We start from the raw sequence: 282529 nt of genomic DNA, 5'->3' as shown, positions 1-282529 counted from the left end.
GAATTACAAATGTCACTCAATATCTGTGCCAGTGCCACCTGCTCACTCAGCATAAGTACCTATTAGTCAGAAAAAGCCAGTTGGTTCAGTCCATTAGCAGGCGCATAAATTAGATGTTGTTCCACCGTAATATGAATAATGGACTTCCAGGAATTTTCCATCATCTCTTGTTCCTGTCCAACAGGAAATGACCTGTATTCTGCTACGTCTATCAACTTCTTGGGCTCCGAGCCCGTGGTTCTGCGCAGCTCAGACTTGGCTCTCCGCACTGAGTTCAAGAGCTCCTGGCTCAGTGGTGAGTTCCTCTGCAAAAACTGCCCATTTAAACTTTCATGTAATGGTCAGCACAGTTTAGAGAGAATCAACTGCAGCAACAGCCTCATTAGTTCTGCATGAAACAGTTGATGATATTTGTGGATATCCTTCGATGCAGCTGAGGCAGATCAAAGTTTTTCGATTTTTCTGCAGTTTTCCTGAGAGTTAATTTCATGTTTGTTGATTTCAGAGCCCAACTTTGTCTACATGGACCTTGTGGCTGAGAGTTTGGACAGTCCTGACGGTGATGATGATAAGGTGTACTTGTTCTTCAGTGAGAACGCCATGGAGTACGACTTCTACAGCAAAGTCGCTGTGTCCCGAGTGGCCCGTGTCTGCAAGGTATAATTAAGCACAGAATAAAAACTCACAGTGTCTGCAAGACCGCAGAGACATTAAAACATGGAAAGCGCTCCCACTGGGCCGTCCCCCCGGTTACAAATTAACAAATCGTCTACTGAGTACAAGTAACAATACCGCTGTGTAGAAATACTCAGTTACAAGTAAAGCTTATGCATTCAAGCATTCAAGTGTTTATGCATTAATGTGTTCATCTCTTTGATGTTGAAGCTTATCAAGGAGGAGCTCATTTGAACTACTTGATATAGTTTATCTGATGGGTAGCTTCCCCCCAGGGATCAATACATTTTTTATCTTAATCCATAATTTTACATCATAAATATATTTGTTGATTGTATTTTGTATTATTCATCTGCATATGCAAATTAACAAGGAACTAAAGCTATCGTGGAGTAAATAGTACCGTATTTGTCTCAGATATGTAGTGGACCAGAAGTATAAAGTAGCAGAAATGGAAATACTAAAAGAACAAGTACCTCAAAAGTGAACTTGAGTAAATGTACTTAGTTACTTACTGAACATTATTGTTTGAGAGTGTGTTAAAGTATTTGTGTTTGTCCTCACTCTCCCTGCCCGACACTGACCTGTTTGTTCTGTCAAAGAGGAATCTCTGCAGAACTGCACACGGCGGCTCACTCTGTGTGTCTCTGTGTTTAGGGGGATATGGGCGGCCAGCGGACACTGCAGAGGAAATGGACGTCGTTCCTAAAAGCTCGTCTGGATTGTTCTTTTCCTGAACCCAGCCTGCCCCCCATTGTCCAGGATGTCTTCCTGCTGAAGCACCAGGACTGGAGGAAGAGCGTCTTCTATGCCGTCTTCACTCCGCAGTCGTACGTACTTCCAATCCAATCCTGTGGTGTCATGGCTCAGGGCAAGGTGCTGATGTGCAGCAGGGTAGGAAGTAAGCTGAGCAGTCAAGGTGGCCATATGAAAAAAAACATCAATTCACAAAATTACTGGTCAGAAAACTTAAAATCATAACATTACCCCATTTGTCTGATTCATTGTGTCTATTCTAATATAAGATATTTAACAGTTCATACTTTTATTTAACAGATTTAAAATTAATTATTAATTAATTTTCTAAAACAGACATGTGGCAGTTTGTGTGATTAAATGTGTTTGATTTGATGTTTCCAGGGGCTTGTCCCAGATATCTGCAGTATGTGCGTACAGTGTATCTGCCATTCAAGATATTTTCAATGAGGGCAAGTTTAAGACACCTGTTGCCGTGGAGACATCTCATGTCAAGTGGGTGATGTACACTGGAGAGGTGCCGGTCCCCAGACCAGGAGCGGTGAGTCTGACGGCTTTTCCGCAGCCAGAATTGATTCAGGATATTAAAGCGTACAAGGCAATTCTAAACAGAGGTTTCGTATTTCAGTGCATCAATAAGGTTGCACGTAAACTGGGGATGAATCGCTCCTTGGACCTTCCTGACAAAACCCTCCAGTTCATCCGGGACCGCCCCCTTATGGACGAGGCTGTTCGCCCTCTGACAGGAAGGCCGCTGCTGGTCAAGAGGGGAGCTTTGCTCACTCACATCGTAGTTGACAGTGTGTTGGCGCTGGACAGACAGAGATATGACGTCATGTTCGTTGGCACTGGTAAGCTTTGTTAAGATAAAAGAGATAAAAGTGGAGCAGAACTGATGTTGGAGGCTATTAGATAATTAGCTTAAATTAAACTTAAAGCCCCTTAAAACTTGTTTTAAATTGTAAGAAATTCTTATAACGCAAAATTGTCAGATAAAGTTCAAAAGAACTCTAGAAAACAATCCTATATAATTTAGTAATAGTTAAACCCTCAAATTTCAGCTGATCTCTTTCATCAGGACTGTGTCGTCTGTTCCAAACAGTCCTACAACCAGTTTTATTCAAATGTTGCTGAACTCTGACTGGTCCGCAGAACTATGTGTCATCACCTGTTTCTAACTGAGCGTCGTCTACTTCAAACCAACCAGAAAAATAAAGGCAAAAACCACAAAATACATATAAGAAAACCCATCAAACTGTTCTGACTTGAGTCTTCACACAGGTGCCCATTGCTCACAGTGAGAAACGGATTAAGAAAGTTTGTTTTCAGGGGCTTTTAAAGCTGTTTGTTTAATCAGTAACTATTTAGACACACACATTTAATATGAGCAATGAGAGGGTATATCAGAGCCAGGATCTTGGATAATACGTGCGTTTGTGTCATTATACGAGTATCAGATGGTCCCTTTTCTGTCTCCTGGTAGCAAACGGTTACGTTCAGAAGGCTGTCAACTACGCCGGAGAGATGTTCATCATTGAGGAAATACAACTGTACGAAAGCCCCGTGTCTATCAGCACCCTGCGCCTCTCATCCAGCAAGGTACCTAATTACAGGCTCAATTGGGTTGTTATGGTGTGCTAGCTTTTTTTTTGGCATGTAGTGCACAATAAGCTTCAGTTTGAATTTACATCTCAATTTACCTATTTTGTCATTAACTCAGTGGTAATAAAGATGAAATGCTTTTGGTTTATGAATGTGTGTGTGTGTGTGTGTGCCAACACAGGGCCAATTATATGCAGGTTCAGAGTTTGGTGCTGTCCAGATGCCCGTCAGTAACTGCAGCCGCTATAACACTTGTGTGGACTGCATCCTGGCCAGGGATCCTTACTGCGCCTGGGACTTAACCACTGAGCAGTGCTCCTCCATCGACAGCTTACCATCCTCCTCAAATACTGCAGTGCAGAGTCTGAAGGAGGCAGACGTCTCGCAATGTCCTCAGCCAGGTACGTTCATGGCGTTTACATGCATCACCCGGGAGAATTTTTGTATTAAAAAGCACCCCAGCAGTGTCATTCATTAGTATGCAGTGAGGACAACCTGTGTCTGTCTGTGTGTGTTTAGATCCAGTAGCAGCTGTGGACATTGCCCTAGTTCCAGAGAACAACATCCAGCTGCCTTGCCAGCTCCACTCCAACTTGGCGCAGGTCCTGTGGCTATTTTCTGATCAAACGCTTCACTCCAACAACAAATACTACATCTACAGCGGGGGCCTGCTCATCCTGAGTGCCTCTGAATCTGACGCTGGCCTGTACACGTGTGACTCAGTGGAGCAGATCAGCGGCAGAACATACAACCGCACCGTGGCCGTTTATCGATTGCAGCTCTACTCTGGCCCTGGAGTGGGGGGCAGCACTACTCCTCGCAATGTGGTGACAAATTCCTCAGACTCTATTCACGGTTTGACTACAGCCACACCAGGGCCGAAGCCAGGCCTGGGCAACGAGGACCCTTTGTCCCCACAGAATCAAAAAGACACTGGCAAGGTGATTCATTTGGAGGTGGCAGTCGCTCTGCTCTCGCTGCTTTGTCTCTCCATGATGGGGGTCATGTTTTGGATCTGGAGTCGAGGGCACTGGGAATGCTTGAAGCTTGCGCAGCGGTCCAGTGAAAGTGAGGGGAAAAGGCAGTCAGCCGAATACATGCACATCCCGAACAGAACTTCAGAGATAAAGCTCCTGGGGCCTGAGTTGAGGAGACCTTGCTCTGCCAATAATAATCACTGTGCTGTTGACTTCAAAGGGAACGGGGAGCACCACTTCACACCTATGGCCAACATTTCAAGTCTGGACGGTCTGGGATACATAAACGATGAGTCAGAGATTTGAGTCTGCTGAGGTATAGAATTCAGTCCCAGGCCGTCGACTGTGCACTAATTATCCTCCTGTAGGTTTTCACATTATAAATTCTTTTGATTGGTGTCTCTGTCTCTCATTGCCAATTCCCAAAACTGTCTATCATTTACGTACTCTAACTGGGCAGCTGATGTTCACTGAAGCGACTTTTCAGGATTTCTGGTGGAATTTGTACTCCAGGAAATCACTGAAAAGTAATTTTATACACACACACACACACACATATATGTATTTTTTTGTATAATTATGAATTGTGAATACCTACTTTAACTTTGTGTAATATATTATGTACAGCCAAGACCCTTTTTTCAGTTTTTATTTATTTGTCCCAGTGAAGATTTTATTTCAGCAATTATAACGCTTGTGATCCAAGTCTTGTAAATAGGGTCACCAACGACACGCTGACCTCTGATTTCCAGGCACATTTAGTTTTATGGATACTGCTGTTTACTTAAGACAACATTCATCTCTCAGAGAGCACACTGTCAGTCATTCACAGCAGCTGTGTTAATGATTGATCTATGACCTGTACGGCTCTTTTATTTTCCAAGTAGCTGTTAAAAAATAGATAACACAGCCTTTTTAGATTGAAGCATTCAGTTGCTGATGCTGAAAAAAGAGATTATTTCACCCCAGTAAATGTTATGTATCATCATTGAGAAAGAACTCATGACTCGCTGGGGTGTAGAAGTGCAGGTGTACATTTCTGTCAGTGATTCAACTGTTTGCATCAGAGATGCAGATAAAACTTTTGGTTTCTGGTGTCAGACTTTGGAAAATGCAGCTGTTGTTGATAATAATAAAAAGATCTAAAGGGGAGTTTGACCTGTGTCTAGCTGTCAGTAATGATTAACCTCTCTCACAAAGCGACGCGGGACGTTTAGCTGACACGCTTGTCGTCTTGATGTTTCCTACAGGTACTGCTGTGGATTGTATGGTGAGATAATATCAAGAGGAACACACTGACTCCACAGTTACCTCAGACCTGTTTGTTTTGGTTGAAAAAGTCTGAGACCAAACTAAATTACAGGAGCATAGCCTGAATCTGCTCTGTGTTTTTCACACTCTGTCATTAAGAACAGCTCTTAGAGCCGCCTTAGGTTTCATCTCACACAAGTACCGCAGATATAAGGGTTTCTGCTCAATTATTCAAGAGTGCAGTACAAGAGAGTTGTCACGAACACAATTAAGGCTATATGTTTGTCTTATAAGGACATAAATTAATGCCAGTGCAGCTTAGATTTTGCACTTTAAAAACAAAACAAAACAAAACAGTGCTAGCCGTATTTACACTGAGGAATTAGGCAAACCACTTGCCAGCTATTGTTTTCCATTTCTTTGTTCTAAAAAAAGTCAATGGGCTTCTTTTGAGTTGTTTATAAGTTTCAGAAAGATGCCCTCTCTCCTGTTCATCAATCCTGCTGTTCCACCCAAGATTTAATGAGGTTTCCTCTTGTATTTTAGTTCTGGCTGTCGTGTACGTTTTTCTCTGATGCTCACAGGCTTTTTTATCCCTCTCAGTTTCTTCCAACATTTCTGAATAAATCAATACAACAGCAGCATCTCTTTGCAAGGGTGGAAGATCCGACGCTGAGAACAAAGGAAACGGAGAAAAACACAGCAGAAATGGGCATCGAAAGGGGGCTGACCAGACCCCACACGGGCCAAGCAGTCAACAGTGATCCAAAAACAGTCACTGAAGCCTGTATTTTTTTAGTTAATCAGTTTGTTTGAAAAATTGAAGGATAACCAAGTTGTCTGATGCCACAGAGGAACATCTTTCAACAACTGATATGAAAACATAAGTCAACAATAAAGACTGTCAAAAAAAAATAAAAAATCTAAAGCTTAACCACTGTAGTGTGAAACTGTACGTGATAACATTGCTGAACACTTGTTTGGATTGTAGGGTGGACTACTTCTGAGTCATGAACAGCAAAACTCAGACCTGGTCGGCTGTATTCTGTACGTTTGTGGCCATTTCTCAGATTTTACATTAAACTAGGACAGGCAGACGCGGTGGGAATAAGAATATTTATTGAAATGTTGCAATATTTAAAGGTTGCTTTGACATATACATTTTATTTAGTCAATTATCAAATAACAGAAAAACTCAAAGTACTACTCTTGGCAGTAGGTCATGAAGGACACTTCTGTAACAAGAAAAAAAAAAAAAAAGTCAAACTATGAGGCCGGCACCTTCCACTTCCAGCTGGTGCGTATCCTTCTCATAAGCTTTGACCCGATCATTGAGCAAAATAAGCAGCTGAACTGTTACATTAAAAGCCTCATTCATTGGGTTTACAAAGGTTTGTTAGAATGACAGTAAACTAGTTCATAGTTGGAATAAGAGACTGCGTTTAAACAGACTGACTACACTTACATGCAAGATTTCACTTTTCTGCTGATCCTTTTGTTGTGTCATTTTTTCTTCCAGTTGGCCAGTTGAATTGTTTGTGTCTGTCTGTGTTGGTTTTACGTGAGGTCACTTCAATTTAAATGACAGAATCCTGCTCAGTCTCATTCCCATGATGTACTGCATGCAAACACACTGCAGTGACTGAACACAAAAAAAAAAAAAAAAAAAAAACTTTATCTACGTCTGTCTGGGGGGAAAATGAAAGTGACTGGAACATTGACAACAGCTGATAAGGTGCTTTCACAGCAGCACGCTGACCACTAAAAGCAAACAGTGTAGCTTTGGAACTAGAGAAGAGAAACACTGGGAGTACAAAACAACATCTACTCTGGGTGTGACTTGTTTTTTTCTATCAAAATAATGGAAAGAGGCAAGTGTTTTGGCACGTTAATGCTCGGTGAGAAATTAAGAGGATTACGCATCAACAACTTTTGAATTGTCTCCGCACGCTGCTTCACTGAAGCATAAGCCCAGTCTGACAAAAAAAGCTGCACTTGTTAAGGCAAAAGTCAAGCGAGATATTTTTCACATGCAAAGACTGCACGCAATATTAAGGCGTATTTCAAGAAATCGCAGCCAAAGCAGGCAAGCATGGAGAAAGCACGATGTATCAAATATAAACTCAACTCCAGCCAGAATACACACAATACACAGAGAAGAATTCAACCAGGTAAAAATCGTGCAGTTTGCAGACACACTCTTGTTGCAAAAGAAAGAAAAAAACCTGCTCTTCAGCATACTATGATTTCTAGCATGCAGATGTGGCAATACATAAAACAATTCTGCCATAAAGGTCCATAAGGCACACGTCCCTCACGTTCTGCTATCCTGAAACAGTTCACTCTCGTTTGGAGTTTCCAATCGCATATTTGCAACAAGCAAATTTCTTTTGAGCATAACATTGTAGTACTTTGTCATTCATTTTAATAAACTATGTGTAAACAGGGTTGAAATGGAATGGTGTTTTTTTGAGGATAACCCTCCACTACAAAGGTCGGGCTTCAATGAGCTTTGGTGACAAAACTCTTTGATAAAACTTATAACAGCAATCCTGTCCTCTTGTTCAAAAATATGCCTTGTGTATTTTGTCATGTAAGGGTGAAATGATGTAGTGCTTTGAAGGGCTTTCTCGTGCACCACAGAAATGGCCGGCTACCTGCCTCCATCTAGAGGTGACTCTGAGCCATCACCAGTGACTGTTGTCGGGATAGCTTGGCACTGCGGCAGGGTACTCAGGCAAGCTCGGGCCCTGGGCCGTCTGAGCCACGGCGTTGAACCCCGCTTCCCTCACCGGTGCGCTCTTCCACATCCCGGTGCTCCACTCTTCCTGAGCGCGCTCCAAGCTACCGCCACCACCACGGTACAGTCTGTGCACCTGCCACGGAAAAAAGAAACAGGGGGATTTTGTAGTGTGTATTTGCTTCTGTTTAAGTGTCTGTGTGGGCTTATATATACACACACACACACACACAAGTGACAAAAACTAAATGCAAGTTTGTGTGCTTTTTCCGCATATGTGTCCACTCACCTTAATGAGAACGAGTACCATTAAAGCAGTCACCAGTGTGAAGAGCAGAGATGTGATAAGCATCACTATAGCGGAGCCCACATTTGTGCTGAAAAACATCACTGTCGCAATCCAGCCGCTTTGGTGTGTTGGTGAGAGTGAGATGGAGTAGTACGGGTTAGTGCATCATACACAAGGCAATTAGAAAAGTGGATTTGATACAAATATCCAAAGTTACCAACAAGCCATAAAGCAGTGAGGAAACAGATGTGGTAACAAAACAGCAAAGTGATGATCGGTGTAAAACTGACTTCACACGACACGTTGCGTCATGAGTCAACAGTGTTACTGTCACAAGCAGGTGTTCAGTTACTGGACATAAAAATTACGTCTAATGTGATGAATAAAAAAAAATAAAAATAAAAGTTTCATGTGGCCTTTAAAAAAGTGCAATGTGGAAGAGAAAACCAGTCCAAAAAAGGATATATCATATCCTAAAATAACTGCTAGTAGTTATTATTACAGTGTATAATTACCCAAGTCGACCTCATCATGCGTTAGCTTAATGGTTTTACTTTGGTGTTAAATCCATCTTAGCGTCATATTTTGAACAGACATTTGAAAATGCAAGTTCTCCAGCTGCCTCCCTGATCAATTGACATAAGCCCTCATGACTCAATCTCTGGTAAAAAAAACTGGCAGACAAACACACGCTCAGTCTTCAAAGCTGGTTTGGTTCAACTCACCAAGTTCCCCAGCCAGAGATGCCTATAGTCTGGATGAGGGCCAAGACACACTGCAGGAAGAAGATGAGGAAGAAGGCCATGAAGTTGAACGAGCTGTCCGCCCTATGAACAACGTGGGAAGAGAGAGAGAATACAAAGGGATGAAACAGAAGAAAACAAATGCACCAAAAGTTGCTCTATTTTCGTTGCAAAGTTACTTCCTCCGACTAGTTGTCGACATGTGGATACAAAACAACTTCTTTTCACACACATTTCATAATCATATTGTCTAAAGTATGAAAGTGCGATGTATGGTGTGGCTTAGAAGTATTTATTATTATATCACACCTTCTCCAATACTCATTAGCATTATGCTGCTAATTCACAGTCCTAATGATATATTGGAATAAATAAAGCCTGTCTGGATCCAGGTCAATTTATCATGTTTAATCAATACTTATTTCTAATTCTACCCTGCCTTTAATAATGTGTTTGAATCAATAACCTGTTTGAACTATGACTGAGTTTTCTCTCAGAGGAGGTTGGGGATACGGTGTCTTATCTGCCCGCTGGTTTCCGATCAGGTTGTAGCATCACAGTCCAGAGTGTATATTAAATATGCAAACTTTTTAATTAGCCTTACAATGTGACCTTGAGTGTATGATAAATGTCTGGCTCCTCTCAGCCGAGACCATTGTTATATTTTCCTGCTGATCCTTTAATAAAATTCACAAAGGCAATCTTGTGTAATCTCATTACACTGTAAAATTTCCACCAAGCTCCTTCTAGTTTTTGTTCAAAATGACACTTACTATTATGAGCCGATGAGCCCCCACAGCAGCAGTAGTGAGAGAGCTTGTAAGAGGCTTGATGCTGCTGTGCACACAATCCACGGTCTAAACAATCCCACTTTTAGCTCATAGGTGTGTGACGTTTCCTAACAGCCCGCAATTGGATACAAAAACATTTTATAACTGGCATCACAAGCTACGGCAGACAAGAGAAGAATTAAAACTTTTGTAAATCTAATTGGAACCAAAACTCTCATCAGATTTTGTGACTTTTGCTGACCGCATCATTATAATTGCCGATTTTTAATACTAATTTCAACGACACGCCTAATGTGATAAATAAAGCTTTCACCGTCACCGAACCACTCACATTTTCTCAGTTTGTCTCTGAACCCTCATCACTGACCTACTTCCTCTCTGTGGTCTTCCTGTGTCTGGGCTATCGGATGGTCTTCATCTCCGTCATTAACGGATCACTATCTGATCCAGTTCAGTCTCCCTACAAACTTCTAATGTGATCCGATATCAAAAGAAACAGCAACAGATTTTTATCCAACACTATTGATGACCTCTATAAAAACCCGCCTGCCCACACAGGCTTCCAATTTTACAGCCGAGGGTATTAACAACTTTAACAACAAGACTGAGCCGGTTAGAGGGGAGATTACTGCTCAGGCCGTCTCTTTTTCCTCAGATTCTGAACCTGACATTTGCAACTTCCTATATCTGAACAACCAGAGGACCACAATGTTGTTTGCTGTTCCAGCCGAACGTAGATCAGTTTTCATGGATTTTTCGATAAATCGTGATCATACAATTTCTCAGAGCCATTCAGTCAGTTCATTCTTTCAGTTCCACACCTTAGCCATTTTTTCCCCAAATGAGACACTAAAATCCATGTAGACACTTTTATAATACCCAGAATCAATGACTGCCATCTTCTTTTCTCTTACCCACCCATGTCAACAACAAAAGTCTTAATTTGACTTAAAAAACAGATGCCAGAGTCTCATAAAACACTTCCCCATCTCTCCGTATTGGCTACCAGTACAAGTCAAAATCCTCCTGTCTTACAAGGCTTTAAGTGGACTGGCTACGTCATACATTTCCAGGTTTAAAGGCCATCTTTTTTCCTCTGTGCCATGACGCCTTCTTGTTTCACTTCAACTCTTTCCCCCTGATAACCAGTTACCTCAATTCTGTTGTTATATTGTCATCATTCCTACCTGCATGTTTGGGATTCTGCCGCTGGCCGACATGTGCCTTGTGCAGAGACTCTTTGGATGATGTGCACTTTAAATAAACTGAAGTGGAAGTTGAAGTTAAGATGATTTACCAGATAGCAACTAACCTGAAGGCTTTGTAGAGTGGTCTGAACCAGCAGGTGTAACTGCAAGGGCTGAAGAGGATGAGCCAGAGTAGGGAGTAGCCAAAGTTGGCGGCATATCCACCCCCAGCCCACCAAGCAATACATGAGATCACATTTATGCACAGCGTGCCTGAATACACTGCAGAGAACAGAGGAGAGAAAAGGGGGGGGAAAAAAGAGGAAGGGCAGTGATTTTTATCCTTTAAATTTAACAGTAGAGGGAAGGATGCATCTTCGTCTTCCAGAAAGAGACGAACACAAAGTTAGAAAATGTATGTTGAAAAAAAACACACTCACTCATCCAAAGTGTGTAGACTCTGCGCACCAACTGCTGGTGGGGTGCAGGAATTTCCTCTTCAATGTTTTGGTAAAAGCATGGCTTTATTTTCAGGAACTGAGGCAGGGGAGGAAAGTTATTCACCCGCTCTGAAACAAGAAGCAAAGTGTCATCATAATAGATTTTCTCAATATTTTACATTTGAGTATTTCACAACATGAGGGGTGGGGGAGTAACTGTGACTGGATAGATAGATAGATAGATAGATAGATAGATAGATAGATAGATAGATAGATAGATAGATAGATAAAATGTTTAAGTGACAAACCTGCCATTTTGAAATCCCAATTCTTTCCTGGATAATAGAAACAGAGAGAGAAATAAGCAGTTACTACTCCTACTTTGATAACACCCCTGTCTATTTACTGTGTATATAAACTAGTCCCCTTACTAGTCGTTTTTATTTTGCTCCATGGCTAAAGAGCATTGCTAACGTTGGTCATATTTTACATGCTAATGTTAACCTCAACAGTTAAAATGTTATCAGGTAACTTTCACTCTGCCGGCTGCACAAGTTGCAACTTCAGTTAAACCATTAAGCTAGTCGACATCAACACAAAAACGTGAATTTCTCCACTTTTCTTTCCCACCACAGCTATGAGAAGTTACCATGTGTTTACCTATGTGTGGTAGGACACAGTGGACAGCAGCTGAAGCGTAATGTTAGGCAGCTCAGCAGTCCAACAGCGGCAGAGACGAGCTTGGTGTCTCTTTAACTACCGTCGTAGCTTCATTTGACTGACTGGCTGGCAGCTGACAAAGACTGAAACGACCCCTAAAGCTAACAAGTCGACCTACAGCGTAACGTAGATGTGTTGATATTACCGGGATAACGTTTATCTCCTCACGTTTCCGTCGACAACTGCAGGGGTCCGGGAATCATCCAGGATGCGCTTTTTCGACCCCATCGAACACACACTGCGGCTGCGCGGCACCGTTGGACTTGTAGTTCCGAACTGTTTATAATCAGCACGCTCGGGGGGCTGGAGAACCACAACTCCCAGGATCCGTGTGAGCGGTAAACGGGAAACGCGTGACTCAAACGTGACTCCCGTTCAAACGCATCAAACCCATAGACTGTATATCCCACCCATGCAATTACAGACAGCGGTAAGCCCCCAAGTCTGTAAACAAGTTGGGACCGGCTCTCACCAATTTGCAGCACAGAGCAGTGTGACCCTTTTTTTTTTTTATTAGCATTTAACAACTTTATCTGAGGTACCAACGAAACGGAAAGTTATGGCAGTGAGCGAGAAACTATGAAGTAGTCTTTCAAAACGTAACGTTATGAAAGCTTGTATTTGAACAAATCCTTGTATAAATGTGTTGGGAATGTTGGGTGCTGTGCTTAATTCATGATAAGCATGGCTGAGTAAACTACCAGCCAGAGAGCACCAGTCTCATCAGACTTTATCCGGACTCTTTTCTTTCATTTCACGACCCCACAACATGGCAACCCTGACTTCTGCAAGTCAAACTCCGCAGCCAATCACAAAGCCCAAAACATGAGCCAGGAGGCGTGTCCTCTGAGATACCTCTGACATCTCTCGGTTTATAGTGGAGGGTGTCCCGAACAGGGTGGATAGTAGTTTATCTAAAAAAAAGATGCAAAGATTTAGACCACTGAGTTAAATAAGCTCACAGAAGGTCGTCTTTACGGTGAACCATTCAAGAATCACACCACTATATTGCAATTACAACCCCCGCAAACGCTTCACTACACAAAACACCGACCAATCGTGCATCGGCGGTGCACAAAACAAACGCCCCCAGCAGCGATCAGTGACTCCGCGTTGACCAATCAGCGACGGCTGTTGATGCCAGTGACACACTCCCGCCAATTCCAACTGAGGAGCGCGAGGCAGGCAGCAGGGAGTATGAGGGAAATGCGGAAAGAGGATGTCTCATGTTTTATGTGAAGTAAATTCGAAATACATGTCCTTTAAATAGCAGCATAGTATTTGGTACGCTATCGGGGGCATTTGTGGGTGTTTACGCAACCTGTGCCGTAGTTTTGTCGGAGAATATCTCAAACGAGAGGAGCCCCGGGTTAGTGGTTGGGATGTTGGCGGCGGAAAACCCACCAGTGGACGGACATCTGGCAGCAACGACTCCCGACAGAAGAGGTAATGTAAACCAGGTCTAAAAAGCTGACAAATGGGTCCACCAACTTGCCAAAAAGTCTACTGTTCTGATATGGACGCACTGTAGATCCACCAGTACAATGTAGTGTCCCCAAAACGGTGACAAACTTAAGTTAAACGTGTTTGTGTTGATGTATTAATGTTAGTCAGCGTAAACGCTAGCAACATCGTCTAACCAAAACCACACCAGCTGGCTATTTTCATTGTTAAGAGGCAGACTTCAGCTGATTTTATACATATATATATATACACACACACACGTATAAAACCTACGGCTAGCTTTGCAAACATTAAAGCTAGCTGTGTACAGCTAACTTGATACCCAGCATTGCTAACAGTGTTATCATGTTACGTGACGCCAATTTGGTGACTTTACCGTCAGATGAGAAACAGTAACTTCACGTTAAAGTTGGAGCTCAAACCTCCTCAGATCACCACACTGGAAAACTAAGTTGCCACCAAAGCCCTTAGCTTGTTTAACTAGTGGCTACACGGTTAGCTGTGTTACCGATGCTTTGGTCAGAGCTCTTCCCGAGGTGCCTAGCAAAGCTGCTAGTTTTATTAGGTTAGCAGACAAGCTAGCCACATTAGCATCTGTGAGCTGGTCGACGTTAGCACCTCACAGGAAAGCTGATCTCACAGGTGAAACTGCACAGCAGCTCCGGGGTCTTCGTTCTCTCACAAACATACGTTTCGTGTGGCTATAGTACCTTACTAGCAAACAACTGTCTCCAGTGGCTAAGTTGTCGGTCTTGTGGCTGGACACTAACCCTTCGCCTGACAGCCCCGTGAGGTGCCTGTCCTGCGGCCAGGACTGGGCCTGCAGCCCCGACTGATACACCGGTTGGCGGGAGAGCAAACCAAACACAACCATTACACTCATTGTAGCACTGTCACGTTAGCACATCGACGTTGCGATTTAATACATAACCTTAAACAACAGCACTCTCGCTGGGTTTTAGCTCTTCGGTAGACTTTCACATTATTATGCAGTGACGGGGTTTAAGGCTCCACAGCACATTAGCTGCACTGACATGTGGCTGTTTCAGGAGTAAACTAATGTTACGCTGCTGCAAGCGGAGTCCTTACAATAAAAAAAAAAAAAAAAAAGTGGCAGCGCAGAGATGTTAAGACTTTAAATGTTAGATGCGTGACTGGGCTGTTGTTAGTTCAAATGTAGTGATTGAAATAAGTTAAATACTTAAAGATTTATTTGTAGTGGTTGTGATTTTAGGTCTGCGATTTTTTTTCATCAGATACAAAACGCTTCACAGCAGTTATCTTGTCCACAGTTGTAACAAGTGGATTTTCTGTGACCAGTGTTAATATTCCTATTGTGAAGTGAGATTTTTTGTGCAATCATTTCCTGATGTACTTGTCTTCTTTGTTCTTTTCAGGCATGGATTGTAAGTCAAGTAGCAATGCCAACAAGAAACTTATTCAAGGTAAATACAACATGTAATTTTTAATTTTCAAGAGTTTATGACACTGTTGAAAGATTATGAGAATAAGACATAACCACATACAAGAAATGATGATCTAGCATCAAGGATTGATCATTTTAATGTCTTTTACAGCACCTATTAATGATTGCTGGACATTTTATGTATTGCTGCTTCTCTCTTGATTATTGCCCAGTTTTACATATTTTTTTGAAAAGATCCCAATTCTGTCTGGCATTATATGAACTGAACAGCACAAACTCAAATTATGGGACTATCAACCTTAATAATACGCTTAAGATCTTTACAAGTTAAAACTCAGTCATATGGTTATAGTTGCTGTCTACACTAATAAGACTTGAATTTTTCAAACCAAGCCTGTTGTCACTGACATTATGTGGTCTATCAATTTATACGTTCATGAATTTTTACAAATATTTACACTGACAAGTCGCTTCATTAATATATTAAAAACATCATAGATTATTTTTTGTTTGAGACTGTATTGTTTGTGATAGTTCCATCATCTGTTGTTCATTATGCGTACAGATACTACACAACAGCCATTATTGTGACTAAGAGTTTTTTTTTTTTTTTTTTAATTCTGCCTGCAGCTCGTCTCCCATTCAAGCGCCTGAACCCTGAACCTAAAGAGAACCAGCCACCTAAACGCCCCTGTGCACATGCGTGCCCTGAACCAGGAGTCTCAGACAGGCAGAATGAAAACGAGAATGAGTCCTCTGCGCACCCTGTGCACAGTGGACCACCCCTGGTTAATGGTCGCGGGCCACTTGATGGCTTCCTCAGCCGTAGACGCCCTGCCCCCTCAGATGAAAACATGGTTATAGATCTAACCTCGGACAACAGTTTATCTCCCGTAAAGCGCCTTGTTTCACCTGCTCCTGCCTCCGCCTGCCTCACAACAAAAGACAAGCATCAGGGCAAAGACAAAACTGCCTCTTCTGGGAAACCCAGCACTCCTGAGATGCACACTTCAGACTGCACAGTGGTCAACACAGCTGAAGAAGAAGAAGAGGATGATGATGATGATGATGATGATGAGGAAGAAGAAGAAGATGGAGATCATACAGCATCTATCTCGCAGCTTGACACAACGCAGGATTCTGAAAGTGAGCCAGAGGAGCACGATGAGTCAGGAAACGTTTCCAGTTTAGGAAACAGGTCCATGCTGTCAGCTTCATCAGTCAGCTCCACATCCGAGAGCTCACCAGAGAAGTCCAGGACTGATGACCCTACGCCCACTACTACACCTACAGTATGTACATCTCCCATTGCTTGTTTTTATTTAATCCCATGTATGGCTGCTTGGTATTAACTGATGCAATATCAAACACTATTAATCAACCAGTATTTCAAAGGGTTTATTTGGAGATTAGTGGACATTACACTAAAACCAAACAACAAATAATTTATAACAAAATCCAGCAGAATTGGCAATACAAACTGTGATGAAAGTAGTTTTTTTAAGCAATAAGCTGTCAGTGGTTTAGTGATTAGAGACATTTTGTTTGGCATTTGCTTTATACTTTTGATCGAATTTATATCATGATGAATTGATCATTCTTTATTTACTTATACAAAGGCATAACAGTTAATTAAACACATAATTAAGAATAATGTAGATTATTTTCCCACCACTCTAATCACATTAGACATTCCCAATATTGATAAAATTGAATATCTCTTAATTCGGATAAATACTTCTACTGATAAACTGACAGCGTTTTCATGATGTCTCAGTGCTTTCACATACTGTAGACATTCACACGCAAGAGCATTTTTGAAAACACCTCACTGTTGAGGTAATCAAAATCTCAGTTCAAAATATAGCACAGTAGCAATATTATTGCAATGATTTGTGCAAATACAACAATGACTACATAACTTATTTTGTTTTTCCCTAACCTCACAGGAGCCAAAGACCACCCCCAAGATACCAGCAGATGAGAAAAAGATCAAAAGACGCTCACTGAAGGTGGGAAGTTTGATGTTAGTTTAAAAACACGGCCTCAAACACAACCGGATTTGTTTTGTGTTGCATTTCTCACCCGTGTTGTCATTTATTAAAACCGTTGCTCGGTAGAAGAGAAAAACTAACTGAACTTCTGTAATTGTAGAGCTTACAAGAACAAGAGGAGAGGCTTCGGCTGCGCCAGGAGAAAGAACGCCAGAGGGAAGCAGCTAAAGCAGCAAAGGAGAAAAAGAGAGAAGAGGCTCGCAGGCAAAAGGAGGAGAAAGAAAGAGAAAAACGAGAAAAAAAAGAAAAAGATGAGCGAGAGAAGCGAGAGAAAAAAGAAAAGGAGGAGCGGGAAAGGGCAGAGAAGTTAAAGGCAAAAGAGGAGCAACGGAAATCAAAGCTAGAGTGAGTCATGCAAAGTCCTTACGCTAATGTCAAGACCTGACCGTTTGAATGTAATGTCAGCTCCATATGTCAGCATTGGGGTGGAAGAAAGTGAAGACACATTGATCTTTGAGTGCTAAATGTTTTGCTTTTATCTTGCCTCAGGGCGAAACTTGAAGAAAAACGGAGGAAAGAAGAGGAGAAGAGAATTAAGGAAGAGGAGAAACGGTTGAAAGAAGAAAAGGATGTAAGTTTAAATTGAGGACTTCTTGTTCCAGATGTGTAATTAACCGTTTTACTGAATAGTCTGACAGATGTGTATCTGTTCACAGCGCCTTAAAGCTGAGAAAGCAGAGATTACACGGTTTCTACAAAAACCCAAGATCCAACAAGCTCCAAAGGTTGGTAGATATCACACATTATAACAGAAAAATTGGAAGTTGGTTTCACTTGAGGTTTTTGGTTATTCGGGTGGGTTTATGCCTCTATGCACAGTTTTGGTCATAACTACAGTGCTCATTGGAGCACTATTCTTGCCTCGAAGGTTAGCTTGACTTGTGCATAATCAACTTTAGGGTAAAAGATATAAAGTTTGAGTTGCAACACATCCCCTGTAAGACAGCTGAATTAATACGTACAAACAATGTAACTGCAACTTGTTTTTCTCTTTTTCAGACGCTTGCAGCTGCATGTGGGAAGTTTGCCCCCTTTGAGATAAAAGAAAATGTGTTTTTAGCACCTCTGTGTCGGGTCCAGTGTGAGGACTCGGCTCTGGAGGAACTCGACCGTTGTTTGACGAACCCAGCTGATAACTTGAATGCACTGAAAGACTGGATCGGGCAAAAACCCCGCCAGTCAGGACCCACCAAACCCAGACATACCGACTCACTCAGGTGAGACTGACAGTAGTGATAATCCTAATTTGCGTACTCTGTTTCCCCATGGTTCATGGATCTAATCCACACATCACAGTCAAAGTATGCACTTTTAATGTCTTCTCACCATATTTATGTTGCCAGTGTCCTTTTACGACTGCCAAACTATGAGACTATTATTCTCTTGCTCCATTTTTCAGTAAATGTGTGTGAAAACGCACTGTTGAGATTTTGCTCCCCTTATGCTGTTATAAGGGGATCTATAGAACATTTGACAGCCCTTCTGCAGGCCGACTGTCCGAGCCCACTGAAGACCTCCTCGGTCCACTATGCTGTCGTCCATTGTTTTTCCTCACTAACACCAGCTCCTGGTCACACAAAGCTCAGATTGTTCTGTTCTTTTTAAACTGAGCTTGCAGACAGATGCTGAACACGGGTGCAGCAGCCGTGTCTAGTATGAGAAAAGAACTGTGTTTTTTTTTGTTTTTTGTTTTTTAACATTAAACCCTGTAAGCCTATTCTTGTAGGATTTCCACATACAAGCTTTAAAAAATGATGTATAGTGCTATTATATTAACTAAGAAAATACCATCATAAGTCAGTTCAATTCTTAACAAGTGTTGTCGTTCATACACTGTCCTGTTTAATGCTCATGGAAATTTTGCTGAAGGTTTTTGAAATTGTGTGCATATTAAGGCAAATTTATTTGTATAGGACCTCAGCAACATATAAAGGACAACAAGGCAATAACAGTGCATCAACCTCACAACGATAGACACACTGTCAAGCTAAACCTGTCTGATACATCGGACAGACACAGTTTGTGTTGTAGAAACATTGCTGTTAGATTCAGATACTGGAATTTATGAACAGTGCTGAGCTACTGTTAGTAGCAGTGATCAGAGCTGATTCTGCACTCGCCGTGTCTCCATGTGTCCTTATGGCAGCTGGAAAGACTTCCCTAACTAACTAAATGTTTGTCCGTCTCTGAAACCACAGCCAATCATAGTCATCATATTGTGCTAGAAATGCAGGTTGTGGTGCTACTGCCTCCATGTGTGTTTTCTGAAGCTCAACAACAATTTCTAAACAAAGTATCAATTTCCACTGATTTTTGATTGGTTATTCACATATATTTTACCAAACAAATTTTCCATTCGGCTATGTGCTGTGTTTCTTGTGGCGAGTCCTCTGTGGGACATTTTCTGTGCATTTTGTTAAAAGCTCACCTGGCTGCCCTGGTTGGTGTGTTTTCATAGCAATCCCAATGGTTATTTATTGTTTTGTATAACTTCAGATGCTTTGTGCAGTACATCATATGTATATCAACTAAATGTTTGGAGAAAAACTATGTGAAATCAATTTTCCTGTAGCTTTCTGGTCTCATCTTCCTCTATGTGTAATTTTTTCTCAGAGAGTGCATAACAGTGGAAGGGCCTAAACCGGACGGTGTGCCGGATCGTCAACGTTACGGACACATGAAGCTGCTGCAGTTCCATGAAAACTACCGTCCAGCTTATTGGGGCACCTGGAGTAAGAAGAGTTCACACATCTCTCCTCGCTGCCCCCTCATACAAGACAAGGTAAGAGCGTTTTGCAAAGGCACCAGTCCGTTCAGTTGTCTTGTCACCCTACAAGTAAGAGGTCTCAATGACACTAAGCTTCACCGACCTTTTTAACAGTAGATCAAATGGATTATATTTGAATGTGTTTAAATGTAACCCAGACATCTGTACCAGCTGAGAACTCGGATTGCATAACTATACTTTTAAGGGCTTGCCTAAGTATTTTGAAATAGTATTTTTCAAGTATTTTTTTTTTTATTTGTGTTCTGTCTCCACAGGATTTGTTAGATTATGAGGTGGACAGTGATGAAGAATGGGAGGAAGAGGAACCAGGAGAATCTCTGTCGCACAGTGAAGGGGTGAGTTTCACTGGAGGGTGAAAAACTATTAACATTCCTATTCTAAACTTTTCTCTGTTTATGTCGTGTACATCAATGTCCAGTATTAATCATAAAACATGCAAAACTATCTGTATGTATCCACACATCAATAAATACCTTGTTATTGGCATTATTGTCAACTAAAGCATACACTTTTCAATTGATTTCCCACCTGTTCACTGGCTTCCATTTTTCTGAGTGCACCATAAAAAGCAACAGGCAAACATGGTCATGTTGAAAAGCATAGTGAGAATTCGGTTTGTCCATTGAAAAGGTTGTTTTTTGGCTGCTGACTTTTTTTTTTTTTTAAACGCACCAAAAACAGTTTTAGAAACAGTCTGTTTGCATCTCCAAAATAAACAAAAAGGCAATTAAACGTTCATATTCTAATTTTTTTTCATAATTGTTCTGAGATTGAAACGGTGCCCTAAAGTATGAAATGTAAACTGTAAATTAGTTTTCTGTTGCATCCTATGCATGTTTTTTTAGTTTACCTTTGTCAGAATCTATCACACAGTAAGCACACAGATTGAATGAATCAATATCTGAATAACCAAAGCACTTCAATAAGTGTAGTTTGAGTGTGTTTTCTGAATGTGTTAAAAGCATGGAAGGCAATGGGCTTTAATTTCCTGAACTTTAATAAGCAAAAACTAAAAAAAAGCATACGTCATATTCATCTTGTGTCTTCCGAACATGGAAAGTTGTATGAACAATGAGATGATGATAATTCTACTGAACTGTTGATCATTTTCAGGAAGACGAGGAGGAGGGAGGTGAAGATGATGATGACGATGGCTTCTTTGTTCCTCATGGCTACCTTTCAGATGATGAGGGGGTTCCAGAAGAAGAGGTATGAAGGGAGTTGCAATGTTGGCGGTTTTTCAATAAATTCTAATTTGTGTCCTTAATCTGTCAGACAGGAGTTGGTTGTTTTCCTGCTTCCCGTTTGCACCACTATTAACTCACATGCAACTCCCCAGGAGGGCGGTGACCTGGAGAAACAGAAACTACGACAGAAACTGAAAGCAAGGGAGTGGGACGAGCTGATGTCCACCAAGAAGAAGATGAAGGTGCTGGATCCGGTGGTGAAGGGCTGCGTCTGGGAGGGAGAAGGACCTGGTTTGCAGCTCTTCCAACCTTATGCTGTGTGTTTGGTCGAGCCTTTACCCAAGGCAGACTCCAGCCCCGGCACAGAGGAGCAGTCCCATCGACAGAGGGAAGCACAATGTAAGTGTGAAGTGTCATTACTCGGACATATGGATTAAAGTTTGAGAACAGCCTTTCTATATGTGTTGTTCACTTAGGGACCTGGCAAACTGAGTCGGCAGTCATCTTTATGGTGCTGTTTGACTGAGAGTAGCGGCCTGTTGCTTGTCTGCCTCTTCTCCAGCAGATGGAGAACTAAACCTTACAGTGTCAGAAATTGTTTTTCAGACATTTTTCAGGGTTCCTACAAAGTTTTTCAAATGCTTAATTTCCAATATAATCTGGTGTTTCATCTACACGATCAATTGTATATTTAAAATGAGACGTCCCTTACATTTACTTGCATCTCACACAGGCATAAATTCTGCAAACTTTAGCTTTTTCAAAACTGCATTTATATTAACAATTTAGACGTGATGATAAATGCTGAGTCTGAACATTTTGTGATTAAGGTATTTGGTGTCTTAAGAAAGGGTTAGCTAGTTTGTCATCATGGATCTTGAATTGTTTTGTAACATGTAGTGAAATCCTGTGCATTACAGTGCTATACATTTCATAGATGGTGTGCTACCATCATTATATGTACTGTATGCTAAAATTGGGCGAGAAGAATATCACAATTACATTAACTATTAGCACACAATTAATGATTCTAATTTCCAAGTATCCCCGTCTAAATTGTCCCTCATTTCTATAAGTAAGCCGAGTTTACTTACAGTTGTTGGTATCAAGCAAGTATCAGGGATCAAAATGAGCTGCGGATAAAACAGTGACTGTCCATTGTCCCTGTTAAATGATAACATAAATCAAGCCATTTCATTTTTTTTTTTTTTTTTTGAATGTAAAAAAAAAAAAAAAGCCCTTCTATGGCAGAATCAAACTATATTTCTGTGGATATCGGTTTACTAAATGACATCAACTTTGTCTTATTTAGGAGTTAATGATGCACTTTAAACAATCATTAATGCTCTTTTCTCCAACAGTACTCCCACAGCTGCTGCCTCTGCTGCACGGCAATCTCAACAGTAACAAAGTCATCATCACAGAGTTTCAGGAGTATTGTCGTCAGCGGACCTCCTCCTCATCCTCATCATCACCGCCTGAACTGTCCAGCCCTCAGAGCTCAGCGGAAAACATTCCCACCAGGTAAAACACAATATTTGATATCATCTATATCTTGATGTTAATGATCTTTTGCTACCAACAGGACTGGGTATCATTCATTGATACCAGTAGCGATACCTTGACTTTGACCAGTTCCCGAACGATACTTATTTTGATTCCAATTTTATAAAATCCATTTTAACAAAATTGTATTACACATTATGATACAAATGTTTCATTTTATTTTTCAGATCCATGGCATTTTTGCACACTTAATGTAGTTTTATAACCTAAATAATATAAGCCTACAATGTGGTTTAACTTTAGTTGTGTGTTTCAATGCTTGGATTTTTACATTCAAAGCGGTTTTACACAAAAAATAAACCTGTTTACCACAACCACTTCAAGTTGTCTATTACCATAATATCAGTAAATATAAGCCTATAAAAGCCGGTATCAGACTAGGAAACTTCAGATTACCAGACGACATTGAGCTGCATAATACTCCTCGGAGCAACCAGAGGGTGGGCACAACATAACCAGTGAACACAATGAGCAGCACACCCAGCCAGGGTAGTATGCAACACAGACCAGCAGCGATATGAATGAGCTATGTTCCTCTTCCTCAGTAAATCTTCTTGGTCCTACCATGCTGCATGCTTATTGACTGTCAAACATTGATGAGACTTACTCTCTCAGGTACAGAAAGACATTTTTTCATACTTGTGTATGGAAGCAATTTAGTTGGTGCCATAAAAGTATCAGATGTTCGGTAGCCAACCCTACCTCTTATTCAAGGTAGAATAAACATACACAGGGGAAGGAAATTGTGTTTCTTCGTCACACAATCAGAACTTGCACAACAAAAAGAGACATACACTAAGCACAAAGACAGTAAAGTGAAGCCTTTCAAATAACTAGCTTCAATGAGTCACTGTACAGGTTATTTACAGATAAATCTTTCTAGTTTTATGTAATTTCAAAAATGTAAAACCTTTTTTCCTTCCTTTTTGTCATCAGAATACAGGTGAAGCGCCTCATCAAGAACAATGCTGTTTATGAGAAGCGCTCCACCTACAGACGTTGCTGCTGGTATGTGCACACAGAGGTCCTATCCCGTTTAGGGCAGGAGGATCTCCCCGTGCCCTGCCAGTGGACCTACCTCACCGCGGGAGCTCGAGAAGAGTCCCGTGAAGAACCCCAGGCAGCCACAGGCTCTCAGGGAAACTCTCCGACTACACCCCAGACCTCCTCCACCACGTCTTCATCGTCCAACAAAAGGAAGAGCACAGGCAGCATGTCCATCACCAAGTTCATGAGGAGATGTACTGACCCCGAGCAGGTAGAGAAACACTCAAATAGATTCTCAAATTCCCATGCACGCTTCAGTGCAACATGTCAGTTCATGTTCTTACTCGTTGCCGTTTTTGGTATCTAAAGATGATCATCCCATTAAAAATGTGCTGTTTTTGACATGCTGATTATAGCCAATTACTGCATTTACCTTAAATACTTAAATCCTTGTACTTGCCAGACGGAAGCAATGGAGGCAGATGGTTTTCAAGCTGACACTGAGGATGACGATGAGGAAGACTGTGTCATCACCACAACACAGAGTGGTGAGTTGAACAGGAGGAATTAGAAGCTGTCACTGTCAGCTTTTGATGTTGACTCCAAGATTCAAACCATTTTAATTTTTGCGCAAGCACATATTATTTAAACCAGCTCAGGTGACAGAATGGGACACTGGCCCACGTAATCGGCTTTACCCTCTACAGTTAAACACATACAAAACACATTTAGACAGATTTTCTTATTACAGATATATCAGTGTTGACAACACCTAATTTGAACAGTTAAACAGCAATAGTTGCAAATCCTTTGCTTTCTTTCTGAGAGCTTGAATGGTGCTTCTGCAAAGATGCATGCAAACATCTCTTTGAACATGCACACAGAAGCATGATTTGGCTAACCGAGGATTGCTGAGGAGCCAATGTGTACTACTCTAAGATCTCAATGTGTTGTGTGGACTTATGTGTCAAGCAAGCTGATTAGTTTAGCGAACTCCTGTTGGGAGGTGGTTTCAAAACTGAGAGAAGAAAAGAAACAAATGTTTATACAAGTGCATCATGAAGAGTCAAGTACAAACCAAACCGCCACACTAAAGTCCCTGAACCACCTACATGCCCTTTCACCCAAATGGAGCTCAGAAGTGGGCATTGGATGAGAAAACTGATGCATCATCAAATTGGAGCCAGGGGGTAATTAGCCAAGCTTAGTATGAAGAAGCTCTGTCCAAAGCTAAATATCTGGCCACCTGCACACATTATGTTTACTAAGTAACGCATATCTCATTTGTTTAATCCATTCACAAATCAAAATATAACATTGAGTAGTTTATCTGTGCTGAGTGTCTCTGGCTAAAGTGCTGGCTAAGCTGATCGCCTCCCCTGTCCGTTAGTCTTTATTAAAGTGTGGACACAGCTAATTGGAGTTAAAACACTCCTTGTAAAGTTCCCTGTGTATTTTAGGCACCTTTTAAACTCTTAAAAGCTCAAATGGATGCCTCAGCTGTATTTCATAATCTAACTGAAACCTCATTAAATGTTACTCTGCAGGCCCAACTAGAGAGAACTCGTCCAGTGAGGGAGACTGTCTGATGGAGGTCACCCCCTCAGGCACAGCTGCTCTCCCTGTGGCCAGCGCTGCTCCTACACTCGCCACTGCCTGAGGACGGGCCGTCTCCTCCCACCAAGCTACCCCGTTTCCCCTCATAAATTCCTCCCTCCTGGTTCTGAACTCTACTGCGTCCAAGACAGAATCAAGTCCTTAGACAAGCCGAAGCGCCACGCTCGGGCACAGCTCTGCTCTGCTCAGTATAATGACTTCCCCTCTCACCTAATGTTTTGTAAAGGAGTCAGAAGTCATCTTGCCTGTGAAAATGTAGCTGCGCATAAAATCGGCATCTGACTTGATTATTGAGGGCAGGTTTGTCCAGTGACCATTCATTATGTGTCTGATTATTTTGCATTGAAGTGGCGGTCAGGCATGTTTGCCGTTGGCCTCTTTAAACTTGGGAGGTGAACGTTCCTGTGGCACTGCTTTAGCTACAGCAGATTGGGTTGAACAGAGGGAGGAAGAGCAGAACGGAAATGCCCAATTTTCATGAGAAGCATTCAAGGCATCAAGAATGGCATTATTTACCGCTTTTGAAATCTTGAATTCATGACGTTATTGGATTTCCTCTAGTCTAAATGTATATAGTTCACCGGAAATTAGAGCTGGGAAATGAGGCTGAAAGTCCATCTGTGCATTTACTCTGCAATTTCTAACTCCGACAACTCACTGGAGTAGTTGCTAGATCTGTACGTGTACAGTTAGGTCCAGTGTCACAATGTTTTATAATTTGTATTGTATATGTATTTTTTTCAAGAATACTTGAACAGGATAAATTCATTAAACCTGAATAAAAGTACTGCACTTTTATATTCTAATCATTTCTCACTTCATCTGGGCACCTTTGGTAGCGTGACGACAACACAGACTCACTGATGTTTCTTATCAGGATCTCTGGTGTTGGCTGAGACTCCTGTAGTGCCTAAAGCTGCTCCGCAGTAATGGTTGACAGTCAACAGCGGACAAAGCTGAGCTAAAGGTGAATATATGCACATCTGAGCACTGCAGTTTACTGCAAACAACTATTTGGTACTAAGTAGAGGGAAATTTTTTATTTTGTTTTTTTTTTTTCTTTAAAGAGCATTATTACTTTGATATTGGAAACTTCATTATTTACATGTGTTAAATTGTTTGCTCACCTGTAGATAAATTTCACATGTTCAGCTCATCTACTGAGCACTGAATAAAATGCTCTAGGTCTGTTATCACTGAGCTGAATTACACGTGCTGTTGATTTGACTGTTATAAATCAAAACATCTTTAAAAGACGCCGTATTACATTCTGATCCTCTAATTAGTGTTTTGATTAACATGGTGATGATGAATGAATGATCAACACCATTAACGTGGTGGAGCAGTTACTTAAGTCATGTTCACATTTGAGGTGTCAAATGCACTGAAGCCTCAAACTATTAAATGTCCAGGTGTAAGCTCATAATTTAAATACTTCTAGAAAACATGTCTCCGTTAAAGGAGCTTTTTAGGAAATGCAGTGATGCGTAATGGCTTTCTGTATAAACGGTGTTGTTAAAAAGTTGTAACTTCCCTTTAGATACAGAGTGGAGATGAAACACAAATTGGCTTCATGATTTTGTTAAACAAAAGTTGAGATGCAAGCGATCTTTATTACAGGCAGACTTAAAAAGCAACAAAACACAACATGTGGACAGATCACGACGGCTCACTGATTAGTTTAATAAGGTTACACTGCTGATCAAACATTTACACCCTTCCATTGAATACCTGATGGACAAGACAGCAGAGCAGAAGAGTGCAGACATGTTGCTATGGCTACCTGGCCTTACAAATGCTGGGAGAGTCAATCAAATTATAACTTAGTAAATATGGAAACATAATTTGTGTTTTTGGTGGGCAACTTATGAGTACAGGTTAAAGGTAATGACAATGATTTCTGTAGTTTAAAAAACAAAACTGCCTCAGGACATCTTCGATCTATGTGTTACAAGTTTGTGTTCAACTCATGTGGGATGTATTAGACGAGCGATGAGAGGTAGGTTGTTGTCTAAACCAACCACAAGCAGAAGGAACTAATTAGGTTTTATAAATTTACTTGGTATAGATCCATGAACAGCAAAACCACTGTCAATAAATGTCTGAATCTTCACTGAAATGTTACAGGGGAATATTTAACACTGTTTTGTGGTAAATCTGTGATTTCTCACCAGATTCAGTGGAGCTGGTAGGTGTTACCAACTGCATTTTCATTAACTCCCACCATGATTGAAACACAGACCCTCTTTATGTGGAAAAAAATGTGTTTGATACAAACAATTACAAGAGTTGGGATTAACTAAAACCACCATTAGTCATGACAACATGGGTCCATGCTGCTGGTTTGAACAACAGATATGTGGTTCATGCCTGCCTGCATGCCAGAGTGAGCTGGTTACATGAAGCTTCTACAATTAAAAACCATTTATCACATGAGTATTGTGAACAGAGCAATAAGTTTGCAGGTTTGCTTTGTTATTTTACATTTAGAGCATTTACACCTAGAAAACTGGTCAAATTGAATTGTCAGCACATGGCCGACTAAAATTTTATATACTGAGGACATTACTAGTAAATGATGTCTCAGTTTTGGACCTCAATTTTAAGTCCAATTAAACAGATAAAACAGGTTTGATTTACGATTCAGGATTTAGGTTTGTGCTCATACGCATAAAAATAAATACATTTGAAGTTTTAAATTATTGAAGCAACCAGAATGAGTCTGTTGTGCAACACCAAGGAGTGCAAGGCTGCTGCAGAGCAGAGGACAAACGTGCAAATCAGACTCATCACACCAAATCAGACCCCTCGGTTAACGGACAAAACTCCAGCACCCCCAAAAATCTCACAGCGTTTCAAGTCTTCAGTAAAGCCGGGTGCCGAGATGCCAAATACACAACAACCGTATCTGACCAGACTCACTTGGCTTTGCTATTGATTTTATTCTACAGGACTGTTAATCCGAGGTTCAACACAGTTACAACAAGGTCTCTTGACATGCCACATGAAGTATGCCTGACTGGCTGACTGTTTGGACACACAAGACTGTTGCCACCGTCTGTTTATCGTACACAGCACGTACATTCAGGATGCAACAACAAACACCTGTCCTTTGCTTTCCTTTCATCTGTTAGTAGAGCTTCCTTCAGCACAATGTGCTGCTGAGACAGTCTCTAGTGCGACATTATCCCTGCGAGGAGAGAGGAGGGTATGCTCAGCAAAACAAGCGCATTAGGGTGAAGTTGCCCCTAGTTTATCGCTGCTACCGACTTAAGTTAGGATTTGTAAAAAATAAACTTATCACTAGTCATTTGTGAGGGGGCAACTCCACCCCAGCAGTGCCGGGGAGGGGAGGTAGCAGGGGGAGCGTTGTCTGCTCAGCTCAGGATCCGAATGGTTTCCAGCAGCTCTGGTTTGAGGAGGGCGGGGCTCTTTCCACCTGCGGCCGCAATATCTGCCTGCACAGCTGCATCCCAGGCAAATGTGAGCAGAGCTGCAGGGACCTATGGGACAGCATTCAGGCACAATTTGATATTAACTGCAGGAGACTGGACATAATAATATAGACGGTAAAATAATGACTTTTTGCAGAGAGACTCTTGATAATGTCCCTGACCTGTCTGTGGCACCTCAAACAACTCATTTGTTCCTACTGAAGATGTAGAAAATCTACTTCAAATATGCACTTTCATTTTCCCAAAACATCTGGGCACAGCAGATTTTAACAAACAGTGCTTTTGGTGGGGACTATTTTCAGCAGTGGATGAATACACATTGGGTGCTTTAGTGTGTATTTAGGTCATCAGGATGGTGTATGTGGGATTAAGCCAAAGGTGTGTGTATGTGCTCATGATAGTGAAGGACCATGTCAGTCAGTGTAATAATGTGGCTCGTGCATGTCGTTAATAGTCTGGACAACAATGGCACAGAGGAATGTGCTGCATCAGAGAACTCTTAGTAGAATCGTTTAAGTGTTGGTGTTTCAGTCTTTCCATTGGATTTGTTTGCAGAAGAAAAATAAAATATCACCAGCTTTACAATTAAATGAATAACATGTGATAGAAAATGTAAACTAGTTGCACAACTTTACAACCAGTTTTATGACGGAACTTTGATTTCAACTCACCAAGTTACACTCTGCAAGAGCGACGTCTTCAGACTCTTGTAGTTTCTGACTTCCAGGAGCAATGAGCTCAAAGGGCTGCCAGTCATCCACCAAGGACTCCCGCACAAACCCAAACAGCACAGACAGACGGTCCCACGCGTAAAAGGTCCCTGGAATCACACATCATCTGTACTGACTCACTACAAAACTTTGTCATCAATTCTTAGCTTGTTGACTCATTTTGCATTGGTAAAAAAAAGAAGAGTCTCCCACCTTGAAGCAGGTTTCCATCGGGCATTCGGATCCTGAGCAGGGTGTAGTTGTATTTCCTTCTCTCCCTCTGCTCCTCTTTTTCCCTCATGGCCTTTGTACGCAGCATGGCGTTCTTCTCCACCAAATCACTCCTGGGAAACACACACAAGACACGCGGGTGACGGAGTGCAGCTTCTCTAACATGACGACGGACAAACATCACTGGACCACAGTCCAGAGGGGTGTGTGTGACGCACAGCAGCACGTCTGGGGAGCACATGAAAGGATTTAAAAGGATCCATTATCATACATTATTGATGGGTGTGTTGTTTGCAGCTGTTAACGATCGTGTTTGCTGTGCACGAGAGCAAAGACATTTGAAAAAATGCAGGTGTTGGGAATCCACTGCTAACTCACTAAAAATTGGAATTTGATGTATTTATTGGTGGCTCAATTCATAAATATAAGTCCTATAACTTCTCTTACAGCCATCTATTATCATGAAGTCTGTACCTCTGCTGTTGCTCCTTCTTGAGCTCCTCCGCTGACAGGTTGTAGAATTCCGGAGGCAGCTCGAAGCGCTGGGCGTTAGCAGAGGGTCTGAACACTTGAGGCTGTCTGTCCAGCTGAGGTCTGACTGGCTCTCCTCTCTGGAGACGATCCCTCCTCTCCTTCATCAACTCCAGGTCATCAGTACTCTGCTCCGGTAACACCAGGAACTCCTCTTCCTCCTCTGATATCCAGGAAAAGGCAAGCAATTAAAATAAGGCAATTAAAATAACAAAACAACCGACTGACTTTGTTAAGCTTACATTTCAAATGGCCTGTTGACGGTAATGAATCAAGGCAAACGCACTTGATAAGGAACTTGTTTATCAAAAGGTATACAGATTAATTCACCTTGACCCTCAACAGGAAGCATAATGCTGATGAACTCAAGTGCCTGCAGGAACTCTCTGCAGCCCTCCACACAACGAACTTTCTCCTGGAATTAAAAGGGAATTATATAAAATGCTCGTACTAAAAGGGATGCAATTAAATCTGCCGGTCCACAGTACAAACATACCTGGAACACCTTGTTGCTGAGTTTAATCTTCCTGTATTTCTCCTCTGTGGGATTCTTACATATATTATCAACATACCTATTGACAGAACAACAAGGAGACATGAATCATAAATAAATGTAAATGTTAAGGAGGACATTCAACTCTGTGAGAACAGAAGAAAACAAGCGTCTTACTTGCTTATGATGTCCACAGCGGCCTTCACCTTCTCTCTGTCTTTGTTAAATGTGTGGACCATCATAACAGAGGCCTCAACTGCATCCTCCTCAAACCGCTGACAGTATCAACACAGTACATGTTTTTACCAACAACACTCTAGATTAGATTAGATTAAATTAAATTATCATGTTGCCAAGAATCGCAAACTCGTTCTAATTCAATCTTAAACGACAACAACATTGACAATATCTTCAGACGTACCATTAAAATGGCCTCTTTAGTGTGTGCTTCCCTCTCACTCTTAGTTAATGTGGCTCCGGTTAGCGAACACTTGAAATACACACCTGACACTGAGAGGCAGGTGGGATCTTTCACTGGCACTTTGGATCCCTGAAAAGAATCATTCATTCACAGATATCGTCAGGCTAAATACTGAGCACTGTGAGCCAAATATAATCTCAATGGTGTCATTTGATTTAGCCTCACAAATCACTGGATTACATACCTCCGCTGGAGCTGCCTTGTTTTTTTCAGCCAGTGCAGCCGCCTCTGCCTCCAGTTCTCTCCTAACTATGAGTGAAAACAGAAAATCATGCAATGAGTCTCATAATCATTATAAAACTAAATTGTGATGCTTTAATAAAATTGTATTGCAGTTTAAAAAACAAAAACTTTCTGGGATGACTGAAATTGCTCTATACACACGTTACTCAAAACATAGACCATAACCCTAACCTATAAACATAATTAAAGACCATCTGCTTACAAGTACAACAGATATTGGATACAACACCCACATCCACTTTCCATGGATTTCATAATTTGTGCATAATCACACAAACAACTCCAAGAACAGAAGTAGTACATGCAGCACAGTGACAAACCAAATGATCTGACCTTAACATATAAACACTAATAAAGTCAGGACAGGGGATATATTGGTATATTTCTAAAGCCAAAATCACTAATCCTAGTTATTCCAAATAAGCAAATGATTACAATAATCATCATAGTATTAAGTATTGTCCTACACAACTGATTTAAAGTCTTTTTAAACCCATTTTATGGCTGAATAAGTGGTTTTCAAGAGCTCGTCTGATGTTAATTTGCCAGATGTATTACAGCAGAGGACCACACCACAATCAGACAACCATTTCAAACAGTATCAGTGAAAATATTACTAAGTTGACACTTTACTTATATTACTTTCCAAAACTGACGGTCTGATGCATTAATTGACCTATAAATTACGTGTTTAATCAGAGCTGTCTTGATTACTACAACCCATAACCCTGATGTGATGACACCTGGGTGTAATCACTACTATTACTGTTATTATTCAAAGGAGAAGGTAACAGTGATGTGAGGAGGGGGCTGGATTAGTCTCAGACTGGACCACTGTGGGATGAGGGTCGTCTGTCTCACCCTGGTTCCTGATGGCGTCCTGGGAGGTGTGCACCTTCGGCTTCGGGTGCTGCTCGATCCGGGCCAGGGCTGCAGCTCCAGCCCTCTGGGCTCCCTCACTGGGGGCATGGCGATGATTCTTGGCACCGGAGCTGCTCTGCACCACCTCGGCCTTACTACTACAGTGTTGAGGAGGATGGAGAAGCGGAGTGAGGAGACATGTTGTGGCTTCACGTTGGCCCCCCAAACAGCCACATTATGCTACTTTGTCACATCAGAAGTGAGCATCTTTAGCTAGCTAGGCTAACTCAAGTGCTAACGACAACAATATCAGGGACACAGCAAGTCTATTTACTGGTGAGTGGTTAGCTGGCTCTACTAGCAGTAAAAGTCACTTTACATTAGCCTCTAAAACCACTGGCTAAATGAGCTTGTTCAGGGATTAACTGTTAGCTTCCCTGAAATTAGATGGACGCCTCCCGCTGTGCTACACAAGTGTTACATAAGACAGTGGACAACAGCTAGCCTGATAAAAGCTACCCAACATGCACTTCAACGATTAGCATTGCTCTGCTTAGCTTTACAACACGCTTATATCGACCCAATAATCATTAATGAGCTGCAGCTAGCTACTGGCTAACTCAATTTTGCTACCAGCTAGCTAGCGTGTTGTAGCAGCTGTGAAAAGTTTTGTCTTTGCCTGGCGTCTTCTGTCAGCTTCTTCCCAGGTCCCGCAGATTTAAATTTCATGTCTTTCTTAATGTCATCGAAAAACTTCTTCATTTCCTTCGGCTGTGACAGGGAGAGTCTGGAAACACTGATAGATGAAGAGAGCCGTAGCTGGGAGGAGGACCAAAACAAAAATGTGTCAGCTGACAGAAAACTGCTTCTGCTTCCGCCTCCGGGGGTCGTGTCGCCCCCGTGTGGCTGAAAAACAAAGTAGCTTCACTTTGTAACTCTGTGAAGTTACTGTCAACAATCATATTTAAGTAAGAAAACGTGACCTTTAAACACCATTTTTTATGTTGTGCTTTCAACAGCTACTTTTTTCAGTTTCTTTTTTAACTTACACTTGAAAAGGTTACTTTTTCAAAAGTAGTGCTCGAAAAAAGCTTGAAGTGTCAGATGCAGCTTAGTATCCCCTGCCCCATGCAGTACACACACACACACACACACACACACACGCACACACACACACACACACACGCACACACACATGCACACACACTAAGACGTAAAGGATCAAGCCTTCAAAATCCCGTCACTAATGCGACTCTTCATGCTTCAGTTTTGACTTGTTTACACTGCTCTCTGCATGTCAGCCTTCACATGTTTGTGCGTGTGTGCTGATGGACGAGTACAGCGTCAGTGTAGGAGACACACTTCCCAGGATGCTTTGTCAGAGGAGAGGCTCCCAGGACCACTTAAGCCTTCCTCCTAGTGACCCCAGTGATGCCTATAAAAGTAAACACACACACACAGAGACACAGATTGATCCCTTTAATAGTACTCTTTGCTCCTGCCATTATTGGGCCACTATGGTCACTAGTGATGGAAAGAATGACCACTATTTGGTTCAAGGATGTTTCTGCAGTGTCAGGAGATAAGGACAGGCTTAGTGTGTTCATAGTCTCTGCACGTTTTCCGACATGGATTTGATGGATGGTTGCGACAGTTTAAATCTACTGAAATCTAAACAGCCATGCAAACAAGAGCTTTGTTGTCTTCAATCATTCAGACAGGCCAGGTCGTCTGAAGAACGATTGCTCTGATATTCATCCTAGCTCTTATTTATATTGGTTATTAGCTTAATTTAGCTGCCAAGGTGTCCGAAGATGAATTGCCTTTGTAGTTTTATCAGCAAATATGTGTGAAAATCTAGTTTGCTTGTTTCCTGAACAGTGACCCAGTGTGATCCACTGTCTTTGAACAATGTGTTTTCCTCCTTTCATACATTGCTACTGTTTGTAGCTGGAGCTCAGCCGACCCTCCAGCTTCAGTTTTCTGGGAGAAGATCCCCAGATACCGTGGTCAGGTTTGGTGTCCCATTGTGGCTATGACGCCTGGAGGTTGGAAAGTTAGTTGATGTACCATATTTATGGTGACCTAACTTTTTAATCTATGAATGCTATGAAATTGGAAATTTGGCTGCTGAGCTTTTTAAATTAATTGCGCGGGGGTAAAGGAAGTGATGATCCTTGTGGTGGGTGATGAAGGCCTGCTAATAAAAAACGCACCAACTTCATTGATACTGAATCTCACTTCAAAAGTTGACCCCGATGATAATAACGGGTGGGGGAGTGATGCTTGTACTAGCTCCCGCTGGGACCTGGAAGTTTCGACACCTGCAGGAGTCAGTCAGCCAAATGGCGTCAAGAGCAATCTGGACTTTCAGTTTGGATGATGAGCAGGAAGACTGAAGAGTGGATTGTAAATGTGTCTTTTACAACAGCAGGTTGTTGTAAAATGACAGTTTAGGGCTTTAACCTGGTCGGCTGGGCCTCGCTCTGCACACGCACCTTCCTGTTGGTGTTGAACGTTCCCATTGTGATCACAACGAATCAAAAAAGTGAGTGCACTGCATCGTAAATATCACCTGGAAAAGGGCCACCAGCATTTCTCAGTGTTTCACTCATGAGAAACTCATGGAGGATGAAGGTTTTCTGTATTAATTATTAAAGCTTAGGTTCTCTGTCTTTTTCATTGATCACAATGCATTTTTAGCATTTACCAACCTGAATCAACAAATCATCGTTTTCTAAGCTAAATGAAGCAACTTTGGCATGTTCATTGACAACAAGAGATAGTCCCCCCTAAAGGTCACAGGATAAATCTGAGGGGTTGAGTTTCTTAATAGGATTTCAGTCTCTGAAATCTGTGTAGTGGGTCCAGTTGGGCACAGCTTCAGGGGTAATAATCCAAAAAGCATGGAAAACATATCAGTGCATTGTTTTGTGTGATTTTTAGTGTAAAATCGTAATCTGTAAATGTAGTGCAGTGCAAGTATACGATAGCACACAACACCTAAGTACAAATACCTGAACAATTGTACTTAAGTCCCTGCGTAAACCACTTAATGTAGTTAATATCCACCATGTTTTCAAACTTTTCCATAATTTCTGGGTATGAAATGTGAAAAAATTTCCGAGCAGCACTTGAAAGCAGCGTCACGCACCCTCCGTCGGCGCCGTCTCTGGTGCCACGTCAACGTGACGTAGCAGGAGGTGTAGTCCGGGTAGGAGGCGTCCGCACGGTACAAGAGCCACGCAGCGACTGGCGTTAATGCTCTCAAACCGAAGAGGAGCACCTGTAAGAGGTAGGAGTGTGATATTTCATTCATGGTGTGTTTTATGTGTTCACCGGGCGGACTGTTTCCTCCACAGTTAGCCGGCTAGCTGCTAGCATGTGCCCGGCGGACAGCAGCCAAACAGCGCGACTGATAAAGGGAGCTTTCGTTTCAAACTGCAGCCTGTTTCATTGCACCGTCCTAATGCTGAGTTTGTGTCTGCTGTGGGTTCAATGAGACATACCTGCTTTATTTTGGCAAGAGTAGCCTCAGCTTTAAAACCGTGTGGATTACATGACACAGCCTCCTGGAAACAAAAAGTCTGAAAGTGTCATGGATATGGGATCCGTCAGCATCCCATTCAGATGCAGTAAGAGCCAGAGAGTGGTGTGTGTAATGATTTCCTGGTCCAGCAAGCTGCTCTTTGTAGGTGTGGGTGCAAACAGACAGTAATTACACCACAATAAGGCTTTGCCTACAGTACAAATGTCATGTTGTCACCAGTTGTGCTAGTTTTACCAGCAGCAGTCAGGACTGTTGAAATACTGAGGTCACAAGTCCAGTTTTCCACAGAAACCTCAACCCACCTAAAACAGTTTTGTCAAGCAATCAAGTGAAATTTTATATTTTATATGTCTGCGTGCCATTTATGTAGCTGTTGCTGAGAATACCATATTCCTTTCATTCTGATTTTGTTGGGTAAACAATCAAATTTAGTCCGAAAGATATCTGAGGCAGTTTCAAAATCCCAACATGTGTAATATGTGTGTAACTGTAGAATTTGAACTCCTCTTCATATGGCTGAGGATGTGACCTCTGCATCCTCAGGGGCAGCTACAGGCCTGCTCACCACTCATCCTCTTTTTTTTATCTATGTTTCAGTGAGCAGAGCTAATCAAAAGCACTGTTGATCATGGACCCAAGCGCCAGCGGACTCGTGCAGAGGTTGGCTGATGCCGACCAATCTCACCTCCTGCGTTTCTTGAACGAGTTGAGCCCTGAGGAGCAGGCAGACTTGACCCTCGAACTCCAGCAGATGGACTTTCAGGAGATCAATGGATTCTTCAGGAGCGCCATGGAGATGTCAAGCAGCAGCAGGCACGAGAAGATGGACGCCCGCATGGAGCCGGTGCCCAGGGAGGTGCTGGGGAGTGTGACGAGGGACAGGGAGAGTCTTAAAGACTGGGAGCTAACAGGTGAGCTCCATCAAGACTGTTTCCACCCTCAGAAAGCTACAGGCACTGTGCTACAGCATGTTAACATTTACACCGTTATTTGACCAGTGTACTGCATGCTATAAGGAAGGGCAATTACGTATTGTTAAGCAAGACTTGCCTAGTTACTGCAGGAACACTAACCCTTCAGAGTGACTGAAGCTTTGCGATGAAGTCTTATTGTTGAGCAACTTTCAAACACAAAGTGAAGGCCCACAGGTGAGAGAGAGTAAAGATTGCCTGATATCTGACTGGGAAGCCCAAAGGGGATTAAAACATCACATGATAACCCAGATGCTTTGCTGCTGAGGTGGGACAGCGGGTGTCCTGATAACTTTTGCTACTGTTATTTTAAACCCCCACAAAAGCAGACGTAATAAAACCTTGTGTAATAGCTTACTGAGAAGTCAGGCATCAGAAACTCCCTCTTTGCCTGCTGTGTGGTTATCTAAACCCACAAACTACTCCCAGTCTCAGCCTCCTGCGTAGATTTGACGGGAGTAAGCCAGCTTGTATTGTTCATTATACTTTGCGCAATCCTCCTCGCAGTGGGGGTCTGACCATTTAGCGAGTCCGAGATTTTTCCTGGGGGAGGATGACAGTGGAGTCGGGCAGCAGAGAGCATCTGGTTTTGATTTGGGCCTGACGTAAATAGAGTTGCTGCATGACCCTCTTTCATGAGGTCACTGCGCTCTGTTTCGACCGAATGTGTGTGCAGGGCGTGGTGTGTGAGTGTGTGAGTGTGTGCGTGTTCATATGCTTCGGAGGGTAGTCAAAGTCTAGCAGGCCTGCCCAGTCCGCTGGTATAAACCTTGTCTTTTGGCACTTGTAAAAAAGAAGACTGCTGTGTATCATGTCACGCAGCAGAAGTTTATGTAAGATAAACTCGAACCCTTATAAACCAATTGAACTAATGAACCACAATAAAGGCAATCACAGACTCTGGTGGGGTAATTAGATCTCAGTTCAGGGCAAACATATTATGTCACATTGTCAAAGTCCTGCAGGACTAGTCATAAAATGTTGTGCGATGGCTTAATACATTTTATTAACAATTGTGATCAGAGTTATTCATCTAAAACATCCTTACAAAGGCAAAAAGAATACACCATGCCCATCATTAGAGATGAACTTTGGTGAATCGAGATTGTGTACCGTCATAGCTCTGTTTCACCATCTTAAATACACTTCATAGGACACATTCTTACTACTGTTTATGGCAATTCAATTCCTGTGCTCCTTCAGGTCTGCGCTGCATCTCTCAGAGTAAAGTGGCGGTCCTGCTGCTGGCTGGGGGCCAGGGAACCAGACTCGGAGTCTCTTACCCCAAAGGCATGTACGACGTGGGGCTGCCGTCCCACAAAACCCTCTTTCAGATCCAGGCTGAACGCGTGTTGAGGCTCCAACAGCTGGCTGAGCAGAGGCACAAAATCAAGTGCTGTATTCCCTGGTGAGACTCCATGTTATTTAGGAAGAGACGACTAAGGCATTTCAGTTTATGTGCCTGTCTGTTAAAAAAGCGCTTTATTTGAACACAATCAGATCTAAGTCACTCTCTGTTCATAATGAGAGTGAAAACCATTTGTCCCAGTTGTGCTTGCATGATGATTAACTGGGCCAAATCACTGCCAGCATCATAGGACACTCAGTCACACAAGTTGCATTACTGGAAAAGGATTAGTTCCCTGTGGAGCAGATCCAAGGACACTGAGGAAAAACCGAAAGATGGAGATACCGGGAAGGCAGTAGAGTGTATAAAGTCTACATAACTCTGTAGTTATGGCCTAATTGTTCCTGACATAATCCTCAGTAGGTATGATTCTATAAGGAAGTTGTTATACTTCCTTATTTTCCGCCTTGGGGTGATGCCAGCTTTGTTGTAAATTTAATTTTTTTCAGTAGTCACTGAAAATTTTCTATAGCATTTAAAAAAGCTTTTTCTGAGCACATATCCCCCCTCTTCCCTCAGCCCCCTGTTTTACACCTGTAGAGAGGAAAACAAATGATGCATGAATCAGTGCTAAGTTCCCACTGTGTTGCCTTCAGGTACATCATGACCAGCGGCAGGACAATGGAGTCCACCAAGGACTTCTTCTCACAACATAACTATTTTGGCTTGGACAAGAACAACATCATCTTCTTCCAGCAGGGCATGCTGCCAGCCATGGACTACAAAGGCAAGATCATCCTGGAGAGCAAAGGAAAGCTCTCCATGGCGCCAGGTGAGTCCGCTCAGGATTCGTGCCTTTTGGCTCCCTTCAGTGTTGTTGTGTCTCATTTGCCAATTGGAGTTTGTGTGTCGGTTTGTATTTCAGATGGAAACGGGGGTCTCTACAGAGCCCTGGGCAACCAGGGCATCATGGATGATATGGAGCGGAGGGGGGTTGAGCTCATCCATGTGTATTGTGTGGATAACATCCTGGTCAAAGTGGCAGATCCCGCCTTTGTTGGTTTCTGTGTGCAGAAGGGAGCGGACTGTGGAGCTAAGGTTGGTCACACTGTGCTTTATTCATTTTTTCCTTGATTTTAGGGTCTCTGCATCTTAAGATGAATTGAGTGCTGAAGAGGTATGAAACTGATTTATCAAAGATTGTGGTTGGAAATGTTTGATTTTAAAGGTCTTAATGTTGTTACAATGTTACTTTTTAAGAATTGGCCATCTAGAACAGCAGGCCTATTGGAATTACTCAGTGAATATGAATGCAGTCATGTCTCTCTCTTGGCTGGTGCACAGCCAAACGCTGATAAGCTCAGTTACCTTTTATCAGACCCGGAAATAATGATATTTCAAGGGTGTATGCATGCAATGATTACAACCAAATCAAATCATCAAATAGGGCAAAGAAACATCCTTATCAATCCTTATCGTGATGTGTGTCATAAGTGAACAAACTACATCAGCAGTCAAGCCATATGACTGCTATGCAACACGAGTCTGATCAGTCACTGTTGTTTTCTTTAAATTCCACGAGGATAACAGATGTTGATTCATATCTTCCGAGTGCCCGTCTGTCTTGTATTGAAGGTGTGGTCAGTTTAACTGTTTCCAGTCAGCTGCACCTTCCACATCTCACCACTGGGTGGAGATACAGGCCCCTTTGTCACCTCGTCCTGAGCTATACATTTGTTGCAGCTTCCCAGGAAATGTGAGGGTTGAGCCCAGAATCTTCGCACGATTGTGACATGGAGATGCCGCTTTTTTTTCCTAAACGGTGTCTCTGAAAAGACTTTTCCTTCTTTTCAGGAAGGAAAAATACTTTTCAGGGTGCAATAGTTGAAATAAAAACTTTTCCACTAGTAAATAAACCATATTCATGATTCATTATAGCTGTTTTCTTTTTCATAATCCTCTCATTTTTCTTTGGCTAGTAATATGGATCAGTACGGCCACCATACTGTGTGAGGAATAAATAGTTGGTATGCGCCTCACAGAACAGCTCCATCAGGCTGAGATAAGACGATGCACCAGCAAAGCCAGTTTAGTCAGTTTCATCTTTTATTATTACAGTGACTTGTCCTGTCTCACATGTTGAATGAATAAAAAGACAATAGAAAGCAACAAATTACACTCTAAAAGGCTAAAACCCAAGTTTACATGAAATGAAAAGAGAGAGGAGCGATGAGATTATGTTATTAATGATTTACTAAAAGCTTTGGGAGTCACGTGGTGATTGGAGACTCTGTGCTGACTTGTAGTCATGTAGTTGTTATTGTGAAACAATTGCACAGTGTGAAGCTGGAAGAGACGTATTGGCCCGTTGCTGTTGATTATCAGGTGGGCCTCCCGCTGTAAAATTGTTGGAGTTGTTGTCGTCGTCATGGTTACCACCAATGGGAAATCCAAATATCAGTAAACGATACACCAGACAAGTTACATATACAGTATGTTGTTGAGGCCCAAATCTCTGTCTTGGGAAACAGGAAATGATCTTATTCATACGTTTGACTAACCATCGCTGCCAGGTCCAACTAATAACAAGATTTCAAAAAATATATATACCTGCCATGGCAACATCATCAAAATACTGAGTCAAGTTTCCTTTTAGTCTCAGTTATCACAGTTTTGTCTTTACAGTCCCATATAAATGAGATCATGCTTGGTAGATATCCAGAGTTTGTCTGAAGCTCTTACAGCAGTACTGTAGCGCTGAAATCATTTTTATCATCATACTGTGTGTATTTTCCAGCTAATGCAGAATAGATTTAAATATCTAACTGAGTGGAACTGAAGATGGTGGAGACCTCGCTGCCGTTTGACATTATGAGCGGTGCAGTGGAGCAGAGATGGAAGGATCAGATCAGAGCAGAGTCCCACCCTCCCGTCATAAATTACTATGCTCTGCTACAGTTCATGTGGCTTCTACCCCCCACCCCACCCCACACCCTCCACCCCACCCTGCTCACCAACCCCCTCATCAGGACTCTACTCTGTCATTAGCAACCAACAGATGGGGAGAGGGTTTTTTTCATTCAGTGCATAACTTGCTGGCTGTATAAAGTGGAATATACTTACAAAGGTCTGATCCTTTTGTAGCAGTTTTTGAGTCTTATTTAAATATTAAACTTATTTTTACTCCTACCTCTGCTATTTTGCCTTTTTTAAAAGCCAATGTCCCATTTTAATACATTTGTTATTCACCAGCTGTTATGTACAACTCCACTTTTGCATAAAAAAGGGGAACATCAGGGAATGTTTTTTTGAGTATTTCTTTATATAGGTGGAGTTCATGATGCTAATTCTTATTCGTATTGCAGAATTAAGGCTGACTGACGTGATTTTAATGGGTTCATGGTTCAGTTGTCCTGGTAGCTACAGTCTTCATTGTCTCCAGGTGGTGGAGAAAACCAATCCAACAGAGGCGGTGGGTGTGGTCTGCAAGGTGGACGGGCTGTATCAGGTGGTAGAGTACAGCGAGATCACCCTGGCAACTGCTGAGAAGCGGAGCGCTGACGGCCGACTGATGTTCAACGCAGGAAACGTGGCCAATCATTTCTTCAGCTTCTCCTTCCTCAGAGATGTAGTGAAGTAAGACTAATGCACACTCAACACATGCACACTTTTTCTTTTTTTTTTTTTCATGAAGTTTGTGCTCTTCTCTGTCAAAATGGAGCCCAACATGATTATACAGTAAATGTGCAGCAACTAACTAGATTCCTTTTTTCTCTTTGTTTATATGTATATCAGGAAGTACGAGCCAAAGCTGCAGCACCACGTGGCCCAGAAGAAGATCCCATATGTGGATGCAGCGGGTCAGCTAATCAAACCAGACAAACCAAATGGGATTAAAATGGAAAAGTTCGTTTTTGACATCTTCCAGTTCGCCAAGTAAGTTACTGTGTGCTTTTTCCGCAGAGGGCACAGATTGTGTGACAGCATCAGCAGACGGCCTCTCACCTCAAAATAAAAGCCCTTCAAAGTACTAAGAATACAATGAATATCTTATGCTCCATGTGAGAGGTGGCTGGATTGCAAATGTTCCTCTGGCAGGCCTTCGGGCCCGGGGTTTGACTGGTCCTTGATCTGTCCTTCCATGCATGAACCAGCCCCTTTTTCCAGTCCCGATCTCTATCCACCAGTCCCAGCTCTGCCATTGCTCCAAGGTCTGGTCCAGCAGGCCAAGCCTGCCAAAGTCTCTGCAGGAGGATGGAGGTTTATGAGCTGTTCACTCGTTCCACCTCCTCCAGTGTTGCATGACATCAGCTTTGAGTCACGCCACTACTAATAGAACTTTACATCTAATGAAAGGATTCCTGTAATGATTGACGGATGGAAAAACACTGCAGACATGTCCAGCTTCCTCCGAGGTTTGTTCGCTGTATTTCAAAGTAAAAAAGATGAGGAATAGTTTTTGGCGTTGCTGAGAAGATGGATTACGGTTGTGCCGGACTGGCAGACTGGCAGCTTTTAGCAGAATCCAGATGGGCTGACTCACATTGCAGCCGGATTTTTAAGACGTCCGACTCGTTTTCCGTTCTTTCTCAGTACTGTTTGGTCGAGGTTCTCGTAGTCTGTTGAGTGGCCACGTGTGCCATGTATTATGCACGTTTTAGTCAGAAGGCATTGCATATTTGGTTGCTGTTCAACAGCCAAGTGTTGATATGCATGTTTCATTTGCTCTGACTATGCAACCCATCATTTCTGACCCTTGCTGGTTTGTGAGGTAATTTTTGGTGTAGTGGCCACACTGACCAAATAAGACTTTTCCCCTATTTTTTACAAAAAGAACGGCTGTAAAACAATGGATACAAACACCCTGAAATGACTGTAAAGGATTTATGATCAGAATGAGATCCATTCGCAAAAAAAACAACCTTTAAGATGCATGAAATTTTTCTGATAAATACATGGTTTGAAAGTTATCTCGAAGTTTAAGTTAATTGATATGTTTATGTATAACAGTTTCTCAGAGTCCAATGTCCTTCACATTGCTTGTTTTGTCCAACCAACATTCAAAAACATTTTACAATGATACAAATTAGAGAAGCAGCAAATCATCACATCTGAGAAGCTGGAAGAGGAGAATTTTTGGTGTTTGTACTTTATAATTGACAACTAATTGATTATTGAAACTTTTCAGTTATCAGTTATTGATTTTTTTCCGTCTATCGACTAATGGTTTCTGCTGTTAAGAAAGGCTGGGTGTGGTATGACAGCCTGTCATACTGAGACAGGTTTGCCCACGTGCTGACGTGCTGCTATTTGTGCCCAACAGGACATTTGTTGTGTACGAGGTGCTCCGGGAGGACGAGTTCTCTCCGCTAAAGAACGCAGACAGTCAGGACGGAAAGGACACACCCACCACAGCCAGACACTCCCTCATGTCCCTCCACCACCGCTGGGTGCTCAACGCCGGAGGCCACTTCATCGACGAGAATGGCCGGCGCGTGCCCGCCATACCCAGGTGACCGCAGCTGCTAAAAGGCATCATGCATGTCATGTCATGTCAGTTCACAAGACACACACACACACACACACAAACGGGTTCCTCGTGGTCGTTCCCGCCTTCCCAACACTCCCCACACTTTGTGTACAAACTACATGCACTGGCTTTTTTTTGTTTGTGTTATAGACATCATATTCTTTTAGCCTCACATCTCACTTCCCCTTCTCTCATGCTTGGTCTTACTCCTGTGTGTCCCGTGCAATGTTTCCAGAGACGGAGCAGCAGGCAGTGTCACAGATGATGGCAACAGAAAGTAATTATTATCCCCCTGCAGTACTGAGTGCATGGTGATGGGGTTTTGGCTTTCTCTCCCTCTCGCTCAGACGTGTTAACACCATATAACATTACATCTGATCTTTGACATCCCCTTTCCTTCATTACCACTGAAAAGCGGCACACGTGCCAGTCAGCAGCCATTTTTCTATCTCTTTACAGTCAGTTGTGATGAAGGAAATGACAGCGAGGATCAGATTAGACGAATGAATACGCAGTCCTTTTAGCGTCCTGGTCAGATGATGTACAGTCATAACGACCTGCTGACAGATCTTTTTCCCCTCAGATGGTTGCTACTAATACACGTAATGTATTGCATGCTGGGTAATGGGCATCAGTCACACTTTCTGCAATAGATGATGGACCTGTTGATTTGTGTTGAAAATAATTTCGTCATGGTTCTTTGCTTGCTAGTTTGCCTTTTAAGTTAAAATCCACCTGCTTGTTTTTAAATGAGCATGTGCTAAAATTCTCAGAGGGTGCGCTTTCCGTCAATAATTCAGCTTCCCCTTCATTCTCATGATACAGCTGTGCAGGCAGCTGCTCAGAAAACACCTGAAGTTCCTGATGTGTGATTAGTGATTGTTGTCTGTAATGATTATCTAGAAAAAACAAGCTGAGTGGCAGCAATGTGGTGGACAGTTCTTCCAGTGTTTTCAGAAGCAATGGGAGGAGACACAGCCGCATTACCTGCCATTCATCTGCTTTCTTCTAGAGGAAGTCTGTTACGGGTCCGAGGACTAATCACTGGTCGTGTTTGGGAATGATGACGCTCTGACTCTCTGCCTTTGAACTCTAATCACAAGCCGCAGTAGAAGAACAGCTGTGCCAAGGACGTGCAGCTGCTTCTCTCAACTTCAGTCCGTCTGCCTTCTCATAGAGAGAATCGCTCACCCTGTTTCACTTTGTTTTTCTCCTGATCCTCTCTGTTCCTTTCCCAACACAGCCTGAAGGATGGAACAGACCTGCCAATCAAATGCGAGATCTCCCCGCTGGTGTCCTACGGGGGAGAGGTAAGGAGGCAAAGCCGATTGTATGAAATGGAAACTCCAGATGTTGTGCTTTTCCTGCTGTCCACCTGAAATAATCGCTGTGTTCACCCACTAACAATATCCTGATGGTGTTGTTCACTGCTTTTAAGGGTCTTGAAGAGCTGGTGCAGGGGCGGGAGTTTCATCCAAACCTGATGATCGACGGACATGGAGTCCATGAGCTGGTGAAGAACGGAGTTTAGACAATGAAAGGGGGGGGGGGGCGGGGGGGGGGGGGGGGGGGAGTGAGCGAGAGCGAGAAATAGAGGGACAACCCAAAGACGACCTCCATTTGTCCCTCAACGTTTGCGGGGAAAACTGTGATATCGCCGTGCAATAACAAATGTCGCATGCATGTGTTCATGAAAGAAGCTGTCCTATCTGAAATGAATGAACGAGCAAGATGAAGTGTATGGTTTTTCTTTTCAGCGCCAAGTTTTCTTTGCTTTGTCTGTTGATGTCATACTTTAGTTCACATTTGTCGTTAAAAGGACTTGAACACAGCATGAATTGAAGGACGAAATCCCTGTCACGCAGACTGGATGAAGCAGTCTTCAGGTGCTTCTATTTATTTTGCTTATGAGACTTATTTTTATATATAACGATAGATGCTCTATAGGTGGAAATTACCATCTACTCATTTTACCTGTTGATTTTTATACAACATAGGACTGAGATGAAATGATCTAAACAATGTTTCTTACTAGCATGTAATCAAAGTACATGGTATGGGCTGTGGGGGGTATTTATAATATCTGCTTCTTTTCTGCTTGTAATCATTAAAGATTAGATATTATTCAGCTGTAAGAGATGGTATGATTTCTATCACCTTTTATTAAAGAAATGTCCTACTTGGAAAACCTGCTTAATGTATTGTCTTTGTTTACATGTCTTTGTTTGAGGCTGTGTGTGTGTGTGTGTGTGTGTGTGTAGGCACACTTATGTATAAAAACATTTGCCTTTTTAAAAATAAGTATCAGCAAGTTCTCTGACAAATCACCGAACAATATGTGAATGTGCGAGGTTCACTGCTCTGTGTCTGCCGGGTGTGTTTTTTGCATTATAGCTCCGGGTGTCTTAAATCAGAGTTTCCAGCACATGGTTTATGTTTAAGATGGGCCAGAGCATGCAACGCTGCTGCAGCTATTCAGGAAATATTCTTTGTGGCTCCTTACTGACTCATTTTCTTTAATGCTCTCCAGCTCCATGACTGCATTTTGATGTGAAATAACTGCAGTATGAGCAGAAAAACACTTTCTTTGACAATGTCCTAGTCTGTATGTGGATATTTGTACACATTTAATGTACTGTGGCAAATTTGATGTCATCTGAATATGAGGTTCTATTACAGAGATCTTCAGTTCAATGTCTAATAAGACTTCAAGTTTGCAGCCATCCAAGCCGCTCTGTGAAGCTACACGCTAACACACAAATCACAGGGACAATGCTGACATGCTGATGATTAGCTGCTACAATGTTGCTGTAGATTAGTGTGTTAGCACACTAACATTTGCTGTTTAGCACAAAACAGAAAGTTCAGCTTTTGCAGGTACTTGGCCATTTGGGCAACTTAAATGTTAACGTGGTGGTGGCACCAGAGAAGAATTTAAGGGGTCACCAGCGTTATCGCAATTCATCCTGAGGGGATCATGAATATGTGCACCAAACTTCATGGTAATCCATCCAACTGTTGGATGTGAATGTCAGACGTCAGAGGAAATGTGACCCAAGTCAGTAGGCTTCATCCTCTGGGGACCATGAATGTTTGTACAAAAGTTTATGGCAATCTGTCCAACAGGAGAGACATTTCAGTCCAAAACAAAATGGTGGATGGACAGACCAACACTGTCTAGAGGGCTTAAAAATGTGCAAAGTAGCTCAATCTCCACAGGAGACAATAAAATCCTTAAATTCTGATCCCTCCCACCCGCTGGAGTCATTTTACTGCAGGATAGAGTGGATTCCTCACCAAGAAACACTGCAGGAAATTTTGGCTCATCAAGATTCAAGAAGTAAGGAAAAACAAAAGTCACAGTGTCTTTCGAATGAAGCCTTCACATTTCCAAATAACCTTTTAATTTTGTTTAGTCTGGTCAAACAGTTCAGGCCACATCATCTGATCACACTCACATAGAATATGACTAAAATGAAGTGCAGTAACCTAAAATGAATTGATTTGATAGGCTGTGATACGGTAGCAACAAACACTTGAAGTTCTTTATGTTTGTAATAAAGTGAGTAAAATGAGGACAGCAGAGCAAACGTTACCTTGAATTATGTTTGCTTCAGTCTCTAGCTGTCAAAAGAAAGGCTCTTTTCAGGAGGAAGAAAGCTTTTCTGATTGAGTGTTGGATTGGCCTTAATTGAAACCGTATGTGTGGCATGTGGAATTCTGGGACTTTGGCGAGCTCCCAAGAATCCACAGAATGTGAAGGGTTTTTTTTTCCTGCCTCACTCTCCCTCTCTCCTTCCCCCGTTCTCTCCTCTCCCTTCTCCTTTTTCCTATGTGCAGGGGTGTCTTACATCAGCCCAGTGAGTCCTGGTGAAGGCGACTGACGGACAGAGAGTGTGTGAGAGAGAGAGAGAGAGAAAGAGAAAGAAGGGCTCGGACATCCAGTCTTGACTCTCCCTGGGATCTAAAACCACCTCTGAACAAATGGTCTGAAAGGAGAAGACATCTTAAACGTAAGTCATCCTTTTCTTTGCCACCAACACACCTCTCTGTTTTATATCATTGTTTGGACTGTAAACGTCAAATTCTGACTCCTCTTTCACAAAGCCAGTGAGAGTACCTCAAAGTTTCCTTGAAGTATTTCTGAGTGGGAGCTCTTGTTGCATGTTTGAACTCCGTGTACCTTTTGTGTGAAGTAGCTTCTGTTTGCATGGCAGACCAGAGGAGTGGACAGCAGAGTAGAGCGATGCAGTGCCGGATTTAAACTCTGCTGCACATCCAGCTGTTTCAAACGGAAGCCGTTACACACACTACACTGTTTTACTTTGCTGTGGTTGGATGTGATTAAGGCTCAGTCTTTCATTTAAACATCTTTTAACTAGAGATAATGATCAGGGTTGAAGAGAAAATCATACAAATGGTGGACGCTTCTCTTTCTGAATGTCATCAAAAGTGCAGCAGAAGCTCTTCAGGCAATAAATTCAGCGCCTCCCTTAATGAGTTCAAGTAGGAGACATGTCAGAGCTTTAATGATTTAAGTTTGATTCTGGCAGTCTGGAGGCGATTACTGCTTCAGAAAAATGCCTCTCTGTTGTGCAGAATGGTACAGACTCTACTTTTCGCAAGCAAGAAATGAAGTGTAACTAATGCAAAAATGATGTGACTTGTATTTGAATGCCTTGCATCGGGCTCACAAACATTTTTGTTTGCTTTATTGTGGCTGGGTAGTTTTTGGAAAAGTCAGACAACTGACTCATTTATGGCCACTTCAATTCTCTCAAAGTTTACAGTGGTCAGCTGATGAAATGTTGAATACTCAAGTTACAGCCTTGAAAAAGATTTCCGTCCCTCTGGTACATGGCCTGGTTTTGTGTCATGGAGGTGGTGTGTGTGCTCCTCAGTGTTATGTAGGTGTTACGTAGGTGGTATGTAGGTATCCTCCTGTGGTATGTGGGTGATAGATGTCCACACAGAGGCCTCTTTTCTACCTCGTCGAAGCGAGTTGCTCGACACAGAAGACTCACCCGAAGAGCTTTTGATATACATGAGCTCGCAGCTCTGACTTTTGAACAGAAAGACTCAGGAGAGGTGGCACTGATGAGTAGAGTAATTGCTATAGAGATGTCATGGTGGCTTTGGATCTCTGCACATGGCTGCTCCTTGTTTCTGTTTATGTTGTTGTTGACCTCAGTAAAAGAATAGCTGCTGCTGATCTTAATGCCTTCATAACATGAGTAGAAATCTTTTCTGTCTGATTAATCAATGAACAGAAATTCATCAAGATTAATTGTGCCTCATTTAGCATGCACAAATTCCAAACGTGTTTTTTCCAGTCTCACCAATATGATTATCTACACCTTTTCTCGATTTTAGGTCATTGTAATCAAAATTTGCACTTATTAATTACATTCTCTAGGCTACATATTTGATTGATTGCTAGAAAAGTAAGAGTAAGAGTATGAGTAAGTATAAAGTATAATCATCAGCTGCTGGGAGGCAGCTTCAAATGTCCAGACTGCATAGAACTGCAAATAAGTCTTTTACCAATGACATCTAAAGGTGAAATCTACCTTAAAATGCTCAAGAGATGAATGTGCTGCAAACATATTGTCATAGCAGCATAAAATGTCCGATATTCATGTTCATGTTCAATATTCAGAGAGAAATCAGCAGTTAGTTAAGCAGACTACAACACAGTGCTGTGAAATATTGGGGTCTTAACGAGGAGGCTGACTTTATTTCCACTTTGATGCTTTTGTTCTGATATCCGTTCTTCACCCCAGCAAACGCTTTGTCTCTGCACAGCGCTGAACTGTGGAGAACAAAGAAGTAAGGGAAGTACCAGTAGACAAGAACAGCTGAAGAAAACAAAAAGTGAAATTACAAAACTTGACCACAAATCAGGACCAAGAACGCACTGATCGCCACAGATGGACAATTTATGACACTACTAGAGAATATGGGTGTGGATTTTTCCTTTAAGGCCTCTTTGTTTGCTGGATTTGTAAATAGGAAAACCATCTTTATCGCCGTCCATAAGCTTATAGTCAACAGTGAGCGGAGGAGTTAGTGCTTATGACAGGGAAATATATGAAATGCCTGTGGTGGGATGTCCGAGGGGAGTAGATAATGTACTCACATTTAGTGTTTTTTATTTGTTCAGACAGTTGGAAAACAGGGAGGGAGGGAATGTTCAAGGAGGATTTCATCCCACGCCATCACACCATTATTTGGCTGTAACTTGATATCTGATGCACACACACACACACACACACATAGGGTAAAACACACACACTCAGGGACAGATAGGATGAGGGAGAGTTTAGAGGAACCACATTAGGAGTGTGTCATCACTTCATCTTTCTGACATGTCATTTCAATTAGCAGCCCTTCCCTTTGGAGCTTGGAGTCTGACTGACATCCTCACAAACAGCCCCTAATCACACACCACGGCAAAGGCTGTAATTTCAACCCCACATTCAAAACACTGCGCTGGAGTCACCCGGTGCTTACTTAGCTTAGCTGTAACTCGACACAGACGTCGTTTGATTGGAAGTGTTTCCAAATCAATGCTTCTGGCAAGAGAAAACCAGCTGCACACTCGCGAGCTGAGGTGCATGCTGTAATTTGGTATAAATAGCTACATTTCAGGGAACATCATCCTTTAAATACTGCGCTGTTGACTTTGTATACCACACATGCTTGAACTTCGACCCTGCCCAAACCAGCGCTCCACTCATCACCTACCATTCGAAGGGGATTAGGTTACACGTAGCGTTTCCCTCCTATTTCTGAACTTGAATTACTTGTTTGTCTGTGACTTGAGGTCCGTCCCCAAAACAGGAAATGAATTAGCGACAGGAAATATGACAAAAATGTAGTGTTGTCACTGTGTTTTAATAAGTGATGTTAATATTAGGGTGCAGTTCATCCAGACTACAGAGAAGGCTGCTCAAATCATGAAAAACAAATAATTTCAGGGGGGCTAAAAGATAGATGCACATACACACCGACACACACAGCCGTCAGAGTCTAAATCCTGCTCTGTGTTTGCACATGTGGCCTCTGTTTTTCCTCAGTCGTTCCTCATTCTCTCTCTCTCTCCTGTTTACAAGTGGCCGTCTGTCTTTGTTTGTCAGTTTGTCTGAAGCTCATTATCTGTCTGTCCACCTCGCCGTCTCCCAGTTCCCTCCATCCTCCCTAATTAGAGGCTGCCAGGGAAGATCTGAGGTAATATTTCAACATCAAAAAGACCTCAGGACACGCTGCAGGCTGCCTCTGTGCACAGATGACAGCCTCGGCAATGAGTGAGTTGTTACTGCTGACGTATCAGGTCGTATGGACAACATTTATAGAACTCATACTGTCTGCTCTGTTGTTTTATTTTAATGTCCGTGGAGTAGAATTAAATGTCAACAGTGGTGGAAAATGACCAAGGACACTTTTTAGGTAGTTGTACTTTACTTGAATGTTTCTATTTTCTTCGCCTTAATACTTCCCCTTCACAACAGTCCACATCACTACTATTGTTGACAGTTATAGCTAAAATTTACTTTCGATTTTACAGGAATCTGTAAAATATGATGCGCTGTTAACGATTAAACTGGTGGTTTCTATCCTTTTTGGCCTGTGACCAAAGAAAGTAGTGTGATTTCCCCTATAAGACTTAGTTCTCAGTTCATTCAGATAACTGTGCAAATTGTCCAATATTCACAAAAAAGAACTACGCAGAACTTTGTTTTTCTTCATTCCTACATCATTAATCACCTCACAACCTCTAAGATTTATATTGTGACCTGTTGGGGGGCCCGACCCACAGTTTGGGAACCTCTGGATGAAAATACTTTACAGAAAATGAAATATTCCGTAGGAGTTGAGCAAAAGTCAACTGGACTTGTTGAAGGTACTTGAGGACGTTTTGCCTCCCATCCAAGAGGCTTCTTCAGTTCTGTGAAATAGAAAATGAAATAGTTGACTCACCTCTGGTTCACCTCTGGCAGCTACAACAGTAAGATAGTACTCACACATAGTTTAAACACATTTAGCAGATAATGCTTTTGTGCTGTAGGATTTTGAATGCAGATCTTAGTAGTGATGCTCATGTGTAAAATACTATACAATAGAAATAAATGTGATACTGTCCTAACAAAGGTAAAGCTCCTTCACTTAAGGAGCTAAAAGTGTGAATGTATATTACAATAGAGTGCTAAAAGGCATTAAGTGCTGGTCATTTTATGTGTTGTTACAAGAATACAGGTGTACTTTTCTGTTGAAATTGAAGAGAGCTGAGTTGAATCCACAAATGCTCTTGATTTAAGTGGCGGGCAGTGACTGGACCTTTGCTTTAACGGGGGAAATGGAAAAAAAACCCCCAAAAAACAGAGCCTCTTGGCGTGGACTGGTGTTTTTCCAATCTGACAGTGTAGCTGTAAAGTTCAGAGCCTGGATATTAAATCAAAATGGATTTCCAGTTGGATTTTCAGGCTGCTCTCCTTACATAACAAACACAACCCTTGTCATTGCACAATATCCACGATGAACAGATAGTCTTTGCAGAAATATTTTGGTAGATTTTGCAGGTGGATAAACTACGTCTCTCAACCTGTCTGCGAGTATTTACAGGAGATGTTAGCGGGCCTTCAGCCTCTCCTGCAGCTTCTCACTTTCTGTCTCCCTCGTGGCCTCTAAACATCAGCTGGTAGCCTTTACGAGCACCTGCACACTGGCTCCAGCAGTTCAAGCCCTCGGGCAGCTACAGGGCCCTAAAGTCACCATGAGTGAGGAGCTGCAGCAGGTGGACTCCTGCTGGAAGCTGTCCAACCTCAAGAGAGGCGGTTGTAGTGTTAAAGACAAACCTTAAACCTTAACCCCTGCTACGTTACATTACATCAGGACCCACCTTTAAGCTCCCATGTCAGCTCCTGCAGTGCTGCTCCACCGAGTTTTGGCTCTGACCTCCTCGTAAAAGAGCAGGCAATATATGGATTTAAAGCAAAGCCGCCCAGTCTGTGAAGCAGTGCTCGACTTTAACTTTTCAGCTTTTGGTTTCATGTTACTGTAGAACTATTGCTGACGAAGCAAAATCTTGTTTTTATCCACTCTATCACGGCGCAACACCGAAAAATCTCCCCTGTATATCATTACTTGTGCATTTGTGGTGTAAGATATCCTACAATTAAGCCTGTAGGCTGGAGCACTTCTCCACAGGTGTCACATCTTATCCAGACAATAGAGTATTGTTTTCTGTGCACTTTTCTGTCCCAGTCAAGAAAATTTAATTATACATGTGTGGTGTGCGTCTGCGTATGTGTGTGTGTGTGCGGCTCATTCTCAGATTTTACTGCTGTGTGTTTACACGGCTCCACCTGGGTCTGATTGGGAAATGTGATTCGGATTTCATGCATTCCCATAAAAATAAAATATCAGGGATGCTATGTTACAGCCTTCAGGGAGAAACAGAGGATATAATAGAAAGCACATGTGGATGGTTATGGCGCAGCGTGGACGGGCACAGTGTATAGCAGTCAGGCCCAGCACCAACAGTGTAAACACACTCGCGCACACACCGTTATATATATATATATATATATATATGTATATATAGCCTATATGCAGTTTGTAGCGGTAAAGCTTCGGCAAAGATTTCTGAGGAGGCAGATATGAACTGAGTAAAATTTGTTGTTGACATTATTTGACTTTCTGCCTTGTCTTGAGCCCAGGATTTATGCTGATATTTATTGGCTATTTCACAAGGAAGATACATGTCTTTTGTCATTTTTGGGTGTTTTGTACCTTTATTGAACAGCCAATAGTACAGAGACAATGAAAAACAAAACAAAGTACCAGAGAGCAAAGTACTGAGGCGGCCGTCTGTTGCGCCTCTTTATATTAATATCAATAATGTTGGATAGAGTGGAAGGACGTGCAGCAAAGGTCTCCAACTGAACCAGGGATGCTGTGGTTTACTGGTATAATGGTTTATTATGGTTTATTAGTCTTTACCACCAGGCCCACATAGTACAGTTATGGCACCAGAAAGAGCTAAAAGCTAACTTTCATCTACGCCATGTGCCATACCTTTATGCTATAACAGCACTTACACCTGGCTGTTTGGTTTCCTCTGAATTGTTGACTGTGTCTGATACAATGTTATATATTCTTGTGGCTTTGTAGCAAGAAGATTTATAAGATATGTCTTGTGTCAATGTCACAACAGACAAGAGGAGATATAAAAAAAAATATGTACAGTACAGAATATGTACAGTTAAGACAGAGGAAGTATAAAAATTGAAACAATATGATATACATAGTGGGAATACTATTAAATATAATCTAATATAAAAATATAATAATCCAAAAAGAGAAGGGGAGCTATTAGAAAGTACTGCACATTGTGAGGTGGGTTAAAAAGATGAATAGATGTATAGATAGTCAATATTGAAGCTTTAATTTGGTTTAGCATTTGATCAGGCAGTTTTTAACCATGCTAGCAGTGTGGCTGTATGGATGGCAATGCAGGTCAGTGGGTCCGCCGCTGTGGTCCAGACGAAAATGTCAAATCAACATGAAGTCATACAGTTGAACAGAAGTTGTTGGCCTGTTTTTGAGCGCTGTGATTATGAAACAGGAGACTGATGCCTCAGACCTCTGTGCCTTCCTTTCTGTGCTACCTGATATCACCAGATCCAGGACAGTTTCTGGTGAAACGTTCAGTTGTTCTTGACTCTCTTGACCTCTGCTGCTTGCCCTCTCTTTTCATATGAAGCCTCAAGTGTTGACGCCGCTGTGTGTGTTTGTGTGTGCGTGTGAGGGAGCGACAGAGGCAGGGCGCAGAGCCAGGTAAACCTGCATGTTGACTTTACAGGCTTTCCCAGGGTGCAGGACCTGGTGGTACACCGACGTTACTCTGTGCGCTCGAACCTCCCAAGAAAATTGGATTATTTATACAAACAAGAAGGCCTGGGAAAACAAAATAAAACCACTATCCTGTTTGCAGTGTGAGAGATCTGCTGGGGGACATGGCAACAAGCTCTCACTGAATGTTCTGAGTGTTCTGTGGTTGTAAAACCAGTAACCATGCAGAGGTTGGACGTCTTGATGTCCATAAAATTTGCAAGGCTAGATATGATTTTTGACTTCTCCTGTGAGTTGCACAAGTGTGGGAACTCATATACTCATACTCATACTCATAATCTGCAACGCATTTAATTTGTCCCTCTGATTGAAAAATGCAGCTACAGTATCTGTGTGTGTTTCTTGGTTGAGCGCTGCGGGCTCATGGGTTTCTGGGGGGGGGGGGGGGGGGGGGGGGGGGGGGGGGGGCAGTGTGTGTCCTTCACCACTTCCTGAACTAGCCAAGAGGGAGCTGATATTTACAGGGCATGGACCCCCCCCCCCCCCCCCCCCCCCCAGAAGTAGAAAGCCAAGTCAATAGTCGTTTTATTCAGGAACGCTCTGCTCCAAGTTGATACAATAAACTCTGCTTGCTGCCTATCGACAGTTGGTGTTTATAATAACCAGTCTGAACCCAAACAAAGGTCCAGTCAAGGTCTGATCTTTCTGTAACACTTCATGTGGGTCCAGTCTGTGACTGAGCGCTGTAGCTGACATATCTGTGAATCTATCTGAATACATACATTAGTCTGAGTGAGTAGCTGACATGTTAGATATTGCGTTTAACGTAAACTGACACGCCATAACTCCCACTGGTACAGTAGAGACAGTAATTTGCCGCCACATTTGGTAGCATTTACCACATACGGGTTTGCTTTCATATGTGATCTTCTGGGACAAAGTAACAGTGCTGTAAACTTCCATCTCAGATTTTCAGAAATAGGAAAGCAGGTTTAACTGGTGATTATTAAGGAAAAACTTTATTTTATTTTATTCAAATTATTGACATTGCATGTACTCTTAAAATGTATTTAAGCTCGTATAGCAACATATTAATTTAACACTTACATTTAATGTACACTTAATACTTGAATGTTATTAACATTGTAATTATTGTACGAAATAAGTAAAAAATATCATTAGGGACTTTGGATGCTCATTTTAGCATGTGTGATGGTTTCTAATGGTACAGGCCCAAAGCACTGACTGACTCCAGTCCAAAGAAATTTAAACCATGTGCATTCAATGTATGCACATTAAATGAGACATTTTATTTTTGTTTCAATGTTTTATTTACATTGGGTTTGGATATGTACATAATCAGAGTGAAAGGCCTCCTTAACTTATGGTTACACATATTGAATTTAACTGAGGGACAGAAAAGTATTTTTTTTTGTCCCTCTGTGAAATATGTAAAGCCATATGAGGCCATGCTTCCTTTATGAGTTATTGCCCAGACGTTTACCCATAAAGTCTGGAGGTGTAGCACAGTAAAGTCGATTCCTGATGTGAAACTCAGCCAGCGCTCTTTCCTCTCGCTCTCTGTAGTTACACACTGGTGAGCTAATATTCTCCTCTGTACCTTCACGTCTTCTTACTCTGTCCCATAAAAGTGTGGATCAGCTCTCAGTGAACAATCTGTGACACTTTGGTTTGTGTCTGATGAGAAAATGCTCCCTCGGCCCCTTGAAATGTGTCAAATATGCTTCTCTACTCTAAAGGGCCTTGTTTTGATTGCTTTATTCGCTTTCAGCTGAAGTTTATTTTTTGTTCGCGTTCTGAAGGCTTTTAGAAGTGTCAGTGGACCTGACTTTGGTTTATTTTGATAATGTGACCCTGGAGTGAGCTGTGTGGTGGTATAGACTTCCATGAAGGTTAGCTGCCACGTATGAAATATGCTGCTAGTACACATACTATACATATATATAATCAGACACATCAGTGAGGGATGTCCTTTGTCATACAACATTTATCTCAGATCCCTGGACCTCACAGTGAGACAAATCCAACCTTACACTTAACCCTGCATTACTCTAGAGTAGTTTGTGGACGGGCATCTGCATTAAATACATGCCTCCACCCTGTCTTGAAAGCCTCATAGCTAAAGCCCAGAGCAGCATCCTTACTTCCCCCTGTCCCCTGCACTTCTCCCCATCCCACCCCCTTCTTCTCTGCCTCCTATTTTCTCCCTGTGACTCTCCGTGTACCTGTTTAGGTTGGACTGCCTGCAGTGGTTGGTTAGTTAGCAGCCTGTGAGCTCAACGCTCCTCAGAAAGTAGGAGGGCCTGGTTTACCTGGTTGCCATGGTTACAGGGGAGAGCAGACTTTACCTCAGACCAACGACATCCAAACCAAACTGTGCTTGTTGGTGTCTGCTGATCGCTGCTGAATGAAGTGTTTAATTAGCTGTAAAATGTCAAGTACCTGGAAGGAGACACTATTTCCATAATTTCACCACGATTAGAGAGTTTCAAAAACCTTTGAAGGATATTTATTTGCTGAGCTGTATTATGTGCTCCTGCAGGCTAAACAACAGGGATCCACAGGTCAAGCCAACTGTATATCTCTCTGTGTCTTTTTCCTGCCTCGTCTCTCAGGAGCTATGAGAATAAATTCACCACTGAAGGGTTTGTGCAGCCCTCTTTCTTCGTGCTACCACCCCCACATCTGTCTCTTACTGTTACTGCTCATCTTTTCAGTTCAGACAAAAGTCTATATTGTAGACCGTTGTAGCTGTTGATGTGAATATCAATTTTTCTCATGTGCTTTGTATGAGCAAGAGGATAATAAATAAAAGGCAAGTGTGTGCACAGTACGTTTAGATTTAACCCATCAGATGATTTGACTGCGCCTTCATGAGCTTATTGCAGTTTTTCCCCTTTCAAAGTGTCTGTGACAATGAGAAGGAAAAAAAAATCTTGGAATAGACACTTTTTGAAACTGAGATAGGACATGAATAAGTTTTTCCTGCTGTGTTCCTGTAAGACGAGAACAGAGAGTTTCCAGAAATGTGAACCTGTGCCTGTGACTGCAGCGCTGCTGACTGGTCTGATGTTACTGTAACAGAGGCCAGTGGTGGAATAACAGCTGGATCCAGAGGGGGCAAAACACTGAAAATCCATTTCACTTTTTAACAATCACTAAACCATGTCCATCTAGACCTTTACTGCACACTCAACATACACACAAAGCATAAGAATATCAACAATGGATTCATGTACTGATGCATCTGGCTGTTGCATCGCATCACGTGTTGGACATGTAATCAAATTATTACTTTGTCATCACCCATGTTTTACTACAACACAGTTATTGATGGTGCTTTTGACCGGCCGACACTCGAAACTCAGATGTCTGAGATTTTTACCACCATTTGCTCCATGCCGTTACTTTACTTATTTTGTAAACAGTGTCACAGCTTTTTTTCAATCAGATATATTTGTCTTTTTAATACTTATTTCAAGGATATTTCAAATATCAAATATCCAAATAATAATAATATTTTCTTACCATATCTGACATCAACCAAAAATGGCTGACCAGGCAACAAATCAATTTAACACGACTAAAACCCTGAAAACATGAAGGGGCATCAAGAATCTGTGATTCCCCTTACTCACCACTTGGACATGCTAAATAAAAACCTCAAAGGTATGAAAATAGTGTGAGGGTGGCATCTAAAGAAAGTCCATCTTGTTATCTAAATTAGGCAGGCTTTCTTATCACGGAAGTAAAAACTTGTTGACCAGTGCAGTGCAGTAGAATATATGTGATTTGCAGTAAATGGGCTAAAGCATTGAAAATCTGCAAATGTAGAACCAAAGGCCAATTCTCCTCCCCTATACAGCACAGGCAGCCTTTACATAAATGTTCTCCAGCACACGGTAAACACATTTTTTGACTTCCAAATGCACACAAGCCATCAGGTGTTTGTGTTTCATTAGCTATGAAAAGCAGAGGGGAGTTAAGCTTAGTAAAAGAGTCTCAGTGGGAAGTGGCTGTAACCTGAAGCTGCAGGAAATGGAAGTAAGAAAAGCAATAAGATTATGTGTGAAGGGCACAATGAAAGAGGCAAGTCAGACCGTAATTAGTGTCACAAAATTCAGCGGGTGGACCATATTTTTATTTTTTTAAATATATTTTTATTAGTAGTATTATTATTAGTATTATTAGTAGTGGTATTATTGTTATCATTATTATTATTATTATTATAAGACTCTGGACTCACCTGGTGCAGTAATTTACCTCTGTGTAATAATTTGTAAAAATAATTTGTAATAATTTTTTTTTTATTCCTACTTTTATATATTTATATTTTATTTTGTGTTTGAAGTTTATTCTTATTCTTATTCTTTTGGAGCTGTGTGTAACAAAAAGCAATTTCCCCCTGGGGATTATTAAAGTAATTCTGATTCTGATTCTGATCAACGCTGGTCGCATGAGATTAGTTTGAGGCTGCTTTGACTGCAGGGCTGCTTCGAGGCTTGCTAAAGACTCTTGAGATTCCATGTTCATCCACAGCACACATCTCTGGAAAAAACAAACCATAATTATCAGTGTTTTCCAACTATTTTCTTCTATTTCCAAATTCACATGTTCAGTCATTGTAGCAAGGCAATGTGGAAAGCTGAGGAAATTTGGGCAAGAGCTCAAAATCAACAGGTCTGGTTTTGTTTCCCATAGACAGAATATGTGAACCTTCACTTCATATATGTCAGAGGTTAATTTGGACACAGTTTAAGTGGAGCGTTAGCAGACTGCTGGTGGAGATCCCCTGACGAATATAACTAGAGAGAAGCACAGAGATAATATTTTAGGAAAAGTTACAGAACAACACTGTACAGTCAGTGACAGCACATTGTGTTCAGTATGTGAATGAAGGCCTGCACTGTAGTCTGGTCCTGTCCCATTGACCAGACTGGAGCCCTGCAGCTCTGAGCGGCGTGCTGCTGATCTGTCTGTTATTTCAACGGGGAAACATCAGGAAAATGTTATTTCTGGCCCATGATGAAGACCAGGAAACGTACGATACACACACACACACACACACACACACTGATGCCTCTCTGTGAAAATTCTCACAGTGCTCTGGTAGTTTTGTTTTGTGTCATGTGTAACTGGGTTTAGATAACCTTGCTTCGGTGATGTTTTTTTGTATTTACATTGGAGTTGTAGCGCAAGCCTGGCGCCTGCTCTACAACATACAAAAGAATCAGAAAACTTTAAAAAAAAAAACTCGATTTCTAGATTTTTCTCTCCACCGACATTAGAGTGTTTCATGTCTCAGTTGCAGTTGCTGTCTCAGTTTTGTTACATAAGACGTGATTAACATGTTGTGAACAATAAAACCAACCTCAGTTATAAAACAGAGCTTTTGAACAACAGTAAAAATGCCCAAGCTGGATTCTCCAAGTAGTCGTGATGATCGGATAACTACACTGAGCTGTTTAAGTGAAGCAAACTAAGTGGAGGCTTCTGCTAATGTGGGTGAAAATTGTTCCAGTGTGTAACTAAACACGTTCTCATCCCACTGTAAGCATTTAGTAAGAAAACTTGAAACTGAAAGACAGTATGCGTTTTCCTTGTTTGTCAAATTGATATGTGGACAGAAAATAGTTGAAGCTAGTTGTTTTGCTCTGCTGTTGGACTCGGTGGTGGTCAGTTGGAGGCGGCTTGTTGGCGCTGCGTCTGTCCAGCTGAAGTCATGTCTGTGACTCAGTGTCTCAACGTCTCTTTCTCCTCTTCCTCCATCATTTGTCCCTTCTCTTATTCATTCATCATTTGTTCCTACAATTAGCGCAGTCTGTAAAAATATAAAACAAAAAAAAGTTTTGTTTTAATTGCACATGAACAGGGACTATTCTGTCTTGTATGGTAGATATTGAAATATCACCACAGTTAGAATTTAATATGTTTTCTCTCACAGAGTGATAAAGCACTAAATAAATGGAAATTCCAGTTTGGTGGCAATTATAGTGTCTTTTATTGAGTGAAATAAAAACATGCTTCCAATTAAACTCCAATTTTCCTCTTGTATACCCAAACAAATGTTTGGTTCCCATGAATACAGAATACAAAATAAAATGTGTTCATCATCAACATCCTGAGCTATTTTTCACAGTGTTAGCCCTGTGGTCAATATATATATATATATATTTCACTGTATAACAATAGTGTAATCAGCTGTGTCCATCTTGTCTTTCAGATTGGAAGCCCGTCTCTGTGCATGTGTTTGTGATGAAGCACCTGTGGGACATTCACTTCCTGCTGCACATCCTCCTCTACCTGTTAGGAGCCGTCACGTCACAGGTTAACCCAGGTCTGTGCTGCCACGAATTCTGCAATTCTGTGATTTTTGGTGTCTGTCTTCAAGTCTTCGACTGCAGTGAGATCATATCCAAGAAGTTTGTGAATCCTATAAAATTACTTTTGTGAGTTTTGGGTTGTGTTTTTGGGTTTGGTGCTCCAGTCCAGTCCAGACTGCCACTGATTCCGATTTTGGATATAGTGCTGCATTGTAGGAGACATGTGGTCCCCTCTCTCTGGTTTGGCCTCTTTGATCCCAGCATGCATGCCTTTCTCCAGCTCTCCCTCTGCTGTACGGGTGGTTTTTCTGATGTCAATGAAAAAGAACCAATAATTTTTTACAAGGAAATGGAGTAACAGCATTTGGTGGGCAGAGACAGCGTCAAATGGGAACCAAAGAAAGGCTTTAGGTTATTTTTGAAATTGTAGAAATACAGCAGATATTTGCCAGTAAAAACCCAGATCTGGCTACTGTTTATGACTTTAGCCTCAAAGCGTCTGTCATCAAACTAAGTTTTCTTTGTTGCTGAAAGGATAATGAACGACATGCACTCAGATCTAAACAGTAATTAATGATGGCCTTGTCAGAAGAGTTCAACACAGAGTGTACAGGTCACACCAACCTTACTCTGCCAAACAAAAAGTAAAAAATAACAGTGGAAAAAACGCCCCATCACTTCCACATCCTCCCACCTTACACCACCCCACTTCCACTTTCAAAATAAAGCTTCTGACGTTATACTGTGAACTGTCGTGCAACTGTAAATCCGATTTCACTTTGAGGATGTATGAGAATAAAAGCAAACATGAGGTCATGATGACAAGCCTGGGGGTTTTCTGCTGAGGGAGAACTACAAACATTACATTCCTCAAACCAGGCAAACAAAAAGTTATGCTTCAACTTTGATTCACTCAATTTTTTGTGTGTTTCTGGAGCCTTTTTTCCACACCTTGAATCACTCTCATTTTTACAGAGTGAAACACACACATGGAGACACATCATGGGTAAACACACACTCAAAACCTGCATGGTTTTCCCTGCTTGTCATCCATCTGCTCTTTGGGCCAAAGCTAACAGAATAAAAGAGAGAGAAGAGGGTTTTATAAGGAGTTTTTTAAAAGTGAGGACAGAAAGTAGAGTGGGTGAGTGAGACTGAGATCATAGAGAGCGTTTATAGGAGTCTTCCAGTGAAATGGAGTGTGCGTGCTGTGGTTGCTTTCATGTGTATGTTTCTTTACATATGTGTATTAAAAGCTACATTTCTGGCCTATTTATCCAGATCCATATTTAGCATTCAACCAAAAACGTAGACAGTGTATGAGGCATCCTCTCGACTACACTTAATTAAAGATTTGAATGTTTGACCCTCGTTGGAGTGACTTTCTTTGCTTCTCTCCCCTCTTACTGTGTTCTTGAGAGTGTGTGTGCATGTGTGTTTGTGTGCCTGCATACACCCGCATGCACACGCATACTGTGGATCCAGCTATCCCACTGGAGTCTGTGGCTAATGCATACCAGACATTCTGACAGCAGGAAAGTCCATTGAAATAGGCTCTGTCTTTCTCCCGAGCACTTGTGTGTGTCTGTGCGAGTGTGTGTGGTGTTCATTTCCTAGTATTTGACCACTCATAAGTCATGGAAAAGACTGTTTATGCATCTGATCATGGTCAAAGTTCAACAAGTTCACCATTCAAGACAAAATTTTGTATCTATAATCTGACCCAAGGGATTTCTTTACTCAAAAACCTCCAGCACGTATTTCTTTTTACATAAAAAACACCTCAAGTGTCACTAAAAGCTCAAATCTCAACCTGCTCTAACAAATGGAAGCAGGATATATCCACTTTTAATTCTGTCTAATGCTTTAGTTCAGCTGCATGGAGAGGAGGGTCATTTTTCCACAGTCTGGAAATATTCATGGATGAATTTAGTAGAGCTGAGATGTTGAGTGATGCCAACTTTCCCCTGTTTAAAATTCCCAAGCAATGGAGTTATACCATCCCTGTCTTTCCCATTTTACTTGTGAGTGGGCGAATTTTATTTCACTGTGGAGGGGGAGGAGGTGCGGACATGAGCAGAGGCATGGGCACAGCAGCCAAATATCAAGCTATTGCTGTGTGGGCTTCTGCTCATGAGGATATTTAAAGTGAATCTTGAATGAACAAACAAGTGAGTCAATGAAAACATTAGAACTTTGAATATCCTGAGCAATACACACATTTTTTTCTCATATTTTTGTATTTGTATTTACTTTGATTTGTTATATCCCTTCTTTTTGCACCACTTCTGGTGCTGACACTTTGTTTCTGCACCTTTTCTGTCTCTTCTGCTGCTGTATAACAAGTGAATTTCCCCAATGTGGGGATAATGGGATAAATAAACTCTCTCTTATCTCATTTTATTAAAACCACATATCAACTTTAAAGTCAAATTATGTAAATTTTGAAAGAAGAAATAATCGTCCTCTTACAACTGAAAAAGTTAGATTCATGAGCAACTATAAAAGTGCACTCAGTAGAGTACAGCTCTCTGTCAGGTGATCTCTGCTACTTCTAACCATGACCTGACCTAAACCTTACCCCCAAATGTGTAGGGCACCACTGCAGGACAGAATATCTGAAGGCCAACAGATTTTCACACGACACTTGTTCACTCACAGTCAAGATGGCGGTGACTATGATACAAACAGGGATTTATTCATGTTGTTTCTTGCATAAGTTTAATGGATCGTAACATATCAGATATGGAATCTGCACTTGTTCCCGTTAAAACTTTACAATGGAGGTCAGATTTTGTGCCACATCAAAAGCCAAAATGTGGCCTGCAACAGAAAAGATAGGGCTTGTTTTTAGCCTCGCTGTTAGCCAGTACCTTTTGCTTGTGATGTCAAACTACAGCAGTTGTTGATGACTTGTGGACCCTACCGGCAAGTTATGAGGAGTTAGCTGTCAATGATGGTAAAAAAAAAAGTTGATAAAATATGTTTTTCAAAAATTATGAATCCCCTCGACCATGAGAGGTCAGTCCAGTAGTATACGAGATTAGCTACGGACACACAGACAGACACACATGACCAAACACACGATTCCCTCCAGACTCCAGATAATAAAATACACCCTTGATTCAACCTTTGCTGTTGTATTCGTAATTTACATGAACCAAAACATTAAATTTGCGTAAAAGCAAAACAACAAACTAAGAGGCACTAAAAAGCTCCATAGAGCTGATTAGAAATGCAGCGTCAGGTGCATATTTGTCATGACAAGTGACCACTTTCAGATTACTTACAGATCCATTTTTAATATAAAAATATGTCTGGACTTAAATTGTAATCTTGTAATTTCCACTTTTGGCCACAGTGTCAGCTGATTAGCAATAGTTACATTGCCTTGCTTTGAGATGTAATAAAGCAGAGAGTAAATTTATAAGTGACATGACCAAACTGCCCTCAGCAGACAGGTTATTATGCAGCAGATGTGAACATCAACTTACGTGACTACACAGTGTGTATGAATGTATGTGGAGCCAGTGGTTGGACGGCAAACACTGCAGAACAAACCTGCCTTTCAGTAGTCAGGGTGCGGTAAAAATCAAGAGGTGAGAGAGAGGGTTTGGGCCGTTACTCCTTCATCTCTCTTACTCTCTCTCTCTCTCTATATATTCCTCCACCGCACAAGGCTGGTATTTTTCCACCTTTTTTCTGGGTTGATATTTTTAGATACTGTGGCCAAATGTTGAGCCTGATGGGTGGTGGTTGTGGTGTTGGTGTGTGTGTGTGTGTGTGTGTGCGTGTGTGTGTGTGTGTGTGTGTGTGTGCATGCTTCCAAACCAACACACTCCCCTGCCCCCATAGCTCACCCCAGGGGTCACCTCTGAGTGGGTTGGGTAGATAAATAAACACAGCAAAAACCAACATTTGGGAGAGCGGTCATACATCCGGCACATCCCGTCTCTCTGACTCTCTCGAGGATGTGGTTAAAGATTCTGATAATGACTCCCATTTTCATCAATTATCTCCCGGCAATTGCTTAGTGTTTTCCCCAACTGGTAACGTTGCGTTTTCTGTGTGTGTGTCATCGTATTTTTCGGGTCAGAATTCACTGAAAAATTCCACAGCTTTAGTCATCCCAACATGCTACATGGCATACACATAATCACCCCAGCATCATTTCCACTAATCTTTTTGACACCCAGTAGGCATAAAAAATGAGATGCTGCTCTGTGGCCAACTCTTTTTTCATGTCAAAGTCTGTTTGCACTCTTTACCTTTGTGTGAATGAGGCTCATGTGCTCCTCAAACCCCAAAACCTGGATGCAGCACAGATGCAGTATTCCAGCTATTTGATGCCAGTTATTATCATTCCAGCTTTTCCCATTTATTTCCAAACACTGGTGTTCTTTGTCATCTAATCCTGCCCTGATTTGATTCCAAATCATCTATTGGAGATCTCTGCTGTTTCTCTTGAAGCAGGTTCTGATGAATTTTTTTATTGCTGCTATCATACGAGCAGTTTGAGCACCGCACCTATCATTAAAATGGTTTTTGTAATTATGTAGCTGAGGATATGGCTAATATGCTGAGAATATGAGAGGAGTCAGATGATTTCTGTTGATGTGGTCTGCTTAGAGCCATGGGGATCTGGTGTGAGGAGAAGAGTAGGAGTGGAGGGGTGTAAACAGTTGGGGATAAATGATCAGGCCTGAAGTGAAGAGGGCAGCCTGGAACAAAGGTTAGAGAGGACAAGATGAAAAGAAGACAGAGGAGGCGAATGCAGACATCTGGAAGAGTTTTTGTTTGTGCCTCCTTCAAGCTGTCATTGCCAAGACCAAACCTGCATGTGTGTGTTTGGTTGCATCCATGCCTGGTTTTGTGCGCACAGACTTATGAGTAGCGTATCAGGTCATCAGTCCCAGTCCTGAATCTTCAGGGGTTTCCACATCTTGACTTTTAAGCAAATATTTGGAGGAGATCAAGAAAAGAGGAAGAGAGAATCACAGGGAGAGAAAAAGGAGGAAAGAAAGAGCAAGGGGCGGACAGAGGAGGCCTTGAACCTCGAGCTCTGCTGTTGCTGGCATCTTCTCAAAGGTTTTTCTGTGAGACAAGGGGCCATGCAAACGGGGTCAGACCTCCTTTAACTTCCGCCTCCAGACCCACCTAAAAGCCGCGACCCAATGCTGTCACGTACATAGAAATCAAGTTTTTCCAAAGGCTCTTTCATTTGTAAATGAGGCTAACCAGCGGTCATATCCTGTTAGGTGGAGTTATCAGCGTTAGGCCAAAACACTAAATCAACCCAATCCTGTAGATATCGCACGATGGAAAAGTGCCCTTTCATTTTTTCATGTGGAAACACCCAGAATTCAGTAGATTCATTCGGAGCCTTGTAAAACATACCATGTTGGTTGTGTCACGCTCAGTGAGCCACCGGCCTGTCGAGTCTTACTGAGATGAAGATTTTCTAAATCACGCTGTCAATCACCTCTTGCCACTGAACGGGACAGAAGAACAGAGAGAGGTGAGAGACCACACAGGAGGTCTGAAAGGAGGAGAGAGAAGAGACAAAAAAGGAGCATGAGGGGGTGGAGGGGCATGCAGGAAACAGAGGGCATATTGCTTCGATTGACCGCACAGTGGGGGCGTGATGGGCTCAAACCAGCCAGTTTTACCACAGACACACACACACACACACACACAAACACTAACTCACTCCTGTACATGTGCTTGATACCAGCCCTGTTTGGACTGGCAGAGACACTGAATGGATACAGCTTATTATTTCAATAAAGAAACCACAATTTGTGTGCAAGGAGTGTGTAGTTGCATGGATGTGTGCGTGTGCAGTCCTCTCACATCACCACCCCACCCCTTCATCCAGCACTATCCATCACATTCTGCAAGTTTCTTGACAGAAGCTGGGAATTAAGTAGTTCTGTCTCAGAAATGTCTGAGAGCGTCTGGTGAATCTTTCAGAACAGTTTTGAATTTTCAACACAGACCAGCGCTGTGGTTGGTCTGAGAGCAGTGAGGAGAGCCGCATGTTTCGGAGTGTGACAGTCTGGGTAGCCTTAAATACCAGGGTTGGAAATACTAGAATATTCTGCTTAAGTAGAAGTAATGTTTTAGAGTCAAGCAACAAGAGTACTCTTATTACTTTTAAAGTAACAGTCAACATACTTTATTCCATAATCATAAAAAAAACAAAAACAATTCCCCCTCTCACAGCTCCCCCTCGAGGATGGTGGTGTGTCCTCCCCAAGCTCAGGTCCTCTACCAGAGGCCTGGGAGGTTGAGGGTTCTGTGCAGCATCTTAGCTTTTCCTATGATTGTGTTCCTCTGATGTTGTACCTGGAATCAGCTGGAGGCACACTCCCAGTTTGTGGGTCACAGCCCCCCACTGTTGCCTTTACTCCCCACATCTTTTCCAGCTCCTCTTTCAGCCCCTCGGTATTTTTTTGAGCTTCTTATGCTTCCTGATGTTGCTGTCGCTTGCGATTGCTACATCTATCACCTTCTGCCTTCTTTTGTTGTTCGTCAATCCACACGATGTCCGGTTGGTTAGCCAGTTTGAGCAGTTTTTCTCTTGTAAAACCTTTGAGTACTGTTCGAAAACACTTCAGATTAAGCAGAAATCTCACCATTGCGTCACTTGTCCAAATATGTTTTCCAGTGTAGCCTTCTCCTTCGATCACAGAGGCAACAATTTATGTTTTATCGAGTATGATGTCAAACAGCATTTTTTGGTTTTACAAGAGAAAAGACTGGACAAATCCACCTCCACCTTAATTTACTGTATAACGGTTCGTCACATATCGTAGGTTTTTTAAAACTTGAATATTAATAGTAACTGAAGTGTGCAACTAGGCCTACTTTTTTAGTGTAGAAAGTGTTGTCAGATATGGCAAAGTGAAAAGTACAACATTTGTTTTCATTGTGTACTTGAGTAAATATACTTAGTTACCATGCATCACTTCCATTTGGTCCATCTCAAATTCAGTGATACAAACCAAACAGGTGGCCATCTTCTCCTCATGAGCAATCATATCCACAGGTTGAGTATGAAGAAAGCTCCATGGCTCCTCCAGTTCAAATGTCAAAGTGTCCTTGGGCAAGACACTTAACCCTGACTTTCTCTTATGTGTGAAAGAATAGCTTTCCCCCAACTCCTGTAGGGATGATGTGTGAATGGGTGAATGTGGATATAATGTAAAAGCACTTTGAGTGGTCGAAATGACTAGAAAAGCGCTATACAAGTACAAACCATCTATCATTACCATCTGTTCATATCTTCTAATCGAACATGGTGTTGTGTCTCAGGTGTGTGCCGGTATCCTCTGGGCATGTCAGGAGGGCAGATACAGGACGAGGACATCTCTGCTTCCAGCCAGTGGTCTGAATCCACTGCTGCAAGATATGGCAGGTAGGCATCTCTCTCTCTCTCACACACACACACACACACACACACACACACACATACCACTGGTCTCTGTCCTAGTGGGGACTCTCCAATGACATGAAAGCATAGCCTGTTCCTGACCTCAACCCTATCCATCACCAAGCAAATGTTTTGACACTTTTTGTTGTGTCAATAACAACATAGACAATTAGATTCATTGTCATTCTCATAGTGGTGCCCAGCAAAGTGTCCCCATAAGACACTATGGGCCCAACACTGTCAGTGTGCTCCCAATTCTCAGACCCCACCAGGTAATAGATGCAAGAACACACATGCACACAAGCCCGTCACCAGTTAACTGGAGCTAGTTTGCAATGTGTCTCCAAAGGAAGCCTAAGTCAGGATTTACACCCACACACTCTCTCTCTCTCTCTCTGCTTTATGGTGTATTTACCCTGATAATGAGTGTGTGTGTGGGTGGTTTATCCTGCAAGGTGCCTGTGCCTGTTTATTTGCAGTAAGCCACAAACTGGGGTATCAGTTCTACTTACAGCCACATGATTAAGGAGGCGTGTGTGTGTGTGTGTGTGTGTGTGTGTGTGTGTGTGTGTGTGTGTGTGCAGAAGAACTTGGGTGGCCTTCGGTAAGTATCAGGATAATGATGTAATACACTTTCCCCATCCATCCTGGCTGTGTTTTCAGTCTTGCCCAGGTCCCTCGCCCCTGCCAGCCCCTTGCCCAAAATTAACACTTTAGGATGAATTTACGGCGCAGGCTGTCACCGAGGTGTTTTTATAACAGGCTGTAAGAACTGAAATCCACCACCACACTCACTTTTACGTTCCTCTCACCTTTTCTTCTCCATGCTGTCCTAATTTTCTTCTCCCTCGCTCTTTTCCCTTTCCTGCTGTAATTCTAATATGAACATCCACCCAACGTTATTTCATATTTTCCCTTTCCCTTTCCTCTCCCCCCTTTTTCCCTCTCTCAGGTTGGATTTTGAGGAGGGCGATGGTGCGTGGTGTCCAGAGATAACAGTCGAACCAGACAGCCTGAAGGAGTTTCTCCAGATTGACCTGCGCTCCCTCCATTTCATCACCCTTGTGGGCACCCAGGGTCGTCACGCTGGAGGCATCGGTAATGAGTTCGCCCAGATGTACAAAATTAAGTACAGCCGCGATGGAAGCCGCTGGATCTCATGGAAAAACAGGCAGGGCAAGCAGGTCAGTCGACCCGTCAGTCAGTGCTTCACTGTCTGGGGTGTAACCCAGACATTTTTCTAGTTTAGGTGTCACTGTATGACCTTTATAACAAAGTAATCCTAACCTCAAATCAGATTTTTATAGTGTTTATAGTCACCCAAAAGAGATCATATTGAACTGAGTCATTAATTCTTCATTATCTAGGAATGATAAAAAGAGGCCATTACATATCATGCAGATTCAATCACCGAGCTTCTTCATGAGGTCAAAGTGTGCTTGTTTTTTACCTGCAGGTAATTGACGGAAACAGGAATGCTTATGACATCGTACTCAAAGACCTCGAGCCGCCCATCATCGCTCGCTTCGTCCGCTTCATGCCGGTCACAGACCACTCCATGAACGTCTGCATGAGAGTGGAGCTCTACGGCTGTGAATGGCTGGGTAAGAGGTGGCTGAGGTAGAAGGGGAAGGACTGCAGACAGTAAACGTGAGCGACAACTGAGCGAGGGAGTGCAGAGCAAAGGTCACGACTGAGCCGAGGCACCTCACCTGTCCTCACCTTTGAGCCCATAAAGCTAGAGACGATCAGTTGATTCTGTGTCACTGGATTAAATATTGAACGATACTACTTTAGCCTTGTGTTATTTCCCAATACTTGTCATATGTGTAAACTAGGCAGGGGCACCTGGACACCTTTTATTCTTTCAGTTTGACCTCAAATCGAAAGAGGTTCCCATTTTCCAAATCTCAAGTGTAAAAGTGTCAAGATTCTTTGCACATGCTTATTTAAGATCCACGTGAATATGCCATGCATTAAGCAATCCTCCCTAGATTTAAAGTGGACATAGCGTCAACGTCAACGTCACCCATTGGTTTGTGGATTGCCGTTTGAAACCTCAGGTTCTGTATTCATAAAATAGCCATCTGCCGTCATCCTTGGGGTTTTGGATCCAGAAGTGACCCCTTGCCTTTTTCCCCTTGCCTTTGATTGGTTAGAAGATGCTACGTCCCCTTCTTTTATACAGTCTATGGGTTTGACATAGTTATTGAGTACAAAGAAACGAAAGGAGATTTCTTGAAAGACGGTTGGTCAGGTGGACCTGATGCGCCATGTGAGCGACATTGTTCAGGATATATGGACATTTTATTTCAGGTGTCTAAAAAGATGCATAAGGCTGTGAAATAAAAAGTGTTTTTGCGTATGGAAACCTGGCAAAATAGCATATTATTAGTATCTAGTAAGGACAAAAATCTCAACTGCAACAGCAAAACACTGTGTTTTTTCAGCGATACTTTTCTGCACAAGATGAGTCTGGAACGATGCACTCACAGAGGGTTTGATGGGGTTATTTGATATAAAAAGGTGAATAATGATCTTTGCTTTACAGACGGTCTTGTGTCATACAACGCTCCAGCAGGAGAACAGATGATGATGCCTGCTTTCCCTGTTTACATCAACGACTCTGCCTATGACGGAGCTGTCATCCACAGGTGTGTGTGTGTGTGTGTGTGTACGTGTGTGTTTTGCTCTTCCTTCCTTCCTTTTTTTAAACATCACACTGCTTCATCATTGCTCTCATCCTTTGTCAGTACTTTTGTTGTTGCCTGGTCACCATGGTGACAGCAAAGAGACAGGCGGCGGTGAGTGGGTCATGGTGGTTTACTGTTAGGCAATACCTCAAGGGAATGACTGAGTCAACCGTGCTTATGAAGCTTAAAAACCGGAATGAACCAATCAGCCTTTTGTTGACGGTGGTGTTTGGATTATGGCATGGTGAATAATGTCCTCCATTGCACAGACAGGCTTCCTTCTCTCCATCAAAGAAACAGTGCAGGGGGAAAAGAAAATGGCCTTTATTATAGTATCACAGCCAGCAGCAGAGGGTAGGATTAGTTTTACAATGCTGCCACCTAGTGTTATGTGGATGGACCAAAAAACCTTTAGTGTTTGACTCAAAGATATAGGATGTCCCTCTGTGTTTAATGCATTTCTTATCATCTATTTTTCCTTGTTTCTCAGTATGACAGAGGGCTTGGGCCAGCTGACTGATGGAGTGTGTGGTCTGGATGATTTCACACACAGTCACGTCTACAATGCTTTGCCCGGGTACGACTATGTGGGCTGGAACAACGAGAGCTTCCAGAATGGATATGTTGAAATCATGTTTGAGTTTGACCGCACACGAAACTTCACCACCATGAAGGTGAAGCTCCAGATAATAATATTTTCACCCAATAATCTTTTTTTTTTCTTTCTTAATCTCTCATCAGTGCTGAAACTCTCCCCATGTGCCTTTGCCTGTGTCCAGGTCCACTGCAACAACATGTTCTCACGGCACGTCAAGACCTTCCGCCAGGTGGTGTGTTACTTCCGCTCCGACTCAGACTGGGAGGCCACGCCGCTCATCTTCAGCCCTGGGGTGGATGAGAAGAACCCCAGCGCCCGTTTCGTCACTGTCGACCTGGCCCATCACATGGCCAGTGCCATCAAGTGCCAGTTCTACTTTGCTGATGCCTGGATGTTGTTCAGTGAGATCACCTTCCAGTCAGGTATACACTCACCAGCTGTGTGTGTGTGTGTGATTACAGTAAGATCCTACATATATGTGTAGTTTTACACTGTTACAGTCTGAGCTATGAGGCCTTCTGATTCAACTTATTTCTGATCAGCTCTGTGCCATCTTACCTTTCAGATACAGCCATGTACAACACAACACTGGCTCCACCCAAGACACCACCTAGCACACAACCAGGTCAGTGATCACTACACACACACACACACACACATAAACACACACACATTTGATAAAGCTATACATAAAACATTTTCTGGCGTGCATGACAAGTGGAAGTGGACTGTGGTTGTTTAGCATCTTTCTAGTCTTTTTGACCACTCAAAGTGCTTTTACATGCTCATACACATTGACAGCTTTGGGACCAATTCTGGGTTCAGCATCTTGCCCACGGATGGTTTGGCATGTACACTGGATCAGTTGAGAATTTAACTGCTGATTTTATGATCTGCTCGACCACTGAGCTACAGCGTATGCAGGGTTCCCAATGTCATGAAATACCTGGAAAAGGTGTGGAATTACAAAAACATCCTTTTCAGGCCTGGAAAAATTATGGAATTAGTAAAAATGCTTGAAAATTTTTTGTTATGTGTGATGAAATGAATTATTACAGTAATCTTCTGTGGGTAACCTTCCATGTAATATAACGTAGTGGTGAACTTATTTAAATAAACAATAATTTCTTACTTGACAATTTTAGTAAAAATTATGATTAAACAATTATACTTAATTGATTTCATGTAGCAAACTTATCTTGATTGCTAATGTGTTATTTATTTATTTTACATAAATATCTTAATGAAAAATAATTACTTTTTTTTCTACGTCCTTCAACTCAAATCACACCTAGGACACACATCTTATGATTGGATTTTAGTGCTTCTTGTATTTTGTATCAACATATTTTTTGTATTTTAATAGCTTTGATGTCAGCAACCATGTCTGAGCAGTACGCAGACACAACAACACATAAACATTGACGTGATCAGGAAGAAATCAGTTCAGATCTTCATTGTCCCACAAGAAATCCACAAATTCTTTCTTCAGTAAACCAGCATAAAAAAGAAACACAGAAACAAATCATTCAGAGGGCCAGGACAAAAAGTCCTTGATTTGGCACAACTAAATGGAATGAAACCATTATTAGTATTATTAGTTACACCTGCTTAACAAGTCTCACCACCTGTCAAGATGAAGGTTGTAAAGGTTAGAAATCCAAACTACCACTGAGTTATATGGATTGGAGACTATGTCTATTTAAGGACTGCTCTGATTTAATTGTGAAGCACAGTGTGATCCCCCACATGCATGTGCCTGCAGATAGCCTCCATCCTAAAAAGGCATCTCTCCCTGTCCCCTCCTCAGAAGATGACCCAACTCACAAAGTAGATGACAGCAACACTCGGATTCTGATTGGGTGTTTAGTGGCCATCATCTTCATCCTTGTCGCCATTATCGTCATCATCTTGTGGAGGCAGGTGTGGCAGAAGATGTTGGAGAAGGTAAGCTGATCGCTGATGTTCCACAGAGATTCCTGAGACTTCTTTAGGGAGGTGGTCAGATCTGTTCCTTGACCCTCCCCTTCCCCCCACGTCCTTTATTCTAGGCCTCTCGTCGGATGCTGGATGATGAACTAACTGCTAGTCTGTCAATACAGAGTGAGACGTTTGCCTACAACCACAACCAATCGAGTACAAGCAGTGAGCAGGAGTCTAATTCCACCTATGAGCGCATCTTCCCCCTCGGTTCTGACTATCAGGAGCCATCGCGCCTCATATGTAAACTGCCAGAGTTTGCTCAGAGCTCAGACGAGCCCGGTAGGTGGACACACACGTCTAATTATGGTCAATCTCCTATGTCTGATGTCCTTAGCTACATTTTTCTGTCTTGTGTCCCAGCTTCTACCAGCACGGCAGCCTCTAAATCCACCACAACTACTGTAGCCCAAGATGGCGTCCCTCACTACGCAGAGGCAGACATTGTGAACCTGCAAGGCGTGACCGGAGGCAACACATACGCCATCCCTGCCTTGACTATGGACCTGTTGTCGGGGAAGGATGTTGTAGTGGAGGAGTTCCCACGGAAGCTGCTCACATTCAAGGAGAAGCTGGGAGAGGGCCAGTTTGGAGAGGTGTGAGCTCTTCACTGGGTTTCAGCAGCTTTTCTTACAGCTTTAGACAAGCTGGAGGCACAGGCGAAGTCATACATTTTGTATTCCTCCCCTCCTCTCTCTTCTTTCTCTGCCTCTCAGGTGCACCTGTGTGAAGCGGACGGAATGCAGGAGTTCATGAATAAAGAGTTTTTATTTGACATCCCTGAGGACCAGCCAGTTTTAGTGGCTGTGAAGATGCTCCGTTCAGACGCCAACAAAAATGCAAGGTGTGGAATCTACAGATGCCTGAGCCATCTTTACCAAACACCCTAATTCTTGTCTTACACCTGAAACTGAAAACAAATATTGAAATGAAAATGCTCTTTTGACTGTAATTCTGATTTCTCTGTGTCACCTAAGTCCCTTCTTTTTTTCTTTCAGGAATGACTTCCTGAAAGAAATAAAGATCATGTCGCGTTTGAAGGACCCCAACATCATTCGCCTGCTAGCTGTGTGCATCTACAGCGACCCTCTCTGTATGATCACAGAGTACATGGAGAATGGAGATCTCAACCAGTTTCTGTCCCGCCACGAACCCGAGGGACAACTGGCTCTTCTCAGCAATGCACCGACTGTCAGGTGAGAGACAGCTGAATATGTACTGCGTGTCTGTTTGTGTGTGTGTTTTCTATTCCCAGCACATGACACTGTGTGTTTCTTTTCTCTCCTCTCCAGCTTCAACAATCTGTGCTACATGGCTGCTCAGATAGCGTCAGGGATGAAGTACCTCTCCTCTCTGAACTTTGTTCATCGAGACCTGGCCACGCGGAATTGCCTGGTGGGCAAAAACTACACAATAAAGATAGCTGACTTTGGCATGAGCAGAAACCTGTACAGTGGTGACTACTACCGCATCCAAGGTAGAGCGGTGCTGCCAATACGCTGGATGTCATGGGAGAGCATCCTGCTGGTAAGGACCTCTGCAAAAGCAGGCGTATTTGTCGGGCCTCCCCTTCATTTATGTGTCTATGTCCTGGAAACACACGTGCAGGAAAATGTGCTCACGTCTGTTTTCCTACGCAGGGTAAGTTCACCACCGCTAGCGATGTGTGGGCCTTCGGGGTGACCCTGTGGGAGATATTAAACTTCTGCAAGGAGCAACCCTACTCTCAGCTCACTGATGAGCAGGTGATAGAAAACACGGGGGAGTTTTTCAGGGACCAGAAAAGACAGGTGAGTTGTCCTTACAAACATTCCATCTATATTCAAAAAGTAGTGGATCCCTGGCTTAACCTCTCGCTGCCCGGTGTGTAGATCTACCTGCCCCAGCCCGTGCTGTGTCCAGACTCGCTCTACAAGATCATGCTGAGCTGCTGGAGGAGGAACGCAAAGGAACGACCCTCCTTCCAGGAAATACACAGAGCCCTCCTGGAATAACAGCCTTAAGATGGGGCAATGTTTAAGACAGTGATTCCCAGTCTGCTCGTCCCTGGAAGAAATGGTGCACGACAAGAGTAGACCACGATTCAGACACATTCCAGATTTAAGCTATCTTGTTTCAGTAGAGGAACAGGGTGAGAGCCAGCTGTGGGCTGCAAGCTACGATTTGGGAAACACTGTTTTATGGACTTGGACACACGACAAAGACAGACTACTTTTGGTGTGTGCAGTTTAAGTTTAATTAGCACAGTCAGGTTGGCTAAGATGTCTTATATACAGGTATCCTTAGAAAACTCTATCCAGTTTTATAATACACCGAAACACACACAGGAATATGACAAATGTTGGGTCGTGACATGTGACGAGAAAGCCAAAATTATATGTAGCAAGTGACATTTGGCACTTTTGAAAATGTATTTTAATTTCATTTTTGAACATGAGTTCAAACTTTTGATAACAAACCTATGCAACATTGTTGAAGAACTTTCTTGTGTTTTCTTTTGGAAGACTGCTTGAATGTAGAAAGGGAAAAAAAAGGTGTATTTCATTTCTCAGACAAACTCCAAACATTTAAAATAACAAGGAAATATCAAGTAACTTCAAGTCTTTCTCATCTCTCCGCAGTTCTCCTTCAGTGATCTGAACATGAAGTGTATATGACTGTGTATTTTCCATAGATAAGTTTAAATCTCAAATAGCAATATTTTGTATTAATATTTATATGTTCATATGTGTTTGTTCTGTTTCTGGTTTGTTGATATATTTGTGGACTGATGTGCTCTTTATGTTGATGTGTTTGGAGTCTCATATTTGATTTGATTCAGTAACTTTCCTGCTCACGTTTCAGATCTAAACACACTGCTTCAGGATATATTTTTTGTATTTTTTTTATTCCCACTGCAAACCTTTACTGTCTTGCATTGATCACACTAATGCTGATCACAAACTAATATCAGCAGCAAGCTCTTTGATAGCTGATGAGATGATGCTCATCATTGATGCTCATTGGCTCAGCTGTATGTGTTCGCAGTGAGCATCATCGGGAAAGGTCTTACTAAGTGTGTTGAGTGTGGGTGTCGAACAAGTAAATGCATATCTGAAGTATGTTGCCATTTAAATCAGGAATGTGGAGGAAATGGGAATCTTCAGCCTAAATGACGCGTTTGATCAGGTGGGTGTGACTGCTTCAGATTAGTTTATATTAAAGCGCTATTAATGACTCATCTACAGGTTTTGCAATCCATTTGTTCTGACCTTTATTGTTGTATGCTGATTCTTTCCTCTCATAACTCTGTGTATAACACTAATAGCTTGAATTTTATAATGCTTACCACTGTTTTCAGCCACATTTACAAGCTCTTTCCTCTTATCAGAGGTCTTTGTCCCACTCAGCGTTGTATATAATGTGCCCTCATGTGCAATCCTGTCTGCACTAATCCTCCTTATCTTCCAGAGTTTCACAATCAAGGGAGAATCTGTATGAAAGTTAAATATGATATTTGGCTTGGAGACAGCACAGTGGATATCTGTGAGGCATCTCCTCACAGCGTTCACAATCCTCTTAGTGTTACAAATGAATCGGAGGCAGATGTACAGCTGTAAAAATTTTATGGCACCCAGACAAATTTCATGATTAGTTTTATTACATATTTGTATTCAAATGTTCATTTTTCGGTGTGAAAGTTTTTATATACTTTGTAAACAAAAGTTGTATATTGACAGACAAAATACAAATAAAATTTTAACAGGGAATTCTGCCTTTGAGAGCTTTTGCCTTATTCATGAGTGCTGAACATTTGATACTGTGTGGGAAGTCCTTGAAGCTGAGCTGACTGGTATCCGCATCTTATTGGCTGAGCGCCTTCATATTGTCCAATCACAGCACAGGAGGCGGACTGAAGGGTGTGACTCAGAGGTGGAAACATCCAAGTGGATCAGACACGGAACTTGTTGCCTTGAAAGAGAAACAAGTTGTCCAAGTGGCTCCTGTGTGCACTTTGGACCAGAAAAGATGAATAAGGTGGTTTTGGTGACAGGAGCAAATAGGTAATGGCTGTATTTAATGTTTTTATGATGATGATCTTAAAGGCAGAATGAGTGGGATTTTTCTAAAAAGAGTGTATAGACTGTATACTCCCTTTCAGTCATCACTTCTGTTATCACTAGAGTTTTTTTCCATCATATTTTGCTGTGTCTGTGTCTTTCTTGACTTCAACCTTTGGGCTGCCAAACGATAGCATTGCTTTGTCCTACACAGTACATTATGGGTAACAGGCATGTTTATTTTGGTCAATCACGTAATCAAAGTAAAGTTTTGTAGATGCCATGTCTTAGTCATAAGACTTGATTTGTGTGCACATACCGTACAATGAAACTGACTCTGTTTTTTTTTAAGTAAACATTTAACTAAACATTTAAGACAATTATGAGCAACAATGTGACAAAACTGTTTCTGTAAATTGAAAGCAATAATACAATACTGCAGTGGTACAAAGCGCTGGATTTATATCATCATATATGGATGTATACCTGTATACAGCACAACAGCTTATACTTATATTTGGTGACTGTAGATACAGTGAATGTTTTAGTGTTAGAGGGTTATTGACACTATATGACTGTTTAACTGTTCATCAGTGATGACAGGTGAAAAGGAACTGTTGTTGTGTCTGGTTCTTTGAGATGTCTTTTGCTTTGCATTGCATGTGTTTTTCATTGCAGCGGCATCGGCCTGGCGTTGTGTGAGCGTCTCCTGTCACAGGACGCAGGGGGTCTCCAGCTGTGCCTGGCCTGCAGGAACATGCGGCGGGCTCAGGCTGCTCGTTCGGCCCTCCTCGCCTCTCACCCAACGGCCCAGGTGGCCCTGCTGCAGATGGATACCAGCAGCATCTCCTCGGTCATCGCTGCCGCACAGGAGGTCAAACTCAGGTGGGAAGATAATCTCACAGCAGCACGGCAGACAAATGCATCCTCACATACTCAAATAGTCACAGAGCAGGTTGTAGACAAGACGTTGTGCTTTATGTGTGAACATGTGGGACTTTAATCTGTCTGCTGCAGGTATAACCGTCTGGACTACCTTTACCTGAACGCAGGCATCATGCCAAACCCACAGTTTGACGTGAAAGCCTTTTTCAAAGGCATCTTCTCCAGGTACTAGTTTTTCTATGTCCAGCCTTTATACTGTATCTTTTTTAAATGGCATATTTCAAACATCTATTTCCCATGCTGCCCGCCTAGAACTCAGATTTTATTTATTGCAGCCATATCATCACCATGTTTTCTACTGGTGTGGGAATTCTGACACAGAAGGACTGCGTCACCCCTGATGGCCTGCAAGAAGTTTTCGCGACCAACCTCTTTGGTCACTTCCTGCTAGTGAGTGACGGCTATTTAAGCTACTGAAATATCTGATCCACATGTGGAATCTAATGCAAAATCATGTTTCCTGAAGTTTTCTGCAGGGAGAATATTACTTGTCAGCCCTTTATCCTTGATGGGAAAAATGCAGGTGATACTAGATCTGTGTGTCACTTAGCAACGACTCTCATTAAAAATTTACAATAGTGTCCTAGCCATAAGGTCACTGGAGACAGTGTTCAGCTTACTGTGCATGTGCAGATGAAGTCTGATGTATATTAGGTTGCCATCATTCTCCATTCAAATCATCAATCTGCCTCTTTCCGTCATGTTTCAGGGTAAACTGCTATGGAGACAAGTGTGCAATTATTTAAGGCTGAAGCTGAGTCATAATGATTTGTTAATATGTTTTCTAAGTATTGTTATGTTATGTTGTCGTCTTTGTGTTGTTATGGCCCAGATCAGGGAGCTGGAACCAGTTCTGTGCCGTGCAGGCCAGACTTCCCAGCTGATCTGGACCTCCTCCAGCAACGCTCACCGCTCAGCTTTTACCCTTGATGACATACAGCACCAGAGACAGTCCCAACCTTACAGCTCCTCCAAATATGCCTCTGACCTGCTCAGCCTGGCACTCAACACACACTACAACAAACAGGTCGGCTTCGATGTACACCTCACAAGCATGCGGGGTGAACTTCCACCTCCCATGATGTTAATGACAGTGCTCCTGCGTTTATTGTGCTTTCTAGGGTTTGTACTCATCCGTCATTTGTCCTGGTTTTGTGAAGACCAGTCTGACCTACGGTATCCTGCCCTCCTTCCCAGCCTTCCTCTGGACCCTGCTAATGCCTCTCTTTTGGTTTGTGAGTGCCACTCTGACAGTTTTATGGACACACAACTGTTTTTTACAGGTAGTGTCGTTTGTCTTTCTGCTGCGATGGATGTAAGAAGAATAGCTAATTATCTGAATGTTTCTTTCATGATTTCAGATAAGAATATTCATCAATACTTTCACCCTGACCCCTTATAATGGAGCTGAAGCCCTGGTTGGTAAAATAACTCTTAAAATTGCCAAAAAGTTTAGTACAAATTCAGCCATGAATGTTTTTCTTTCTTGCAGCTCTGGCTATTTAAGCAAAAGCCGGAATCACTGGACCCTCTGGTCAAGTACCACAGCTTAACATCTGGGCTAGGAAACAACTACACACAACCACATAAGGTACGGCAAGGAGCACCATCAATTAAAATTAGGTTCAAATAGTCTTGTAAAGTAATTCATGCAGTGAGTTTTGAGTCCGCTGGTCCACTTTGCAGATGGATATTGATCTGGAGACGTCGGAGACTCTGTATGAGAAACTGCTGCAACTGGAAAGCGAAGTGAGAAAGAAACTGAAGGAAAAACAAAAAGACTCTCAGCAGGTTCGCAGTGGTCCTGCAGGAGCCAGATCATCTTGATGCGCATCACACAACTCTGGGATGGAGATTGTTATTCCTGTCTCGCAGGTCACAGGGGAGCAGTGTGCACACTGGCTGTCAGACCTCGCAAAAATAGCACACGCCTGAATTCACAGCACAGAAAACAACAGTAACAGTGACTCTACAAGCATTTTAACTTTGGTTTACTGTTTACATCTTCATTCATCAGGAGATAAGATGTCTGTTATGGGACAAAGAGCCAGAATTCAATATGTTGTGATGGTTACAATAAAACTGAGCACAGCCTGTTTTCATCCACTGAAACCAGCTTCCACCACCAGGATAGTAGACGAGGTCTGGTTCAGTCTACGCGGTCCAGGAGGGACTAGCTCCAATACGGTTGTTAATGCCATAATCCTCACGACAAAATGCAGTGCAGTCTGACAGCAGACTATCAGTATCATCCCAGAAGTTTACATAAGTGGTCTGCGCGAGCCCGTCCGCGGTGTACGGCGGTGCCGGCACGTGCGTACAGGCGCACCTGAAATTCCGCTCCGGAGGATTTGGGGCGCAAACCCAGACGTCGTCCCCCTGCTCCGCTGCTTGTTTGCCAGTCCCACGCTCTTCTTCTGCTCCGCTCAGTTTCGGGTTGCAAAAAGCCCACACCATCCCGCAGAAATAGACGAAAAACGTGCCCATGACCATGACCATGAGCGCATAGGACTCTATCATGGCTTTGGTGACTGGAGATGTCATCTTTGGATGCGCAGGAATAATAATCTTTCCCTAAGTGCGTTCAGGAGCGACTGCGACTGGCATCATCCTGTGGGTTGGACCACTTCAGCACCACTCAGTTCGGTAACGTGAGATGGAGGCAAGCAGAAAATAAATGGTGAATTGTTGCTCCGTCTGTCCTTGAACTAAACGCACAATGTAAGTGACTATTATGATAGCTGTGTGGGGGAACAGAGGTCAAACTGTGGGAGGAATAAACCCATTTAGGTGTTTATTAAATCACATGAACATTTCATGAAAAACTATAATTAAACACATTATTGAATCCCTTCATTAATATTTGAGGATAAATATTAATTTCAGTGAAATCTAACTGGTTGGTTAAATGTGGAGAGGTGTAAAGTGATTGTCTCATAGGAACAAGGCCTCCTATTTGAATAATTGTATATATGCAGTATTTGATTGCTTTAATTTTTTTAGATGTTAATCGTTGGACCAAAAATGGTAATAAACCTAATTATGGCATGATTTTCAGTTGCTACCCACTCAGTCCTGTATGATAATGTGATAAAGCCAGGAGGAACAGCTGGAAAGTTCAGTGTAAAGCAGGGAGCAAATGAATGGACCTTTAAAAGACAGACAGACAGCGACAAACTTCCTGCCTGCAGCCTAATTGAAATTTAATGGACCTTAAACCAAGACCATTCTGGAAATAATTTAGAAAAAGAGATTAAGCTGGACGTCATCAGAGCTTTACTGCGTAGCCTCTTACAGCAACACTAATGTGCAGACTCCTGAATACTCATTCAAAACTCATTCAAATCATCTTTGCATTGATATCAAATGTTTAAAGAGACCTAAAGCATCCATTTGTCTCCCCAACAATATACACAGGTCAGTGGCCCCAACAAGCCTGTCAGCTGTCAGGGTTTGACTGCCCTTATAAGGTCAAACACCAGCACCCACAGCTCCCAAAATACCACCAATGATAAATGAGACTCTGCAGATTAAAGGTTTGGCGCCTTTTTGTTGGGATTTGTATTTTAATATGTTAAACCTAATTTATAAGTACTATAAATAAGGCATGTAAGCTACTTACATTTTAAGACAGAACAACAAAACCGTGGCGTCCCATGTGAATGGACCACTGGACTCACACAATGATACTCTGATACCATCAAATATTAAAATGAAAGCTATTGATCTCTGTGCTGAATATTCAGCCTAGTCCTTTAGTTTCACAAAAGAAACACGGAGGGACTTTTTTAAAACATTAATACACTGACAGCTATAAGGACTGTTTTTCAAACAATAGAACTGTGTGTCACTTCCAATGTAAAACTCTGATTGATTAGAGCTGGCATAAGACATCAACAAAGCATGAGCAGCCATTTATTAAAATGAATCAAAACAAATTATCCTTAAATCTCTCTCTTTTTTCTGTTGTCAAAAAACTCTTTAAAAATGGCCGCTTCTGCTACAGTGATTTATCCTCACCATCACATAATAAGGAAGCAGTGAAAACTCTTTAGGAGCGCAATGTGACTGTCTTGTCCTGATTCTCGATTCAAGATTAAAAGAGTAGATAAAATTCACTCTACTTGAAGACACTACAGGGCTTGTTGGTTTGATTGTCAGATGAAACACCAAATGCAAATGTGTTTGTGAAATGCTGAGCGGCAGCTGACGGAAACGTTGGATTTGTCCCAAAATCAGCCCCAAAAGACACTCCGCTGTGTCGACCCAGACAGAATCGATGATTACATGGTCAGGACGGTAAACCCTGAGGCCAGCAGGGTGCCCCCATTTGGAGATTTCTAGATATGCAGTAAATAAACAAATAAGATCTATGGGTGCATAAACAGACCCATGAGGGTGAAAACCTCCTTCTGAGGCGGTGAAGGTCAAACCCAAAACAAAACACAAGTGATTTTGAACAAATGCATGTGTCTACAAACAAACCGTAACTTGCAATGTGCTGTCCATCATTATCTGTGAGCTGAGAGATGAGAGGTCTTGTAAGCAAACGACTGAGCCTTCGGCCTTTCAGTGCTGCGTACGGAAACACCTGAGCTATGGATCAGGTTTTATTACCCCGCAGAGTGGTGGTAACTCCATATCTAAATACAAGTTTTAGTATTGTTTACACTAGAACTACATGCAGGGCTTAAAGGGGGCAGGCGAAGTGTGAACACTGGGCCTGAGCCAGATTCAAATGACTGGATGTAAAGAGTTTGTGGCTCTTTGATGAAATTTACTGAAGACTTTGTTAGAAATTCCTAAATTATAAGTTGATACATTATATGCTGATATATTAACTACAAACATAAGTACCTGTTGTCTCCTTTGGAGCTTTCCACTGGTGCTGTGGGAGCATAAAACAGAGGTGACGGAGTATTTGAGGCCTCTGTAGTTTAAATACTGTTTGTTGACTGTTGCAGGCAACTGTTTAATGGTCTGAGGAGGTTTTTCTGAGTCAAAACAAAAACTCAGAGCGTGTGAGAGAACTCACATGCTTGGTTTGACTGAGGCTAGCAAAACTAAAAAATGTGCCATTGTGGGTATTGTAGTTTTTTAGTAGCCTAAGGCCTAACCAAGTCAAATGAACCTCCTTTCCGAAAAAAAACTACATGCCCCATCCGCGCAAACGCCGAGGTCCCGGATGTCTATCGCGCCGGAAGAGAAGAAGGTCCTTTTCCCAGCCATCTTGTGGCTTCATCTGGCGAAGTGTTCGCACCAAGCCTCGTAGAATCGGAGGAAAATCCTGCTGAAGGGGCGCCATCATGCCCGGACAAATGCAAGAAGGTTTTGGCTGTGCCATAACCAATCGGTTCGACCAGTTATTTGACGACGAGTCGGATCCGTTTGAGCTGCTGAAGAAAGCCGAAGTGAAGAAGAAGGAGGCTCCTGCTCCTGGTGCCGCCAAGACTGCAGCCCAGGCTGCCAAGCAACCGAAAAAAGAGTCCCAAAAAGACAGAAAGGCCCCACTGACTGACAAGAAGGAGGAGACCCAGGCACCCGTCCCACTTAAGAAAGATGGTAAGATTTATTTCTGCGTTTTAGGCTTTAGTCGAAGCGCAGCTAAGAGGTTTTATGCTAACAGGCTAAGTGGCTTGCTTACTAGCTAGCTAGGGTTCATAAGCCCCCTGTGACATGAGGTCCGCATGGCTGCTTTTGTGCTCCTGTCGGCTGTCAGCAGCCGGAGCGAAGACATTTACACCAACATGTTATTCAGTGGGACGTGTGGGGCTTTAGCGATTTGGTGATAAACCGTTTGCAGGCCAACTTGTTTTGGCTGCCCCCCCCCCCCCCCGCTCGTAATCGGCCTCGTTGAACAGGCAGAACCCGAAAGCCTGGAGAAAGTGGCCTCCAGGAGGTTTTACTGTTGGTCCTGCACAGTCCTGACCCCCCAGTGAGGACACTTGTTGTTCAACTTGAGCACAATTAATCGACATTAATTAGTTCCTATTGGCTTTTCAAAAATGTGCTGAACTAATAACACATTTTGCTGACTTACATCTCACATGCAAATACAGCTATCTCGTTTAATCGCTGTGGATCAAACATGTAAACTTCATGGAGGAGGATTTGCAGGTGGATTGGTCAGACATTAGGAGCAGCGCTGCTCTCATGGTGATGAACCTCGTGGTTGGTGCGGGGCGTGTTAAAGCACAGCCTCCAAACTGCCACTTTCTATTGGCGCACAATCCACGCTCAGTGCATGTGATCAGCCAGCCTCAGTGCAGTCACCGTCTCATTTCTGTTACACCTGATAATCTATGTGTAACTAATTTATCATGTAGCCTTTATCACAAGCTCATACAAGCTGAAATTAGCTCAACCTGTAAACGTGGGTGTTGCCATGTGGTTAAGTCTTATTAGTTGCACTGCATACAGAAATGATTCATTCAGAGCGAGGGATCGACATTGAGATGAATTCCTACACACAGGCCATTATCATCATGCCAGTCTGCCAAGAGTGCTCATATCTGTGTGCTTGAGAGAAGATGAGACAGGTGCGCTGACTGTAGTGCGCCCAGCTGCTGCTCTGTCGTGGAGGGTGTCTATTTTGGTAGTCGGTGATTTAGGCAATGGGTGGGACTTGTTGTGTCACATCAGGGAAGTGGCAGTCAACCATGTGTCATGGAGGGTTTAACACTACGCATGTGTTAATTCCATACATACAAAGTGTAACTGGGTGAATTAAGTACGAAATAAAGGGTTAACATGCTGCAAACTCTCATTCACTTTTTGTACTAAGTGTACCAATTTTTCAATTGGTACATTTTTACAGTAGTTGATAAATGGATTCTACTTGCTGCCATAGTTCTGTAATTCTGCACATTAATTGGAATTATTTGCTCCATTTAAACAGAACAATCACCTCCTCTTCTTTCTCTTGTCTGAGGCTCAGCAGTGGGTCCTGATCTATCAGTGCTATTGGTCCTCTAATCCTTCTGTTGTGGTCAATCCTAGGTGCCGGCATGAGGAGAATGGGCCGCAAGCCGGAGGGTGATGGCTCCAGACCCCAGGGCGGCCAGGGAGAGGGGCGCCCCCCCACAGACAGGCGACCTGTGGACAGGCGGCCCCCACGCCGCTTCGAGAGGCCTGCTGGTGATGCTGGCGAGAAGCCTGAAGGTGGCGAATTCTCTGTGGAGAAGTGAGTTGAGTTTGCGATCAGCAGACAATTGAATTAACAGCGCCCTTATATGAAAAGATAGTGTGCCCTGCTATTATACTTTTTACAGGGTGTTTCCTTGCTCCACATGAGGTAAAAGCAGTACTCCCTAGTGGGTGGGGTAGCATCAGCAACTGTTTAAAGGCGTTGTTTATAATGATAAGACATGGTATGTCGGGAGAGTTTTGCTCAAACTGCTTTAGGCAAATGCAGCTATATATCATCAGTTTGCTTGTGTGAAACAAACAAAATGTGTAAATATAGATTTAGATGAACTGAGTCAACACCAAACTAGACTAAGTTAAGTTGTGCTTAATTTCTTTTACCAATTTAAATAAATTGTCACGCATTCATTACCTGTTGAATGCACCAAAGCACTGGTTTTTCTGAGTTTGCTGTGCTTATCACTAAAAAATTCTAATACAACAGGAGGCAGGTATGATGGTGTGCCTCAATGCTGCAACACCACCATCACTGTGATATATCAATAATTCTAAAGAATAAGGTATTTCACTTTCTTCAAACCGCTCCCCTCTGATGTGGGTTCCCTGAGGTGCAGCATGATGTCGTGTCCGTTGTCGTCCTCCATCCTCCTTGCGCCTCCAGACTTAACTCCCCTCTCTCAATGTTCAGTATCCTCTGTTCCTTGATGCTTTTGTCTTCTCAGTTAAGTTCAGTTTTCTTAAATGTGAGTGTTTTTCTTACAGCACCACTTTACAAAAGGCAACAGAAAAATAAGACAAGGGCTTCAGCTGTCCGTCCATCTGGAGAGAAAATCACATGTCCTTTGACTAATGTAGCTATATATAATATATTTTGGGTTTTTTTCACTACAAATGCATGATACTCTTCCATGATGAAGGTGTATACTATTTACAGGTATACTACCAGTAATAGTGATAAAATGTCACGGTCTAAAAAGGGAAAAATACTACGATGATGATTTTCGGTCATTGCCTGCCCCAACCACAACTAAAGTGGCCAATAAAATGAGGCTGGTAGATGACCCACCTTAGACCTGAGCTGACCTGGGGATTTGATCATGTTCTTCATCCTTCTCTAGACCCATTGGTGATAGGCCAATGAGAGGCCGTGGCGGCGGAAGAGGAGGCCGTGGCGGCAGAGGACGTGGCATCGGTCGCAGCGATGGCTTTGATTCCCGAGGAAAACGTGAATTTGATAGACACAGTGGCAGTGACCGATCGTAAGTGCTTTTCCTGCTCTTACGAATCCCTTTAAATGAAATATTCTTAATTGACACCAGGTGTCTTAAAGACATTTGTGTGTGTGTGTTTTCCTGCTGTGTGTGTGTTATGATCCTGGCTAAAGCAATTGTTGTTTCAGTAGTCTGAAAGGTGAGGAGAAGCGTGGTGGAAGTGGATCTCACAACTGGGGCACCGTCAAGGATGAACTCAAGTAAGTTTTTAATATATGCAACGTAACATAAACACGGTCGAAGGTCAAACACTTTCTCACTGCGTTTAGGGGTGCTTGTGATAGGTGGGTCTGGGTAAGATTTTTCACTTCCGATTCTGCTTATCAACTCAAAATCGTATATCAAATTATTTGTGTAAGAATTTAAATCAAAATAAACTCAATTTATTAGACTTTAATTTAAACTGTGCAGTGTACTATAACAACTTTGCAACAAATCCTTTCTTCACGAAGTTTTAATGGATTAGAGGGTTTTTCTCGTAGGTTGTAGCTTGTGGTGCTGTTAAACTTTACTGTGTCACATTGTTACCAGTCATTAGTAAACAATTTAGGAAACACAAGTAAAATGCAATACAATTCAACAGCGCCACAAACTACGACCTTGTATGAATAAATATAATGTATGTATGAATAAAAAGAAATGACAAAGAATAAATGTTAAGTCTAAAATATAATACAAATAATAAATGACCACAGTTGAGTCAATACCTTTCAAGAGGGACTGAACATTATAACCTCATGGAGGTGGGATTTGTAGACTGATTACATTGATTTTTAAATTGACATACATTGCATAGTTGTTCCAAACCGTAAAAACTAAAATGCTTGTAGTTAACATGAGTGTCAAGTCAGTATTTGGTCGTGTGTTGAATAGCCATTGATTATTTATTTGTTTTTCACCTTGACAGTGAGCTTGACCAATCAAACGTCACTGAAGAGAACCCTGAAGGAGAGGAGCATCCACCTGCTGACTCTGAGAACAAGTAAATTCTTGTTTTGATTTCACTTGTCCTGAATAATAATAATACATTGTGGAGAGACTGTGCTTTTGCTCTTACTGATAGTATTCCTAACTGCACCGTAGCTAGTGTTCCAACAAATCAACCTGGGTTTACGCCCAACATTAATGCTGTGACACTGTGTCTGTGTGTGTTGAAGGGAGAATGAGGTTGAGGAAGTGAAGGAAGAAGGCCCCAAGGAGATGACTCTGGATGAATGGAAGGCCATGCAGGACAAGGAGCGGGCCAAGGTGGAGTTCAACATCCGCAAGGCCAACGAGGGAGCCGATTGGAACAAAGGATTTGTGCTACACAAGTCCAAGGCAGATGTGAGTCAAAACCAATCAAGTCAATCTCTCTATTCCACACGACTAGGTGAGAGTTGTAGCTGCCTGGCATCAATGTCAAATAATTCGCAGATAATTTATTGAGCAAAACCAAAAGTAACTCTGACCCACAAAGTTTTGCTTGTGTCGTTATGGCTGGTAAACACTTATTCTCACCAGCATTCTGCATTTTCATTGAAGATGTGGAACAAATCAGATTTCTTACTGCACTTACGCAGTCCAGACATAAACTGATGGCATATACAAGCGAGGTCCGACCCACACTGAGCCAGGGTGGTTTGAAGATGGAGTTAGTTTTTTTCCATGCAATGAATGCATGGCTTAATATAAGCTTTTAATATAAGTAAATTGTAATGTTTTAGGCACGAACATGATTTTGCTCAGGAATGTTGTGTTAATGTTTGTATTTCTCCAACACAGGATAAGAAAGGCGAGCTGATTGACCCTGAGGTTGAAGAACCTAAGGTAAAATCTCTACAGCTGCATGTGAAATAAAATCATGCATGTAAGTAAAATAAGCCAAAGCTGGAAACAAAGAAAAAAACTTTTTTTTTTTTTTGTCAGTTGGAGGATGATCACCACTTCCGGAAGCCAGCCAATGACATCACGTCCCAGCTGGAGATCAACTTCGGAGACCTGGGTCGCCCAGGCCGTGGGCGTGGTGGACCTCGTGGTGGCCGGGGTGGTCGCGGCCGTGGTGGCGTTGCTGGCCCCAGTGGCGAACCCAGTAGGCCGGTCCGCAGCGCAAGGACTGACAAGGTAAAATCTTTCATCGCCTTCATTTTCTGTGGCACATCTTCAAATGTGTGAATTTTCTAACTCTTTCCTTAATGTCCTTTTCCTGGCAGTCATCTGTGTCTGTGCCCAACGTGGACGACCCAGAGGCCTTCCCAGCCCTGGCTTAAGCCCTGGCTGCTGTCCCTCAGGCCTACAGGAGCCTCTTACGCACCTCCACTACGGGGCTTGCATGTTCCTGGATCCTTCAGCAAAGTGAAATGATGGAGAAGACTGTCATTAACTATGGCACTCAACATGAGGACTGAGTTTTACCCAATAAAAACAAAACCAAGATGGAAAAAAAACAGAAATTAACAAAAAAAAAAACAAAAAAAGAAAAGGACTTCTTGCTACTCTGGAGCAACTTATTGGTAGAGGTTTTGTACTTGGAAACAAAGTAGCAGGGATGTTTTCATACAGTATTTTTTTCAGAGGTTATGCATTGTCCATTGATAAATTTTTGTAATTGCTGCTTGAAAATATGCATTTCGAAATGTAAGCATAAGAAGAGTGTCTTTAGCTCGGTGTGAGCCATTGCTTGCTCGCTTTGAAATAGGCACTGTGGAGCTCCAGCCCAAGCTCATAAGCTCTGCTGCACCAGGTATTTCTGATGAAGTTACAGCTTCACTCATTGAGATTTACAGATTTTTTTTTTTTCTTTAGCACTGGGGTATTATTTTATATTTTATACAGGAGGTCTATTCTTCTATGATCTTCGGCCTGTAAATCTTAACTATTTTCATAAATTCTTTCAGAGACTGTATTTCACATGGTGCAAAATAGGACACGTCTTGATCTTTGATCAGGCCCTGCTGCCTACATCTGGATGCATTGATGAAATGGCGCCTAAATCTGTATTAGGGTTCTTTTGTACTGAAATGTTTGAAAGGAGGAGGTCATTTCGGAGGAACACACTGGTGATTACTCAACTAAATTTGTGTTGATCCTGAGACGTTTGTCAAGTGGATTAATTTGAAGTTGAAAGTTACTCCATGTGTTCTGATCTTGTATTTGGGGTGCTAAACACCAACTGATGTCTCTTCCTCCCCGCCCGTTTCATCTTTGATTACCAGCCATGTGCAAGTTAATTAATGCCTTTGTTTTTACTTTAAAGAGTGATGCGGAGGGGAAGTATCATCACACAGTTGAGACGTGACGGTGGCAGTAGTCCTGTGGCAGCCCTCAGACCCTCTCCGACTGTTTACACACTCCACTCGAGCATCCTTCCACAGATATAAACTCAGCCCAGCTTCAGTTTGTTTCTGCAGTCTGTTCTGTGCTGATCTTTTCCTCCATTGTTGACACGCCCTGTAGCTTCCACAGTGGCACCACTGCATAATTGCTCTGAAAGAAATACAGTCGTTCATTGTGTGGAACAACTGAAGTGCTCTACAAATGTGTGAATTCTAGCCCTGCTATTAGAGACCTCTGTCGGTAAATAAAGATGGTCGATAAATTTTTTGCATTGTCCCCTTTTTTTAAAAATCCATCCTGCACATAGGCAAAATGAAATGACCAATGTAAAGTACTTGGTTTGTTTGGTTCTGCGTACAACCTCCCATTCCCACACATGAACTCACTAGTGTCCACTCAGTATGATTTACTGGGAAAACTTGTTGAACAAGTATGTCCAGTATGGACACCTCCTTTCTCAGGATTGCTTTTAGGAATCTGGCTTACTGCCAACGCTGATAACTTTTGAACACCACCCTGTCAATAAACTCACCCTGCTTCAAACCAGAGGGCCATACTAATGAAGGATATGACTAATGTTGGAAAAAAACAAATGTGTCACTATTACCCAGTAGCAGAGGGTGATGCCACATGTTTATTAAAATTGCATTTACAAAGTTGACAAGTCAGACTTTCTCAGTTAGGCAGCAGAATTTAAATGAAAAATCAAACATTTCCATATAAGCTAAACTGATTTTTAAATAGAAATAGTGATAAGTTACAAATGTATTTTGAGAGTTTACTGTTGGTGAAAGCGTGAAGAAGTGTGAAGAGATAATTATCGAATGCTAGCATGCAGACACACTTAACTAGGATGTGAACGTGGTAAACATACCTGTTAAACGTTAGCATGTTAACATGCTGGGGTTAGCATTCAGCTCAATGTACAGCCTCACAGAGCTGCAAGCATGGCTGTAAATGTCTTTTCTCCTAATTCTTAAAATTTTGAATGCAGGGTTACAATCGATTGATCGTGATCTTCAGCACTAACAAATCTGAGAGACAACTAAAGATGAGCTAAATTCGAGGTAGCGGTGATGTATTTAAAGCCACGACAAACACAGGATGGTCAACAACATTAGGCCATAATAGAGTATGTATTTGTCCCTTTACACAGGCCAGGACATAGTGACGATAGGAAAAGTGCAGGTGTCAACGATAAAATGAATGATGGCTGAATTCCATTTAGCTGTTTGAGTTTCAGGGTCCTGGTATTTTTTCCCACTGGTTGACTGTTATGGCTCATTGGGGCTTATTGATGTTGTTAGTAACACCTGTGCTTTGTCTACTGTAATGGCCAATCAGTGCTGTCAATATCTGGATGTGTTATTCATACGACTAGAAATGACAACATCTGGTAAAATCTGTCTTGCAGCCTGCACTGTGTTCATGTGGTCATCATATTAGTGTGTCCAATGCTGCACTGACGGGAAAAAAACGGTAATGCATGAAATTAAAAGAAAAGTACTCTTTCAGTCAAATATATTACTCCATACAGCTCTGGAAGTCTTGGACTCTTACAGATCTGATTTCAGTGAGCAAGGAGGTAGTTCATGCACATCTCAGCGGGGTGTGTCACCCAAAAAAAGAGGAATCCAGTCACCACTTCAAGTCACTCTAACTCACACTAATTGCTCTGAAAGAAGTCATTGCAGCCGATTTTGACTGAATCCAGAGTCAACTTTCCTCCAAAGCCCAGCGGCTCCATGACAATGTTGTGACTGGGTAAGAAACCCAGCATTCCTACAAACTCTCTATCCTCCTCCTGATCCTCCTCATCCTTGTCCATGCTTTCCAGCCCGTGCGATGAGATGTAGTCGACTGTTGTGTTCGTGTCCAGAGAGGCCTGCGTGTGGTCGGAGCTGTCTGAGTCTTGGGAGAGGCTCTTAATGTATGTGGTCAGAGGGTAGACCAGTGCGGCTGGATCCGTGTGGCTCGAGCTGGTTTGAGGAGGGAGCTGCTGTGAGGAGACGTCTGTAGGTGCGCAGATGTCACCGCTCCGCTCGGGCAGCTCCTCGACATTCACCAGAATGGGCTCTTCTTCCTCCTTGGTTACATTGGGGTTACACGGCTGCAGCTGAAGCTTCATCTTGCCCTGTTTTGAAGGGAGATACAGGCTTACATTATAATCAATGAGCTGTGATTTCCAGTAGTTTTATTTAATCCACTCTTACATAATTACCTTCTCCCGGATGCACTCTTTTGCCCATTTGCTGTTTGCAGGATCTGGCACAACATCGAGCATGAGGCACTGGAAAAACACCCAGAACCTGAGGGGAATGTGGAAAACTGCTGAACAATATGGCATGGAAACGTTGACATCAGCTGGTGTGTGTTTTCTGCATAACAAACAATGAAAGGTGCAAGCTTTTCAGTCGCTTTCAGTCATAAATCCGTATGGAGTTGCTGCTGCTTACGCACCTCTGCTTCACTGCTGAGCTCTGGCACAGACACAGCAGCAACAGCAAGAACGGGAAGACGGCTGCACACACTAACAGGAGGTGTAGCTGGGTCTCCTCTGCAACAGTGACAGTGAAACAGGGAGACATAAGATTGCCGCGTATACATTTGGCTCCTCTCGTACAGTTGTGGTAGAAAAGAAAAAAACAGCCATGTTATTTATTATTTGTCTAAAAACTTTCACACTCCACATACTGTACACTCTGTACACTCTGTACTCTGTACTCTCTCCAGGCTGCTCTATCCACTCCACTGTGGGGCATTAAAACCACAGAATCCAACTGCATTCTTTTAAGGATGTGTTTAATTCTGAAAACAATAGTGAGGGTGCTCATATGAATATTAAACAGTTTTTTTCTCGCTGTAATCATTCCTCTGCTTGATACTGACCATTAAAACATCCCTTCCTGATGTGTTTTCAGTGTAAGTGATTGAGGACTTAAATGGTCACTGTGAACAGGAGGAATGATCACAGCAAGCACAACCTGTGTAATTGTTCACGTGGGCTCCTCACTGTCATTTTTAGACAGACTTGGAAAAAGCACAAACACAGTTATAATGTGAGCATTAGGGATGGAGATAAATAAATAAATAATAGCCTAACGGATGTGTTCTCCATTAGTGGGAGAGATTTCACTGGTCATTATGTGTGCCAACACTGTCTCACTGTTTTACACTCAAAGTCAGCACGCTGCAAGTAGCTGCCAGCTACTCACAACAATTGTGTCCTTGGGTGGTGAACAGCAGCCATACTGTCATTCATGAGAAAATATGGTGCGTTGTTCCTATTTATTGTGTAAATGGAAAATATCACTTAATAGACTGAAAAATTGAAAAATTTTATTTGTGATTGAAATAATCAAGTATTAACGACCCCCACAGATGTATGATTTTACGGATTTCTCCCCCTGCCTCCCACGTAACTCCAGCACTGACTAGTCTTAATGTTATTACATAGAGTACTCAGCTAGTTTTATTGATTTGAAAATCTGCTGAAGTCTTTAACAGAATTGTGATCAATCAATTAGTGTGAAACAAGTTTAACCAGCACTGCTAGTTTCATTCAGTGGTAAATGAATAGTTTGACACTATGGGAAGCACACACTCGCTTCTTGTGCATTTCCAAAAATGTTGAATTGTTCCTTTAAAGAAAGTTGAAAAGCTGCTCACGCTGGATGAAGAACTTAACCGCTGGACTGGCGGGGCCTTCCCCTTCCGCAGTTGAAGCAGTCATCCTCAGGCTGTACACAGCTGGAGGCAGATCTTTGATGACATGCATCCCATTTGATGCTGATATAGAGTCTGAAATACAAACGTGTGCAAACACAGTAGCAGAGTCTTTTTAAGAAAAGTTGCATCCCACCTGCATCCAAGCAGTACATGACAAAATAACACCTCAGATAAATGGGTTCTTACAGGTTTGTATATATCCGCCACCGGTCTCTAAATAGAGGGTATACTTGGTGATACAACCCCCACGCTGACCCCTGGGAATCTCCATCCAGGTCACTCTCACTTTGTTTCCCTCAACCTTCTCTTGGACTGATGGGCCAACTGCTGGGACTGCAAACAACAAGCACAACCCAAAATGGCTGCATAATAAATGAATAGTTTAAACATTTATTACATTTTCCACGAGTTATGTTTGTGAGCTCAACACATGTTACATGTTAAGTTATTGAATTACCCCTGTTAAGCTCTGATCAGATCTTACCTGATTTTAATGTGGTGACGCCTGTAAATCTGGTCGCACTCACTGAGCCCTCGTAGAGAACATACACTGCTCCCTCGTAGCACTCAAATGGCTTAGCATCTGCGTACAGAAAGAAGGAAAGAACAAAAAAAACATTATTTAGTGGGAAAAAGAGCAAAAAGTAGTTGTTAACTTAAAAAGGTGTTGTCACAAAGCCACCACCATGGCTTTTTCTCATGCTATTTCACCTGCGTTCACTGTAACTCGACATGTCCCACCTGTAATAACAGCATGGCTGTCATTCCTGCCCAGTCTGACCCATCTGAGCTCCTCCAGCTTGTGACCCTCTGGGTACCACTCCACCACGTACGCTGTATGCTGTGGTGCAGTTTCAGGCTTTTTCCACGAGATGGTGATACTGTGGTTGTTTGCAGTCACTTGCACATCCTGAGGGGGGTTGTCTTAGTAAAGAGCAGCATATGTGAATACTTAAACTGCTTAGAGAGAATCACTGAGCAACTTGACCCTAGATTCATTATTTCTAGTTCATCTATTATTTACCCTTAACCTCCTACCAAGACTGCTCCACCAGAAAAACTTTAGTTTTTTTCATTCTTTTACCTTTTGTTTGACGGGTTGTAATTCTGGCAGGAGGGGACAGCCCTTTGGAGTTTCTAGCCTTCACTGTCACTTCACAGTTGGCACAGAAGGGGACTAAATAGCTCCTGGCATCAGCACTGGTGTTAGTGTCAAAGACCAATCCAGAGGTTTGGCTGTAAACTCTGACTTTGTACACTATGATTTTCCCTCTAGCAATGGAAGAGTTCGGCTCCTGCAGTCAGAGAAACATTTGTAAAGTGAATCGTTGGGCCTGACACCAGCTTTTTGTGGCAGACTGCAGGGAGTTTTTACACTCAAAGTCAGCACGCTGCAAGAACACTATGTAAGACAGACACATCATTTCTGTTCAGCTGCTCTTTTCTTGTAAACTGAAACTGTGGCGTCCGCCGTCAGGTTTCACTTATTTCTCACAGTCTTTATGTGACATTAAATGTGTGTGTGTGTGTGTGTGTGTGTGTGTGTGTGTGTGTGTGTGTGTGTGTGTGTGTGTGGAGAGGTCGGGGATGTTTACCACACCTCAAAAATGGTCAAGAGTTGACCTTCAGTTTGTGCAGAAAGTGGTATAGGAGCAGGAAGATCACAAAGTGTTACTATGGCTACAACACTGCACGCCCACACACAGGGAGAGAGGGGAGAGGAACACAAACCCTCATGAAACCGTACAGCACATGTGATGCACATTAGCTATCATCCTTCACAATCATTCAGAAGTTAAATGACTGCTTTATAATGAAGCTTTACATCAGAAAAAAACAACAACCAAACTGGGAGAAAAACATACCTTCCAATAAACTCTCAGGGAGGTTAAGTCAGAGGCGGGCTCAGCGTACCACACATCCAGCTCTTTGGCAGGAGCTAAAACAAAATTTTTTTATTGAATGAGTGGAAGACATGTTTAAGGGATTTACATTTTTATAAGTTATTACAAAATGATTGTATTCTAATATCATGCTTTAAAATCTTGAAAAAGTGATGGTAAAATCCCCATCTGACGCATAAGCAATAAAACCACGGAAATCAGATAAGAAGAAGTCCCTTGGTGCATTTATATTGTTACAGTGGTAGACACTGTAAAGTAAAGCACTGGCATGCAGAGAACACTTCCTTGTTGGTGAGTTCAGGTGCTGTTGGGAAATGGAGAACTCACTGTTAACTGCCCAGCTGCAACCTTTTTAATGGAAGAAACTTCAAATTTCACTGCAGCACATCATAATGACGGCCATATGTAATTACTGTTTTGTTTGCATATCAGGGCTTAAACCTAATGATCGGTTTGGGATCCTGGAGACGCTTCGAAGGCTCAAAAACATTCTTAATTTCATTGTTTTATCAGCTTGATTCTTCGTGAATTTTATCATAATTGCATATATGATATGTCCCATACGTATGCTTGGTGTGTGTTTGGGGACACAGCTGACAAACCTGGATAAATACTTTTCTTTTTTCGCATGCTCTAAATCTGTGATGAGGTTTGACTCAGTGCTCCCTATTAGGTCCATTAGGGTTTCTGCTTTCTGACATTTATAACAATTTATTTATAAAAAGTCTAACAGGGATTTAAACATCTCTGGGATCTAAATGACCTTAAACATTGTCACCTCAATACTTTCTACAAAATTGCATTTAAAGTAAACAAGTAAAGAAATGATTTTGCATTCATTATTGTCTTTTTAACACAGCAGTGCTGTCTGTGGGACCCCAAACAAACAACACCCACTCACAACTGCACTTGTATTATGGATGTTATTACTTTAACATGAAAATGCAACTAATTGTTCCATGTGGTGGATGAGCTTCCTCAAGCAGGTTTCAAATCTCTGTGAGATGGTTTTCATACTGTTCTGGACGAAACCAGTGGCTGTCTAGACGGTCTGAAGCCAATCGCACCGTGGTCGTCAGATAAATAACCTGCTCAGTCACACGTGTGGACTTAGACACTATGTGCTTATCCGGGAAAATGGAGGGCATACAAATGTAATTCATGTGCTCACTGCACTGAAACTAAGAAAATGTAAAGGTGAAGACACCCTTTACCAAAAATGACTCTTCAGCTATTTCTACTCAAAACGACCTCTGCCCCTGCTGGCTGTTTGTGGAAAACTGATGACCTGTCATTGCTGCACATTCATACTGTAGCTGACATATCCACACAGAGACTTGCATATCTTCACACCATCTATATTACAAGCAGGCAGTGCTATTTCACATGAAGCATCACCACTTCACTGATCTTCACCCTGGCTCAGTGCTTTAAATGATATATAGTAAGGCTCAGCTACAGCTTATTTACAACATTGTATTATTATCTCAATAAGTCATTGTGTATATTGAGTCTTATCACTACTGAATGGTTTTGCTCCCCACACACAACCTAATAAGGCGTGTTTCAGTGGCTTATAGGTATCCTCTGCAGGAGGTCAGTGGTGAGCTGGTAACTGCACAAAAAACCAAATGAAAGGAAACATTATCTGATGCATCTCTAGCTTGCACAGATAAAGTGCCACAGAATATGTATACTGTAAATACTCCATTCAGATACATTAACATGTAGATAGAATCAGTAGCATTTTCATTCAGGAAGAACAAAAAAAAGCCAAATGAAGGCTTTCTGAACAGAGGCACAGGGTGCTAACACAAACGGTTTACCTACCCTCCTCTTGAGTCCAGCTGGAGATGTTTGTGCTCCACCCACTCCACAGGCCGGTGCTGAATTTGGATCTGGCCCTGAAATGGTACAACCTGTAGGGCTCCAGGGAGATGGACCGGACCTGTGCTGAGCTCATCTGCACCCCCTGTTAATCAGAATACATGGATCTTGCATCTTGTGTTGAGCTCACTAATCCATGCTCCCAACTCACAGTTTAATAAAGATTTCTGCCTGTGGTGAGGAGCCATTTTTGATCACAATGTTAGAACACCTGATAGAAGCACAAAAGGTCAGCTTTATTTATTTCTTATGATATGTTCTGCATGTCTGTACACCTAAACCTGGCACTCATATCTGTCTCTGGCTTTGAATCAGCAGATCTTGCAGTGACTGTCTGTCTTCAAATGTTTTAAGTTTAATGTCTTGCAACATCTCATCAGAAGTCCCTAAATATCCCAAATCTGGAGCGATCTGAACAGTTAAGATGTCTTACTGAGTCTGGATAAGACGTCCATGTCTGTGCTTCTGTTCTGTACTGGATCTCCAGGTGTTGAGTCCTCACAGACTGCTCCACAGTGATGATGCACTCCCGCGAAGAGCAGTTGGGTTGGCCAAGAGCAGGTGCTGATGGCATCGCTGCTCAGATCAACACAGCCACCAGAGCAGTCAGTTAAATGACATAACACAGGCTGCACGAGGGCACACAAGATGGACCTTCGATGTTTTCTTTGCTACTGAAGCAGTGAAAATACATGATTCCACTGCATCACTGCAGTGGCTCGCCATCAGAGTTAGTCATCACTTTGTGGAGAGATGGAGGGAGATTATCAACCATCATAAACTTCAAGATTAGAGCATTAGAGACAGAATTCACTGCAAAGCTGTTTTAAAGCTCCAGTTATGACATCATTATGATTTCATGACTTACAGACAATCCATTATACATGAAACATAACACACTCTGGATGCAGAAGCCTCCATGCACCTCACAAACTGACCAAAGTCACTGCTGCTGCCTTACCAATGTCACTGAGTGTGAAGTTGATGGTGGCGGACACTGCAGAGCCAAGTGGGTTTTTGGCGTGGACCCACACAGACATCAGCTGGACTGAGCTGGACACGTTGAAACTAGCTGATAGTAAATCAGCTCCCTTACTGGAGACTTTGTGCGCCACTGGTCCAGCTGTGTGGTTTCCAGACACAGTTCTAATCCTGAAACACACAAAACCAAGTTTCATGTAGCAGTAGATGCAAATGATGGTGTTACTACTACTACTATAGGATGCTTTTTTTTCTCCGTTAGTTTTCCCTGTCAGACTCACCACAGCAGTGAACTGTTCCTCAGATAAGTGTCTCGTCCTCTGTTCCAAGTGCAGAACACAACTCCATTCTCACTATTCAAGACCTTGTAGATGCATGAAATGTTTTTGGGGCGCTCTGGTGTGTCTGAAGGACAAGAAGATTAAGAATTAAATGAAAGTACAGTCAGCCTAAACAAAGCTGCTGGGAAATTAGTTAGACATCCAATTAGGAAGCATTTTTAGTTGAAAACTTTGGATTGTTGTATCCTCAAAAAATACAAATATTCTGTTAGTGAAGCTGAATGTAAGTATTTGTGCTCATGTTAGGGTGTGCTGCCTGTGTCAAACACTAAGCTTGTTTTTTGTCTACAGCTCTGTGGTCAGAATAAGCAACTTATTGCAGTTGGCTTTGACCCATACACTTACTCACAGCATGTGAACAGGGTGTACTAAGTATAGAAGAGAAAGCAGAACAAGCTGTGCCTCTTTTTTTTACAGCTCTGGCAGCTTGAAAAGTTACAGCTGAGCCTTAAGACACGAAAGTCACGTCTTGAAACACCTTGCATCATGCACTGGATTATTTGTGCATATTCACTTGAGTTTTGGATGAGAATAATGTGCGAAAGAAAGATATATGAGAAATAAATTAGCACGCTGACCAGTATTTGAGCTCATACTACTTACATTTTGCCATTTTAGACTTTTCCTTTTGCATTAAAAAACAATTAAAAAAAACTTTCAGTGGGACAGACGTTTCAGAAAGGGATGCTTTCCTGCTCGTCTCTTCGCTACTCACATCCAGCTGAGATGTCCAGTCCACACGGGTCCAGAGCAAGAGGACAGGTACACTGACAGCTGTATGTTCTGTTCTTTGTTATGTTTACCACATTAAAATATATAGTTGTAGAATTAAATTCCTCGTGGCTCTGTAGTGTTGGAGGATGGTCACTGCACATGGATCCCTTGCACTTGCAGTTAAAGGTGCAGTACACCTTAAAGCTGGAACCTCGCTGCACCACAGGTCCAGCAGTGGACCTGATGGAGCAAGATTTCTCACCTAAAAGCAGAAATGGTGACTTAAATAGACAGCATGGTTGTATTATCTAGGTATGCAAATGTAACAAAGTCACAGATCATGAATTTGTTGAACTCAGGGCAGATAAGGAGATTACACAAAACACTGTCCATGTGCAGATGAGCAATTTTATCAACAGAATTAATAAGACATTACATAATAATTGCAACCGTGACAGATCAGAGTGAGAGCCTAAAAGAAATAGCCTAAAGTAGTCAGCAATGAGGGCCAGAATCAGAAATGAAAGGTTTTCCAAGACCAACTTTTATCTCCAACTAACTTGAAGGAAAAAACATTAAAATATACCTTACATGCCACCTAAACTGTGTGTGTGCCCACACACAAGTGTGAGTTTACCTATGCAGAGGTGCACGGCCAGCACAGTGACAGCAGTGAAGATGGACCATGTTTGGGACTTTGCCGCCATGAGTCATCAGTAAACCGTCTCTGCAACAACTACTATTTTACCTTAAAGCAAAGAAAAGTACACAGAAATGCAATGAGTTGGTCAGTCATCTATCTATCTATCTATCTATCTATCTATCTATCTATCTATCTATCTATCTATCTATCTATCTATCTATCTATCTATCTATCTATCTATCTAAGTATATATTGTAAGCAGAACCATATAATAGATATAGAGCTGGTCTACACTGTGCTGTATGTGGTTTAACTGCAGCTGCATACAGTCAGTGATGACGGTAATAAAAACAGGAACAGCAAATAAACATACTCACCAAGACATCACATCCCAGCATCATGTTCACCTTTATGGCCTTGTGAGCCTTTTAAAGCTCCATCTGTCACTGTAAGTCTTCCTAACATCTTTATTTGGAACAGAGTATGTGAGGTGTCTCCGTGGTGGCTGACTGCCGCCTCTGGTGTGAGGTGACAAACTTAAGTCACAGTCACGGTTCATCAGTGAAGTGAGACACACAGCGGTTTCACAGAGCCTGGGCAGATCCAGGCAGGCTATTGATCTTTAGCTACTAGCCCTTACAGCTCACATAGTGCACGATTACAAGGTAATACTCCCTGTGATACTGTTTGAAATATATGACTTAAGTTATGTTAAGTTTTCTCCCTAAATATTTTGATAGGGAGTTCAATTTTTACCAACACTTTTTCATTATAGGAAATGATCCTGCTGCATTTTTTAACAGTTTATCATCATATCCAGAGACATATTGGAGGTTCTTGAAATATGCTACTATGGCTACCACGATGACAGGCGATGTAGATGCAGGTTTGATCCCATATGTTCTTGAATTCCATATGAAAGATGAGAGGAATGAGAGTCCGCAGGCCGATGTTCACATCACTTCTTTTGTGACACCAGTGAAAGCAGGAGGAGTTGCAAGAGCTCACAACAACCCCTCAGATGAATTTCAATCATCACATTTTCCACATAGCCCAAAGCCTCTCACTCCCTCCATCACATCCCCATGTGGTGCAGTAGGTTCAGGGGGGGGGAGACTTCCCTTTCACAGTTGCGCCACATTTCACCTTTAAGATGTACAGGCACAATACTGAGCTCAAGAGTATTAAAATAACTGCAGTGTTGCACACACACAAAAAAAATCTGACGCTGTGTTGATTTGTAAAGACAACAAGTGTCCTGAGGTTTTCTTACAACTTCAGCATGTCAGCGAAGGAGAGGACTCCTTGAAATGTTTGATTATCTATGAGGAAGTGAGACAGCTCTCAGGAAGTGCTGAAAAACGGTGTTTAAGTGCAGGTGGCGCATTTTTGAGTAAAGCTTTAGGTTCACGAACAGATTGCTATACCACAAACTGTGCCAGTATCCGTGACAGGGAAACCCCCTACTGACTGTGTCTGGGTGTCATGGAATAATTTCACACTCTGTGTCACAAAACACGGTGGCTGAGATTAGAAACATACAGAGGTCACACCCTAATATATAATAACAGAAACACATCCAGCAGTTCATCCAGAACAGCAACTTTGACTTGATACTAGCATGTGTATGATGATTAGTTTTACATCGTAACTCCCTACTTTAGGCGGTTCAACAAGTTGTAACTAAGGCTCAATTAATGGCTAATGAATAACTTTATAACTATTATAAATAAGGCAGATGAAAGAAGCATATTCGGATTTGGTTTATATCCTCCTACGGTATGATACTAGTTTAGTCTTACATTGATTAAAAATGCCCCCACAATGATCAGTCTGACTACGTAAAAATCTAGAAAAAGATTGCTGGGCAACCACACCACAATTAATTCATTAACACATTAAAAGATAGTGTGTGTGATGTCCTACTGGGTGTAACTTGTATAATGTGTTTTGTCTGACTAGTCTACTTTGATTAGTGCTGTTGTGTCAGTGCATGAATGTTTCATCCACAGATACCCTCCAGAGAACTACAGATGAAAATTAACCTCAGGCTAACTCTGGCACACTGAATCAAATAGTAACATTTATATTTAATATTGTGCAAGGTCCTTCACAAGAAGAATAAGATAAAATAAAAAATTAACATTTAAAGTTGCAGACTTGATTGATGATTGTAGTGAGAAAACCTTTAGTTGTGACATACAAATATTCTTGGTAACTTATTGTAAAGTAAGATCATTTGTAATCTTTATACCAAATCAGTAATCTGTAGCATGAGTTTTGGTCCAGATCCAGAAGTTTTTCCAGGTGTCCTGTATGTATCAGAGAGCTAAGTAATGACACTGGGACTCTATAACCATGCTAGTAGCTCTGTGAGGCTTCACCAAAGGGTAACACCAGCCTGCTAACCTGCTTACAATGACAATGCTGACATTCTGATGTGGACCATGTTTGATGTTAGCCATGTTAGTTTACTATGTTAGCATGCCAACATTTAATTATTAGCAGCTGCAGCTGATGGAAACGTCAGTAATTTTACAGGTATTTTGTCATAAAACTAAAGTTTTGTACAACTTATGTATGACTGATGATGGTGCATAAAGGAAAAATTAAGATATCATCAGAAACATTACAGTATATCCTGAGGCGACCATGAATGTTGAGACATTTGATTTAAACAACAAAGTCAGCCTCATGGTGTTGCTAGAGGGAAAAGTCAGGGAATCACCAAAGTCATGAGGATACATCCTTTTGGAACCATGCATATCATAATTCATTCAGTGGGTGTTGAGATATTTCATTGCATACTTGAAAAGTCTGACCTGATGATGGTGCCAGTGAAATATCAGAGGATGACAAAAGTCATTAGGATTCATCCTCAGGGAACAATGAATGTCTGTACAAAGTTTCATGGCAATCTATCCTGTAGGTTTTGAGATGTAAGTGGCAGATCAACTGACTGACAGGAGGAACTTCTGCTGCAGGTAGATATATGCCAGCCAAAGGGATTTTTTTCATATCTCGATTGTCAAAACGTTTTCCTCATGAATGGCCTATTATTGAACATCACTGAACAATATATTTAACATTAACAAAGTTATGAGTTGCTTTATTAAGCATATATGGTATATACTGAAATTGGTGCCAACATAACTATAGTTAGGAATTGCTACACGCTGTATTAGAATTGTATGAAATCAAACTCAATTTAAACATTTTATACTCATTTATTACCGTTTTCACAGAGCTGATTATAGTTCCAGGTTATATGAAGCCTGATTCTCTCTGATTACACAAAGTCACTGTGGTCAGTACTTGAAGTGAAGTGGTCCTTGAATAATGCTTTCTTTAAAATCAGTTTAGTGGTGCAGGTTGTCCTGTTCGCGTCCCTCCCATTGTCCCTGCTACCTGCGTAGTGATGCTGACAGTGGCTACCTGAGGGAAATAACCACTGGTCAGTGTTGTGTCAATGTTATACTGAGACAAACAAGTGTCTGCTGTGTCAGGAGTCATTATTTCACCCTGTTGTATATCCAGAGAGGGAGAGTCCACATCTTTCTCAGCCCTACTCTGCTCCGATAAGAAGTCCACGTTCAAGACACTTGTTACAGAGCTGAGAGTCGGCCCGAGCGGTGATTTTAAGAAATCTACATCTACACTGGACAGGAAGCCTCCCAGTAATCCCCCAAATCCACTTGAATGTCTGTCTTCTTGTCTTCTACTTGTTGGTACGTCCATCTGCTCCTCTTCTGTCTCCTTCACCTCCTCTCCTTGTGGAGCCAGCATAGTCTGGGGTTTGTAGCCGACATTTTCCAGCTGGCTGTCACCGAGCATTGTCCCAGCATGTGACATGAGCAAAGGTGTCTCCGCTGTGGGCCGCTCTGATCCAACCTGGGATGTTTCGAGGTGGATCGTGGGGTACACGTCGTCCCTCTCCTCATGGGAGACCAAACTGATGGGTGACAGCGGGGGGTCACTGTAGGTGGGCGAGTGGGGCTGTTCAATTCCATCCTGCTGGAAAAAAAATATTTGATTTGATGTGATGAACACATTGCAGATAAGCTGGTATGTCATCAAATCCCCAACATGCACTTGCACAAAGCTGAATGTTGTCAGCAGGAAACAACAACAGACATCACTTCCTACTGTAGTCCAGACTGGTAAACCTCTAGAAACTGAAGTGTTTCAAATGTGAAAATGACTTCCCTTTTTTAACAAACAATGCCAGTGTAGTTGGTGTTGCTGCTAGGTTGCTGTTTTGGTTATTGTGATGACAGCAGTTCTCACAGGAAGAGGGAAGCTTGAATCAACAGACTTAGCTTCATTATCGTGCTTTAATTACCTCCATTAGTCTGATAGCAAAACTGTTTTCTGGTTTTGGAAGGTTTTCATGAAACCAGGCGGGTACCCAGGATACACATGTCTGTTTGATCCTGAGATAGAAAGACAATCAAGTCTTAAAAACACAGAGCAACTTCTCCAGTATTGATATTGAAAGGTTATCATCAAATGCAGTAGTGATGCAAAACATGTATAATATAGAAAAATACAACAAAAACATGTTATGTGTTATTCTGCAATAGTGTAATACTATTACAATGCCTTATTGCATGAAATCAGCATGTCCACAGCTAACACCACATCAGGTTGGAATGCTTTGACCACATATAGTATGATTTTTGTGACATGGTTTAAGTTTCTGTTCGTGTTAATCGTGTGGCTTCTTGTTCACATGCTCATGTTGCTCTGTGGCATTTCATGGAATCAGCCACACTGCCATCCATCCTGGTTACTAGTAAAAACAAAACCTATATACATTCAAGATAAGTTGCTTCAGACTGAATAAAAAAAAAAACAGTTGTGTCCTCAAAATACTTTCACTATTAATAGATAACGTCTAGTGTCTGTTATGATGACTGTTGTTTTCCATGAAATAATAATAATACCTTATCCTCACACAACTCCAGCACATCAGGTTGGCTAAGATCGCTATTAAGAGGGTAATGGTGAAAACGATTAGAATCACCAGGCCAGCTAGAAGAGACAAGAAGGGAAAAACAAAAGTTTGGAAGAGTAGCCATCAGAGAGTTATGTTTTCTTTAATCCTACTACTTTAAGCTTTCATGTGTGGACATAAAATGGAGGGGGATTAGTGTTAGTGGTAAATGCTTTAAAAGAACATGATTAATAGGTTGATGTTTGTATTTCTGATGGGGGCATGTGATGGCAGCAGGAAACTGACCTGCGGGGGTTGCAGGCTTAGAGGAGATGCGTCTCCCCCTCGGCCCTTCTCCTGCTGAGGTGGATGCAGTCATCTGCAGAGCCAGAGCTCCTTCAGGACACTCCAGCTGCTTCTGTCTGAGGCTGGAGTCAGGCACCGTCACTGCAGAGGAGCCAATGACAGCCACCAGTTAGTGTTAAAGTTATGTTAGTTTATCACTTAAAATATGCAATTAGTCTGGTTTAACTGCCTTAATTTAGTTGCTGCACTCAGACAGAACTAAGTCATTGTGATACTGTGTTGAATTGTAAAAGTAAAAGTAAAATAAACATTTTGCTGTTTTCTCAATTACTGTTTCCAATGTCAACCATGGACAAGGAGCGAATACAAAAAAATACAATTTGAACATTTGCAAATTTGGGGAAATTCTCATTTCTTCAAGATTGTACAATATGATCAAAAAACTACAGGGCAACTTCTTAATGGACCTTATGGTGAGATTGTTTTGGCAAATATGAGTGCCGAAAAAAGTCCCAGTGCTGCTCTGTGTGCTAAGATCTGACTCTGGACTCTCAAGTTTAATTCTTTGCTAAAGAGTATGTAAATAAATGTTGTATAATTCAGATGAAATTACTTGAAGAAAACATATGCACAACATGTCACATGAGAAAGAGGAACAATTAAGCTCTGAGGTGCTTTTACACCAAAGTTCCAGAAATAGTGTACGAGGCACGCTGGGGAGTAACAACCTCATGGTTGCATGTGTGCATTCAACCACATGGCTTCCTGTTCGCGGTCAAAGACAGTTCTAGAAAACTCTATGATTCACTGAAGACATTGTGAAAATGATGACAACCAACTTGCTCACTACTGAACATCTTCTTTCCTCACTTTTATATCGAGAACTTTGCCAAATAAGTATTCAAACAGTCTGGTTGGGCACAACAAGAGGTTGAAAGGATATAACTCCAAATCAGACTAGGAAATGTTAACGTGTGGAGATAAATTTTACTATCAGTGCTCCGATGGCTGTATTGCCATTTGGTTGTAATAATCACAAAATAAAAAGATAAATAAAACAATCAACCATGAGTTTAACGTTTGATTGTCACCACATTACTGGAAGCGAGAGGTGAAAAACCCTGCTGATACACTGAGGGTTTGTGGGAGGGGAGTACCAATGGAGTGCTGGATGCACACTTTCCATTATGCAACAGCAGCTTGTGCTTAACATATGCATACTACTGCATGTATAGTTTCCCACGTGTGTGCATACACAAAGCCTTAGCCTGACCAAGGTAACACACACACACACACACACAGACAGTATGCTTAAAAGAGCACCCCAAAGAGAAGTCCTCTTGATGTAAATATCCTATGGTGTAAATATTTATTTCATTTCATCACAACCATATATTTATATTTATATTTATATTTATTTTTGTCTTTTCTATTGCTTTGTTTTTTTCACTCTCCCTGTTTATATTGTTGCTGCTGTAACAAGAAAATTTCCCCCTATGGGGGATCAAATAAAGAAAGTCTCAAAGTCTCAAATGTACAAGAACAGGAAACGAGTCACAGCAAAGTTGTGTTTCCTCCAAAGCTTTAGCTCAAAGTGTAATTTTATTTTTGACAAGTGACAAAAACACATTTTCTCATTTACTCCCAGTAGTGTTGAGACAAGCAAACAGTTTTGGTCTTATTACAGCACAAATCCAGTTATATTTCCAGTTATATTCACATATAAAAGACAAACACACCGTGAACACAGTACAACTACTCACCGTTGAGTTCAGTGTTGCTGGAGTCCAGCATCTGGAGATAGATGGTGTACTCTGTGATGAAGCCTTTCTGCTGGTAAACAGGCAGCTGATCCCACTGGATCAAGATCCGGCCGGCCTCATGGGCCAGTACTGAAGGGTTGGGACCAGACACTGGTACTGAAACACATATAGTGAGACAGAAAGAGGATGGTGGGTGCAGGATATAAGAGTTTTATACAGTATATATACTGTGTTCATGTTGAAAATAAAAAAATAAACTGTTTTTGGAAACTATGAAAGTTACTCTGTTCCTCGAAGTAGGTAAGATCAGATGATGGAGCACTAACACCTCTGGTGGTCACAGCATACAGAGAGACATTGTACCTCACACCTGCAGTCAGACCTGAAACGATACAGGAAAACTCTCACTATGAGCTCCACTATATGTCACAAAAATCCAGCTTTGCTCATGAACTTCAGCTGTATTTAGAGGATCATATTACTTAAAAATCCTCAACAGTTATTGATATTATTCGAGCGGTGTTAAAGTGGTGTAATTCACCAACTGTCCACAAGAGGCTACTGCTTCATCTCAGTTGAAGCCCTGGGGTCTTAATTTATAAACGCCAGGTTCTGTTTTAGTTCAGCGTCGTGTACCTGTGATGGATGTGCTGTTCTGATCGTTGGCCAGTTTTAGCCACTGCAGCTCTGCAGCAGGTACAGATGTCCATTGCAACACATAGTACAGCACCTCTCCTCCAGATGCTGACTTAGGGTTGTTCCCCAGCCACGACCAGGATACGAACACAGCATTGCCATTTGCTGCAGGAGCCAACTCTCTTAAAACAGGCCCAAAACCACCTAAATGTTAGATATTAAGAAAAGATTACACTTTTTTCTTCTTCTTGTCAACTCACACATGTTCTGCTAGGCTTTGTCTTGTAATATTTGTGTACCTGAGTGTCTGAGTGGCACATCAGCGGGTGGAGAAGTCCCATACGAAGTGACAACACTGATGCTTAGTGCCTGGACCTCCACTGGCACCTGAAGTGGAAGTTGGTTCAAAGCAGCAGGACAGGTCACTTCCTGTTTCTGGTCATTACCCAGAAAGATCTTGTACTGTAGCACCTCACCACTGTAGTCCTCTGGAGGTGGCGGCTGGAGAGAAAGTCCATCCATCACTTGAGATCACATCATCCAAGTATGTTTTAAGGGAATATTTTGACACTTAGTATAATACAGTTATTCGCTTTCTATAAATATAAAAGCCAGAGCTAATGAACGGCTTTGACACGCTACCTTCCACAAAACTGTCACCATCCGCACACCATTCGTCCCCAGGTTGGCTAACGTCCTCCACAAATGCAACTGCTGAGATGGACCTACAGATAAGTTTAACCACAAGCTGTTGGTTTTGCATGAGTGACGACAAACTCTTGCGTTATCAAAATCAGATTGAATTGTTACATGATAAGTACGAACTGTGAGCTTGCCTTTTCCAGGACTTGTCCCCCTCACAGATGGGCTCCATTTGCTGCAGAAAGGCCCTTTCCTAGAGCTGGGCGTGTTGGCGTGTGTCAGTCCTGATGTCGAGTTACATGTTCTCACCTGGAACTTATATTCAGTCAGAGGCCTCAGGCCGTCCACTCGGATCAGACCCTCACGGAGCACTGTTCCCTGTCCTGCTTCCTAAAAAAAGAGAGAAAGAGTTCAGGTCACCTGCACACTGCCTGATTGAGGCTGATGCTGCAAATAACCACAAAGCCATCATGGGTGTCACAACATCACTTTACCCAGGGGCCATTATCTGCACTGAGCCTGATGTAGGATCTAAGATTCTCTGTGGAATCAGTGGTTTTCCATTGCAACATGGCTACTATCGAGTTATTCCCAAACTCTATCTGCATAATCCGAGGGGTGTCTGGTATCACTGCAACACAAAAGAACATAGATGTAGTGTGCACAGAAGTCACAGTGGCTGTCCAGTGTGATAAGCTTTCAGCATACACAAATAACTGCAAAACAAACAATAAAACAGCAGCTACTAATTCAGTGGAAGGCTGTTGCAGAGAATGTTGAAACTTGAAATAGCGAAACAGCAAAAAAAAGTGTGTCAACTGTTCACTTCAAAGAGATATTGCAAATACAGAGAAACAGTTTACTGATAACAAGGTCAAATTAGTCAAACTGTGACGAAGAACAACTGTCTGACCTCCACAGTTCACAGGATGACTCATTTTTCGGGAAAAGACTTGATAATTCTGATGTATTTAAAAAAAAATGTATTTACGTAGATGCACACTCATTCACAAAGATAAGTTATGTGTCTAAGTGTAACAGAAAAGAGAGCTTACCTATGTCCTTTACACAGAGGGTGATTGGATCAGACTGAGAAGGTCCAAAGTGGTTGTAAGCCGTGATAATCACCTGGTATTTAATGTTTTCATCTATCATTGCTCGTGGTATGGTGGCGTTTTCTGCATCCTGGATCTGATCAAACAGTATCTGGGTCCCATTTTCTCTGATTATAAAACAACAAGCAAATGTATTTGTATAGCACCTTTCAGACACAAGGCAATTCAAAGTGCTTTACTCAGGTGGGTGTCATTTAAAACTTTAACAAGTGCAGTCTCAGTGCTGTGGTGTGGTCTAAAACCAGACTGAAAGAAAAGATTGAGGGAATTATTTTGCAAGAGACATTTAATAACTGCTGTCCTCAGGATTGCACATTGACCTGTACTACGGCAAAATTAACACCATACCTGCTGACTGAAATGTTGTAGGTAGTACGGATATGTGTCTCCTGTCCTCTCTCCCAGGAGCAGTCTATAAAATCTGAGTTCCTTGATGTTTCACAGATAACATGTTCAGGTTTATCTGGAGGGACTTTAAGGGCAGAGGACGGAAAACAAAGTAGAAAAACACAAATAGAAATAGAAAATCAAACCATGGTCATTTTCTGTATGCCCACTGAGGAACACAAGCATTTCCTATGTTTTATGGCACATTACTGCTCCTTGACAAAAACTAAAGTTTTATGCTTTTTGATACATTTTTGTACATGTAGGCAATATGAGCAACACCTTTGTAAGTTTGACCAACAGTTGTTTGAATGCTTGTTTGAATTCTTGCTTTAACTCATAGCTGAACTAATCAGCCACGACTGGTGTTCACCAGATGTGACTCTTATACACAACCAAAGCTACTAACACAGACCCAGCTGATGATGATACTCCTCTGTGACTACATAAAACTAGCAGAAACGATGTACACAAAGACCCTAACAACCACCTGACATGACTAAAAAATGGCAATAATATGTAACACGATTAAACTGCCATGGCTTAATGCAAAACCTAATGCAGGATGGATCATGGAGTCCTGTTGCTCCCCATTAACCAGGCCACTTTGACTTTATGTGATTAGTTCACCTATGATCATCATTCCTCTTAAAGAAAAGTTTATTTCAGTAGCATGCATTTGCTCAGCGTCTCTGGTAAAACATGTTGGTGCATGACACACAGGAGGTGGAACATGAGTTGCTATTCATTTCTTTTATGATCGTGCTGTTGTTGAAAGAAGTGGAGCGTTGTACGGTACACCCTTTAGCCAGAAGTTTTAAATTCAAAAGATACATAACTTGTGTTTGCACGTTGTTTTGTATGCACACATTTGCACTTTGCGCAAAATATTACCTTTTCTTTTATAATTCATACAATCCTAATTTTATGTGTAGCCAAATGTACATACGGCCGCCGTGTAGGTCCAGTCCATGGACAATCTTAGTGACCTGATCCCTCTCCTGCTTGCAGAGCACTATGGATTGTGGCACCCGCACATTGAGCAGTTTAAACATCAGCATGGTGCAGTTCACCCTCTTCCAAGCTTCCACGGTTTCACCATTCAACTCCAGGGATATTGTGAACCTGGAAGACAGTAACATAACAGAAGCTGAGCAGAACAGAGTAACATCTCTGAACATACCTGAGTTAATCTATACATGAATATAGCCACACAGGATAATAATGTCATGTTGTATAATATTATATTTGATTATATTTCCACCATTCCTACCTTTGACATTTTTTGATGTGGCAGTACACTGTCAGGTTTGAGCCCAGCAGGAAGAACGGGCTTGGTTCTACTGTCAGGTAGCCAAGGCCAATGAAGCTCTGACAGTCAGCAGGAAGCAGAGGGCAACCTGTCCAGAAAAGACAGACATGCAGATTTTTATAGCAGTATAACCCAAGGATGAGCAGTTACGCTTGCTTTTAAAAGTACGATCAGAAATAGAAGTGATGCTGTGACTCAAACTATTCTCTCTTGCCAAGAAAGGTTTGAGACAAAAAAAAATCTTCCCATGATTATTTGACTGTACATAAAAAGCGAAACATAGTTTACCTCACCGCTGCGGTCAGAGCTGCAAACTCAAGGTTTAGAGCTCGAAACCACAAAAGTTACCAAACTGGGATACAGTTTTCTCACCAACAATGTGAATAGATTGATTGATTGATTGATTGATTGATTGATTGATTGATGGATGGATGGATGGATGGATACTCACGCTTGATGGAAAAACTGAGAAGTATTACAACAAATTTCCAAATGGTTGAGTAGACATTCATCTCAGCTCATCACCACTCAGCATGACTCAGCTGCTGTAAATAAAAGTTATTCTTATTATAAATCACCAAATATTTATTTCCAAAGAGTCGCTGAACCGCAGTTTCCACATAAAAAGTTCTTGAAAATTTTACCTCAGCCACCTGTATACCGGAGGAGACACGAGGAGGAGAAACAGTGTTTTGTTGACCTTTTTTTTTTTCAGTTTGTGGCTGATAACATTTACAGAAGTACAGGCAGCTCTGACTGTGACACGTGCACCAAAAGGGCATTTCTATCACTGATACAATTGAGACAACACACAACTAATATGCACTGTGTCAAAATTAACATTTGAACATTTATTGACACGGCATTTTTTCATTTTACATCCGGTAGTGACTACATTTTTCTTCTCTCAACGACGCCACAAACCATAAATTTGCATTAGTTAGATCAGATAAAGCTCACCAGAACGTCACGCAGTCTGCCTTCCTCTGTAATACATAAATTGTTTTCTTTCTGTATCAAGATACAGTCCAACGTCCAAAGTTTTTAGCTGTAGTTACATCTTCCTCAGAGGTCTTGCTTTGCGAGGTGCGTCTGCCTGAAGTGATCTCTTTAACGTAAATGAAACATCTTAAAGAGGACAGTGACCTAGTTCGGTGGTATTTTGGAAAATGCAGAAACTCTGAGAATTAGCTTCAGTACTTTGGTGCCCTACTTCGGTTACCTGTTTGTCATTACCACAAAGGTTCAGTTGACTTGAAATGTCAGTGTGCTTCACCACCTGCTCTCATTAAACATGCAGCTGTTAGCACATAACCAAGTGATCAACCCAGCATGTAACATACAGGGTTGTCTTTGAAGAAGATCACAAGAACCTCAATTTGTTTCCATTAGTCCTTCAATCTCTACAGTAACTCTAAATTTGCTGAATCAATCAAAAACATTACAGTATAATTTAAGTCAATATAACTGTTGTCTCTGAACTGACAGTAAATGTACATCCTCTGTCCTTTAAGTACTTAGGTTGGTAAAACAAACTTACACTTTTAGTCTGAAAGAGTTCACTTCAAATTAAAAAAAAAAGAAAATCATTCGGCTGGTTGCTTATGTTTTTAGTCCCTCCGAGTACCAGTGACGACTGTGTTTGATGAAAGATAAGAGACAGACATTCTCAAGTTACTCTTGTTTTTGTGATTTCTCCTTTTGGTTATTTTCCATTTCTAACTTCAAAAGTTTTACAGGGAAAACCCAGAAGCTGAAGGAGGAGCATGTTCATGAAAAGATAAAAGAGACCTCAAGCTTGAGCCTTGATCATCTTGAGAAGTGACATAAAATGTCAAAAGTTCAATTTAAGAAAAATAGCTAACGCCTATATGGGAAGTGACAGAGTCTGGTACTTAATGTTTCAAATATAGGTGAAATTGTTAATTTAAATTTTCTGTCACAGGAACTTCATACTCACAGAACTTGACTGAACCACCTAACAAACTGTGTTTTTCTCACCTGCCAAACCTCAGTCTGACACCACAGTGTGAATACTAACATATAGCCTTATAAATGAGAGGCATGAATCAAATCTCAGTATCATTTATTACACATATCAAGTTTTAACAAATCTGACAAATCCAGAGTGCTGTTGAAAGGAAATAAGGAATATGGTTTCCAGTAGTCTTTGCAAAAAGTGAAGAAGTTAAGAATTTTATTGAATATTTGAATACATTCGTGATCTGAAGGTTTATTGAAGGCCTATTGATTGAGATGAAGAAATATGCTTCCAAATTATGTTTTACTCACACTATAGAAAAAGAATACTGTAACGGATATTTATATATTAGATAGATAGAATGATATATTGTTGATATATTTAAATTCAAATAGAGATGGTTCAGTTTGAGGTTGTTGGTGGTTCAGCGTGGTACGGCACAGAGGCGGTAAGGTTTGGGACTGAGAATAGATCCCATCTGGAACTCCAGACTGAGCTGCTCTCCAGAGAGTGCAGAGAAAGAAAACCTCTGAAGGAGGCAGGTAAAGAAGAGGAATAACTCCATCCTGGCCAGCTGCTCTCCAAGACACATACGCTTACCTGAGGACACACAATACAACAGATTCACAGTATTCACACGCACTTTTTAAGGGATTCTGTTTGACCATGTTATATTGCTGCAGCTCAAACTCCGAAGCCACCATAAACTACAGTAGAACATGGAGTCTGATCCTCTCCCAACTATTGTGAACAGTTAGTTAGAGATCTTTTTCCATTTTCTTCAGTGAAGCACTTGGTTTGTAGTTCATAACTGGGCTTTAAAGGTCAGTAACTACTGACTAACCTGCTGAAAAAGGGATGAAAGTCTCTCTCTTCCTAAATTTGCTGTCCTGGTCCAGAAAATGCTGAGGATTGAAAGAGTGTGGAGTTTCCCACACCGACTCATCACGCAGAACTGAGTTCAGCATGGCCATGATCCCGGTGCCCTGAGGAAGTGTTATTGATGAGAAGAGTAAATCAAACATCTTTTTTTCAGATTTTTTTTCTAGTCAGTTTGTTTTAGTACACAAAACAGATGAAAATGAAGAAATTACAAAGTTGGACTTCAAGGTTCATTTTCAACCTTGAAAACAACAGTTGATGAAATAGCCATAATAAAAAATAATACAATCATTAATACAAATAATACAATCATTAAAACTATAAATGAGCAAAGATGCAACAAAAAGGCTCACTAAAGGTTTAACAATGAAATATTAGAAATGCCATAATAAACAATTACAACCAACCTCGATGTGGAGGAGCAGCGGCTCTACTCCGAGCTCCTCCCGGATGGCTGAGCTCCTCACCCTATCTCTAAGGGTGCACCCAGCCACCCTGCGGAGGAAATTTCAGCCGCTTGTATTCGTGATCTCGTTCTTTCGATCATGACCCAAAGCTCATGACCATAGGTGAGGGTAGGAACGTAGATTGACCGGTAAATCGAGAGCTTTGCCTTTTGGCTGAGCTCCCTCTTCACCACAACGGACCGATACAGTGATCGCATCACTGCAGACGCTGCACCGATCCGCCTGTCGATCTCACGCTCCATCTTTCCCCCACTCGTGAACAAGACCCCGAGATACTTGAACTCCTCCACTTGAGGCAAGGACTCTCCACCGACCCGGAGAGGGCAAACCACCTTTTTCCGGTCGAGAACCATGGCCTTGGACTTGGAGGTGATGATTCTCATCCCAGCCGCTTCACACTCGGCTGCAAACTGCCCCAGTGCACATTGGAGGTCTCGGCTCGCTGAAGCCAACATGACAACATCATCCGCAAAAAGCAGAGATGCTATCATGAGGTCCCCAAACCAGACCCCCTCCGGCCCCTGGCTGTGCCTAGAAATTCTGTCCATAAAAATAATGAACAGAACCAGTGACAAAGGGCAGCCCTGCCGGAGTCCAATATGCACTGGGAACAGGTCTGACTTACTGCCGGCAATACGAACCAGACTCCTACTCCGGTCATACAGGGACCGGACAGCCCTTAACAAAGGGCCCCGGACCCCATACTCCTGAAGCACCCCCCACAAGATGCCACGAGGGACACGGTCGAATGCCTTCTCAAAGTCCACAAAGCACATGTGGACTGGTTGGGCGAACTCCCATGAACCCTCGAGCACCCAATGGAGAGTGTGGAGCTGGTCCAGTGTTCCGCGACCGGGACGGAACCCGCATTGTTCCTCCTGGATCCAAGGTTCGACTATCGGCCGTATCCTCCTCTCCAGTACCCTGGAATAAACTTTCCCGGGGAGGCTGAGGAGTGTGATCCCCCTATAGTTGGAACACACCCTCCAGTCCCCCTTCTTAAAAAGAGGGACCGCCACCCCGGTCTGCCATTCCAGAGGCACTGTCCCCGACCGCCAGGCGATGTTACAGAGACGTGTCAACCAAGACAGTCCCTGCACATCCAGAGACTTGAGGTATTCAGGGCAGATCTCGTCCACCCCCAGTGCCCTGCCACCGAGGAGCTTTCTGACCACCTCGGTGACTTCGGCTTGGGTGATGGACGAGTCCACTTCTGAGTCCCCAGCCTCTGCCTCCTCAATGGAAGACCTGGCGGTGGGATTGAGGAGATCCTCGAAGTATTCCTTCCACCGCCCGACGACATCCCCAGTTGAGGTCAACAGCTCTACAGTGTGGGTGGGGTGCTGCTTCCCCCTCCTGAGGCGCCGGACAGTTTGCCAGAATTTCCTCGAGGCCGACCGGTAGTCCTCCTCCATGGCCTCCCCGAACTCCTCCCAGGCCCGAGTTTTGGCCTCCGCTACCGCCCGGGCTGCAGCACGCTTGGCCGGCATCCCTTACTTCCGCCGTCCACCACAGGGTTCGGGGGTTGCCACCACGACAGGCACCAGAGACCTTACGACCACAGCTTCGAGCGGCCGCGCCAACAATGGAGGTGGAGAACATGGTCCACTCGGACTCAATATCTCCAACCTCCCCAGGGATCTGTGAGAAGCTCTCCTGGAGGTGGGAGTTGAAAACCGCAGCGACAGCGGGTTCCGCCTGACGTTCCCAACAGACCTTCACGATACGCTTGGGCCTGCCGAGTCTCCTCCTCGGATCTTCCAGCGGATCCAACTCACCATCAGGTGATGATCAGTTGACAGCTCAGCCCCTCTCTTCACCCGAGTGTCCAAAACACACGGACGGAGTTCAGATGACACGACAACGAAGTCGATCATCGACCTCCGGCCTAGGACGTCCTGGTGCCACATGCATCAATGGACGCCCTTGTGTTTGAACATGGTGTTCATTATGGACAATCTGTGACTAGCACAGAAGTCCAACAACAGAACACAGCTCGGGTTCAGATCGGGGAGGTTGTTCCTCCCAATCACGCCCCTCCAGGTCTCACTGTCGCTGCCCACATGAGCGTTGAAGTCCCCCAGTAGAACAATGGAGTCCCCAGTTGGCGCACCATCCAGCACCCCTCCCAGGGACTGTACTGCTGTTCGGCCCTTAGGCCGAAACCACAGTAAGAGACCTGTCCCCGACCCGAAGGCGCAGGGACGCGACCCTCTCGTTCACCGAGGTAAACTCCAACACATGGACTTATTAATTAATGCGTTAATGTGATAATAACGCGTTAACTTGCCCAGTCCTAATATATATATATATGCACTGTTGCCCATAAAGTTGGAATAATTGTTCAATACCCCCAATTTTGTTAAAACCTGAATACACAGTTTGCAAAGGTTAATTGTGGTTTAAGTTTCACTGTGGAGGGCAGCATGGTGGTGCGGTGGTTAGCACTGTTATATCCAGGTTCGAATCCCGGTTTGAACCTGGAATCTTTCTGTGTGAAGTCTGCATGTTCTCCCCATGCTAGCGTGGTTCTCTCCGGGTACTCTGGCTTCCTCCCACAATCCAAAAGACATGCTAGGTTAATTGGTAACTCTAAATTTTAACTTATTTTTGGGTGCTGAATCCAAAACTGATCTCAGTTTTTCTCTATCACGTCAAGTTTTTGAACTATAGGATCCCCGTTTTCTTAAAAAATATGAAAAATACTGTACTTAACAGATATGTGCTTGTTTTATAAAAATTTTCAAATATTGACATACAATGAAATATGAAAGAAACAGGCATGACTGCAATGTTTACTTAACACTATTATGTTTTTACAAAGGATATGGCTACTGTAATTATAATTGTGTGCAAGTAGTTAAGGTAAAAATTTACGTTTATAGCTCTTTCTGGAGTGTTCAACTTGAGGACTATCATGTTTGATGCTCCAACAATAGTCAGCAATCATATGTACATCCCATCTACCCTGATAACGTTCTTCCATAACCTTCAAATCTTGGTGAAATCGTTCACCTTGCTCATCGCTAACAGCACCAAGATTTTCCGGAAAGCTGGCAAGATGGCAATGCAGAAAATGTAGTTTAATACTCATGTTGCAACCAAGCGCTTTGTAGCTCTCCAATAGTTTCTGAACAATTTCTGTGTAATTACTTGCACGTGTATTTCCAAGAAAGTTCTTGACGACGTCTTTGAATGATAACCAAGCATTCTTCTCAAGGTCTGACATAGTCCCGGTGAACTGTTCATCTTTGATGAGCTGCCGAATTTGTGGACCATCAAACACACCGGCCTTGATTTTTTCAATTGACAGTCCAGGAAATTGCAAGATGATGTACTTGAAACAGCCGCCATCAGTTGGCAATGCTTTTACAAATTGCTTCATGAGACCTAGTTTTATGTGCAGAGGTGGGCATATTATTTTCTTCCTGTCAACAAGTGGCTCATGTAGAATATTGGGATCTCCAGGTGTAAGATCAGATCTTGGAGGCCAATTTGTCTCAACCCAGTGCTTCTCTCGAGCTCTGCTATCCCACATACAGAGAAAGCAGGGATACTTTGTGTACCCACGTTGCTGACCAAGAAGGAAGCACACCATTTTAAGGTCAACACAGATGATCCAATTGTGTTTGTCATATTGCAATAACTCAGTGACTCTCTTTACATCTCCATGTTCTTCACGAAGACAGACAGAATGCCCAATAGGGACTGCACCAAATAAATGTTATGGCAAAACACAAAGCTGCTGTCACTTCGAAAGTACTGCAGAAATGTACTTTCTCTGGTTCGAAAGTATGATACCTTCACTCCTTGTTCAAGTAAGTTTTTCTCATTCAGTCTTGGTGGAACAGTGGTTTTGTATGTTTTAGCCCTACGGTTATCATAAATGTGGAAAAGGATGGTTTTTGAGTTGGTAGCTGAAAAGCACTGCATTCAAAACGTATGCTGCCTGGAAATCCAGCTTGGAAGACCAACAATACACAAAATGCTCACATTAAGTAACTCTTTCTCACATGTGCATCATGTACCTTTGGGATTGTGTACTTGTCAAGCGTACTGTCTTTGCTTGCCATGCGGATCGCATTGAGGGGAAGGATGTTGGCCATTCTCTGGATTTCATGGATGACTGCATTAGTATAGGGCATGTTTTCTCTGTCAGTCAGAGACGGCTGTCTGGATGAGCCAATGACAGTATCCATCTCAGCCTGGACTCTCTCTGCACACAGTGAAAACATGAAACACTGCTGTCTTAGATAATGTAAACACATGTCGTAAAATCACATTCATTAGAAAAGGCTTCAATAGACAACATGTCATATTGGCTAAAACTGACACTGTATCCTGACAATAGTACATGAGACAGATAATCTGTGAAAAAATCTGCTTCCTCCGGCTCCTCCTAGTGCTCCTAATGTCATTGGCAAGAATCCACCAGGCCTGAACAAAAACAACCAATCAGAGTGGGGGAGTTTCTAACGGTGTCAATCACTGCTCATGCACACGCTGCACAGCCCCACCTCCCCCACGTATGCACTCAAACACTCAAGCTCAATAGCTTCAGTAGGAGCTTTACAAACACAACAGCTGAGAAACAACCACCAGCAATGTGGGGATGTATAGGGGGTGGAAGTGCTGCAAGGCATAAAGCGTTCATATCCACAATGATTCACTAAAATGTGTCATGAAATGGAAGTTAATTTTGTGTGCACACTTATTTTGTGCACATCTTATTATTACATGCGTAAACGACAAAGGACAAAATTAAATGCAGGACATCCAACACACTTACTCTCCCATTACAACACTGACCCGTGACCTTGACACTGCAAAACCATGTCAAGATGCTTTCAAAAAAATTCAGGCATGTGGCAGGACGGATAATACACACACCTTGTATGTGAGGATAGTAGATCATGTACAGCAGTCCCCAGCGTAAAGTAGTGGTGGTAGTTTCAGTCCCAGCACCAAACAGGTCCAGAGTGCAAATAGCCAAATTCTTTGAATCAAAACCAGAATCTTCGTCCTCCTTCTATCAATAACACAAAAGACAGTTTCTATCATCAGTCGACATATTTCATTAGAAAATGCAAAGTAAACAAACACAGCAGAGACGCATGAAAACACTCACCTTTCCCATCTCTGTGAGGAAGCAGTCGATGTAGTCTCTTGGTGAGGTGGGGTCATGGCTCTCTCTGTGCTCTTTGATCTTGATTTCTACAAAGTCAATTAGCTTTTGTAGAATAGTGAATATCCTCCGGTGAGGTCCAGGCAGCCACTTCATCAGCCAGGGAAATGTGTTATAAACCTACAGAGCATGAGGACAGTGACCAGATCATCTTGAACGACAGACAGGAGGAGGCTGTCACAAAACTAATTCATTTTCGCTAGACGTTCCCATCAGTGTCGCAATATAACATCGCACATATTGTGATAGTGGATTTTATCCATATAGCTCACCCCTAAACAGAGCCATTACTCATGTCATTATACACACCAGCACTATTACGGCAAAAGGCCTCTTTTGATAGGAGACATTTTGACATGTCACAGTTGGAAAAGCACGGTTGTAAATAATTAAGTTAAAGATGGCTGAATTCCATTTAGCTGCTTCAGGTTCAGGGTTCTGATATTATGCATACTGGCTTACTGTCCAACTCTGAGGCACCTGAATAGTATTTTCACATTGTTGTATTAATGCTTTTACTTTAATAAAGAATTGGAATATTTCTTCCATCAATACTTAAACATTTTAGATCATCTAATGCCTTTTTATGTTTGTCTCATTAAATGTCATGTTCATTATAGATCACCTGTATCCACCAATTGGTCTGTAAGTGCATCATTTCATTGAACATCTGAAGAATACTCTGGTACTGCTTGTCAGTGTACTCAAAGCGTTCTCCAAACACCAGGCAGCAGATGATGTTGGACGCAGCATTGTTTATCAGGGACTGGACGTTAAAAGGCACGCCTAGAAAATAAATACAGAATGTAGATAAGACACAAAGAAACTTTGCATTGAAACATAAATATGTGTGGTGAGTCACACGTAGAAGACTATTGATTATGTATGATTGTGATTAGGGAGGATTAGATACATATATCTGCAGAGTGCCAACCACTGCCAAAATAAAGCAAACAGGTTTGGTCCCTTAGTTAATGAAGCAGTGAATAGAAAGTCCCATGCACACGATCTAAGGTGCATGGTTAAAGTCTGAAGTGCTCCACAGTGTTGGTGCATGCTTCTGTGTTGCTGAGTTGGAGCAAAAATGATTGGTTAAAGAGAAATCACATTTTCATTAAATCATGTTATGTTATCAAGGCACAACTGGTTAACTGGTTAAGAAGCATTAGCTGATTAGTTGTTGCTTGTGGAAAAAGAAGATTTGTTTAGTGCCTTGCTGAAGGGCAAAAGCCTCTGTGAGATATTGGCACTCCTGCTGGATGGATGGCTCCAAGGTCTTCTTGCCCAAACCAAAGTTTCTGAGTGTGTGAAGAGCAAATCTCCTCTGCTGCTTCCATGCATTGCCATTTGATAACACCAGACCTTTTGGAAACACAGAACAGCATTAAACCAAAAGTAAGTGGAAGTGAGTATAACTAGCTAAATGACTCATAAGGTGTCAGTCTGATGCTACTGCCCTAACTAACAAACACAACTCACACTACCTTTATTCCCAAACATTGCATCAAAAATTGGCATGCTCGGGCGATCTATGTAGTCCTCTCCTCTTTCCATCAGGGCCTCTCTCACAAGTTTGTAGCTATTAAGGACCACAATCCTTCCACCAAAGAGCCGAAGGCTGAATATGTTTCCATATTTCTCTGCAAACTGAACACAGAGAGCAGACAGGCGATTCAGTTCAAGACTGAGTTAATAAACAAACAAATAAATAAACCAATCAATCAATGAATAAATAAATTAAAGGGTTACAGCATAAAAATGCACCTGATTGATGTGGGCCACTATTTCATGTATGATCTCTGGATTTGTTGAGGTCATCAAAGATGGCATAACATGTGTTCAGCTCATATGTTAAAGCTCTTCTGGCAATTTGGCCTCACACATGATGAGGAAACTCCTGCTTTTGTGGTCTGCGATGGACTGGTTTGCCTGTCACATATCTTTGGTGATCTGGTCTAAAACATCTGATGCTAAAGGATGCAGTATATGGTACCACTACCTGGCCAACTGTGTTTACTGATGAGAAGGCACAGCGACATGGGATAAGACGTGGGTACTTTGGGTGGTCGGCAAGAGATGTTCTTTCTCTTTTCCCCTGTGCCACCAGGTAGTAGAGGGGGAAATTAGGCTATTTACAATAAGCTTCACTTCTTAGAATATCTCTTATGAAGTTAGCTTGTAACGGTGTGATTTTGTGAGTCAGTATTTTCAACTTATTTAGTTCACCGCTACACAGGACGACACAGCACCATAAAAAAACAAACTGATTATCTTGAACCCTTTAATGCAGATGCACTAGTTAGGGCCCGAGCACCAAGCGGTGCGAGGACCCTATTGAAACTGCGTGGGGGAAAAATGTGCAAGGGAGGAAACAGGCCAGTACCCAAGAACTGGGTACTAACCCTAAGAAGAGGTGTACGGACCTCATAGGCCTCGAGCAGGTAGGCCTCAAAAAAATATGAGAAATGAAAAAAACCAGGAGACCAGGGGGCCAAAAACATAGTTGAAATGCAAGGAATTCTTCTTCTTCTTCTTCTTCTTTAGGCAAATGAATTGCATTTTTGGGGGCCTGAACATGCACGAAAAGTCATGAAAGTTTGCAGAAAATTCAGTCGTGGTGAAAAATTACGTATTTCATAGGTTTCGCAAATGGGTGTGACAAAATGGCTCTGTAGCGCCACCTAAACTCAGCCCCGGAACTGCATTTTATGTACATGTGCGAAATTCGGAGGGTTCATATATCTCTTCAAGACGAACAAAAAAGTCTCTTGGAGCGATGACCTCAACCCAACAGGAAGTCGGCCATATTTTTCATGCATTTTTGGTGATTTACAGGGGACGTAAATGAACGAACTAGTCCGAGGGGGTTCAAGCGATCGACTTCAAACTCGGTCAGCTGGTAAAGAAGTCATCAACGATGAAAAGTTATTAAAGGTCTCTGCAAAACTTTAACGGTTTGGGCGTGGCGAGCTGTCAAAGTTCAGTGTCTCGCCATGACTCGCCATGAAACAGGAAGTTGTTAATAACTTGACTGTACATGATCCAATCAGCACCAAACTTCACATGTCTGATGAGAGTCCCGCTCTGAAGACGTCTACATGTTAATATTCATTCACAGTCATAGCGCCACCTAGTGGCAACAGGAAATGCTATGTTTTACATTATGATGGCTCAAGACCAGCCAGTTGATCAAATCCACTTCAAATTTTGTCAGGGAAGCCTCAAGACGTTGACGTTGGTCTGTAGTGAAAACTGTGTGTCTCCGTCAAAAGTTGTTGCCGTGACGACGCAGCGATTTTCAATAATACATTTTCCTTCACCATGAGCATTTAACGTGCTGTAACTCCACTGTACAAGGTCCTATCTTCAAATTTATACAGTTTGATGACTGTCCAGCTCTGAAGACATGTACATGCCCATTTTGAACAATAGTCATAGCGCCACCTAGTGGCGGGAGGAAGTGCATGTTTTTTTTCTTGGACGTCTCTCTCTCTCAGCAGGCTAACCACAGACACTCAAATTTGATCCAAACATTCCCAAGACATGGATGATACAAAGTTATGAAGCTCTTGACGTTTTGTCAGACGCTGTCACCATGGCAACGCTGTTCGCCATGGAACAGGAAATTGCTGTAACTTCAGTGTACATTTCAGCGTACTTTCAAACTTGTCACAATTAACTGGAGGAGACCCAAGTCACCGAAGAGGTCGCCCCACTTGAGGAGGCCCAAGTCACCGAAGAGGTCGCCCCACTTGAGGAGGCCCAAGTCACCGAAGAGGTCGCCCCACTGGAGGTGACCCAAGTCAACAAGGAGGTCGCCCCAAAGGAGGAGGCCCAAGTCACCAAAGAGGTCGCCCCAAAGGAGGAGGCCCAAGTCAACAAGGAGGTCGCCCCACTTGAAGAGGCCCAGGTCACTGACAAGGTCACCCCACGGGGGAAGGGCCAAGTCACTGACGAGGTCGCCCCACTGGGGGAGGGCCAAGTCACTGATGAGGTCGCCCCACTGAGAGAGGGCCAAGTCACCGGCCAGCCGTCTTTGTGGAGGCGCTTCAAGAAAGCTCTAACACCGAAACACTGCCGCCAGTACAAGAACAAGAAGCAGAAAAACAAGGAGGCGTGAAACAAGACACTCAGCACGGAGGTTCAGTTTCATGTCCTGGCAGACGGGAGCGATCCGTCGGTCAGGATCTGATCTGTTCCTCAGTTTACTGAGTATCAGCTGATCTGATTTGATTGAATGTTGCACATAAAAATAATATTATAATATAATAATATGTATCATATAATAAAATGACATGTCATTTTAATTTAATTGTCTAATTGTAGCATGAAGAAACAGTTCAACATTTTCAGAAATGTGCTATTTAGCTTTCTCTCCAAGAGTGAGATGAGGTCACTCCAGCACGTAACTCACCCTGAAACCACTGTGTTATTTTAACATTTCTGTTTGTGTTCACACTCAACGCAGACACAACGTGTTTTTGTCTATGAGTTTTAGAGGTGTTCACAGGTGTGTTTTTGAACTCTGGACAGATCCAGGCTGGCTGTTTCCCCCTGCTTCCACTCTTTATGCTAAGCTAGGCTAACCACGTCCTGCCTCCGGCTCCAGCTCTTCTTTTAAATTGAGGAGTCACTGACAAAGTGTGTTTTCATATAATTAGATATTATCACTGGTGCATTTACAGGCCAAAAAAAATCTAAACACAAAGGGAACAGCACTGTTTTTAAAGGAAACCTTCAAATAAATATTGCAGTGACAAAATGGGTTATTTCAACCAGAATTATAATGTAATATTTCCTACTGCAGCGTTACAAATCAGCTTGTGTTGTGTTCAGGTGTGTGATCAGGATTTACGCATGTGTCATGTGATGCGGCCCATCTTCTGCTTTTAGTATGCGACGGTGTGAAGCGATGAGGTGTCATGTCGTCACATGGGTCAGAGTCTCCCTGCAGGAACCTCCAGCTGGTTTCCTCATGACAGAACCAACTGATCCTGCAGTCACACTGAAGCTTTGCTCGTTTCACTGCAGCTCAGTCAGACATTAAAGTGGAACTTAAAAAAAAAAAAATAATTGGTCCAGCCTCAGTCGACTGCCAACTGCACCTGATCACAGTAGGTCCACTAAAAGTGCTTGTTTGATCCACTGGCTCAGAGTGTTACTCTAAGTGTGTGACAGCATCATGGAAAGGATCCCTACAGAGAGAGACCTGGAGGATCCTTTTGGTTTAATCACAAACAGCCGTTATATCGCTCTCTGCACACACACCAGACTACATTCACTAAAACAGGGATTTTACCACACAGAACACAGGAAGCTGCTGCTCTGCTGCTGCCTCATTCGGTTAGTATGTTTGTGTTGTTGTGTGCTATATAAATATTTCTTTGGATCCAAACTAACCATTAAAAGCATCAAAGTAACACAATGACATAAACAAACTCACTGATTGAGTCAGCTGTAGAAGAGAAGCACTGATGTTCTGTTCGGTAAAATCCCTGTTTTATTGCGTGGAAGGGTCGGAGTCCAGCAACAGGACGGAGCCGCCGCACGCCACGACGTGCACGGAGGTGCGAGGGCCCTCCAACGCTGCTTGCAGCTTTAATTGTGATTGTGCTGCTATCAATGTTTTGTTTGTTCTCTCTGACAGATTGGTTTGTGGATGGTAGGCATTAATTATTTTGTGGTTCTGGTTCCATTATTTGCAGGTTTCTGTGAAGATGTTGACAATGAACTGCAGGCCTTGGTCCAAGAGGATGTATTCAGTGACCCCCCTACAGGTTAGGATATCCTGGATGAGTATTTGACACCAACTCCACTGTAGCATTTCTCAGGGGAAAAAGCTCAACCGATTGGGAATAGTATTCGACTAAAACAGTAAGTGTAAATTCCTCTTGTGGCTTCTTGGAAATGCACCCACCAGGTCCACTCCAATCTCATTCCTTTGTAGGTTTTATACCAGATCAGCATGGAACCTATGTAGAAGTTGATGATGACAAGGCTCAGGTATGTACAACTTTGACTACTCTGTATCCTATGTCCTCCGGGATGGTAGATGCATTCACAACAACTTCTCCTTTCCCTAGAACAGACAGGTACAGCTCTTGAATATGAGGGTCTTCCTGCTAGGCCTTTCATATGGCCTCATCTTCAGGTAGCTAGCATAGTTACACAGATAGGTTGGGAAAGGTGGGGGAATCATTTCTCAGTCTTGTTAAGCTCTTACTGCCAAAGGCAGAACTGAACCCTGTCTGCTTGATTAGCACCACTCCCAGGCCTGGCATCCGTATAGACCATGAAAGGTAAGTTGAAGTTCAGATGTTCAAGTCAGTTTGACATTCAGTAGTCCACTTGAACTTAGTGCCTTCCTCTTCAGGGTGATGACTGGCTCTATGATTTGAGAAAATTAAGGCACAAATCTATGATACCACCACGCTATTCCTAGAAATTTCTGCAGAGATTTCTGAATGTTAGGTACTGGATATTCCTCAAGCGCCTTGGTCTTCTCAGGGTCCACCTGAATGCCAACAGCAGACACAATGTGCCGAAGGAATTTGAAGGATTAGCAGAAGAAGCAACTCTTGCTCATGTTCACGGTAAGCTTTGCTTGTCTGGGTTTGTTGAACATTGCTTGGAAGTTTGAAAATGTTGTTGGAGACAAACAAACCAAACAGATCATTCCTCTGAGTCTCCCTAGTGCCAACTCCATTAGCCGCTGAAAGGTTGCCTGGGCATTTTTGGGTCCAAAAGGTATGATCTTGAATTGGTACAGGCCCACAGCATTTTCCCTGCTTTCAGAATCCCTGTTGACCTGGCAGTATCAAGTGTTGAGATTCAGGATGTTGAAAATCTTGGCTCTATCCAGACAGTCCAGACATTCCTGTATTGTCTGTAATGGATATGCATCATCCAGTGTTGCAGAGTTCAACTTCCTGAAGTCAACACAGAATCTGGGATCCACACCTGTCGTCTTTAGAATGGAGTGGTTATGAGGGTTTGATGTTTTCATCTAACAACATTTTGTCAACAAGTCTTTCCATCGCCTGGGTTTTTGTAGGGAACACATAATATGTTTTTTGTCCAACTGGTACATCTTGTGTAATGAGGCTCTTGTGCTGAAGAAGGTCAATGTGACCCAAATGCATACTGCAGACATCCACATTTCCTTTAAGTTGTTTTAACAACTGCATTTTTGGCCCTCTGGCCCAGAGTAAACATCCAATCCGAATAATTCAGAGATGGCTCCATCGCGAGTAGAAGAAAGGCTGGATGTAGTCACAGCAGAGAAGAATGCACAGTATTGAGTAGGTTACTGTTAATTTGAGGTTTCCATTTGTAAATGGAATTTTTCTTGTTCATTGGTTTTGAACCAGTTTGTATTATTGGAAATATCCATTTTGCATACCACTCTGGAAGAGGAAGTCAAGTATGCATGTAAATGCAAGTTTCAGAATGCAGCACAGCAATCGACTGACTCCAGGTGTTACCATGTAGAGTGTACTCTACCTCACTGTGACCCAATGGTTGTTTTGGTACTTCATCCGCCAAGTAAATGGGACCCTCAGTCCAAGGCGTCACTCTGTTTCTGTGTGTCTTTAATGACTGTTCATAAACCTTAGTTCAGTAATGTGAAGGAGGAGCCAGTATCCTCAACAGCCCTACCATTCCAAGGCCTCAGCGTCAAGGACAGTATCAACAAGTGGCACGCATTTTAAGGGATGTTGGATTTGAGGTGAGCTATTTGGAAATGGAGGAGTTTCAACCTTTAAAGGGTCTAACCCAGAATGTGTTATGGTGCTGACAATAAGATGTCACCCTGGTCTAGAAAAAGTTTGATTTCCCCTTCCTTTTTTTCCATTTTCAGCAAACTGACTTGTAGCAGGAGCACGTGCCCCCTTGCAACGCCAACAGAACAGGCATGGAGGTTTGGGAGTAGCTTCTGAAGAACTATCCTTTCGTGTTTGTGGTTTAGAGATGTATTGTAGTCTTTGCTCATGTATGAGTTAATTATCCCTGCATTTTTCCAGTTGTTGACCAAGTTGGACCAGCCCATCAACAGTGTACACTCTATGGCTTGGGAGCTGGCTTGTGATTGATTTTGAATTGCTATTCTTGAGGATAACCTTGATGACTTGCTCCTCTCTGATGTGCGGCTTCCATTGACAACACAAAGACCAGTTCATGTATGTAAAATCTTGAAAGCACACCTCCTCACTTTGTACTAAATGTTGCACTCTCTCTAAGTCGTTTTCATAATCCCCATAGAGGAATGCAGCAATACATTTCATTTCACAATTGGCCCAGGTTGTGGTCTCCCAGCGAATGACATCCAACTAGTCTCTTGACTGTCCCATGCAACACATTCCTGAGAGTAGCAATAAGTTCCTCATATGATAGTGGGTTTAGAGAAATCAAGGCAGGGCATTTTTCCAAATAGAGCATTTTTATTTTACAAAACACCACACACATTCATGCGCTAACACTGATTGATCATTTCATACATATAGTCAATGAATTCTGTTGCTTTTTGTGTAAATAAATATGTTTGTTTGTTATTCCAGGTACAACTGTGTGTCTTTCCCTCCTTTTTTTATGGCCTAAGAGCTCAGTCATAACAATGTGGACTCAATACACTACAGTTTAACATTATCAGTGTATCTAGATAACATTTGATGCAGTGACTTGCAATCTAATACCTGATTGTGAAAATACTGTGGTGCCTGTAAAATTCCTGCATTGAAAATGTTACTTATTAAACGTATGCAAGTATAAATGCAATAAACTATTAAAGGCAAAGGTAGTCAATGCAGAAAAATGTCCTCTGTGATTGTTATACTGTTTAGAATTAGATGATTATTATAATACTTTTTATGAAAGCAGGATTTTACTGTAGTTGGTTGTAGTAAGTAAAGCGACTGTTTTCATTATGAATTAATCTTCTGTTTGTTTCCCCTCATTAATCGATTAATTGTTTGGTTTGGTTTGTCCAACCAACAGTTCAAACTTGAAAATTACATATATATGATTGAAATAATTTAAAACAAAATCACCAAATCTGGAACTTAAAGTGAAAAGAAATAAATTAGTCATGTTGTTTTGCACTAGTTTAAAGTACAAGTCTGCAGATTTGTACATAAGTCCTGTACTTCAGTGAATGTACTTAGTTATGTTCCACTATTGGACACTTTATACTGACAGTGATACACACCTCTGTAAACTGCAGGTGGATTCTGGAGGCGTCTAATCGATGAAGGTCTCCAATAAAAGGAAGAGCCCAGGGTCCAGGAGGAAAGTTTGTCGGCACTCTGTTCTTCAAAACATCAGTCAACAATAGAAAAACACACAGAAATACTAAAATGCTCCAGCCGTCCATCCACTCCAGCCCCAGTGCTCCGAATAAAGTCCCCATTTGTCGACGTATTTATCCTATTTTACGTTTCAGTGTTGACTGTCAGGAGTAAACTGGGCTCAGTCAGGTGAGTTCACTGCATGACTTTGTACCAGAACCAGGATAATAACAGGATAAGGCTTCCGGTTTGTGTACCTGACCTTCAGAGTAAAAGCGCAAACATACATGCCCTTCAGTGACTCAAATCTCAAAACTTGTATTTATCTTTTATTTATGTAAGTATTTATGTTATGTAAGTGGCATCGCCATAGTGTAGAAATAATCTGCTACAACTAAGTTCTTTAGTCAAAATTTAAACATACAAAAGTATTAGCATCAATATGTACTCAAAGTGTGTGGGGTTTTCTCCTACAGTCCAAAGACATGCAGGTTAACTGGTGACTCTAAATTGCCCGTAGGTGTGAGTATGAGTGTGAATGTGAATGGTTGTCTCTGCAATATTAAAGGTGCACGAGTTGGTGCCTGAGGTGTACCACCAGAGGTTTGGGTCATGGGAAAAATTCAGACACATGTTGAGTTTTGCCAAGTTCACTGGGCCGTTTACAGTTTTACACCAGGTTTCAGATAAAAGCTATTTGCTGTCAATGCTGAAGAATAAAAAAAACTCCCAACTTTTCAGTGTAAATCCTCTGAAACCATATTATACATCACTGCTGTGTGCACCTAGTAGTAAGGAGTGTTAAGAGTGTGATAAACCAGGTTCAGTGGTTGCTACTGTGGGGAATACTGTTAATTCTTCCTCTACACAGGAGGATGATGGGGTTGCGTCACCTGATGCGAGGAAAGTTAAAGAGAGACATTGCGTTGTCTGGAGGCTGGGTTTGGCCATCTGCCTGAGGAAACATGCACTGAGCTGTCTGTGCTTATTAATAGTTATCTGTGTTTGTTTAATGAGACAACAAGCCAAGCCACATTTATAGCATGACAGTGATGTAGGTGAAGCGCCACCAATTTGGCAGCTTTTTTACTCTGTATCTAAGGAAAAGCACAAGGTGATGGACTCTGAGATAAAGTGTATTCTTGAGAATGTTATTACAGAATCCTTGTCTTCTAGCTGGACGTCCCCTTGTTTACTCGTGGAAAAGTCTGGCAGGGGATCACGCAGCCAGTGAAAAGCCATTGAGCAGTATTCAGCCCCATCAACTAAGAAGGAACATGAGAAGCTTCTGGGTCTTGCTGGTTACTACCACTGTTTTTGTAACAATTCTTGACTGCGTTAACTGCTTTGACAAATTTGCTAAAAGGAAAAGCAAAGTACGCTTGGTCAGCTTCCTGCCAGCAAGCATTTAACATTTACATGCTGTTTGTTCTCCTCCTGTTCTTGCACGTCCAAGCATGGATCAAAGTGATGTAGATGCAGGTGTAGTCTTGCATCAGTGTGATATCAGTGGTGTGGAATGACCTTTCTACTAGTTTCTACAAAAAAAAATGTAACCCTTTTCAGGTGAAATATTCCATAATTGAAAAGGAGAAACTTGCACTTATCTGGGCATTACAACATCGCAAAGGATGAATTCTGAAGTGTTTCTGGCAATATTATCTGCTCAAAGTCAGCCAAATGCCAGAAGCGAGAAATGTTAAAATGCTCCAGCCGTCCATCCACTCCAAGTCCATATATAGTCTCCATTTGTAGTCTCTATTTAATGTATGTTACAGTGTTGACTATCAGGACTGAACAAGGCTCAGACTGGTGAATACATGGATTTATTTTAAAATCAAACCAGGATGAAATCAAGGTACGGCTTCCGGTTTGCGTGCCTAAACTTCAAAGTAAAAGCGCAAACATACACAGAGGAACAGCGTGTGTGCTGATGAGAGCATGTGTGTGCCCCTCAGTGCAAGAAGTACTCACATCTTTTATTTATGTAAAAGTGGCGTTATCGGTGCAAACATAATCTGTTACAAGTTCAGCATTCAAAGTTTAAGTAAATATACTATCTCAATCATGCCGAGTTTTTGTGATTTCCTCTGACTTGTTATTTTCAATCTCTAACTTCAAGAGCTTTACAGAAGTTAGAGGTGGTGCATGTTAATGATAAGATAGACATCAAACTTGAGCCTCGCTCATCACGACAGTTGTCATGTATTAAAACAAAAAATGTCTACAGTTCAGTTTAGGTAAAATAGCTCAAACTGCTAATTTATTTATAGGAAGTGAAAAAATTTAGATTGTTGGTGGTTCAGCGTGGTACGGCACAGAGGCGGTAAGGTTTGGGACTGAGAGTAGATCCCATCTGGAACTCCAGACTGAGCTGCTCTCCAGAGAGTGCAGAGAAAGAAAACCTCTGAAGGAGGCAGGTAAAGAAGAGGAATAACTCCATCCTGGCCAGCTGCTCTCCGAGACACATACGCTTACCTGAGGACACACAATAAATACAACAGATTCACAGTATTCACACACACTTTTTGAGGGATTCTGTTTGACCATGTTATATTGCTGCAGCTCAAAGTCCGAAACCACCATAAACTACAGTAGAACATGGAGTCTGATCCTCTCCCAACTATTGTGAACAGTTAGTTAGAGATCTTTTTCCATTTTCTCCAGTGAAGCACTTGGTTTGTAGCTCATAACTGGGCTTTAAAGGTCAATAACTACTAACTAACCTGCTGAAAAAGGGATGAAAGTCTCTCTCTTCCTAAATTTGCCGTCCTGGTCCAGAAAATGCTGAGGATTGAAGGAGTGTGGAGTTTCCCACACCGCCTCATCACGCAGAGCTGAGTTCAGCATAGCCATGATCCCGGTGCCCTGAGGAAGTGTTATTGATGAGAAGAGTAAATCAAACATCTTTTTTTCAGATTTTTTGTCTAGTCAGTTTGTTTTAATACACAAAACAGATGAAAATAAAGAAATTACAAAGTTGGACTTCAAGGTTCATTTTCAACCTGGAAAACAACAGTTGATGAAATAACCATAATAAAAAATAATACAATCATTAAAACTATAAATGATCAAAAGCATAGTTGCTTGGTAATAGATGCATAATAAAGTATGTATTAACCTTAAAAACAAAAAGGCTCACTAAAGGTTTAACAATGAAATATCAGGTACGTTAGTAAGACTGAAATGCCATAATAAACAATTACAACTAACTCATTTTTTTTAAGCAGTACATAAGTTGTTAAGATTCTCATAAGAAATTACAAATGTTTTCTAATCTAATAATAAATGTGTTTATAGTACTATTATTAACACTTATAGTCTTATTAACACAAAATAATGTTAATAAGCATCTTATAAGGGCCTTACCTATTAACTAATGCTTATTACAAGAACCTTGATATAAAGCGTCACCAGATTATTTTGGCCAGTTACAAGGTGCAACAAGGTGGAACAGTGGTTTTGTATGTTTTAGCCCTACGATTATCATAAATGTGGAAAAGGATGGTTTTTGAGTTGGTAGCTGAAAAGCACTGCATTCAAAACGTATGCTGCCTGGAAATCCAACATGGAAGACCAACAATAAACAAAATGCTCACATTAAGTAACTCTCTCACATGTGCATCATGTACCTTTGGGATTGTGTACTTGTCAAGCATACTGTCTTTGCTTGCCACGCGGATCACATTAAGGGGAAGGATGTTGGCCATTCTCTGGATTTCATGGATGACTGCATTAGTATAGGGCATGTTTTCTCTGTCAGTCAGAGACGGCTGTCTGGATGAGCCAATGACAGTATCCATCTCAGCCTGGACTCTCTCTGCACACAGTGAAAACATGAAACACTGCTGATAGTGTAAACACATGTCGTAAAATCACATTCATTAGAAAAGGCTTCAATAGACAACATGTCATATTGGCTAAAACTGACACTGTATCCTGACAATAGTACATGAGACAGATAATTTGTGAAAAAATCTGCTTCCTCCGGCTCCTCCTAGTGCTCCTAATGTCATTGGCAAGAATCCACCAGGCCTGAACAAAAACAACCAATCAGAGTGGGGGAGTTTCTAACGGTGTCAATCACTGCTCATGCACACGCTGCACAGCCCCACCTCCCCCACGTATGCACTCAAACACTCAAGCTCAATAGCTTCAGTAGGAGCTTTACAAACACAACAGCTGAGAAACAACCACCAGCAATGAAATAACATGTTGTTTCTCACTCTGTGCAGTATAGTTCTTATTTGTTCTCCATCCCCACCTCTCAGTCTGTGGCTTGCATGACATCTGCAGTGTTACCACCCATTAATCCTTATCAATTATTGTCATTATTGGTCAGGGTGCAGCTTTCCTCCTGATGGTATGATACTATTTTCCTGCAATTGGTTCAGAAATATTGATTGTCGCACTAGAATACACAATTAACAATTTTAATGGTTAATACTTCTTGGGATACTCCACCATAATTTCCACATTCACTAAAATGTGCATGGCGGTAAGAGCATAATTGGGCAGTGTCATTAATTTTGTGTGCACAACTTATTATTACATGCGTAAACGACAAAGTGACCCTGACACTGCAAAACTATGTCAAGATGCTTTCAAAAAAAATTCAGGCATGTGGCAGGACGGATAATACACACACCTTGTATGTGAGGATAGTAGATCATGTACAGCAGTCCCCAGCGTAAAGTAGTGGTGGTAGTTTCAGTCCCAGCACCAAACAGGTCCATAGTGCAAATAGCCAAATTCTGGGAATCAAAACCAGAATCTTCGTCCTCCTTCTATCAATAACACAAAAGACAGTTTCTATCAGTCGACATATTTCATTAGAAAATGCAAAGTAAACAAACACAGCAGAGACACATGAAAACACTCACCTCTCCCATCTCTGTGAGGAAGCAGTCGATGTAGTCTCTTGGTGAGGTGGGGTCATGGCTCTCTCTGTGCTCTTTGATCTTGATTTCTGCAAAGTCAATTAGCTTTTGCATAAGAGTAAACATCCTCCGGTGAGGTCCAGGCAGCCACTTCATCAGCCAGGGAAATAGGTTATAAACCTACAGAGCATGAGGACAGTGACCAGATCATCTTGAACGACAGACAGGAGGAAGCTGTCACAAAACTAATTCATTTTTGCTAGATTTTGCTTTGATTTGAATGAACGTTCCCATCGGTGTCACAATATAACATCGCACATATTGTGATAGTGGATTTTATCCATATAGCTCACCCCTAAACAGAGCCATTACTCATGTCATTATACACACCAGCACCATTACTGCTGCAAATCTAATGCCACATCTAACGCCTTTTTATGTTTGTCTCATTAAATCTCATGTTCATTATAGATCACCTGTATCCACCAATTGGCCTGTAAGTGCATCATTTCATTGAACATCTGAAGAATACTCTGGTACTGCTTGTCAGTGTACTCAAAGCGTTCTCCAAACACCAGGCAGCAGATGATGTTGGACACAGCATTGTTTATCAGGGACTGGACGTTAAAAGGCACACCTAGAAAATAAATACAGAATGTAGATAAGACACAAAGAAATTTTGCATTAAAAAAATGAAACATAAATATGTGTGGTGAGTCACACGTAGAAGACTATTGATTATGTATGATTGTGATTAGGGAGGATTAACGGGTTGGTCAGACAGATACATATATCTGCAGAGTGCCAACCACTGCCAAAATAAAGCAAACAGGTTTGGTCCCTTAGTTAATGAAGCAGTAAATAGAAAGTCACATGCACACGATCTAAGGTGCATGGTTAAAGTCTAAAGTGCTCCACAGTGTTGGTGCATGCTTCTGTGTTGCTGAGCTGGACCAAAAATGATTGGTTAAAGAGAAATCACATTTTCATGAAATCATGTTATGGTAACAAGCCACAACTGGTTAACTGGTTAAGAAGCATTAGCTGATTAGTTGTTGCTTGTGGAAAAAGAAGATTTGTTTAGTGCCTTGCTGAAGGGCAAAAGCCTCTGTGAGATATTGGCACTCCTGCTGGATGGATGGCTCCAAGGTCTTCTTGCCCAAACCAAAGTTTCTGAGTGTGTGAAGAGCAAATCTCCTCTGCTGCTTCCATGCATTGCCATTTGATAACGCCAGACCTTTTGGAAACACAGAACAGCATTAAACCAAAAGTAAGTGGAAGTGAGTATAACTAGCTAAATGACTCATAAGGTGTCAGTCTGATGCTACTGCCCTAACTAACAAACACAACTCACACTACCTTTATTCCCAAACTTTGCATCAAAAATTGGTATGCTGGGGCGATCTATGTAGTCCTCTCCTCTTTCCACCAGGGCCTCTCTCACAAGCTTGTAGCTATTAAGGACCACAATCCTTCCACCAAAGAGCCGAAGGCTGAATATGTTTCCATATTTCTCTGCAAACTGAACACACAGAGCAGACAGGCGATTCAGTTCAAGACTGAGTTAATAAATAAACGGACTTGTAGCAGGAGCACAAGCCCCCTTGCAACGCCAACAGAACAGGCATGGAGGTTTGGGAGTAGCTTCTGAAGAATTATCCTTCCATGTTTGTGGTTTAGTTGTCTTTGCTCATATATTGTAGTCTTTGCTCATATATGAGTTGATTATCCCTGCCTTTTTCCAGTTGTTGACCAAGTCGGACCAGCCCATCAATAGTGTCCACTCTATGGCTTGGTTTGTCAGTGGAGGTGTATCTGTGACTGGGCTGGGTGTGTGAGAGGTAAGTCAAATGTAATAACTGTAACGGGTATATGCAGGACCCAATAGCAGCACAGTTAATGGAAGAGCAGACGACTACCTGCTGGCTGGGTTGATGGGAGGCAGCTGGACCAGAGAGGGACAGGCTAGACTCGTAGTTAAATCCAGAATCAGGGTCAGCAACAGGCAGGCAGACAGCGAAGCAAACAAACCCAAATGGAGCAATCAGGCGGAGAATCGATGACAGGCGGGAGGTCAGGTAGTCAGCAGGCAGGCAGAAGACAGGAAGGACACAGGCGTAGCTCGTGGTCAGGAACAGAAGGCTTAGGTAATTACCAGGGCAGAGACGAGGAACTGTAGTCAGGGGCAAACAGGGTCGAAACGAGGAAATCAGTCCGAACAGGAGTGCTGGAAGGTCAGGCATGGCGCGAAGACAATCTGGCACTGAGTGAGTCTACTGCTGAGCCTAAATAGGCAGGTGAGTGTAATTGAGTGCAGCTGGGGAACCAGGTGAGGGTGATTGCCACTGATAGGGAGGCGTGGCCAGGTAAGTAGGTCAGAGAGTGTGGAAAAATACCAGGAGCAGCAGACCAGCACAGCAGATTGTGACAGAACCCCCCCTTCAAGGGACGGCTCCTGACGTGGACGGTTGTGGACCATAGCCCTCCCAGTCCACCAAATCCTGGATACCCCTCCCCCTGCGACGAGACCGGACCAGGTGATGGACGGTGAAGGCAGGACCACCATCGATGAGGCGAGGCGGAGGAGGAGGAGGAGGAGGAGGAGTAGCTGGTGCTCTCATGGACAGGTTTGACTCTGGAGACATGGAACGTAGGATGAATTCTTATTGAGCGAGGAAGTCTCAACCTCACCGCTGTAGGACTGATTACCCACTCGATGGTGAATGGACCAATAAACTTGGGGGCCAACTTCTTGGACTCCACCCGGAGGGGAAGGTCCCGGGTAGAGAGCCACACCTTCTGGCCAACCCGGTATACTGGAGCTGGGGAACGACGCTGGTTGGCGGACCTAGTGTAGCGATCCACAGAATGTTGAATGTTAGAGCGAGCCCTAGTCCAAGTCCGTTGGCAACGCCGGATAAAGGCCTCCACGGATGGGCAGGAGGCCTCCTTTTCCAGGACAGGGAACAGAGGAGGCTGGTAACCATAGGCACACTGGAATGGAGAGAGGCTAGTGGCAGAACTGGTTAGGGTGTTGTGGGCGTACTCCACCCAGAGGAGTTGCTGGGACCAGGAGGAGGGATTCTGGGAGACCATACAGCGTAGGGCAGTCTCCATCTCCTGGTTCTTGCGTTCAGTCTGACCATTAGACTGGGGATGGAACCCAGAAGAAAGGCTGGCAGTGGCTCCCAGCAGACTGCAGAACTCCCTCCAAAATACAGAAGAGAACTGTGGTCCTCGGTCAGAGACCTCATCCACTGGAAGGCCGTGGAGGCGGAAGACGTGGACCAGGACCAGTTGCGCTGTCTCCTTAGCTGAGGACAGCTTGGGCAGAGGAACAAAGTGGGCCATCTTGCTGAAGCGGTCCACGATGGTTAGGATGGCTGTGTGACCATCAGAGGGCGGAAGACCAGTAACAAAGTCCAATGAAATGTGGGACCAGGGGCGATGTGGGATGGAAAGAGGCTGTAGGAGACCAGCTGGAGCTTGACGGGGGGGTTTTATGTTGGTTACAGACAAGACAGGCTTTAACAACGTCCCGAGTGTCCTCTTCCACGGATGGCCACCAAAACTGTTGGAGAAGAGCATTCAGCGTACGCTGGGCTCCCAGATGGCAAGAAAACCGGAACCGGAATGTGTGGACCCATTGAAGCACCTCTGACCTCAGACCAGGAAGAACAAACAGGCAATTAGGGGGACAGGCGCTGGGGCCTGGTTGGCCCTCGTTGGCGGCTCTCACCCTCTCCTCGACATCCCAGGTAAGTGTGGAAATGACAAAGGGAGACGGAAGAATGGTCGAGGACCCATCAGCTGAGTCCTCTGCTTTCTGGAACTGTCGGGAGAGGGCATCAGGCTTAACATTGCAGGTTCCTGGTCGGTACGAGAGAGTGAAATTGAAACGGGTGAAAAATAAAGCCCACCGGGCCTGCCGGGAGTTCAGTCTCTTGGCTGTGCGGATATACTCTAAGTTTTTGTGATCAGTCCAGACAAGAAATGATTCCTTAGCTCCCTCCAGCCAGTGGCGCCATTCCTCCAATGCCAATTTCACCGCCAACAGTTCTCGGTTCCCACTATCATAGTTGTTCTCCGCAGGGGACAGACGTCGGGAGAAGAAGGCACAGGGGTGGAGCCTCTGGTCAGAGGCTGAACGCTGGGACAGGACGGCCCTACCCCTGAATCAGAAGCGTCTACCTCCACCACAAACTGACGGTCTGGATCAGGCATTTGCAGAATGGGGGCTGAGGTAAACCTTGACTTCAGAGTTTCAAAAGCCTTGTGGGCGTCAGGTGACTACAGAAAAGGAACCTTGGAGGAGGTGAGGGCAGTGAGAGGGGCAGCCACTGAGCTGTAATTGCGGACAAAGCGACGGTAAAAATTGGCAAATCCCAGGAAGCACTGTAGCTGCTTACGGTTCACAGGAACAGGCCAGGAGGAGACGGCAGAGACCTTTGCAGGATCCATCTGCATGTGGCCCTGCCCCACGATGTAGCCCAGGAAAGGGACAGATTCAGCATGAAACTCGCACTTCTCTGCCTTGGCAAACAGTGAGTTCTCCAGCAGGCGCTGGAGGACTGACTGGACATGGTGGATGTGCTCCTCTCGAGTCTTTGAAAAGATGAGTATGTCATCAAGGTACACGAAGACAAAGTGGTTCAGCATGTCACGGAGTATGTCATTCACCAGGGCCTGGAACACAGCAGGAGCATTGGTGAGCCCAAAGGGTGTGACCAGATATTCATAATGTCCAGTAGGGGTGTTGAACGCCGTCTTCCACTCATCCCCTTCTCTGATGCAAACAAGGTGGTAGGCGTTGCGGAGGTCAAGTTTGGTGAAGATTGTTGCCCCCTGTAGCAGTTCAAAGGCAGAGGACAGGAGTGGCAGGGGGTAACGGTTTTTTACAGTTATGTCATTTAAGCCCCTGTAGTCTATGCACGGCCTCAGAGTCTTATCCTTCTTATCCACAAAAAAGAATCCAGCTCCAGCAGGGGACGAGGAAGGGTGGATGATTCCCGCCGCCAAAGAGTCATTAATGTAGGTGTCCATGGCTTTTCTTTCAGGGGCGGACAAAGAGTAGAGGCGCCCCCTCGGAGGAGATGTGCCTGGCAGAAGGTCGATGGCACAGTCATACGGCCGGTGTGGAGGCAGAGAGGTCGCTTTAGCTTTGCTGAAAACCTGGCGGAAGTCGTGGTATTCAGGAGGCACCCTGGAGATGTCAGGTGGGGTGCTGGAGCAGGGAGAGTGGACTGGAGAACAAGCCTGTTTCAGACAGGTTTGGTGACAGGAGGTTCCCCACTCCAAAATGACTCCAGTGGACCAGTCTATGTGGGGATTATGTCGACGGAGCCAAGGGTAACCCAGGATGACGGGTTGGTTGGGAGAGTTCAAAATGTGGAACTGAATAGTTTCATGGTGGTTACCTGACAGAAACATGGGAACTGGAGCGGTCTGGTGAGTTACAGTCCCCAGCTTGTGGCCATCCAAAGCTCTGGCAGGCACCGGATGGGGAAGTGGCACCCGTTTGAGCCCCAGCTGTCGCACAAGTTCCCCATCCATACAGCTGGCATCAGCTCCAGAGTCTATAAGGGTGGCCAATGTGTGTGGGCCGTCAGTCAGGAGAAGCTGGGCTTGGACTAGCAGTCTCTGGCGGGAAGGCTGGGTTGAGGTTGGGCTCACCAGTATCTCCCCGACTACTGGTGAGCCTTGGCTTTTACTGGGCAGCTTGAGACAAAATGGCCGGCCTGACCACAGTACATACAAAGACCAGCTCTGCGCCGACGATCCCGTTCCTCTTGGGTGAGGGAGGTACGGCCCAGCTGCATAGGCTCGGAATCCCCCCTTGGCGACCCCGACGTGGAAAAGGTGCTGACAGGGCCCCGCGGGAGTGGACAGATGGAGCAGGATGGACGGGGTTCGATTGCCTCTCCCGGCGGCGGGCCTGGACTCGGAGATCGATTCGCGTCGCAAGTTCAATCACCTCATCAAGCGTGACTGGGATGTCATGTGAAACCAACTCATCCTTCACGTAGTCGGCCAGTCCATGAAGAAAAGCATCACAGAGGGCAGCAGAATTCCAACTACTCCGGCTGGCCTTGGTGCGGAAATCGATAGAGTAGTCAGCCACTGTGCTGTTCCCCTGTCGCATGCTCATCAGTCCCCGTGCCGTCTCTGCGCCGCATGCTCCTAGCCCAAACACTTTTCGCAGCTCCTCAGCAAAAGACTGGAATGACACACAGGCAGGAGACTCTCTCTCCCACTCGGCAGTTCCCCACAACCGTGCTCTGCCCGTCAGGTGGTTGATAACGAATGCCACCTTAGCTGCCTCCGTGGCGAAAGTGCGAGGTTGCAGGGAAAACAACAGGGAACAGTTTGTGATAAATGGCCCACAAGTCTCTGGATCTCCATTGTAGCGCTCAGGGACTCCCACCTGCGGCTCTGGCGCGTCCCTAGCAAACAAAGAAGCAGGAGCCGGCTGGACAGGTGGAGCTGGAGGAGAAGGTGGGGGAGCAGCCTGCTGGGAAAGGAGTGTGGTCAGCTGCTGGAGCTGCGAGGCTAGTGTGGCTAACGCCTACCCATTAGCCGCAGCAACCTGCCTGGTTTCAGCAACAGCTGCTGCCAACAGCGCCTCATGCTTCTGGAGGGCGCCTTCCACCGCCTCCAGGCGATCCAATGCAGAGGGGTTGTGCGCTGGGTCCATTTCTGGCCAGATTGTACTGTAACGGGTATATGCAGGACCCAATAGCAGCACAGTTAATGGAAGAGCAGACGACTACCTGCTGGCTGGGTTGATGGGAGGCAGCTGGACCAGAGAGGGACAGGCTAGACTCGTAGTTAAATCCAGAATCAGGGTCAGCAACAGGCAGGCAGACAGCGAAGCAAACAAACCCAAATGGAGCAATCAGGCGGAGAATCGATGACAGGCGGGAGGTCAGGTAGTCAGCAGGCAGACAGAAGACAGGAAGGACACAGGCGTAGCTCATGGTCAGGAACAGAAAGCTTAGGTAATTACCAGGGCAGAGACGAGGAACTGTAGTCAGGGGCAAACAGGGTCGAAACCAGGAAATCAGTCCGAACAGGAGTGCTGGAAGGTCAGGCATGGCGCGAAGACAATCTGGCACTGAGTGAGTCTACTGCTGAGCCTAAATAGGCAGGTGAGTGTAATTGAGTGCAGCTGGGGAACCAGGTGAGGGTGATTGCCACTGATAGGGAGGCGTGGCCAGGTAAGTAGGTCAGAGAGTGTGGAAAAATACCAGGAGCAGCACACCAGCACAGCAGATTGTGACAATAACCTCCCAGAGCATTTCATACATACATTCACGGGTGTGGTAGTGGGGGGAAAGGTGGACCTGACTACCCAGGGCCCGAGTAGGGAGAGGGGCCCATGAAAATGCTGATATATATATATTTTTTTTTTGGGATGTTTTCATTTCGAATGAATTGGGCCCTCCAATTAATTGGTATCAATATATTGATAACATCAACTGAGAGAATGAACTTTATGTCAAAGTTCTCCCAACATATTGGACATTCTGGGGGCCCCTCTTGGAGGCGCAAAATGGTTTAGTCCGCCCGACAGCGACCGGCGACAAGTGTAACGTCAGTGAGCCCAGATTGAATGACCTGGGGGCTAGACATGATGCTGCCCAAAAAGCACAAGTCTGGGTATCAGAAGAGGAAAGAAAAAGAAAGAAGGCAGAATGAAGGGAGGCAGTGGCAGCTGTTGACTGCTTTCTTTCCCAAAGGTGAACCGAGTTTGCTTGTTATGCAAAGTCCAATTAAAGTTAACGATGTTTGTATGCTCACGTGAAGTCTTTAGCTTACCTAGTTGCCAACCAGGCTGCTTGCGGCTGTACGTATAAAGACAATTATGGGCCAGCTAACGTTAGCTGTCAACATTAACCAGTTGCAGAAACAAACAGTGGCGCTGGAGCAGCAGGAGCAGCAGTGGCCAGTCCTGGCGGCTCTTCTGAAGATGAGGCTCAGGCTGAGATTAGAGATGAGCAAAGACAAGGTGAGATCGTTGTTCAAGTATTCAAGGGCGAGCTCCCCCCTCCGACTCCCCCTCAGGGCCGGCTCTAGGCATAGGCCATATAGGCAGTCGCCTGGAGCGCCAGCTGCTGGAAGGGCGCTGCCGGTAATAATTTGTATCCCCGAGTGGCGCCCCCCATCTGTCTGCCGCTGTCGAGACGCGCGCGCACCCCCCCCCCCCCCCCACCCCCCGTCCGGCGCTCCTGAGACGCGCGCGCGCCTATTCCCCCCCGCGGCCTACACCATGGATGGCTATTGAGAGTGAACAGGGCCCAGAAATTGGTGCTACACCCCTGCATACATTACACACAAAAGAAGCTGGTTGGTAAATGTAAACATGGACAGGAAAAGACATTTCAGTTAGTTCCTGGAGGAAAATATCTCTGTCAGATCACTCAACTTGGACCCGACTAATGACTGTTTACACCTACATAAGAAGAATACCCAGGGGGAAATTGTCTAAACAACAAACTATTGTTTCCTTTTTCAATTAATCTGTAGATTATTTTCTCTGGTAACTGATTCATTGTTTCATCTATAAGATCTCTTAAAATAGTGATAAATGACCATGAGCTTATGTCATATATGGGGTCCTGAGCTGCAGCATTAGGTGGGTTAACTATACCATTATTGTTTTATTGTTAATTGTTTACTGAACATGAATGCAGAGATTGGTTTGCTTTGAGGACTAAAGTTTACATGACAGTAAAATGGGGTGAAAAAGTGAGGTGTAGATTATTTGTTTCACCCTCTGGCTTTGCCATGGTCTGGAGGGTTGTGCCTTTTGTGTGGTTTGGTTTAGTAGGGCTCATTTTTATTTTACACCATACACCACTATACTTTCACACATTCATGCACTCACCCTGATTGATCATTTCATAAATATAGTCAATGAATTCTGATGCTTTTTCTGTTTGTTTGTTATTCCAGGTACAACTGTGTGTATTTCCCTCCTTTTTTTATGGCCTAAGAGCTCAGTCGTAACAATGTGGACCCAATACACTACAGTTTGACATTATCAGAGTGTATCTAGATAACATTTGATGCAATGACTTGCAATGTAATACCTGATTGTGAAAATACTGTGGTGCCTGTAAAAGTCCTGCACTGAAAATGTTACTTATTAAACGTATGCAAGTACAATCACGGAAATGCAATAAACCATTAAAAGTAAAAGTAGTCAATGCACAAAAAACGTCCTCTGTGACTGTTATATCTTATATAATTAAAATATAATTACAATGCATTAATATGAAAGCAGGATTTTACTGTTGTAGTTGGTTGAGGTGGAGCTTGTTGCTTTATATTGGACAGCAACTGACTGTTTTCACTATGAATTAATCTACTGTTTATTTCACCTCATTAATCGATTAATTGTTTGGTTTGAACAACAGTTCGAACTTCAAAATTATATATATATATATCATACTAATATAATAACTATATTAATTATATTATATATATAATAATGAAAAACATTTAATTATTTCAATCTTAACTTAAAGTGAAAAGAAATAAATTAATCAACCAGTCGTTTCAGCTTTACTTGTATTTACTGTTGGGTAGTTTCATTTGTAACAAAACATTTTATGAGCTCTTCATGTGTTCTGCATGTTGTTTTGCACTAGTACAAGTCTGCAGATTTGTACATAAGTCCTGTACTTCAGTGAATGTACTTAGTTATGTTCCACTATTGGACACTTTATACTGACAGTGATACACACCTCTGTAAACTGCAGGTGGATTCTGGAGGCGTCTAATCGAAGAAGGTCTCCAATAAAAGGAAGAGCCCAGGGTCCAGGAGGAAAGTTTGTCGGCACTCTGTTCTTCAAAACATCAGTCAACAACATAAAAACACATAGAAATACTAAAATGCTCCAGCCGTCCATCCACTCCAGCCCCAGTGCTCCGAATAAAGTCCCCATTTGTCGACGTATTTATCCTATTTTACGTTTCAGTGTTGACTGTCAGGAGTAAACTGGGCTCAGTCAGGTGAGTTCACTGCATGACCTTGTACCAGAACCAGGATAATAACAGGATAAGGCTTCCGGTTTGTGTACCTGACCTTCAGAGTAAAAGCGCAAACATACATGCCCTTCAGTGACTCAAATCTTGTATTTATCTTTTATTTATGTAAGTATTAATGTTATGTAAGTGGCATCGCCATAGTGTAGAAATAATCTGCTACAACTAAGTTCTTTAGTCAAAATTTAAACATACTAAAGTATTAGCATCAATATGTACTCAAAGTGTGTGGGGTTTTCTCCTACAGTCCAAAGACATGCAGGTTAACTGGTGACTCTAAATTGCCTGTAGGTGTGAGTATGAGTGTGAATGTGAATGGTTGTCTCTGCAATATTAAAGGTGCACGAGTTGGTGCCTGAGGTGTACCACCAGAGGTTTGGGTCATGGGAAAAATTCAGACACATGTTGAGTTTTGCCAAGTTCACTGGGCCGTTTACAGTTTTACACCAGGTTTCAGATAAAAGCTATTTGCTGTCAATGCTGAAGAATAAAAAAAAACTCCCAACTTTTCAGTGTAAATCCTCTGAAACCATATTATACATCACTGCTGTGTGCACCTAGTAGTAAGGAGTGTTAAGAGTGTGATAAACCAGGTTCAGTGGTTGCTACTGTGGGGAATACTGTTAATTCTTCCTCTACACAGGAGGATGATGGGGTTGCGTCACCTGATGCGAGGAAAGTTAAAGAGAGACATTGCGTTGTCTGGAGGCTGGGTTTGGCCATCTGCCTGAGGAAACATGCACTGAGCTGTCTGTGCTTATTAATAGTTATCTGTGTTTGTTTAATGAGACAACAAGCCAAGCCACATTTATAGCATGACAGTGATGTAGGTGAAGCGCCACCAATTTGGCAGCTTTTTTACTCTGTATCTGAGGAAAAGCACAAGGTGATGGACTCTGAGATAAAGTGTATTCTTGAGAATGTTATTACAGAATCCTTGTCTTCTAGCTGGACGTCCCCTTGTTTACTCGTGGAAAAGTCTGGCAGGGGATCACGCAGCCAGTGAAAAGCCATTGAGCAGTATTCAGCCCCATCAACTGAGAAGGAACATGAGAAGCTTCTGGGTCTTGCTGGTTACTACCACTGTTTTTGTAACAATTCTTGACCACGTTAACTGCTTTGACAAATTTGCTAAAAGGAAAAGCAAAGTACGCTTGGTCAGCTTCCTGCCAGCAAGCATTTAACATTTACATGCTGTTTGTTCTCCTCCTGTTCTTGCACGTCCAAGCATGGATCGAAGTGATGTAGATGCAGGTGTAGTCTTGCATCAGTGTGATATCAGTGGTGTGGAATGACCTTTCTACTAGTTTCTACAAAAAAAATGTAACCCTTTTCAGGTGAAATATTCCATAATTGAAAAGGAGAAACTTGCACTTATCTGGGCATTACAACATCGCAAAGGATGAATTCTGAAGTGTTTCTGGCAATATTATCTGCTCAAAGTCAGCTAAATGCCAGAAGCGAGAAATGTTAAAATGCTCCAGCCGTCCATCCACTCCAAGTCCATATATAGTCTCCATTTGTAGTCTCTATTTAATGTATGTTACAGTGTTGACTATCAGGACTGAACAAGGCTCAGACTGGTGAATACATGGATTTATTTTAAAATCAAACCAGGATGAAATCAAGGTACGGCTTCCGGTTTGCGTGCCTAAACTTCAAAGTAAAAGCGCAAACATACACAGAGGAACAGCGTGTGTGCTGATGAGAGCATGTGTGTGCCCCTCAGTGCAAGAAGTACTCACATCTTTTATTTATGTAAAAGTGGCGTTATCGGTGCAAACATAATCTGTTACAAGTTCAGCATTCAAAGTTTAAGTAAATATACTATCTCAATCATGCCGAGTTTTTGTGATTTCCTCCGACTTGTTATTTTCAATCTCTAACTTCAAGAGCTTTACAGAAGTTAGAGGTGGTGCATGTTAATGATAAGATAGAGACATCAAACTTGAGCCTTGCTCATCACGACAGTTGTCATGTATTAAAACAAAAAATGTCTACAGTTCAGTTTAGGTAAAATAGCTCAAACTGCTAATCTATTTATAGGAAGTGAAAAAATTTAGATTGTTGGTGGTTCAGCGTGGTACGGCACAGAGGCTGTAAGGTTTGGGACTGAGAATAGATCCCATCTGGAACTCCAGACTGAGCTGCTCTCCAGAGGGTGCAGAGAAAGAAAACCTCTGAAGGAGGCAGGTAAAGAAGAGGAATAACTCCATCCTGGCCAGCTGCTCTCCGAGACACATACGCTTACCTGAGGACACACAATAAATACAACAGATTCACAGTATTCACACACACTTTTTGAGGGATTCTGTTTGACCATGTTATATTGCTGCAGCTCAAAGTCCGAAACCACCATAAACTACAGTAGAACATGGAGTCTGATCCTCTCCCAACTATTGTGAACAGTTAGTTAGAGATCTTTTTCCATTTTCTCCAGTGAAGCACTTGGTTTGTAGCTCATAACTGGGCTTTAAAGGTCAATAACTACTAACTAACCTGCTGAAAAAGGGATGAAAGTCTCTCTCTTCCTAAATTTGCCGTCCTGGTCCAGAAAATGCTGAGGGTTGAAGGAGTGTGGAGTTTCCCACACCGCCTCATCACGCAGAGCTGAGTTCAGCATGGCCATGATCCCGGTGCCCTGAGGAAGTGTTATTGATGAGAAGAGTAAATCAAACATCTTTTTTTTCAGATTTTTTTCTAGTCAGTTTGTTTTAATACACAAAACAGATGAAAATGAAGAAATTACAAAGTTGGACTTCAAGGTTCATTCTCAACCTGGAGAACAACAGTTGATGAAATAACCATAATAAAAAATAATACAATCATTAAAACTATAAATGATCAAAAGCATAGTTGCTTGGTAATAGATGCATAATAAAGTATGTATTAACCTTAAAAACAAAAAGGCTCACTAAAGGTTTAACAATGAAATATCAGGTACGTTAGTAAGACTGAAATGCCATAATAAACAATTACAACTAACTCATGAGGTTTTTTTTAAGCAGTACATAAGTTGTTAAGATTCTCATAAGAAATTACAAATGTTTTCTAATCTAATAATAAATGTGTTTATAGTACTATTATTAACACTTATAGTCTTAACACAAAATAATGTTAATAAGCATCTTATAAGGGCCTTACCTATTAACTAATGCTTATTACAAGAACCTTGATATAAATCGTCACCAGATTATTTTGGCCAGTTACAAGGTGCAACAAGGTGGAACAGTGGTTTTGTATGTTTTAGCCCTACGATTATCATAAATGTGGAAAAGGATGGTTTTTGAGTTGGTAGCTGAAAAGCACTGCATTCAAAACGTATGCTGCCTGGAAATCCAACATGGAAGACCAACAATAAACAAAATGCTCACATTAAGTAACTCTTTCTCACATGTGCATCATGTACCTTTGGGATTGTGTACTTGTCAAGCGTACTGTCTTTGCTTGCCATGCGGATCACATTAAGGGGAAGGATGTTGGCCATTCTCTGGATTTCATGGATGACTGCATTAGTATAGGGCATGTTTTCTCTGTCAGTCAGAGACGGCTGTCTGGATGAGCCAATGACAGTATCCATCTCAGCCTGGACTCTCTCTGCACACAGTGAAAACATGAAACACTGCTGATAATGTAAACACATGTCGTAAAATCACATTCATTAGAAAAGGCTTCAATAGTGTAGCCCGTCGAACCAGTAGTGTGGCTAACTCACTTACCCTATGACCTCCTGGACTGTCCTGTGACAGAGGAAAGAGGGGGGTTTGCCACAAACCCATGCTTTAACAGTGTACTGGCTGTGAATTAACCCTGAACTGACTTATCCAAAACAGGATGCCATTGTATGAGAGTTCCGGATGATAACGTGATGAACGCTAAAAAGACTGATAAGTGACAATGATGAAGTGATGGAACCCAAAGCTTGCCTCTGGGTAGGTGTGGTGTAAAAGGCCTCACAGTGACTGCCATAAAAATTAACAAAGAGCTTCTATCGACATATACGTTCTGAACCCTCTATGAACCAGTGATTAGGACAGAAGGGTCCTGTCCGAGCGACCCCGTGGTCTCCCTCACTCGTGGACCCCTGAGGTCCAGGCCAGACTGATCAGGGAGAGGAATGAGTGAAGTCTGTATGAACATTCTTTCATTTCTGCTCTAAGTTTAAATGTGGTTAAAGAAACAGATCAGTTAATGCTAATTAATGTGTTCTTTTGTCTAATGGTGTAACCCACATGTTCATGAATATCCAAGGATGACCAACTAACCAATTACAACTTTTGAGGATGCTGCTTCAAATCCTGTGATAACACTGCAATTCACCAATGAGTGAGAAGACTCAGGAAGTCCATATAATTAATAATCTGTGTCTAATAAATTAGAAACTAACCAACAGTATATTCAATCCAGGTCTGTTTAATCTGTGTAATGTGATAATTAGAGTAATGGAAGTTAATGCAAACTTGAGAATGTTAAAGATTAGGTCATTGTGTGTCATGCCATTTAGGAAGTTATTTGGTAAAGACTTAATGAATATATGTATTGGAAATGAAATATCTTGATTCTGTATACCATGCAGTGTTAGGGATGAAAATGGATTTGGAACATAGTGAATATGAAACAGAAATCTAATTTAGTACGTCTAAAACTCTTAAGTGATGACACAGGCGTCCCTCTGTCAGATGAGAACATGCCCCTAAGATGCAGAGGATAAAACCTCTGTCTTCCCTTCTGTCATTGCTTAGCCCCCTTCTTTTCTGCTTTGCCGTTTTATTTTTATTTTTCCCTTTTAAGTTTTACTTTGTTACTTATAATCTTTGTGCCTGCTACCTTCAAGTTAAACTTTTGTAGACCGTTCTTCTGAAGTTATAGCTGATCACTATGACTGAAAGTGTAACAGAGTTTTCTTAAAGTCCTCTTAAATACCGCCAGAACCAAGTACTTTTGATAGCAACTCTCGTTTTGATAACTCTGAACTGTTGCGTGTGACCAGCGACAAGTTTTTCTTAGTGAGCTTTAAATGAGTTTTGAAGCTGAGGCCAACATCAGAACCAGATCCAGCACCCTGCCTATTAAGAGCTGAATACCGCTGGCTGTCCTGTAGTCCGAACAGACCGACAGACGCCACCGCCAAGAACCAGCACATCCTGATCCACCAGAACCTTCAAGTTCCTGAACCACGGTGCCGAGTGAACCGAGCCGACATCGCCAAGGCCCTCCAGCCTCCTGTCTCAGCCTCCAGAGAGAGCTCCTCTCTCTCCTCCTCCCCTGGGAACCTGCCAGGGACGCTTAAGTTGAATTTCCCGTCCAATGACGGGTGGTGCCCCTATTGATACGAGAGATTTTAATTAATTAATTAAATGGTAGTCAACCTGCCACATTATTGGTGCCCTCCTGTGAGGTATAATTTCTACAATAGACAACATGTCATATTGGCTAAAACTGACACTGTATCCTGACAATAGTACATGAGACAGATAATCTGTGAAAAAATCTGCTTCCTCCGGCTCCTCCTAGTGCTCCTAATGTCATTGGCAAGAATCCACCAGGCCTGAACAAAAACAACCAATCAGAGTGGGGGAGTTTCTAACGGTGTCAATCACTGCTCATGCACACGCTGCACAGCCCCACCTCCCCCACGTATGCACTCAAACACTCAAGCTCAATAGCTTCAGTAGGAGCTTTACAAACACAACAGCTGAGAAACAACCACCAGCAATGTGGGGATGTATAGGGGGTGGAAGTGCTGCAAAGCATAAAGCGTTCATATCCACAATGATTCACTAAAATGTGCATGGTGGTAAGAGCATAATTGGGCAGTGTCATGAAATGGAGGTTAATTTTGTGTGCACACTTATTTTGTGCACATCTTATTATTACATGAGTAGATGACAAAGAGCAAAATTAAATGCAGAACATCCCACACACTTACTCTCCCATTACAGCACTGACCCGTGACCTTGACACTGCAAAACCATGTCAAGATGCTTTCAAAAAAATTCAGGCATGTGGCAGGACGGATAATACACACACCTTGTATGTGAGGATAGTAGATCATGTACAGCAGTCCCCAGCGTAAAGTAGTGGTGGTAGTTTCAGTCCCAGCACCAAACAGGTCCAGAGTGCAAATAGCCAAATTCTTTGAATCAAAACCAGAATCTTCGTCCTCCTTCTATCAATAACACAAAAGACAGTTTCTATCATCAGTCGACATATTTCATTAGAAAATGCAAAGTAAACAAACACAGCAGAGACGCATGAAAACACTCACCTCTCCCATCTCTGTGAGGAAGCAGTCGATGTAGTCTCTTGGTGAGGTGGGGTCATGGCTCTCTCTGTGCTCTTTGATCTTGATTTCTACAAAGTCAATTAGCTTTTGTAGAATAGTGAATATCCTCCGGTGAGGTCCAGGCAGCCACTTCATCAGCCAGGGAAATGTGTTATAAACCTACAGAGCATGAGGACAGTGACCAGATCATCTTGAACGACAGACAGGAGGAGGCTGTCACAAAACTAATTCATTTTCGCTAGACGTTCCCATCAGTGTCGCAATATAACATCGCACATATTGTGATAGTGGATTTTATCCATATAGCTCACCCCTAAACAGAGCCATCACTCATTGCATTATACACACCAGCACTTCTCCTGCAACAGGCCTCTTTTCATAGGAGACATTTTGACATGTCACAGTTGGAAAAGCACGGTTGTAAATAATTAAGTTAAAGATGGCTGAATTCCATTTAGCTGCTTCAGGTTCAGGGTCCTGATATTATGCATACTGGCTTACTGTCAAACTCTGAGGCACCTGAATAGACCAGAGCCATCATTATTATTGCGGACGTTATTGATATCTTTGCTTTTCCTGCAGCTGTGATGTCTCTTATCAGAGGTCTGCTGTGAAACAGACGTACTAAGACTAACTTACTGTCTTACTGTGCTGAAATATGTTGTGTATATGCTCATGTAGTGTTCCTCTACTTTACTTGAACATTTAAGTCTATTCTACTTTAGTATTTTCACATTGTTGTATTAATGCTTTTACTTTAATAAAGAATTGGAATATTTCTTCCATCAATACTTAAACATTTTAGATCATCTAATGCCTTTTTATGTTTGTCTCATTAAAAGTCATGTTCATTATAGATCACCTGTATCCACCGATTGGTCTGTAAGTGCATCATTTCATTGAACATCTGAAGAATACTCTGGTACTGCTTGTCAGTGTACTCAAAGCGTTCTCCAAACACCAGGCAGCAGATGATGTTGGACACAGCATTGTTTATCAGGGACTGGACGTTAAAAGGCACACCTAGAAAATAAATACAGAATGTAGATAAGACACAAAGAAACTTTGCATTAAAAAAATGAAACATAAATATGTGTGGTGAGTCACACGTAGAAGACTATTGATTATGTATGATTGTGATTAGGGAGGATTAACGGGTTGGTCAGACAGATACATATATCTGCAGAGTGCCAACCACTGCCAAAATAAAGCAAACAGGTTTGGTCCCTTAGTTAATGAAGCAGTGAATAGAAAGTCCCATGCACACGATCTAAGGTGCATGGTTAAAGTCTAAAGTGCTCCACAGTGTTGGTGCATGCTTCTGTGTTGCTGAGTTGGAGCAAAAATGATTGGTTAAAGAGAAATCACATTTTCATTAAATCATGTTATGTTATCAAGGCACAACTGGTTAACTGGTTAAGAAGCATTAGCTGATTAGTTGTTGCTTGTGGAAAAAGAAGATTTGTTTAGTGCCTTGCTGAAGGGCAAAAGCCTCTGTGAGATATTGGCACTCCTGCTGGATGGATGGCTCCAAGGTCTTCTTGCCCAAACCAAAGTTTCTGAGTGTGTGAAGAGCAAATCTCCTCTGCTGCTTCCATGCATTGCCATTTGATAACACCAGACCTTTTGGAAACACAGAACAGCATTAAACCAAAAGTAAGTGGAAGTGAGTATAACTAGCTAAATGACTCATAAGGTGTCAGTCTGATGCTACTGCCCTAACTAAATACTAACTAACAAACACAACTCACACTACCTTTATTCCCAAACTTTGCATCAAACATTGGTATGCTGGGGCGATCTATGTAGTCCTCTCCTCTTTCCACCAGGGCCTCTCTCACAAGCTTGTAGCTATTAAGGACCACAATCCTTCCACCAAAGAGCCGAAGGCTGAATATGTTTCCATATTTCTCTGCAAACTGAACACACAGAGCAGACAGGCGATTCAGTTCAAGACTGAGTTAATAAATAAACGGACTTGTAGCAGGAGCACGAGCCCCCTTGCAACGCCAATAGAACAGGCATGGAGGTTTGGGAGTAGCTTCTGAAGAATAGGGTTAGTTGTGGTTTAGTTGTCTTTGCTCATATATGAGTTGATTATCCCTGCCTTTTTCCAGTTGTTGACCAAGTCGGACCAGCCCATCAATAGTATCCACTCTATGGCTTGGTTTGTCAGTGGAGGTGTATCTGTGACTGGGCTGGGTGTGTGAGAGGTAAGTCAAATGTAATAACCTCCCAGAGCATTTCATACATACATTACACACAAAAGAAGCTGGTTGGTAAATGTAAACATGGACAGGAAAAGACATTTCAGTTAGTTCCTGGAGGAAAATATCTCTGTCAGATCACTCAACTTGGACCCGACTAATGACTGTTTACACCTACATAAGAAGAATACCCAGGGGGAAATTGTCTAAACAACAAACTATTGTTTCCTTTTTCAATTAATCTGTAGATTATTTTCTCTGGTAACTGATTCATTGTTTCATCTATAAGATCTCTTAAAATAGTGATAAATGACCATGAGCTTATGTCATATATGGGGTCCTGAGCTGCAGCATTAGGTGGGTTAACTATACCATTATTGTTTTATTGTTAATTGTTTACTGAACATGAATGCAGAGATTGGTTTGCTTTGAGGACTAAAGTTTACATGACAGTAAAATGGGGTGAAAAAGTGAGGTGTAGATTATTTGTTTCACCCTCTGGCTTTGCCATGGTCTGGAGGGTTGTGCCTTTTGTGTGGTTTGGTTTAGTAGGGCTCATTTTTATTTTACACCATACACCACTATACTTTCACACATTCATGCACTCACCCTGATTGATCATTTCATAAATATAGTCAATGAATTCTGATGCTTTTTCTGTTTGTTTGTTATTCCAGGTACAACTGTGTGTATTTCCCTCCTTTTTTTATGGCCTAAGAGCTCAGTCGTAACAATGTGGACCCAATACACTACAGTTTGACATTATCAGAGTGTACTCTCACACCTACGGGCAATTTTAGAGTTACCAATTAACCTAATGTGCATGTCGTATTGTGGGAGGAAGCCGGAGTACCCGGAGAGAACCCACGCTAGCATGGGGAGAACATGCAAACTCCACACAGAAACACCCCGGGTTCAAACCGGGATTCGAACCCGGGAACTTCTTGCTGTGAGGCAACAGTGCTAACCACAGCACCACCATGCTGCCATGCAATAAACCATTAAAAGTAAAAGTAGTCAATGCACAAAAAACGTCCTCTGTGACTGTTATATCTTATATAATTAAAATATAATTACAATGCATTAATATGAAAGCAGGATTTTACTGTTGTAGTTGGTTGAGGTGGAGCTTGTTGCTTTATATTGGACAGCAACTGACTGTTTTCACTATGAATTAATCTACTGTTTATTTCACCTCATTAATCGATTAATTGTTTGGTTTGAACAACAGTTCGAACTTCAAAATTATATATATATATATATATATATATATATATATATTAATATAGTTATTATATTAGTATAATATATAGTATAATATAGTATTATATATATATATATATATATATATATATATATATAACTATATTAATTATATTATATATATAATAATGAAAAACATTTAATTATTTCAATCTTAACTTAAAGTGAAAAGAAATAAATTAATCAACCAGTCGTTTCAGCTTTACTTGTATTTACTGTTGGGTAGTTTCATTTGTAACAAAACATATTTTATGAGCTCTTCATGTGTTCTGCATGTTGTTTTGCACTTGTACAAGTCTGCAGATTTGTACATAAGTCCTGTACTTCAGTGAATGTACTTAGTTATGTTCCACTATTGGACACTTTATACTGACAGTGATACACACCTCTGTAAACTGCAGGTGGATTCTGGAGGCGTCTAATCGATGAAGGTCTCCAATAAAAGGAAGAGCCCAGGGTCCAGGAGGAAAGTTTGTCGGCACTCTGTTCTTCAAAACATCAGTCAACAACAGAAAAACACACAGAAATACTAAAATGCTCCAGCCGTCCATCCACTCCAGCCCCAGTGCTCCGAATAAAGTCCCCATTTGTCGACGTATTTATCCTATTTTACGTTTCAGTGTTGACTGTCAGGAGTAAACTGGGCTCAGTCAGGTGAGTTCACTGCATGACTTTATACCAGAACCAGGATAATAACAGGATAAGGCTTCCGGTTTGTGTACCTGACCTTCAGAGTAAAAGCGCAAACATACATGCCCTTCAGTGACTCAAATCTCAAAACTTGTATTTATCTTTTATTTATGTAAGTATTTATGTTATGTAAGTGGCATCGCCATAGTGTAGAAATAATCTGCTACAACTAAGTTCTTTAGTCAAAATTTAAACATACAAAAGTATTAGCATCAATATGTACTCAAAGTGTGTGGGGTTTTCTCCTACAGTCCAAAGACATGCAGGTTAACTGGTGACTCTAAATTGCCCGTAGGTGTGAGTATGAGTGTGAATGTGAATGGTTGTCTCTATGTGTCGGCCCTGTGATTAGCTGGCGACCAGTCCAGGGTGTACCCCACCTCTCGCTCAAAGTCAGCTGGGATTGGCTCCAGCCCCCTGTGACCCTGAAGGATAAGTGGTGTAGACTATGGAATGAATGGATGGATGGATGGATGGACAGCATTATCTCCCAGGCTCAGAATCAGGAAGTCATTGGATTCTAACTGTAGATGCATTAAGGTGCACGCCTCTCACTCCCCTGGGCCTTGGCCCCTGCTGGACTCGCTGAAGGTGCTGTACAGGTGCTCATCCACTTCCTCCTTTGAACATCTATGCCCCACTAGCCACCTAGTGAACCCAAATAAGTTGTTGATAAACACAATTTGTTTCCTCGCACTCTTCCTCCTCTGCCTCTGGTGTTGCTCGGCTCCATGCAGTGTTAGGAGCCTTTCCTTGAGTATGATCTGCTACTTAGCCAGGGGTACTGGCAAAGCGTTATGCTGTTTCTTCAAAGCTTTTACTTCTTTCCTCATGCTGATGATCACGGTTTCCCTCTAGTGCAAGGACAAAGACTGCTTTGCTCCTTTTTCCTCCTCTACACCAAATCTCCTAGCCACTATGTTCACCATGACAGTTGTCGGTTTGGCCTCGTGTCCACATCCCTTTTGGCTGTAAATCCTGTTCATGTCCTGTTGCTGGCACCAGTTGGAGGTTCTGTGCGGTGAACCCGGGCTGAGCTCCTCCTCCAGCGCCTCCTCTGTCTCCAGGTCCACAGACTGTGCACTGTGGTGTTTGCATTCCCTTACTGATTGAATCACGGTTTGATTAGTAACTGGGCAAAGCAGGCAACTGCCTCAAGGCCACTGACCTGAGGAGGCCGAAAAGGCCCAGGATAGTTAATCCAACCATGGTATGAGTTTTAGACCTGGCGAGTTGAATTTAGCCTCACAGTTACACACAAATACTTGAACTTGTTGAAATCATGACAAAGTTTTCTACTACACACACTTCTTACACCTTGACAAAAATCCCTCTGCTGCACAAGTGAGTCTTTTCTTATCTTACTTTGCCAGCTGCATTGTGGAGCACTGACTGATTACTGGCAAATTATTTGTATAAACATTATCATGAAGACCTCCTTGTGTCCACAACATGCAGTACACATGCACACAGTCAGCAACCTACCAAGAGTTAAAGTCACAGACTTAATGGTTCCTGGCAGGCCACCAGTGGTACAAAACATTTAGTTATTTGGGCTCATTTTTCCAGGCTCACATTCTGTCAGTGGGAGCAAACTACAATTTTACAGAGGGATCATTGAAATATCTTTATCATGTTTTTTTTAAGCATTTTTTTAATGCATGGACTAAACAGCACTGAGAATGGTGCTTTTTAATGTGACTGACTGACCTCAGACTAACACCACAGTGGGAACATAAACACAGCAGTTTGAATGAGAAGCATGGACTAAATCTCAGTATAATCTATTACACATACACTAGTTTTTGCAAATCTGACAAAAACAATGTGCAGTGGACAGGAAAGAAGGAATATAGTTTCTAGCTTGTTTGTATATAGAATATATTGTTTAGAACTGCAGTATGTAAAAGATTTTATTACATTCATAATGTAAAAGGTTTATTGAAGGCCTATTAATTGAAAAGAAGCAACATGCTTCCAAATTATGTTTTACTCAGACAAGACTCAGACTCAAGTAAAGAATAACATTGCATTGATATTGATATATTAGAGCACAATGATTCACTGTGTTAAGAGATGGGTTAGTTTGAGGTTGTTGGTGGTTCAGCGTGGTACGGCACAGAGGCGGTAAGGTTTGGGACAGTGAGTGGCTCCTAATTTGAACTCCAGACTGGGCTGCTCTCCAGGGGGTGCAGAGAAAGAAAACCTCTGAAGGAGGCAGGTAAAGAAGAGGAATAACTCCATCCTGGCCAGCTGCTCTCCGAGACACACACGCTTACCTGAGGACACACAATAAATACAAAAAATACAAAAGATTCACAGTATTCACACACACTTTTTAAGGGATTCTTTTTGACCACGTAATATTGCTGCAGCTCAAAGTCCATCGCCTCCATAAATGGCCAGAAATGGTATGTATGTATGTATCTTTTTCCATTTTCCCCTGAATCCCTTGATTTGAAGCTCATAACTGGGCTTTAGAGGGCAATAACTACTGACTAACCTGCTGAAAAAGGCATGAAGGCCTCTCTCTTCCTAAATTTGCCGTCCTGGTCCAGAAAATGTTGAGGGTTGAAGGAGTGTGGAGTTTCCCACACTGACTCATCATGCAGAACCGAGTTCAGTGTGGCCAAGATCCCGGTGCCCTGAGGAAGTGTTATTGATATTTTTTACTATTTTTTCTAGTGGGTTACTCATAATAAGCAAAAATTAAATAGGTGAAAATAAACAAATTACAACGTTGAGTTTCAAAGTTACTTCTTGGTTACGACCTAGGAAACAGCAGTAGATGAAATAATCATAGTAATTGAAAATGATCAATGAAAATCATTTTCAAAATGGCTGTTTCCAAAGTCAGGAATGAACTTTGACTCTTAGCAATTTTCTTACAGTGTTGATTACTTACATCGTTCCATTGTTGATTCTATACTGCCAAAAAATCAACTTATAAATAAACAATGAGCAAAATGCTCTCATTAAGTAATTCTTTCTCACATGTGCATCATGTACCTTTGGGATTGTGTACTTGTCGAGCATGGTGTCCTTGTTTGCCATGTGGAGAAGATTGAGGGGAAGGATGTTGGCCATTCTCTGGATTTCATGGATGACTGCATTAGTATAGGGCATGTTTTCTCTGTCAGTCAGAGACGGCTGTCTGGATGAGCCAATGACAGTATCCATCTCAGCCTGGACTCTCTCTGCAAAACAGGAAACACTGTGAGTGTGTGTACTGACCTCTCTTCAAATGCTTCAAAATACTGCAGCTAGAATGTTACCTAAAACTTGCTGCTTTTAATGTTTACAAATTTCTAAATGGGCATATACCTTTTTATCAGTCTGATCTTCCTAAACTTTTTATTCCATCAATGGCTCCTGTCTGTCCCCAGAGTTGAAAAGAAGGCAGCAGGCTGCAGGGCCTTTTCCTATTGTGCCCCCTTCCTCTGGAATAATCTCCTTGCTGACACAATCTGACTTGAGTTCTTAAAATCCAAATTTAAGAGTCTGGTATTTATAGTCCATATTTATCCTACAGACATCTTACTGTAAATTTTCTGAAAACTCCTACATCTCTTTACCCCTGTTTGTTTGAGTCGTTCCCTATTTTCCCTTTGTCCTCTCTTTTCACTCAGGTGTCTCTATGCTGACCGTCCTGGGGCTTCTCTAAGAACAGAGGGTATCATATGCTGTAGAAGTCTGGCTATATAAGTAAGATTGACTTGACTTGCCCTGTGAGAGACCCCGAATACTATAAAGACACACACACACACACCTTGTATGTGAGGATAGTAGATCATGTACAGCAGTCCCCAGCGTAAAGTAGTGGTGGTAGTTTCAGTCCCAGCACCAAACAGGTCCAGAGTACAAATAGCCAAATTCTGGGAATCAAAACCAGAATCTTCGTCCTCCTTCTATCAATAACACAAAAGACAGTTTCTATCATCAGTCGACATATTTCATTAGAAAATGCAAAGTAAACAAACACAGCAGAGACACATGAAAACACTCACCTCTCCCATCTCTGTGAGGAAGCAGTCGATGTAGTCTCTTGGTGAGGTGGGGTCATGGCTCTCTCTGTGCTCTTTGATCTTGATTGCTACAAAATCAATTAGCTTTTGCATAATAGTGAATATCCTCCGGTGAGGTCCAGGCAGCCACTTCATCAGCCAGGGAAATGTGTTATAAACCTACAGAGCATGACATACTGTATATTGTGATAGTGGATTTTATCCATATTGCTCACCCCTAGACAGAGCCATCACTCATTGCATTATGCACACCAGCACTTCTCCTGCAACAGGCCTCTTTTCATAGGAGACATTCTGACTTGTCACAGTTACAAAATGTAAATAATAAAATTAAAGAATATCTGCTGTAAAAAAAACTTTTTGTTTGTTACACACATCTTTGGAGAATAACTAAGTACATTTACTCATGTAGTGTACTTCTACTTTACCTTAATATTTCAAATCTATTCTACTCATATTCATCTGTTAAAAAAACAAACATTTCCATTCATTTCCACTCTAAATTGCTAAGATTGTTCATTGTAAAAATGATCCAATATAGAATATTAGATTTTTCTTTCCCCTTCCATTAATCAGCTGACAACCTATCACACTTATCCGGAGAGCCTTTGGAGGACTAAACCACTGAACTAAACTGCAAACTGTACATGAAGTAATTAAAACTAGCTTCACCTGGACCTGATACAACAGTAAAACAGTACTGAATGCAGTAACAATATAATATATAATAATTTATGCGGTCTGGCTGGATAAATCCTAATGTAAAATGTTTACAAAGGAGGCTCACCTGTGCCCACACACCTCCCTCTAAGTACACCAGTTCACTGACCATCTGAAGAATACTCTGGTACTGCTTGTCAGTGTACTCAAAGCGTTCTCCAAACACAAGGCAGCAGATGATGTTGGACACAGCATTGTTTATCAGGGACTGGACGTTAAAAGGCACGCCTAGAAAATAAATACAGAATGTAGATAAGACACAAAGAAACTTTGCATTAAAAAAATGAAACATAAATATGTGTGGTGAGTCACACGTAGAAGACTATTGATTATGTATGATTGTGATTAGGGAGGATTAACGGGTTGGTCAGACAGATACATATATCTGCAGAGTGCCAACCACTGCCAAAATAAAGCAAACAGGTTTGGTCCCTTAGTTAATGAAGCAGTGAATAGAAAGTCACATCAGAATCAGAATTACTTTAATAATCCCCAGGGGGAAATTGCTTGCACACGATCTAAGGTGCATGGTTAAAGTCTAAAGTGCTCCACAGTGTTGGTGCATGCTTCTGTGTTGCTGAGTCGGACCAAAAATGATTGGTTAAAGAGAAATCACATGTTAATGTAATAGACATCATGTTATGGTAACAAGCCACAACTGGTTAACTGGTTAAGAAGCATTAGCTGATTAGTTGTTGCTTGTGGAAAAAGAAGATTTGTTTAGTGCCTTGCTGAAGGGCAAAAGCCTCTGTGAGATATTGGCACTCCTGCTGGATGGATGGCTCCAAGGTCTTCTTGCCCAAACCAAAGTTTCTGAGTGTGTGAAGAGCAAATCTCCTCTGCTGCTTCCATGCATTGCCATTTGATAACACCAGACCTTTTGGAAACACAGAACAGCATTAAACCAAAAGTAAGTGGAAGTGAGTATAACTAGCTAAATGACTCATAAGGTGTCAGTCTGATGCTACTGCCCTAACTAAATACTAACTAACAAACACAACTCACACTACCTTTTTTACCAAACACTGCCTCAAAAATTGGTATGCTGGGGCGATCTATGTAGTCCTCTCCTCTTTCCACCAGGGCCTCTCTCACAAGCTTGTGGCCATTAAGGACCACAATCCTTCCACCAAAGAGCCGAAGGCTGAATATGTTTCCATATTTCTCTGCAAACTGAACACACAGAGCAGAATAGTGTTAACTGTAGCATTATTGTTTTGTTATTAAACATGAATGCCGAGGTTGGTTTGTGTTGTGGACTAAAGCCTTCATGAGGGTATCATGTCAGAGGTGAAAAGGTGAGGTGCAGATTATTTGTTTTAATACTGCCAAACTGGAAATGCCAGTGTTATATGCCCTCATCTTGGTTAATATTTGCCCCTGTGTAAATTGGGCCAAAGTGTGGTCATTGTTTTGTATTTTAGTTGAAGACTTGAAGAACTGCAGCTGTGAAATGTTGCTCTTACTTTCATTTATCTTCTATTTCAATTTATATACAACTATTCCTCAGTGCACAAAGTTCTATAAAATGCTATGTTGCATGAAAGCAAACAACGAGCCAGTCCTGGGAGTGTTTTTCTGATTGCTGACAGTGATACACACCTCTGTGAACTGCAGGTGAAGTCTGCTGGATTCGATGCGATGAAGGTCTCCAATAAAAGGAAGAGCCCAGGGTCCAGGAGGAAAGTTTGTCGGCACTCTGTTCTTCAAAACATCAGTCAACAACAGAAAAACACACAGAAATACTAAAATGCTCCAGCCGTCCATCCACTCCAGCCCCAGTGCTCCGAATAAAGTCCCCATTTGTCGGCGTATTTATCCTTCAGGTTCAGGTCTCAGTGAGGAGTGAAGAGAGCTGTTTTGTATCCAAACCAGGACAATAACAAGATAAGGCTTCCGGTTGGCGTGACAAATCTTCAAAGTAAAAGCACAAACACACGCAGGAAGGAGTGCGTGCACGCGCCCCGGTGGCGGCGGCGGAAGAAGGACTCACATCTTTTATTTATGTAAAAATGCCAGTGTAGGGATGTTACAAGTAAAAGTTCGCATTCAAGATCTAACTTAAAGCTTATCTTCATAACACTTAACACATTAATATAGCAAAACAGCCATTAAACAGCTATTTCCCAGGTAAAGATACAGAGAAATGGCGACCTGAGCAGAAAATGAAGTGACACTCATTGTGTTTGTTTGTTGTAATCAAAGTTTTGCTGTGTTTTGCCACATTAGTGCAGGTGAGTCCGTGAATGTTCAGTGAGCAAACCCGAGGTACAGTGGAAACAGACCAGCTGCTCAGCGACAGACTCAGCAAGACGGCTGCAGTAGCACAGGAGCCAACGCTGTGTTCACACTACGAGCGACAAAGTGTTACATAAGTCATTTTCAATAGAAGCGGGTGACTTAAAGATATTAACTGCCACCTGGCACTTGAAGCTGTGTGAGGGGCACTACAAATAAAGTTGAGCTGGTCTCAACTTTTTTTCCAGGCTCCAATGACGTGTGAAGCGTCAACCCATCATATGTTTTTGTTTCACCATTACCTTTAGCCAGCTCCCTGTGCTGTTTACAGCACCCAAATGCATCTTGACAGAAGGTAGCAGCCTATTTCTGAAGCAATGTTCATGTAAATTACATTTATGAAATCTATGTTTTTTAAATCACAATGGCAAGTCATTGATCTAAGAAACAAACCTTCATTAGAATTCATCTACTGTATAACTTAAAACCTCCTTATTTAGTGTATTTTCTCCACTGCGTTGTTGTTTCACTAACTGAATACTGACAAACTATTTGCATTAAAATGATTAGGAAGGCCTCCTTGTGTCCATAACAAGCACTGCACTTGCCAACAGTGAGCAGCCAGCTGAAAGAGTTCAAGCTCCAGATTTGTTTTTCGCTTCAGAGGTCCAGAGAGGTCAGCAGTGTTATGTAACACTACCAAGTTTGGGCTTCCTTTTTTTTCAAGCTTCCTCCTCTCCTCACGTACATTATGTGAGAGGCACCACAATCCTGTCTGCAGGAGCAAACTGTGATTCTCTTGTAGGCTTTTTTAAACTTATGCATCATGATTTTTCAAGCAGTGTTTGAGTATATGGATTTTAGCTGTTGGCTGCTGTTCAGTTTTGTGGTGTTACTCTTCACTGATGTGGTCAGAAACTGGAGACCACACAGGTTTCCACCTGGACCCTTGGCTGTGCCTTTTCTTGGAAATGTCTTCACTGGAATTGACTTCAAAACAATGGAGAGGGTGAGGTGAACAGTAGCACCTTATTTTCCAAGAGTAGAGTGGATCTTTGATAACCAAGGAGCAACTTGGCTTACAGATAGCAACTTTGTCAACATGACGAGTACAAGGAATAACAATTAATAAACAATAACGTCATAAGATTGCAGCTCAAAAGTGGTTTCTCAATTATTATCAGTGCTTATTAATGTGTTTTAGCCAAACCTTTTTCTGCTTATTTTGTGCTTATCACCTCCTTTATTGATGGCCTTTCACTAAAATGACGCCCAGAGGCACCATTCAGCTATGAAAGGGTTTTGACAATGTGAGTTTTAAAAACAACATGGAAGCTCCTAACATGTTAAATAACCAGTGACAAACTGCAGGTAAATATGTGATAAAAAAGGTATAATTTATTGTTCACCTAGTCTCTAATTGAAAATAACAGTGTTATGAGCATCAACAACAGAGAGAGACCAACCTTTTCAGCAGTGGTTGCAGTAGGGAGTCATGTCCAATTTAGTGGGTGTTGGTGTAACTCTTTTTAGGATTTTAATCTGATAATAAACTGCCTTTATTTCTGTCCAGTGTAAAATGAAAATATTGAAATAATACAAAGGTCTCTGCGAAGTGTTTCCCTTCTTGAGAAGCAGTTTGTTTTTAATTGCAGCTCTCTCTGGAGTACGGCCCGGTGTTCAGCTTGAGGAGAGGCAGTGAGAGGATGGTGTTTATTTCAGGATACAAGATGGTCAAAGAGGCTCTTGTTAACCAGCTGGACAGCTTTGTTGATCGACCCATCGTCCCTCTCTTCCATGCTGTTTTCAAGGGCATTGGTGAGTATGTGAGAGCATGGATGTTTGTCTTTTACTGTATCATGTAGCTGCAACCATTAATCGATTCATTTAGCCAATTATTTTGATAATTAATTGAGTAATTTTGAGGAAAAAACTCATTCATTGTGCAGGGCCTGTTTGCTTTGTTAACCACTTGATATGACACTATCACAGGCATTGCTTTGAGCAATGGTTACCTGTGGAAGAAGCAGAGGAAATTTGCCAACACTCACCTGCGTTACTTTGGAGAGGGCCAGAGGACACTGGAAAAATACATTCAAGTGGAAAGCAACTTCCTCTGTGAAGCCTTTAAAGAGGAACAAGGCAAGTAGAGATTAATTTGTTAGTTCATGCAACTGGACTACTGCACTTAGAAAATGCTGTAATCAATGAACTGTCATCAAGTGACTGTGTATCCTAATATGATTTATCACAACTTGCTTTGAATTCAACACATTCCCAGGAAGGCCATTCAATCCCCACTACACCATAACGACTGGAGTGAGTAACATCATCTCCTCTGTGGTCTTCGGACATCGCTTTGAATACAGCGATCAAAGCTTCCGCAAGTTTCTGGAGTTGGACAACGAGGCCATTTTGGCTGCTGGCTCTCCTCGGGCTCAGGTAATTCTGGTTCTACCTCAACTATTGTGTTGAGATCACAAAGCAAATTGTGTGGTGGCTCTATGACCGATGACTGAGTGTGTCCCATCAATAGCTGTACGATGCCTTCCCTGGCTTGCTGCAGTACCTGCCAGGACCTCACCAGACTGTCCTCAGCAACTACGAGGAGATAATGGCCTTCCTGAAAAAGGAAGTAAAGAAGCACCAGGAGGAGTGGAACCCTGACGACCCTCGGGATTATATCGATGTATACCTGGGAGAGATGGAGAAGGTCGGATATTTCCACTTTTATAGGTTTCAAGCCAACTATTTCATCAATTCTCAGCGTAGTAGAGCAATTTATTGCAAATAAAGGAACAAACGATAAAAGCCAAAACCTTTTCACACATCAGTAGTTGTTTTTACTTGTTTGATTGGTTTGCTGTCAAAAAACTGTTTAACAGGGTTAATAGTTGTTCACCCGTCATGCCATGTTCCTCTCCTTTAAGACATGAATCACAGAATCTCTCTCAAACTAACCAAGATTTTCAATGAGCCATACTGAGTTGGAGCAATGGCATGAAGGAAAGAGATAAAATTTGTTTGTAACAAAGTCCATAATCCATGGCTCTAAGTTTAATGTCATAAAATAACAGGGTTTTTCTTCTGACACGGCACCAGAAGAAGGAGGATCCCCAGTCTGGCTTCAACATCGAAACACTGCAGGTTTGCACCCTTGACCTGATTGAGGCCGGTACAGAAACCACTGCCACCACCTTACGCTGGGGCCTTGTATTCATGATGCACTACCCAGAGATACAGGGTTAGTATCTTGTCACTTTAAGCACAGGTGTATTCCCATGAAGATTAAAGATGGTTTTGCAGGTGTATCGTGTTCAGTGAGCTGCCCATTGTGTCATCGTGTCTCTGCCTCGTCACTCAGAGAAAGTCCAGGCAGAGATCGACAGAGTGATCGGACAGTCTCGTCAGCCCACCCTGGCTGACAGGCCCAACCTGCCCTACACTGACGCTGTCATCCATGAGATCCAGAGGATGGGAAACATCGTTCCCTTGGGATTCCCCAAAATGGCCAGTAAAGACACAACACTGGGAGGATACTTCATACCAAAGGTGATGGACTTTTCATCAGACTTAGCCAGGGATGAATAACTACCTGTAAAATTTGTAAATTATTTATACACAGCTGATATCAGTATCTGGTGACTCTCTTTCCAGGGCACAGCTGTTAACACAATACTCGCGTCTGTGCTGTTTGATAAGAGTGAGTGGGAGACCCCAGAAATCTTCAATCCGGAGCATTTCTTGGATTCAGAGGGCCAGTTCCGCAGAAGAGACGCCTTCTTACCCTTTTCAGCAGGTTTATTTCTAAACTGCTCCATATTCAATAATACTCTATAAGTAATAAAACAGTAGTTCACGATGTGCTGGTAATCTACAAACCTAAAGCTACTGTCCACTGTTTCCTGACAGGTAAACGTGTGTGTATAGGGGAGCAGCTGGCCAAAATGGAGCTGTTCCTTTTCTTTTCATGTTTCCTCCAACGCTTCACCTTCTCTCCTGTTCCTGGAGAAATGCCCAGCCTGGAGGGTGTGCTGGGCTTCACCTATTCTCCCGAGGAGTACAGGATGCTAGCCAAACCTCGCTGATTTTCTCCACTTTATCTCATCTCAGCCAAACGGCAAGCATCAGCACACAGCATCAGCGATGAATAACATGATGATCACATATCTGACCCGAAGCTGAAAACTTCTAAACCTTACATACAATCACTCCCCACCAAAATGAAGAAGATCACAACGTCTATGAAGAAGAAGGATATACTTGCAAGTTCTGTGGCAAAAGCACCCAGCCATGCCAAACAGCAAGCCCAGTTGCCTTTGATTTGGTCCGTCCAGGCAGTTAAAGCACCTGTATTCCCCTCTCACGGAGCTGTTTTGAGTCATGTGTGGAGCTCTTCCTAAGACTTTGTGTATGAGTTCAATCAAAACTGATCAACATTCCCCCCCTCTCCTGATGGGGAAACCACTTTTACAGTTACCAGGACCATAAACTCCCAAACACAGCTTGCTACCAATGTTACTGATCATTTACCATTTACTACAAAGGGCTGTTGTAAGATACACTGTTGCCCATAAAGTTGGAATAAAATGTTTTTTACCTCTTCTCATGAAATGATTGTGACAATGTGATTTATTCTTGATAAATAAAGTGTTTATCTTCTCAACTTTATTGATCAAACTCTTCCAAATATATCACAGTGAAACTTAAACCACAATTAACCTTTGCAAACTGTGTATTCAGGCTTTAACAAAATTGGGGGTATTGAACAATTATTCCAACTTTATGGGCAACAGTGTACAAAGGGCTGTGGTAAGATATTTTAACAACTAAAAACACCTACTTATATACAACCATGTACTAACACACTATCTATGGCTAGCCTGACAAGGTTTTATCTACTAGATTACATAATGACATGTTTTATCTACATGTGACATTCATAAACTGTTGCTCCATCAAGTGTCACAAAATGTAATGAGGTAATAATGACTTGCTCATTTACCAGCATTGAGCAACAGAGGATCATAGTATATTATAAAAAATATAATCACGAGATCCACATTAGTTACGAATGATTTCCTGAGCACCTACACACAAGTCAAAACCTCAAATATCCATGTATTAACCTTAATTGATTAACACCGATGCACTGGGCATGTGATAAGCTTACCAAAGACAACTTGATTTTTCACAGAGCCATTAAAGATGCATGAATGTTCCCTCTTTGCTTCTTTGCTTTTATGTCTAGGACGTTTTCAGGAATCATCCTTTGAGATCTTCATCCTCACAGGAGTGAGAGAAAATGTGTGAATGTATTTAAAATCAGTCTTTTAAAAAATTTTCCTAGTAAATAATAAATATATTCTGCTTCATATACATATAACTTCATCTAATATTTAGGTAATTAATTTTCCCAGAAAGTTAACAAGAAGGCAAAAGAAGAAGCACATCATCACTCTCTCCTTGAATTCTGTTATTTCATCCATAATGTCAGGGACTGCTCAAAAATCCAATGTTGTAAATAAATTAAAAGATATTAAATTAATCTGTTCTTAAATAAGTAAATGATCTCAGTTGTATCCCTTAGCTGATCATTTACATAAACTGATTAACATCAGTTTACAGAAGTCTTTTTAAACATGGAGGAAGTGGTGGCTGTCATGTCTCGTCGTGTGTGTTAGTTTGTCCAGCCGAAGTGAGCTCATTTAAGACAGCTCTGTCAGCCCAGGGCTCCATGCTTTCCCAGCATGAGGAGCAATTTAGGGCCATCCACTGCAGGGTGAAGGATCTGGTTGACCGCCAGGGGAACTTCCAGGAGTTGCAACAACTGGCGGAGCAACTCCACCGGGTTCTAAGACGGCTGGAGCCTGCACCTCCTTCCCCAGCTGCGCCATCACCCACAGCTCCACCGACCGATGCACCGCTGACCCAGTCACCTCCCCTGTCTGCTCCACGCCTCGCCTCACTGGAAAAGTTTTCAGGGGACTCAGGTGACTGCAGAACATTTATTGTGCAGTGTGACTTACACTTTAAACTGAACTCTGTCTTGTACACCACAGACCAGGCCAAGGTGGCATTTATGGTGTCACACCTGACGGGGAGGGCTGCAGCATGGGCCACAGCTGAGTGGTCCAGGCAGGCTCCTTGCTGCCAAGACCTAAGACTGTTTCAGGACACACTGAGTCGAATTTTCGACCACACCTCACAGGCTTCACGAGCCCTTCTTCGGCACAAGCAGGGGATGGGTTCAGTGATAGACTATGCCATTGGTTTCCGTATGCTGGCTGCCGACTGCGGCTGGAACACACCAGCGCTGGTAGACGCTTTTTTTAATGGACTCGCGGAACCAATAAAGGACCAGCTGGCTTCGTTTGAGCTTCCCACGGGGCTGGAGGACTTAATAGACATGGCGAACCGGGTGGACAGCCGTTTAAGGAACCGGGCGGGAGAGCGACGCCGGGCTTCCAGCCAACCTGTTGGCTACCCGGGGCCCTCCTCTAAGCCGTCAGAGTTCCCGAGAACGGTACTGATGGCACTCCAGCCTTCGGGTAGGAAGGCACCACCAGCAGGCGGCGAGGAGCCGATGCAACTGGGCCAGACCAAGCTCAGCCCGGAGGAGCGGTGGCGGCGACAATCGGAGGGTGCCTGCTTTTACTGCGGGCAGCAGGGCCACCTCTTAACGGCATGCCCGTTAAAAGACAGGGCTCACCAGGCGTGAGGAGGGCACTGGTGAGCCATTTCTCTAACAATGACTACCCTCCTCGCACCTTGACAAAGGTAAGTCTCGGAGTAGGTAAGGGCTCCAGAGACCTAGAGACACTAATTGACTCAGGGGCTGACGAGAGTCTCATGGACTGGTCGCTGGCCAAAGAACTCCATGTTAAGACTATTCCCCTTGACCAGCCCATCAGAGCGAGCGCTCTGGATGGGAGAGTGCTATGCCAGGTGACTCACCGGACTGAGCCGATTCAGGTAACCATTGAACCAGATCACACCGAACTCATGCACTTTCATTTATTTGACTCTGCACAGCACCCATTGGTTCTGGGATACCCATGGCTCCAGAGACACAACCCCCATGTAGACTGGAAGTCAGGACTAATTAAAGCCTGGGGGGAGGCCTGCAGGGGGTGCAAATCTGATTTTATTTCTATGGTCAGAAACTCCCAGCCTGACTCAGTGGACCCCGCTGAATACCCGGACCTTGCAAAGGTCCCTGAGTGCTATAGGGATCTTAGGGAGGTATTCAGCAAAAAACGGGCCACATCTCTGCCTCCCCACAGACCCCATGACTGTGCCATTGAACTGCTTCCCGGCGCACCCATCCCCAAGGGACGACTATACTCCATCTCAGGGCCCGAAAGAAAGGCCATGGATGAGTATATCGCTTCGTCCCTCCAGGCTGGGATCATCAGACCATCCTCCTCACCCGCTGGAGCAGGTTTCTTTTTTGTGGGGAAAAAGGACGGTTCCCTCAGACCTTGTATAGACTATAGTCCCCTCAATGCAATAACCGTGAAGAACCGCTACCCACTCCCATTATTGTCCTCTGCCTTTGAGCTGTTGCAACAGGCTACTGTGTTCACCAAGCTAGATCTCCGCAACGCTTATCATTTAATCAGGATCCGAGAGGGCGACGAATGGAAAACAGGTCATTATGAGTACCTGGTAATGCCTTTTGGACTCACAAACGCTCCAGCGGTGTTTCAGGGTTTTATCAATGAGGTGTTGAGGGAATTTTTGAATGTCTTTGTGTTTGTTTATTTGGATGACATTCTCATCTTCTCTCCTGACTTAGACTCGCACCAGGCTCATGTCAGGTTAGTCTTGTCTCGCCTATTGAAACATCAGCTGTTTGTAAAGGCTGAAAAGTGCGAGTTCCATGTTTCCACAGTTTCCTTCTTGGGCTATATTGTCACAGCTAACCAAATCTGCATGGACCCTGAAAAGGTTAGTGCTGTCGCCAAGTGGCCAACACCAGGTAACAGAAAGAAGGTGCAACAGTTTCTTGGTTTTGCCAATTTTTATCGGAGGTTTATCCGAAATTTCAGTTCCATTGCTGCTCCACTGCATACTCTCACCTCTTCCAAACAGCCGTTCGTGTGGAACCCGCAGGCCGAGGAGGCCTTTAACCACCTGAAGCAGGCCTTCACCACTGCTCCAGTCCTCTCTGTTCCTGATCCACAACGGCAGTTTGTGGTAGAGGTCGATGCCTCCAACGAGGGGGTGGGCGCCATTCTGTCGCAGAGGTCTGTGGCAGATGGACGAGTTCATCCATGTGCCTACCTCTCCCGGAAGCTATCCCCAGCAGAGAGGAACTATGACGTAGGCAACCGAGAACTGCTGGCCGTAAAAACAGCCCTGGAAGAGTGGAGACACTGGCTGGAGGGAGCAGAACAGCCATTTTTAGTCTGGACGGACCATAAGAACTTGGAGTACGTCAGGAAAGCAAAGCGACTGAACTCTCGTCAAGCCAGGTGGGCTCTGTTTTTTAGTCGTTTCAATTTCACTCTGTCCTATAGACCAGGCTCCCAAAACACTAAGCCAGATTCCTTGTCTCGTTTGTACGATCCTGACCCCGATGCCACGGACCCCGAACCCATCCTGCCACTAAGCCGTGTGGTAGGGGCGGTGTCCTGGCAAATAGAAAACGATGTGCAGCAGGCTATTGGTGATGACCCAGTCCCGAGCAGATGTCCTGACAATAGGTTATTCGTTCCTGAGCGGTTGCGTCCGCAAGTTATACACTGGGCTCATACAGCGCTGCTCACATGCCATCCAGGTACGAAACGGACAATTTTTGTAATCAGACAGCGGTTCTGGTGGCCTACATTGGCAAAGGATGTTTCCGACTATGTAACTGCATGTCATATCTGTGCTATGAACAAGACTTCTAGGCAGGCACAGATGGGATTGTTGCATCCGCTGCCAGTTCCAGCACGTCCCTGGTCACATCTGTCCATCGACTTTGTTACCAGACTTCCACCCTCACGCGGTAACACAACAATATTGACAGTGGTAGACCGCTTTTTCAAGATGGTTCATTTTGTGGCACTACCCAAACTGCCCTCTGCCAAAAGGACGGCCAAGGTAATGTTACAGCACATTTTCAGAATCCATGGATTTCCCGTTGATATTGTGTCTGACCGGGGGCCTCAGTTCGTGGCAAGGTTCTGGAGAGAATTTTGCCACCTCACAGGGGCCACAGTCAGCCTGTCCTCAGGATATCACCCTGAGTCAAATGGCCAAACGGAGCGCATTAACCAAGAACTCGAAACATGTCTGCGGTGTCTTATTTCTCAGAACCAGACTGCCTGGAGCGATCATCTGACCTGGGTGGAGTATGCCCATAATACACTTCCTACCACCGCCACTGGACTCTCTCCCTTTCAGGTAGTTCATGGGTACCAGCCACCCCTGTTTTCTGCCTCCGAGAGGGAAGTCACCATACCGTCAGCACAGGCTATGGTGCGCCGCTGTCAGCGGACCTGGGCCGCAGCTCGCCAGGTCCTGCTAAGGAGCCAGGGCCGGATGAAGACCGCAGCAGATCGCCGACGCAGACCAGCCCCGGATTATCAGCCAGGACAGAGGGTCTGGCTCTCCACGAGAGACCTTCCCCTCCATGTACATTCCCGGAAGTTGGCCCCCAGGTTTGTGGGGCCATTTCCCATCTCAAAAGTCATTAATCCTGTCTCTGTCCGTTTGAAATTACCCAGGTCTCTCAGAATCCATCCAACATTCCACGTAAGCAGACTGAAACCCGTCAAGGACAGCACTATGGTGCCTCCTCCACCACCTCGTCTGGTCCAAGGGGGTCCAGTGTATGCGGTCAAACAGCTACTGGCTGTTCGGAGGAGGGGTCGGGGGCGCCAGTTCTTGGTGGACTGGGAGGGTTACGGGCCAGAGGAACGGTCCTGGGTCCCGGCCAGTTTCATCATGGACCAAGACATAATTGATGACTTTTATAGACGCCACCCTGACACTCCTGGGCCGTCAGGAGCCGGCCCTAGTGGGGGGGGTACTGTCATGTCTCTGAGCCCTGTGCGTAATAGTGGCGAGTTAAAAATTTTTTTACAAAATCCCAAATTTTTGGCAAGGTATTTTAAATTCTGTAAAGTTCCTCAATCTTCTTTGTCTTTTGAAAACCTTTAACAAACCTAAGTGATTCCAGTGGAATAATGTTTGAAAAACAGGCCTTCATCTGAACCAACAGGGAGCTTTTTCTGCCCAGTGACCATGATGCAGAATACCTGAGCTGTGTTGCAAAAGAACATATGACTTACAGCTTTCTATTATCTCCACAAAACTACAGACTTCTGACTGAGTCATTTATATGCAGCTGCACACCAGATCCCTTAGATACCTTTTATTCCCACTGCACTTTGTATTGTTGGCTTGATTCTGTTTACAACACAAACATTCAAGTCAAAGGTCACTAAAACACAGTGGAGGGTTTGCACTTAGCGTGTGTGTTATCATATTGCTAAACTGAGATTACTCAAAGTGCAATGATATTATTACTTAATTGCATGGCATGTCAAGGCAACTTCATTCATAGAGCACATTTCATTACAGTGGAACTCAATAAATATTGATCTGCTGACTGCCTTTTAGATTATTTCTAGCTGTTGTTTTTGGGGGACGACAATATAACAATTTCAGTTTTATTTACCCCCCCTTCTGTTTCCTGTCTGTCTCTACTGTCTCTATTCAATAAAGCAGAAATGCCAAAAAATCCAATAATCTATGGCTGTGATGCATTTTATCAGGTTGTCAATTGGGATAAAGTCATTGGGACATCACGGTATATAGGGCTATGTGAGGTCTGAGTATGAAAGATATGCTATGTTATTATTCTTAATGATATTAGTTTGTGGGTTTGTGCGTAAAAAGTAGTGGGCTAAGAATTGACCCTTGTGGTACTCCAGGGAGAATTTGGAACCTGTCTGATTTAAAAGTATGAATGGATACAAATTTGAGGTCGGAGGGGAGCCAGTTTAAAATGAAGCCTGACAATCCGATGGTGTCATGGAACCTGTAAACAATGACTTCATTGTCTATGGTGTCAAAGGCAACTTTGATGGCCATAATACAAGAACAGTGTATCTTAGCATTTGTGTTTACTTTAAAGTCACTGGCTACTTTAACAAGAGCTGTCACGGTGCTATGACATGATATAAAACCTGATTGGTACTTATCAAGAATATTGTTATTTCTTAAAGCTTTGAATTAATGTTTGTATACAGATTTTTTTAGTTTTATACTGGCCTATTACAGACGCAACAAGGTTGTTATTTTTGAGTACTGGGGAGATGCTTTTATTTCTTTAGGTTTCATCATATTTACTATAACACAGGTCTCAGGAAAAAAAGTAGGTGTGTCTATAGCTAGTTATGTAACAACATTGTCACGAGCACCTTTGAACAGACCATGTGTCGCCAGGGTTAAGTCAAGCTTATAACAGCCGTTATAAATCCACAAGTGTTTTTAGTGAGGAAAAAGATTGTCCTGACCTTCTTCCTGCTGCTGGTTTAACGCTCTGTAACGATGTGGCTTTATAATTTTTTGCTGGGTTTTGATCTCAAGGGGTTATTCCTGTTTATTTTTATTTTCATCCTAATAGCAGACTTAATCAAAAACAGGAATCCTTCAAATTATCCTCCAGGACCGTTGTCTCTTCCCCTAGTGGGAAATTTCTTCAGTGTGGACAGGAAACATCCACACATTTCTTTCACCAAGGTAAAGCTGAATGCACAAGAGGTTTCATCTTGCAGGACTTGTTGGCTGTAAGGATCAAAGATATAACAATGATATAGTCACTAAATGCTTTTATTTATTCATTTTTTATGAAAAACTAAGATAGTTTTCTAGTTTTGTTTTTAAATCAATTTTCACCGCACATAATCTCATTTTGAAGTGTGAATTTCATTGAAGCATTACAATACATTTGAACTGTTCATTTTATTTATTTAACTTACACATCAGTCAATTCAAGTTCCTTCACAAACACTGTTGTGCAACTGTTACCAGGATAGTGGCATATGTGAAGAATAACAACATGTGCAACAAATATAAGTGGAGGCCATTTAGATTATTTTTATTAATTAACCTAAGACTATAACTTTTAGTTATTCACACACTTCAGGAAATGTGCATTTTCCTTTTAATCACCAATTTTTATTATAGAAATTAATAGATAACAGCTACTGACATCTGGTGGTCATATTATAAAATATTGCTCTCTAAGGACACCTGGTACTTCATTTATTCCTTGTGGTGAATCCATAACTTTTGTTTTTGGACAATTTGAAAAGTTCACATGATGCAGTAGTCTGTTATGGTTAAGTAATGTTTACTACTTGATTTGTTGTCCACAGCTGGCTGACACCTATGGGAATGTGTTTAGTATCCGCCTCGGCAGTGAAAAGCTGGTGTTTGTGTGTGGGTACAAGATGGTTAAGGAAGCCATTATTACACAAGCTGAGAACTTTGTGGATCGACCCCCAAATCCCGTCAGTGACAGATTTTACTCAGGAAACTCAGGTGTACTAATCTCTCTCTTTCTCTTGTCTCATGCTATGCAGAAATTAGCTCCCCATAGCCCTTAAATCCCATTTCCACTGCATGCTTTCTTCTAGGTGGTCTGTTCGTGAGCAATGGTGAAATGTGGAAGAGACAGAGGCGCTTTGCTTTGTCTACCTTACGTAGCTTTGGTCTGGGCAAAAGCACCATGGAGCAGAGTATCTGTGAAGAGCTCCAACACCTGCAGGAAGAGATAGAGAAGGAGAAAGGTGGCTCACAATGTGTACAAAATAAACTCATAATCTGCTGCACCAGTCCTTCAGCAGTACAGCATTGTCTAAACAGTGGACTCCTCTCCTCCAGGTGAACCTTTCAACCCTGCAGGACTCTTCAACAACGCTGTGTCCAACATCATTTGCCAGCTGGTGATGGGGAAACGGTTCGACTACAGCGACCACAACTTCCAGATCATGCTGAAGTGCCTGTCTGAACTTCTTCGGCTGGAGGGCTCTGTATGGGGTCTGGTAAGTCAGTGATATCCATTTAGTTCCTCACAGTCAGAGAGAGACAGCATTCAAGTGTGGGAGTCCAGACACTGTGGTGACCCAAGAGGCCAATGAGGTGAAAGGTGATGTGCATCAGAGTTTCTCTCATCTACTGCTTTCTTATGTGTAGCTGTACGAGTCATTCCCTACAGTGATGAAGCACTTGCCAGGTCCTCACAACACAATGTTCAGCCACTTCGACACCGTCCTAGACTTCATCAGTGAGGAGGTACAGAGGCACAAGAAGGATTTGGACCACAACAATCCCCGGGACTACATTGATACCTTCATCACTGAAATGAAGACTGTATGTGAACAGCTGCATTGCACACACTGCTCTGTAAAACACCTGTTAAACTACCAGTCAATCACTATTGTATTTCCTCTGCATTTCTCAATAGCACAAAGAGTCTGAACTGGGCTTTACTGAGACCAATTTGGCTCTGTGCTCACTGGATCTGTTCCTGGCTGGAACAGAGACAACCTCCACCACTTTGCTGTGGGCTTTGGTTTTCCTCATCAAACACCCTGATATCCAGGGTAGGTGACATGCTAGGCCCCACACTGAGCCAACTGAGAAACAGCAAGAAAGCAAGACTAAAGGAGTCCACTGCTGTGTGTTCTTAGTTTAAGCCAAATATATCAAACTGCTGGTGGCACTAGATGAAGAGTCAGGGGATCCCCAAAATCATTAGGATTCAATCCCCTGAGGACCATGAACATCCAATAGCTGTGGAGATACTTCAGTCAGGACCGACTCACACAGACTCACTGACATAGAAATACTGAAATCCCTCGACCGAAATCCCTCAAGCCATAGCGTGTCTAAAATCGATAGGAATCGTTTGTATTGCTTTCAAAGTTTACCCACAGGGATTACTGGCATTCCAAATTTGAAGTCATGTTAAGTAATTAGTGGATACGTCTTTGCGGTAGCAGAGCACATAAACTGTAATAGATCTCTGTAGCAATCTTCAATCCAGCTAAGCTAAAACTAATGGCAGAACCCTTCAGTCACCCTTGGCCACAGACAGATTTTGGAGCAATGGCTTACTTTTTTCCAGTTTGTCTGGACACTAAGGGATCGAAGGGAGCAATTTTAAATCGTCCCCCTGTTGCTACAAGCTTAATTCCTCCAATTTCCTCGTATCTCCAGACAAAGTCCACGTAGAGATAGACAGAGTGATCGGACAGACCCGCCAGCCCACTATGGCTGACAGACCCAGCCTGCCCTACACTGACGCTGTCATCCATGAGATCCAGAGGATGGGAAACATCGTCCCTCTCAATGGACTCAGAATGGCCGCCAAGGACACCACACTGGGCGGTTACTTCATTCCCAAGGTGCATTTAGTCCACAGGTTTAAGTGTTAACAGGACAGGATTTCCCCTAAAATGTGAGTGTTGTTGGAGCATTGCTTGGTGTTAATCTTTGGATATTGTTTTTTAGGGTACGTCCTTGTTGCCCATCCTGACGTCTGTGCTGTTTGACAAGAACGAATGGGAGAGTCCAGACAGCTTCAACCCCGAACACTTCCTGGACACTGAGGGAAGGTTTGTGAAGAAAGAAGCTCTCCTGCCTTTCTCTGCAGGTAAGCCACATTCACCTCAGTCTGAACCAGAACCATCAACCATGAACTAGAACATGAGTTTTAGCCTGAGCTCTTACACTTTCTCATGTGTGTTTGTGTTTGTGGACTCTTCAGGGAAACGAGTGTGTCTCGGAGAGGGCCTCGCCAAGATGGAGCTGTTCCTGTTTTTGGTTGGTTTACTACAGAAGTTCTCTTTTTCCGTTCCTGATGGAGTAGAGCTGAGCACTGAAGGGATCACTGGAACTACACGTGTACCGCACCCCTTCAAGGTTTACGCCAAGGCCCGCTGAATCATGGAGCATCTCACTGACCCATTTTTAATCTAACCAAAGCTTATCAGACAAGACTTAACAAAAAAAACATAGTTTTCAGTTTCATCTTTTCTCTGTTGTATGATGAAAAAAAAGTTACTTTTACATGAACATTACATGTTATAATTTCTCTTTGTCCTTGTTATTAATGACAAAATGTATTAACTCTTCATACCAATGTGCATTCTTTCGAACTACAATCAAGCTGTTGTTGTTTTTTCTTTACAGTTAATCATCAGTTATGTTGTGTTAATATTGGACTGAAAACATTAAGAAGGCCTTTCAACACATTTGTTAATGATTTGTGTCCTAAACCAGGTTTAACACAACAGATTCAGAGCTGGTGGTGTAGTTACAAGCCTTTGGAACAAACTAACAAATCATTTGTAAATCATGATAACTATTATTATTTTCATTTCATTAATATTACATCAATTTAATGAGGAACATTCAGCCTGGTACACACTTTTCAAAGTCTTCATATCCACTGCATGAAGAATTATTTTCACTAATGCAGAATGTTTTGCTTTGGCGCCATCTAGTCCTCATAACAGGAACGACAGCAGACAGCACACTGTGCAGCCTAACGTAGCATTATGCATAAACTGCACTTCCACCAGAATTGTTTATTATTAAACAAGCATAATATTACATCAAAGTGATCATCTGGAAGATGATAAAAAATTTACAAGAGGTAAGGTTACCACTTGTAAATGTTTGCTTGCACATGGTAAAAATGGATAAACTGTGAATCCCTAAACTTTGTTAGCATTCTTTGTAAAATGTTAAATATTAAAGGAGTACTGAACCTATTTAGTTCTCCTCTCTTGTAGCATTGGCACAAAACAAACAGATGTTTGTCTTGTCGTCCACAACAAAATGTGGAAAACATTTTAGCTTATAGCAAGAGAACATCTGATAACATTTAAAATGACTGTGTTTCATTTAGGTGAGCCAGTCTCAGGGTCCCCCTGTGTATGCTGGCTCACTATCATTTCTCACTTGATGTAACTGAACCACTGTGTCACGTGTTCCTTTTCTGCTATGACAAGTGGAAATGTCTGCGGTGTGTTAGATGAAAATACCAGATCAATATCATATCCCATGTTCCAAAAGGTCTGTGATTACAGAAATGTCTACAATATCAGCGTCATCACACTTTGTGAACTAATCTGCATATTTTCTGTGATCCACCTGCTGCACGAAGATGAGAAATAATAAAAGGTAGATAGAAATGTTCATGCTGGTGATTGGTTGGAAGTTAACAACATTATGAAATGTTAGACTGACAGAATTTAGCCTTATAACGCAGCTTTTGATGTCTATGGGTGAAATACTTTTGTTCAGTGCACTTTATAATGTTCCATTCAGTCGAGGCATGCCACTTTGGGACAGTTCTTAGCTCATTATTACTCTGCATTTGTTAAATGGAGGGCTGTCCCAGCTCTCTGTCACACACACACACACACACACACACACACACACACACAGATCATTACATCTACATAAGCTGTGAGTCAGCAGCACATCAGCCCATCTCTAAGTAGAAGCTGATGATGGAGCGAGCGAGCCAGGTCAGTCCCCTGCTCTTCTCCTCTGCCTCACAATGTGGCTGTGTGATTTGTTTCTGTGGCTGGATCTGAGGGGGACGCTGCTGCCCATTATTCTCGCTGTTCTCCTTGTGGTGTATTTTCTGATCAATAAGGATCCACCTAAGTTTCCACCAGGACCACTGGCTGTCCCTCTGCTAGGAAACATCTTCAGCATTGAGTCTAAACAGCCTCACATTTACCTAACCCAGGTAAGATCACAGAATAATACATTCATATTATGTAGCCGTGTTTTGGTGATTCTGGAAATTAAATGAAAAAACGTATGCAAAAATATGGGAAAAAGCTATTCAGTAACTCCTCTGCCTTAATACAATTTGGAGCAGTCCTCAAACAAGGGAAAGATATAGAGAAATTCATATGAGGCTCTGCTCCAACAGAACATTAACAAGTTTGTGGCAGAAAACAATGATAAAAACCTGCTGATACTAAGTCACAGTGTCAGAGGAATTATTGTCCTGAAATATGCATCTTATTAGAGTCACATGTTAAACAACAGGCCACTTATTCTCTTGCTCCTGCATCCACAGCTGGCTGATGTTTATGGGAATGTGTTCTGCATTCGTCTGGGAAGACACAAAACAGTGTTTGTGTCTGGGTGGAAGATGGTGAAGGAGGCCATAGTGACACAGGCTGACAATTTTGTGGACCGGCCCTACAGCCCGATGGTGACCAGAATTTATTCAGGGAACTCAGGTGAATCACACAAACATGCTGTGCTGTGTGTAAGTACTCAGCCTACCTCTTGATCTCTGCCTGAGTAACGCTGGGTGGTTTCTCTGTGTCTCAGCTGGTCTTTTCTTCAGTAACGGGAGCGTGTGGAGGAGACAGCGACGTTTTGCCATGGCCATGTTACGTACCTTTGGCCTGGCCAAGAACTCCATGGAGCAAAGCATCTGTGAGGAGAGTCACCATCTGCGAGAGGCGATGGAGCAAAAGAAAGGTTGGCAAAAACAATCAATAAAAAGAAAAGACAACAACATGTAACAGGATGAGAAGCCAAAACACACACATTGTGTGCCGTGACTGAAGACATTTCTTCTATTCAGGTGAGCCATTTGACCCTGTGCCCCTTTTAAACAACGCTGTGGCCAACATCATCTGCCAGATCGTGTTTGGGAGACGGTTTGACTACAGTGACCATGACTTCCAGAGCATGCTGAAGAATCTGACTGAGATGGCCTATCTGGAAGGCTCCATATGGGCTCTAGTAAGACACAAAGAAGAGATCAAAGTGTTGACTTAGTAATTCTGCACACGTTCAAGAAAGCCAGTAGGAAAGTGTAACTGAGTTAAGGGAAAAAAAAATAGTTTACTTTATGAAAGTAAACAAATGCAAATTTACCATTCTGTCAAAGTGAGATCTTTACACCACAGAATACGTTTTTCCTCTCTCCAAACAGCTATACGATGCATTCCCTGCACTGATGAAACGCCTGCCGGGGCCTCACAATGGCATCTTCGGCAACGCCAAATCTCTGGAGTCCTCTGTCAGGAGAGAGGTAGAGAGGCACAAGTTGGATCTGGACCCCAGCAACCCACGAGACTACATCGACACCTTCCTGATAGAGGAAAGAGTACGGTGTTCAAAGCCAGTCAATATGCATGAGAACCACTAGCTGAGCCTTTGATGAACTGACGGTATGTTTGTCCCTCCACTCTGCCCGACAGCGTAACAGAAACAGTCAACTGGGCTTTGACGATGGCAACCTGGTTCTGTGTTGTCTGGATTTGTTCCTGGCTGGTAGTGAAACCACCTCAAAGACGCTGCAGTGGGGCCTCATCTACCTCATCAACAACCCTCATATCCAGGGTGGGTGCTCAGATAAGTCTCCCATGGTAGCAGCACAGGAAATAGATTACAAGATACCAGAGGAAGAAGATCACTGTAGTGAATGATTTCAAAAAATCTTTTGTTTCACCTCCTCCAGGAAGCTAAAACTAATAGCAGAACCCTTCAGTCACCCCTGGCCACAGACAGGTTTTGGAGCAAAGGCTTCATTTCTTCCAGTTTGTCTTGGGAGCAATTTTAAATCGTCCCCCTGTTGCTACAAGCTTAATTCCTCCAATTTCCTCGTATCTCCAGACAAAGTCCACGCAGAGATCGACAGAGTGATCGGACAGACCCGCCAGCCCACTATGGCTGACAGACCCAGCCTGCCCTACACTGACGCTGTCATCCATGAGATCCAGAGGATGGGAAACATCGTCCCTCTCAATGGACTCAGAATGGCCGCCAAGGACACCACACTGGGCGGTTACTTCATTCCCAAGGTGCATTACTACTTACAGTATCGCACGCAGCAACTACAGTCAAAACTGACAGTTGTCAGAAGAAGATGAACAACAAATCTGCCAAAGCACATTCATTGTGTCTTCACTTGTGTATCTGGTAGATCCAGTATTTAAGAAAGATCAAATCTTATATACAGGTAAATGATATGTGGTTTCTTTTGTGTGACACGTTTAGTGTGCGCAAGGGCCAGAAGTATTGTTGGTGGCTGAAGATTAAACTGACATCATAAAGAGAATATATATGAATATATAAAAAATATATTCAAAACACGGTCAAAGTGCTTATGTAATAACAATTACTCTTATTGTTTAATAACTAATTGCTTAAAATTGTTTCATATACTCTGGATCCTGTGAAATCTTTGACACTGGAGGTTACATGTTAGTTATTTCCTGTAAAATTTGCTAAATAAATAAACAGAAATATTAAAATAAACACAGAACAGAGAACATAAGAACATCTGAAAAGTTATTGGTGGTAAACAATCCTTACATTATCCTTTGTATTAAACTATTAAGCTGATTTGTGTGTGTGTGTGTGTGTGTGTGTAGGGAACATCTGTGATGCCCAACCTGACCTCTGTGCTGTTTGACAAGAACGAATGGGAAACTCCTGACACCTTTAACCCTGAACACTTCCTGGATGCTGAAGGGAGGTTTGTGAGGAGGGATGCATTTTTACCTTTCTCTGCAGGTAGGTTTCACATTTATCTGATAATTCTGAGTTTGATTCATCACTGAAATAATCGACTTCAGAAACTTTGAACCACAAGGCACGGAATTTTTTAGGCTGCAGAAAATGTGGCTAAATGATGACAGCAGACAAGAAAATAGGCTCAATTCTTTCTGTCGCATTTGTGCTGGTTTTTTCAGGCAAGCGTGCATGTTTGGGTGAAGGCCTGGCGAGAATGGAGCTCTTCCTGTTTTTCGTCAGTTTGTTTCAGAAATTTGACTTTTCCACTCTGGATGGAGTTGAACTGAGCACAGACGGAATCATTGGAGCCACACGCACACCGCACCCCTTTAAAATCTACGCCAAAGCCCGCTGAACCCTGCAACCTACCATTATTCATTACAAACTATCCTATCAATGTGTGTGCTAAGTACTGGGGCTGATGATGAGGGCAGAAGGAAATGTTTCATGCACTCGATAAATTAATAATGTGGGATGGATTACGGTTTATGCAAACTCCAAATATGTCATCCAGTATGTCTATTATTATTTCCCCTTGCTAGTATATATGATTCTTGTAATTTCATTTGGACTATTGGTCCACTATAAACATAAATGTCAGTACAGAAAGGCCAGATTGTGCTCTCCTTACTGTTTCTGGTAGGTTACCTGCAGTAGGTGTGGTCAGATCTGTCCTGGTGGAGTCACTTTGTAAACAGCTGCTTTGTTGTCACAAGTGAAGGCGCTGATGACACAGGAAATACAAAAAATAAAAACCTGTAAATAAAAACCTGTGTGTCAAAGGGGTTTGTGAGACAAGCTGAGATTGATGTTTCTGAAGGTAAAACACACTTTTAGAAAAAAGAAATTTATTTATTTATTCACAAGATTTAAAATTGTAACTCCTTAAATTCCTGAAAATTCATAATGCCTCCCTAACTTTTCTTCATTTACACACAAACATATAATACTACACATGTAGTTTCTGTGCTGTGCTACGTCTGATCATATTTCCTCTTTTCATATAAATTACACTGCTTTTAAATCAGCAATCTACAGAAACCACCCACTGCAAAGGAAAATAAAAGCTTTGACATACATATTTCAAGAGAAGTGGCAAAACCATCATTAACAGGATGCCTGTTTGGTGATATTGCAAACATACAGCGACAAAGGCAATCAACAACCATTTCATGTCGTGAAACTAGCACAATTTAACGTCAGACTCCATAAAGTTGGACACCCAATAACCCACGATATCAAAGAAAACACCTGCTTCTCTACAGTGCTCTTCACTTTCAACCTCCACTGGCACTAAAAGAGCCTGAAAACATGATTAAATACAATATCGACTGCGGTAATCTAAATTCTGAATTTACAATTTGCAGGTACTGTATCAAAGTTAACCTGGTTCTGACATTCGGATCAGAAGCTGGTGTTAAAGTCCTGGATTTCTTGTGTGAGATTTGTTGTTGCAGCACCTCAGAGGTTGATTTTAAAATGATTGTTATATTATTATAAGATTTTCACAGCTTTACATGATGGGCTTGTTCCATTTTAGTAAAAAAAGAAAAGAAAAAAAAGTCAGTTTGATGCGTAAAAGCAGTTGGTGGCCAGCACCAATAGCAATCATTGTTTCAAAGAGATCTAAAGCGTCTTTGTCTTTTCGTCGGTCTACTGCATTTGTACCCGCTTAACTGCATAATGTGATGGTACAGTTTTGAACACATCAACAATCATCTAAAGTTAGTTGGCTTTAGCATTCAAGTAACCCCTTTTTAAAGTCACATTCATTTATATCACGGGCTCTGATTCTGAATAAAACAGTTAAGCATTCATTTACATTTCTCTCATTCCCCATCAAGTACACAACATGACAGAACAGATGAGAGTGAAGGCTAGATTGATTATAGAAAGTCTGCAGTTGGCAAACACCCGGGGCAGATGGGAAAATGTACTCTATGTCTACGGTAGGGACAGTGTGCGCTACTTAAGCTAGTGAGGTGAACAGAGGTTGTGGGTTCATGTCCTACGCAGAGTCAGCCAGTGTATTGTGGGACAGTATGCCGTGACCTCAGGTTGGTGGCCTACAGGGCTGTGTTTGATAAGTGCTCATTGATCCCAATTAGCTCGTCTGTGACCCCTCCCCAAGCGCTGAGAGCAGATGTGTTTAAGGTCACTTGAGTGCTCACGGTTGGGAGGGAGTGAAGGAGGGTACTTCTTCCCTTGAATGAATAGAGGTGAGACATTTGGCTCTATGACAAGGTCTACTTGGAGGTAGTGGCAGGCACGCTGATGGAAAGCGCCCGGCGTGGGGCGTTTGAGACTTGCCGCTGCTGGGACAAGAAGGACTGGCTGGGGGACACCATGGAGGAGGTGCAGCCTCCAAGGCGCGATTCAATGGCCAGCTTCTGAAAATTCAGACTCTGAGGACGAAGAAAGGCAATTTAACAGTTCACATTAGGTGTCGATGATGTCATAGAGGACATGAATTAGATCGTTTTTTACATGATGTCATTTTACCTTGTTGTACCATGCTGTGACGATCAGCTTCTCCTCATACTCCCTCAGTCTGGCCTGCTCACACTGACGCTACAGCGGCAAAACAACAAACACGAGTTAAATCCTTTAAAAAAATTTTTAAATAAATACTGCATAGTCATATCATGAACACTGAATCAGTCTAAACGAATAAAAGAGCAGCTTTACCTCCAAGTTAAGGATCTGCTTGTCCCGATCTGCTAACTGGTTCTTCAGAGCCTGGATCTCAGCGGTGGCTGGATTTAGTTTAGGATCCAGCGCTCGGATAACCTACAAGCATGAAAAGAAAGGAATACAAGTCGGATCACACTACTGGACTCAGCCGTGTGTTTTTAGGAACAACAACAATGGAATAAAACAAAAAAAATAAAGAAAAACTGAACTCTTCTCCCTCACATTGCGAGCTTTCTCAAGGTACATTTTGTATCTCTCCTCCATGGCCCTCATGTCGTCATCCTTCTTCTTCAGGGCGGCCATCAGCTCATCCAGCTTCAAGGCTTAGAGTCAAGGAAGAAAAGATGAGGTTTCACTTCAGCCACATTGGCAAAATCAGACACGTGATTGGAGACTTACAAGTCTGAGTGTTGTCAGGCTGCAGGTCCTCCAGCAGCTCTTTCTTCTTCATGATTTCGTCTTGAGCCTCATTCAGCTGCACCCTGAGGAAACAAATGCTGTTTCTTTACCTCCCTGCACTGGAGGACACAGACAATCACTTTACAGCTCCAAACTTTTCTCTTATAGATGACCCATAATTCAGACTTACATGTGTGCATCGAGTTTTCGCTTCAGGTTTGACTGTAAGAAAAAAAGATTTTTAAGCCCCCACTTGTAGACTACATTTGCAAAATAAACGCATTTAAAATAATTACCTCTACATCAATTTTTTTTAACAGATTTTAACTGAGAATATAAACTAATGTGATTTTCTGCCATAAATTCCACGGCAAGTCTGAAAAGTCTAATACGATTATCTCTGTGGGACATTTTCTCTGTATCGGCGCAGTGGTCCAGCCACACTCACATCATCAGGTTTGGTCGCCTGACTCTGCAGAGCCTTCTGGAGGTCCTCGACCTGCTGCTGCAGTTCACTAATCCGCTCTCGACTGAGTCTGAAAATTAATCAGAATGAAGAGGAAGCAAACATCAAGAAATAATATGTTTAAAAAAAACAGAGCAAACAATTCTTAGCAGATTCAGCAAATCACAGCAGCCGATGACAGTCAAGACAAAGAACCTCCAACACATCGATCCGTGTGCTGATGGACAAAGTGAGGTGAACTCTGTTAACCTGTTCTCAGTGTCCAGTTCACTGCGTGTCTTATGTGCTTCCTCCAGCTGGGCCTGCAGTGCAGCGATCTTCTCCCTCTCATACTCCTCCTGCTGCACTCTCAGCATCTTGTTCTCATGCTGCAGCCTGATGAACTTCTCTCTGAATAATCACACACACACACACACACATCACACTGGAGCACAAAGTAAACAATTTCTACATTGTCAGGAGCCGTGTCTATTACCTGTACTCAGAGGGTATTAGCTCAGCTGCCAGGTTATCGTGGCTGGGGCTGCCAGAAGCAAGAATCCCTACATGAAAAGAGCACTTTTCACTTTAGAACATTAAAGTGGCAGCAGCCTCATTACAGTCAGATATGACTGTCCAGCCAGATACCTGCTTGGGAGAGTTGGTGCTGTTGAGCCTGAGTGCATCGCAGGTCCTCGTTGATTTCCTTCAGAGAGTCTCTCTCAATGATCATCCTCTAATGGAGGGGGAGAGATTGTAAAACAACAGACCAAATGTTCATAAAGATGTTACCACAGGCAGAGTTAAAAAGAAAAAATAAATAAATCCTATTCTTTGAGAGCTGCAGCACCTCTTTCTCTTTCATCACAGTTTCGTGCTTTTCCTCCAATTTCTTCATCTCAAAGGCCAGGTTGTCTGCTCGCCTCGTCTCCTCAGACAACTTCCGGTGCAGCTCCTGGACCTGACAGACAAAATACACACATAAACAAATAAAATAATACATGGCAACGAATACATTCTTTTCTTATACAAGTCACTACAATGTGTGTCTCTTCTGCTCAGCTCTAAGAAATCAGAATTGCACTGTATGAGATTTATAACTTGTGGATTTTATTTTAGGGTGGAGTTTTCCTTTAATTCCCATCATTCACCTGTCTCTTGTACGTCTCGAGCTGTGCGCGGGCAGCGTTGGCCTTGCGCAGTTCTTCCTCCAAGCTAACAGTGTTGTGCATGTAGGTCATGTTATTCTCCTCCAGCAGCTTCATCTGCCTCTTCAGATCACCGAGATTCTCCAGTTTGCGCTTGTATGTTTCCACCGAGGCCTCTAGCATCACCACGCGATCTGAGCAGTTCCTACGATATATCAATACAAAATAAATGCGTAAATATCAATCAATAACTGATGACACCAAGCTGCTTCAGGAAGAAGTATTCTATCTTTGGGCTCTAATCCCTGGTCTCCACAATTACAGATGAAGGAATTTTCCCCCCATCAATATGTATAATTGTAATTATTTAGTAAGGTTTAGTGTAGAGTTATTTTACTTTATTTTGGAATAATACATTACATGTTGATGCCATCTTCCTGCCTTCTTTTTTTTGTATCCATGCAAAGAGTCAGCCTACTCTCTCCAGGCTAGTAGAGAGCCATTTGTCTGCAGATTTTTGTTCCAGCCAGACAAAACATCAGCTAATTAGAGAGTAGTACTACTAGTAGTAGAGTAAGTAACTGAGTAAGTAACTGGCCCCGGTGCAGTTATTCCATACAGAGACAAACCTCAAAACATCAAGTTCATCTTTGAGAGCTCGAGATTCTTCTGCCAGGCCGGTGAGCTCGTCATTACGATGCTGAACCTCAATCAGCTGCTTCTCCAACTCCTCACAGTGGATCCGGTAGTCATCCTTAGCAGCCTCCAGCCTAAAAGATGCAAATATGCATAGTTGTTCAGATTTTCAAAACCATAATGAGATTACTGCAACAGGTTTATAAAGAGGGGGTCACACCTGAAGTTCTCCTCCTGCAGCACCTCTAACTGCTGCTGCAACTGGCTGTGTTTTCTTCCTGAGGGTGTGCTTGGGTCGTCAAATGTGTCCAGCTGATTGGCTCGGTCTGTTAGGACGTCATTCTCAGCCAATAAGCTGTTCCGTTCCTCTTGGAGAACAGCCACCTGTCCAGGAATGATAAGGTTTAAACCCACTCTCACAAGTGATACAATGAGAAGGTCAACGTGAATTAAATATGCAATCCAAAAAAATATTCGTGTTAAGTGAACAGGATGAATTTGTGATGTTAAATCTCTCTTTGCTCAGTTATTTCATGCAAGGCAGCAAGGTCATATCTGAGCATCAAAAGACACACCCCTTCCATTACAGATAACGCTCTTCCTCTCCCAGCTGTCAAACCAAACAGTGCAGTTAATCCATGCTGGAAGCAGTGCACAGACAAAATGCACTTTAAGCAAACATGTTAATACACAGTTAGTTTAACTTCTCACCCTTCATTTCCCTGATGTAGTTTTTACCACCAGACTGGACTGTTAGTTCCGGATTAATTTGCCATTGTTTGGAGGTCCTGCATACACCACAGCTACAAACTAGACAAAAACAACCTCTAGGATCTGTGTCTTACATTAGAAACTACACATTTAACTAGGACTGGGCCACAGTACATAGTTGAAATGTAGATAATAAAAACAATATTTTCCCCCTATGTATCGCAATACAGAAAATGTACACAGAATAACGTGATAGTAAATTTGATGTCCATGTTCATTATTCCACTGTCATGAATTACAATGAACAGAACTTTTCATGTATGTAAAATAAAAAAAAAAACATCAGCTACTAATTTTGCTTGTAATCATTAGACAAAAAATTTGTAAAATTATGACAAGACATATCACTGTCACAAGAATGAAACTGAAATAAAAATAATATTCAATTATTGTCGAGCCCCATCTTTAATTCTTCTAAACTATACTTTAAGTATTACATAGACCAAGATGCATTGCAAAATAATGTGATGTTGCAGTTACCAAAAGCTGACGACAAAATGGTTATTACGACAGACAGATGTTCCTTGATTAATTACTGGAACAACACCACAAAAAAACGAAGCACAAGCTGCATGACTTGTCCCGAACAGAACTCTGACTGAGCTGTCTGTTAGCCGAGTTAGAGTAAACATTTGAGCCGCTGGTTTAGATGGGTTTAGTCTTGCTGAATGGTCAGCCATGTTGGACTTACCTCGCTGCGTTGAGAGATGAGCAAGACTGGTGACAGATCAAATCGATCTGTCGAGAGTCCAGTTGAACAGTTGATCAGTGCTTGTTCTGAACTTGTCCTGCCTGTACAGTGCTGAGTGAGGCCTTCTAGCAGTGGCAGAGCATGGGCTGGTTGCCACAGTGGGACCAGCAGAGCCCAGACTGTGAACCCACAGTCCTTCTGCCACAGCAGCTCCAGACAATGGGCCCAAGCATTACAGCGAATTACACAACTCCTGTTTACACTGTAACACAGACATGCATGTCTGTGTGTGTGTGTGTGTGTGTGTGTGTGTGTGTGTGGACATGGAGGCTAGACAGCTGTAAATGAATCTTGATAATGGATATTTTTCTTTAGAATTAATCAAGTGTGTGTTTTAGCTTTGTATTCACCTGTATGTCCAGCTCTTGACATCGTTGGGCCAACGCTTCCTTCTCTGCTAGAAGTTCTGCGAGGTCCTCAAAGGCTTTTTTTAGCTGGACAAATGAAGGAGAAGCAGAATTAACTAACACATATAGTCACATAACTTATAGACTGGTTCTCCTGCAATACTTTGGTCAGAGGGCTCAAAAGGCTTTAAAACCCTTCTTTAAGCATCACCCCCTCTTCATGCATGACCATGTTCAATTTTGCCCCAATTTCAACCTCTTACATGGGACTCATACAGCCGTCCTCCTGCCGAAGCCCAGAGCGCTGCACTGTGCAGTGAGAGTCAATATTTGAGCTGTGGGATTCTCTGTTGAGTAGTCATGCTCTTCCTCAAACGGACCCAGAAGAAAAGATGCCCCAGTGATGAGCTACTCGAGGTTGGAGTGAGTCTTTTGAAATGGTAATGTTAATACAGTGCATTAGCTGAGAGAAGGAGTTAATGATTTGACTCCAGGCATATTTAGTATCTCAAATGCTTAACTTGATTTTCTCCATTTCATATCATAATTATTTGAACACCTTTGGGCTTTTTGACTGTTGGCCAATAAGCAATTTTAAATCTTATGATGATTTATAGAGCACATATTTAATTTGGAGAAATTACTTTATCACATTCATGTTAAAATGCTGTGCAAACTGGATGGATTCTTGTTTTGCCATTTCGGAGTGCTTTAAGTTACAATCACAGGAAAACGTGTAATTTTTTATACATAAAACACAAACTGGGCATTAAGACTATATATCCAAATTCACTCAGAGAATTTCACAGACCAAAGCACCAACTTTGTGAAAACTAAAATAAATTCTCCCACTTCAGAGTCTCTGTAGTAATAACACTGACCTGCTGTTCCAAGTCCCCTGACAGATCTGCTCCAAACGGGGCCATGGTCTCTTTACTCATCAGCTGAAGAGGAAAAATGTACCCATTTATTCACTGACAAAAGCATACCCTCTTACACCCCTCCCTTTGAGACAGTACAGTTACTCAAAAAAAAGATACAAGCGTATCTGGATATTTTTAATATCTTTAATCAGACTGAGGGAGACACTTGGTATTAACATGGACTGACCTCCTGGATGGCTGTCATGACAACATGCTGCACAGACTCCTCCAAGGTCATGATGATCTGAATGTACTCTGGCAACAGAGTGAGAGAGACTCGTCAAAGACACACACTGACTGCATCGTTTATCATTTTTCAGCGTCTGTGTCCCACTTCCAAATGCAACACTGCCAGGCCGCCTAGTGAGCTCTGCCTTTGTCAGTGGCTTGGCAGGGCAATAATTAAACAGTGTTCTGTTCTGACAGCTTTAACCTAACTGGATTTTGACAGAACAATTCCCCTTCTACCTGCCTGGTATGGTGCATGTATACTGTAGATATGTAAGCATCTGTTTGTGTCTAATTTGTGTATGCGAAGTGGGTGTAACACAGAAGCAGGGACATACCTTGTTTACGCTCACATCTGACGGCACAGCCCAGTATGAGCTGCAGCAGCCTCCCCAGCTCCACAGGGTCAGAATGCTCTGCCACCAGTGCCAGATCTGGCAAGGGGAAGGCTGAGATTTCCTGGCCTAACACCTGATAGCACAGAGACAGATAACAACCTGTGAATGTCTGTGGTAGTACAGTTTCACTACAACTAAGAGAATTGATAAAAAAAATATTCAAATCATGTGTTGATTTAGCAAAATGGATTTAAAAATGCTGGGCTTCAGTACTTTAAGGTATTGTGGATGCTCTGTGAACTACACACTAGGCTCCTGGGGCTTTGTGCCTTGTCAACAATGCATACTACAACTGCCACGAGAATTGAATAAACACAGAGTCTGACTCTCACGTACAGCACATCACCTGAAAACTGTGCAAACACAAGGAGGATATTGAGTATTCAGCCAAAACCCACCTCATTATAATAATCGACCACCATCTGAAGGATCTTCTTCAGGTTGTTCATCTGTGGACACACAAGATTATGAAATGTTATGAACTTTAGTCAAAATAGGGACCAAGAGAACAAACCGACAGATTCCCTATAAACATCATTTTTGTTCATGCAATGACAGTGACAACAGGGCTTTTACAAGCAGCAATTTTGACTTGTTATTGTACAAAAAGTTAATGATAACATTAATGATGGCTCTTTTCAAATGAGGTGTCCCAGTAAGCCCAGCATGCACAATGCCAGGACCCTGAAACTGAAGCAGCTGCATGAAATACAGCCATTATCAATTTTATTTCATTATCTAAAATTGTGCTCTTCCTATTGTGAAGTGTCAATATGTCTGATGTGAAGAAGGTATAATGGGGAGGGAAGGAAGAGCAGCAGAGAAAACACAGTCAAAGCCAAACACAGGGAGACAGAATGGCATGCATCACCCTTACGTTACATATAGCTGACATAATTGGACAAACATACATGTACACATTTCACCAGAGGAGTCAGAGCGCGGGGTCAGGGTGCAGGCTAAGCCAGGAGCAGCACCCCTGGGGCAGGCGGGAGGTCAGTGTCAAGGACAGTTTGGCAGGGTTGAAGCAAACAGAGGATTTAGCACACAGGGGGTTCAGCAAATTATGAAGAGAGAAGTCAGAGAGGACAGATGGGGGGATTGGGAAGACAGCGGTGCTCTCTACCTTCAGTCTCCAGTTATCCTCGACATCTGTTTTGATACGACCGAGCCATCCGCCAGTGAACCATGCTGGGTCTCTGCAGCACACGAAACAAACAGACACACAGAGATGAACAACATGTCCTCTCCACTTGACTGCTCATGTTGTTTGACAACAAGCTTGACATTCAAGGTCAAATTCTTCTAGATAATATTCAATGTTGGTGTTTACTTTTTCTCAACTTTGATTCACTTAAGATAAGCTATTTCCTCCAGTACCCAATAGGAATTACAACAGTTGTGTGTTCTTTAACTCAGCTGTGGGTTGCAAATGTGGGTGAAGAGTAACAGTGATTGCAGGAGCTACTTGGGGGAAGTTTTTCCACATAAAAGATTCTCACCACTCCTAATGCAACATGCTTTTCTGCCGTAGCATCGGTGCTTTCTGAACTCTCAAGGATGCTGACTGAGGGAAAAAGTGTTATCTTTCTACAATAGACCAATATGAATTTTGTCTCACAACAAAGTTGACTGTTTGCTGTTGATGATTTACAAGGCTGAAAAAATGCTTTGCCACACAAAAGAAAATGGCTCCAGAAATGCATCACCAAATAGCTTTTGTGTAAAAGTGTTTAAACTATTCATTGTGACTGAGTGACAGATAAAGTCCCTTAGTTTAGCTTTTGTGGCCAAGATTACAGAAACTTAAAATAAATAACAGACTATCGCAACAGTTGTGTGTCCATCTTAAACTAAACACCAGTCTACCGCATGTGATATGAATGAGCCAAAGCAGACTGGATGTAAATAAATAATGCACCTGCAGAGTAGCCACATATCATGATTAAGGGGACAACCTATATCTTGTATTCCTCTCTCTGTGTGTGTGTGTGTGTGTGTGTGTGTGTGTGTGTGTGTGTGTGTGTGTTTACATTTGATGCAGTGCCTGCGATATTGCCGCCCCAGTGGTCAGCTCCTCCACTGTTCTGCAGGGCGCAGGAGTGTTGAAGGTCTGCAGCTGAGAGGCAGAAAACACAGAATCACCATGAGGACTCATAACCAATCCGGGTGAATTAAACATTGTTAGGGGGGGGGTGACACACAGAAGCACACCGCAATAACAAATCTATCACTGAAGAGTTACGTCACAACACTGAATATGTGCTGACATGGCGTACCTGTATCCAAACAGCTACGTGGAAAGAGGAGGTAAAAGAGAGAGGACACAGTAGAGGACAGGGATGCACTGATGGATGGATATCAGGGTGACAGGCTGGACTGCTGACAGTAGTGGCAAAGACAAAGGCTTTCCTGCCTAAGCGAAAATGTGAATAATTCAAGTAGTAGCCATGGTATAAGGTGAATTCTCCTCAGGTAACATCCTTTTCCTGAAGCAACAATTGTCCAGCTGTGTCCCGAACACACCCTGCTTTTTATAGTGATTACCAAACCTATCTAAAGGCTCCTAGTTTCACCACTGGTTCAAGATAAAGTTTCAGTCCAAACTGAGATGACACCATTTGAAAACAATGACAGCTCACAGAAAAATTAAGTCCACAGTTTGGGGACAACTTTTGAAGTTATGTGTGTTTCCCCCCACCCTTTAATAGACACACAGTTTCTTTGGCAGTTCATGTAACCTCTTAAACTAGTGATACTGTTAGTCTGTTAGCCTTAGATATAACCGCAGGATTTAGATGTCAGATGAACCCGACACGAGATCTAATTAACAAAGCCTATTACTAACCCAACATAGCCTACGTGGATTCACACCCACGAGCAGGTACAGGTGAATAAAAGCTAACCGGCTACGTTAGCGTATGTCTCGGGTAAATGAAGGCAACGTAAACCCGAGCGCTATCGCTGGTGTTAGCTACATTTAATCCGTTAATGTAATAATGTTAACAAAAGCCCCAAAGAGCGACATTCCATAAATATCTCCTGCCTAACGGGATTAGCACTTTAAATCTGGCGAGGATCGACGAAACTCAAGAATAATGTTGCCCTTGTGTCTCCTGAGTGGTAACTTTATATGCCTGAGCCTGGCGCTAGCTAGCTACGTGTCGCACCGGTGCACTGACACTGTTGCTACGGAGACTGATGAATAACAGCGGTAGATGAAGCTGGTCTCCCTAGCAGCGACATACAACAGTTACACTTACTGACGACCATATTTTGCCCTTCATATTTGCTCCGTTTCTCTCAACTGCTGAAGGGTATTTTCGCCGAAACCCCCACCCCATTACCTACAAACAGGTAAGAGAAACCTCCTCCGTGGTTTCCTTGTATCAGGGGACACATTCATACAACGCTACGAAAATAAACTCACCCATATTACGAGGCTTTCGGTCAGTGCTGTTTTTTTCTCGTCCATTTGTTCCGTTTTAGCTTAAAGCTAAAATATTTTCCACCTGTCAGCAAGGCTCTTCCGCCTCTGCATTTGACCTCACCTGCTGCCAAGAGGTAGCTCTCTAGCAACGAATACGTACACTGGAGAGCCACGCCGGCCGTCCCGCCATAAAAATAGCGTAAGTTGTACGTGAATGGCGCAGCCTCTTGGTCCCTTGACGTCCACTTGCTTGCAGGCTCGGGTTGAGGTGAAGGGAGGGCGGATACAATCCTGAACCAATCAGCGTTTAGATCTGTTAAGATTGACAGCAGTGAGATCGCTCTATAGCCAACCAGTGAGTGTGGTCTGTGATTTGCATACGCCCCCATCATCTGGACAAAATCAAAATATTTCCCATCTGTGTCGCTATCAAATGGCTGTAGCTCATCACTGAGGGGTAGTGATCCACAGGAACACAGTTTCACGTCCATGCATATTTTTTTCGCCTACTTGTATTAGGCCTGCACAATAGTTCTATAATCATTTTAACCTATTTTCATTCACAATTTGGACCTTCTTTTTAGCTGCATGCTTTTCTATATTCCTGTAAATTGATGACCAAATATTTGGCCTATATATGGCCGATTCTGAAAATATTGCATTCAAATTCATATGTGTTTTAAAACAATTATAACCAGAACCATCTAAATAAATGTGAAATATCAAAAGCTATTTAGCTGCGCAAAACCTGCAAATGTGACAAAAGCTCCACACAAATGCATTTATAGCAAACATCAAATAAACTGTTTCCACAACATTTATTTTTCTCACAGTTCTTCACTTCTGTTTAGGATGCAAGTGAGATTTAGTTAACATAACATTCAGTGGATAAGATTTTTCTTGAGTGACTGCACATACTCAGCCAACATGAACTCTTAATTGCAGCTGTTTCATGTTTGACTATATGATCCACTGTAAAAGGATTCATAACGTCACCCTGTAGCCAACAGAGAGATAATCCTTCACAGCCAGTTTTGCAGGTATTACTTCGAGTTGGAACCTGAATACAAATAGAATGGAAATCTCTTTTAGCCATATTTTATGGTCGATCTTGAATGATGATAATGAAGAGCCTTTTCCGTAATCAGCCTGCTCTCAGACAGCCAGTAAAAGCTTGGGAGCATGCCAACCACTCTGGTGAATAATTTCTTAACAATACAATAAACTTCCACACGTCATCTGTTTATACATCCCACGTGAGGGTGTGTGTAACTGAAATTCAAAGGCTACAGTATGTTGAAAATACTGAACACATTTCTCATGTGTCCCCTGCTTGAGGAGCTGCAACATGAGCAACTCCAAACAAAACTTGTAGAAGATGAGGTGTTTATATGAAGCCTCATTACACATTTAATTTGAATTTGGTTTAATTAAACTCGGTGCATTTTTACATCACTCTCTCAGGGAAACGACTGGGTGATCATTGAGCATAGCTGATGTGTCACACGCACCTAAAATCAGTGTGTGTGTGTGTGTGTGTGTGTGTGTGTGTGTGACCTGAGACTGGACTTTACCCATATGGCCTGCAGTGGCGTCCTCTGTCCTGTGTTTAACTGTCAGTAGGTGAGCACCTTTGTTTTATCTCCAGGTCCCGGCCACTCGGAGACCCTGACCCTCACTGACTGATGGCTGCTATTTTTAGATGGCCTGAGCCCCCCTGACTCCCTCTCTTTCGCTCCTATCTGAGGTGAGGTGAAGGGCCTGTACAAATATTTGCCAGGATATTTCTGCAATGGCTTCCATGGTGAACTAAGTGAAGACTATCACATCTCTGCTCTCTGCCAGATACTGTAAAAGAGAGTTTCTTTTACCACTTTACTGCTACATTTAGTGTCATTTGGCCAACATCTTCACTTTATATTAATCATAAACAGTGTGAGAATTGTAGCCGGCCTCCTTTTTGTTGCTGGGTTGATTATCTAAAGCTGGGGTGCCTGTAGCGTAAAACAGTTTTAATGTCAGGGACATTCACATGCATTTCACAACCAATAGTTTATGGTAAGAGTAAAATTATGTGAAGTGGGGTTGGGTAAACTTTGTGTAAATGATTGGCAAAGTCAGATCTAACCTATTTAAACAAACCGTGGGAGGGATCTTTTCTGGCTTTGATCTGGTGGAAAGTCATGTGGCCCAAATAGTTTGCCTCTGACCAGACTGAATGGGGGCTCCTAATAGATATAGTGATTTCAATACATTTCCACTAAAAGTTGATAAGTCTATTCTTCACAAGCGTAGAATGGCTTTTAGGAGAGGTGAGGCTCTGAGGCTGTGTACAAACCACTGCTTTATTAATATGATTAATATGTTGCTCCCTTTAAGAAGGAAGAATCAGACACCAACTGATATTGGAGGGTGTAGTTGATCATTAACAAGCAGCTCCAATGTATTTTTGTCAGTGATGCTGTCAGGCAGCACTTCACTTCCTTCTGGGAGACAGTGACTACCTGTCAGCTGCTGTTACAGCTCAACGATGCAGCCCTTCCTCGGCTCTCAGACCAGGTGAGTCTCATTTTATTGCATTTGGCAGTTTTGATGGGTTTCTGCTAGAAGTAGACACTTAAAAGTGCAAAGTCGACAAACACGTTCAATTGTTTTTTTTTTATCACTGTGCATAAGATCTCTAGAAGATATGAAGTAAAACATGTTTTATATCAGAGCAAACCATAAAAAAAGCATGTGAGATCATGTGAAAAACAGCACATTCATGTGTGACATTTATTTCTCATGATTTATGATCTGTATCAGTAACTGAGTAACTTACATCATCCTATTAATGTAGTTACTGTAAATGTAATTTGAAAAAGCTGGATTGTGATGCCAAAATAGTTTTTGATAGAACTGCATTTTGACAGTTTTATTTGACTAATTAACTAATAGCTTTAATATCCATTTAAAAGATTCATTTTACAAATTAATGCAGGGAAAGTTCAGGGGCACAGCATGTTAGTTGGATGGCAGCAGGCAATCTGTCAAACAGCTGCAGTTAGAGCATCAGTAGCTGTCACCCACAAATACAAAAGAGTACAATCACCCATATCTCACCAATCGTTAGTTTTATGTCAGTATCTCCTCACTAGCTGATATGCAGTATTTACGGCATGTTGATCGCTGTCACCATGTCATGTCATGTTGCAGACTGGACCATCTCCCCTCTGAAGGCCCAGTGGGTCACAGTGACCTGAGGTCATCCAGACCTCTGGTGTGTCCATCCCAGCAGTCAGCATCAACGTATACGAGCTGCCACAAGGTGAGTTCCACTCTCTCACACACAGTCAGAACGTAGGAAGCCTTGCAGGTTCCTCAGTCCTGAATTGTTGCCCTTTCTTTAAACGAAACGAAACGAGATTTTCAGTGCACGGTGACAACACACACAGTCAGTAAACAATGTTATTACTGCGATGATTATTATGGGTTTTATCTGGGTCACAGTCTGGTGGAGAGAGTTGCTGCCAAATAAATGATAATAATCTCACTGTTCACATGTATAATCCCGGACCTTGGCCTAATCAAAAGTTCCACACACGTTTTTTCATTTGTCCTGTTTCCGTCTTCCTGTTTTTCACCGCTGACCTCTTTCCTTTTGTCCCTCTCTTTCTCTCATACCTTTAGTCTTGTCCATCAGCAAGCCGAGACTGGCACTGTCCAGTCTGCCTTCAGACGGCCAGCTTTCCAGTCCAGACCAACTGCGGCCATTTGTTTTGTGGTACGCGACTGAACACACCCTCTCACACAGAAACTGACCATTTCTACAGCTGTAAAAGTAACTCAGTAAAAGAGCTTCTTTCATTCATGCATTTCTTCACTCCATCATCTGTGAGACTGGCTGAATTAGTTCGTTTTTAATTCACCCTCACAACTGCTCACCTGGTTTTGTCTTTATTCATTAATTCACGTAGTGCAGTGGCTGATCAGTGTCACATCAGTGTGCTGAAGCCGTGTGTCTCGAGCCTCAAGGCCTGTCCGTCCAGCTTTCAATAATTAACTGTTGCCATGGTTTTCCAGCTCTGCCTTTCACTCGACAGCTTTACTCAAATTATACTTCTTAAAGGAGTACGATTACATAAGATGCAGTGTGGCAAGTCACCATAAACAATCATAATCAAAAAAAGGGAACATTTTAAAGCACCCTCAAAAGATTTTTGTAATTTCCACCCAGAACAGAGGGGAAAAGCAGTAGCAGATGACCTGAAGAGTCTCAGAGGCTCACAGGTTTTAAGTTCATCTAAATTATATTGTGGAATAAGGGCGTTTAATGCTTATGGACAAGCAAGAGAACCATAGAGGAGGCTGTTACACTGGTCTATTGTGCAAGTTGCAGAAGAGTACACAGGTCTCTTCAGGAGTAGTTTTGAGAAAAAAAGCCTCTTCTTTTTGCTATCATCAGGCAGTCATCACCGCAACATGTTGCACGTGTTTCTAGCACAAATACCAGAGCACCCTTGCTGTCACACTTACCTTAACATCGTGTAGACACCTAACACAGTAACCCCTGTACCTGCCCCACTTACCCATGTGTCACCCTGGCCTTTTATACCCAGAGCCTTTTCAACCCTTGGTCACCCAAAACCTCTGTCTGTTATCATTAGCAGTGACGACGTATTGTAAATGCATCACAGTTTAGCTGCAATTTAAATATGCGACTGCAGCACTAGGAATGCATTGTGGTATAAACTATTGATGAAAAAAGTGTTGATTGGTGTGTTTGACTCTGCAGCTCCCTGCCTCATCGCCTACTGGAGACACGGGTCTTGGTTGGATGCAATCAGCTGCCCTCTCTGCAGACAGAAGGTACGGTATGCAGGATGAGAGGGAAGCACAGAGTCAACACAGAATGAGCGTGAACATGGAGTGAAATGTTGGATTTTCCAGGTCAGCGTGCTGTGTAATCTGTTTAACGAGAGCCGATCAGACCGTCAGTCAAAGGAGGTTCTCGGGGAAATCAAGGACTACAACAAACGTTATTCTGGAGCCCCGCGAAGGGTCAGTCCTCTATCTAACCTTCAAACATAGCATCAAACAGCACACACATCCCCCACTCAACCCCTTTTCTAGTTATTCTACAATACTTGTCCTTATTCTCTACCCTTTACCTGTGTCTGGGTGTGTGAAAGTATCAGGTGGTGCACCTCTCTCTTACACCCTTAGATTAGATCATGGGAAAGATGAGAATTCCCCCATTGCCCCTCTGACAATACGTCTGGTAACAGGAATCCGACTTATGTAACCTCATGGATTTATTGTCCTCCACAACCAGCAGACAACAAAGGTATCTCACCTTGCATTCACACACCCAGTTGCCCAAGCTCAGATACACACACACTTATAACAGAGACAGATAATTTACCTCTATCTTTACATAGAACTAAATATTATTAAGGAAATCTTGAGAGTCTTTATGTGTGATTGTACAAGCATACTGACCTCTACTGACTCTTCCAGGTAACAGACTACCTGTGTGACGCGCCCCTTCTCCTGCAGCTACTGGCCCGTGGCCTGGGCACCATGGGAGGCCTCGTGTGGCTGTTTTTCTTCAGGGTGGCTCTGTGCTGCGTGGGAACCATGGTGTCCATCTCCTCCCCTCCTCTTGACCCCGTCTCCTCATCAGCAAATCCCTTGGAAACAAACCCCTCCCTGTGTGGACTGCTGGGGGTCCTGGATGACCTGGTGGTGGTCGTCCTGCTCCTTATCTGCGTTATCAACATCAACCAGCAAATTGCGCCGGAGAGAGGAGGGCACTCTGCGAATGCTACAACCTCCCACGGAGTGATGGGGAGTTCGCTGTAGACGGAGTGTCAGTACAAGCTGTTTGACATGGACTTCTATTGGATTTCTTCCATCTGACTGTAGCTAGTGGGATTAGCGGATGCAAAAATATTGACAGCTGCACAGAATGCAACAGTCGAGATGTTAGACGGCGCCTGAGCCTCTCAGACTGTGGACCCAGACTGCAGGCCTGATTGTCAAGTGTTTACAGAGCCTATGCAAGAGTGATATCTAAAATACAATGTCAGGCAGTGTGCTGTTCAGCTGTGGTTACAAATCCTAATTCCTTATGTTCCTGATCCCTGCAGTGTTTGGTTGGGAGCTTTTAAATCCCTATTCAACAGGAAAAACCTTCAGTTTCTATTGACTTAAAGGGAATTACTCAAATTTAAATAATTTAATCCTTTATATTTTAATCATATTTTTAGCATCCTACCCAGAAAAACTGGCCACGTTGTCATTTTTACTCCTCCTACTAGGCAGTAAGTTTCCCACTTCATTTCAGCAAGCTCAAGAAAAGCTGTCGTGTCAGTACTGTAATATTGAGATCTATGTAAATACTTGATATTGTATTAATGTATGCTTATAAAGAATATTTATTGTTTTATGTAACATTTCTTTATCAATTTGACACACAGCATGTGCTTCTTCTGTTTTTATTTATTTATTTATTAGCAAACTTCATTTCTATAATTTGAGCAGAGCGACGCTGATAATGTCAGCAGACCTGTATGGTACAGGATAGTTTTGTAAAATATAGTGTTTTCCAGAATGAGACCTATAGTATGTACACAATGTCAACAACAATCCACAATAGTCTCAAAAGGTAGAAAGTATTACAGCAGACACTGGTAATAATGCAAAAAAACAAGTACCACAGGAAGTAAAAAGGTGTACCGAGAAACAACTGAGTATTGTCATAACCCATCACAGACAATAATACTACTTTAGCACCAGAATTGTAAGCAGACTATCCTCACTCTGTGTTGCTGCACCAGGCAGCAGCGTTCTTGAACATGCGCAGCCAGGGTGAAGGTGTGAGGGAGGCTCTGAAGTCCCTCGGGGCCCAGGGCCACTGCCAGCCCAGGGTGCAGCGCTCTGGATGGGGCATCATGGCCAGGTGTCTCCCATCCCTGGAGCAGAGCCCTGCTATGCCCCGCGGTGAGCCGTTAGGATTCAGAGGGTACTCTTCAGTGGGATGACCCTGGTCGTCGAGGTAATGGAGGGGGGCGAGCTTACCAGAAATAATCTGGTCACGGGCCTGGGCGCTACGGAATTGCATCAGACCTGGAAAGGAAAAGCGGCGGTGAGAAAATCAATATAAAACACAGCTGCCGATTACACACCATGCTGACCTGTGACTTGTGAGTCAGCAGAATGAGCCGTTGTTGTGCAAGTTCAAAAGTTTAAGACTGAGTAAACTTTTTTGTTCTCAGTTATGATTCAATACTGTCATCTCCACTCAGATGTCGGTGAGACTTTGATATCATTAGTAAAACTGAGTTCAGCCAACTTATGAGACAAGTTAAGGACTCTACAGTGCTATACCTTCTCCATGTGCAACCCAGACTCCCAGAGCTGAGCCCTCCATGCCTCTGAGCCAGACGGACGGGGACTCCTGGATCCCAACGCTGACGAACCGAGACTCAAACCTGCCGGACTTATTATGAGTCAGCACCACTTCAGTGTCTGCGGAAAATTGGAAAGAATTAGGAAGCATTTCAAACTGAGTTTCAGTGGTGCAAAAAAATCTCCTCTGTGATGACTGTGCTCATGTCTTCCTGTTGCATTGTCTCAATTCAGTACTGAAGTTTTGCTTTTCCTGTTATTACTAATCTAGGCAACATGGAGTTCTGAGCCTTTTCCCTCTTACCTGCTCCGTCCTCTCCCTCTCCCACCCACCCCAGCAGGGCGAGCAGCTGGCAGCCGTTACACACACCCAGACTCAGTGTGTCGTCACGCCGCCGGAAGCCATCAAACTCAGCCTTGGCCTTGGGGTTATATGCAACTGTAGCAGCCCAACCTATAACGAAGAATGTGTGTGACTGCTGTTACACAAAAAGAATTTGTATCGAAGTGGTCAATGACTGTTGTGCGTATGGGTGTTTACTTGCCTTTCGCTGATCCCAGGACGTCTGCGTAGCTGAATCCACCGACAAACACAACCGCTTTGAAAGACTCCAGAGTTAAGGAGCCAGAGCACAGGTCCTGCATGGTGACATCCCACACCTACACACAAATATAGACACAAAAATAGAGTTCGCGCACTACCCATACAGCTCAGGTCAACATATATCCAGTTAATAAAGCTCTGACTAGTTACCTCAAACCCGGCCATATACAGAGACACAGACATCTCTCGGTCTCCGTTACTGCCCTCTTCCCTGACCACAGCTACACGAGGAGGCCCTGCAGCTGAAAATACAGAGCCCTTAGTTATTAGAGTGACTCACAGACGTTGGCAAATTGTGCCATTACTTCTAAACATTTTATTCACCAAATAATTAATGTAGTATTCAAAGAATAATTGGGAAATTACTTGACAATGAAAATCACGATTAGTTGCATCCTTGGAATACACTAAATCATAGTAAGCAGTATCGGTCCTGTTCGGTCTTACTGAGCTGCCTGATGCTGGGCGTTTCAGAGGGGTCAAAGGTCAGTTTGAAGTACGGCTGCGTCCTCTTGGCTAACCCGTCCTCTTCCTGTTTGACACAGATCTCATTGGCCTGGAGGCGCTCCAGCTGGAAACTGGTGTCCTCCCACAATGCTCTGAGGTTGGGCAGCGGCTCTCTCAGTGCTTCCTGTCCATCCACAAGAACTCTGACCTGAAAGACAAGTGAAGGACATAAAAATGTCCGCCAAACGCAGATGAGATGAAAACACTAGAGATATACGTGGAGTATGAAGTCTCACCATAGCCTCTGGTCCGAAGCTGCAGGTTCTGCCGACACGATGGCACTGCACGCCTGCGTCGCTGTACCTCTGACACACGGTCTCTACATCGAGCTGAGAAACCTCCAGAACCAGACCCAGCTCCTCGCTGAACAACAGCTCCATGACTGTGCAGACAGAAATGCAGAGAAAACGCTGCATGAGCTTATGATTACAGCTGTGCGCTGTATCCTGTATGCGCCGATTATGGGGAAACTTGACCAAGAGATGCATCGGCTCACTGACCTCCAGCTCCTTGTGATGACAATTCAACATCAATCCCACGGTTCCCTGCAAACGCCATCTCCAGCAAGCAGGAAATGAGGCCTCCATCGCTGATGTCATGTCCTGCACTCAGCAGGCGATCTGAAAGAACAGAAAAAGCCTCCTGCTTCCAGTTTCTTCTCATCCATCTTCCACAATTTATTTACAATCTACTTTAAAACATTACTTTTAACAACTCATAAAGAGGTTGCTGTGCCCTTATAACTGCATTTCATTCAGCAGGCAATAAAATGTAACAGAAAAGATAAGAGCCACCAGGTCCTGCAGCTTTTAACCAACTGAAAGTACACAGTAAAACCACTAGGTGGCTGTGTTTCACAGTACAAAGTGGCAGTGGACTGAGACTGAAAATAAAACTAGAAGAAAAGTTTGGTGAAGGACTGAATCACAGTAAACAATGCTACAGTTTCTCCTGTGGCTCTTAGCCTGTGAGTGAACGCTCACCGTGTATGAGTGTCTGCGTGGTGTTGAAGCAGGCGGTCAATAGCCCTGGCTGGTCCAGGTCAGGAGAGCAGTCTCCAAGCTGGCTGTAGCACTGAGCCAGGGCAGAGCCTCCCAGGCGATGATGGCCTGGACTGAGAGGAACCCACAACAACACGCCTGGAGACAGAGGACAAAGGGTCAGAGGCGGGCCGTCTGTTACTCAGGGTGTGTGTTTGTGTTAGAGAGAGAAAGATGTGTGTAGTCTGGGAGGCATGAAGATAATTCTATTCAAAAAGGCCCTTTTTCTGCCATTATAAACCAAGAACAAAACTATGAGACATATTCTATTGAGTGATTATGAGCAATCTGTGTGTATGATTGAGCGTGAAAAATACCTTTGCCATCTGGATCCTCAAGATCGGGCGTCACAGTGGCTGTGATGTCAGGACAAACAGCATATGCCGAAATAACCAAAGCACCTGAGACGGAAGCAGAAATCCAAGTTTATTTAAGACACAAGCACACCTACACGTGCACACACACACACACACAGACACAGACACAGACACACGGTGTACCTGGAGCTTTGACCGTCTCCTTCCCAACTCTGGCGGCCATACTCAGAGAGTCCTTTCCCCCATCGATGGCCACTCCCAGCTGACCCATGACCTCACACATGGCTCTGCAGGCCTCCCACAGAGAGGCTCCCTCACCGGGCAGCTTGGCAGCCCACATCCAGTTACCACTGCACTTCACATCCTGAAACACACGACCACGAGATTTACCAAAACCCCAGACATTTTAAAATCGACAAACAAACCCTCTAATCCGTACCCATTCTGACGTGAAGAGGATGGTTGACAGAAATGTTAATTCAAATAGTCGGGACACAAGTATTCTCTACCCATCTGTTTAGATTTGTGTCTCATCAGTTTGTGGTTTCCCCTCACACTCTCTGTCATCCGCTCACCTTCAGAGCTGTGACTCTGGCAAACACCAGATTGGTCAGAGCCTCCCCAACAGCCATGCGAGCCCCCGCCGCAGGGCACACCAGGCCTTTAATTGGCTGTTCCCCGATGGCAGTAGCTGCTCCCTCCAGGCTGAACGGTGACAGGGCAACAACGGCCACGTCAGCCAATGGGGTGTGAAGAGGGCCGACGCATTGTTGCTGGGCAACCAACCCAGTCACAGACCGGTCCACCTGAGAGAGGGAGGGAGGGGAGATGAGGAGCGTCACACAGTGCCTGCACACACGTACTTCTAAAGATGGAGATGCTGCAGGACTGTAATACTCGCCTTGTTGGTCAGGTATCTTTTGGACGCCACAGCGGGCAAACGTAAAACTCTTTCCAGTGCATCTCTGACTTTCAGCCCGGCGGGAAGAGCCAGGGGCTGATGATTCAGGGCCACGCGTTCCATCTTAAACTCCTTCTGTGGCATCTTCCCCAGAACCCACTCCAGCTGCAGGTTGACAGGACAGCGCTCCGCGTCCGCCTGATCACCACTGGCCCCCTCATCATCCACCAGCACAATCTGAGGGAGAAATGAAGACTGAAATAAGCACAATGATCATATCTGTTTTAGTGTGATCGTTAGGTTGTTTAGCAGGACGACCCCTCCAGTAACCACTGATCGCTAAAGCAGATCGGACAGTACAGTGGATGTGCATTTGTCCACTTGATCCATGTTGAAACGTGCCTTGCCGTCTCCAGTGATTTTGCCCACAAAGTCAACAGGGCACTTCTCCCTCTGACACACCCTCTCCAGGAAGGGCCTGTCTGATGGACGCAGCAGCAGGGCATTGCTCTCCTGATACTCTGCTCCCCACAGCTCCAGCACACTCAGCGTGGGGTCACCTTTCTAGAAAACAATGAGACAGTGAGAGCCATATAGAATGAGACGCGGCAGACGTGTGTGCGTGCAGCTGCGCTCATGTGCTGGTTACCTTGAATCTACTGCAGTAGATTACGGCTCCTGCTGGCTCACTTAGCTCCTTAAGCACATTACCTGAAGATGATAAAATGATTCAGTACGTTAACTTTTGTCCCATCGTCTGAGCCTCACATTAATCCAGGAAAAGGCCACGTTTCATACCATTTCCTCCCGCCCCCTGATCATGTATACTGCAGATTGGGTTCCCGCTGCTTCTCTCCAGGCACGCCCTCAGAGCACGATTCATCTTCTGCTCCATCTCAGCGTCTCCCCTCTGCACTGCGCCCAGATCCCTGTCACTGGAGTTGTCCCCCTGGACCTGTGAGTCAAAACGGATTTAAATACATTGAGACCAGCGCAGCCGGTGAGGTCACCGTCGGTCTCGGTGCGATTTATTGTTGCAACCGTACCTGCACAGAGGAGGCCGCCCCTCCTCCCACGCCGATTCTGTACACCGGCCCTCCGATCTTCACCACTTCCATTCCTGATCAATAAGCACGGCGGAGGAGCAGAGGGACGCCGTGAGTCATTGATCAATATGTGTAAATATAGCCTCTGCATTGATTGAACACATTTCACACTTCACACTGTGTTAAAACATTACCCGTCTCTGCCTCTTCTTTCTTTACATGTGTATCTTCAATAGAACCGAGACCACCGCTGAACATAATTGGCTTAATCCATTCTCGCCGCTCTCCACCAGCCAGCCTCATCCCGAAAGAACGAGCGAAACCTGGAGGAGCGAATTTAGAAAAATGCAGAAAATCAGAGTAGTCATTATAACAAATGATAAGTGATTAATTGTTTTAGTCATTTATGAAGCAGAAACATCCCCAAACATCTGCTGATTCCAGTTTCACAGATGCTAAAATATGTTTGCTCGTCTGTTTTATATTCTAAACGTATATTTTCAAATTAATGTGTTCAGACAAAAGAAGGGATCTTAACATGAAACACAGGTTTTGGTTAAATCTATTTGACACCATCCCTAAAATTTTGTAGATTACATGACTGACCTAAAAATGATTGAATTCAAAGAAACTGAATCAATTGAAATTGATTAGTAAGGGAGAATGTACATCAAGCCAGTCATCCCCATCAAGACTTGATCCTGCATCACCCTTTCTGGGTTTGTTTTGCAATAATAAATGGCTCGCTGTACATATCCCAATAATTACAAGGCTTTGTACTAAAAAAAAAAAGATAACATTTCAGAGAAAGTTGTAATTCAGACCAATCAGTATCAAGTATTCAATGAGCTGTGTAATAATCAAGAAAAAATATCATGAGCATCTATCAGTTGCCACTAATTTTAGTCAACTCCAAATATTCTCTGGTTTCAGCATCTCAAAAGTGAAACTTTCTTTGCAATATAATTTACATCACTGTGGGCAGCACAACTGTAAAATGGCATTTTGGCACCATTTTTTTTTAACAGTTTATAGACTAAACAGTAAATTGGGAAAATAATCAGAATGTAAATGAATAAATAATTAACTGTTAGAATAAGGCATGCTTCATAAGGTTCCCTACCCGACAGAACAGGCTCTCCAAACTTGTTGCCGTAGTCCGATGCTCCGTCACTGGCCTCAATTGCCACCTGCAGCGGAGGAGCAAAGCTGGACGGATACTCCCAGCCCTCTCCTTCAGACTCCCAGGGGAGAGCGTAACCTGGAGCGGTGGGCAGTGAGAGAGGGCATGTTATTGATTTAAGAACTGTTCCACATTTCAGGTGAAGAAAGTGAAGCATAATGTTTGTGCACACCTGGAATGTGCAGGTTGCCGAAGCAGTATCCTGCAGTGCCAGCGATGACGTGACCTCCCTGTCCAGCACTCTGGACATCTCTGATACGACCTCCCGTCCCTGTGGTGGCACCACTGAATGGTGCCACACCTTGAGGTCAGACGGGATTGAAAATAATTATTTGGAAAACAACATGAGGAAACTAGATGCTAGAATTACAGACTCGTGTTTGTTTGCCTTCCCCAGCTAATGACACTGCAGCTTACATGCATGTCCAAATGTGAAATATGGCCACAATCTCCCTTCTGTTCCTGAGTGATGGCTTTGAATAACAGCCAGAAAAAGAACATTATGACGTCAAAGCAACCTCTGACGTTTTGGATATGAAATGTCATCACTTCAACCTATTAGGGATTTGTGTGAAAAGTTGCCAAAATTAGTGTATGAATTCTCAAGTATTGGCCAAAAACGTGTTTTGTGAGGTCACAGTGACCTTGGACCTTCCGTTTCAAATCATATCATCATTCACTCCAAGTGCACGTTTATGCCAGATTTGATGAAATTCCTTCAAGGCATTCCTGAGACAGTGTTCATGAGAATGGGAGCGACGAAGACAAAAACGACACTTAAGTTGCAAATAAACGAGATGTTTTGTGTGTCCTGACCTGTCGGGAAGTTGTGCGTCTCTGCAGTGAAGATGACGTGTCTTAGTGAGCGCCGGGTCTCATACAGACTTGCTTCAGATGGATCTTTTGGGTAAACACACTCCAGCTCCATCCCTTTGATACCACTGGACACAAACATTTCACACACTGAGTCAGCGTGAACAGAAACAAACACACACACACACACACACACACACACACACACAGACATACACAATGTTTCCACTCCTACCTGCTGTTGTCGCAGAACTTGATGACGTTGTTGTGGTTGCTGTGCCGCTGCGTGTCCATTATAAGACTGAAGAGAGTCTCCTTCTGCTCCTGCCCGTCGATCGCCATCCGCCCACGGAAGAACCAGTGACGACTGTGCTCGCTGGGACCCCGACATACACAGAGAGTAAAAAACCAAAACGACAGAGCCGAGCAACGTGCAAATACACAAAGAAGATAAACCCCACCTGTTGGACTGGGCCAGGTCAAAGCACTCCACACTGGTGGGATTCCTTTTAACCCTCTGGAACATCGATGTGTAGTAGTCCAGATCCCAGGAGTCAAAGGCCAGACCTGTATTACACACATTATGGGATGTTGCTACCAAAAACCACCACTGACAAGTTTTCTTTGTCTTTTGTCTTTGTCAACACACACACACACACACACACACACACACACACACACACACACACACACACACACACACACACACACACACACACACACACACACACACACACACACACACACACACACACACACACACACACACACACACACACACACACACACACACACAGAGAATAAGCTCTGTATTTAAGCATCATATCCTCTTCATGCTTTAAGACAACAGAAACATAAAAACTATCCTAATCCTAAAAAGGATTATTATTCTAACTATACTAGAAGTATTTGTCTCCCTTTCACTAAACAACACGTTTAACTCAACTGGGAATGCAAAATAGCTCAAGTGAAATCAATCCTTAGGGGGAATTAAGTGGGCAAATCCAGACAGGCCCTTCTTTCAATTCACCAGCTGAGCATGGGGAAGCCTACAAAGTATGTGCTGAAATTATTCTCATCTATTTGAGCAGCCTGTGAATATTAACGAAGCCGTGCGGACGTGAATAAACAAGAGCACGAACAGAAGCGAGCCCACCACATCTGTCTGTTCGGAATGAGCGGTCGCCGTCAACACATAGAGGTGAATAAGGGTTGGAGTTGAGATGATTGGCTGATTGACAAATCAAAAACTGTAAAGACCGACAATTACACCTTGAGGTGGACGGCCAGTTTGTGCCTTTCCTTAAAACATCTTTTGTAAGCGTGTCATAGCTTTTGTGGTTTTTAGGGCACTTTATAGACTAAATAAATATTCTGTCATATTAATTCATAACCAAAATAATCATTAAGTGCAGCCCTAACAGCAAATTCAGCTTTTTCACTTTCACCTCTTTGTAAAAAAAAAAAACTCAACTGGAAACATAAAATCTGACCTTTAAACCAATCAGATATCAGTCAGATCAACTTATTTAGTATCAAAGTTTCTATGAAACAGAATAGAAATCATTTGTGTTCACATGGCATTAGGCACACAAACACACTAAACACACACATGCACGTGTTAGATAATCAGCGGCATCGTCGCTGCCCTGTGACTTTAACTAGCTAAGTAATAATGTCATGCATCATGTGACACCATTACATCCAGCAGCGTACTCACAAATGGCTGCACGACTGAAAAGAGGCGTGAGGAGAGAGAGAAGAGAGGAAGGTTACAGCACATTAAGGGCGATTAGAGGAAAAAGATGGAGGCTGAAGCTGAGACAGAAACTCCAGTCATCTAGAAACTGTCCAGAGAGTCTCACCCAGATCGTCGTTTGCCGTCTCCAAGGCCACACGGCCCTTCCCCAGGATGTCCACCTCAAACACCGGCTGTGGTTCGGTTTCCACGGTGAAGGAGGTGATGGGATGCTGATAGATGCATTCTGTCATGCTGTCATACAGACACTCGATCAGCTTCTTCACATCTCCGTTCACGCTCTCTCCATTTGTTGGCTGGAAGAGAGACACACGGATCTCATCGAGTGAAAACCAATCCAGCATCAGTGTTTTAGAGAAACATTTTTTCCATGTGCAAACCTTGATTAGAAACCTGCGGGACAGCTCGACCCGTGTGACGTTGGTGAGGCCGGCACTCTGGCAGATGGACACGGCGTTAGTAGACCAGGCGGTGGAGAAATTCAACCTTTAGAGCAAAACAGCAGCAACCCACATAAAATCACTTTAAATCACGTTTTCTTTTGCTGGATTTTTATATTCAACTGCTGTTAGCTTTCTCCAATGTTACTGATCCCAAAAAATAAGCTCTTAAAATTATTAACAACCTAAAATGATACATGGTTATTTTTTACCTAATGAAATTCATCAGTATACAAATCATGTTGTAAAATGATCATTCATTTCCATATTATCTCCTGCTCTCTGCTGCAGGCTGCGGTGTTCACAGCAGATGTTCACTGTGAGCACAGTGCTTACCTCACAGGAGAGAAACTGATTTTTATCTTCGTAACAATAAACAGCCATTTATAAATGCACACGTCCTGTATAGCCCGCAGCAGATAACAGAATAGAAAAGTCGTACTGTTGCATCAAAAGGTCGCTAGTGGGGTTTAAGACTTCCTGTCCTGTTGATCTGAACTACCACACCTTTACCTTCCCACTATTCAAACTTCACGCTCAGCTTGTTCCAGTGTTTACAGGCACATAACAGCAAACAACCCATTTCTTATTTCCGACACACACTGAAAAAGCTCCACATTCATGTCATGTGATGCCCACTGAGCCATCTCCATGTGCTAATGAAGACTGTGAGATTCTTCAGGAGGTTCATGAAACAGCTATTAGAGATTCTTTCACAGGACTGTACTTTCACACTTAATATATTGAAATCTGCAGCAGGCCTTGTCGTTCAGTGAAGGCAGGACAGAAGCTGAGCCACAGCATGTTGTACGTGTCATCAATCAGACTGCGTGGGTGCAGGAGTACCTGGGTCCGATCTCCACCAGTTTCTCCCCGCTGCCCTCTGTGAGGTTTGGTTTCTCAGACAGCGGCGCTGCCTGCATGGGAGGGCGAAACAACCAGAGGAGAACCTCCCTCTGCTCGTCACGGAGGCTGTCGCATCCTGCAGCCGAGAGCAGGAGCGAACAATGACAACATGGCAAAATGCATACATGGGGAAGACAGAAGTCTACGTTCATATGTCTCACTCCGTGCACGATTGCTTTGCTGTCCACAGCCTAGCTGCATCTCCAGTCATTAGTATCGTCATCACCAGCTGACAAGCTGTTACACACTCACCTGTCAGCTCCACGTTGTAACACAGCTCAGTGGTGATTGACAGCTGCGGGTAGAGCTTGGCTGCCCTCTGTAAGGCTCGCCCGTTCACAGCTTCATCACTGTAGAACCGCACCACAGCCATGACTGATGGAGAGATGGAGAAACAAATCCAGTTTAAAGACCGAGACGCCTCCATTATGACTGCAGGCATCATCTGTCGATGACATTGATTCACCATCTTACTAAGTGCAGAAGCTGAAGTCATTCCTCACTAAATCGAGGGGGGATCAATATTGATGATCAATGCCTCTCACTTCTTCTCACTGAGACTGACCTTTGTCTCCAGATCAGTTCAGGAAAGGACAAACACTCTGCAAATGACAATATCTCTAAGATCTCATTGTGTTCAGACTATATACATTTAACCAAGGAGGAGTGCTGAGGCAGTGTAAGGATGTTGCAGTAGTCCAGTGCTACTAGACAAGACTGGTCTAAAAAATATTTAATATGACTATGGAAACCCAATGTGTTATCGCTGTTTCTATCATGCTGCATAATACTTGTGTGAGAAACGTTCATATTTTGGTCAAACATCATTGTTTATTAGTGTTTTAACACTATAGCCAATCAGAAAACAACACAAAAGGCTCCTGATGTTGTGGCTCATTCACCACAGAGATAAACTCACTCATCCCAACTCAACACACACACCCTCCTGACAATTAGCTCTCTGATTGTGTGCATGTTGCAGGTCACACACTGCACGGTCAGGAGCTTTCTGTTAGTGCTTAACCTCATGGAAGTCTCTCACACACACACACACACACACACACACACACACACACACACACACACACACACACACACACACACACACACACACACACACACACACACACACACACACACACACACACACACACACACACACACACACACACACACACACACACACACACACCAGGGTTTCACATTTACTATCTAACTGCTGTCTCTTGTTGTGTTTTTGCCAGCTTCTTGTGTGGAAGCTAACTGGCTAAAAGCTACCACAGTTAGCAGAAAGCTAGTTAGTAAAGTTGGCGTGGCTCACGTGCAGCGGCTCCAGCGGCTGAGTCTTGGTTTGGGGTGAAGAGTAAAGAGATGCCGCTCCGCCTCGGGCTCCTGGAGGAACTTGTGCTCCCTCTGAGAGGACTGACGGTCCTTTGGATGGAGGTCTGCTCACTGACAGGATGGACGGACCTCTACGCCCACGTGGGAGCCGCTCTAACTCTACGCGCATGCGCAGCCTCCACTCTAGTCCATTGACTTTCCAGTGATTGTGAGTGGGACTGGTTCTAGGGCAAAATCCTCACTCTCTTTTTCAGTAAATTTAGTAAGGCGTGCAAACTGGGACGCAGCCTGCAATGTGCTCCTCGTGGGCTCTACTGTGCTGTGGGTTTTGTAGTTTTCTTCCAAAGGAAACGTGACACTGGTCTTCTCTGTGGCCTTTCACTGAGGGCGGCGAGGGCACATCCACTGTGCTTCTTTGATTAAATGGGGGTTATTACAGCCTACACTCGAGTCAGATATGGTGGGTAGACTGTGGGTTTGTTTCAGTGTTTTTAGAGTCAAGACACAGCACTTAAATTTGGCTTCTGGGTCAACAAAATACAATAAATTATTGTTTATTTCAAACTGCATTTAGACCTTCATGGTGGGAAATAAAATGTCACTGCTTTAGTTAACACATCTTTTGCTAAGAATTTCCTTGGAATATAATATTCAGTCCATGTAGCTAAACTACTAACTTAATGAATAAAAGAAGTCTTTGGATGGTGGGGCTCACTTGCACAAATGACCTTGATATCTGACTCCAGATTTACATTTTCCTCTTATATCTAAATATTTTTCTGTATATGACTAAACCTAAATGTTTCTGCTTGACATTTTAACTGCACGAGAACTTGTGTTAACTGAACTCTTGGAAACAGACCTGCAGACATTGATGAAGAATATAAACTTCCTCCCACACACAGAAGAGTCAGGAGCTGCAGTCTTAGATATATTTAATAAATTAAAGCCAAGGTACAAAAAAACAATGTACATTTCATACCTCCCTCCCCTCCTCCACCTACCACTCTTTCTATCAACTGTGACAAACATTGTTTTGCTTTCCCACCTCAGAGTGAGACCACAAAACAGACCAAGGATCAGTGTTGAGCGTCCAGTCATTCACCGCTAAAAATCAGACTTGGACGCAGGAACCAGGTCCTGCCTCGGCCCTCGGTCTAAATCTCGTCATTCTGCAGTGTCTCGCACACTGAGTATGTTTGTCCCCCGAACCCCCCCCACAAAACACATACATGCTACATGTCTGCAGGCACCTCGGATAAGACAGAAGGATTAGACTGAGATAAAGTTTATCAGAGACCACAAAGTACATTTCAATGCTGAGTATTATAGACGTCAACTGGTCCTGCTGAGTCACCAGACAGCGTATTTTACAGCCGTCACATCACTCCACCAATAACGTCTCTGGCATAATGGATGAGCACAGAATGTCGGTGTTAATTTGTGTTGCAAATGCTGAAAAACTTTCTCAGAGGTCTTTATGTTTTGTTTCTGAACTCTCTAATCCTTCTTTGTCCTCTCCAAAGCAATGACCAGATGGATGAAAGGATTTGGGTGGCTTGTTCGCAAGAATTGTGTTAAGAGCAGTAGTCAGTGTCAATGACAGATAGGTAGATAGATGAGTCTGGTCAATGATTATCACTGGCTGGTCATTCCAGATGATAAGGAGGTTAAATAGATGGGTGTGATTGCCGGTGGACAGCTGGGGTGAAATGCTGGACATGCCTGGTCAGTCCTTAAGAAAAGAGCAGTCTGCATGAGTGCGCTGTGAAGAAAATGAATGGGCCCTTTGTTTAAAAGATGGGAGGAAGTTATGGATGTGTACTGTAGGTCCAATATAAGTGCACTGAACAAGTGGAAAAAGATACATCTGTGCACACACAACCTCTCATACATACAGATATGAACACACGCACGCACTCGAATACACAGAAGTGTTCAGCAATAACTGTTAATATGCACAACTTGATTAATATTTTTGCACGATTACAGTGACTAAGCAGTCCATCGTCAGGATTGTTAATCCCTCCAAACACTCAGTTCCCTTCTCAGTTTCCATCTTGTGCCTTTTTGCTGCCAGCTACTATAATTTATTTTTCCCCTGCAGCCTTCAGTCTAGGCAGTCCTGCTTTACCAAAGGGATCGATTCATTAAAACCACTCTCTACAACCCGAGGAGACTGCAGTGTGACTGGGTGGGACTGTATGTACATGAGGTACAGCCCTTAACATAGAGTGCTGGGCAAGAGAGCAGACTGTTTTTAGTCCAGTTATGTGGTTTTCGGCTTTCTTTCTCCACTCGTACCCCCAAAAAGGCGCATATATATGTATATATATATATGTGTATATGTATATGTGTGTGTGTGTGTGTGTGTGTGTGTGTGTGTGTGTGTGTGTGTGTTTCAAAATAATTTGGCAAATTCAGAGATCACTGGGGGCATGAGTGAGGGCAAATATAACTGTATTAATGTCCTTTTTCCTGCAGAATCCCCTCCTGACATTGGTCCTTCTCTCTTCCCGTTAGCAGCAGCAGGACTGACAACCACCATCTCTCTATATGTGTATACATATACATTTATATAATTAATTTGATTTATTTTGAAAAATAATGTCAAGTAGCTACGTACGATACCACTACCATTTCATATGGATGCTAATCACCAGGAAACAGCCTAGGAACCACGGGAAGATCTAGAAAGGCAGAACAAGACAGAGATAGAAGGAGGAGTGAGGCAGCATGCTGGGAGTGCTGCTCATAGCTCTTCCAAAGGAAAAAAAAGGCCTTTAAATAAGGGGGGGGGGGGAGAAACAATCAATCTTAGAAAAAGAAGAAAAAAATTTGGAGAAAAGAAAAAATAACAAACAAAAAAATCAGCCTCCCCAAAGCCACCGGGGGTTTAATGTTTGTTCATTAATCCGATAGCAGGTCTGTGCTGAAATGGTTCCATGTCTTGTCCTGCGGCGGGGCGGGTTATCGTTACAATCATTTCATGATATCTTCACTGATGGGCCTTTTGAGAACTTGGTTGTTGTGGCATCCAGCTGTTTTGCGCTGAGGGCAGAGGTCACGGTTGGGTGAGAGTTCACGGGTAGAGTTTCAGTATTCAGCGGCGTACTCCGTACCATGGAGCCCTCTGCACAGCAGTGTGAACTCCTTCACTATGTCCTTCACCCTCCTCTTGTTCACTCGTTCTCTGCACGACAGGGGAGGCAGCCAAGAGGACAATTACATACAATTATTAAGTATATGCGAAAAAAACATGTGGTTTACAGACAGTATGGACTCATTACCCAAGTAAGACTGTAAAAAAAACCAGTCTGGCAGCGTTACCGGAGTATCTGCTGTGAGAAGTTGTCTTTCTGTTCAGTTGTGACCCGCGATGACGGGAACCCAGGAGGCTGCAGCACCTCCTTCAACCACACAGCGAGCAGAGAAAAGCAGTGCTTGTTCAGACAGAAAAGCACCTCCGCAAACTGGTCCATCAGGCTCCGAGATGCCCCGCCTCCAATGCCCTGGAGAAGGCAGGGGAGAAAATTGACAACAGGGACTTAATTATTATAAGAGAGGAAGAGAAGTTTGATGTGTGATAACACAGCCGACAGCAGCATCAGTGAAATGATGAAACTCCTCTGTGATGTGATGTGTACATGTGTAATGGTGGTCTTTCTCACCTCCAGTACGGCCTGGATCAACAGCTTGCCGTCCTCCTGCACCACTCTGGCCAAAGGAGGCACATCTGAGCAGTGGGGTAACAGTTCAGTCTGAGGCGGAAACACAGAGACATTTAGCACATTTAGAGCCAAGTGACTCACTTATAAACATGCAGATTCTTGCAAGGTTTCAAGTTGTGTGTGTGTGAGTGTGTGTGTGTCTGCGCTCACAAAGAACAAGCACGTTGACTTGACTGTCGGTGCCTCAGGAAATTTGAGTGACAGAACTCCTAGAAGTGGGAGAGACAGTCAGAAACATAAATAAACTACTGGAGGATGGTGTCAAACATTTACAGTTAGTACTTTGTACTGACAGGCACAAATTTCATAGGAACTGTAGCAAAACACCCAGAACACTGAGTAGGGGTGTGTATGCATGTGTGTGTGCATGTGTGTGTGCATGTGTGTGTGTAAATGATGTGCGACTCACCACAGTGGAACACTGCTTTCACGTCAAGACTCTCAGACAAGAACAAATCGGGCTTCCGTTTGAGGGCCTACGAGGCAGATAAAGGCGTTAAACAGCGTATGTTTCTGTCGGCCCGACCCAATCGGCACTGCTTCACCACATTCCACTGCATAAGCTCCTTCAAAATACTGCTATCAACAATACCCGCTCAGCCTGGTAGCCAGATCTGACATCAACACAGGACTGGGAACAGATCTGCCTACCAGGCTATAGTGCTCTCTCCATCTGTTTAGGAAAAACTATATCCAAACTCATACAGAGATCCTCCAATGCAGAACTCAGCAGGTATAACAAACAAATTGCAAAAAATCAAACTTTGAAATCATTGGAAACTTAAGTCAAACTAAAGACAATGATGGTTCTGTTTCTTGAAATTAATTAGATTTTGAAACATTACTTTTCCTTGTTTTTGGTTGACTGGATTGAATATGCAACAGAAGTGTGTAAGTAATTAACATGTGCAGATAAAGAGAAATACAACTCATCTCGTAATAATGAACTCATTCAGGATGGAGGAGAGGAGAGAGGGAGAGAGGGAAAGGGAGAGAGATGAAGGTCAGATCTATCCAAAGATAGAAAACAAAGGAAGAAGAATGAAGACGGAAGACAAAAATATAAAACACAAGAGCCATCAGCCAATTTGTCTGAACTGATTAATATTAGTTGAATATTAATTCATTTGGGCTTTGATTGGCTCTGGGGCTGGAATGACTTCAGAGGAGGACTGGGCTGAGAGACTAACCAGTCACCTGGGACCACAGCGTCGATACTGACACCGTTACATCACCTTCCCAAGAGCGCCGCATCAAATAAAATATTTCATCTTAGGCGCTGACTGCACTGATGTTTTTCTACAGAGAAAAATGTGCTCTGATGTTGACTTTAAAGAAAAAAGGGAAAAGATTTAGTAAAACCGTAAGCGCTCTAAAATGGTAGATATTCATGAGTGATAAATCCACATACAAGCGCCAATTTTTCTATGTTCTGACCAGACTTTTTGAGCAGAATGATAAATCAATGCGTCATAGAATGATTACATGTCCCTCTGTGAGTGATGAGAACATCAAGATAACTTCAGTTCATTTCCAAAATACATTACATGTCAGAAATGCACCGTCATCTAGCAACAAACAAGACTTTTTGTTTTATTTTTAGCTACTGAGACACTTTTAGGGATACCTGGTTTAACTGTGACAGAATCATTATTAATGTGTGACTGATTTTTAGAGGCTATTCAACATCTCTGCCAGTGTTTGTTCTAATGAGTTAATCAACTGAATACAGCAAATATTAAGAGGTAGAATGACACACATAACATACAAGATAAGGATTGGTTTGTTATCAGTGTTTTGTCTTTTGTCTTTTAACAAGCATATCAGACAGATTTAGGTGCTTTCTGCAGGTTAAAAGAAAACTCTACATGTACTTTGTGTGGCGAGGTGACTGTTAGAATCAAAAGCGTTTGAGGAGTGACACGCGTCTCTTCTTCAAACGTTCCCCTCATGTTTCATTCCTCTGCCTCGTCTGTGTGATGGGACACCTTAGGGCCCAGTAACAGAGAAGAGAAAGAGGTAGAGAGGGAGAGGAGGACAGAGAAAGAGGGAGAAATTAGAAAAAGAGAGAGAGAGTGAGAGAGAAAGAGAAAGAGAGAGAGAGAAACCCAAAGTGAATGAAATAAGAAACCAAAAACACACCTGAGCTTGGAGTTGCATAAATGAATCAACAATATCAGGATGATCCCTGGGTCCTAAAATATAATAAAGATGAAACTTAAGAAATCATAAGAGAATAAGAATAATATACAAACAGCAACTGAATAGATTCAACAGTCATGTGGAAATAAAAGAGAACTCAAAAATATTTCATTGAAATAATTCACACGTGAGTAAGGAACGAAGGGGAGAAGGGGGGGGGGGGGCATATGAAGCTTTGGCAAAGTCTTGGAAGAACAGACCAACCAAAAACAAAAAACAGGCAGAAGACAAAGACATGGGTCTGTTTTGGAGAGAAAAAAAAGAAGAAAGAAGTAACGAGAGAAAAAGAACAAACCTAAAGAAACAAAAGTGGGTTTGGAGTGGGAACCCAGGAGGCACCTCTGTTACTGTTACAGTCTGGAGGAAAAGGGGCACCAAATCCGAATGAACCCCCTTTTACCTCCTTCCCACGAGGCACCGCTGGCATCAACGTGATCAAACAACGAGTGCATCGGGGGAGGAGGAGGTTTCTGGAAAGGGTCCATTCAGAGTTGGTCAAAAGGACCCGCCATCAGTATGAATCACACTCAAAGATCAGGACAGGTTCTGATCCTCCCTTATGCTGGACACAGACTACAAGACTTTTTAAAGTATGACAGATTGCAAATGATGCACAATTAAACACACATCTCCTGTAGAAGCTTCTGGACTGAAGAATCCACATCGTGATTCCTGACTTTCAGGCATAGTTTTCTCTGATGGCTTAAGCTTGATGTTGGAAGGACTCCAACATCAAACTTGTAATGAAACAGAACAAACGTCTGTAGTAAGCGCCCAGCTTTAGCTGTTCCCAGACTCCAAACAAGTTTCCTGCTCAATACCCCCCTCCGGCCCTCATCCACACACAACCACTGGAGAGAATACAGGGCTTATTCAGAGGGCTGTGATGGAGAGCCCGACTCTAATCCGAGCACAACAGAGGCAGCAGCCGCGTTGAGCTGGCCCGCCCTGCTATGTTATGTGTCAGCCGACTGAATAAGCTAGTGGTCTCTGTGCTGTGACTGTATCCTGTACTGATACTGTCTACTGAAAGGCACCTGCTCGGAAAAGAAAGAGTTTAGAGGCAGGAGGAGAGGCAGCCATTACTTAACCGGTCAAAGCAGGAAAGGAGGAGAGGAAAAAAAGGGCCAACACAAAGGGAAGGGGAGCGGCAGACAGAGCTGGTACAAGTACGCTAACCCAGGTGTAGTGGATTTAATCATGTCATGTTATTCACGACCGTCTTAAACTGAGTGAATCCAAGCCAGAAAATCTGGTCATGCAAATTAAGAAACTCCTGATCAACTGAACATTTTACAAAATCAAAGTCATTTTCATGCAGCCCCAAACACTGACACAGCAAATTCAAAGAAATGCATTTAAAATAAGCAGATACTAGGCCGATAGCTACAGGAAACACTGCCATGTGCCGACTGCACATGCTTAAAGCAAACCATACTTGCTTTAAAATGATTTAATCAATGATCAGTGGATTCATTTGATGATGATTTGAGAATTTGTTACTTCAAAGCATCAGGCAGACAGACCACTTTGTGTTTTCACTCGCATTAATGAGTAATGAGAGCAAACGTTTAAAGGTCGACTGTCAGCAGAGTAAAATGATGTCCAGCCTTTCGTCATTTTCCTATTTGTAGCCTCCAGGCTGAGCCGTTTTACTGTCTAGAAATGCAACAGCACTTCAGTCCTCATGTACGATTGCAGTAGAAAATGGGCAGTATATCACCATAAGATACATAACAGAGACATTCAAAGGTGTACCACTGATTTAAACAGACACATTTGACAGTATTCACAGTCACGCCCCTGCTGGACCCCCTACCTTGCTGGAAGATGGACAGTGTTACCGAGGTAACCAGCTCAAACAGAGCCTTGATAGGTGGGAAGTGGTCTGTCTCACTGGCAAAGATATGCACCATCTGAAACAGCAGGACTTCACATCAGACAATCGCTGTGTTTACGTGCAAACAAGAAACCAAGTGATTGGATGGAGAACAGGCTACGACAGGAAACCAGAGAATGTCTTCACATGCGTTTAAATATACCTGATAGAGTCAGATTTCTCCCCTATGCTTGACCATATTTATGAAATGAGACTAGTAGCTAGGCTTTGAGTGTATTAGTTAACATATGCAGCGCCCCAGCCTTAATTTCCTTGTTTCTGTTGTAGCGTTTGGACCGACGACGCAGTGAGAAAAACAGCTCTGTAGCTCTGACCGCATAGCTCTTTTCTTACCAATAACCTGCTGTTGAGCTATGGAAACTTATGTAGACTTTATTTTAGCATCATTTTCAGATCCACTTCAATTGTCTGTATGCAAATATCCCCACCACTATGATCCACGTGGACATGTAAAAACTAAATATAAATGGCCAAGAAATTTGGTTTCTCCAGCAGAAATGTACCTTTGTTAACTCTACCTGTGTTGACTGGATTTCTCTTTAATCCCTTAACCTTCATTAAGAATTAATTCACATTTTTTATTTACTGCATAAAGATGAAAATAACCAGAATACGTATGTGCACACTCAAAGCCACTATCACTAAATACTTATTACAGTGAGGGATCCTTAGTGTGATTAGACAATTCAAAATTACATGTTATTTTTTATCATTATAGTTTGAATAGTAATTAGCTACAATTTAATGTAAAAATGAATGGGAGTTATGTAAAACATGGCTGAAAGAAATATCAGAAGTTTTACTTTATGCGGCAAAACAAATGATGCATGAGAGCTTAGTCATGAACACAAACTGTAACTGTGGATGAAGTTTTATGAACTGAATCCAAATTAACCTCGGGCTCATTGGTGCGTAGCTGATGAGCTCGTACACAACACATTCTGACACATCTCTAAAATTACTTTGCATGTAACCACAAAGTATTAAAGGCAGAATGCTACTACTGTATGAGTGTGTGTACCTGTCGTGTTAGGTCAAGGGCCGAGGCCTGGGGAATTGTACTGTACATCTGCCCAAGCATCTCACTTAGCTGAGACACCATGGGGGCAAAGTCATGGAGCAGCGTCTTCACCGACTTCTCAAAGATGGCGCACACAGCCTGAGGGACAACATGAGATCAGCTGTACTGAAATGTCGTCATATCTGGTTATGTAAACTGATTTCTCAAAAAGCCGAAGTCTGACAGTACGTGGCCGCACATGTCGATCACTCACCTCCACAACCTGCGAGTCATTCAGCCACTTACTGAGAACAGTCTGTATGAGTGCAAACACTTGTTGCAAAACCACCACCACCTGAAAAACACAATGTGACATCAATTTAAAAAAAGAATGAATGGAAAGGCATAAGCAGGCAGCCACATTGGACATTTACACATGGATGCATGCCTTTCAGCAGAATGATGAATGAGTATGGTTGAGTGACAGGGCAAACATTTCCTGCTGGCCACCCTTGCCCCTCCAACCAGCGATAGCTGATGTATTCAGCGGTGGAAGCACCAGGCGGCTGAGGGTTGAGGAGCTCATATTCCTGTGAGCATCATGTGCCCTGCTGTGCTTCACAACTACCAAACTGCAGTGTACTGCAGAACAGAGCCTTTAAATGGAGCATACTGTATGTTTATATGGGCCAATATCCATCATCAAAAGGTTTCAGCCTGTTGCTGATAGTCAGTGTATTTGTCAAATCACCCAACCCAACGGATGATAATGATGGTGTGTGGAGACTGACTGGGTTTGGTCCAGGTGGAGGTGGGGCTGTTTTGACAGGCGGTGCTGAGCTGTCCGCTGACTCATCGTCCTGCTTGCTGATGTCGAGTGTAGTGAAGAGGTTGGACAACAGCCCCAAGATGTGGATGATTGCTAATTTGTTGGAGGGATTAGGCTGAAAGGAGAGAAAAGAAGAAACAGATTATTTTCTTTAAAACCAAACCCTCAGATCCAACCCAGCTTAATTTTTTACACCTGAAAAGGATAATCTGTTTTGGAAAAAGATGAATGGAATGCCTAAAACCATTATGTTAAGTATGTTAAATGCAGTGCTGATAAGTCAATGAACAGTTATTTATGAAATAGAAAATGTAACTATTATTACTTCATCAACAAAACAATCAGTACACAAATAATATTTAATCTCAGAAGGAAATGGCTTGTTGTCTACCAGTTATCTCTGACACACACACACACACACACACACACCTCCCCCCGGTAAAATCATTAATTATGGTTTGACTAGCAGTACTTAATCATTGCTCTGTCTCCATGGTGATGCAACAGAGGTGGGGAGATGAGAGGTGTGGCTGTAAGACTCTTCTTTGTAGTCTTACCGCCACACCTCTCCTTTACCTTCTCCATCCCCTCACAGTGTCAGTGCTGTTACTGTACAACAGTCTTCCCTCAGCAACAGCAGCGTGTGCACATTAAGCTTGAAGCCAAGTCGGAGTGACTTCATCAGAGTTTGCAGTCAGCCCCACATGTCACACATCATGGTCATTCACCCCTGATGTAACGTAACCTCAAGGTCTCCCCACTAGGTGCCACTATTTGTCGGGCTGCAGGCACAGCGCCTGATTTCTGAGTCTGATGTAATGCCAATACATCAAAAAGCTAGACAGAAAACAATAAGAGAGGGAGGAAGTTGGAGAGGGTGGATGAGACAGTGTGTGACTGTGTGTGTGTTGTGGTGAGGGGTGAGATGGGGACAGAAACAGACACAAACTCAGAGAGATGAAAAGCTTAATCTAAGCTGACATCTCTTCTCTCCCCACTCGGGGTCTTGACTGATTGTAGAACAAGGCATCGGGAGAAATTCTGCTGCGTTCCACATACAGTAGATATCAAACTGTGTATTCTTTGATACTATCGGCTACACATTTGTATCACCCAGCGTGGCAGTCTGAAAATCCAGGCTCTACAAGACCTGACATTTAAACAGGGTAAAGAAGTCTCTTTTGCACAGCTGTGCACATGTACATGTAAAAGCATGACCTACTGTAAGGGTGTCTCTGTAGGCACTTTTTCATTTTCTCAATTTCTCTCTTGCTGTGGTGTGTGCGTGAGTGTGTGTTTGCATGACTGACACAAAGTGTGTCTATGCTACTTCCTTGTGAGTCACTAGCCCATGGTGCAGGGTCAAATCCAATCTGGTCCCGCAGAGAAATGTTCCACTGCAGTGACACCACACAGACACACGGCCTGCTCCTATTGGCCAGAGTCCAAGTGTGCCTGCTCTATGTTTGTGTGTGTGTGTGTACTATTAAATGTTGATCTGTGTACGCACCGTCTCATCCGCTAGCTTCTCCAGCTGCTGAATGTACGGGGTGATGAGAGAGTGAAGGTTTCTTAAGATGTCTTCCACAGGGAGAGCGGAGAGCAGGAAGCCGAGAGCCTGCATCAGCCACATACACTGACTTGTCTACAGGGAAAGATGACCGCAGGTTTAGCATCAGTTCCAGCAAGCAGTCAGCTTTAAGTCTAAGACTTTTGTAAACAGACCACAGATTTTTCACAACACATAACATGCAAGCGTGTTATGCAATTCGTTCACAGCATTCCTTATGTAAATGTCACATCTGAGCTGAGCGCCAAGACAAAAAGAGAAAGTGAATGTGACAGAGCACACACTGACCTTGTGGATCTGCTTTATAAGCACCTCCTTAGAGAAAAGAGAGAGTCAGAGTGAGAGTTCTATTCTTTTAAAGGCCGCAACAAAACTTTCACAAATTAGCATAAAAAGTAACTCCAAAATAGCACAACTGAAGTGATTTCAAAGAATAAATGTTATTTCTGGAAAGCAGGAACATAACAAAAAGTCATCACAGAACACCTTATCCGTTAAAAGTCAGAAAAGAAAAATGTTAAAACTGGGTGGAAAAAGCAATAGTATTTACAAAAAAGAGGTATACATATGTACACATACCTGAGAGACAGCTACTATGTTGGTTGCGTAAGGTGGCAGGTCATATTTGCATTCCCTACAAATTTTCTTGAGAGTAGAGACAGAAGAAACAGAAAGGTCTGGGTTCCCCAAAGCCTGTAGCACCAAGGGCAAGACACTGCTGAGCATGACTGGGTGGTCTGCCAACCATTCAGCCAAAGCACCTAGTGGGAGATTAGCAGCACAGACAAACAATACCAGTGAGGCTGGACGGCAACATTCCCTGTTTCTACATGTGCTGTCTTTAAATCGCACTAAATGTGTTTGAACCTTTACGGCATGTGCAGAGATCCTTTCAACCCGCCCAGTCTTACCTATGGTGAACATCACCGTGTCTGCTAGCTGAACATTGTTGATGTTGATTCTGGGGATGAGTCCTATCAGGCCGGGGATGACGTCGGAGTAATTCACATCTATCGTCTCTGCTATGGACTGGAAGCCATAGAGTAAGGCTTCTGTGTGCTGGAGGAGTCCACAAAATTGCGGGGGAAAAAAAGAAAGACATTTGAGTTCTGGATTTGGTGTGTTCGAACATTTTCAGTTTCTGTGCAACACTCAAAGAAAGCAAAAAATAGTTCACATTTTCTCTTTGCTTGTCTGTGTATGTCTCACCCACCTGCCATGATGTGGGCTGCTCCGCATTAGTCAACAGTCTCCCTAGTTTATCGTACAAGTTACTCAGCAGCTCTGCTCCCAGCATCTCATACACGTACATGAGTGTGTCTGAGATATCCACCCTAAAGGACAGACATGCACAAAGAGGCATTTTAGGGGCGTGCAATCTTGAAACTTTATCTATTAATCCATTTGCCAGACTAGTTTTGGCCTCTCAGTTGCCAGTCCAGTGAGAGCCTATTAAGGGAAAAACACACACTCATATGCTGACCAATCATCCTGTCAGCAAGTAATTTCTGAAACAGTTACACTGTCACTGAAATACTTGCACACAACAGTGGTCAGCAGAAACAGACATGCATACACAGAGACGGGATTGGGCATAAAGACATACAAACATGTACACACGCACGCACGCACGCACAAACCTGTAGATCCTGAATTGCTCTTTCTCATCTGAGGACCAGGATGCGTACTCCTGGTCGGAGGGAAACTGGGCTTTGTGTAGCAGAACATCCACCAGCTGGAAATATACTGGCCTGTAGACCTGCAGATACACTGCCTGCTTATCCGACTCGAATGACATTATTTCATCCTGAGGATGGAGGAAGGAGGGGGAAAAAAATTAGTCATGGATCCAGAGCGTACAATTATTTATGCATTTTACAAACTAAAAGCATCTGTTACGGCTCACACAGGCTATTACCCCGAGTAAATTTTACATTTCACAGTACTTATCATTCATTTATCACTGAGAAAACGACCCCACTATCAATTATCTAATATGAAACTACACATTGCCTGCTTGTACAAACCACAAAATCAATTATGTTGGATATGGTTAAATAAAACCTGATGTTTTCAGACAAGCTGCCATATTCTATTATTTCTGACTTAAGATACGGTCATTCAGAATGTGCGGGGAGAGTTTCATACAGTCTCTAAAGATGTCTGTTTCAAGCAAATGCCTATTGAGCCATACAAGACTACAATGAGCAAAAGCGTGTTTTGTGGACTGGTTTTAGGCGTCAAGACAAGACGCACTACTTACCTGTAGTGTATACCAGAAGGTGAGTGTGAGCGAGCTGGTGGTCTCATTGACCGGATAGTGGCCGGGGATGCCTGTACAAAACATGATCATGTTGACTAAAGCCAGGAAGCTCTGCCAGTGATCCACCTGCTCCAACAGAGTCCTAAAGAGAGACGAGGGTGGAGGAGAGAGAGAGAGGGAGAAAAGTTGGGATTTGACAGCTATCAGGTGCAGTTGGTCCACAGGTAAACTATCAACTTTATCTCTCCGTGTCCTTCAATCAGTAGACATAGTGACAAAACAGACATGTGACAGCATATTGCATATGCTGTCACATGTCTACTCTTGTTGCTTGTTTCAGTTTGTTTGCTTCAGTTTCAGTTCAGTTTGCTTGTGGCTTGTTTCAGTGAAAATGAATGTTAAGAATCCTGTTTCTTGTATGTAATTTTCTTGAGATTAGTTTAAAAACTGCTGGAGATTTGTATTTTGCAATTGGATCGGCTAAAACACTTTTCATATGTGATGCTTTCAATATCACTGAATTACAGAATGTTTTAATTCCAAACCAAGACTGAATAATTAATGAGTTGTAAGGGGAAAGTAATAAAAGTAAACAAAAGCCAAAATAAATCTACTCTAAAATATTCACAACAATACATGCCTGCTGAGAAAGAAAAAAGAACCTGCACACACACCTGGAGTGGTTTTCTCCCAGTGTAACGGCGATGCGGCAGATACCATGGCAGGTCTCCATGTCTCCATTCTGAACAGCCTCTCTGAGCTGCTCCTGGAGGGCCAGCACTTGAGGAACCAGTTTCAGCAAAGTGTTCACATATCTACAACCCAATGACATACAGACAAAGAAACACCAACACTGACTGAGTTAAGAGTCTTGTTCATTTAAAGAAAACCCAACACAGTGCTGTACAAGTGAGAGGAACATAGCATGCAGAGCCAGGGAGCCTCCACTGGTGAATACTGACTCACACCGCTCACAGCTAGGTTGATGTATTTATTGCTCCTTCAAGACAAGTGTATATTTCAAATCAAATCTCAGTTCAAGCCAGTCCAACCTCTGATCCAGCACACCCACCCTAAAAAACCCACACATCTACCAGGGAACCAGAAAATCTATTCAAAGCTCCTGCTCAGAGCGGCGCTGCTGTCAGTTATTATTCCGTCTTCTTCCTGCTGTCTCAGCCGTCTATAATTCCCTCACTCCAGCTAAAACACACACATGTGCCGACACACGCACACACTTACATAGACACATGGGTGCGCACACTGAAACACACTCCTCAACTCAGGCCCAGATCTGGTCATGTGAGAACATCAGACAACATCCTCCTGTCAGCCTTAATGACAACAAGAGAACGGGTGACATTTGGAGATGAAGTGTGTGTGTGTGTGTGTGTTTTTGAGTGTGTGCCTGAATGTCACGGAGGAGCTTATGTGCATGTGTGAATGCTATAACTGTAAACCGTATAACATATGTGGCAGTCCCAGGGGGGTTTTGTGGTATGCAGCCGGTGCTTCATCTTTCATTTAAACATCAATAAGGACGTGGGTCCAGGGTGATGAATATTCATCAATGACAAGCAAGGTTGTGTGACTTCACCAACATTTGAATAGACACACACAAAGAACTAAATAATATAGAAAAACATAAACAAATCAACCTGAAAAGCCTCTGTAAATCACAATGTTTCTCTGAGGATCTAATCTAGAGTTCTGAGTGATCGGTCCATTGTTTTTTCAAATAATAAACCAATCATCTGATCCATAAAATGTCAAAAATGTTTCTCAGAAGCTAAAGAGACATCTTCAAAATTCTTACCGTCTCCAGCCGTCTGTTAAAATTCCCAAAACTAATCAATTTAGCAACAATTTTCTGTCCATCAAATAATCAATTAATCGCCTGATGGTCTCAGCATTAATCTAATCCCTTATGGAACCGTGCTAGCCAAAGAAAAATGTGGCCAGGAAAAATGGCGCTGATATGCATCATCTGCTCTGTGGGTTAAATGCACGTCTCACCGCGGTCCTGGGAAGCATTTATTATTCTAATTTCCCTCAGGCCCCCTTATAAGCCAAGCTGCCGGATCTGTGGTCCTGCGTTATGAAGCTAGTCCCCTACTTAGCAGCGGCCTCACACTGATTCAGCCTTCTCTGGAGAGAGCTCCACCCTGCTGGGATGTGATGTGTTCGAAGCTGGCCTCCATCTAATAAGCCCGTACCTGTGTGTATATTGGCCTACATCCTCTGTGTTTGGCTGCCTGAGTAAGTTGGTGAAAGCAGCGCAAGGACCAACTGCAATTTACTCTGAGTGAATGACTGACTGTATGTGTGTGTGTGTGTGTGTGTGTGTGTGCACATGTGAGTGGCAGGCTGCACTCATGCACTCAGAAGATCATTCATTTTTAACAAGGTGCTTTGCAAATGCAGGTCATGCACTCTTAGCTCGGGAAAAGAGGGCTTGGTGTGTATGTGATACGATTAAAAGGGCAGGATGGATTTGTATGGTTCCCCATTTCCTTCATAAGAGATGACATTCTGGAGATTCCTCCGAGACGGTCTGCTGCAGTCTCCTCTCCTCTAACTCATACTTGCTTGTCCTCTCCTCTTTTGCTCTCTGCCCTGCTGTTGTACACTTTATGCCTCCTTCCTGACTCCTCCTTTATTCTCTCCCTCCACCACCACCACCACCACCACCCTCCCCTCCCCACCCCCACCTCTGATCCCCTCTGCAATTACTGCAACACTCCGAGACAGGGGAAATGGGTTGCCTGGCAACAGGATGCAGCTGGACCAATAGCATCCCCCCAAATGAGTTGACTGTAATGTGTTTAAACAGAGGGAGAGAACAAGAGACAGGGAGGAGGGCTTAGCACTGATGGTGAGAGAAGAGAAAGGGGAAAGGAAGAGCACAAAGAAACAGAGCCAGAGTAGGAGAAAAGATAAAATGGACAACTTCCTAAAAAGAATGAAGGAAAACCAGATTTATACAAGGTTTCCTAATAGATTAATTCCTCTTCCTCCTCTCTCAGACAGACACAACAAACACAATATAGGTAGTCAAATATAAACCCATAAATCACACCATGCTCTGACAAACACAGAGGCCAAATGTGTCTCGAGAGACGCTGCTAATGAGAGGTCCAAGACTTTTGGGAGGACCTGACAAACACACGCCAGCAAACATGCAGGGCTGAGATCAGTGTGACACAAAACAAGAGAAAGAGGGAAAGAAAATAGTCTTGAAAAAATGGAAATGTGTAAACATCTGAAATGCATTAAAGAAAACCAGGAGAATCCCATTTCTCTCTAACGTACTCTGTCCCGTAGACCTACAGCAACACTGGCTGTGGCTGTTCTACCTGTAACTCCGCTGCCATTAATCGTCTTCCCACCATCTGTTCTTCACAATGTGAGTATGTTTAAACTGACTTGTCAGCAGCAACTTCACAGATCCAACTCCCTTGTCTGAGAAGCAGTGCAGGGGTACAGAGGGTGAAGTCTTTTATTCTTGTACACTTTCACACCTTCTGCCTTCCCTCCTTCTTTTAGCACCCTTTCTTCTGTTTGCATAGTCCCGTCACCCCCGCCATCTCCCTCTCACTCTCTCTCTAGGGGAGGGGTAATGGGTGCCTGCCATGTCTGAATCAACCAGGGCATGATGACATCTCTACCCTGCTCTGTAACCATAGTAACGCCAGCCAACCGAGAAATGCCGCTCTCCTCCCCCTGGCTGTCAACTTGCCCTGTATCAATCCCCCCGCCCCCCCTTCCCTCCATCCCTTCTCGATGCCCTTCCAGTGCCCACCCTGTATGTTTCCTGCCCTTGGCTAACGCATCTTTCTTTTTTTTCTCTAGTCTCCCTCTCACTTTTCCCATTTCTGGCTCCATTTTTTACTCCAGCGTAATTTCAAAATTTCAATAGCCTTAATAAGCTTTCATGCTGTACAGTAGTGTCATTATTTCTTTTTTCTACCTTTTTGGGGGGCTGGCAAGTCAGTGTGGGAGCACACATTTGTACGTACCTTTGGGAGTCGGGCTGCGAGATGGCGTTGACTATTGCCTCTACCGCTGTGTCGAAGAGCTCTGGGTCGGGCAGGGCACTGAAGCAGTCGTGCACCAGGCCTTCGCTCTCGCTGAGGGGCACATCCAGCAGGACCCAGGATGACAGGCAGCGCAGCACGCGAGCTTTCACCGCCCCGGGACTGTCCGTCCTTCGCAGCAGTTGCTGCAGTAAAGGACACACTGACCCCCACTCCCGGCCCAGGGCACCCCGAACCTAGAGGGAGGATGATAATGAGGGTTAGACCGCTAGTGTATCACTCGTGTGGGGTATGTTTCTCTGCTAGATGAGTAGGCTCAAGTTTTTCTCTACTGCTGCACTTAAGTTAGATAGATAGACAGGTTTTTTTCCATTAAGAGCACTATGATGCTTTCTTGAGTTTCTCAGTCTCAATTAAACGTCTTTAATGCAAAAGTGGAAGAATTCCTATGCCAGCATAAAATAGTCTAATGTGAATAAATGTGAATAATATTATGATTTAGATCATAATTTAGATCAGGATATATCTGATAAAAAAATAAGTAAATAAGACTAAGAATCTGATAAGGCATTTAGTGACAGCTTTAAGTGATGAACAAGGTAATCCAAAGAAAACCTGTGAATATTAGACAGGTGGCCATCACCACCTGCAGATGTACCTGTCCCTTTCGGTATTGCGGCAGGCGGCTGGTCTGGAACTCCTCGGGCAGGACGGTGAGCAGCTCCAGCAATGCCAGGCAGCGTGCCCGTCCGTCCACCCCTCCCCCCTCCTCCTGGAACACCCGCACCATCTCTGCCACTGCGCCAGGCCACGCCTCAGGCATTGTGTTGAGCGCCAGAGAGGCCAGGGCCACACATAGCCGTGTGAGCACCATCTTGGAGCCGGAGGAGAAGCAGGCAATCTGGGAGAACAGCTGGGTCTTCAGAGAATCATACTGGTCTGTGGGGATGTCCGACCAGTAGCGAGAGATCTTGGTGTGAAGCGCGCTCGCGCCAAAGTACTGGATCTCTGGCACCTGTGAGACATGATACAATGGAAATGACATAAAATGCTTTCACAGTGTGAGTGTGTGTGTGTGTCCATGTGGGCGTTTGTGTGTACACCATACCTTGTCTGGGCTCAGTAGGGCCCAGCAGAACTGCCAGGCCTGAGGCGAGACCTGTGCCTGCATTAGCCATTTCTGGGCCAGATTCTTGTTTTCTATATTGGGATCATAGTACAACTGGTGGAGGGCCTAGAACAAAAGAAGAAAGAGAAGAGTAAAGAGAGCGAAAAATAAACCATACATTCAGTGGATTATTGAACAACTTTGTCCTAACAAAGTCAATTTGAGAAATGAGAGAAAAGCGCACTCGACACTTTCAAAGAAGTGGGTGTCAGAGATGACAGACCAGCTAAGAGAGGACAATCACTGTCATTTGTGTGGTATAAAGAGCTGGTTACCTTGAGAATAGAGCATCTTTTCTCATTCACAAACAAGCAAACACAAAGACACATAGTAGATGGCTTACCTCGAAAAACCTGAACGGAGAAAGCAATGACCTGAAAACAGCACTTACTGAACAACAGCGCAGAGTAATTTGAGTACTTGAGTGCAGGGAGAACAAGGAGTGAGCCAAAGAAAAAAAGAGGTATGGATGAGTGTGAGAGAGGGAAATAAACGGGGGGAAAAGGGGAGCATAAATTAAACAGACACCTCTAATCCTGACAGTGCCAGAAGAGAGGTTTAGGCACTACTCTGCAAAAACGGCTGTTTTTTTTTTCTCTCTCTGTCTCACACAGAAATACACACACACATGTAAATGTTCACTGAACTAATACTGCTGGCAGCCAGCACTAAGTGTCTGACAAGCAACACAGGAAAAAAAAATTCTATTCAGCGAGCTTCTGATCCTTGTCTTTACCCCTGAAGCCTGCTCACATCAATTCCTCCACCAGCAGTCATTCTTTCCTCTTTCTTCTCTCTCATTCATCTCTCTCTCATTTATCTCCCTCCAGCTTCAAGTATTCATCCAGTTTCATTTCATCCATCCACTCTCTATGTTCATCTCAGTCTTCTTCTAAAATTTCCCTCATTCCCTCATCGGAGAAGTTTAGGCTGTCCAATAAGGGAGGACGAATAATACTGCAACGAAAAACAACAATGGGCCACAGAGTACAATGAAGCAATTACAGCTATAGAGAGGAACATCGATACAGAGTCAATGCCTACTGGAAGCAGAGAGTCTCAGGTGGTGTTTTCTCCCTGTCTGCTATCCTGCAATGCAATCATCAGTCTCTACTTACTGTGGGAGACTATGAACACGGCAGGCTGGGTGTTTACGAGCCGATTCGGTCGCACAGAGTCAGGTGGCATTCACACACGTGTGTGAGAGACGACTATAGGTACAGGTACAGTGTACACAGCAGGTGCTTTTTCTTAGCCGGTAGGTCTCTTTATGCCACCACTGACCTCAGCCATGTTTAGCTTCTTATGACTTGACTTATCTTTGCACTTTCAAAGCAGTGTAAAGGTGAACCACTGCACACACAAAAATAAGCTGTGAGACATTTCTGTCTTTAAATTTGAATAGATGAATATAGACAGAGATGCATGACCACTCTGATGAAATATGAATGTGTTATTGTGTTGCGATTTGGCGAGGTCTTTCTGTGACAGCTTAACACGCCGTCATTCTAGAAAATCACCGACATTCGGATGTTTTTTTGTTAGTCAGCTGCGCTCTAGCCTCTTTGTAAACGAGGCTGTGATATCGGAGTTCAAAGCAGTAGCGGATCATTACCACAGACCACTGTGTGATCGCAGACTGCTCCTTATCCAATCCCAAACAGCACTGTGTCTGAGCCTGTCTGTCCTTCCTAGGTTTATTATCAAAGCACGAGACACCAAACAGTCTGTTCATTTTGCTGCTTTAATCTTCTCACCGCCTGTCTCCTCCTGGAAACCACGCCACACACGCAGCAGTTATCTCGACTAACTAACTGTAATTGTCCATTATTAAATGGTTCTTAAAATATGACAGAAAGGCCACTGACATCCCTGGAAACAGTACCAGTTATTTGCAACTGAAGCAACTAACTACAGATGGTGGCGACCTGCTTGAACCACCTGGCTTCACCTGAGGATAGCGTGCTCTTGGCAGACACAGTCAAAGGTCATTAGCCTCCTCTACAGTCCCTTTCCAACAGGAGGAGGGAGGGCAGAAGGATGCAAGAGAAAAAAACATGGCTCGGTTAGAAAGACTCACCATCTGCTCTCACACATAACCATGGATTTACGGTAGCTGGTACACACTTGTGTGCTCGCTACTGAGCCCAGGAGAATAACAATGGTGTAGGTCCTGAGCTGTGCTAACAAAAACACTACAATACTATACATCAAGATAAATCAATGAAGTAGCAGGCATTATCCCTAAAATAAGATTTCTATTTTTTCGTGTGACCAATTTTTTTATGTTTTATTTTCCACTGGGATTGCTCATGTGCATAATCAAGTAACTTCTGTCTATAACATGACATACAGTCATGCATCCATAACATTATGACTAATAGATACAGAAAAGCAACAGAAAGCATACACCTGCAACTCTGATTGCTAAGTAACCGACCTCTTCCTCATGGGTCTTTCTTTAAATTTACTGCACTGTACTGTCTTGACTGTATGTTGCAGAGTAAACAAAACAAAAAATGAAAATAAAATGATTTCTTAGATTGGTGCCTGTCAGGAAATGTGGATAAAGAGAAGTAAGTGGGTCCAAAAAGGGGGCAGCCTGTCTATGATGTTTTTTTAACTATCATAGAAATCTCTCCCTACCCACATGCTTTTGATGCGTAAGAGCACAAGCCGACACACACACACACACACACACACACACAAACACTTGGACATGTCTTTGCATACTGTGTTCACACACTGCAGGTAATGCCGTGTCTCTGCCAAAGGTTCAGTGTGTTTTTCGGGCCATCTGTCCACTACAGTGTCATACACAAAGTCATCGTGGTGATGGGAGGCCAGCGTTGGTGCTGTGCTGCAGAGGGCATCATCACACCGCTGACCCATCATGACACTGCGCTATAACTGTGAGAACCACAGACTTGCAGAGGAATGATGATTAATGAGGGAACAAAGAAGAATAGTTTGTGCGAGAGCGTGCGCGGGTGGTTGTTGACAGCACATGGCCAAGACAGAAATTAAGAATACCACGTTGCCAATAGTGATAAAATCTCAGAGCATGAACAGCAAACAAACCCTTGCACCAAGTGTCTCAACATGCAAACCTCAGTTACACCAACAATTTCCTTTTCCATCACAGAATACAGAAGACTGATCATCTACAGTCACTGACGCAATGGGTATATGATGCTGCCTCCAAGACTGCTGGAATAAAAACTATCAAAAAACATAAAACAAAAAAGTCTTGCACTGGGACATGAGTGTTTCGTGTAACCTACAATACATGTGTTCTACCTTCAGTCCATATATATTTCTGACAATAACTGGATGGTAACATTAAGATCCCTCTTTTAGTTCTAAAATAGCCTCTCTAGCCACCACAAAACTACTCGATACATGCTGCATCATTTCTCAGTGTCAGATTCCCCTGCTATGTTCTGCAATATGTTAGCTGGCAGGCTGACTCATCATCTCTGCTTTTAAAGGCCATAAAACCGTTTAATGAGATGACGGCACTTGTTGTTATATACATATTATCCTAACTTCATTTGAATGCATGCAGATGTGCAGCAAAAACCAAAAGCCTGGGAGCTACTCGCTACTGAACGGACCTCGACAGCCCCACTGACCCAGTGCTGTGGTGTGCTCCCTTCTGGTGTTACAGTAGCTGTTTGTCTCGAGGGAGAAATGCAACATGACAAACTCCTAACAGCACACAGCTTCACGGCAAACGTAAAGCCCAGAATTTTCTCTAAAGTCCACTTGCTTGGAGGATAGCGACTCCTGACGAGGCTAATTATAGTCGAGCGGAAATGTAAGGCAGTATATTCATTAAACACAAAGATACTGACAATGTGGTACTTTGTTTCACAGACCCAAGATCTGAACAAAGAGCTTTCTATTGGACATAAACAAATGTTGGGCCAGGAACCATCATCTCCACCACGATGTATACAACAAGCACACATTCTCCACCATCCCACTGTACAACAGTGACAATTCTGCCCTGCTGGGCTTTTTTTATTTCACTCTTTTAGCAACTGGCTCTGCTCTCCTTGTCTCCTGCGAGGTGCAATTTAACCCTCTATTGATGAACACCATGACGTGTCTGCTGGTGCTGTGTATATTTACTGTTACCTGCTGTTGTGACTGATTGGCAGAGAGGAAAATAAAACTTGCCGGTAAAAGCATCACCTTAGATTTTTCTAAGAACATTAAGCTAATGGTCTGACATAAATTAATATGACGCTTTTAGGTGAACACAGTGATTCTAAAAGGCCTATCGCCTCCCTCTTATTCCAGTGATTGAATTGCATTGTGTGGATTCCATAACTCATTAAGTACAAATATGATACTAAAGAATAGGAATCATCTCACTCAAATAGGAGAAACATACCTTCTAAATCTAGGTTGAGTATTAGAGGAGCAATATCTCATCCGTTTTGAAATACAAGCATGGTGTTATTACAAAAGTGCTCACAGCATTCGTGGTAACTGATACTTGTTGGTAGAGTTTCATCAGCTAATGAGACTACTGATGGCACTGTAGAAGACTGAGTGCTTTACGAAGTTCTGAAAATACACCTTACCTCAACAACCCACAAAAAAATTAAGAAATTAGAAGCAAATACCATGACATTTTCTCATGATATTTTAGTGGCTTCTTTGTGCAGTTTCCCAGTGTCTTAAAAAGAGGACAAGCAGGTCAGTTTGAAGGTCAGAGTTCAGTGTATGAACATACACCACAATAGCATTACTCTTTTAAATGTTTAAAACTTTTAAATGTAAAATTGTTTATTTAATTATTACTACATCGACATTTAACCACTGCAGGCATCTCTGGTTTCAGGTAATCAAATGAATCACTGATAGCATGCACTATTTGCTCGCCTGGAGTATTTTGGCAAGCAGGGGTTCACTTCCATTGCTTCCATTAAATACTGGAAAATACAATTAAAAAAAGCTTGATCTGATGAAGAATTCCATGCCAATATCTAAGTTTGGGTATCACTTATTTTCAATAATAAATACCCTAAAACAAAATTAAAAAAATATTTATGACCCTCCCAGTTACATTAATTATACATTTACAATATGCACTAGTGTTTTCCCTGACTTGTGTGAACAATGAGAGGAAAGCATTTTGTTCATGCATCTACCAGCCCTAAATAATAGCACAACACCACTTTCTTCACTCACAGACATGAAACATGAACTAAGGAATGAAATTATTCACAGGACCTTGCTCATTGTTTGTCAGTCTTCTTCACCCTTTTATTAAACCCCCCAAAAAACACAGTATCAAGCCAAGCCACAGGAATGTGCTTCCCTCCCTCAAACCTGCCTCTAATCATTTCTGTCGCATCGCCAACCTTCTCTCACCCCCTCTTCTTTCTTTACTGGCACTGTCACAGACATCGACCCTGTCCCACCCGCCCTCCCTCCACTCCCATCCCATCCCTCCCTCCTCCTCCTCCTCATCCCCCAATCCATCTCATCACATCGACTCTGCTCCTCCACGGGAGCACCTTTCTCACTCTCTTCCTCCATCCTCGCCATTGTCTCCCCACCCATCCCATCGCGTCCAAGTCAGCGGCCACCCAGCTGGGAGATTCATCACAGCAACAGCCATGACACACACACACGTATATATATATATATATATATATATATATATATATATATATATATAAAAACAATACCCAGACAAGCACTGATGACAGAGATAGCAAATAATGAGCGAGCAGCAACCTGTTATTTTGTTCACCTGCTCGCCCTTACTGATCATTAGCCCTTCAGTCAAGACTAATTTATGGACAGATGAGCTTAATTCATATAAACAAACACAGCAACATTATCTCATATTCAGTGCTGCAACACTGATTGGTCTCAAACATGACCACTTTTCGTTAGATCAGAAACCCCGGGTCCTGTATAGGCTGATATGTTGCTAACAAGAACTGACTGGTCCCAAAACCCACCTTCTCTACGTTTTCCACCGTGAAGTCCAGGGCGTCCGGTGTGGCTACTATCCTCCCCGGTGTCTCCATATCTCCGCTGGCACGGAGCTGTCAAATGATCAAAGAGGAGCAACACATTCACGAGCTGACAGCCAGCGTTAAACTCCCCTTTACGGACAGAATAATTTCCAAAATACTTCCACAGCAGCAATCGGAATATGTAAGTTAGCTAGACGGTATACCACATTTCAACATAAGGATGGCATGAGAAGCTAACCGGCAAGCTAACATTAGCTCACTTAACTTAAGAGCAGGCTAGCTGACGCTAACATACACTATAGAAAAACACTATAGCAACGGCTAGCGCTATGCTAACATCAAACAAGCTAACGTAGCAATGCATGTAACTTGACGCTACCCTAGTACCAAATGCGACCATGCGAGACACAAACACTAGCATTTTGAGAGAGCTAAAGCTTTATCAAAACAATGCCGTCTCCGGGTGTTATCTCTAGGCCGAGGACCAGCAATTTCACACCTTTCTGTCCTGCGACGGTATGAGACGATGCTGGCAGCTCCCTGCCGCTTTTCTGCCTCTGCTCCGTCACCGGGAGCGCTTCACGGCCACATTCACGTACTGTGGGAAATATGGCGATCACAGCCTAACTGGTCAGCCGCGATACCCACAAACACGGCAAATAAAACTGCGATTTTTAAAGCTCACAAACAATAAAAGGTATAGAATATACAAAACTTGAAAATTGTGAATTATCATTAATATTCGCGAGTTGTCGGTGCCGTTTCTACTCCGTTTTGTCGTTTAGATATTTAGATTAAACAACAGCTGTTGTCTTATGTTTCAGTTTCGTTTTCCCAATATTTGCGGCCAAAAGCACTTAAGCGTCCTTGAACATGAAGAACATTTGAATGCGGCATTTCTATCTAGTGATACGTCACCGTCACATTACGAGAGGGAGCTGGTGCCAGAGGCAATGAACCATTTACCTTCACTTACCTTGTGTCTGTCACATGCTGTCACCTTCAGAAACATCTAAAGTTAACCTTATTTTCATTATCAAAATGTGCAAGCAGAAAAAAACAACTTTGTTGGTTGTCTACATTGACTATTTTTATCCCTTTGTGTTTTCACATGTATTGCGGATATATGTAGAATATATGTTTACAGTATAATCACACTTTCCCATATTTGCAACATCACTAGACGATGAAGATGTCTGATATGAAAATATTTCAGAACGATGGCACATGTAAACAGTAATAAGAATATAACCAAATAGTAGCCTATTGATTATCCCATCGGTATTACTGAATCGAAAATAAAACTGCATGCCCTCAAAACAAAGAAAACCTGTTGTAATATGTGATGGGAAATTGAATAAAACGATGAAATCCATACAGAAATATCACTTAGCTGTTAGAACACAATCTAATCTGCTTCACTGAGATTTGGAGTATTAAAGCTCTGAAACACTTTTTAAGTGGGGACAAATGTGACCCTCACAAGAAGAGGGGGCATTGTGTTACTAGCACTTTAGGCAAGAAATGTCTATAAATAAAGCCAGATCCAGTCAAAGCTCACACTTGACCACGGATCACTCATGTAGAGCAACATTAAATGAGATGTAACGTGTTACAAAAGGCCTCAGGGTGTGTTTGGTGGAGGGAGCCCTCCTGCACACGATGGAAAGTGGCACACGGTGAAAACATACTATCAGAATCAGAGTCAGCTTTATTGGCCAAGTATGTGAACACATACAAGGACTGTGACTTGGGTCTTTCCATTGCTCTCGTGTACTTACACGTAATCAGACAGAAAGGGAGACAAGAGCAGCAAAGCTGAACAAATTAGCACGCATTTAACTTAAAAAACCACACACATGTATGGTCTATGTACAATGTAAATAAGGATATATATATATATATATATATATAGGTGTATAGGTGTAACAAAGAGTGTGAAAAGACGGTAGTGCAATGATGCAGGGCGCAAAGATGCTGGAATAAATATGGAATTACTATGTACTATGTATACATGAGGTAGGTAGGATATGGGGGTTCGCAGTGTAGTAGATTTCAGTGTTAAAGAGCGCGATGGTCTGTGGATAGAAGCTGTTCACATGTCTGGTTGTTTTGGCGTGCAGTGATGTGTAGCGCCTTCCCGAGGGGAGGAGCTGGAGCAGGTTGTGTCCAGGGTGTGATGGTGGGAGTTGATACGAGATTATGAGATAAACATCAACAACAAATGAAACAGTAGAGCAACAGCGCCGCCACGTGGATCACTGAAGACATCACGCTCCAGTTAAACGCCCTGTACAGAGCGAGAGTAAGTGAGGATGATATAGTTAAAGCTTCCGGATCAGGGCGAACACCTGAGAGAAATATGTTTACTTTTATTAATGGTTGACCAATAAAATCATCAGTGCGACAAAAGCCTCCATGTTGTCCCGAATGTACCCCTGGTTTTATTTCCTGATTAATTTCTTTACATACACACTAACACACATAATGATTCGCAAAAAATATAACAACAACAACAATTATTATTATGATTGTTATTATTATTGCCATTATTAATAATAACAATATATGATAATAATATGGTCATTATATAGTAGAAATATAACACCGTGTTACTAATACATATATTATGGGTATATAAGAGGCTTAACCCCACCCCCCACGTTTCAGAACTAATGAATGAAATAATTAAATACATATAATAGACTACAATTGGCAAAATAATAGAATATCAGTATGTATGATGCTTTTAAAACGCTTAAAAAGTCAGATATCCAACTTGAATGCACATTAAATGTTACATATTTAATTCTCAGAGGTGTGCTGTGGTTTAGGTGGCTGTCATGGCCGTATAATCCGTGTGGATAGGTGTCAGCCTGTCTGCTGAAGGAGCGTCACGGCACAGACTCAGAGCCACTGACTATTTTGAAGGGGGAACACGTGGCACTGCTTCTGGAGAGAGAGAGGGAGAGAGAGAGAGAGAGAGAGAGAGAGAGAGAGAGAGGGGAACTCTGGACACACACACACACACACACACTCCTCCTTCAGTCCCTCCAGCCACGCACACACTGGCAGAGCCGCTGTGTGTCTGCAGTGGGTAGTTCAGCTCTGGAGCAGCTGCCTGGGATTTTCTAAACTCCCCCCGGTAAAGTCTGGGATCGGACGGCGAGCGAGAGAGAGAGAGAAAGGAGAGTCCTGCGGAAACAAGACGAGACGACACCACGTTTGCTTAGGTTTTATTTCCTCACTGTGGAGCCGGAGGACGGAGATGATGGAGACCAAACTGTGGATTTCCCAGCTGCTGCTGCTCGTTAACTTGGGATCAGCTTTAAATGGTGGGTAGTGACTTGTTTGTTCCACCTCCTGCCTTTGGATTGGTTTCCTGTTTCCACTTTTATTGATCTAGAAATAGTCAGAATGGGTTACTGTACCATCACACTCATGGTAATCTCACCTGCCTGCAGGCACCTGTGGTGTTAAATGGTGGTGGGTTCACAGTATGAAGCTTGTTACACCACAGAGAGACAGTTGAGTGTGATCATTTCCGCTGCTCCTGTGTTTCCTCTTGCTCAACCCTCCTTGAGATCAGAGGTAGACACCCCTCTGTCCCGCCATGGTTCAGTTTCATCACCGGCCTCACTTCATTTCAAACCACAGCTTTATTTAAATGTTATTCTCTACACTAAACACCCTCACACTTTGTCTTTCACATCACATCCCTCCCTTTATCCCCCCCTGCTCTGCTGCTTCCTCTCTCTGCTTGCATTACACTTCCACATTTCTCTCACATCCTGTATTTCACCCTTAACCCACCTTCCTCTTCCTCCACTACCTGCTCCAACGAGCTCTCTCTCTCTCCTCCTCCTCCTCCTCCTCCTCCTCTCAGCCCTTCTTCCTTTCTCCATCAGTGCCTCTCACATAAAAGGAAGATGAGACTATTGACATTTGAAAGGATTTTATTGGGCAGAACTGTCCCATCAGCTCCTCAAGCTGAAACTCAAATGAATAGAGAACGGCTGGGCTCCACTGGAGGACATTTATTGGCTGTAAATGAGCGGGGAAGTACGTTGTGATAAATGACACCTCTAACTATGTGCAGCAGTACACTGTCTTTACTGGGTTTCTGCTAATTGGCTTGCCTCTGTAGTACAGTATGTAGACTTTATGAGCACATTTAAAAGCAGTGCTTTAAAGCAGCAGGCTCCATTTTCAATGTGACTGGACTTTAAACTGAAAATATACATTATATTACACACATATAAAAAAAGGGCTATATTATACTGACTTTATACAGTACAGGTTCTGTGGGGACTTATTTGCATAAGTATACAGTTTACTGAAAAGTCTGGTAGAACTTTTGATTTGCATTCAGATATTGATTCGTTCTTTTGTTTCTGTTGACACTAAGTCGTGACTCTTAGACGGGGTAGACGTGGTAGTTTGTTAACACTCTCAATACAAGTGCTCAGCTACTGTCCAGAAAAAGAAATCTTTCTGAGCTTTTTAAAGCAAAGAACATTTAAAAATACCCAGCCTTTCTCTACTCTCTCTACAGTCAAAAGGCTTTTTGTTTTACTCTTAAAGGAGCTAGCCCCATTTTCTAACTAATCAGTCACATCGTTACATTTATCTAGAAGTTATCCAACTAATTGCTCATGTGCAGTAACTTATGGGAAAAACTATAAAACATGTAACTCTCAGAATAAGAGATATATATATATATATATATATATATATATATATATATATATATATATATATATATATATATATATATATATATATATACATATATGACAGGAAAATAATATACAAACATCTAAATAAAACCTCTGTAATATTGTTTATATAATAAACTTAAAGTTAAAACTTCACCAGTTACTTATTGTTATTTCTGTCTTTTGATTTATGTGAGATTGAAGATGAAGTCGGCTATAAAACCATTTAAGGGCTACATCTTTTAGTAATGTGTCCTTTGTTTTTGATAAGTCCTTTGCTAAGAAGGGAGGACCTAACAGAAGACAGAGCTCTCTGTTGTAACCAGTTAACAAGTGTTTCAGTATTTTTGGTGTCCTATAACTCCATGTGTATGCGAGCGTGACACAAAATAAAATAGCAAACAAACTAAGTATAGTCAGATGCTCACATGTAGCATAAGGAGGCCTTGGACTGGAAAAGAAGATGAGAGACTGGACGCATGACATGCAGCTCGAGAGGTCACACAATGGTTGGCAGTAAACATCTTAAATAAGTGCAGGTGATAAAGGCCAAAAACAGCACACGCAGGGCTGTCTCCAGCTTTTTCAGTCAGTGGGAAAAGCTTTTTCAAATGATCTCCGGCCGTTGATTCAGATATCCGCACAGTGACATGCTGTTAAACCAGCGCTTACGGGATTTTACTGCAGCAGTCAGACGGGCTTCACACAGGAAGCATCGCAGCACTGAGCGCTGAAGCAGCAGACATCTGCTCGCAGAGAAACGGTTGGCTGTTCCTCTTACTGGCAGGGTCAAGAAGTGAGCAAGAGCTACTTCCCCAGGTACAGGCTGCATGGGCCTGAAAGACTGAGAGTGAGAGTCTGTAATATCTGGAGAGAGGAGTGTGCCGCAGCGGAAACAGTGGTTCTCTTCATAAATCTGCTCTACGCACACACACACACACACATGTATATACAAAAACAGACATACTACTCCAGCATTTGACCTAAAAGAGCTCTAACGAGCTAAAGTGAAGGAACAAGGCCAGCATTATACAGCTAAACACCTCTGTCTATTTATGTGTGTCTGTTCTTGTGTCATTTAGAGTTCAAACATGTCTCTCTCTCTCTCTCTGTGTGTGCTGATGAGCTGTGTGAGTGATTACAGAGGTAATGAAAGGCATCATGGCAGTGTGTTAGGGAACGATAATGACATTACTCGACATCAGTGCTCTGGTCTTCATCAAAGTGAAGCAGGTAGAAACAGAAGTGAAGACTTGTACAGTCGTGCTGAAGAGATTCAGACCAAGGGAGGAAGATGGAGAGAGAGGGAGAGAGAGAGAGAGAGAGATCGAAAGTCGTCATTAAAAAGATATTACGTTTATTTTGTTGCGTCTCATGTGGGCTTTAGGAGATGACATGCAAAGAAGTAAAAGCCAGAGTCTGTCCATATCATTTTTATTTTGTACTCTGAAATTATGTTTGACTGGGTTGTGCTTTGTTGTGGTCATTGTCATGACAGGATTAACAAGTGTATTTTTGGAACACAAATTCAGTTTTTTCATTTAATTTTTCAAAACTCTAGACGGTTTTACCTTTTCAGGCCTCTGAAAAGGAGTAGTTACACTTTAAAGGCTCAGCGAAGTGGTGGGAAACCACTACGTTCAGCTTCGGATACAAGAGAAAATCTGGATTTGCAAAGTAAATATGACATGATATCTTCTTACCAAACACTTGAGCAAGAAAGTAAAACCTGTTTGCTCTGATGAAGCTGCTCACTGAGCGATGGAGGACTGTGGATGTACTGAACATAGAGTGTTGTACTGCTTTGCTGAGAGAAGTATGCACAGTCAGACCTTTTTTAATAACTGTTGTTTGGATAGACACTGGCCTATGCTGACTGATAGAGTCTGCACACAGTCTGTTGCCCCATGCTTGGAGTAATGAGCAAATAAGCTGTTAATGACTCATAAGATATCACCAGAGACATACTATTATCCTGACCCTGTCCTCTCTTCACCAGATGAACACCATGTTGTTACCTCCTCTGCACCAAAAAGTACACTTGCCGGTGAGGCGCCTCCTCAGGGTCCGATTGCAGAATCTGGTCCAGCTTCTAGCCAGGACCCCACCAGCCACGCAGCTACTGCACCTCCAACCCGCGGCCCTGACGCAAACCCGAGTTCAAGAGTCACCAGCACTTTGAGCAGCGACACCGTCTCCCCGACGCCCAAAACAAAGGCACAAAATGGTAACCATGCAACTCCTTATTATTAACCCCGTGTTATTCACTGATGTTGTGGGTTTTGTTTCTGTCTGTTTGAGGTTTGCCAGCGGCGAGGTGCTGTCACACTTCAGAAGGATTTAGTAGGGAGCCCAGTAGCAGGTGGCTCAGCGTTAGTGGAGCTATATTTAACAAAGTCCTTATCTCCATGTTCCACGTCCAGAAGTGGGCCACTGAGTGAGTGGCTGGGTTAAAGTCTTGGCAGTCGTGCCAAAAACACAACACAGGCAGAGACGGAGAGCGTTTTTAAGAACAAAAAACCAAAAACCTTGGAGCACAGAGGAGAGTGTCAGAGATGGTGTGAGATAAAAGTCATAAACAATAAAGAAGGTCCGACTGAGTTAATTGGATAAGGTGCAGACTGTTGGGAGAGCAATGTTAAGATGCACTCAGAGAAAAGTTTAGTCAGAGGAGATTCAGATGGTGTTGAAAAGAAGGGAGAAGTGATTAAATGCTGTGTGACTTTTCACAAGAGGGTGAGAAAGGTAGATGTGAAACACTACCTCCCCAGGCACACACACACACACACACACACACACACACACACACACACACACACATACTCTCTCTCACACACACACTTTCTCTCTCACAAACACACCCTGCTGCTGGTTCACACTAATATAATATATATATTCACAGAGTTTGGGTTTTCAGATATGCGACTTTTAGTTTTCTGTCTCCTCCCAGTACAAATGAGATAAAAATGGCTGAAAGCATTTAAATGTGCACGTTCACAACAATAAGAGTCACGGCTCTGTGGTCCATTGAGCTAAACGCTAAAGATGCTACGTAACATGCTCAATGTCAGCGCTAACATGCTGATGCTAAGCAGTTTTAATGTTTACCAGGTTCACCATCTTAGTTTAGTGTGTTAGGATGCCAACATTAAGCTACAAGCATTAAACTAAAAAGTGTCATTACTTTTGCAGGTATTTGGTCATAAACAACAGTATTGGATAAACTGAGGTTTGAAAAGTGATGATGAAAAGTTAAAGGATCACCAAAGTACTGTACTTCATGTTGTTTTTCTGTGCTCTGCACTAATTAAATTCTCTTTACCTCCATTGTAATGGGGTGGGGGTCGACATCTCAAAATAATCGAAATCGAAATATCAAAATCTGCACAAATAAAACCCAAATTCTCTGCATTGGGTAAATACCACTAGAGGAAAGTGAGAAAATGTGTTTGGAATTTGGGTGAACTGCCCTTTAATGTCTCATTTCCGCACATAGAAAGTAGAAAAATCTTTGTGCAGTGGAAGTACAGTATGTTTACAATAATGTCTCTTTCTCTGTCCAGATACCAACATGGACTCTCCCTCAGAGACTGCCGTCTCTGAACAGAATAGAAACCTAACAGATCAGCTGACATCACAGCCTCCAAGTCCTCCTGCTGCCAGCCACGTCCCCACCACTCACACTCCCCCCACCTCTACCACTACCAGCCCCACACACACAGCTCACACCGCCCCTGCAGGCAAACCGACCACCACACCATCCACAAACACATCACATCAGGCTGCACTTCCTGTCTCCATTACGCCATCAAACCAGCCCTCCCACCCCAAAACAAACTCATCCACTTCTGTCCCAACATCTGATCCGCCAAAGCAAGAAACCACCACTACCACGACGACCACCACCGCCGTGACTCGGTCCAGTTCGACGTCCAGCACCAGCTCTTCTCCAAAGCCCCCCAGCTCGACGCTCACAACTCCACAACACACTTCACAGCCTGGCGTAGATCCTGACAACGCCAGTGCAGCCCACACAAAGTCCACCCCCCCCAAGCCAAGCAGCCCCTCCGCCCAGGCCGAAGCCCACGACAACCCCTCCCAGCTCAACGTTGGCGGTGGCAGTGAGTGCATAATATCTTCTGTGTTGGTATATGAGTTTGTTGTGGAGCGCTTCACTGCCTGGATATTGACAGAGCCAGAAGTGAACTCGCTTATCAACAAAGGCGACGCTGTTCTTTGTTTTCCAGCACCAGCCAGTCTTCGCTTCTACACACGCAGACACAAACACACACCACGCAACCCCCCCTCCCGTCTACATCTTCTACAAGCACTGTCACCACCAAGCACTCCACAATCATGGCTCTGTTTGGGAAAGGGACAGAGGCAGTCATGGGACTCAAGCCCTCGAGAATGCTCTGTTTTCCTTCTTTTTCTGTCTCTCTCGCTCTCTGTCTGCCGAACGATTAAAAAAGCATACAGTATATCTTCATCTACTCTCTGTTTTTCCACCCTGGGAGAACTTTTACCAGGACTGCATAAGAGGGAAAGCCTGATCACCTCTTCTCAGCCTTAGTTAAAATATAAAATCCTCTGCACTTCTCTCACTCTGTGGTTTTATTAGGCCACGCTTGGCACCTCGCCTCTTTCCATTAGCCAGAGGAACAGGGAGCTTTCACTGCTCTGTGGTTGTTGTTACTTTCAACCAGAGGATATAAAAAAAAAAAACAGCTAAGTTTACAAAATAGTATTCCATAGCAACATCCATATACACAAGTACTCTGCCAAAAACAGAAATATACAAAAACAGAGAGACATCAACAGAGAAAGGTCAAGACTGATAATGATGTGAGAGATTAAATGGCACTCTTAGAGAACACTAAAACATACTGTACTGTAGACAAATACAGTGTTTAGAAACTGTTTCAATCTAATTCTAAAAATAAGATCTTAAATAGAAGATATAAGCATGAAAATAAGAGCACGGGCAAGCTTAACATTACCATCCAGTGTTTGACATTTGTGTCCTGCGCTACATGATGAATACTCAAGCTTAACATGCTTCCTCGTGTCTATATTTGGCTCCCGTCACTGCTGCACTTGAGAAGCTGTAATTCTGCTGTTTGCACCATGTTAAGTCAAAGTGAAATCCATCTTTAAAGGTGCATTGCCAGCTTGTTTACTCTGGCTACAAGCGCGTCCATGGAGGCACGTGCCGCTGCTTCAAGTGTCTCCTGTGTTTGTGTTACAGCTACGATGGTCCACGAGTCTTCCACATTAGACCCCCTCCTGGCTGGCCTGGTGTCAGCCTTCATCATCACTGCTGTCATCATCACTCTGCTCCTCTTCCTCAAGCTGCGTCGAAGAGACAACCGGCCAGAGTTCCGCAGGCTGCAAGACCTGCCGATGGTGAGCATGACAAGCAGGCAACACTTTCACTGCTGTCTCAGTGGGGACATTCAGGCTGTCAGACTTTGCAAGCACAGATGTGAGCGATACAAAATATATTATATTATAAATCAGTTGTAACTAATATAGTTGTATTAGTGTTGGCTTTATTAGATCAAGAGCAGAACAACTTCTGGGTTTCCAACTTGGGGATTATCCTCCTTATCCTCCTAATTTATTCACATTTAGAAGTACATATTTCATGGATAAAGGACAAATATGATTATTTGCTTGTTGCTTTTCATTATTTGTTTATTAATTTTCATGAAGCTCCAGCCAGCAGTTAGTTAGCTTAGCTTAGCACAAAAAGCAACTAGGAGAAACAACCTGCCTGGAGTCACTCCGCGTTGCATGGCAACCATAAGGTGATGCCAAAACTGCAGGATGTTACAGCGCCGGGCAAAGAGTGGTTCCACTAGTAAAACCAGAGTGTTGACATTTTAGCTTTTGCACAGATTAAACAAACAAGATAAAACATTTATTAGAGAGCTTTAGATGTGCTGGAAGGCTCAGTTTGTTACAATTGGACAGAGCCAGGCTAGCTGTTACCCTGTTTCAAGTCTTTTACATTTTTTTTTTAAATTTTGATGCTTTATTAGATAGGACATCTTAAGTGTGACAGGAAACACCAGGTACCAACTCTACCAACTCTTGCCAAAAAAAATATTCCCCCAAAATGTTAACCTATTCCTTTGTTAACTTTAATTTTTCACCAAGTTGTTTTTCTTAATGCCTTGACTGATCTAATTAGAAAGCGGTACCACAAAATCTATAGTGCTGTATTAAAAAATTTGAGCACTTGGGACCATGAAGACTGTGTTAACATATGTTAGCATATAATACGTGCATTAACTGTACATAACTAGTAGTAATGTGATCGTGTTCTTTTCTGTGTAGGACGACATGATGGAGGACACACCATTGTCCATGTACAGCTACTGATGAAGGCACGACTGAAACTTTTGGCGTCCGAACGCTCTCCTTAAAACCAGGCTCATACCGCAGCTTTGTCGAACCTGGTCTCTCTTCATTAATCAGCACCAAACAGAAAGAATTCTGGGTAGGTGTGAGCAAATTTCCGGATTGCTCCCATTTATTCTGATCTCTGACATGTAGGAAAGGACACGATCGAGGTTGCAATGGACAATGAAGATATCGCCCACTTTGGGGTCGTTTTGGCAAAAGTCTATTTTGGTGTCTGTAATTAAAAATTAGGCCAACGCCTCTGTTTAATACTGTATGCTTAATATTTTTCAGTCCATCCTTTGGGGTATGGGAGTTGTGTACTACATTTTGATTTTCCCTTGAGATGAAAAGGGTTGGTGTAAATCAGGAGGTAACGTCATTTAGAAAGTTCACACCCGGACACAGACTCAACACTGGTCTCATTCCCATGTTCCCATGTTATCACTTGGTGTTAAAAAGTCTGGCAGAAAAAAAAGGCTGCCACTCTGAGAGGCCAGAAAGAAAAATAAATTAACATAACAAACAGAATATAGTGTTAAATAGGTTGCACTTTACTTTTTCAGGGGTGGGGGGAAAAAAAGGTGACAAATATTTTTGTGTATGAGAAAAATTGAGTTTTGTGTGCATACGTAAGAGCAGGCATCGCAGTGTGTGCATTTGTAGGTGTGTGAGTCTGTTAAGAGGTGCATGTGTGGGATTTTGAAGGCATTGCAGGAGATATTTAAGCATTTTCTCTTTGTGTTGAAGGTCCTGCTGCCTCTTAGCCAGATTTTGATATGTGCAGTGTGTGTTTTTTTTTGTTTTGTTTCTTTCCTGGGGTCTGGAGTCCAGGAGAGAGTGCCTTACACAGTATAGGAACACCGCTTATTGTATACTGTATTTATATTCAGACTAACTTACTTCCAGATCTACCAGTCATTCCCAGTACTTTGTGTGTTCCCATTTAAACACACACTCTGAACCAGGTAGCTGCTGTGACTTTCCTGTGTTTGAAGCCTTGAGCATGTTCACCATGAGGCACTGTAGCAGAGTGAAATGGGCCAGTGGCCTTTCCATACGTTAGCCTTGTCCTGTGTGTTGTAAGTACTACTGATGATTGCATCATGCAAAGACAACTTTATGAAACCCTCGTTTTAGTTGCTGCTTTAGCGTCACAAACACATTGAAAATGTCAAATGGACTGACCTGAAAGCACCTTGTTCTCCCAGTGAGCAAGTTCACAAATATTCCATTGATTACACTGCGATTACCAGCCTCCATTGATTATTAGCCTGGCCGTGGATTTGTGCCACAAGACATGAGTAGTAGTAGTAGTAGTAAACATGAGTAGAAGTGAAACACATACAGAATGACAGAACAACCCACGTCCAGAGAAATCAATCAGAGATAATACTTGTTCACAATTTAATCTTTGCACCATAAACAACCACAGATGGGCGAAACATTAAAGGAGAAATAAAATAAAGTGTCTTAGTGAGTGATACTGGAAGGATGAACACCTGAAGGTAATTCCTCATTTGCTGTTTTGAACCCTGGTTTTGTACATCCAGTTCTAAATTATACACCAGAGATGTCTGATATTAGTGTTAAAAACTGTAAATATCCTGAATGCATACTGAGGCTTTGCTGCCAGATGTGGATTATGGACTTTTGGTGTTTTATGATTAAAAGTATTTTAAAACCATCCTCTTATTCGCCTCTTCAGATCTGTTATTAACAGAGTTTGTTTTAACTGCTCTCTGACTGCAGCACCACCACACAGAGGCACGATCAGAACATGGCACTGAAGCAATCACAGAAAGTCGAGCTCCTCTCTTTCAACTCGTACACAGACTTTTATTGTTGGAGACAAAATACAAAACGTTGTTTTACAGACCTTCAGTGAATGAATCAGTGCACTGCACAATACTTGGCAAATGCAATAAAATTGCAGCAGAAGGGTCTGATTCACCAGCCATTATCTGGCCACAATAACAAATAAACGAGCCTTTTCTTCATTAAATGCCTCGTCAGCTACAATACTAACAGCTATACAAGGACAGCGTGTTACAAGAGGTTTATTTAACTTCTCTGTGCCATTTATTTTTTCTAGAAGGTCTTTTATTGCTTGCTATTGACTATTTAGGCAATCTGTCTCGCTAGATGAGCTGCATAGTGTCCGTGGTCACTTTCACCACCCAGTCCTTCAAATACACACACTCCACTGCACACCTAACCTGTCCATCAGCTCCCCTGTGGCTCTGCACTCTGGTCTGGGATCCTCGGCGGGGGGTGTCTGGATGCTGAAATATTTAACAGCTTGACACCAAGCCTTGCACAGCGTGACTCATGTCAGACATTGCAGCATAAAGGGACTCTCTACAGTCTTAACTGAGCTGTGTGTATATAAAGACATCGCAGTGGTTGGTGTTGTTGGCGCCTTGATAATGTTAATGGGTTCTGATTCCTCTTTGCCTTTACTTCAGCTGCATCACCAGGAATCCAAGCCCATCACTCTTTGGAGTCCTCCTGGACTGAGGAGTGCATTATGTCAGGAAGAAAAACCCATTAAATGTCCATTACTGTGCTACACTGAAGAGAGTAGCTTACATATAGTACACGATCATCAAAACTTTACAGCTAAAAAGGTACTATGAATCTTTAAAGATATGTTACTGTACATCAAGTGATCAGAGCTTTTTCAAAGTGCAATTTCATGAACTTAAATTAGTATGTTATGTAACAAACGGTTTACTTCACAACTGCCATCTAAAAGGCAATATAAGCAAAATGTGGGCTCTTATTTTGCAAATTAAAGGTACAGTGATCAGTGGTGTAACACTGTAGTTACGGGTGGAGATGAAACTCCAGCAGACCTTAACTACACCAAAACTTCACCCAACCCCAACAATCTGTAATCATAACAAACCTAAAAACGACTATTTTTAAATCTTCTGCCTTAAAGCAAACCTTGTGGTTTAGCCGACCAATCACAGGGCTTCTGTCCTTCAGCTCTGGCAGGACCCATAATTTATTGTCAGTGACTCGCAACATGGGTGCAGAGGGTGTGGCAAAAATGAAAGCACTATGTCCATTGGGTGGCAACTGATTTCAAAATTTGGTGGCTAGCGGTTCAATCAGTCAAGCTTACAGTGAGAGATAAAGCTGCTTACAAAAATGCTACTTTGCTGGCGCAGAGCCGTGTTGTCCAGCATCATGAGAGCAGCGTCTGAATGAGAAGTCACCGCAGAGATTCTTGGCTTTTTAAGCAGCTGCCCGTCTCCTCAGTTTGTTCCCAGCATCCTATCAGTCTGTGCATGTGGAGGCAGTTACTACAGATTATCCAAAGAGAATCTGCAGCAATCGCAGCTCTCAGCAGTTTGTGCAGCCCTCAGCCTTTGGCAGATATCGCTAACAGGGCTGAGGGGAAACACTGCTTTGATGAACCGTGTTTCAAACAAAGACACACCAACAAGTTAGTGTTTGCTTGAATTCTTTGGTGGTTTTTCTCAGCACACTGTGGTAGCAGGTAGCTGGTTGTGCCACGTGGGATCACACAGTTTAAATAAGAATAATAAGAGAGAGTGAAAAGTAGTGATTAACCTGTTAGTCTGACACTAAAGCCGTTAGTGATCTGTATAACACTTCTGGTACTCTCACAATCACTGTATAAAAACAGCATTTGAGAATTTCTCGCACTAAAAGAAAGTTTCTCCGATTAAATGAACTTTGCATCGCATATCCAACCAGGTCTGTTAATGTACCTTAACACTATAAAGGAGGATTTCATTACTTGTTATATTTAAGTGTCTCTGTTGCGATGCAGAGTCTACTGTTTGCCATCCTTTGTTTCCTTTCACCTTCCTCTGGGACCACAATGGAAATAAGCCATATGGCCGTTTGTCTAATCCTGACTGTTTCCATTTTGGTTTTCAGAAGAGGGCTGTAACTCTAAACTGCACTGATCGAATCAAATTTAAAAAAGCAAAAATGAATCTCAGGTAGTGTGGTGGAGAAACTGGAAGGGATGTCTCATGTTGCTGAATCACCCACAAAAAAGGTCAGAGGTCGTCAAGACTTAGGTCAGATCCTAAATCTGGGTTCACATCGTCATCAAGGAGATCATCACCATCGTCATCGTTCTCGTCATCATCCTCCAGATCTGACTCCGGGCCGGCAAAGTTGCTCCGTCTGGACTGAACACTCAGACGTACTCGAGGCTTCTGATGAAGAGCTGCCAGAGGTGAAGAGCAGAGAAGGAGCAGTCACTGTGTGTGTGTGTGTGTGTGTGTGTGTGTGTGTGTGTGTGTGTGTGTGTGTGTGTGTGTGTTTGTGTGTGTGTGTGTGTGTGTGTGTGTTTGTGTGTGTGTGTTCGCGACTGAGTGCCTCCTCTGGGATTAGGCTGAATGCTCAAATGTTTACCCATAACAACTGTGGACTAGTGTGAGTGTGTATGTGAGTGTGTGTGTGTGTGGATACAATCGTCAAATTAGCCTGGTTTCATGGGCCCAAATCACTCTGGGAAACATTTAGTGCAGAGATTGTAATCTCTTCCGGGAACATCAACCTTCTGTTACAGTAATCTCAGGGGTGAGCAGTGCATGTGCGCGCACGCACACACACACACACACACCAAATTTCCCAAGAAATAAGTGGCTTCGCGGCGACTGTTGGAGAGGAAATGAGAGCTTTGCTGCTTTATTTGCAGATGGAAGAACACAGTGGGTCTACAGACTTGCTCATAATGGTGCTTCCTCACATTTATTTATAATTTTCACATTTTCTTTGATGCTGCTTCTTTTCACACTTCTCTGCCTTTGAATAGAAATATATACCTACATTTAAAGGAATAGTCTGACATTTTTGGGAAATACGCTTATTCGCTTTGCTGCCTTGAGTGAGGTGAGAAGATCAATAAGTGGATTGATTGCCTGTATGTTCAACATGAAGCCTCATCTTAGTTTAGCATAACGACTGGGGACAGGGGGAAACAGCTGAGGCTGGCTCTGTCTGGAAGTAACAAAATTTGCCTACCAGCACCTAAGCTCACTAATATGTTGTATCTCATTTGTTGAACACACGCAAAAACTGAAATGGAAGAACAGCACATCGTACTTATACAGCAGCAGTAACTTCCTGTCGTCAACATGAGGTTGCAAAGCAACCAGTAGAGACTTCAGGACAGATATGAGAATGGCATCAATCCTCTAATCTAACACACGCCAAGGGACGAATAGGTATGTTTCTCAAAATGTCAAGCTATTCCTTAAAGTAACTGTATGCTGAAATGGCAAACACATACGAGAGCTCCCCTCACTGAGTCAGATCTACTAAGATGAATCAGAGTACAAGTTGAGCCAGATGTGTGGGGGAGGGACGGGAGGGGAAACTACGCGTCCCATCTTGCTAAAACCGTCATCAGTCTGTGCCCATCTGGCGCCCTGCGTAACGTTCTGTCTTGGTTGGAGCATGTGATCTGATTGTCAGAACATGTTTGTGTTGGCGTACATTAAGGTGGACAGAAGGCTTGTGAAAATGATATGATGGAAACACGTGGTGATGATGATTCCGCACACTTGAGGATCTGTAAGCGCACCAGGCAACTGTGCTGGAAAGCCTTTTTCATTCAGAAAACACGGGTCCTCACCAGGGTCTTTGTCCTCCAGCCACGACAGATCATCTGAGCTGACCTCAGCCAGGCTCGGGGTTGGGCTAAAGTCTTCTGAGTCAGACTCCGCCTCTTCATCTCTGACCCCTCTACTGTGGCTGTGAGGGAGCAGCAGCGGTGATCCAGGTGCCCCTGGATCAAAGAGAGAGACGTGGTTAGACAGCTTTGTCGTGCTATGTATGTGTGTGAGAGAGCCAGAGAAGGAGAGGCCTGCCTGATGTGTGTGCTGACAGGGAAGGTGTTGGTTCACGTTCTCGGAGAATAAGTCTCCTGACCTCCTCCTTCAGTTCTGAGACAGTTGTTCTGTTGTAACAGATTAAGAGCAACATTTGTTAATTCACAGAGAAACGACAGAGAAAAGCTGAAACACACACACACACTAACATACATACACTGGCTCACACACGTACCTGATCTGGCGGACCTCTTGTTGTGTGTGAGCATACTGAGAGACGGTCTTTGCCAGATCAGTGGTGTGGGTTCTGTAGCTGTCTGTCAGCTCCTCAAGTGTCTGAACAAAGCACACAAAGGAAAGGTTAAGGATCTGAAAGAATACAAACCAAACATCCTGCATGATACAATGTGTGTGTGTGTGTACCTTGCAGCTCTGTTCGTACTGTCTCCTGGTCTCCCTGGCCTCTGCCTGTTGAAGGAACACGTCCTCCTCCTGCCTCCCTGTCAAGAGGAAAAGAAAGAGCAGACGTTGTGAACAAGACTGTGCCTGCCTTTGCTTTGCAGGCCCAGCACCAGGCTTAGGACAAGTGCAGTCCCGTAGAATCGATGCGAGGGCATGACTCACGAAGACGTGTTTTCAGTTGGTCCACCTCTCTCCGCAGGTGTTCCAGCTCCTCTCGGCGGAGCTTTGAGCTGAAACTGTGAATGAGGAGAGGAAAACAAGGTTGTGATTTGGTGTCTGTCAAACTCGTCTCCCTCAAAATGAAAACGTCACCCAGACACCTTCATAGTAGCAGAAAGTGCTGCAAACATTTTCATGGCATTGTCAGTCTTGAGCCGGACCCATCATCACCCCCCCCCCAGCTCCACCCCTAATGCACCTCTCCTCCAGGTTGCCTAGCGACGTGGCTCTGGTGATGTGTCCCCGCAGACTGCTCAGCTCACGCCCAACCTCTCTCCTCCACTGCTCCATCCTTCTCTCTGCTCCTGGACTTTGTCCCCTGCTCGACTCGTCCCTCTCTCTTTCCCTCTCCCTCAGCCTGTGAACCTCCTCTGGAAAAGATGACAGATTACTATGAGAATGGAATTTTTTCCCACCTCCTTTATCAGCACATGTGGACAAATCCAAATAATTCATTAATGTCTTTAATTATAAATGAATCCTTTCTTGATGAGTGTATTTTTCTTTTTCAGACAGTAGCAGTTTGGGCAGACAGTGGAGAAGGCACAGGAGAGAGATCTTTAGCAGGATCTGAACTTAGGACCAGGGTGAAGCAGCATTGTTATACATTGATTGAATGATTGATATAATTGGACATTTATTCATTTGGAATGTACAAATGAGGTACAATTTGTTTATAATGTCATAGTTTATTTTAATGCTTTCCCTGTTTTGAGCCATAACACAATGCCCATCTGTGTCATTTAAATAGATGAGATGCAAAATCCTACACAACATGTATAAAAATTTCCAAGCAGAGGCTGGGAAGGCTGTTTTCTTTACCAATCAAGTTAATAATACAGCATATATAGCATTTCAGCCACAACACAGCTGACCTGAGGTGTTTTATGTGAAACAGCTAAAACGAGAGGTTACACACAGTTATAGGCCAGTTAGTAAAAGTGTGTTTTCTCATAAAGTCATCAAAGTATTGACATTATCAAAACAGGAGGAGCAAGAAAGTTTTCTTTTCCTCCACCAAGGGACACACAACCTTGTTGTAGGAGGACCCCAGTTAATTAGCAGAAGCCCAAAAGTGTACACAAGAATGAGACCAGTCACTGCTTTCTATAGAAATGCTAATCTATTAAACTCAAAGGAGGCAATGACATGGAGTAGTATGATCTCACTTTCAGTTTCTGATTAGAAGAAGACGACACTCGGGTGATCCAAAAATAAAGAGGTGCACAGATTGATAGGCGGGCATGAATGAGATTTAAAATGAAGGTAATTTCCGTAATTCTATTACGGAAATTCATTTTTTTTTTTATCAGACTACATTTATCAGAATGTAGTAGAATGTAATGTAGAATGTAATTTATCAAAATACATTTTGGAAGATACGAATGTGCGTTAAAATGCTGCATGCAGCAGCTTAAAAACATTCAGGGCACTGTTTATTTTTCATGTGACCCGTTGACATAGTTTGGGCAGTGCCGCATCTGAAAAGAAGTCCTTTCTTCTAGTTGACAATGACAGGAGTCAGGTGTTGTTGTATTTGTGAGAGGATAATGAGAACTTATATAAACAGATGTGGGTAGTCATAGTGCAGTAGGTTACCTTGTAGTGTCTGGATATAACACTGTTGACTCTGTCTCTCCCTTTCCATGTCATCGAGTTTCTGGCTGAGAGACTCTATTGCCTTGAAAAGACAATAGGGGAAAAAAAATGAAACTATGAAATCTTACCACACATGTGATGTTGCACACCTAACATGGTTAAACAAATGATCACACACCTGGCTCTGCATCTGGAGCTGTGACTGGACAGAGGCTAAGTCTGCCCACTGAACACCAGGACTGAGAGATGGGGAGGGCAGCCGGACAAGGGGGGCACGAGGAGGAAGAGCAGGAGGGTCCAAATCTGAATCATGAACCCTCCCCCTCACTGGAAACAAATCTGGAGAGGAATAGGCATGTGAGGGAGGCTGTTCGCAAAAAGACTTTTGAAAGGGTGGAGCATGCACACCCACACACACACATACATACATACAAAGAAGTAATTTCCCCTTTTAGTCATATTCAGAACCCGCAACCTACCTTTTTCTCCTTTAGTGAACTTCCCCGGGGAGGTCAGCCTCTCCTGTGGACACATAAAAGCATTTTCAAACTCAAAGGGAATTTCCAGATTCTCACTATCAGTATGAATCTTTAACCGAATTACCCTGTTAAATTTTAGTGGACCATTACTGCCACCTACAGATGGATCCAATAATGACAATTTACAGCTGACCATAAGACATGGGTGGCACAGGATACATAGCCTGTGGAGCTGAAACAATTATTTCTTGACTCCACCCTCTCAAATGTGTAGATGTGATAACATAGTAAAAAAGAAAATACAGACATTTTGTACTGTCGGTTAGACAAAACAAGTAATTTGACAAGGTCATCTATTACTAGTTTGTAGTATATTATGGAGAATTATCAATAGCAGTATCTCAGCTCATACTGTACATACTTATACAGGCTGAGAACCTTTTCTTTCTATCATTTCTATCTTCTTAAGAAAAGAACAAAACCAACCACTCACATCCACAAGAATAAAAAAACAGACAACCCCTTTGATAAGTTAAGTATCATCAGTCTCAGGAACACTTCAGCAGGTGTAGACAAAGTGAGGGCCCTCCTATGTTGTATGCTCCCTTCACTGATGTAGAACTAAACATGTCTTAATGCGCTGTAAGGCCATACACCCTCTAAAATAACGACCTCCTGTTATTTCCAGAGAGACTAATGAATTAGGTAAAGGTAATCTGAATCTACTCACCCTCATCTTTGCAACACTGCCATCTGCCACTGACAGGATGGAGCTCAGCTGATTGTCCCAGCTCATGTCTGACTTCAACTGGAAGGAAAAGCATCAAATTGTTCAATAAACTTCAATAAATCCATCAGCGTTGGTTGGTCAATTGTTGATCCGTGGTGCAAGAAAGGGAGGAAGTGGTCTGACCCTGACGTGAGATCAAAAACCAGTGTAGGAAAGAGACACAGTAACTTTAGACGTGTTTGTGGCTGATCGGTGAGGTGACAACCTTGTTAAGATCTCCGACACTTTGAGAGAGATTGAATTACAGCAGGCCTGGATGTGTGCACGTTTGGAGCTGCTGCTCTGTGATGTGTCAGACAGTGTCGGTGGTCTGATGGTGGAGTTAATGGGCCTCTTTAATTGATTTCAGGAACCGTGGAGAACATCTCTCTCCAGTGTCCTGAGGCAGATACAGATTTAAGATGGACCCCCCCTGCTCAAGGACACTTCAGCAGCCTGCCAACAACATTACATCTGCAGAATCCACACTAAACACGCCAGGACAACACAATAGAGGCTAAACGTAAACGTCAACTACCCATTGAAGCGCCGGTGTTATTCTAATGTTAACATCAGCTAATTCTGGTTAGCAGCAGCTTTGCGGTGACTTTTTTCAACGTTGGTAACAATGCCATTATTAACAGTCTCCTAAACACTCAATGATGTCTTCGTCTTCAGAATAAAATATAACTTGTCGCTGAAAACAAACTAAATCATGTTCAAGGAGACGGATACATATGTTAGTGTTAGCTGGCTAACCATGCTACTCACAGAAAACCGTGCGACTCCACTTTTAAATCCAGGAGCCCATAACGGCAACGTGATTGCGTAAGACGCATCCGCAAGTGCTTTCTGGGTATTGTAGTAGATGGTTATTCTACTCTTTCAGTACAAACTCAATGAAGTCCTACAGTAGATGACCTTCGAAACACACTGTATTGAATATTATAACATAGACTTTCGCTTTGTCCGAAGAACCCACAGCAGAATCACAGAAGAGTTTTTTATTAGCCAAAGAACACCATATCCCAGAATCCAAAGCTTTGTGTTGACGTGCAACAATGGCGGCGTCCACTGCCAATGTGGAAGAAATAACACGACTGTTAGAGGACTATTTATCAAAGCTTGGATTTGAAGTCTATCCTTTAAAGGTATTGTGGCACGAATTTGTTTCTAATGTGTCGTCTTCGCAGCAAGAATGGTTTCAAAGTGCGAAAAATGAACATGAATACACCCACCTGTAGTAAATATGGTGAAACTATTTCACTTTTAACAGTCAGTTAAAGGTTTCCCCCCTCAATTCATGTAAATTATTTTAAATTTAGATGCAAGATAAACATATATCTTTTCCTACTGTATGTGTGTGTCTGTCCCTCTCCTGCTGGGCTGTTTGTTACTGCCTCAGTGCCTCTCTTATACTCTCTGTGCTAACATGTGTGCAGGTTGGTTGGTATAACTCCGTGCTGCCTCCCACCCTGCGCCTGGGTTACCCCGATGACAGCCTGGCTGTGGTGGTGCTCAGCACGCCTGCCATGTTTGAAGAAGCCTTCCTGCCCTTCATGGAGGAGAGGGGCTGCCAGGGGCTGTCTGACCCCATAGACCAGTGTGTCAAACAGTGTGTCTCCTCTGCGGTCTCTGAGGTGGGCGGTGTGAGTCTGCGTGAGTGGATGAAGAAATAAAAGTGGGGCAGGCAGGCAAAAATAGCTTTGTATGATCGGTGGGGGTGGGCAGTTATGGCTAAAATCTTCTGGGTTTATTTTACAATAGCAGTAGGTTTATTTTGACTTTAAAGTGACTTGATGGGAATATCAGTTTTTGGATAACTGTGCTTTACAACACTGTTCACAATGGTCCAATAGCATAAGTATTAAAGGGATAGACCGCACAAGACTGGATTACTAACTAGGTCACTGCCACACGACCTCAGACCCTCAGCGGGTTCAAAGAGTGTCATTTGATTTATGGTAATTTAATGATTTGCAAATTTTGAAATATGCAGCAATAAATCACAGTATCTTGCAGAGGGGCACGAACCAAAAACAACACACACAATCCATGGCTGGTGAAAAATAATGTCATGTATAATCTGCACCCAGTGGGCCTTTGGAGGTGACGAACTAGACTAGTAAAGGCCAAATAGAGCGTTACTTCCCCATAGTAGGTTCACCCTGCTGTGATACCACAGTGCTATAAACTGTATAGTAAAATCTCTGATGGCCTCACAGTACACGTCATCAGGTGTCCTAACTCCAATCAGGGATAGGATTGCAACTATAACTATAATATATTTTCTTGATCAGATTGTAACACCCAGACGTGCTCTTTCTCTCTCCCTGCCTTGCAGTGTTTCCCAGGACAGAAGGTGGATGTGAGGTATGACTACGAGCTGCTGCCCAGCAGGAAGCCGAAGTTCTTGGCGCAGACTGCGGCTCATGTTTCTGGAGCAGCTTTCTACTACCAACAGTCTGATGTCAGAGACCAGCCCTGGGCTGACAAAGTAAAATGCTCTTCATTTATGAGGAATCTAAATAGTTGCTTTTTAATTCAGTTGCGATAGATATTTTGCTGTGCAGTGTTTCCATTCTTGAGTCCTCACTTTTGTTTCGTGTGTCTCCCTCTGTTACCTGCAGAAGATGTTTGGAGTGTGTGTGCATCCGAGGTTCGGGGGGTGGTTTGCCATCAGAGCCCTGCTGGTGTTTGGAGATGTGACGGTGGGCTCTGAGATGGCACAGCCTCTTCCTCCTGACTGTGTGCCGTCCAGAGAGGGCAGGATACAGCTGCTGGAGGCTTTCAACTTTCGCTGGCAGGTACAGGACCGCAGCGCCGTAAGCTGTCATGCCCGGGACGCACACATTAAATAGACGCCATGGGGATACCAGACCGTTTTATGTCAGACCTCCAGACAGATGGCCTTTAGATAAGAGACCCCCGTCTGTGGAGGTTTTGTCGTCCCTTGGGCCACCGCCTGGGAAGATTTCAGTTGTCTGTTCACTGTGTCTGTGCTGTAGGTGGTGAGATGAAAATAAAAAGCGAAACGTCAGATGTTTTGTATGAATTCTAGTTTTCAAAACAAAGCTCTTTTATTCTCTTGTTGAGTTCTGTTGTCGTTAAAGTTGGATTGCTGTGATTAGAAGTACACATTCCTGAAGTTAATCATAGGAATTTTGTGCCACCAGGACTGGAGCTACAGAGACATCGTCCGTCCCGTCCAGATCTACTCTCAGAAACAGAAGGACTACTTTTCCACAGTTCCTGCTCAGCGGTTTGCTCTGCTTGAGACTTGGAGCTTCCTGTCGAGGGAAAAGGATCAGGCTCAGCCGACCTCAGACACGCAGGTCCAGGTGAACGGACATGGCTTAAGTAAAAGGGAAGAGCAGCCACAGCCCGGAAGTATCGGCCATCCTCTCTGAGCACAAACCTGCACGACTGCTGGACTGATTTTATTTAAAGATTTATAAAATCTTGATCAACCATATTGAGAGATGGAACGTGGGATGTTGATCTAAACTTATTAGATTTTGGTGAAAGCTATTCTAAGGTACCTTTCAAGAACTTCCATATGAACATTTGCTGATTTATGGCTGCTGTCTGATGCATGTCATTACATGTTAACACTACTGAATGTAGGCAGCTCCTCTCATGGTGTCATCTCATGGAAACTTGTACATACGCAAATGTGCTTTAAACGTCCGTGTTGCTGTTTTAAGACTTGTTTGGAACTTCAGTGTGTATAAATCAGATTATTTTAGAGACGGCACTTTAAATCCTTGCTTCTTGTGTGATACTATAACACAGAAGCTATTGATGTTTATGTTATATTAAGTGACTTTCACTTTGTAAATCATTTGACTCAATGTCACCTGTATCTCCACATGCCGACACTTCACAAAGAGAACAAACACACTTACTTTTCTACCGATTTGTAGCTTATTTGTATTTGCTTTATAAGTGAAACAATAAATATAATTTATAAAAAAAAATATATGACTTGAGATCTGATTTTTAACAAATGCTAATCAATGAATGGTGATCATATCAATCAGTGATTTTGATGTTGCATTCACAGTCACTTAAAAACAGGAATGTATTTATGGTGCGTTCAATGTGTATAGTTGCTCTAAAGTGATATTTGCGTGTTAATTTGGTTTTCAGTATTTTTCTCATCCACCCATCGAGCTCACCTCTCTCCAGTATTTATTGGTTCCATTGTTTCGTCCTTGTCTCCAGTTTACCTGACACTCCGCTTGATGCATTATAGATGTGAGCCGTCGCACCCCCACCCCCGCCTGCTGACAGACTGACTTCTTTCAACTGTGATTAACCCCTCGGTTAGTGAGTCAACACCACACACAGCACACAGTCAGGTGCAAAAAAAGCTAGAAACCTGCCCTGATCAACCAGAGGGAGTCTGAAGCCGCTCCAGGGGGGTAAGTGTGCTCCTCTTCTCCTGCCTAACAAAGAGGCAGGAACAAAGTTGTTGACTGTCTCCATCAGCGGCTCTGCAGTAGAAATTCAGTGCAGGTCAGATCCGTTGTTGGACCTGTAGATGTCACTGTTGTTTTGATAACGCAGAGGGAGGTTTGCACTGCTCTGTCTCAAGCATTTGCAGATGTTCAGCGCTCAATAAAGTCAACCACTGACTGCAGATAACCCCCTCCACATTATAAAATACACCCTCTACCTACTGCAACTGTTAGGTGAATGTTTTAAAACTGATCTTGCGTGTATTCCCTTAATTTAAGCATCTTTAATCTCATTCCTGTCTTCACTAATCACTCTTTGCTTTCAACATTTGCGACTTTTTGTCCCATTGAGCGATCTGCTGCTTCATTTCACGTGTTCTCCTCATTGAAACACCCCATCTCTCTCTCTCTCTCCCTCCCTCCCCCTCTCTCTCTTACTGCATCCCTCTCCTCACCCCCTTCTCCCTCCCATGCTACACTCACTCTATCTGTGTACTGAATCAGCATTTCAGAGCACTATGCCGCAGGCCTGCAGAGAGGCAGACCATGGAGTTAATTATACTCCCACAGATACTCGATCTCTCCCCTATCCCCCTCCTCTATTGCTCTGTCCCACCTCCCTTTCTCCCTTTCTCTCTCTCTCTCTCTCTCTCTGTCTCTCTTTCAATATGTCCTGAAGACATTTAACTCTGCAGTTAGCTTCCAGTTCTACCACAAGCTTCTAAGGATGCCTTAATATCACATCACATCCACATAGCGCATATTATCAATTAATTAGTTTTAATACATTCATATTACATTGCAGTATTTATGCGTTTCAGTTCAACAAGCAGAATCCTGTAACTAAAAGATGAATGTGTTGTATTGAGGCACCTTTTTGCACCATTTTCCAGGCTGTTTGACACAAACCAAAAAGGCACAGGAAACTTAAGGTTTCTTTCTGCTTTGCTGTCTCTTTTTGCATCTTTTCCTCCTTTGATTCTCTGCTGATCCCTTCCTCCTCTGTTAGTTTGGAACCCAGATATTCATGCCTCTGGGAAGGTGGAGGGATCAGTTTCTTTGGAGAAATCTGACAAATAAGCAGATCCTGTTGTAGCTCACTGGGTTTGCAGGTCTCTGTTGTAAGCTTTTGTCCTTTCAGGTGAGTGCAGCATGCCTCGCCAGCTGCAGCTGGGAATGACGCTGATATCAAGTAGTTAAATATTTAGGTTGCATTTCAGGAAAGAAGCAATATGCGGGGGGAGTCAGCTAAGAAGGGTGAAGGAGGGGGGTCCCCACGATGATCCAGCTCCCCCTTTCCCCCTCAGTTTAGTGTCCTGCAGAACTCAATTGTCTCCACAGTGCAGCTCTGGCAGACTGAGCCGCACTGCCAAGCTCGAGTGGCTTTTGTGTTTTTGCCCGACTGCAGAGGCAGCTTTGCACTTTAGCGTTTGTGAGACACAGAAGGTTACCTGCATTGCACTGCTACGAACAAAAAATCAAACTGTTTCCTCCACATAATCCACATGAGAGAGCAATGAACAAGAGAGATTGTGGATACATTCAGATTCTCTGGTTTACCCCACGTTTTATAGTTTTAGAAAACACTGCATTGAACAGTTTGGGAGCTTTTTTCCACAGTAGAGTCTTGTAAATCCAATAAAAGCTGGCGCATGGCTGCTGATCGTAAAAGAAAATGAGTGTACAGTCAGTCAGTTAGGAGAAGCGAAAAAAAAAAAAAAAAATCTACTGGGTGCTCCAAACCCAAACTCAAGATCCAAAAAACAGATGGACAGTAATGACATGTTTGTGCACAGTAAGAATTAGCTGGCGCTGAGATAGTTTTGGCCAGAGATGAAATAGAAGAATAAGAAATGGGAACAAAAACATGAGTGGTGTTTCATGAGTTGTGGATCAGTGAAGCAGTGTTATCCGCCCACAGACATCAGTTAACAAGAAGAGAGGGGAAAGGCCAGCAGCGTACCAGCAACAGAGGAGGAACTGAGCGTTGAGTGGGGGGAGGAAGAGCCCAACATCCAGAGAATGTAGTCAAATTTATAATTCAATATTTACATCACTGTGTTTGAATTACAGGGAAAAGGGGGGAGTGGAAACAGTTCTCGAATATTAGACAGAGATGGAGATCTGTGAGGAAAAGGAAGGAGCTTAATTATGACTCTGTTCTCTTTATTTCCTGAGCTTTCTCCTTCTGCTTACTCTGAAAAAATAGTGTCATATTTTCTCACAGAGCCCCTCTCTATCTAAACCACACTGCTTCAGTGTGTGTGTGTCTGTGTGTTTCCAGAGGTTTTAAATTTTTAAAACCGTCTTCTTATCAGTTTCTTGGATTAGCATAATTAACTAGTCCTCTGCCTCAGAATTCCCAGCTGTTGGCTCTGGTTGTGGAGGCCGATGAGCGGGTGGAGGGGCTCAGTGGATGGAAGTGTTGAGTGGTCAGCCAAGGACGGAGTGAGGGAGTAGGCAGATTGAGGGCCGCCCAATTGTCTCATCAGACTCAACCAGACGATTAAACTCAAAGTAACTCCTTTATACACATGCCCCAACACCTAACAGCTGTGTTCAATTGTTAGGAAAAAAAAAACAAACAATCTCTGACGTAATGATGAATCCCATGCATAACAATCTTTATCATATTGCTCAGTGTTCTCTAGTCTCTCTCTCGCACAGGCACAAAACATACGCGACAACATGCACAGCTCATGTAGCCTGTCAGACAGAACAACATGGGTTTTGCTGCTGAGTTTGCATGCAAACGGAAGAGTCTCATTCCCAAGATTATCAAGGGACTAATGTGCAGCAGGCAGTGTCGGGGCAAGTGGTCATGGTTGTTCATGTGGTGGAAAATGCTGCGAGCAACCTCCCAGCTATAGGGATGTCCACATTGTGTATGTGATCAAACTCACTGGCACACTTAAAATGTCCAATAGTTTCCTCATGTTGGTTAAATATGAGGCTTGACACAGTTTGGTAATGTTGCTTGCGAGTGAAAAGCATTATTCCCATTTCTCCCAGGGGAACATAACAACAGTCACCTGGCTCCATATCGCCTCCACTATAAACCAAGCATCAAAGAAAAGTGTGACAGTAAGACCGGAGAGAAGGATTAGCTGGAGCTAAGGGTCCCCTTACATAATCCACAATTTAAGATTAGCTTCAGGGGAACCTGAGAACATGACATATTTAACCCTTTTTAAAAAGACAAGGGAATCGCACGCAGAACAGATCTATAGCAGACACGGTCGTATCCCACCTCTCTGCAGTTTATTTCCGAGGTTTGAAGATGTCACAGGAGACACAGAAGGTGTTTCTTTCCTTTATGTCATAAAGTTTATGTTTTGGTAGACACAGGTGGGTTGTCTTGGAGTATGTACTACATCTTGTGATTCAGGTAGAGCCTGTGGGAGCGAGGAAATGGCTGTGTTACTTATTCAACATTTCATTTACAAGAGGAAAATTTATTATTTTCTATTTACAATGTTTTATCGTTTCTCCTTCTTCATGGAAGCTTTAAAACTTCATACTTGCTGGCCATTACATTTCTAGAACATGTAAATTCTTATTAGTTTAAAAATGGTTAGATCTTCTTACCAAACATGCATCCACTTTGGTTTGTGAGAGTGTGCATGCAGGGGACCAGAAGTTTAATTTAATCTTCATGAGTGCTATGTACGCATCTTTATGAGTACATAGTTTGGCTGTATCGGTAAATCAATCTTTTTTCTGTATTTACTAATTTTTGAAAGGAGATGCTACTCGATTCCACAGACACCCAATAACTGAGCTGATCAGTATTCAACACACCATCAAACTGCACACAGCAGAGAAATAAGAAAGGCATCCACTGACTGCAGATAAGTGGAGAGGGGAAAAAAACAAAAAAAATCCTCACACACATGCGTGAAAAGTGTTCTAATGAAGCTTTACACAGGAGTATTGATTGATTGTTAGTCTATAGTGAAGAAAACAGTGCACTAAGTCACTGTAGAGAGAGGAGGGACTTTCTCTCTCCTTCTTTGCCCTGCAAGCCTGGTGTGCTGCTAAGCTAAAGGCTCACATGGTGCCATGAGCTAATTTATGGCTATGCATTAAGTATTACATCACAGCTGCTGCTAAACTCTAAATCTGCCACTTGTTCCAGATTAGCTCCTTTCTGCAAAGGCTCTGCACACAAAAAAAACTGCGAGGAACAACATCTGCATCGCCCATTCCCTTTTTCTTCCTGACGTGTTTCTCCTTTTTTCCCTCTGTTTTCTGTTCTTATACCAACGGATGATCCTTGTGGGGAATGTTTGGTCGCTTACTGATGTTTATCTGCTAGATGTCCTCCTGCGGGCTCCTGCCTCCCTCCCTTGCTGTTTGCCCCCTCCGTCCCTTCCACTTCTCCCCCTCACTTGCCTCTCCAGCCCCCCCGGAGAGACCTGTTTGCTGAGTCGTGTTGCTGGGCTATGGAGGAATATTACGCTCACTCTCAGTCACCATTACCTGTGTTTACTCTCTGTGGAGTCCACGGCGCCCTCTGTGTGAGCGTGTGTGGGCACTGAGACACAGTGATAGTGTGGTTTAGATGGTCGGGGACAGTGTAGTTAGTAGATTTAGTACGTTTTTCTCACTTTTCGCCCTCACTAACTTCAAAGTGTGCTGAGGCTTATTGGCCTAAAGCATTGTGTGTGTCTACCATCCACCCACACCGTCATGCATCTCATGCTTCACATGCTGACCATAGCATTATCATAGTATGTAGCGGGCTTAGATAACACTAAATGCTCTCTATAGGTACTTTGTGTATGTGTGTATATGCGTGTTTTATGTAAATCATCTCCATCCTACACTGCCTCTACATTTTATGGCCATTAGTCAGTTGTATTACACCAATATTTGATGCACAAGCACAGAATAAAAGTATGTTATAAATCCCTTCAGTTGAAGTTGGCCTAAGTGCAGCTCCCGTTCAGTGTTTGACCTTAAGGTCAGAAATGGGCTGGTGCGCAGTGACAGGGGACAGGTGATCTGGTCTGATTGGTAGTTTAGTGTCAGTGAGCAAGTTAGCGTCACTAAGTAAAATATCCCTTGTAATGGAGATGGTCGCAGGTCAAAGCCTCATCCAAGCCACACTAAAATATTCACAGGCTGATGTGGAAATCCATCTGAGAAAGCAAGAAGAGGCAGCAGGCTTTGCTTTCATACCCTAGAGTAGTCAGCGCACCTGTCGTCCATCGATAAGTGTAATGGGAGAACAGACGAATTCATTAGGCTCAGATTGACCTGCTATAACGAGCAATTTAGTTTCAAACACAGTTAGGCACCTGCGGGAGAGAGGAAATTAGCATTTTAAATAGGGACGATTATAGGCCAGGCCACTGTGTGTATGTGTGTGTGTGTGTCTTTGTGTGTAACTACGCACATGACATGTTCTTTCTACTCACTTGAGTAACACATCGCCATGGTTTATGCTATCTGAGATATTGACACAACATAATGCTCTCCTCCCACGCCTCAATGCACTTTTTATAAATAGAGTGCCGGTGCTGAACGCAGCTGGAGAGCACTTCTGAGAGCACTTGAATCTGACACAACACAAAGAACCACTCTGCCCTACTCCTACATTTAGCTGGCAGGCCTTGCAAAATAGTTACCAGTGTGAGCATTTAAATTACAGATGGCTTTGCTACGATAGTTACAGCATATCAGCCCTGAAGAGACATGGACCTGTGCCATAACAACACAGATTTTATCAGTTTGAAATCAAAGCTTATGTTAGGCAGAGGTGGTTTTGTTGATCATGTATAATCCCCAAACTCATATTGCCACAGCTTTTATTTTTTCCTTTATTTGTGAGGGAAATCCAACTGGCCAGTTTCTAGCCATGCTAATGGTGCGGCTCTAGGGACGTGATCCAATGTCCCGAACGATGTGTCTCAACAGGTATCAGATGGATTGCTGTGAAAGTTGGTTCAGCGCTTCATGTTCCCCAGAGAATCAATCCTGATGATCCTTGCCGATTCCTTCACTTTTCAATTAAATTTTTTTTTTCCATTACTGTTGTTGTTTAATCTCCAAATACCTGCAAAAATAAGAACATTGTAAATGGATGCGTTTTTCAGGTGATGCATCATGACACAAAACAAAACAATGACATAAGAGGACATGACGTAACATATTTCATTGATAATTTTCTCTGGTACGTTGTATAGTTGTACTGTCTGTAACTCAAACTCAAACTTCTCTCAGGCTTTAGACTCTAATCACTTTCATGTCAGGTAAAGTCAGTTTAAAAAGGAAAAAGTTATGTTTTTGAGCCTCTAATGACATGAATAACATCTAAACGTCTCTTTTTGGTATGATTTGTTTTGGTGCCTGTAGCCTATCGGACTGTGTGTGGAGGATAGGCTACATGACTGTGTGCTACTTTCATGCCAGTTCAATCCAGCAGACAAATGTTCTCCCCTGGGATGGCACTAGCTGCACTAAATCCATTAGCACTTTTGGTCACAGTGACCACTCTCTCTCTCTCTTATCGTTTGGAGTGACAGGAAAGAACTCGTCTCCTTTTTGAAACGGGCCAACAAGCCACGCTCAAAGTTGGACTCAAGATAAATGGCTGTGGGTTTTTTTCCCCCTAGATCTGATAGTTTAATATCCCACCTTGCATGGGACCTCTAGAGAGGGATTTGTCTGACACAGGCGCTATTTATATGCATCAGCTGAAGAAGAGAGATGAAAGATAACAGCAAAGGATTGTGGATACACCAATAATGTGTGCTTTCAGTTCTTTCAAGGAAACTAGTTGTTACGTCTGCTGAAAAGTGTCCACATAATCACAGCATGGAGCAAAAATAGCTTCTTAGAGTGAGACGAGCTTCCTTGAAAGCACTTGTTGTTGAACGTCTCATTCTGGTGATGATCATATATCAGTGTCACATATACAAAACCTCCAAACAGGATTACCTTGAGGCTCTGGTTAATTTGAGAGCTCGGGACCGGTAAGTTAGCACCATGTAACTTGGCTGGTGTATAATCTTATTGTAAGTGATGGTCCAAGAGTTCAGTAAATCATAGTTGGGTTGGAACCAAACCGGACAGACAGGGAGGGGTTTCTAAAGAGGGCTGTGAGGGTAAACAGCATCACAATACCAAAACTTATGCATATGCACGCACTCAGAGCAGAGCACCACGAATCCAAAAGGTTCAGCCTGAAACTACAAGCTGCCATGAGAGGTACTCCATGTAAAGAAAAAAGCAATTTATAATGTGGTGGACAAGGTTTTTAGTGGAGGAACATCAGTGTCCCTGAGGAAGCGTGAATGGGTGAATAATGCCTTATACATGAAAAGCTAGATAATTAATTTTGATGTTAAAGAGGGATAAACCACCACATTTGTTTGAAAGCTTTAAAGCATACATTAAAGAAAGACTAGACTGATCTTACCTCTGACCTCTCCTCAAAATGTGTCGCCAGCAGGAGTCCAAAGCTTTAAAAAAAAGACACAGGTGGAGGTAATGGGAGCGTTACAATGGAGGGTGACGTTAAGACACCAGTTATTCAAGGCTCCCTTTATAGCTTTAAGAAGTTTTCGGAGCTGTTGGGCTTCTATGAAGTTCTAAACTGCAAACAAGGCTGAGAGAGGTTGTCATATACACACACACACACACACACACACACACACACTTTGTGTTTGGGCTGAGTCAGGCTTGTCCAGAGCTACAAGGATCTGCTCTACCTCACAAACACACACACACACACACACATACACACACACACAGTTCTTATGTCAGATCGATAGCAAAGCATCCTGGTGAAACGAGGGAGGCCCGTGTGGAGGAGAGGAAACACACAATAGTATCTCTTCCTCTCTTCTGCCTTTCTTCCCATCTTTTATCTGCTTTCTCTCTCTCTCTCTCTCTCTCTCTCTCTCTCTCCCTCATATTGATCCAAAAATGGCAGTTTTTAGCTGCAGCCTCCAGCATGATATCTGACCCTGCTTTTTACCAGATATTTCTCTTTTTCTCTCTCTTTCCCCTCCTCTGAGGTTAAGTAAAGAAAGTTCATCATCACCTGCTAATGTCACTAATTGAAGTACAGTGTAGTTGCTACTTTAACTGATTTTGCCCCCAAAACGTAAACAAAACAGCACAATAGTAGCCTCTTAGTTCATTTTCAGTCATAGAACCGGGTTTACGACATTGTGCTGGGGAAGGAGTGTGCCTATATCTCTTCAGGGAGATTGTTAAATATAGGAAAGTACAAGGTAGATAGTAGAGAGAGACAGACTAATCTACTCTTTGTGTTCCCTTGGGAGGCAATAAAGATCACAGCCAAACTCATCAGCCCACCACAGATTTGGAGAGAACAGGAGTCGCAGAGTGCTGTGAGTTACTGAGTTTGGTGTCCGCCCGAGATGAGAAAGTTGCAAATGAACAAGGAAATTTGACATAAGTGGTGTTGGAAGCTGGTATTCAAATGTTCTTCACTTTTCTTTTCTATTGTTGGCCGATGTGTTGTGCATTTTGCCAGCCGTACCTGCTCAAATGTGTGCGGGGCGTCACTGCCTGTGTGCATTTCATCCGCGTGGGTTTCTTCTTGGCTATATTCAGTGTCTCCTGAGAGGAGTCAGACTACACCTCTGCCTGGAATAGGATCAAGAGGCCATCCATCACACAAACACAGCTACTGTAACAAGGCTCATGAAGTGCTGATCCAGCAGTTTCTGAGAAAAGGGCATGTGAGAATCTATCCTTTATTTGTGTTTTGGCGAAAATGCAATGTAAGCGTAAATGCTCAGGTTGAACAGGTGACCCTTGCTGGATGTACTTGTTCATGAAGAGGGACACATTTCAGTTATGAGACCTTGTGATCTACGGTTGGTCCTAATGCATCCCGTCCAGGCCTCCTGCTCCATGTCTGAACCCTCCATAACTTAAACAGGTTAGCTAGCTTAGCTTAGCACAAAGACTGGAAACAAGGGGAAACTGTTAGCCTGGATCAGTCTAAAGGAGATAAAATCTGCCTAGCAGCAGCTATAAAGCTCACAAATTAACACGTAATATCTCATATCTTTAATCTGTACGAAGACCTCAGTGTAAAACAGACAATTTAGAAATAGTCGGGCACCGTATGTGCCAGGAAACCAGTAGACTTCAGGAAGTTACTGCTGCCATGGACAGAGCTAGGCTAGCTATTTCCCTGTTTCCAGCTTTTATGGTAAGCTAAGCTAACCAGGTGTAGCTTCAATAGACTGTATACAGAAGTGAATGTGGTTTCTTGGTCTGTAAAGTGGAGCCAATGGGGAAGTGCATTCTTTTTCAAAAGGCCAGCAGGGGGCGACGATGCTGTTTGCAAAAAGACTTCCGCTTGTATGGAAGTCTATGGAAAAAGGACCCTACTTCTCACTTTTATTTATAAATTATGTTCTCATTTAGAGGAAAATAGACGATAAGGCGGGGTATGCGTCAGGGTGGGACTACGTGGTGACTAACCATTTAGAGGTGGGCTTCATGGCAGAAACGTCACTGGTTCCAAAAAAAACAAGATGGTGACCCCCATAAAGCTGAACTCAAGGCTTCAAACTGGCAGTCTGGTGGGTGACATCGTCCACTTCTTTTATACTGTCTTTGGTAGCTTCATATTACTGTACAGTCACGAGGGTGGTAAATGTCTTAGCTCTCATCAAGAGAACAAATAAGTATATTTCCCGAAATGCCAACTGACGAGGGACGCCCTCTTTAATCCTGCCTCTTCACCACCACTGACACCACTGTGGAAATGATGATAGCAGGATGCAACAGCTTCCTCTAAATGTGCCAAATCAGATGTCCCTCACTGGATGTACTGTACCTTCTCATGCAGAGGCACTCATTTTATGAAATCCCTCCTCCACATCCAGGCCCTCTCCTTCTTGATGAGACCTTATCTTAAAGATGTGTCCACATCCAGGCCTCACACACACACACACACACTCACGCACACACGACCTCTTTCTCCTCACTCTCTCACACCCTTACACAAACGAGCTGGTGCATATCAGACAGAAAATAATACACTTTTGTATTCATGGAGAGTTCGCCGAGTTTGTTAGTGTGTGTCTTTGAAGAGGACTCAGGAAATAGTTTATCATGTTGATCTAAATTCCAAAAGGACTTCAATTAAATGCCTTAGCTAATGTTTTAATCTGACACCTCAGTACAGCCCCAGAATGAAAATTATGACACTTGACTAAGAGAAAAAGAGAGAGAGCGGAAAGAGAGAGAGAGAGAGAGGAGAGAGGAGAGAGGACATGAGGAAGTAAAAGACATGATGAGACCTCATTAAGGCTACAACGAAGCAAGCATGTGCGCGTGCACACTCGTGTGCCTGTGTGCGCAGCACAGCGAGCATGATCCAGTCATTTTTGTGTGTTTTTGTCTGCGTGTGTCTGTGTCAGTGTGTGTGTGCGTGTGTGTGTGTGTGTGTGTGTGTCTCAGTCAGAGCAGATCTAGGAAGCCCCTGGGAGGGTTAAGTAGGGAAACAGCAGAGATTGAGGTGGGGAATTCTCATCAAAAATGTCCAAATCAGGAAAGGTGTCGACAAGAGCCACCCTGCAAGGGGACAGAGGGGAACAGAGGCGTTGGAGGTGTGTGTGTGAGTGTGTGAATGTGTGTGTGTGTGGTTCATTTGGAAGTAAGACCGGTCAAATGTTTGACATACGGGTGACAATGATGGTGGAAAGGAGGGTAAAATACAAAAGCCAAGCAGAAGGAGTTACTTTGAGATTACTAAGATTAGCAGGTAATTGGAGGGTGGTGTATTTACGTACATATGCGTCATGATGTGGGGGCTCCATCTCAGGGGCGAGGTCGTGTTGAGAGGGGTGAGGTGGTGGTGATGGGGGGGTGGGTCCTTGGGGGAAGTCCTGTGGTAATGAGCTGTTAGTCTCTGAGGAAGAAGAACTCTATTACAGGAACACTGAGCTGCTATTCTGAGGTTTAATCTGAGGCTGGTTCACCTTCTCATGCCGCTCAGCACAGATACATGCTCGTCCTTTGACAGCCTGTTCAATGTAAAAGAGAAGCGAACGTCGAGATGTTTGCGTTGGAGAGCAGGATCTAGAAAACAAACTGTGGACTGTGTGACATCTCAATGGAGGATGGCTTTACATCTGTGGCATGTTTGTGTATGTTTTGTTTTTACTTTGTGATTCTATTTATCACTGGAGAGAAACTTTCTTCAACCTCAAGTTTAAGTTGGGAGTCAAAGTAGGATTAATCTTAAAGGGGCATTCCACCAATTTTACACATTGTGGAGACCTTCACTCCCCACAAAGCTGTGGTGGGAGCTTTGGTGCGTTTGGAAAAAAATAACACAGACGATGTCATTAGAGCTGTATAACAGGAGTGGACGTAGCCACCGTGACGTCATCCGTTGGTTTTGGCTTTATGGGCGCTGCCATCTTGGTCTCATGGCCGTTGCCATCTTGGTTTTTTGGAGCCAGAATTGACATTCATTCCATGAAAACCACCTCTGATTGGTTAGTCACAAGCATACCCTGATTTATCGTTTATTTTCATCTAAATGGGAGGAAAATGCTGTGTTGAAGAAGACTAGCGACTGAGACCATCATCTCATAAGGACGAGATATTAGGGTCATTTTCTCATAGACTTCCATTTATTCTGACCTGTTTTTGGAGCCGGTAAAGTCCCCCCCTGCTGGCCATTAGAAAGAATGCAGGTTTAAGGTGCTTTCAGACCAGAAGCTGCATCCTTATCTTCTATACATATAGTCTATGAATGAAAGATGCTACTGAACTGCACTATGGGAAGTGTAGTGTTTTTGGAGCTTGACCCATAGTATAGGGACAAAAAGCCAGAATATTGTAACTTCTGCTTTTGTTCTGATCACTCTTGAATCTTTTGAATCCAAGGACTGTTAAAATGACTGCGCGGGTTTCATATGAGCGGACATGAGCATGAAGACTAAACATAGTGTGCTGACGAAAAAGCCAATAAATGATCAGTCAAATAGAGAACTGTGCTCACTGCAGAAAGAAGAGTTGAATTTGGATTAAAATAAAAAGATATGTTGTGCGACAGAATCTTAGATGTTAGGATAAAATGTGTTTTTAATTTGCCAACAAAGGTTTGTCAGACAGACATGATAGGCAGCAATGGATGTTATTTTTCTAGAAATATATTTCAGAGTGGTGATCATCTGTTTAACCAGTGGAGTCATTTTGTGTCGCTGTTAACGCTGCTACTGCCCGAATCGGTTGGATGAACTGCATCAAAGGAATTTCCACACAAGCGGAGATGGACAGTCACACTCTCAGTCAATTGTCTGTCTGAATAGGAAGGCTTTAGCTTGGTATCTGTCGTAGGAAATACAAGAAAAAGTCATGATAAGGCACTACTAAGTATGCACAGAGGCTACATCATTTTACATTCTGGCTGTATTCCAGTTCTTGTTATGAATGGTAAGAGGAGAGGAGTGCATTTTAGTTGATTGAAGTGGTTCCTTGTTCTTGTTTTTCTGCCTCAGTGTGCCTCTGTGACCTGGTGACACACTGAGCTGTCAGGATCGATTGAGGCTCCTTGGAGCTGGCAGCAGAGACCAGGCCTGGCATTCTGGCATCGGCGTGCCATGTCTGGTCTACCATCCCTCCTGAGAAAGCCCACAGCCACGGTGACGCACCGCTAACCACACGGGGCCACAGCACACACCACACAAACACACTTGCATTACCTTCTTTACTTTTTGCACAAGCTCACATTTTACACCATTAGCTAGGCTGCCATGCCGAACCCTCTCACCTGCAGTGCATGGACAAACTCTGTCACTCTTTCGCTCTTTCTACCTCCCTCAGCTGTGTGTGTGTGTGTTTTTTTTCTATCTCTACATTAAGTGCCAAGTGAAGACGGCTCCACTGCGGTATCTGACCCATCCTGGCAGAGGTGAGGTTGGATAATAAAAGCGCTGTTCCTGCCAAAAAGACGAGAGTAGATAAAGGGTGGGGGGGGGGTAAAGTGAAGGAGAGCAAATGACAAGACAAATAAGGAGAAAGAGGCAGAGTGGGGAAAAAAATAAAGGCAAACAGGAGAGGGAAGAAACCCGCGGGCCATGAAAGAGGTGGAATGGACTGAAAAAGGAAATTAGAGAGGATGTGTGATAGAAAAAGATACTAATAGACAAGAATGGGGAAAGAGGAAATGCAGTTTCTGGTTGACAGGGCTTGAGTAAGCTTGTAGGTGCAGTAGCTTTATGTACCTCTCCTCTCTCTCCCTCCCACCCCTCCATCACTCCATCCCATCCTCAGTGCCAGGGCGTTGGTGCAGAGGCTAAATCAATCACCCTTTCTGCCCTCCTTCCCTCCATCCATACATTATGCTGACATCGTAGGTGCAACTTTTCCACATCACTGTAGGACGCGGAACACAGAGAAGACCCGAAGAAGACACGATTCAGAAAGAGTGAAACCACAGTCGTTGGTTAAACATCACTATCATTTTAATAATAGTAAAAGATAAAATGTTACTTAATATAAGTTACTGCAGTTTTTAAATAGCCAGAACCTCGAGTCATACAGAAGCAAGTTCTGTGTAGATTCATACAACAATAGTGTGTGTGTGTGTGTGTGTGTGTGTGTGTGTGTGTGTGTGCGCGCGTGCGTGCTTGCGTGTGTGTGTGTGTAGACGTGTGTAAAGCCAAAGATGAGAGACTAGAAAGAGGAGAGCTACCAACCAAGATTATAGGCCAGTGATTGTTACCAAGCTGTGTGTGTGTGTGTGTGTGTGTGTGTGTGTATGCGCATCCTATATAATATAGGTCAGTGACCCTCAGCTGCTGTATGTGTGTGTGCACATGGTGTGTTTGTAATGTACAGAAAGTGTGTCATGTAATTATGAAACATCTGTCTGTAGCCCTCTTGTGAACTCTGACGTCTTTGTCTGTCACTGCTAGTCACAATCTGGGTGTTGAAAAAGGCGCTTGTTGTCACTTTTCACACCTGATACCGTCTTTGTTGAGGTCACCCCTCTGTCCACAACGTTACACCACAGCGTAAAGCATGAACAAGAACTAGTTCTGGCTCATTTGCAGAATTGTTTAGCTAATAAATATAGAATAATATATAAATACTGTCTTCACTTCAAATTTTAATCATACTAATTGACTTTTCTAGGACGGACATCTAGTCAGACAATTATTATTTTCTCCTTTGAGTACAGCTACCTACTGAATGTTGTGTGTCCCACACAGTCTGCTCAGCATCTGCTGAGAGAAAAGTGTCAAGTAAAGTTCCTTGAAAGCTCCACATTAACTCTGAGTGCTGTTTCTAGTTGACCAATGTAAAGAGAAAATTCCAGCATTTTTCAACCTGGAAACCTAAAAAGGCAAACATTTGAATAAATGTATGTAAAATCCAAAATCATTCATTGTTTTATTTATTTTTTAAATCTATTAACTTTTTTTCTGGAGTCACATTTCCCAAATCTCTACAACAGAGGTGGCGAGTGCAAAGTTAGCAGTAGCCACACTGGCCACAATTATGAGAACAAGACCCAGGTTGAAAAAATGCCAGAATTTCGCTTAAAGTTTCACAGTTATCCTTCCTAGCGTGGCCATCTACTGATTTTTGTTGTCCTTGCGTTATAGGACCATCTAGTGAGTCCCTGCTCTTCTCTTCCCAGGCTCCTCTTAACACCATTCAAGGGCAAGCAAGCAGAGGGAATCCTGCTGACAGCCACACTCTCCTCTGCTCCCACACAGTGTCATCTACAGAAAGGCTTTTATGCTAGAAAGTGTGTGTACATGTGTGTGTGTGTGTGTTTGTGTGTGTGTATAAGCTCTCAAAGTGGGGTCACGCTGAAAGTGATGCATACACAGTTGTTGAGTTTTGACTTTTCACCTCCCCTGCTTCTGTCTGAATATTCCATGCATGTGATTTTCACCTCATAATGAGCGTCGTGATCTCCACTACAACTTTGTCCACTGCAGCTCTGCTGTTAATGGTGAGTGCAGAGGGTGTGAAGACGAATTTACAGACATGAACTGGTTCAAAAAGAAAGGATTCATAAAGAGGGGGATGCTCATCTTTACCCCTTGAAGGCTGTTTTGTGCTGCGTGTGTGTGCGTGTGCAATGATGGGATGTATTATTGACTTATTGCATTAGATGGTCTCTGTGCTTCATGCTCACGCTCTAACATCGCCCTCAGAGAAATAACGGGATCAGACTGTGCACACAAACTGAAGCTCACACCCACACACATACTCACAAACACGCACACACACAAACTGATTTGTCTCTAGCTTTGCTGTTGTGCTTCTGGGGTTTTCTGTTCTTAGCACTATACATTGGCCATCTCTCTCTGTCTGCCTGTGTCCGCCTGTCTGTCTGCTATCCTTCCTGTCTCCCTCAAAGCGAAGCTCCAGAAGCTCCAAAGCCGTAAGATCCAACAGGCAGAGTTTTGAGGGCCGTGTGAAGGATTAGAGCCAGTGGAGTGGCTGTGCAGTTGGCAGCACAAGAGAAGCGAAGGGGGGCAGGGGTGGAAAGAAATTGAAAGTGGAAGGGTGGAGTGCCCTGAGCCAAGCAGGTGGGAGCGGGGTGTGAGGACAGATAAAGAGGGGAAAGAAAAGTTGTCAGGTGAGAGAAGGGAGTGAAAACATTCATGTGTGCATTCACTGAAGTCATCTGTGAGCCTCTGCTTCCTGCTCTAAGCCCCTGACCCTGTCCCAGTACCCACTCTTTGCTTGTTTGTGTGTGTTTTTGTGGTGTGTGTGTGTGTAGGGGGGCATATCTGTGAGTAATGTAGTGCCACATATGACGGACAGATTGTTTCCAATATATAGGAAATCAATGTGTGGAAGTGGCTCAAAGATTACTGAGGTCTAAGAGTGCTCAGTTTCTTTGAGATTGCCCTTATCATCCTCACAGAGTGGAGGCTATCTGTAACACCAAGCCTCAACAGCTACTGAAGCAAGATGCAAACACACACACACACACACACACACATCAGCTTTCCTGCTAAAGCATGCTTCTGATCTTACTTGTGCACCGATATCTTCAGGTCGCAGGCTAATGTTACATAGCTAATTAGCTGCTCAACTGCAGCACATTAAACAACATGTAAACATACCTGCAAATGACCAAATCACTTTTGTCTGATTAGATGCTGGTGTGTTCCTTACTCCTCAGTAGCACTACTAACACACTGCTTGTCCATGACATGTACCTATGGCGCCAGTCTGTTTACGCTCTCTGACACCCTACTGCTGGGGCGCAGCCCGCCATCTGGTGAGACGCAACCTAATATTTCCTTTTAATCATAAAAAGTTATCAACGATATGTTTTAAAATCACGATTTTTGATTGTGAAAATGGTTGACTAAATATGATTCCAGTTAGGCTTGGACTGGATTTTTGTCCTAGTTGATTTGGTGATATTCATGGTTACCGTGTTAACGTCAACACTACAGCAAACGCTCCATGAATACCTTCTCATAAATACAACAGGAGGGCTGCTAGAGCCAAACAAACTGATGTTGCATTTAAGGAAGTTAATAATAATTGCAACCCTTGCAACAAAAGCCACCCTTTGTTTCACCAATTAAATGCGTTTAATGTGAACTTGCAGTAGTAGGAAATATTCAGTTAGAGTTGCCAGTAACTTAAATACATCTCTTCAGGCTGTTATCAGTGAGATACAACTGTGCTGGATTACATGCATGTATTGTTTTCCTCTGAATCCTTTGTGCTTATGTAAGAATCTGAATGGCGGACCCTGCCGCTAAAAGTGGAAACTACAGCGCAGAGGGATAATTACAGAATATAAATAGCTATTTCTGAAAAAATGCCAACCACAAGTGGTATCAAAAACAGGGGTTTAAGATGAACTGACACCCTGAATGAATGCATTTGATCCAAGATTCATTAGTAGCACTTATGTATGTGTAAAAGAAAGTGTTTTGAGATTTCCAGTGTTTGTCTTATAAAAATTCGTACTTATATTTAACTGAGTAGTTTTTATTCATGTAAGAATCCTTGTTCAACTGCAGCACAAGAATTCAAATCACCTTCTCAGTATTGACACGTCTTAGAGAACTACTTTTCATCCATTCTTCATCCTTACGCTCTTTATTGCTTATGATTCATGAGGTACAAAACTAAAGAAAAGTTCAAAAGAAAAGAAAGAAAAGACAACATCCTGTACATCAAAAAGTACATCTGAATCTGTATCAATATCAGAAATCCCATATTAGACAAACACACACTCACATTCACTTACACACAAATGCATACAGTGAGGACTGTTCGCTCTCCGCGGTTCTGTCGCCTTTGTGGACATCTGCAATCTGCAGCTCTAACAGCGAACCGATGGTGCACCTCTGATCTCCAATCAGCAGGCTAATGACGTTTTCTCCTCTGCATTATAATGTATGAATGTACCAGACACGCATCCGCACTCACACATAACCACACACACACACACACACACACACACACACACACACAGATATGTGTCAAGAGATGATGAGAGGAGGGGAAAAGTTGCAAAGCAGCCCCTCCTTCTTATTCATCACTTGCTTACCCCAGCCACATCCAGAACACTGCCCTCGGCAATGATTTTCTGTGCAACAATACGTCGATTTTTTTGAACTCCTTAGCCACAAAACACAACTCTTTTCTTTATGTAAAATAGCTGCAGTGAGTCCTCCAAACAAAAATTCACACCTTACGCAAATGTCTCTTCTCATTGGCGACCATTTCTAGGCCTTGCTGATGTCCACGCACTGTAATATCACTTTTAGCCCCTTCACAGATGATTAAACCCTCGATTTAATCATCTACATGTGTGTGCACACACACAGAACACAACAGTTGGTGATATTTTTACTCTGTCCTGTGCTCTGCCATGTGATGACTTAACACCAGGACCTCACAAGCACACACACACGCTGCTCTCGTCCTTTTAGCACACCGACAGACTCCGCTGTCCTCTGACCTACTGCTGGTAAAGGACTGACATTTTCTGTCTGCTACACACAGCTCTATATTTGTCGGCAGCGTAAAACGGTCAGCCGAGCAAAATAGCTGCTCGTCCCAAACAGGAAGTGCTGCGTTTAAGGATATGTTCAGGTATGTAGCTGCGAGGTCACGCACTTGTAGGTCAAATGTCTTTTTATGAACGTGATGTAACATAGGAAGGATTGACACCAGCAATCTGCAGGTCGTTTAAAGCTTGTATGCCTCTAAGCTTCCCCTTGAACAAATGATCTGATAATGACAGCCTAAAGATTTAACAGATAACTTATAGGTCTAGGTGTGTGTGTGTGTGTGTGTGTGTGTGTGCCTGCATGGTGTGAAAGCTGATGACAGTGTCAGGTTGAGGATGGAGGGGAGGATGGGAGGATGTAGTGGTGCATGGTTAGAGAGACCAAAACAGGAGTGTTAATGTTCTCAGGCCTGCGGCTCTGACTTTAGCTGTGCCCTTGAGATTTATTGTGCATGTGGGCGAGTCTTGTGTGTGTGAGAGTGTGTGTGTGAGAGAGAGAGGGAGAGATTATATGTTTAAGTGAGGGAGGGTGTGTCTGTGAAGATGTGCTTCAGCAGGCTTCGGTGTGTCAGATTTTGATTACAAATGACCCTCCTACTATATAGTAAAAAAAAAAAAAAACGTTGTCACTCATCTGCATCCACATAAAGATATACTGTCACCATCATAAACCAAGCTGGAAATAGCTATCAACATGCACGCATGTATGCACAAACACACACACGCGGACAAACACACTCCAAGTCCTCTGGAGAGTTATCATTTAACCATTCATCTGAGGCATTTGGAGACACTCAGCTCAGAAAATGTTTAAAAGCCCAACTATCAGTCTTTCAATACAGCTGCTTAGTACATCAGTCAGGATGAATCCCTGCTTCTGATGGTGACCCCGCTCTTTCTCCACTCCACCTCTATCCAGAGTTTGTCGTTTATCATTTCTAACTATCCGCCCCGTGACGGGCAGGGCGGAAGCAGAGCAGGAAGAAGGGTTTGGATCAGCCTGGGCTCATGAATCACTCGTCCATGCTGCTTACAGAGATGCTCCGTGATCGCTCTGCCCCACTTCAACACACATACTCAGTCACGCATATATAAGTGCACACACTACTTCCACACTGACAGCTGATCTATAGACTGCATACTCTACGTGCACAACTGTAACATGAGGTCAGCCAAGCGAGGCCTCCAGTCACATAGTGTAGAGTCATTGTTAGCTATACGATAGACTGACACTGTCTTCATGAACAGCAACAACGAACCTGCCCCACTTCTACGACTACAGTAGCTTGGAGACGGACTGTGTAGCCTGGATTTGAAGCTACCACAGCGAGGCTCGCAGCACAAGGAAAGCATATACACACAAAAATGTGAAGATAAACACATGTACATACAAGATGTGGTACAGTCACATAGTGTCGCTATAGGTAGACGTCTCCTGCCCATCTTTATAGAGGAATGAGCTCAAAAAGTTAGTTAACACCAGACTGAAAAGCAGTGTTTCTGGTCAGCTTCACCTCTAACCACACCCAGCATCAATAAGTGTGTTTCCATCCTCCTGTTTTTAAATTTTGCGCATAAGAAAACATGAGAGGAAAACAAAAAAAGTTTTCATACTTGGTCTGAGGTGGAAAAGTTGGTGTAACGATAAAAATGTGACGATAAAAGTGCAATGGAAGCAGGCTCAGTGAATAAATCATCATAAATCATGATGTTACTTAAATGTCCACTGAAGCTTCTGCTTTACTGGAGAGACAAAAAACATCAGATGTGTGCGGAGCGATGAGGAGACAATAATGTTCCTCAAATTAATATATGAAACACAAACACAATACCTCCCTCACATTTTCCACATGGTTTTCTATTGTTTGACGTTTGAGTGGTTCTCTACAAATTATGTCATCTTGTTGAGCCTTTTCCTTATATTCCTAACTGCAGTGGTTGAAAGCAAGAATTAAACTGCATTGTTTTACTGATTTTCTGGAAATCTGATTAAAATTCTGTGCAGTATTTGAATGGAAACTTGACTTTCGTTGGGTGTGGTCAAAAGTGTGCAATGTAGCACCAATAACCACACCCAACAGTGATATCACTGTGTACTGGCACACCCCAGAGTACACTTTTTCCGTCACTGAAGCAAGGTAAAAACCATCTGCAACCGTCTGCAAAAACAAGATTTTCAGGGGGGTGTTAAGTTGCTCTTTAAAGGTACCCTGTGGAGTTTTCTTGTCAACAAAGACAAATATGTTTACATTCAGAATTTGTCACATAAATGCATTTGTTTGAATCCTTGAGGCCTACAAACGCAAACAATTGCATGAGACCATTACCGGGAACATGGATTGTGTCACCAGCGTGCTCATGTGAGTAGACAGAGCACTAGATACAGACGAAATGGGGACCCGCTTATCGAAACATTTCTCCATAGTGGTTAAAAACTGCGCAGGGTAACTTTAAACTTCAAAACTCACAGGTTAATCCCACCAGCAGTGGGAGAACCAAGTGTCCAGTCTGTAATCTATCTTTGTCCCACAACAGTTAGTTGTAGACGTCGTTCATTCTTAGTTTTTACATTCAGATTATTCGACCATATCCCAAAATGTTCCTGGATAGATTCTGTCTACGGTGACTAACAGTGACTGTTCACTTTTTCAAGTGACGTGCCATAAGGCATTCAGGAAAATCACATCTTAATACTGAAATGTACTAGATTTCCCTTTTTATTGTAGCAGAGATAAGGCATCACTCTCTTTGTGACCCCCAATACCTTCCTGTGTGTATTAATGTGCTGGGCGTGTGTTTGAATGTGTCACTCACAAACCGTGTATTATCATTTACACACTTCACATAATACATAGGTACATCCGCCCACTCAGAGAAACCAGCAGCTCCACTGAATACCTGTGCTGAGCACTGTGCCTGTGTAGGTGTGTGTGTGTGTGTGAGAGAAAGTATATACGTGTGTGTGTGTACGTGTTTGAGAGAGAGTGTGGCTGTGTGTATGGGGGTTATTGCTCTCAATAATCTCAGAGGTCATTCTGTACTCCTGAAGTGAAGGCATAGTCATCCTTATTGCTGTCTCTGTCTGTCTCTCTTTCTCTCTCACAGACACTCACAAACTCTCTCTCTCTCTCTC

At 42.8% G+C, this 282529-nt stretch overlaps 22 protein-coding genes and 1 long non-coding RNA gene across 35 annotated transcripts in view; 11 read left to right on the top strand and 12 right to left on the bottom strand.

Moving 5' to 3' along the window:
• LOC139202741 (semaphorin-4E) overlaps positions 1-4952 on the top strand; it is a 15847-nt gene extending 10895 nt beyond the window's left edge. For both annotated transcript variants that reach the window (XM_070832304.1, XM_070832305.1), the window contains exons 7-14: positions 185-295; positions 506-657; positions 1333-1505; positions 1816-1972; positions 2060-2282; positions 2915-3030; positions 3215-3434; positions 3553-4952. In XM_070832304.1, the coding sequence (XP_070688405.1) occupies positions 185-295; positions 506-657; positions 1333-1505; positions 1816-1972; positions 2060-2282; positions 2915-3030; positions 3215-3434; positions 3553-4316 (1916 nt within the window). In that variant the 3' untranslated portion in view covers positions 4317-4952. The remainder of the gene's footprint in view (positions 1-184; positions 296-505; positions 658-1332; positions 1506-1815; positions 1973-2059; positions 2283-2914; positions 3031-3214; positions 3435-3552) is intronic.
• A 1411-nt stretch (positions 4953-6363) lies between these two features.
• scamp4 (secretory carrier membrane protein 4) lies at positions 6364-12420 on the bottom strand. 3 transcript variants are annotated; one of them, XM_070832773.1, is made up of 8 exons: positions 12317-12420; positions 11760-11786; positions 11452-11580; positions 11137-11293; positions 9016-9117; positions 8291-8408; positions 7923-8137; positions 6364-6496 (listed from the first exon to the last, which is right to left on the bottom strand). In XM_070832773.1, the coding sequence occupies exons 2-7, from the start codon at positions 11764-11766 to the stop codon at positions 7949-7951; spliced, it is 702 nt and encodes a 233-aa protein (XP_070688874.1). In that variant the 5' UTR covers positions 11767-11786; positions 12317-12420; the 3' UTR covers positions 6364-6496; positions 7923-7948. The 3 variants fall into 3 exon arrangements, with proteins under 3 accessions (XP_070688874.1, XP_070688872.1, XP_070688873.1); XM_070832771.1 differs by having other exon boundaries at positions 6364-8137; XM_070832772.1 differs by having other exon boundaries at positions 6364-8137; positions 12112-12397.
• Positions 12421-13356: 936 nt separating this feature from the next.
• On the top strand, positions 13357-26471 carry chaf1a (chromatin assembly factor 1, subunit A (p150)). The gene is made up of 16 exons (XM_070832843.1): positions 13357-13617; positions 15033-15080; positions 15692-16353; positions 17011-17073; positions 17216-17460; positions 17605-17686; positions 17772-17840; positions 18115-18332; positions 19729-19897; positions 20158-20238; positions 21017-21112; positions 21243-21489; positions 22452-22614; positions 23593-23914; positions 24107-24191; positions 25191-26471. The coding sequence occupies exons 1-16, from the start codon at positions 13554-13556 to the stop codon at positions 25301-25303; spliced, it is 2727 nt and encodes a 908-aa protein (XP_070688944.1). The 5' UTR covers positions 13357-13553; the 3' UTR covers positions 25304-26471.
• Positions 26472-26853: 382 nt separating this feature from the next.
• Positions 26854-33101, bottom strand: ubxn6 (UBX domain protein 6). The gene is made up of 11 exons (XM_070832597.1): positions 32945-33101; positions 32266-32423; positions 31346-31410; positions 31102-31230; positions 30858-30955; positions 30684-30759; positions 30518-30602; positions 30131-30350; positions 29639-29769; positions 29387-29535; positions 26854-28763 (listed from the first exon to the last, which is right to left on the bottom strand). The coding sequence occupies exons 1-11, from the start codon at positions 33025-33027 to the stop codon at positions 28638-28640; spliced, it is 1320 nt and encodes a 439-aa protein (XP_070688698.1). The 5' UTR covers positions 33028-33101; the 3' UTR covers positions 26854-28637.
• A 2380-nt stretch (positions 33102-35481) lies between these two features.
• On the top strand, positions 35482-45223 carry uap1 (UDP-N-acetylglucosamine pyrophosphorylase 1). Of its 4 annotated transcripts, XM_070832540.1 has the most exons (12): positions 35482-35566; positions 36417-36726; positions 37990-38194; positions 38791-38966; positions 39060-39232; positions 41577-41770; positions 41930-42070; positions 43458-43646; positions 43900-43941; positions 44248-44266; positions 44908-44974; positions 45103-45209. In XM_070832540.1, the coding sequence occupies exons 2-12, from the start codon at positions 36444-36446 to the stop codon at positions 45108-45110; spliced, it is 1497 nt and encodes a 498-aa protein (XP_070688641.1). In that variant the 5' UTR covers positions 35482-35566; positions 36417-36443; the 3' UTR covers positions 45111-45209. The 4 variants fall into 4 exon arrangements, 3 of the variants coding, with proteins under 3 accessions (XP_070688641.1, XP_070688639.1, XP_070688640.1); XR_011584366.1 differs by having other exon boundaries at positions 44124-44974; positions 45103-45171; XM_070832538.1 differs by lacking the exon at positions 44248-44266 and having other exon boundaries at positions 45103-45223.
• A 2382-nt stretch (positions 45224-47605) lies between these two features.
• ddr2a (discoidin domain receptor tyrosine kinase 2a) lies at positions 47606-77317 on the top strand. Of its 3 annotated transcripts, none has more exons than XM_070831732.1 (17): positions 47606-47677; positions 60763-60876; positions 68180-68282; positions 69250-69481; positions 69754-69901; positions 70849-70951; positions 71481-71664; positions 71770-72010; positions 72154-72213; positions 73399-73535; positions 73691-73850; positions 73932-74164; positions 74285-74412; positions 74567-74764; positions 74861-75095; positions 75209-75358; positions 75440-77317. In XM_070831732.1, exons 2-17 carry the CDS (start codon positions 60795-60797, stop codon positions 75560-75562), a joined length of 2517 nt encoding a protein of 838 aa, XP_070687833.1. In that variant the 5' UTR covers positions 47606-47677; positions 60763-60794; the 3' UTR covers positions 75563-77317. The 3 variants fall into 3 exon arrangements, with proteins under 3 accessions (XP_070687833.1, XP_070687832.1, XP_070687830.1); XM_070831731.1 differs by having other exon boundaries at positions 73640-73850; XM_070831729.1 differs by having other exon boundaries at positions 73640-74164.
• Positions 77318-77536: 219 nt separating this feature from the next.
• On the top strand, positions 77537-80470 carry hsd17b7 (hydroxysteroid (17-beta) dehydrogenase 7). The gene is made up of 9 exons (XM_070832714.1): positions 77537-77611; positions 78287-78493; positions 78626-78718; positions 78829-78943; positions 79386-79580; positions 79675-79788; positions 79915-79971; positions 80046-80144; positions 80240-80470. The coding sequence occupies exons 1-9, from the start codon at positions 77577-77579 to the stop codon at positions 80378-80380; spliced, it is 1056 nt and encodes a 351-aa protein (XP_070688815.1). The 5' UTR covers positions 77537-77576; the 3' UTR covers positions 80381-80470.
• A 3288-nt stretch (positions 80471-83758) lies between these two features.
• On the top strand, positions 83759-90547 carry serbp1a (SERPINE1 mRNA binding protein 1a). Of its 4 annotated transcripts, none has more exons than XM_070832963.1 (9): positions 83759-84115; positions 85553-85736; positions 86818-86958; positions 87102-87170; positions 87878-87952; positions 88125-88296; positions 88735-88779; positions 88879-89073; positions 89163-90547. In XM_070832963.1, the coding sequence occupies exons 1-9, from the start codon at positions 83860-83862 to the stop codon at positions 89217-89219; spliced, it is 1194 nt and encodes a 397-aa protein (XP_070689064.1). In that variant the 5' UTR covers positions 83759-83859; the 3' UTR covers positions 89220-90547. The 4 variants fall into 4 exon arrangements, with proteins under 4 accessions (XP_070689064.1, XP_070689062.1, XP_070689065.1 ...); XM_070832961.1 differs by having other exon boundaries at positions 87099-87170; XM_070832964.1 differs by having other exon boundaries at positions 83761-84115; positions 88128-88296.
• Positions 90548-90888: 341 nt separating this feature from the next.
• il12rb2 (interleukin 12 receptor, beta 2a) lies at positions 90889-100957 on the bottom strand. Its single transcript, XM_070832960.1, has 16 exons — positions 100862-100957; positions 100440-100589; positions 99843-100103; positions 99068-99191; positions 98767-98957; positions 98239-98381; positions 97749-97890; positions 95880-95953; positions 95099-95309; positions 94756-94938; positions 94499-94597; positions 94201-94347; positions 93955-94086; positions 92746-92842; positions 92507-92594; positions 90889-92419 (listed from the first exon to the last, which is right to left on the bottom strand). The coding sequence occupies exons 2-16, from the start codon at positions 100546-100548 to the stop codon at positions 91952-91954; spliced, it is 2469 nt and encodes an 822-aa protein (XP_070689061.1). The 5' UTR covers positions 100549-100589; positions 100862-100957; the 3' UTR covers positions 90889-91951.
• A 2755-nt stretch (positions 100958-103712) lies between these two features.
• Positions 103713-112640, bottom strand: il23r (interleukin 23 receptor). The gene is made up of 17 exons (XM_070832965.1): positions 112542-112640; positions 112033-112126; positions 111543-111669; positions 111219-111394; positions 110231-110354; positions 109823-109989; positions 109262-109398; positions 108962-109157; positions 108768-108850; positions 108425-108626; positions 108126-108329; positions 107773-107871; positions 107490-107645; positions 105727-105867; positions 105431-105518; positions 104827-104917; positions 103713-104498 (listed from the first exon to the last, which is right to left on the bottom strand). Exons 2-17 carry the CDS (start codon positions 112091-112093, stop codon positions 103839-103841), a joined length of 2712 nt encoding a protein of 903 aa, XP_070689066.1. The 5' UTR covers positions 112094-112126; positions 112542-112640; the 3' UTR covers positions 103713-103838.
• A 1159-nt stretch (positions 112641-113799) lies between these two features.
• Positions 113800-129726, bottom strand: LOC139202258 (cytochrome P450 2J4-like). Its single transcript, XM_070831646.1, has 9 exons — positions 129302-129726; positions 121581-121743; positions 121309-121458; positions 120722-120882; positions 120040-120216; positions 119802-119940; positions 118940-119127; positions 114407-114548; positions 113800-114162 (listed from the first exon to the last, which is right to left on the bottom strand). Exons 1-9 carry the CDS (start codon positions 129500-129502, stop codon positions 113987-113989), a joined length of 1497 nt encoding a protein of 498 aa, XP_070687747.1. The 5' UTR covers positions 129503-129726; the 3' UTR covers positions 113800-113986.
• A 1466-nt stretch (positions 129727-131192) lies between these two features.
• On the bottom strand, positions 131193-144264 carry LOC139202260 (cytochrome P450 2J4-like). The gene is made up of 9 exons (XM_070831647.1): positions 144010-144264; positions 135620-135782; positions 135348-135497; positions 134737-134897; positions 134264-134440; positions 134029-134167; positions 133013-133200; positions 132107-132248; positions 131193-131858 (listed from the first exon to the last, which is right to left on the bottom strand). Exons 1-9 carry the CDS (start codon positions 144208-144210, stop codon positions 131683-131685), a joined length of 1497 nt encoding a protein of 498 aa, XP_070687748.1. The 5' UTR covers positions 144211-144264; the 3' UTR covers positions 131193-131682.
• Positions 144265-145893: 1629 nt separating this feature from the next.
• Positions 145894-154834, bottom strand: LOC139202261 (cytochrome P450 2J4-like). The gene is made up of 9 exons (XM_070831648.1): positions 154453-154834; positions 152353-152515; positions 152070-152219; positions 151459-151619; positions 150579-150755; positions 150341-150479; positions 147720-147907; positions 146810-146951; positions 145894-146561 (listed from the first exon to the last, which is right to left on the bottom strand). Exons 1-9 carry the CDS (start codon positions 154651-154653, stop codon positions 146386-146388), a joined length of 1497 nt encoding a protein of 498 aa, XP_070687749.1. The 5' UTR covers positions 154654-154834; the 3' UTR covers positions 145894-146385.
• Positions 154835-156645: 1811 nt separating this feature from the next.
• Positions 156646-161351, bottom strand: LOC139202256 (cytochrome P450 2J4-like). Its single transcript, XM_070831644.1, has 9 exons — positions 161104-161351; positions 160512-160674; positions 160229-160378; positions 159569-159729; positions 158764-158940; positions 158526-158664; positions 157766-157953; positions 157260-157401; positions 156646-157035 (listed from the first exon to the last, which is right to left on the bottom strand). Exons 1-9 carry the CDS (start codon positions 161302-161304, stop codon positions 156860-156862), a joined length of 1497 nt encoding a protein of 498 aa, XP_070687745.1. The 5' UTR covers positions 161305-161351; the 3' UTR covers positions 156646-156859.
• A 1150-nt stretch (positions 161352-162501) lies between these two features.
• Positions 162502-176691, top strand: LOC139202623 (uncharacterized). The gene is made up of 22 exons (XM_070832164.1): positions 162502-162748; positions 163395-163557; positions 163732-163885; positions 164025-164181; positions 164276-164452; positions 164842-164983; positions 165104-165291; positions 165397-165538; positions 165652-165822; positions 167424-168456; positions 169026-169410; positions 169837-170219; positions 171459-171783; positions 173284-173481; positions 174120-174285; positions 174381-174533; positions 174628-174788; positions 174940-175116; positions 175211-175349; positions 175966-176153; positions 176260-176401; positions 176516-176691. The coding sequence occupies exons 1-22, from the start codon at positions 162566-162568 to the stop codon at positions 176689-176691; spliced, it is 5103 nt and encodes a 1700-aa protein (XP_070688265.1). The 5' UTR covers positions 162502-162565.
• Positions 176692-178318: 1627 nt separating this feature from the next.
• Positions 178319-182081, top strand: LOC139202257 (cytochrome P450 2J1-like). Its single transcript, XM_070831645.1, has 9 exons — positions 178319-178513; positions 178853-179018; positions 179113-179265; positions 179372-179532; positions 179726-179899; positions 179994-180135; positions 180409-180596; positions 181170-181311; positions 181491-182081. The coding sequence occupies exons 1-9, from the start codon at positions 178319-178321 to the stop codon at positions 181664-181666; spliced, it is 1497 nt and encodes a 498-aa protein (XP_070687746.1). The 3' UTR covers positions 181667-182081.
• A 97-nt stretch (positions 182082-182178) lies between these two features.
• hook1 (hook microtubule-tethering protein 1) lies at positions 182179-193625 on the bottom strand. Its single transcript, XM_070831643.1, has 22 exons — positions 193482-193625; positions 192085-192170; positions 191178-191250; positions 190450-190500; positions 189992-190124; positions 189613-189680; positions 189384-189446; positions 188506-188589; positions 186854-187017; positions 186627-186767; positions 186001-186202; positions 185700-185810; positions 185498-185585; positions 185346-185412; positions 185120-185260; positions 184853-184940; positions 184595-184626; positions 184405-184487; positions 184228-184328; positions 184000-184101; positions 183814-183882; positions 182179-183716 (listed from the first exon to the last, which is right to left on the bottom strand). The coding sequence occupies exons 1-22, from the start codon at positions 193524-193526 to the stop codon at positions 183558-183560; spliced, it is 2151 nt and encodes a 716-aa protein (XP_070687744.1). The 5' UTR covers positions 193527-193625; the 3' UTR covers positions 182179-183557.
• Positions 193626-195087: 1462 nt separating this feature from the next.
• LOC139202920 (E3 ubiquitin-protein ligase RNF170) lies at positions 195088-199461 on the top strand. 2 transcript variants are annotated; one of them, XM_070832524.1, is made up of 7 exons: positions 195088-195331; positions 195938-196040; positions 196677-196788; positions 197151-197244; positions 198256-198329; positions 198411-198521; positions 198981-199461. In XM_070832524.1, the coding sequence occupies exons 2-7, from the start codon at positions 196012-196014 to the stop codon at positions 199323-199325; spliced, it is 765 nt and encodes a 254-aa protein (XP_070688625.1). In that variant the 5' UTR covers positions 195088-195331; positions 195938-196011; the 3' UTR covers positions 199326-199461. The 2 variants fall into 2 exon arrangements, with proteins under 2 accessions (XP_070688625.1, XP_070688624.1); XM_070832523.1 differs by lacking the exon at positions 195088-195331 and having other exon boundaries at positions 195581-196040.
• Positions 199462-199962: 501 nt separating this feature from the next.
• On the bottom strand, positions 199963-210762 carry pfas (phosphoribosylformylglycinamidine synthase). Its single transcript, XM_070832149.1, has 27 exons — positions 210642-210762; positions 210330-210465; positions 209424-209529; positions 209150-209339; positions 207746-207851; positions 207520-207660; positions 207288-207412; positions 206644-206772; positions 206412-206549; positions 205483-205611; positions 205289-205362; positions 205041-205197; positions 204892-204953; positions 204645-204806; positions 204243-204479; positions 203917-204147; positions 203525-203705; positions 203342-203425; positions 202968-203123; positions 202485-202604; positions 202221-202366; positions 201925-202132; positions 201628-201719; positions 201419-201533; positions 201178-201327; positions 200853-200993; positions 199963-200591 (listed from the first exon to the last, which is right to left on the bottom strand). The coding sequence occupies exons 1-27, from the start codon at positions 210760-210762 to the stop codon at positions 200281-200283; spliced, it is 3948 nt and encodes a 1315-aa protein (XP_070688250.1). The 3' UTR covers positions 199963-200280.
• A 1892-nt stretch (positions 210763-212654) lies between these two features.
• LOC139202764 (importin-13-like) lies at positions 212655-237013 on the bottom strand. The gene is made up of 23 exons (XM_070832334.1): positions 236935-237013; positions 236418-236504; positions 230371-230496; positions 229921-230277; positions 229245-229498; positions 225900-226040; positions 225226-225367; positions 224603-224769; positions 224176-224296; positions 223874-224021; positions 223542-223723; positions 223251-223277; positions 222903-223037; positions 221355-221507; positions 220838-220918; positions 220585-220722; positions 219483-219579; positions 217604-217656; positions 215871-215937; positions 215612-215670; positions 215402-215491; positions 215061-215242; positions 212655-214923 (listed from the first exon to the last, which is right to left on the bottom strand). Exons 2-23 carry the CDS (start codon positions 236484-236486, stop codon positions 214827-214829), a joined length of 2886 nt encoding a protein of 961 aa, XP_070688435.1. The 5' UTR covers positions 236487-236504; positions 236935-237013; the 3' UTR covers positions 212655-214826.
• A 2484-nt stretch (positions 237014-239497) lies between these two features.
• Positions 239498-248994, top strand: LOC139203278 (uncharacterized). Its single transcript, XM_070832973.1, has 5 exons — positions 239498-239770; positions 243153-243380; positions 244717-245274; positions 246402-246559; positions 247496-248994. Exons 1-5 carry the CDS (start codon positions 239704-239706, stop codon positions 247538-247540), a joined length of 1056 nt encoding a protein of 351 aa, XP_070689074.1. The 5' UTR covers positions 239498-239703; the 3' UTR covers positions 247541-248994.
• A 4432-nt stretch (positions 248995-253426) lies between these two features.
• On the bottom strand, positions 253427-254353 carry LOC139203279 (uncharacterized). The gene is made up of 5 exons (XR_011584383.1): positions 254267-254353; positions 254011-254084; positions 253810-253886; positions 253622-253722; positions 253427-253514 (listed from the first exon to the last, which is right to left on the bottom strand). It is a non-coding gene; the product is annotated as an uncharacterized lncRNA (long non-coding RNA).
• Positions 254354-257975: 3622 nt separating this feature from the next.
• mmachc (metabolism of cobalamin associated C) lies at positions 257976-260831 on the top strand. Its single transcript, XM_070832681.1, has 5 exons — positions 257976-258065; positions 258357-258554; positions 259259-259411; positions 259545-259721; positions 260091-260831. The coding sequence occupies exons 1-5, from the start codon at positions 257976-257978 to the stop codon at positions 260322-260324; spliced, it is 852 nt and encodes a 283-aa protein (XP_070688782.1). The 3' UTR covers positions 260325-260831.
• The last annotated feature ends 21698 nt before the right edge of the window (positions 260832-282529 follow it).

This window comes from Pempheris klunzingeri, chromosome 6 (assembly GCF_042242105.1).
Source record: "Pempheris klunzingeri isolate RE-2024b chromosome 6, fPemKlu1.hap1, whole genome shotgun sequence".
Classification (NCBI taxonomy): domain Eukaryota; kingdom Metazoa; phylum Chordata; class Actinopteri; order Acropomatiformes; family Pempheridae; genus Pempheris; species Pempheris klunzingeri.
Note: the sequence above shows the minus strand (reverse complement) of the source record. Positions and strands in the feature narration are given on the sequence as shown.

Bases quoted from the DNA above. Each gene is read 5' to 3' on its own strand.
- scamp4 (XM_070832771.1), bottom strand. The intron at 9,118-11,136 runs GTTAGTTGCTAT...CGTTGTTCATAG, and splicing joins CCACTCTACAAAGCCTTCAG to GGCGGACAGCTCGTTCAACT. The intron at 8,138-8,290 runs GTGAGTGGACAC...TTTCCGTGGCAG, and splicing joins TGGTACTCGTTCTCATTAAG to GTGCACAGACTGTACCGTGG.
- chaf1a (XM_070832843.1), top strand. From the start codon at position 13,554: ATGTTGGCGGCGGAAAACCCACCAGTGGACGGACATCTGGCAGCAACG. The intron at 20,239-21,016 runs GTGAGTTTCACT...GATCATTTTCAG, and splicing joins CTCTGTCGCACAGTGAAGGG to GAAGACGAGGAGGAGGGAGG. The intron at 21,490-22,451 runs GTAAGTGTGAAG...TTTCTCCAACAG, and splicing joins TCGACAGAGGGAAGCACAAT to TACTCCCACAGCTGCTGCCT.
- ubxn6 (XM_070832597.1), bottom strand. From the start codon at position 33,027: ATGAAGAAGTTTTTCGATGACATTAAGAAAGACATGAAATTTAAATCT. The intron at 31,411-32,265 runs GTGAGACAGACG...TTTCACTCATAG, and splicing joins GGACGCCATCAGGAACCAGG to TTAGGAGAGAACTGGAGGCA. The intron at 30,760-30,857 runs GTAAGACGCTTG...TTCTGTCAATAG, and splicing joins GCTGTGGACATCATAAGCAA to GTATGTTGATAATATATGTA.
- uap1 (XM_070832538.1), top strand. From the start codon at position 36,444: ATGGACCCAAGCGCCAGCGGACTCGTGCAGAGGTTGGCTGATGCCGAC. The intron at 36,727-37,989 runs GTGAGCTCCATC...GTGCTCCTTCAG, and splicing joins TAAAGACTGGGAGCTAACAG to GTCTGCGCTGCATCTCTCAG. The intron at 43,647-43,899 runs GTGACCGCAGCT...CAATGTTTCCAG, and splicing joins CGCGTGCCCGCCATACCCAG to AGACGGAGCAGCAGGCAGTG.
- ddr2a (XM_070831729.1), top strand. From the start codon at position 60,795: ATGAAGCACCTGTGGGACATTCACTTCCTGCTGCACATCCTCCTCTAC. The intron at 71,665-71,769 runs GTGAAGCTCCAG...GCCTGTGTCCAG, and splicing joins GAAACTTCACCACCATGAAG to GTCCACTGCAACAACATGTT. The intron at 75,096-75,208 runs GTAAGGACCTCT...TTTCCTACGCAG, and splicing joins CATGGGAGAGCATCCTGCTG to GGTAAGTTCACCACCGCTAG.
- hsd17b7 (XM_070832714.1), top strand. From the start codon at position 77,577: ATGAATAAGGTGGTTTTGGTGACAGGAGCAAATAG. The intron at 79,789-79,914 runs GTGAGTGCCACT...TCATGATTTCAG, and splicing joins TAATGCCTCTCTTTTGGTTT to ATAAGAATATTCATCAATAC. The intron at 80,145-80,239 runs GTACGGCAAGGA...TCCACTTTGCAG, and splicing joins ACTACACACAACCACATAAG to ATGGATATTGATCTGGAGAC.
- serbp1a (XM_070832961.1), top strand. From the start codon at position 83,860: ATGCCCGGACAAATGCAAGAAGGTTTTGGCTGTGCCATAACCAATCGG. The intron at 84,116-85,552 runs GTAAGATTTATT...GGTCAATCCTAG, and splicing joins CGTCCCACTTAAGAAAGATG to GTGCCGGCATGAGGAGAATG. The intron at 88,780-88,878 runs GTAAAATCTCTA...TTTTTTTGTCAG, and splicing joins CTGAGGTTGAAGAACCTAAG to TTGGAGGATGATCACCACTT.
- il12rb2 (XM_070832960.1), bottom strand. From the start codon at position 100,548: ATGGCGGCAAAGTCCCAAACATGGTCCATCTTCACTGCTGTCACTGTG. The intron at 98,958-99,067 runs GTGAGTCTGACA...TGTGTGTTTCAG, and splicing joins AGGAACAGTTCACTGCTGTG to GATTAGAACTGTGTCTGGAA. The intron at 98,382-98,766 runs GTAAGGCAGCAG...TGATCTGAGCAG, and splicing joins CTTCACACTCAGTGACATTG to CGATGCCATCAGCACCTGCT.
- il23r (XM_070832965.1), bottom strand. From the start codon at position 112,093: ATGAATGTCTACTCAACCATTTGGAAATTTGTTGTAATACTTCTCAGT. The intron at 109,399-109,822 runs GTAAGCTCTCTT...TTTGTGTTGCAG, and splicing joins CCTCTGTGTAAAGGACATAG to TGATACCAGACACCCCTCGG. The intron at 105,868-107,489 runs GTGAGTAGTTGT...GCTCCTCTGCAG, and splicing joins CAGCAACACTGAACTCAACG to TGACGGTGCCTGACTCCAGC.
- LOC139202258 (XM_070831646.1), bottom strand. From the start codon at position 129,502: ATGGGGACTTTATTCGGAGCACTGGGGCTGGAGTGGATGGACGGCTGG. The intron at 119,941-120,039 runs GTGAGTGTTTTC...TGTTATTGATAG, and splicing joins TCCTCACAGAGATGGGAAAG to AAGGAGGACGAAGATTCTGG. The intron at 119,128-119,801 runs GTGTGTGTATTA...CACTGTGTGCAG, and splicing joins CTACTATCCTCACATACAAG to AGAGAGTCCAGGCTGAGATG.
- LOC139202260 (XM_070831647.1), bottom strand. From the start codon at position 144,210: ATGGGGACTTTATTCGGAGCACTGGGGCTGGAGTGGATGGACGGCTGG. The intron at 135,783-144,009 runs GTGTGTATCACT...CTGTGTGTTCAG, and splicing joins TCCACCTGCAGTTTACAGAG to TTTGCAGAGAAATATGGAAA. The intron at 135,498-135,619 runs GTAGTGTGAGTT...TGTTTCCAAAAG, and splicing joins TGCAAAGTTTGGGAATAAAG to GTCTGGCGTTATCAAATGGC.
- LOC139202261 (XM_070831648.1), bottom strand. From the start codon at position 154,653: ATGGGGACTTTATTCGGAGCACTGGGGCTGGAGTGGATGGACGGCTGG. The intron at 150,756-151,458 runs GTGATCTATAAT...CATGCTCTGTAG, and splicing joins AGACCAATCGGTGGATACAG to GTTTATAACACATTTCCCTG. The intron at 146,952-147,719 runs GTACATGATGCA...ACACTTCCTCAG, and splicing joins ACAAGTACACAATCCCAAAG to GGCACCGGGATCATGGCCAT.
- LOC139202256 (XM_070831644.1), bottom strand. From the start codon at position 161,304: ATGGGGACTTTATTCGGAGCACTGGGGCTGGAGTGGATGGACGGCTGG. The intron at 160,675-161,103 runs GTGTGTATCACT...CTGTGTGTTCAG, and splicing joins TTCACCTGCAGTTCACAGAG to TTTGCAGAGAAATATGGAAA. The intron at 157,036-157,259 runs GTTAGTCAGTAG...GTGTGTCCTCAG, and splicing joins CTTCATGCCTTTTTCAGCAG to GTAAGCGTGTGTGTCTCGGA.
- LOC139202623 (XM_070832164.1), top strand. From the start codon at position 162,566: ATGATTTTTCAAGCAGTGTTTGAGTATATGGATTTTAGCTGTTGGCTG. The intron at 171,784-173,283 runs GTGCGTAATAGT...GTTTAACGCTCT, and splicing joins CTGTCATGTCTCTGAGCCCT to GTAACGATGTGGCTTTATAA. The intron at 175,350-175,965 runs GTAGGTGACATG...TCGTATCTCCAG, and splicing joins CAAACACCCTGATATCCAGG to ACAAAGTCCACGTAGAGATA.
- LOC139202257 (XM_070831645.1), top strand. From the start codon at position 178,319: ATGTGGCTGTGTGATTTGTTTCTGTGGCTGGATCTGAGGGGGACGCTG. The intron at 179,019-179,112 runs GTGAATCACACA...TCTGTGTCTCAG, and splicing joins AATTTATTCAGGGAACTCAG to CTGGTCTTTTCTTCAGTAAC. The intron at 180,597-181,169 runs GTGCATTACTAC...GTGTGTGTGTAG, and splicing joins GCGGTTACTTCATTCCCAAG to GGAACATCTGTGATGCCCAA.
- hook1 (XM_070831643.1), bottom strand. From the start codon at position 193,526: ATGGACGAGAAAAAAACAGCACTGACCGAAAGCCTCGTAATATGG. The intron at 191,251-192,084 runs GTAAACACACAC...CGTGTGCTGCAG, and splicing joins TCGCAGGCACTGCATCAAAT to AGACCCAGCATGGTTCACTG. The intron at 189,447-189,612 runs GTCAGTCCATGT...TTTCCTCTTCAG, and splicing joins TCATGACAGCCATCCAGGAG to CTGATGAGTAAAGAGACCAT.
- LOC139202920 (XM_070832524.1), top strand. From the start codon at position 196,012: ATGCAGCCCTTCCTCGGCTCTCAGACCAG. The intron at 196,789-197,150 runs GTGAGTTCCACT...TCATACCTTTAG, and splicing joins CGTATACGAGCTGCCACAAG to TCTTGTCCATCAGCAAGCCG. The intron at 198,330-198,410 runs GTACGGTATGCA...TGGATTTTCCAG, and splicing joins GCCCTCTCTGCAGACAGAAG to GTCAGCGTGCTGTGTAATCT.
- pfas (XM_070832149.1), bottom strand. From the start codon at position 210,762: ATGGCTGTGGTGCGGTTCTACAGTGATGAAGCTGTGAACGGGCGAGCC. The intron at 206,550-206,643 runs GTGTGCACAAAC...CCACCGCTCCAG, and splicing joins CGGCAACCTGCACATTCCAG to GTTACGCTCTCCCCTGGGAG. The intron at 205,198-205,288 runs GTACGGTTGCAA...TTTGACTCACAG, and splicing joins GGGCGGCCTCCTCTGTGCAG to GTCCAGGGGGACAACTCCAG.
- LOC139202764 (XM_070832334.1), bottom strand. From the start codon at position 236,486: ATGGAGACACCGGGGAGGATAGTAGCCACACCGGACGCCCTGGACTTC. The intron at 226,041-229,244 runs GTACGTACAAAT...ATTGGGTTGTAG, and splicing joins TCGCAGCCCGACTCCCAAAG to ATATGTGAACACTTTGCTGA. The intron at 220,723-220,837 runs GTGAGTGATCGA...GTTGTCCCTCAG, and splicing joins ATGACTCGCAGGTTGTGGAG to GCTGTGTGCGCCATCTTTGA.
- LOC139203278 (XM_070832973.1), top strand. From the start codon at position 239,704: ATGATGGAGACCAAACTGTGGATTTCCCAGCTGCTGCTGCTCGTTAAC. The intron at 239,771-243,152 runs GTGGGTAGTGAC...TCTCTTCACCAG, and splicing joins CTTGGGATCAGCTTTAAATG to ATGAACACCATGTTGTTACC. The intron at 245,275-246,401 runs GTGAGTGCATAA...TTTGTGTTACAG, and splicing joins GCTCAACGTTGGCGGTGGCA to CTACGATGGTCCACGAGTCT.
- mmachc (XM_070832681.1), top strand. From the start codon at position 257,976: ATGGCGGCGTCCACTGCCAATGTGGAAGAAATAACACGACTGTTAGAG. The intron at 259,412-259,544 runs GTAAAATGCTCT...TGTTACCTGCAG, and splicing joins ACCAGCCCTGGGCTGACAAA to AAGATGTTTGGAGTGTGTGT. The intron at 259,722-260,090 runs GTACAGGACCGC...TTGTGCCACCAG, and splicing joins CTTTCAACTTTCGCTGGCAG to GACTGGAGCTACAGAGACAT.